The sequence below is a fragment of the Ochotona princeps genome, chromosome 6, assembly GCF_030435755.1.
Source record: "Ochotona princeps isolate mOchPri1 chromosome 6, mOchPri1.hap1, whole genome shotgun sequence".
Lineage (NCBI taxonomy): Eukaryota > Metazoa > Chordata > Mammalia > Lagomorpha > Ochotonidae > Ochotona > Ochotona princeps.
The window spans coordinates 15828113-16114260 of NC_080837.1; the positions used below are offsets into that span (position 1 = coordinate 15828113).

The window sequence follows — 286148 nt, forward strand, 5'->3', positions numbered from 1 at the left end:
CATCTACCTCAATGTGGAGTGTATCGAGTTCCGAGCAATGCCTTCTCTGGCTCTGCCACATTTCCCACTCCCTAAGACTCTGCCGCTGCCCCAACAAGCCACTCCTGCTACCTCAGTGGTACCTACTCCTTCTCATCCCCAGGCCACACATCCACCTGGCCCCAAGTGCTGCCACCCTGCCTAGTTAATTCATCCATCTCGTTAAAGGCTCGACATGCATGCTGCTTCCTCCTGGCCAATGTCAGCGGCTCCTTCCAGCGCCCTTGGTAGTAGCCTTGGAGTCCCAGTCTTTTCATGGGAGCTGTGATTCCAGCACTCTCTCACTGGAATGTGACTGTCGTTCTGTGTGTCCAGAACCTTGCCTGATCTCTGGTCCATGACAGGTGCTTTTGTGTTGAGAGAATGATTAAATGAGGGGCAAGGAGGCTGGCCAGGCCTCTGGGGTTGGCCACTGTGACCATGCAGGATGCCAGTACGAGAGAGTAGGGATTCAGAATTTAGGATCAGAGACAAGGCAGCAAGCACACTGATGAAGAATGGGCCTCTGGGGATTCAAGTGTCTAGGGAGGTCACAGACTGCTGGGCTGGGGGTGAGAGAAGAACAGAAACTTGGCAATGACTTGACATGGGCACAGCATCTAAGTGAGTGATCCTGCAGGTGCTCCCCAGGGGATTGCGGTAGAGACTTTGTCCAGGGGCGAGTCACACATGGTAGGACTGTACAAAGTCATACACACCAGGGTCGCAAGCTCGTCTGTGCCCTCCTGGAAACTGAAATCAAGTAATTCTAGACTTTGAGGAGGTCTCACCCAGATAGTGGCTTTTGATGTGTTTCACCCCTCGAGTAGAAGCAAGAAGACAGTGGGGAGACTTGTTTGCACATCTGTGGCTGAAACTGCTGGGTGAGGATGATAAGTCCCCAGACACGTTGGCAGCAGTTAGTGTACATTTCTCAGCATTTCACGTGAATTCACTTTGTGTTCTTCACAATTGCCCTAAGTGGTAGACCACAGTAGAGAATGCTTGTTTGGCAGGTGGTAAAGAATCAGAGAAGTTATGGGTCAGTTTCCTGAAATTGCCCGGCAACTAAGAGCAGGGTATGTGGGCTTGCTGCTATGGCGCAGCCTGTGACAGATGCCAGCATCCCATGTAAGAGTGCTGGTTTGAGTCCAAGCTGCTCCACTTCTGATCCAGTTGCCTGCTTAATGCACCTGGGAAAGCAGCAGATAGTCCTGTTGCTTGGGATATCCAGAGAAGTCCCAGGTTTCTGGCTTTGGCCAGGTCCAGCATTGACTGCTAAGGCCAATTTGGGGAGTGAGCCAGCAGGGACAAGATATTCTCTCTCTTTGCAACTCTGCCTTGCAAATAAATAAATAAATGTTACCCAAAATTCCAAGAGTGGGAGACCATGCCCAGCAGTTCCTGTCAGTGGCTGTGAAGAGGCTTATGAGGGAGTTGAGGAGACAGCATGCTAATTTAGGACTAGCTCGATTTGCTGAGCCTCTTAGAATGTTCTAAAAACTTTGTGTCATAATCCTTGGGTTTCCCCCATAGATGCAATTGCCATTTCTGCATGTAGGTGAGGCGACTGCCTCTTGGGAGGTGTCATCTGTCTGGGGGGTGGGTGTGGCTCACTCAGTGGCCAGTCAGCAGAAGGGGCTCTGACGACTCCGTCATGGACCTCCCAGGACAACCGCCATGCACCTGTCCTCATCCCCACCTCTAAGATGGAAGCTGAGACTTGGGTTCACAGCCATGCCCCTCCAACCTGGTGTGCCTGCTGACAGGAACAGCATCTTTCCCCTGTGCCCGCAGAGTAGGGGCTCCGAAGTCAGCCGCCTGCAGCTTAGCACCTGGCAACCGCTAATTATTAACGCCAGAGCCGCTGGCAGCGCCTCACTCTGTCACGTCATCCGGAAGATTTATGGCCCCTTGGAAAGTGGCTTTGAGATGAAACAAAACTCAATATTGAATTTTTCTGCTTCCTTTGCCTCCTCTGGGGTTTCAGGGCACATGATATCAGCTTCCTGCCCATTAGCATTTTTTCTAATGAGGCCTTATTAAGGTGGCTCTCACAGCAGCAAGGGGAGTTTGCATTACTCCATCGGAGGGAGCGGCCGTGAGCCGGGTAGCGACGCAGTCACCTGGGGGTACTCAGGGACTCTAGGACCAGGGGCTGCTGTGGGGTCAGACCTCCTCCACTAAGTAAGCTCGGCTTCCCACCCGGGCAAGAAGATTTCTGGGCAGCCATACAGAAGGCTGTTCATGCCGGATGCCCCGGATTTGAATTCACTCCTCTTGGAGCCTCCCAGATTCCTTGTCTGTTCAGTGGAGCATGTGTCCATTGTATGGATAAACTCCGTAGGGAGAGACAATGCGTCTGGCGGATAGCATAGGGAACTTCCTACACGGGCAGAGAGAAGAGACTGGTCAGGGACATGGAGAACTGGCCAATGCGCATGTCCTAAAGGTTTGCTCACTGATCCTGGTTTGTGGATCTTCCTTGTGGGACTCTGCTTCTGTTACCCAGTGACCCCTAGATGGGGTGGGGCAACCCTGTGAGTCCAGGGAATGGATGAGGCAAAGGTCCAGCCTTCATGTCACTTGCCCCTAGCTTGTGGTTCTCTGCCGTTTAGGGTCGCCTGGGCGTACGGGATGCTCAGGCATCCACAGGTCACACCCTCCTCAGGTGTCAGGTGCAGGCAGGGTGGGCCCTCTGACTGTGTGTGTGTGTTGTGGAGGAGCCAGACATCCTGTCCAGGAGTATCTCCTGCCCTGCCCGCCTGCCTTGAGCCCCTCAGGGAGGAGCTGGGGTCCCACTTATGTGGAAGGTGTGGCCGAAGGGGAACTGCCTCTGTCCCCTTCATTGTGCTGTGACTCCTGGCCCTGCCAAGGCCCAGCTCAGAGTCCACGTCTGACACAGATGATTGCAAGGACCCAGGGAAATCATGGATGAGGTTGGGCTTTCTGTGCAAAGCGGAAGTGGCCAATCTGGAGAGGCAGCCTGGAGGAGGAGACAAGAAAAGAGCTTGGCCCTTGGACCAGGGAATGGGCCACGGAAGCATTGGCTGGGGGCTAGAGCACTCTCAGGGCCCACCAGTAGCCGGATGGCATGGAACAGGCCTAGGAGCTAGGGTCCAAGTCCTGGGTTGGAGGTCAGCTCTGTCTGATACCAGCAAGGAGCTGAGTAGGGCAAGGCTCTTTGCCTCTAGACAGTTGCTCACAGTTGGCAGTCTCATCACTGGTGGTCAGCATGGGCATCAATGAGTTATCACACCTTGGCCAACACCAGGGGGGACCCTGTCTCTCCCAGAGGTCTGCTCTGGCTGTTGCCTCCACTGGGGAATTTTCCAGAACCGCCCGGGACCCTAGTCAGGGTCCAAATTTGGTGCTTGGATTGCAGGACCTGCTTCTAAGGCCAACTCAGATCTGGAAAGTTCAGGTTTGGGCCTCCTAGCCTTATCCTCTGCCCAGGCCAGGCCACCGACTTGAGAAGTGATGGTGGGTCCTGCTTCTCAGGGATGGGCCCAGAGAGGGGCAGCGACTCAGTCAGGGTCACACAGCTGACTGTGGCTAGACCAGGGATGGGTGGGCCTTTTTGTCTCTACTGGGTGCTCAGCCCATCCTCATCAGCATTCTCTCCGCTCTGCGGTCCGTGCGGTAGCAGCTGTGCTTGGCTGACAGTCCCCTTCCTTCTTCACTCTTCCGCGCTCACCTGCTGAATCCACACTGGGCTAGCACTGGCCTTCAGGATTGTTAAGAAGTGGGTGGAGTTGGCTTGAAGTCAGTGGCTCCCCCTGCCTTCCTCCCTTGGGGCACTTTTGTTAAGATTTATTTTACTTTTATTTGAAAGGCAGAGTTACAAAGAGAAGGAGAGACAGGGAGAAAGAGAGATCTTCCATCTGCTGGTTCACTCCCCAAATGCCTGCAGCAGGCAGCAGGGTGATCCAGGCTGAGGTTAGGAGGCCTGTCTAGGTTGAAGCTAGGAGCCAACTCCATCTAGGCCTCCCATGTAAGTGCAGGGCCTGTCTGCTTGGGCCATTGTGTATTACCTCCCAGGGTGTGCATTAGCAGGGAACTTAAATCAGAAGTGTCGGTGGGACTTGAACCCAAGACCTCTAAGGTGGAAAGTGGAGATACCAAGGAATGTCTTTACTGCTGTGCCGAATTCCCACCCCCATTCACCGAATTGTGGAACCTGACCTATCTTTCCCATCCAGATCCCCTTCTGGCTATTGTCCTTTCTCTCTTACCTCTCCCTGAGGGTAGGGGGTGAGGACAGGGGCCTGTCCTGCATAGAGACCTTCCCCCTGCCCCTGGTCTTGCCCTGGATCCCTAAAGCACAGTTGGGCCAAGTGGGTACATTAAGGAGGATAGTTAGGCCAGAGGATGACAGGTGGAGACAGACAGACACACACACACACGATGCTGTGACATGTACTGTTTGCACCTGGTACCTGTAGAGGAAGCATGTAGCCTCCCTCCTAAAGTCACAGCCAAAGTGGTCTCAGAGCTCCCCAGTGCTTTATCTCCAGGGTCAGAAGGGAGTTGCACTCTCATGACAAGATGCCTGTAGTAAGCAGTGTACACACACACACACACACACACACACGCCTGTCACTGGCTTTGGGGTGGGAATACACAGCTAAGTGCATGTGACCAGCTTCTCAGGCCAGCTTAGACTGCTGTACCTGGCAGCACAGTGACAGGCAAGCAGGGAGTCCTGAGATCTTGTCAAGGTCATGACCTTCATATCCTTGCCATGCTGAGCCAGAAACCCTACTTGCTAAGCTGCTGTGCAGGTTGAGTGGTGTTATTCACAGCCCCAGCCCAGCCAGCTTTCAGGGACCAGTGTTCCACTGGTAGGGTATGCAGTCAGATGCATGGTGGGTGCTGAATGGCAGCACATCTGGGACCTTGACTAGCTCCACACTTGGCTTAAACTAGAGGACACAGAGCATGTGGTATGGGTACCAGGCCTGGCTCAAACTCATTCACCCTGTCTTTCTAGAAAGCACTGCACCTCTAGGCCCAGAGCTGGCTCTTCAGGCCCTGACCAGCTCACTCCCTGCCCCTACTTTTTCACTCCCCTCTGTATCTTGGCACAGCCAAATGTCACCGTATCAGGACCTCCCAGGGATTAGTGAGCTTCTGGCCAACCTCCGGTCCTATTGCCTGCTGGGGTCCCTGTGTGTGTTATTGCAAGTTTGGACACTTGCAGACTTACTGCAGGATCAGAGCCTTAGGCAGACTGGGCTGAGACCTTTTGACCATAGACTGAAGGTTTGCTGCTCTACTTCCCGCAGCCAGGCCAGAGGAGCTGCAAGCTGCTAGGAAATGCTGAGGGCTGGCCACAAAGCTGCTTTGGCCTCCTTTTGCCTTCAAGTTTGAACAGATCCGAGTTTCCCATGGGGGAGGTGTGGAGAGAGGGTGGGGAGGGCAGGCAAGGGCAGCCTCCACATCTGGGTCCCGGGCCTCTTCTGCCCAGGGTTGGGTCAGGGATGGATTCTAGTGAATTGGATCCAATCTCTCAGGTCTTTGCTTGAGTTATTGTCTGGTTTCAAGATCATTGTTGAGGAGCAGGCCTGGGGTGATGGACATGTGGCTTACCACAGTTCTTGGCAAAGCCTCTAGCCCTGGAAACTGCCTTTCAAAAGAGGGGAGACATTGCAAAAATGTCACTGGCTTTGGGAATACACAGCTGAGTGCATGTGACCGGCTGCTCAGGCCACCTTAGACACTCGAAGGTTCTGGCTCACTGAGGCCCATTTTCTCTGTGTGCTTGCTATCTGGGTGCCCAGTGTCTGCCGGGCCTGCCTCTGTACCCTAGCTCAGACTCCTCCCCACCCCAACTTCCTCTTCGTGCCTAACTGCTTTTGTCGTGGGCGCCACGTGTGGGGGTCCCCTTGGAGGACACTACTGTGACATGTTAAGCGGTTTAATTTAGCGCACACCGTGCATAGCTGCCCCCAGACAAAACAGAATTGATTTATAATTCTCTTAATGGAAGCACAGGCTTTGCTCGCTCCAGAAATAGATCGTTTACCTAGGCCACCTTTTGTCATTTTTTTTTTTTTGTTCCCCTTCTCTTTCTTCCGCTTTTCTTTTTTAACCCCTTGGTGGTCTAAAAACAAGACACCTCATCTCTGCCGCTTCTCACGACCCCCTCATTGGCCAACATTCTATTTTCAGACCTTGAATTTATAGCGTGTTTGTTCAGTTGCACTTCATTAATTAGGGTCCTTCCCAGCCCCCTGACAGAGTCTTTGTGTAATGCTCTCTTACAGTAAGCAGGTGCTTTTATCCTTAATGAACGAGTTCCTGGAAAATCCCAAAATAAACAATGGTGCCTCTGGCCAGGCACATAGTGAATGTGGGACTAGTGTGCCACTCAGGGGAGGCTTTGGGAGATGGGGGTGGAGGCAGGTTTGGATTTATGCTGTCCCCGGCTAGGGAACCCTTCCGTGGTGAGGAGACTTGGGGGCAGGTGTTCTGAAGAGAGCAGGCATTTTCCTCCTCCAGGAAGCCTGACTCAAAGAGATTGCTCAGTCATTTGTGTGTGTGACTGGGGAGGTGGATGTCAGACACAGTCTTGGCCAGAAATGCAGACAGATGGGCCTCTGGTCCAACCAGAGAATCACCTCTGGCTTATATGGTGCTTCAGCAGGGCCTGGAAGCTTTTCCTGCCCTCCAGTCCCTTTCTCTTCTGGCAGGCCTGGCCCAGCCCAGGGAGTCCATCTCCTTTTCAGACCCAGAACCTCAGCCTCCCTCACTTACTCTGAGCATTAGCACAGCATTGCCCACCTGTCTCCCACCAGGAAGTCAAGGTCAAGTTCAGTCCTGGTGCTCTGTTGTTGTTGACAGACCCTTCTCTCCATCCTGTATCCTGCGAGGCAGCTGTCACTGCTGTTTCCATTCCCCAGATAAGAAGCTATGTCTCCCGGAGGCGAGGCGATCCATCCCAAGGTCACATGGCCCATCAAAGGTTAGAACCCAGGAACCCCATGGGAGTCCAGGGTTGCTGGTGCAGAGCCAGTAGGAGCACCAGGGCCTGAGGGAACAGTGTGAGGGGGCGTGCCTGGCTGGGCTATGACCTGGCTGAGCTGCCAGCCAGAATTCATCAGTGTCACAGACAGAGGGCTGCCATCAGTTTCTTTTAAAATCTGAATACCTGATCCATTGATTATACTGAATAGAGCCATCAAAAATTGTACCTTATGCGTCCATTTTTCTGCATCTTAAGGTTCTTTTGGATCTTTGAAATGGCAAAATGTTCATCATCACGGCATAGGCAGGGTCACAGCATGAAATCTGCTGGCTGTGGTAATGACTCCTGCAGGGTAGCTCCAGACCTGCCCAGGAAGCACCACAAAGTAACTGCGTCCCTGGGGGTGGAGATGGGCTAGGGGCAAGGCTCTCAGTCTCTGGAAAATGCAATCTAATATTCTTGCTCCTTCTCTTGGTGCACGTGCATGTGCACACACACACACACTTTACATGTGTACTTCAAGAAGTTCAAGAAATGGAGTGATCATTTTGATGCTAAAAATATTTGAAATCTATGCATAGTTTTCTCATCATGCATGTTTTGTGACCCTTTTGTTAAAAGATGTGTATATGTATTTGAAAGGTAGAGAGAGAGCTTCCATTCTCTGATTCACTCCCCAATGGCCTCAATAACTTGGATGGGCTGGTCCCAAGCCTGGAACCCTGTCTGGGTCTCCCATGTGGGTGGCAGAGGCCCAGGTACTTGGGTCATTGTCCGCTGCTTTCTCAGACGCACCAGCAGGGAGCTGCATTAGAGCAGCTAGGACTTGAGCTGTCATGCTCCAAGGAGACATCGGTGTTACAGGAGTTGGCTTAGTCTGTTGCATCTCCACATTGACTCTTCCATAAACTTTCTCAATGTCAATTTGTCTTGGCAAATTGGGTCTTGAAGGAACCTGATCCGATATCTATGTCACACACTGGCGACCAGGTCCTCCTCTTTAGGTCCTGATGTGGCGAGGGGGAAAGAACCTGTGGCACTGGCATTAAGCACAGACAGGCAGGTCTGTAGCTTGTAAGGTGCCAACTGTCTGGTTGACCCTCCCAGGAAGTTGTTGCTACCCTGTTTTCCTGTGCAGGGAGTTCTCTGGCATCCTAGACCAGAATCCAGTTCTGTGTCCTCTGCTTCATGTCCTGTTGCTAAGAATCAGGGCAAACTCAAGGTGCAGGGTTGAGGAGAGGGCAGAGGCATGCAGACATGGTGTACATGAACTTGCACTGAAGTTCAGAGAGGCTGAACAAGCTTTCCTGCATAACACAGCAAGGGAGTGATTTTGGTGGCAGAGGGGAAGAACAGCATGTAGCCGCCAGAGCTGGAACTCAGGAGGGGAACTGGGAAAGAGGAGAGAACTGGGTCTCTGGGCCCCTGCACTTGGGCTGCCAGGTGTGCTTGCATGTAGCTTCCCTCCCTTCAGAGGACCAAGCCTGAGCCAGCATGGAAGTGAGCCGGAGCCTTTGTGAAGAGGGGAATCCCATGGGGGTGCTCAACACGGCTCCATGCAGGGTCTCCTACTTCTCTCACACTTGTCTGAGGCCTTCTGCTGGCAAAGGCTCCCGTGGTCTGAGTTAAGCCACAACCTGGGTCAAAACTATTCCCATGCACCTGCCAGCAGGTGTGGGAGCAGGGCTCTGCCCATATCATCTCTGATGGATGTGCCATCAATGTGAGTTGCAGAGCTGAGGGCTGACCCCAGTTGTGATCACCACCTGTGCATACCCGGGCAGGCCTGGCTTCTCCAGCTGAGGAGATCCCTGCTGGTCTCTCTGCTTTCTGCTGCAATGGGAATCCTAGAGGAAGAAGGGTCTCTGCAAATAAATGGCTAGGGAGGAGGCCAAGCTGTTCTTGAGCCCCTTTTATGTGCCAGACCCAAGGCCAAGTGTTTTAGCTGCTCTCGTGTGTAGATCTTAACAGTCCTGGGAGGCAGGTCCTAGATCATGTGACATAGCTACAGAACAGATCAATGGTTGTATCTGAGTTATATATCTGAGAAGGCAAACTCAGGATTTGAACCCAGGTCAGACTGATGCTGTCATGCCCTCTAATTGGACACTGCAGCCTGACTAGTGTGTGTCCTTTGGGGTGCATTTTTCCCTCCTGGGCTTTGAGGCACTGCCAGATCAGTTCTGACACCACGTGGTCTGCTGCCCATGGGAAGATACTTGATCTTGGAGACTTGAATTTCCAATGATGAAAGTTGTCCAGGACCTACCTGATCCCCCAGCCTTCCCCCTGTCCCACCTTGCAGTTGCATCCTGTGATTTGAGATCTGTTTTTCCCAGTGGGCAGGAGAGTGGGCTGACCCCCTGACATGCCCTGTGATGGGTCTTGGGGGTTTTTATGGATGGAAGGCAGGAGAGACTCTGGGTTCTGAGGAATCCTGGGTCCTGGGGGAGGGGGCAGGAGAGGAGCAGTTGGCGGCTGGGGAAGGACTAGCTCAGCTGAGCAGGCTCTGATTTGCAAAGAAATAGAAAGATGGAGATAATTGCTTCAGTGAGAAATGGAATGGCCTGAGAACAGAGATAAGTTTTCTGATGTCCCCGGCAGGGCTGCTGGCTGAGGATGCAGAGTTCATCTGCTCCGGGTGTGTGGGTATGTGACAGGGGGCTGTGGGAGGCAGTATAGAGGGTCTCAGAAGCTGTAGGTGTGGGGAAGGGAGGTATTTGGCTTCCACCCACCCTAGGGGTGGGCTGTCATTTCTCTCCTCGCGTGACTGTTGCCAGGGATGCTTGCTCTCTGCAGGATTGGACAGGCCCAGGGGACAGCAACCTGATGAATGCTCACTGCTGGCCTCCATGGTGCCATTTTCAGGATTTGCAGCCCAAGGCCTCCCAGACCAGGAGAAAGCAGAATTTATCAGGGTGGTGTGGCTGGCCTCAGAGGAAGATGGTTAACATATCTTGGCAGTGACTGCAGTTCCCCCTGATTTATCCCAGCAAGGCAGGTTCCTGGCAGGGCCTCCAAGCTGGTGCTAGGGATTTCTGCTGAGCCCTCCCCAAGTCTGGGTGTCCCTCTTGTGAGGATGAAGAACGGGAGTTTGTTTACTGAAATTCTGATTTTTTTTAAGTGTGAGCAGCTTAAAAAGTGTTCAATAGCAATCCAGGCCCTGCGGGGGCCTGCCAGAGGGCGGGAAGCCTCATCAAGGCAATGGAGAAGCCTCTTAATTAGGCCCTTGCCTCAGCTCCTCTCATCTCTAGCTAATCACAATGAGCAAGGCCACTGGAGGGAGTGGGGCCAGGCTCTGGTGCCACCAGGGGCTGTGGGCAAAGGAGGAACTTGGCGGGGCTGGAGGTTATTTTGGCATTTGCTCTATCATGTGAAGCAACCTGGTTGAGAAACAAGTTGAGAGTTTGTGTGTGCGCATTCTATGAAGGATAGTGATGGCCCCATGCACAGACATGCTGGGAGCAATGTGAGGTGCTTGTGACATCATCCTCAACTTGGGGTTCTAACTCTGGTTCCTGCCTGGGCTGGCAGCGCCCACCAGTCCCCATGTGCAGTGTGAGATGTTGGTGGGGCTTCCATATGTGCCTTATGCAGGTTCTCGGAGCAGGCATACATAGGGTCTTTTAGACAGCTCATCAGGATGGCCCTGCTGCCTGCCCACCACATCCAATGGTTGTGATGCTGACTCAGCGGGACTACAGTTGGGACCTGTCTTTGGCATCCCCCATTAGTCCAGCAGCATGATGTGGCTGATCCCAAGGGTTGGGATGCGTGGAAGGTTGGAATTGGGGTAGCAATCAGGTGACAAAGACAGTCTGGGCCCCTGCTGTAGAGGATGCAGTAGGTGCTGGGGACATAGCAGTGGACACCACAGATGGAAACACCTGTCTCTGTGAAATGTGCATTCCAGGGGTGTGAGCCGAGGGGCAGAAAGCCACACGCAGGTTCTCATTTCCAAGGGGTAGAGCTGAGGCCACCCCTAGGAAGCAACTATAGGAGAGGTGCAATTTCTTTATTTTAATTTTTAAAATTTACTTGTTATTTGAAAGGCAGAGTTACAGAGAGGAGACACACACAACACACACAGAGAAAGACCTTCCATCCACTGGTTCACTCCTTAAATTGCCACGATAGCTGGAGCTGAGCTGATCCAAAGCCAGGAGATTTTTTTTGTTGTTCTGTATGGGTTCAGGGCCCCAGAGATTCAGACCATCCCCCACTGCCCTCTCAGATGCACTAGCAGGGAACTAGACCAAAAATGGAGCAGCTGGGCTGGAACTGGTGCAATTTCTAAAGCAGTAGCATTTGTTCAGGCAGGCAGGATGCTTGCATTGTCCCACTCCCATCCAAACATTGCTGCTCAATCCTGGTGTGCTGTCTCACTCAGCCCCAGTTTTTCAGCACAGGATCCTAAGCAGCCACCATCATCTATTCCCATTACTTGATGCAGGAAAACCGGCAAGATGAGTCCAGGTTCGTGTACTGGTGTTGATGACAATTTATGAGACCAGAAACAGCGGTGAGAGTAAAAGTGAGGTTTTATGTAAGTCAGAGAAAGAGAAGCTGCAAACCATGTCATCAGAGGAGCTGACAAAAATAGAGGCGAAGCCGCTGAGGTCTTGTAGTCTATGAGTGTTTGTGCGTCTTTAGTGTGTGATCTCCAAGGAGCAAGTGTGGTGGTTCTATATTAGCTACTGTAAAGGCAGGGGCAAAATTAATGGAGCCCTTTCTAGCATATTCCTGCTGAAACCTAGATCTTGTTCTTTCTGTTCCATTCTGTTCTACCAGCCACGGGAGAGGTCTGTATACCAAGCAGTCCCGTCTCTGCTGGAGGTGACGTTGAGCCCCTGACCCAGGCTCCCAAGATCAGTGATCCATATGGGTAGCTCCAGGATTGGAATCTGGGGTTTCTTTTTTTTAAGATATTTATATTTTTATTGGAAAGTCATATATACAGAGAGAGGAGAGAAAGAGAGGAAGATCTTCTGTCCATGGTTCACCCCCCCAAGCGGCCACAATGGTAGGAGCTATACCAATTCAAAGCCAGGAGCCAAGAGCTTCTTTCAGGTCTCCTACGTGGATGCGGGTTCCAACGCTTTGGGCCATGCTCGACTGCTTTCCCAGGCCACAAGCAGGAGCTGCATGGGAAGTGGGACTGCCAGGATTAGAGCCGGCGCCCATATGGGATCTTGGCGTGTTCAAGGTGAGGACTTTAGCTGCTAGGCTACTACACCAGGCCCAAAGATCTGGGATTTCTTTTCTTTTCTTTTTTTAATACATTCTATTATTGTTGTTATTTTATAATAGTTTCATATTCCCTTATCACCTCCCTAGTTCCCTCCCCCCCAGTTCCTCTGTATCATTACTAACATATAGTTCTTCATACTTAGTCATATGTCCATCATTGCAGGCATAGACAATGGCAGAGAGAATCTGGGATTTCTTAAGGCTGCAGGACCATGGGGCCCTGGCAGGAACTTCTGAGGTCATTTCAGACCCTCCTCTCTTTGGGAGAGATCCATTGTTGGGATCCCCTCTTGAGTGATCAAGGGGTCTCTTGTTCTCACTACAGGGACTCTGGGAGCTGCCTCCTCCTGGTGGTAGGCCTGTGGGGGCTGCATCTTCCTGAGTATGAGTTACTGATAGCCCCAAGCAGGTGGTAGGACTGAGGTCCAGGCGTCCAGAGGTAGCACAACCAGAGTTGACTTGGGGAGGTTACCCTCAGCTCAGTTCTGCTCTCTCATGCCCAGGGCAATGCCATACTGGTATGCATCAGCAGGTAAGAGGAAGTGGATGGGCCAGGCTGGTCCCAGATGCAGAAGAGAGATGGTGAGAGGTACTGCCTTCAAAGGAATATAGATTGGGAGGTCCTGGGCCCAAGGATGGGTTCAGGGAAGCTTCAGGATCCCCTAAAATGAGCCACATTCGTGACCATGAACATTTTTCCCAGAAGGCCCATAGCTTTCACAGGGAACTCACAGAAGACCCTGACCCTGAACCCATCCAGACCCCTGGCCTGGAGTTTGCAGTCTTGTCTGCCTAGTGCTTCCCACTCTGCTGCAGTTCGGGACCTGGGCGCTGTTACTGTGCACACCCAAGCCTGCAAGTGCGGAAAGTGAAATGCTTGTCATGCTGCAATCGGGGAGCACGGCCTGCTCCGCCAGGCTGTTCCAGTGAGGCATGGAGGGGACTCTGTGCTCAACAGATGCCGGGACAAGTAGATGCTGAAACACGTGCTCTCCTCTGCTCACACAGGGGCCAGGATGGCGCTCTCCATGGTGGAGCTGCTGATTGCCTCCTTCCTGCCAGTTGCCTTCACCCTGAACCCCGAAGACCCCAACGTGTGCAGCCACTGGGAGAGGTAAGGTGTGGGATACAGATGGCCAGACACCGCCCCCACCCCCAGGGAAATGTCCCGCCCCCATCCTGGGTCAGGCACTGTAGGAACAAGAGCAGAATTTGGTGGACACACAGTGGGCCTGTGGTCCAACTGGGGACGCTGGGACCAATGCAGGAAGGCAGGACAGGATTCAGTGCTGTGCCAGGTTGACATAGTGACAGAGGACGGTGTGCTTTCTGCCGCTGTCTGCATTTGCAATGCCTGCCCATTTTACAGACAGGCAAGTAGAGGCCTAGAGCACATAGGTCAGCTGGGGTACAGTAAGTGACAGAGGTGGACCGGGGCTCCCAGGCCTGGCAGAGGTGTGGCAGTTTAGTTGTGTGGCCAGCAGCTGGCCCTGGGCTGCTGCTCTAGCATGGTCAGTTCAGGGGCCACCCCAGGAGAAGAGGGGTGGCTGAGGAGCCAGCTCAGAATTGGCTGCAGTGGTACGTCTTGGAGGAGTGGCCCAGAGCCTGTGCATGGCTGACTTTGAAGTACAAGGTGAAGGTATTGATTCTGGTGAGTACAAAGACAGGGACTAGAGACCCAATCAGGAAAAACCAAATTAAACCCTGGCATTGATTGGCCACACTGCCCAGGATGCCGCTGCCACTTGAACGTTAATAAATCAAATGAGTGAAATTAAAATGAGAACCTAGTCAGGGAGGAGGATGACAGAGGGAGGAGAGGGTCGCTGGGCCATGCAGGCTCCAGGCCCACAAGGTGACTGCCCTGTCCCTTCTTACCCCAGACCCTGTCCAGTGGAGTAGGCAGGGTGGGAGGCAGAGGGATAAGGCCCAGGCCGGCACCACCTGCTGTGAGCTGATGCTTCCTGATGGAGTCCCAGAGCCAAAGGCAGGGCTATGTGGGCCCTTTCCTGGAAAAAGGGGATGAACACGAGGTCTGTGATGAGACAGCCCCAGTCCTCCCAGGCTGGGCTTTCCCCACGGTGAGGTGTATGCTCTTGGGGAAGTCTCTCAACCGCTGGGAGCTTAGTCCCTCCTGTGCCTTAGTCATTCTCACCCTGGGCATCTTGCAGGTCCAGGCACCAGCTCTGGAAAGATATTTTGAGCTTGTTATCTTCTCTTCTTGGTGACAACTCCGGCTTCCCAGTGGCTCTGACCCGGGAGCCTCCCTGATTCCAGGACCAATCCTGCCTCTTCCCCCTTCTCTGAGTCCCATTTTTTCTTATGCATCAGTTCACTCTAAGACACAACTCTAATTGGCTCAACCTGCCTAGCATGGAGAAAGCTAGCATTGCAAGCAGGGTAGGCCTGCAGCTCAGGGACATCATGGGTGGGAGGACAGGGAAGACACCCACAGCCACTTGCAAGGAAGTCTTGCTAGTGATGCCTGGTCCGTCTCGGCTTTTCCATTGCAAGACATGCATGCACGGGTTTGGCTTGTCCCATCCCAGAAACCCAGCCTGGCCCCTGGAGACCACTTAGGGAGAATTTCCCAGCTAGATGAGCGCTTCTGGCGGGCTCCTCATTAATTATGCTCCTCTGCCATAAAGCCCGGTGTGCAGCTCTCCCCTGGCTGGTAAAGCTTGGTTCTACAAGATTAATCCAGCCCTTCATTAGCATGCTGGCAAAGGAGCAGCCTTCAAGCACTCAGCTGTGAAAGCAGGGGTCACACGCTTCGGGTTGTGGGGCTTGGTGTCAGCACAAGTTCTCCTTGCCAGACCCACTCGGCTCAGGGCGTCCAGCAGAGCTGGGCCTCTCCCCAACCCTCTGTCCCTGGAAGTTGGGTTGTTTCCCTGAGCACTGGCACAGGAAGGGGAGTCCTCCCAGGATGTAGTCTTACTTCTTCCCTCTCCACCATGGTAAGGGACAAAATACCCCTAGCCAATCATTATCATCACCATCCCTATTATTACCTGTCATGTCATGATGGCGGGCAGCTGTTGAATATCTAGTGTGTTCCCATGATGGATTTGTCCATGTATTATGTTGTTTTTGTTCCTCCACCACCCAGAGAGATAAATATCATGATTGCCCAGCTTTCACCCCTACCCCAATAATCACACTGCATAGAGGCCTCGGAATACGTAGCCTAGCTGGACAGGTGAGGAAATGGCAGCTTCTCACATCTAAGGACATGTTGCTGGCAAGCACCAGCCTTCAAACTGGACCCCGTGAGTCTGGGCTCTGAGCCTGGGTCCTGGGACCTGTGCTTGGGGGAAGAGATGTGCACGGAATGTGTCAGAGCATAGGGGTGGGGAATCACAAGATTTTAGCACAGGGAAAGGCCATTGGGCAGCCCCAGTGGATGTCGAGCTGTCCTATCTTCCCCAGGCCTGCAGACAAATAGGTTGTGCTGTGCCTGCGTTGGGGGTGTACCAATGTTTGCTGCTATGGCTCTCTGAGTAGATTACTCCTCTTTGCCCCAACCGCCATCCCCACGCTGGCCCTGGGTACCCAGGCATTGCCACCTGCTGCTGGTTCCCTTCTGGATTCAAAACCCTTGACCTTTCAGGTACCAGGGAGCCTGCAGCAGGCTCACTCAGGTCATCATGCTGCCCAGGACTCTTGGAAAATGAGCCAGCACAGGTTCCTCAGGCATAGCAGGTGGACTATTATAGCTTGGACCTGGCCATCTGGCCCTCAGCAGTGAGCCTTCTGGGGAAAACAGAGTAACAGTGACCTGCATAAACATGAGTTGCTGGCATTTCACTGGGCTCCTCCCGGCAACCCACATGGGCAGGGTGAGGCCTTGTGACAGCTGCCAGGCGTGAAGGCCACTTCCTACAGCCCTTGCCAGGGGCAGACAGGGAGAATGGCTGATTCTGGAGAAGCTGAGATTTGCTTCCCTGTGGCTTCCACCTGCTGCTGGTCTAAGTTTAGAGGCAGCAGGCAGGATGGTAGAACTCTGCATGCAGCAGGAGGGCTGGGGGCACGGAGCTGCTGATCACCCTGCAGACTGGGAGGGAGCCCCTGTGCTCCCCAGTGCTCCATTGTCTCATCTGGAAAGTGAGTATAGCAATTCCTGCTAGCTACTAAGGCTGACACGTGGAGGGCTCCAATACAGAACACAGGCTGATGCTCTCTGAATCTTAGTTTCTTCACTTTTTTTTATTTTTTTATTTTTTTATTATTATTATTATTTTTTAATCCATTTTATTGTATTGTTGTTGACAATCTTTACATAGTTAACTATAGTTGAAGGAAAAACAAGAAAAAGAAAAAAAAGGTTCAGGGGGATAGGGAGGTGGGCAATGCTGTTATGTCCATATTGTTTCCATCATGTATCTGAGGTAAAGGGGGATATTGAGGGAGAAGCCCCACCTGGTTTCCCGCCCACCTAGTTTCTTCACTTTTTTAAAAAAAAGATTTATGTATTTTTATTGGAAAGACATATTTCCAGAGAGAAGGAGAGACAGGGAGAAAGATCTTCCATCTGCTGGCTCACTCCCCAAGTGGCTGCAATGGCCAGAACTGAGCCAATCCAAAGCCAGGAGTCAAGAGCTTCTTGTTCTCCCACATGGGTGCAGGGTCCCAAGGTTTTGGGCCGTCCTCTGCTGCTTTCCCAGGCTACAAGTAGGGAGCTGGAAGGGATGTGGAGCAGCCAGGACACAAAGTGGCACCCATATGGGATGCTGGCACTTGCAATGGGAGGATTAGCCAGTTGAGCCATTGTGCTGGGCCCAGTTTTTCATCCTTAAAACATATCACTTATTTCACAGAGTTGTAACGCAGAGCCATTTCTGCACATGTGCTTTCGAAGCCCTCAGGATCAGATCCCAGTGCTTTTACACTTACTGGCTCTGTCTTCTGAAACCACTCAGAATAAAACAAAAGTCTCCTTTAGTCATTTTCTGTGGGATGAACAGACGAGTTCTAGAAAATGAGCGGGGGCCCCAGGTCAGTGAGAGATGTGTTGTGGCAGTTGGAATGCTGAGGGCACTCGAAGGAGGAGGAGGGTGCTTGGGATGGGTGGCTGTCCTGTGCTAGCAGCTCAGTTGCCCAGGGCTGAGCATGGCTCCCATCCCCTGTCTGGTTCTCAGCTATGCCGTGACCGTCCAGGAATCTTATGCACACCCCTTCGATCAGATCTACTACACGCGATGCACCGATATCCTCAACTGGTTCAAGTGCACCCGGCACCGGTGAGTTGCTCTCTTGGAAGACAGGGTTGGGAGGGGTGCTCGGCTGCCTCAGCCGCCCATTTGTGCAAATTAATGGGAAGCTCCTTGGGTAGGCTGATGTGGGGGACATTTCCTGTATCCTCTTGACTTTCTCCTTCCCCACTGGACACCTGCAATGCTTTACTGGTGGTGTCTTTGTGGCTGAAGAAACTTGGGTAAGGCAGGCCAGAAGTGTTGGCAAATTCACAGCAGACAGAGACAAGGTGGGTAAATACCCCAATCCCACGTTTATGGAGAGGGGACCCTCTGAAGCCTATCTATGCTGCATCCCAGATTTTCTTCTGTCTCCTTGGGAGTGAGGGAGAGAGAAAGAGAGAGAGGGAGAGAAAGAGAGAGAGAGAGAGAGATATCCCATGCATTGCTTTACTCCCTGGTGCCCATGAAGGTTGGGGTTCAGCCTGCAATCCGTTTCTAGTTACTGGCTAGGTCTGTGTGTGCAAGAAGCTAGGCTCTGCAGCTATAGCCAAGTGTCAACACAGGCAGTTCAAGGTGAATGCGGGTCCTGCCTCATTCCCTGGGCACTGACCAGCTCTGAACCAGAGTGGGTTTGCCTTGAGTTGTGGTGCTGTGGGATCCTGGCAGGCTGGAGCTGGCATCCCTCACCACCCAGGCTGCAAGAGCCGGTGGCTGCTTCTTAATACCAGCTGCAGCCCTACACTGTGAATGGTTCTGCTGAATTATTGAGTGGCCTTGCAGCTTTCCTGATGACCCGGAGTGTGCACGCTGACAGCCGCACCATCCATCTGCCCCAGCCAGCATCCTTCTTCTGAGCAGCCTGGCTTCCACTCTCGCCTGCTTCCCATGTTGCAACAAGCCAGGATGGGAGGCCGGAAGCAGCAGGGACTGTCTCTCTCATGGAGTGGGGGAAGTGGGGAGGGTATCCTTAATAATGACACACAGAACTTGGGGCAGTCCTGCCGGGTGGGGGGAAATGTGCTAGAAGGCCTCAGAGCAATGCTCATGACACCTAGGGCTGCCAGGAGTTGCCTTCCTGTAGCTTCCCTCTGAGGCCAGCCTACCTTCCCTTATGGGCTTTTGACAAAGTAGAATGACCTTAACTTATGACATCCCCAAATATCAAGGCTTTCCCTAGAGGCCCACCTGTCATTTGTCATGAAGGAGGAATGCTGGGATGGTGAAGCTTGTCCCCAGCCCACCAGGGGAAGCAGGCAGTGGGTGTCTCCAGCGGCCACCATGGCCAGCACCTGCCACTCTGGGCAGAGAAGTGGTCCCTGGGGCAGGGTCCCCTGGGTGCCGATGAGGAGGAGGACAGAGCTCTGGCGTCTGGGCCTATGGCCCCAGAGTTGAATTCTGGCCATACTGCAAGCCCCCTTCCTCCCTGTGGATCTGACAGTCACTTTGGATCTTCTGCACTTGAGTTCCTTGCGTGGGCAAGGGTATTGCCTAGCCACACGTGGCCCTGAGTCCTTCCTGAGACCATAGTCCCCATCACACCCCACAGGTTCCCCCTGTCCTGCTGCTGTTTGGCGGCTGCCCAGTGGGAGCTTTGAGATTTAGAGGGAACTCAGCCAGGCTGCAAGTCTGGCTCCAACACTTCCCAAATGTGTGACCTCAAACAAGTCGATAACTTCTCTGAATCTCAGCTTTCTCATACATAAAACAAAGGGCAGTGGTGACAGAAAATAAGTAAAAACACAAGCTTGAAAAAATAAATAAAACAGGGGCTGACATTGTGGAGCAGCAGGTCAAACCATTGCCTGATCTGATACTGGCTTCCCAGATGGTGGGGGCCAGTTCCAGTGCTGGTTGCTCCACCTCCCATCCAGCTCCCTGGGAAAGCAGCAGAAGTTGGCTGAGGACTTGGGTCCCTACACTTATGTGGGAGACCTGTATGGTGTTTCAGCCTCTTGGCTTCTGCAAAACCAGTCCCCATCATTTTGGCCATCTGGGGAGGGAACCAGCAAATAAAAGATCTCTTTTCTTGTCTCTTGCTGCTACTCTGCCTTTCAAATAAAGATCAAATAATGAAATATAGTTGTTGGCGGACACTTCTGGCACCTGCCGCCAGGGCTGGAGAGGGGTAACTGTGAGGTGGGCAGGTCCTGACTCCCAGCAGGTGTAGTGGGACTGGAACCCCTGCTTCTGCCACCTCCTCCCCTCCCTGGCCAGAGCTCCAGCACCTCTGTGGGCCTCAGTTCTCTCTCTCTGGGGCGAGGAGGGGCCAAGGCCTTCCCAGGAACTATGCACACGATGTCTTGCTGGGAGTGGTTGTTTGACCTGTGAGGGAGATGAATCCACTCTCTGGGCCTGAGTTGGTCCTAGCCGTCCTTTGGCTGCCTGGTCTTCTGGGCTCCAGGGGAGTGACTAACACAAGGGATGTGGGAGGTGGTGGTGGGGACCCGAACAGCATGGCTGGAGGGGGGATAGGCACAGAAGCCCTCAGGACCCACCTACCATCCAGGTCACCCCGTGGGCTCTCCTTCAGGTCAGAATCAAGAAGTTCCCAGGGATCCAGGGTCACCCCAGATGTGCTTGGGGGAGCCTGGGAGGCAGCCTGCAGGTTTAGCCTCTGTTGTATCATGCCGTACTCTGCACCCCAAGGCCCCAGCTTCTGCCATCGATCTCTCTCCATTGTGTTTCTGTGTACGCAGAGCGCCGTGCATTCTAAAGTAATTATTGAATGGCGTCCTCGATTGAGCTTAACACAAATATCATTCTAAATGGGAGTGATTGATTTCCAATTTCTTCAAGTGGCTTTCTCCCTCATGCCTTAGGATCAGCTATAAGACTGCATATCGGCGAGGCCTCCGGACCATGTACCGGCGGAGGTCCCAGTGCTGCCCGGGCTACTATGAGAATGGAGACTTCTGCATCCGTACGTAGGGGCTGCTGGTGGGGGCGGGTAGCTTGGGGGAGAGTTGGCAGGGGGAGGGGAGAAGATGGGAAGGGAGGAGGGCTATCCCTCACACAGGCCAAAGTGGAGTGACTGGCTGCCACAGGCCCTCGGGGTTGGAGAGGCAGGGGGCCAGCAGGGGCACCCCATGGGATCCTGCAAGCTGGACTCTGGGCAGGTAGAGCTCTTATCTCTAGCTGAAGGATTGCTATGAGGGGTCTTTCCTCGCTCATTTCCTCCCAGGTTGGGGACTTCCCTGGAGCAGAGCGGGTGGGGCAGGAGCAGATTCCCTCCACTGCAGGGAGAGCCCCAGCTTCTCTGAGGGGGGACTCTGTCTCTGCTGCTGCTCCTTCAATCACAGAGTGGGTTCTCTTGGGTGCGTGGAGGAAGCTGGCGCCAGAGAGAAATTGGGGTGGACAGGATGTTGCCAATGAAATGCGGATTTTTCCCTAGCGTTGCTCCCCCGATACTGGAGTGGGATTCGATTCTAATTGCATTGCAGGAACGAATGAAAAATGCTGCTGCAAATGGATTCAATCGTGATGGCTTTACAGGACAAATATCAAAAAAGAAAAAAAAAACACCACAAAAAACCTCAGCCTGAGCATATCTCGCATGACTGTGACTTAGGGACAGAGCAGAGAGCCAAGTGAGGAGAGGGTAGGACCCAGGCATCACAGTGGGGTCAAGGTTAAGGCTCCATGCTCACAGAGGGGAGCAGGAATCAGCGGGAGCTGGACAGCTGGGGCCCGTGAGGCCAAGCAGGATGAATGTGAGCAACCCGTCCCTGCTCAGGACATGGGGAGATTAGAAAGGGAGTTGAACTGTCAGCATGGGCTTGGAGAACAGATGAGCCCTGCCTGCCCTCATTGTCCTGAGTGGCCATCGGGAAGGCACTGGGAAAACAGAGCATGGGGCAGAAGTGCTACGTGTCCTGGTGGCTCGGCTCAGCCTTGCTGACCAAGGAGAAAGCGCATGACCTCCCGGCCTGGTCCTTATGTAACTGCCCAGCACTGCAGGCCACACTGCTGGCCGCAAGCCTGTCTAAGCCAAATTCAGGATAGACAGTGTGCCTGGGAGGAGAGTGTAGGGCACTCTGGGTTCTGAGATGCAGGGGCCTCAGGCCTGGGCTTGAGCATCTCTCTGTTCCTCTGTGCTGTGTGCTCATGCTCAGCCACTCAGTGTGTCCCTGTGGGAGATGCAGGGGTCCAAGGGTGATGCCTGGTGGCTGCCCTCAGGGAGCTCACAGCCCAGCTCACAGGGCTGGTTCAGGACACAGAGAATGTTCTAGAAGGGGACTTCAAGACAGTACTTACTCGACACCTGCTATGGCCCACTCATGGTGCTGCTGGACCCAAGGTGCTGCTTGGGAGGTCTACAGCCCATAACTCTGTGCCTGCCTCCAGTCCAGCTGCCTGCTGAAGCATAGCCTGGGCAGCAGCTGATGAGGGCTCCATGGGAGACCTGGATGGAGCTCTGGGCTCTTGGCTGCAGCCAGGCCCAGCTCTGGCTATTACAGGCATTGGGTGCTTGTGGGAATAAGTGAAGCACCACAAGGGGTGTTCATGATTATTCCCAGTTTACAGGTGAGCAAAGTAAGGCCCTGGGAGAAAAACTCTGATGCTGGGAGGGGTGGATCTGGGAATAACATGCTAGAGCCTCGAGTATCTCTCTCCGGGGATTTCACTCCAAGTTTCAGATAGTTGAGCATCCCTCTCTAAAGATTGGTGATGGAAAGGTTGTGTAGCTGCTTAAGGTTGCCATACACTGTGCTGGTCTCATGCCACTGGCTGGGGGGTGTGTGTGTGTGGAGTGTGTCTTTGATGGGTAGGGAGCCAGGAAGGGTCAAAACACACTTTACTAAATGAGCAGCCCACCCAGGGGAAATACATACTCCTAGATCATATGGCCAAGGCATTTGGTGTGTATGTGTGTGTGTGTGTGTTTAAGAGTGGCCAATGGGAAGGAGTTTCCAGATATATTTTCTGTGCTAAGCAGTAAAACATCCTTAGCACTCATATTAGAAGATAAATGGTGCTCCCTTCCCCGATTCCTAGCTCCCAGGGCCTCACAATGTTGATGTTATCTGCAGGTAGGGTCTTTGTGGAGGGAAATCAAGTGAAGAGAGGGGGGTGGGTCTCAATCTGGCATGAGTGGTATTGTCAAAAGAGGAAAATGTTGGACATGAAAACAAACATGAAAGGGGACCCAGACCATGAGGGGAAGACTGGATGGGGATTGATGGGCTCAAGCAAGGAGGATTCAGTGAACCATGGTCTTCAGGAGGCTCTGAGGGGCTTGGAGCTGGCCCAGGGGTGGGGTGGAATGATGCCTTTAGGGGGAGCGGGAGTGAAGCTCCATCAGCAAAGACATGAAGGTGGACTTGGACTCTATGGACAGTAAGAAGGAGGGCCTGACCACGGTGGACAGATCTGAACCATGAAGAGGAGGGGTAGGCTGGCAGGTGAGGCAATGTTCTAGGTGGCCATTGCAAAACACCAGGGGCTGGGTTGCCTCAACAGCAGTTTACTGGTTCCATTCTAGAGGTCAGAAGATCAAGGTGAAGGAGTAGGCAGGGCTGTGTCCTTCTGAAGGATGGATCTGTTCCAGGCTTCCCCCTGGCTCCTGGGAGGACCTCAGCCTGTGGCAGTGTAACTCCAGTCTTCTCATGGAAGACTTTGTGTGCATGCACACACATGTGTGTGCACACGTGGATGTGTGTTTATTCCTTTTTTTAAAAAAATAGATTTATTTATTTTTATTGGAAAGTCAAATATAGAGAGAAAGATCTTCCATCTGCTAACTCACTCCCCAAGTGGCTGCAACAGCTGGAGCTAAGCCAATCCAAAGCAGGGAGCCTGGAGCATCTTCCAGGTCTCCCATGCGGGTCTCAAGGATTTGGGCCGTCCTTAACTGCTTTCCCAGATCACAAGTAGGGAGCTGGACGGGAAGTAGGGCTGCCGGGATTAGAACCAGCACTCATATGGGATTCCAAGACATGCATGGTGAGGATTCAGCCACTATGCTACTGTGCCAGGCCCTGAATTCTTTTTTTTTAATATTCATTTATTTGGGAGGGAAAGAAATAGAATTAGTTCCTATCTTGCTTCATTTTGCAAATCCCTACAATAATTGAGATTAGGCTTGGGGTTGAAGCCAAACGCCGGGAACTTAGTCTAAGTCTCCCACATGAGTAACAGGGACCCAATTAATTACTTGAGCCATTGCTGCTGCTGCCTCCCAGGGTGTGCATTAACACAAAACCAGGATCAGGACCTGGAAATCAAATCCAGGCCTTCCATTACAAGATGTAGGCAACCCAAATGGTGTTTTGAATACCAGGTTTAGTGCTGCCCCAGGGTTTGTCTTGTTACTGCCTGATGCCTTGACCATCCCTATAAACCCTTACCTCCAAGTAAGGCTGTGTTCTGGGAACTGGAGCAAGCTGGAAGACAGCAACTTTGGAGGGAGATGAGTCAACCCTTGATGAGTGGGTGGTGGTTTCTTTTTCCTACGCCTTAGGATAGGAGGGCGGGACAGGGAGCAGCCAGTCCTGCCTGGGCTTTGGAGGCATCAGGGTACTCAGGGGGAAGGGAGAACTGGTAGTGAGGGCTACACGCAGGGGCTCCTTCTGAATCCAGCCTCACTCTGATTCAGAGGCTTTGGGAGTAGAGACCTTGACTGTGCAGCCTGGGCCCATTCCTGCCACTGCTGAACCAAGAGGCCTTTTGGAGACCTAGGGCCTGTGCTGGGCAGAGAGGGCCGGCAGGCTGTGGAACAGGTGCAGTCGCCCATTGCGCAGGCCTGCTCCGGTTGGGAGAAGGCAGTGCTGATGGACTAACCAACTGATGGAGGAGGAGAGCTATCGAGGAGTGGGGTCCATTAACCCCTGGCCCAGTTCCCTTCTCCCTGAGGTCAGTTCTCCCCCTTTACCTCCCAGCAAAGTTCAAGCCCCCAGAATTTCCATTTGTGTCTTCTGAACTTGAAATGCTAGCATCTACCTACAGCTGGGAGGGGTCCACCCAGAAATGAAGGATCAACCACAAATTCCAGGTGTGCACATGAGGGCTGGGCCAGCACAACTAAGGGCTGCTCAGGGTTCAACCTCCATGGGGATCATCTATGTATGGAGGCTGCAGATCCAGGAGAGTTGCCACACAGATCTGATTTTGATCCAGGGAGCTCCCTGTGCAAGTACTGTGGCTTAGGGACCCCTGTTCTGTTGTTGCTCTTGCAGGTATGATTGACATTGACATTGACCCCATGCAATGACTCATGTCTCTGCTCATCAGCTCTGCTTGGGTCAGCTTCATCCTTCTAGAAGGGTCTCGGGTGATCCCACACACGATCATCTCTCTTACTCTTGCTCCTTCCGCTGCCGGAGTCCAGCTCCAGCCGAGAGTTTGGAGCTCGGGAAGGGTGCGTGGAGTCGGCGATAAAGAAAGACACAGACACTGACACTTGGTGCGTTCTTGCATGTTCTCACCTGGTCTCACCCGTTCTTACATGGTCTCACCCATTCTTGCATAATCTTGCACACATTCTTACATGATCTTGCACACATTCTTACATGATCTTTTACACAGCCCAAGAAAAGGCTGTCCTTTTTATTTACTCAGACACCTCACAAGCCTCTGCACAAGTAACTAATTATTTTGTTTTTTCTTCATGATTCAGGGGGCATGTACAGTCATTTGGTCACTCTGTCTGCACTTCAAGGCTAAGCAGGCGTCTCAAAAGATAATTCTGAGCAAGCCATTATTCACTCTTTAACAGTAGTTATGGAGCAACAGCCAGGACTCCAAGGTCAAGGCACATGCGATCATCCACCAACTAGTAGCACATTCTCATCACATTTTTCACTTACACAAACCACCCATCATCTAACGGGAAAACAGGCCACTAGGGAAAAAAACTTCCAAAACAGAAATCCCAAATACAGAATCCCCCCACAACTACAGACTCCATAATTCTATAAATAATGAGACAACAATCAAAAGCATCCTTCTCTAATGAAAGCATTCCCAATTCCTTCAGTCAGAAATCACAGAAGCAGCTAAAACAGTTATACTCTCCATGCTCCAAAAAATTGCAAAGACAGGCTAGCCTTAGAGATGACAACAGCCACATTCATTGCCATAGCAGCCTCAGCTCTCACTCCCATCACTTGCATTCCTGTGGGTCCACTGGGTGCTACCTGACTGGCCAGGCCCTGGAAAGGAGGCAGATCTGCCTCACCTGTGACCTCCTGTCTTCCTGCTGCCTCCTGGCCTTGAACCAGCCACCATCTTAGGGCTGGGCATTTGTGTAGTGCTCTCAACATTCCGCAAAGGTGCCAATGTGGCTGGCACAGCTGCCAAAGCTTCTTGGAGCCCTGTGAAGGTGCTGTCCTTCTGTGTCCCGGTGTCACAGGACTGTGCTATGTCACTGGGATGTGCCTGGGTGTGGAGTTATTTGAACGTTTTTCTGAGGAATGCATATTTTTTTTTTTAAGATTTATTCGTTTTATTACAGCCAGATATACAGAGAGGAGGAGAGACAGAGAGGAAGATCTGCCGTCTGATGATTCACTCCCCAAGTGAGCCGCAACGGGCTGATGCACGCCGATCCGATGCCGGGAACCTGGAAGCTCTTCCAGGTCTCCCACGTGGGTGCAGTGTCCCAATGCATTGGGCCGTCCTCAACTGCTTTCCCAGGCCACAAGCAGGGAGCTGGATGGGAAGTGGAGCTGCCGGGATCAGAACTGGCGCCCATATGGGATCCCGGGGCTTTCAAGGCGAGGCCTTTAGCCGCTAGGCCATACTGCCGGGCCCGAGGAATGTATATTCTTCAAGCTAAAGGTTCAGGGCCTCATGGATTCTAGAAAATTCTCAGTCATATCTCTCCAAAAGTCTCTGGCTCTGTCTGCCATCAGTTCTCCATCGCAGCTCTCATGTGCTGGGCCTGCTCCTTCCATCCAGTGTCTCCTGACCTCCCGTTTCCTGTCCCTTTCTCTCTCCATTCCAGGCCCTGAATGGGTTTCTCTGATGCATTTTTCAGATCCGTAGCTCTGCTCATAGCCCAGTCTGTTGAGGTCTTCATTTCAGTGTTTCATACCTTGGAGTTTTATTGGTCCTCCTTACATGTTCTTTCTGGAGTGTCCTTTTCTTTCATTGTGAATTGTGTTCCTCCTTTTATTGCTTTAATTATTTTAAATATATTTCTTTTATGGTCTTTTTCCAGTTGTTCTGTCTTGAACTGTTAGCTCGATTAGCCCACATTCATAAAGTAATCTTTCTCCTGTCTGACATACCTGCCGAGTCTCAGTTGAGGTGGCCTGTGGATGCTTGGGTCTCTTTTTCCTCCCCATGCCCGGGACTGCACACAACATAGCCATGCTGTCCAGAGGCAGCATGTGATATGCAAATATCACCTCTTTTGGGGGTTGGTATTGCAACACAATGGGTTAAGCTGCTATCCACAATGGATGTGTACCAGTTCAAGTTCTGCCTGTTCGTTTTATGATCCAACTCCTTGCTTATGTGCCTGGGAAAGGAGTGGAAGATGGCCCAAGTCTTTAGGCCCCTGCATCTACGTGAGAGACCCAGAAGAAGCTCCAGGATCCTGGTTTTGTGGCCTGGCCCAGTCTTATTCCAAACATCTAGGGAATGATCCAGTAGATGGGAGATCTCTATAAATTCTGTCTTTCAAATACAGTGAATAGATCTTTACAAAAATTCATCTTTTTGTTGCAAAGCCTTTTCATTGCCCCTTAAGGAGCCCCTCTCCCCATTAGGCTGGGACCCCAATGTCCCTCTGCTGAGTTGTTTGTTTCTTGTCGGAGACCTTGTTTTTCCCTTACAGAATCCCTTTGTTTATGCCAAGGCTGGTGGGCGGCATTTTCAAGGTTCTCCTACATGGAGCTGGCAGCTCCCAAGGCCAAGTCCGCCTTTGTGTAGGTGTTGAATCCTTGACTCCCAGGGTGAGTTGGGGCAGGGAGGGGGTACAGCAGCCTTGTTTCTGGGCTCCCTAGCTCCTGCAGTTGCCGCCTTGTGCAAGTCACCTTTCTCCCCTAGAGCCAGCTGCTTCCTAAGTATTTTGCTTCCTATGGTATTTTGGGGGATACCTGGGCAGCGCCTTTTGCCGTGTTCATGGAGCTGGCCTATTTCAACCTGCATGGAACAGTGGGGCTCTCATGCCATTTTATGCAGTGGTAATGCCACAAAAAAGGGGGTCATATCCAGTGATTGTCCCCACACGGGTCCCCCATCACCCACCACAGAAGAGAAAATGAGCTCAGGTGTGCTACGTGGCATTATGTGGACAAGTGGCAGACGAGGAATTCAGATCCATGCAACTTCAAATCCTGCAGACCCCCTCCTGGGACAAAGGGGTCCTGTGCCTGGAAGTGGAGGAGGGGTTCACCCAAGAGGGTGGGGGAGGCACTTGGAAGTAAGAGGAGGGGGACTGACAATGCCCTGGTGTGACTTGAGCAGTTTGCTAAGGTGGGCTCTGGGAGATACCAGACCAAGGTGCCAAGGGGGTACAGGAATGGGTGGAGGGGGAAGGAGTGGGTGGGTGTCAGCTACTCTCCCTACCCTCTGAGAGGATCCCTGGGGTATCTGGCTAGCTGCTGCCACCCCAAGGGGCACCAACACCTGGTTCTGAGCTTGAGTGCCTACAAGAACAATATCTGTCCATCCGTCTGTCCCTGCATTGTTATTACTACTATGGCTTAGGAATACATGGTCCAATGGGAGGGGTCTCAATGCAGGGTAGGTGCAGATCGACTTAGTGGTCCAGGATGCCACCAGGTTGGTGTGCATGTGTATGGGACGGGATCAGGAGACTGGACACAGTTGGTGCAGCAACCATGACCCAGGCCCTGCCCGTGGCCTTATCACTTTGGTGTGGAGTATTCACAGTTGGCTGAGCTGCAGGTGATGGCTTAGGCCAGCCAGTCTCCCAGGTCCCTGGCTGGGAGGTGTCTAACCCTGATGCCAGTTCCTGCTTCTACAGTGAGAGCCTTGATTACTGATGCTGGTTTGTTCTTGTCTGCTCATCAGTGCTGGTCAGGTTCATCCTTGTTGAATGAGCACCTGGGCTCTCATAGTCCCTGGTGGTCCCTGTGGATTCCTGTTCCTGCCAGCATCCATCTGAGACCCTTCCTGCTGCCCCCAGATACCCCGTGTTTGGGAGCTGCACACCTCTTCCTCCAGCACATGCCTCTCTGGCTCTGTAGCTATGCTATTAGCACACAGACTGCTTTGTGCCTTGCTGACCACCCTTCCCCCACCCAGCCCTCAGAAGTGAGTTTCTCTAGCAGGTGCCACATCTGCTCCGGGCCTATCCCCAAGGTCAAGTGCCTGCTGCAGAACTATTATTGAATGGAAGAGTGAATGAGTAAGTGAATGACAGGCTTGTCCTGAAAATCCTCAGCAACCAGGGAGAAGCAGGTAGCTCCATGGGGCATGGAAGAGGGGAGAGACTTCGGGGAATCCCCCCTGGAGGAGAGTAGGTCCAAGCTGAGTCTGAACGGGGAAACTTGCAAGGGGCATGAGAGGTAGGCAGTGGTTAAGACAGAACCTTAAAACCCCCTTACCCCAAGAGAGAATGACTCTGGCCCCCTCTACCAGCTGTGAGTATGTGATCTTACCTCTCTATGCCTCAGTGTCCTCATCTGTAAAATGGGACCTTGTGAAGCATCTACCGAGTGGGCTGATGTGAGCAGTAAATGCATGACTCTGAGTATGACATTTGGGAGCCAGCCTGATGCAGTTAGTGCTTGGTACACAGCTACCCTCATCCCATATCAAAGCAAGAGGGAACAGAAGGGATGAGGAGAGCAGAGAGCAGGGTGGGGTCGGGACCTCATCCAGATCTGATGAGGCCGTGAAAAGCTGGCACTGTTGTGATGTGGTTTCTGACCATGCAGGAGAGCTGGGGTCTGGCTGGCTATGCATCGAGCTTCTCTGCCTGGCCTTCCTGCACCTCTGGGAGGGAGTCCACCCATGTGGACTCTCCAGAGGACAGATGGGGTGGCCCCACGCAGTGCCAGACACAGTGGTGTTCACGAGTGTCCATTCCTCTGGTGCCCCAGGCCAGTGTAGGCCTGCAAAAGAGCTTGGCTGTCCCTGCCTGAAGTGCCACTTCCTCTCTGGACACTCCCCAGAGGCTGTTCCCTGGCTGAGGACTGGCACCTGCCATTTGCTGATGCTGGGGGTAGCGCATGCCCCATGTGGCCAGACCCCTCTCACACTGTCCCCCTCCACACCAGCCTCCAGGTTTCTTCTGTGTACAGGAAGCCTGCGCAGCCCCTGTCCCCACTGCCTCAGCAGCTCACAGGGTCTCCCATGGCCCTTGCCTGCCTGCCTGCCTTCCCTTGGACAGATGTCCAGGTGCCTCTTATAGCTCTCGGTGCCCAGGCAGCTCACCTCCTCCCCAGAGCCAGGACATAAACTGATGCCCTAATGGGATGCTGGGGTAAGCAGGTAGAGGATTAGCCTGTTGAACCACAATGCCAGCCCTGACAACATAAAGGTTAAGGGCGTGGGTCCCAGACCCAGACTGTAGCCACCTGCCTGTATGACTTGCAGCAACTCATTTTACTTCTTGGTGCCTCAGTTTGCTGGACTGTAAAACGTGAGAGCAACCGTCTCTTCTTCACAGTGCTGAGGTGAGGATTAAAAAAAATTATTGTCTGGAAGAGGTCAGAGGCTCCAGGCACATGGTAAGAGCTATGGGAGCATTAGCTTTTGCTGTTTCACAGTCCCAGGTTTATTCATAAGCGTTATGTAAACAGAGCCTCTTACATGTGGACACATTCGTGTTCCATGTGCAGCTTGCTATGCATGTACATTCCATGCCAGCTCTTCAGGACACACCCCATACCCCACGTGCCTGATGCTGGTGGGCAGCTCGGAGAGTTTGCGCTTCTCCTGGGACTTAACCTTTCACACATTCCTTTCCCCTCCTCCTCCCCAACAAGTATGCTGCTGAACTGTCACCAGGGGAGCCAGAATCCCTGCTTTGTTCCTGATTGGGCAGGGGCAGAGGGGAGGCCAAAGCAGGAAGCCACAGTCCCATCAGTCTCATACCCTGACCTGTAGCCAAGGACAAAAGCCAGCGAGGCCTCCTCCCTTCCCAGGCCTGATAAATGCCCACCCTTGTCACTGGTTACCTTGACCTTGTACCCTTAGAGACAGAATGGGATAACTGGCAGCCAGGGTGGCCCCCACTTACAGGCAGCCCCCTCCCGTTGGACCTTGCCAAGTGGAAGGCACCATAACCTGGCCTCCGTTTATCCAGCAGGGCCCAGACACCAAACAGACTGTGGTGGACTGATAGTAAATTAGCAACAAGCGTGATTTACGGGGCTGTGTTTGCATGGCTAAGCTTTTGGCAAAGGTAAATGCAGAAGCTGCAGAAAAACTCCTGGAAACCACTGCTGCCACCACCACTGCCCGCCAGGCTCTGACGCCCTTCAAGTCTCCGTAAAGGATGCTTGGAATTATATGGACTAGATTAGTATCTCTATTACATAAAACCATTTCAGTGCCTGCTTGTGGCCTGGAGAATAAAGTCACTGGCTGGACCTTTTGTGGCCCGGCCCCGCCGGCGTGCGCAGTAATTGAAGAGTTCTCTTGGAAACTGTGTCAGGTAGAAAGAACTCCTAATTTACTAAGTGGAGGGACCTTTGTTAGAAAGCCTGCTGCTTTGTTCTGTGCGTCCCTTTTAATCTTGTTTTTTGCACAATGGGCTCCCATAAAGCACTCCGGGGCGATTGATGCTGGCAGGGAGTAGGGGCAGCCCCCAACCCCCTTCCTCCTCCTGCTTTTCTCTTCCTCCAGCCTGATGAGAAGCCCACGGAGCAGGTGCAAGCCCCGGGAACAGCTCTGGCTTCCTCTGAGTGGTCGCTCTTGTTTCCTTCTCATCCGTGCACAGACTCCTCTGTCTGTAATTGCATCTCGGCACGCAAGCCCTAGCGGCAAGATCCGGGTTTGGGGTGGGGGTGGGGGCACCGCTGTCTGCTGGCTGCCAGGTTGGCATCATGCGGAGGCCTTCGGCCCCGAAGTCCAGGGCCATCTGGCGCCTGCTGGGACTGTTTCGGTTGGAGGGGCTTCCAGGGTCCTGAGGCATGAAGCAACATTTGCTGTGTGTGAGTTTGCTCCTGAGCCAGCACTGGCACTGGGAAGGACGTGGTTACTGAGCCTTCCAGCGTGGAACCACCCCCTGGGGGCCATGAGGTCACCTTAATGTTGTCAGGCAAGATACTGAGTAGACACAGAGCTCTTCCTGTGTGACTGAGTGGATGCAACATCCGCCCTGGGGACTGAAAGCGAAATGCTCATCTGTCACAGAAGACGACCCATTCTTCTACTCTCCCCACCTGCACCAAGAGGTGTGTGGGAAAAACTGTGGATGCCCCACCCAGCTTGTTGGGAATACAGCCCAGGAAGAAATAGCCCAACCAAGGGGTCATCCCAGATAAGGGCCTCAACGCAGGGAGGCAGGAGGGAATGACCCTTGCCAGGAGAGGGTGAGTGGGTCCCCCCTCTACCCCTACAGGATGATTTGACAGTGGCAGAACTTCCCTTGGACTAAGGTCGGAGTGAAACTTGGCGATGTGGAGGAGCTGGGTGTTGGGCCCAGATGTGGAAGAAGCCAGGACTGCGAGGTCCACCCGTGGGGGTCCCCTCTGACCCCGGCCAGGGTCTCCATGTCACCAATGCTCACACTGTGTGAAGACACCTTGGACCCTAGCCCAAACTTTGAGCCTTTTCTAGCAGCCCTGCCCACACTCTTGCCAGCCTAGTGATTGGCATACAGTAAGCACTTAACAATAAATGCCAGAGCTTGTTCTGTGTGTCAGGATGGTGCACAGAGAGCTGCTCAGGTAGGCCAAGGTCAAATGGAGTCACAGTCTTCAGATCTGGGAAGGAGGATTGTGTGTGTAAGCACGCAGGGTTGGGAGGTGGAACATACAATATCCCCTTTCACCTCACCCACATCCTGAAGCACCTGTTGGAAACGGTCAGAGTGAATAACACATCCAGATGATCAGGTTCATGGTCCACATCGCAGACATGTGATGCTGGAACTCAGCTCTGGTTTGCTCTGCGAGAGCAAACATTCCCTCCCAGACAGCAGAGATGGGGGTTCAGTAAGAAAAGATGACTCAGGACACCAGAAGGGGCCTCCGAGGCCCAGCCCACCTGTGGCTGGAAGTGTCTGCGTCAGGCAGTGTTGTTGGGTGGTTTTTCAGTGTCAGTTGGTCCGACTGGCACTGGCTTATCACCTTTACAACTCTCATGGAGAGAAGGTGTGCATCTGTCTCACTCTGTCAGGGCTGAGTCACTTCTGTGTCACAGCATGCAATGTGACCTCTCAAGGTCATCTCTAGCCCCAAGTGCCAGATCCTGTCAGGGTGGGCTGAGGTCTGCACCTGCCCAATGCATGGAGTGAGGGTGAGCTAGTTTCCACGCAGCCTCCATCTATCTTCCCTGGGTCGAGGTCCAGGCTGGCATGCTTTGCTCATAGGCACCCGTGTGTGGGAAACTTTAAACCATGGCCCAGGAAGTCTTAATCACCTGCTAAGCATCGGGGATGCTCTCAGCTATGTAGGTGGGACATGCTTTTATTTCCCTGCATGGGGTGCTGAGCCGGGGGAGCCAGATGGTCCAGCGATGTGGCAGCTGCCTCTGGGGGAACTCCTGCCATCTGGGTGAATGACAAGATTTGCAACTTTCACGCTTGTGTGCGGCTGTCAAGGCAGAGGGTGGGGGAAGTGGTCCCGAGTTCTGGTGCCCTGACTGTTTTCTATCGCCATCTCAAAAAAGCCAAAAACCAAAACAACTCTAACTCAGTGACTATCTCCTAAGCTCCCTGACTGCTCCAGGGATCCCCACTGCCTCCACCAGGCAGGCGGGCCTTGCACTTCCTCCAGAAATTACTTTCGGCCATTGCTTTTGGTGCAGTCTCCACTCGCCCCTTCGGCAGGGCTGGGAAGATCCAGATGAAGGCGTTTAGTGGTTTGGGGCTGTTATATTTTCTCTGCTCTATGATCCGTGTTAGGTTAAAAGGGCCAGTGCTGTGCTTCCTCCTCACTGAAGATAACTCAACCTGGACAGGCTCCCTGGGGGAGAATTAAAGGTGATGAGGGACTTCTGGTTGGCTGCAGCCGTTAATATCCTTTCCCCGCAGTGGCCCTCTTCTCCAGAGGATAAATCCATCTGAGTGTGTGCCTGATTCTAAGTGATGACTCTTTTCTCTGCTTATGGGCGACTTCATGGAGCCAGCCCTGCAAGTCCAGGGAGCGGAGCTGAGAAGTACGAGGTCAAGACCATGGGGTACGCTAGTCCCGGGCCACCTCCTCACACACAACACCACTCTTTGTGGGCTCTACTCTTCCCAGCTCACAGGTGCTGAAACGGAATCCCTGAGAACAGTCAAGCAGGGAGCCAGCCATCTGAGAGACACGGATGAGGCTAATATGGAAGTTTGCCTGACTCCCATGTCAAGGCTGTCTCCCAGAGGCCGTGCCAACCCCGCCCAGGTGCAGACTTCTGAATGTGGTAGAGGGCATACGTCCTAGGAAAGAGGCAGCATCACCTCTCAGGACCTCTCAACATCCCTCTTGTTGACCAGCCAGCAATGTTCACGTGAGACAGGTTGTGCTGGGTGATTTCGGGGTCTCCAGAAGATTCTTCTTGGAGTGCCCCTCCCCACCCCTCACTTTTTGGCTAGTGGGGATAGAATACAGCCTAAAGCCTACCCAGCCAGAGGAAACAGCTTTCTGGCCACACATGCCCCTAGCTGGGTCCCCCTTGAAGCCAGGACCCCTCTCATTGCACTGGAGCCCCTAGGGCACGAGGGATGGTATGTGGAGTGGTATAGATTAGGGTGCAATTTGACTGGGCTGGGGGAGGGAAGGGAAGATATCCCAAGAGGACTGTGAAGATCAGAGGATCTACAACTGGGGAGAAAGGGGGACAGGTTGCTGGTCTCCAAAATACCCCCATGGAATGGCTGGGGCTCAACTGAGTGTGGGAGGTTGTGACTCCAAGGCCCATGATCCATATGGCCACAAGGCTGGGCAGCAAAGCAGCAAGCCTGGGCCTACAGCCTGGTCTTTCTATGTCCCTGGGGTTGGGGGCTCACACCAGCTCCGGCTTGGCTTGGGATGGGCTGGAGGGGTCCCTAGAGGTCGCTGACCTTGGGTGAGCCATTCTGGATGCTGATCTCTACTTGGTGACCCAGGTTACAGAGAGAAGTAGTTCAGGCTCAACAGGGAGCCTGTCAGGGAGCTCACCACCTGGAAAGGGAGCCAGGGTGGGTGGGGGGTAGACTGCTTTTAGCAGGGATCCTGGCATAGGTACCTCTCTGCCACGCAACAGCTTTTCAAGTGTTTAAAGGACTCTCTCCCTATTCCCTGGCCAATCTTTCCTTTTGCAAACTAAGTGTCGTTTATTGATTGAGATATTGATTTCTCGGCACCTCTGATTTGCTAGGCTATGTGCCAGGCGCTGCAGAGACAGGAAGGAAGGAGACAGGTACGTCCTTCTCCAGGGCAGCTCACAACCCGCAATGGCATCCTTCCTGGCCTCAGTTGCCCTCCCGTTGACCACAGGAAGGGCTACAAATCTGGCTTGATCAGGACAGAAGGTGGCACAGCCCTGCTGGGCTTTCCTTACTTGTGTTAGTGTCTGTGTGGGACTGGATAAAGCACTGACCTCCCTGGGGCAAGCACAGCAGCCTGCCCACCTCAGAGATCAGCGTGTAGGACCCTGGCATGGGCTGTTACCTGCCAGCCATGGCAATACACCCCCCACACACTGGGACTGGGGGACTGGCAGACAGGTGTTCGTGGGTGGTGTCTATGATAGTGATTCCTGTAGCTTCCCAGACTGGAGTGTCTTCTGTTCAGCAAACAATCTGTCACTTTATGCTTCTTTCAGGCAGCCAGAACTGTCCTCTGGGCTCAGGGTTGGTGTTCGATGTTTAGTAGCAATCAAAAGAGATGAGGTGCTGGCCCCAGCCCTGGCAAGTCACAATCTTCCTACAGTCATCCCCAGATAAATCGAGAAGGTGGTTTTGTATGGGTGTAAGACAAGAACACAAAGTGGTAAGGAGCCAGTATCAGACAGTGGCAGGCAAGGAGCTGCAAAGGAGGTGAGTGGGGCCATATCCCAGGGGGTTCTCACCAGAACAGAATCTGTGACCTGGGTGTCACCTGCTGGACTGGAGCCAGTGTAAGCAAGAGCCTGAAGCATGGGTGTGGGACAAACAGCTAGGCTCGGGCAGGAGGCTGCCAGGCTGGGGCCACATGCACCCCCTGTGTGGGAGTTGGACTCCAGCTGCCCTCCAGCTCCCCCTCTCAACATGAGTTTTTCAGGGCCAGGACCATGGCACCTACCTGTGACCTACCTGTGCCCCAGCCACAGTGGGCATGAATGGACAGGTTTCTCGGGCTGTGACATTGTCCTCAGCTTGTTCTGCGACCTCGGGCAGTTCATTCTCCCCTCAGAGATGTTGAGATGGTCCTCTGTTATCAGCTGACATGTGTGAGGGCACTGCAAACTGTTGGTGGGAGTGCAGGAGAAAACAAGTGTGGAGGTAAAGCATCTTTCGAGCCCGTAAAGCTTGCATCCTGTGTGTGTTTCAATAACTTTTTTGAGATGCTTCATAGGCTGGTATTTCCAAACTTAGAGTGCATTTGCCTTTGAATTTTATGCTCTAAGAATTTTTCAAGCCCGTTGTGATTCTGAATCTGTGAACGGCCAAGTGGGAGTCTAGTTTTGGGGAGGCTTTAGCTGTGGTCTGGGGAGACTGTGTTCAGGCCTGCCCTTGTGGGCATAGGAGGGAGCCACGAGGCTATGGCCAGGCTGCTGATGCCAGCAGGGATCCGCCAAACCCCATGGCTTCCTGTACACAGCCACGCTGCCTGCATACAGTCATGCTGCACCACCCTATGCCCCTCCTTCACCACCACCCCGTCCCTGATTCTGATGCTTGGGGAAAAGTGTTCTATAGAATGGTGCCCTCTTGTACCAGGCTCTGGACTGTAAGGAGGAGCAGACAGAGGTCTTTACCCACTCCCCCCACCCCAGCAGCTGATAGCACCGCCTGTAAGATGAGTCCACTCCCAGCCCTGTGCAGCAGTGATAATTAATTGTGCCAGCTGCAGGAGCCAGGCAGAGGGAATATGACAGGGTGAGAGAAGGGCTATGCCAAGAGCCAGAGTTGAAGCACGCCAGAGAGCTGGGCTCTCGGCCAGCTCAGGTGTGGTGACCTGAAGCAGGTGCCTCTGCATCTCTGAGCCCCATTGACCCCCTTTGGGAAGTGGGAGTTATCACAGGCCTGCCATGCCGACTGTGTAGAAAGGTTTGAAAGGGAAGGTGGTGATCGTGGTTGTGCCAGAGGAGTCATTATTGTTGGGCACTCAGGAAGTTAGGAAGCTGTCTGTCTTCAAGTCCTTCCTTTCTCCTCTCTCCCTTCTCCTTCCCTCCCTCATTTGCTTCCTTCTTGCCTACCTCCACCCTGTCTTGTCACCTTATTTTAAAAAATACATATTTATTTATTTGAAAGGCAGAATTACAGAAAGGAGAGAGAGAGAGAGAGATATGTTACATCTTTTTGTGCACTCCCCAAATGGCCACATTAGGAGCCAAGCCAATCCAAAGCCAGGAGCCAGGAGCTTCTTCCAGGTCTCCCAAGTGGATCCAGAGGCATAAGGTGTTGGGCCGTCTGCCACTGCATTCCAGATAAGTTACCAGGGAACTGGTTTGCAAGTAGAGGAGCCAGGACTCAAACTATCACCCATTTGGTATCCCAGTACTTCAGACAGAGGCTTAGCCTGCTATGCCCTGATACTGGCTCCTTGACCTATCTTCATGCTGCTACTTAGCTCAATCCCCAAATCCTGTATCAGCATAGGATGAGCTCCCTGGTTCTTTTTTGTGCCTGCATAGTATTTCATGGCATGGCTGTACCCTGACATAGTTGTCCTTTCTCTTGGGAATGAACACTCAGGTTATCTCTGGCCATTTGTGGCCATCCGCAGTGCAGGAGAGAATGACCCTACAGACTGGTCATTTTCTCAATGGCAAGGATATTGATGTAGCATTCCTCCAAAGACACAGAGTGGGTGAGTGGTGACATGTGTGGCAGGGGACAAAGTCCCACCTGCATTCTTCCAGCTTCTTTGCTGTCAGCTGCTTTGGAGCAGGGGATGGGGGAGAGCAAAGAGAGGCTGTGGGGTGGGCAGGGCATCCTTCAGGAACAGGGCGGGAAGGACAGGACAGCCAGCACCTGCTCCCTGACTCCAAGTCACCAGGGCTGGTATAATGCCCACCCTTAGACCAGGTTGCCTTACTCTAATCGCTGGAATGGGGTGGAGGTTGGGAGGAGAGGGAATATAGTTGGTCCTGCTCTATTTCCAAGCCCTCTGTCTGCACAGTGAGGTGTATCTTGTGACTGCCTCACCCCCCCCCCCCCGCGGGGGCTCCCTCCTCTGCTGGAAGGCTGTCAGGGCTTCCCAGCCCATGTACTCATAGCACCCCCTCTATCCAGCAGATTTGCAGGTTGGGGCTATGAGAGAAGGCAGGGTGTGCTCTGCCTCTGATCTCACCCAGCCTTGGCTTTGAATCCTGACTTGGCCATTTAGAAATTGCATGGCCAGCAATGGTGATTTAAAGAAAATGGTTGGGGCAAGTGTTTGGTTGTGTGGTTCAGGTGCTGATTGGGGTACCCACATCCTGTACAGGAGTGTTGGCTGGAGTGCCTGGGTTTGAGACTTAGCCCAGCTTCCTACTGGAGTGCACCTGGCAGGTAGCAGTGATGGCTCAAGAAGTGAGGTCCCTATCATCCATGTGGGATGCCTGAATTGAGTTTAGCTCTAGGGCTTGGGGAGGTTCAGCCTGTGGCCATTGCAGACATTTTGAGTGACTCAGCAGATGGAAGGTGTGACTGTATCTATTCTTCTCAAATAAATGTAAAGAAAACCACAAAAGTTATTAAAGGAGGTGTGTAGCATTTGGCCTAACAGTTACGACATGTGCATCCCATATTGAAGCATCTGGTCCCAGCTCTGGCTGCAGCTTCCTGCTACTGTCCACCCTGGGAGGCAGTGCTGATGGCTCAGGTCATTGGTGCCTAATTGTACTAGCAGTTCCCAGTTTGGGCCTGATCCACCTGTGGTCATTACAGGCATTTAGGGGAGTAGGCTAGCAGATGGGAACTCTGTCTCCATCTCTCTGTCCCTCAAATTCAAAACAATTTATTTAAAAATAGCATTAGGGGCTGGTGTCATGGTGTATCAGGTTGAGATGCCACCTATGATGCCAGCATCCTATATGAGTGCCTATTCGAGTCCCGGCTGCTCTACTTCCAATCCAATTCCCCGCTAATGTGCCTTGGAAGGCAACAAAAGATGGCCAAAGGACTTGGGCCCCTGCCACCCATGTGCAACACCCAAACAGAGTTCCAGGCTCTTGGCTTTGACCTGGTCCAGCCCTGGCTATTGGGGGAATGAACCAGCAAGTGAAAGATATTCTCTCTCTGTCTCCCTCTCTCCCTCTCTCCCTCCCTCTCCCTTCCTCCCTATCCCTCCCTTTCTATCCTCCACCTCTCTCCATAACTCTGCCTTTCAAAGAAATCATAAAATAAATCTTAAAGAATAAAAATTAAAATAACATGAAACATTTAAATAGGGTTATTGAAAATGTTAACAAATGCTTGGAGCCTGACTTTGGATTGGAGGAAGGTTTGCCTTGGGGAGAGATCTGTTTTTCGAAGCTCTGACCTGGGAAGACCGGGGCATTCCCCCACTTAGGAAATGACAGACAGTGAGCCTCAGGGGTCTGTCTCCTCCCTCCTGAGCTTCTTCTGCCAGGAGTGTGACCCGTCCACATGGCCAATTACCACAGAGCTGGAGCCTGGCAGAGGCCGCTAGCCTCTCAGGCCAGGAGTGCCAAAGGTCTTCTTTTTAAGGCAGAAAGTGAAGTTCTGGAAGGCAGGGAAAGCTCAAATACAGCACAATGAGAAACAGCTTTGGTTCACCCCAGGCAAGGGGTGTGCTTCAGACAGGGACCAATAAGCACCAAATCCTTGAGACGCTCAGAGAACCCAGGGGTCCCCAGGCTGGGCAAGGATGCTGGGAAGAAGGGAAGGCAGATGGTGGGATGAGGAAAACAACAACAGTGACCTCTGCAGCAGCTCCACCCCCATCCTAGGCACCATGTCATTCTTCTTAAAGCCCTAAGTCATTGGTGCTAAGTAGCTCCAGGTTGACCTTCTCCTAGGATGGAGATGTAAAGCCAGAGGCATGCAGGTTGCTGTCTGCTGGGGAGGCAGGTGCAATGGTGCCCTTGCTGGTCCCAGCCAACCCCCTGCTCAGGGCCTGTGGACCCTGGACCTCTAGCCCCACACTCTGCTCCAGATCCTAGTAGAAAAGTCTTGTCAGATGGAATTGCAATGAAATACAGGCCAGAGAGTAGGAGGGGGCTGACTCAGCAGTCCCACATGCAGGTTCTGATAGGGTATACTGGAGCCCGGGGAAGCACAGAACTTTCTAGTCATCAGGCTGTTCATTAGTGGGCAGACTTCTGTGGATTTGCTTGTTCATACTCTCAGTGATGAACTGGCAGACTTCTGCCCTGTGCTGGCATGAGCCTGGGCCATGAGGACACAGCGATGAGAAGGAAAAATAGCCTCCTCCTTTCAGTATCAAAGACAGTGAAACCAACCAAGCAATGACTATGGCCTCTGCCATGAGTGAAAGGGCTTGGTGAGTGTTAGGGAGCAGCTGATGGACAGAGAGTGGCCAGTGATGGCTTGCCAAAGTAGGAAGCAATCAAAGTGAGACCGGAGAGATGAGCTAGCCAGGGGAGAGGGAGGGGCGAAATGTTGGGGTGGGTTACAGAGGGAACAGCAGGTGCAAAGGACCAGTGATCAGAGAGGCATTCTCACTTGAGTATGTGCGTGCAGATGAGTGAGGTTGGGACAGACCAACAGGCTTGCTGCTGGTCGAAGCATCTCAGTAGAGGTTTGGCGTGGGTACAGCGAGGGCTGCAAATGCTATAAGTGGGGATTTATTCCCATTTGCTCCTGAATGCTCTGAGTCCAGCAAGAGCTGGGGTTTCTGGTGCCCCTGCAGGGAGCTCACTCCCTTTCTAACACTTTGCAGGAAGTCTCTTGCTGAGCCCTCCAGCAAATAGCTGTGTGAGAATTCCAGACTTTGTGATCTTGGGTCCTTTTTGTTGTTCTAGGGTCACAGTGCAAGCTAAGCACAGTTATCTCCCCTTGTCTGTGGGGATAAGTTCCCAGATCCCCCAATAGGTGCTGTGAACCCCTGAGTACCCTGCGTGTTGTTTCCTTTGCAGATGCATGATAAAGCTGAGTTTATGCTTCAAGCCCAGCAAAAGAAGTGCAGCAGTAACTAATCATAGAATAGCACAGTTGGGACCATGCATTGTAATACAAATCACGCGACTGTTGTCTCTGTTGCACCTGCCATACTTAGGACAGCGGCTCTGCTCACTGACTGTGCAAAGGAGTGACTCACAGGTGGTGTGGGCGGGTAACCCATCCTCACTCCCCAGACCATGCTGAGCAGGGTGGCTTCAGATTTCATTTTGCTGCTTAGAGAAGTGTGCAATTGAAGACATGTTATGTTCTTTCTGCAATTTTCTATGTGTTTCACTGACTGCAGGGCAGGTGAAACTGAAGGTAAGGGAGCAGCCATTAGAACAGCCAGGACTGCCACCAGGATGGACCAGCTGGGGCACAGCTGGTTAACCCCTTGCCTCTGCCCCAGGACCGCCTTGATGATGGGAAGGCAGTGTACACCATCCATGCTTCTGTCCACCATACTGACACCATGTCCTTCTGGGTCACTGTCACTTTGGGGAGGGCAAATCACAAGACAGAATCAAGGAACAAGTTTTTAAGTTAGAGCTTTAAAAAAAAAAAAGCTTGCCAAGCCTCATGTTTACTTTGCTCGTAGGTGGTGAGGATCAATTTCCCAAAGAAAAAAAATCAATCAGTTGGAATGCGTCTTTCTGGAAAAAGTCTAGCATCTGTTAGATGGGGGAAAAAAGATCCAGAGAGAGATTTCCTTGGGTCGTGTGCCGGGCGCTGCTGACTCAGGCCGTCTGCTCCGGCATCATTAACAAGTTGAAAGCTGTTGCTCCATGTAGGAATAACAGTTGTGCCGCTTCCAACGGCTCAGTTGGGAAAATCCTTTACAAAGCAAGGAAGGCTGGGGACCAGGAGCAGATCTGGGGCCTGCAGGGAGTGAAGGCAACCTACTGCCCTGCGGGGGCTTGTATCAGGCCCAGCAGGTGGGCAGGTGGGCAGGATTGCAGAATGTTCTAACAGATCAGCAATTTTGGTAGAGAAAGTTATTCACGGTCCAGCCCTTGGAGAGGCAGTTCAGGCTCCTGTTGGGACAGGTGACGGAGATGTATAGGAGATATCCAGGGGAGGAGGGACTGTCATCTGACCCTGGTATCTGATGACCTATGGCCCCTTGGGGCTCTAGGCTGGGTGGGGAGGTCCAGATCCTAGGCTGAAAGCCTTCTGGGCATTGTGCTTCGCTGGGTAGTCCTTGCTGAGGGAGTCAGGAGTTGTCAGCTTGTTGTAAATTTGGTTCTCAACTTCATCCCGATGCCTTAATGTGTATTTACCCATGGCCAGTCTGGCATGCCCACAGTAAGATTAGGGAAGGGGTAGATCTTTGGCAGATCCAGATACTTACATCTTAAATTTGTACCAGTGGAGCACCTGCTGTGTGCCAGTGCCACACTAGGGACTGGGACAGAGGACCAATGAGACATGTTCCTTGCCTTTGTGGAATTTATGGGACAACTCAGAGACTATGGAAACAGGGAGGGAACTTCACCTGGGCTGGAGCTGGGGGCTGGGGGTTGAATCAGGAGGAGTTTCCTGGAGGAAGTGGTGTCCACGTGAATGTCAAAGACAAGCTCAAGTAAGGGGGAGGGGAGCTGGAGGGCCAATCTGTGGATGGACAGTGCAAGAAATGTGCCTGATGGGGGAGATGAAAGATGCATGAGGGGAGCAGGAACTCAGGCTGGATGGAGGCCCTGTGTGGGGTGTGCCAAGGTGAGAGGCATTAGGGGAGGAAGGTGGTGGCTGCAATAGACTCCTCCAGAGTCCCCTGGCATGTGGCAGGTGCGCAGTGAATACTGAGTCACCATCAAGGTGAGCATCACTTCTTCAAGAAGATATAGGGAAGAATCGGCTATGCCCTGAACTGGCCGTGGGTGTGACGTCTCTGTGGTGCCATCTCGCACACGTGGCTGAGATGTCCTTGTCCCACCCTCATGCCTGCACCTAGCACAGTCTCTGGCACACAGCATTCCTTGGTGCTTCAGGAGTGAGTGATGACTTCTCAGGCTCAGGGAGTTTCATAGATGCACTTGTGAAAATAACAGCAAGGCCCTCAGTGCTGGGCTCTGTTCTAAGTGTGTGCAAGTTGCATTTTGCAGTGACCTCAGAGGTTGCTTTTCATTTTAGTTGAAAGGCAAAGACAAATGGAGAAAAATCTTCCTTCCATTGTTTCACTCCTCAAATGCCTCTGTGCCAGCCAGGCAGGGCTGGGGCAGATCCTTGTGGGTGGCAGGAGTCCAAGTATTTGAGCTCTCATCTGCTGCCTTCCAGGGTATCACTAGTAGCAAGCTTAATTAGAACACGGTAGCAGTGCTGGCTCTGTGGCACAGTGGGTTAAGCCATAGCCGGTAGCACCAGCATCCCATATGGGTGCTGGTTTGTGTCTTGATTGCTCTGCTTCTGATCCAGCTCCCAGCTAACATGCCTGGGGAAGCAATGGGCAATGAGCCAAGAGCATAGGTCCCTGCACCTACATGGGACACCTAAAAGAAGCTATTGGAGTCTAGTAATGGCCTAGCCCAGTTGCAGTCATTTGGGGAGTTACCAGCAGATGGAAGATCTCTTTGCCTCTCCTTTCTCTCTGTAACTCTTTCAAATAAGTAAGTCAACATAAAAAAAAATTATAGAGTAGCTGGCATTCAAAGCAATAATTTTGGGTGTCCCAAGCAATGACTTCACTGCTGCACTACACACCCATTCCCTAGTGCTCCTATTTTACAGGTGAAAAAAATTGAGGTCCAGAAAGGTGAAGTAACTTATTCAAAGTCACTCAGTTATGAACCCAAATAGCCTGGCTCCCAAGTACACCATTGGGTCTCATCATCCCAGGTGTGAGAGTTGAGTCAAGTCCTTATTCCTCTGTATGTGACTTTCTGAGAAGGGATTTTCAGAACCAGGAGTTAGGGGCGGGCAAAGGGGACCTCGGGGCTGGGGACTCTGGTCCCCTATTGGCAGAGCCCAGGGCCTGACAGGTGCATGGCAGACACCTGTCGCATGCTTGCATGCAGGGAGTGAGCAATCACTCAGCAAGCAGGCTAACCCCAGGAGCGGACAGACCCTGGGGGCAGGGCTCCACTCCCATCCCAGCTCACACTTGCCACCAGAAGCACCACCAAGAGCCTGCCTGGCAGCTGGGCCTGTGACTCCCTGTTCGTCCCTGAGCCAGGTGCCTAGGCTGTCACACACCAGCAGGCCGTGCTGGGCTGCTCCTCTTCCTTCTCCATACCTGTTGCCTGAACCGTGGGCATCCCCAGCCTCCCATCTCATCCTCGCTGTCTCAGCAAGTGAGGAATTCTCCACAGGTGTGTCTTAGGCCCTTCTGGCCTGGTCTGATCTGGAAATGGCTTCAAGAAGGCTCTGGGGCAATCAGTCCTGGGAAGAAGAATATTTATAATATAGTAAACAAAACAAAACAAAAAACCCACAAAATTGCAGCAGCTGAACCTGCTGTTCTAGGTGCTTCCCACATTAGGAAGCAGAGCAGGGACTTCAGCTTTTATTTTTTTTTTTTTAAGATTTGGGTTTTTTTATTATTATTATTATTATTATTATTGAAAAGGCAGATTTCCAGAGAGGAGAGACAAAAAGATATCCATCTGCTGATTCATTCCCTAAATGCCACAACAGCTGGAGCTGAGCTGATCCGAAGCCAGGAGCCTCCTCCAGGTCTCCCACACAGGTGCAGGGTCTCAAGGCTTTGGGCCTCCTTCTACTGCTTTCCCAGGCCACAAGCAGGGAGCTGAATGGGAAGTAGAGCAGCCAGGACACCAACTGGTACCCATATGGGATCCTGTCACTTGCAAGGGGAAGATTTTAGCCAACTGAGCCATCACATTGGGCATGGACTTCAGCTTTTAAATAATGTAATACTGCTGGAGAATAACCGCAGCCTAGGACATGGACACCACGCCCATTACAGATGAGTGACAGGCGAGGGCTGGCCCCTGCAGGCCCCTGGTGCCTGGGCCAGGACAGCTCCCATCCCTCCACCCTTACTGTCCTTGCAGCTTACTAGCCCTACAGGCCAAGGGTTGTTTTTGTAAAGAAATTGATGGCTCATGTCTTTGCAGCCATGTGGCAAGGGCAGTTGCAAGCCAACTCTGGCCATTCCCAGAGGAAGGGCCAACATTTTCTGCTCTTCCAGGTGGTGGAGGGACCTCAGGACTGATAAAGGATTGAGCAAGGCACATTTGATAAATGGTTTCAGAACTCCACATGGAGACTCCTCAAGCCCCCTACACATGCCAAGTGTTATATGACCTTGGTCATGGTCTTCTCTCTTGTGTTCAGGTGCCCTGGGCCCCCTGGCAGGGAGGTCATTGTCTTTCCAAGCTGTATCCAGTGATAACCTGAGCTGAGGGTGTTGTCCAGAATGCTAGTGGTGGGCTGATCAATGTGCCATGGAGTGCTGGGGGAAACTGGGTTCTGGGAGAGTTCTGGAAACTGAATTTGCTAGAGGTCTACAAAGCCACCATCCATTCCCACTCCCCACAAGCAGTCTTTTGTCCTTGCTGAGTGTCAGCTTAGTTGGTGAGGGAACATCACACGTGGTCTTTATTTATTCTGACCTTTTCAGGGAAGTAATTTTTATTGTTTCATTAACTAGTAAGACCATTTACAAAGCGCCAGGCAAAATATATGAGCATGAACACCTTGGGGACTTGTGGTGGTCCTGGGTGGCATGCTAATAGAATGGAGTGGACGTAAAGGTTTCCTTGCTTGGAGAAGGAGCAGCTCAGGTGGGCTGGAGTGGCCCAGGACATCCCAGCAGTGTGTCTTTAGAAAAGGCAGGGAGAGGGGGGCTCCAAGCCAAGAACCTGGCCCCAGTCTGCTTGTGCACAGCCCCCTCTGGCCCCAGGATCCATGCCCTGGCATTCCATCTGCCCCTCCAAATACACCTGTCCCAACACTGAGCTCTTGGGGTATGTTTGTGGAATGGAACCTGCTGCTTGGGTCCCTCATCTAGAAAGTCAGTGGTTGCTGCAGGGGAGAGCTCTGTGCTCCCAGGCTGCAGGGAACTTGTGGATTGTGGGGGCAACTGAGTCCCAGAGGATGGAGGCGACCCAGCTCTCTTCTGCCAGTGGATCAGTGGCAGCTCTGAAGTGAGGTCCGACTGGACTCAATCTCTCAAGCTGGTGGAGGGGAGCGTGAGGCTAGGAGTGGGTCTGTTGGCCTCATACATGTGGATTCAAACCACAGCATAAGCACTGGGTTGGTTAGGGGCTCAGCGAGAAGCAGACAGCACATTCAGGGGGATCAGTGAGGAAGAGTCCCATAGCACTGTGATTAGTCACAGACGTGTGAGAAGGGTTAAAAGAACACAGCAAAAGATGGCACTGCATTTAGGATGAATAGCTGAGAACCAGTGCTAGCCATAGGCTGGAAGGAGCCTCCAGGGCCTTCAGCTGGGGGAGGAGAAGATGGCCCTCTCAGCTCTTGCAGCTTTTTCTCATGGTCAGAGAAGCCTGTTAATGCCGTCTGTCCATGGACCCCAGCACAGGGACAGGGGCAGGCGCAAGGGCACTTGTGCATTCTCACTGCAGGAAAACTGGGTGGTGTGGTCTGATTATGCCCAACATGCAGGTGCATGGTGACTTTGTCACCTTAGCCAGTTCAGTTCCCCAAGTCTAAGTCAAGGTGGAAATGCAGTGTCTCACATGGGGCCTGGGGAGCAGGCGGCTGTGGCCTCTTGCTCCTGTGTGACACTCGCCAGCAGCTTGCTAGCATCTCCCCAAGTGAGAGAGCATTGATTGCCACGTTCTCCTTCTTCAAATCATCCTCATTCCTTGTCCCCAGTCCTTGGGAGGGAAAAAGACCTGAAATAAATGCTGAGTCAACACACGTGGCAGCTGCGGTGACATGTCCCCATTCATCAAACCCTGGTTCCCTCTGGTTACCCAAAGTACCATTGTAGAAAGGGAGATTGGTGCTGCGTAGAAGTTCCTGGGCATGTTCTATTTTAGCCTTTTTCCCCCAAGTCTGTCATCCTAGGAGATGAGTAAACCACAGCAGGACAGAGGGGGAGGAAGACCAAGAAACTGCCCCTCCAAAACAGGCACCCTGTACAGCAGCCCCCCCCCGCCCCCAGGAAATACCTGGGATCCTGGGCCTGTATGCAGCTACCCAACATTGCCCTTGTCACACACTATAGCAACCAGACACCCCTAGGATGTGCAGTGGGGGAGTTCACCAGGCCTCAGAGAGGAAACAGAGTTGGGGTGGGCAGGAGGCAGCTAGCAGTGGCTCTGCACTGAATGGGACAGACAGCCCATGAAGTGTAACCTCCATTTACAGGTCCTCCCCAGAGGGATGCTGGGGGCTTCCTGCCTGGAGGCTGGAGGCTGTGGTAGGAGAGATAAAGAATGGAAGTGCTGCTTCCCCTGGGGCATGCCAAATGGGGGGGGCCCTGAGGGAGGCTGAGGTAGCCTGTGTGAAGACCCCAAGGACTTGCTCAGAGGGTGGTAGCACACACATGGCAACAGGGCCTCAGTCAGACCCTGTAGTCTGTGTGTGGAGGGGTAGGGAAGCGGGAGTAATCATAGTAGCTCCTGCTCACTGAGCACTTAGCATGGGCCAGGTTCTGGTCTGAGTACTTTATGTACGTTGGATCATTTATTTCATCTCTGCAACACCTGTGAGGTTGGCATTACTCTTATCCCCATTTTACAGGCAAATAAATCAAGGCAGGGAAAGTTAAGCACTTTGCTATCAATGGGCAGATGTGGAATTTCAGCTTGGTTTATCACATCATCTACCACCCTGGTCCTCAGGCACCACTGACCCTAGCCTGTCCCCATGGACTACCTGTCAGATGTCTAGACCCTGACAGAGGGTGGGAGGGAGGGGGCGACATGTAGATGATCAAAGAGGCCTAAGTATTGTGGGGAGCCTGCCCTCAGATGGGTAAGACCCTCCTAATCCTACCCCATCCAGCCTGTGCACAGCCTGTGATACCGTGGGCTGTCAGCACCCTGGTGAACAGATAGGGGATGCAGGAGCAGCATGGAAAGGCAGGCAGCTCGCCCAAGGGCTAAGCTCCTCATAGCATCACTAGATGCAGAACCCTGAACACCTGACCACATGCCATCCTGCCTCTTAAGAAACTCCTTCCAGAAGCTGGGAGGTCTGCAGCAGGACCAAGGCAAGAAGGCAGGGTGGAGTTGGGGTACAGGGGGTGAAGTGGAAGAGCCAAGAGAGTTTAGTTCTGATTCCTCCATGTGGCCGGGAACCGGGGAGCAGCCAGCTGCCCCCAGTCACATGGTTGGTCACATCGGAGCTTGCCTCGGACACCCTGTGCAGGATGACAGATGGCTGCACAGCCGTGGGAAGGGGGACTTGACATCATGCCCCATGCTGAGTTCTGGGAGCCATGGGAGGAAGCCAGGGCAGCAGAACCCCAACCCAGCCTCTCCTGGGGTGTCACCAAGCACAGGGCCTGGGTCAGCAAGGACTTGGGGGACCAACCCACCTGTTCTAGGGGCTAGCCCATCAGTGCCCCTAATGTTCTGGGTTAGGAGTCCACTTGCCCCATCCCTGAGTGTCACTGGTATCACCTCCATTGCGCTTATGAGACCTTCCTCAGAGCAACCTCCTGCCCCTCCTCCCAGGCACACCAGGGCCTGCGTGCCAGCCATGGCAATGGGAACCCGGCCATCAACATTTCACGCTTCAAACAATGCTATCCAAACACACCCGCGGGGTATGGATTTGCCAAGAGTCTGACAAGCAAACAACACAGGCATCAGACCAGGAGGTTGGGGGTGGGATGTAAGGTCTGGAGGGGCTGTAAGCCCAGGGCTTGTGGGAGGACTATCCCCCACCAGGACAGCCTGCTGGCTCTGGGGCTGTGGGGTGTAGTGGAGGAGCCTGGTAGATGGAGGGCATCGTAGGGGAAGGACACAGCAACCTGGAGCTTGCTTAGAGCCTCGCATCCCTCCCAGCTGCCAGGGGTCAGGTGTCCAAGGTCGAGCAGAGAGAAGGTAGGCAGGACACAGGTGGTCTCTGTCCCCAGTGGCCCACCCATGCCCCTCTGCAGGCCTGAACCTCTGCTGGTCCCCGCCCCGCCCCGTGTGATGCTGAGTAAAAGTGGGCAGTTTCTCTGGCCTCTGGCTCCTCCTACCCCAGAGGTCAGGCAGAAAGCCAAGGCTGGGCTGTTTCATCTCCTCCCTGCCACCACCCGGGGGCCTCCACGAGTCACATCCCAGCTCCTTCTTCCCTGGCTGAGGGTCATTATCCCCAAGGTCACAGACCCTTGGACCTCAGTGTCATCACACATACCAGGAAAGTGCTGGACGTGCCATTCTCTGTGGCCTCTTGTAGTGGCCCTGCCGCTCACTGCAGCAGCATGATACCCTGCCTGTTCTCCCCTGTGGTAGAGACCCAAGGGATCGAGGTCTCGCTCTGTGCAGTGAGAGAGCAGTTGGAAGTGTCATTGAGCTAATCTGACAAGTTACAACACTAGCAATGGGCCAACTGTGGAGCACAGGGGGACCTCAGCAGTGGGAGGGACCAAGGGGGCAAGTGCGGCCAAGGCTGACAAGTGCTGGGAGAGCCTGAGGGTGCACGGGAGGTGTCCAGTGTATACTGGGGATGCTCACCTAGTCGAGCTTGTTTGGAAGCTCCAGTGGGGACTGTAGGACCCTGGGCATCAGGAATGACTGGCCTGGGGTCCTGCTAACAGCCAGGTGAGTGGCTCATTGTGGCTCTATGTGGAGCTGGTCCTTGCCTGGTTTCCCTGTGAGAGCTGGGGCTTGAATGGAGCAGGGCTCTGGGGCCACTCATGTCTTCAGACTCCTTCCCAAAGGGCATGACCACAGGGATGGGTGAGAAGGAGACAGACAGGTACTGACGCTCTGCAGTCATATCCCACCTGGGGTTGGCTGTAAACCCTTGACCTGTGGTTGTTCCCTGGGGTCTCCCTTGCCTGGGAATCTGGACAAAGCCTAGACCACAGCTTCAAGGTGACCTGAGTTTAGGAAAGGCCAGAGGACTACCCCCTCAGCCCTTCCAGTCATAACATGAACCTGGCAGTATAACCAACCTTGTTGGTGGGCATTTAGGCCATGGGTAAACATGTGGCATCCCTCTTCTCCCACCTCACCACTTCTCCCAGGTAGGGAGAGGATACATGCAGCTTTCAGCAAAAAGTTCTAGATCCTTTGGGGAAATTGACAGAGCTGATGGCAAAGGCTGAATTCCCTGAGTCTCCCCAAGGGCTGGGGGTGGCAGATGGGGAGGGGGAGCGGGGTTAGTGTCATCTTCCATCCATGGATTAGGTGATGGGGCAGATCTCTCAGGGGCCAAAGATGACCTTGAGAAAATGCAAATTCTGTCATGGGACCAGAGAGTTAATCTGCTGTCCTCAAACCTCCATCGACAGAGCCCTCTTGGCATGGCTGCTGGCAGGCTGCTGGCTGCACCATAGCCTCACGGCTCAGGGAGGCTGTAGCATTTGACTGCATGATAAGAAATTGTCAGGCACTTTCTAATTACAATTATCATCATCGTGGATGTCTCTCTTAATTACTTTCTTATAATTAGCTGTTGCCTTTTCCTTCGCATGTGTGAGCTTTGCAAATTTGCTGACATTTGAGAGCCCCAAAATAGGGACATTTGGGGAGGAGGCCAGGCAGGTGGGAGTTAGGGTGGGGGTGGAGTGAAAAGTCCCTTTTCTCCAACAAGCAGCCTGGTAGGTGTCCAGGTCTGTGCAGAGAAGTAGGGACAGCCAAAGATGAAAGTGACAGGTGCTGTCCTGGGTAGAGCAGGCAAGGGAACTGGGATGTGGAGTTAGGGATTGAGGTTGACCAGAAGTTCAGTATTGGAAGCTAATGCTCTTGAAAAACCACCAGTACCTGCTTGTCTTGGGCTGCAATTTAGGAAACGAGAACTGGGGTGAAAAATGTCCTGTTGTAACTCAGGAAGAATTAATTAAACATTGTAGGTTGTGGATAATGTTTGATTCATCTCGAGCCTTCCTGAGCTTTGGGAAGTGGCGGGGCGTGGGGCTGCGCTCTTTGGCTGGAGGCTTGCTCTAACTATTGGTTCTGGTATTTTCTTCTCTCTCCCCTCGCACCCCACAGCCCTGTGTACGGAGGAGTGTGTGCACGGCCGCTGTGTCTCCCCTGACACCTGCCACTGTGAACCTGGCTGGGGAGGGCCTGACTGCTCCAGTGGTGAGTCCGGGGTCATCAAGTTGCCCCCCTGGCTATGACTTGGAGTGGGGAGGGAGTGTACATGCTGCAATATTCTTGTGTTGTGAGCTGGAGTGACTCAGCATGGGCTGCCTGAACCAGTGTGGGCATCAGGAAGTTAGTACCCGGCCCTGCTGGTACTTGTTGGAGTAGAGAGGGGGTACCAAATGTTGCATGTAGAAGGAATTGCAGGCTGTCTGCACAGCTGTTTGGATGACAGACTTCTTAATGTGGTCTTTGAGGATCAACGTGAACTTGAGATGCTGGGTGGACCCAGGAGATCTCTGTGCTCTACCCTTGGCCCTTGACTTGGCTGGCCAAAAGGCTCAATGGGGCTGACTGGGAGACTTGTGAGCGCAGGGCTAGCTCAGTGTTCTCAAAGTAGAATGGAAGCCTACATCTCTGTGTTCAGACTTTTCGCGGATGTCCGGGGAGGCCTTCCCAGTGAGTATCAGTGAGGACGGGGCTGTTGCAAGCCGAGCTGAAGCAGCATGAGGCACTTGCTCTACTGTCTAGTGGGCCCCTGCATAGGCTGGGGACACTTGGCAGCAGCCTGGATTGTTCTCCAAGAGTCCAGCTGGGGACAAAATCCCCTGGCTCTGTCCCCCAAGTCCTCACAGAGGACTTCCCTGCTCTGACACACTCTGAAACCAGTGGTTGACCAATGCCATGGCCTTACTTCAAGTTCAGTGGTGAAAGGCCAGATTCCTTCCCATTTTAAACTGGGGTGGAGTGCCTTTTAGAGCAACTGGAGTGTTTCCCTAGCCTAAGTCCCATAGTTCCCACACACTGTGATGGACAAGGAATTTGGAGAGGGGAATGTTGGGTCCACCTGGGCCCCATAGGGTGCACTCTCTACTAAAGTGCAACAGTTAGTTGTGGTCCTTGGTTTTCCATGACCTTGCCTTATACCCATTGTCTACCCAGCAGGTAAAAACATAGTAGCCAAGTTCAGGCCATGTGCTTTTGTTCTGAGCCTGAACAATGACCTGGGCTTAGGGTATCCAGGAATCTCGCCCTGAGTGGGATCCTCCATTGGCCAGTGTAGCCCCCTCCTTCTGCATGCTGTACTATTTAGAGGGGGGCTATGGCCAGAGAACAAAAAAAATCAGCAGGTGAGTTAAAGGAATGTACTTGACCCGTTGTTCTGTGAACTGAACTGTGGGAAGCATGCTGGATTTTTTTCTTAAGAGCCTTTTCCACCTGTCTGTGTTCTTCTTTGTGTAACTTTGCTTGCCATGAGTCTTGGGTATAAAAGTCTCTAACCTGGCTTGGGTGAACCCTGCTGAAGTGTGTCTACATGCTGCTGCTGGGGCTCAGACTGAGGGCAGCCCATCAAGGATTGAATCCTAGGAGCCCTGAATACATAGAGATTGCTGGTCAATGCCAGCATGTTTAGTGCCCACTGGATGCCCGGAGCTGTGCCAGGGGGCACAGATACAATCCGTGTCTTCTCAGGGCTTACAGCATAGAGGATGAAATGGGATGAGAGTGGTTCTTAGTGAATGGGCCAAGGAAGGTTGCCCTCAGAGTGAGTTTGCTCAACACATAGAAAAATGGCCTTGGGACGTCACAGGGCAGCATTGGGCTTCCTAACTCAGCCTTCCCAGTCGGTCACCACATTGGTGCTAAGCAACCCACAATCTCTGTCCTCTCCATAAATCTCCCTCCCCACAAACCTGAGCTAATCCCCCTCCTTCCTGGGACTGCTCAAAGGCATGCATTACTGTGCCCAGAGGAACTCCCAAAGGTAGGTCCCAGCCCCATGCTGCAGGGCAGTGGCATGGAGCGGAGGGAGTCCCTGGCTTCTTGGCTTTGACCACCGTCCCAAACTGTGGCTGTTGAGATGCCTGGTGGGAGGTTCCTGTCCTCTGTTGTGATTCTTCCATGAGGGGGAGCTCACCCCCTCCCATGCAGACATATTGTGCCCATTGGAAGATTCCCGCCAGTGGAAATCTAGTGTATGCTGGCTGGACAGGCTGGTGTATTGTATGCCCATTTTAGCTATGATTGGGATTTCTCCCAAGAAACTCCCTGGACAAAGTGTGTGCCAAGAGCAGTTGATAACAGCCAATGCAGCCCTCCAGATAGTAGAAGACAGTGGTCACCTCATTTCCCAGGTTTTTCTTTTTCTTAATCCATGTCCCTTTTGTTCTCCAGCAACATCACTTTGCCCATTGAGTTTCTTATCATTAGATTTGGCCTCTATTCCTCTTAAACTAGCCTTCCTGGGTCTGACCACATAGCTTCAGTCTTGGTCAGCTGTTGCAAACCTTGTTCAGCTCACTTTGGGTCATACACTCATCTTTAGCATAACTAGCTGTCTTGTAGAAGTTATTCCTGTGGGTGAGTCAGTGGAGTGTAGCAACCCCCTTCCTCTGGTTCTTCACTCTTGTGGACTCACCATCTTCCAGGTGAGACCCTGGGGCTTAGCAATATTAGCATTGGCAAGTTCTCGGAGTTTAGAGAGTAGATGATGACTGTATTACATGAGAAGCATCATCCAGTAGGCTCTGTGCAGCATTTAGAAATATTCTTAAGGGTTTTTTTAAGAGGCATGCACATGCATGCGTATACACACACACACACAACACACACACACACACACACACACACCCCTCCCATCCATTGGTTCACTTCCCAGATGGGTGTACCACCTAAGTCTGGGTCAGACTGAAGCCAGGAGCTTATAGACTCCTTCTGGGCCTCCCACATGGGTAGCAGGGGCCTAAGCATTTGAATCATCTTGTGCCTTTCCAGGCACATTAGCACGGATCTGGATTGCAAATGGGAGCAATTGGGACTTGACACTCTGACATAAGAAGCCAGCGTTGTAGTCAGTAGCTTCACCTACCATGCCATAGCACCGACCTCTGCAATGATTATGATGTGACATTGGACCATCTCATTGAGTGACCAAAAGGCAGTACACTCTCACATAAGGCCTGTGCAGACTCTGCTTTTAAAGGAAGATTGGCACCCAGCTTGAGAAATACTCCTTGGACGTTTCTGAGGTTGGCAGGTGACTGGCTCAGGGCCCGTGGCTCTCTTCGCATGTGTCTTGGCCCATGGGTCTCCATATTTTCCTGAGAACAAATTCCTGGAAGTGGCAGGCAGGGTTGGGGAAATCTATCATCCTGCTGCGGCTCCTGCCCTGGCCCCTACAGGATTTATGATGTCGGTGGTCAGGGAGGGGATAAATCCAGAACTGCAGAGGGGGCGACTTTAGGTTCTCTTACAGACATATAGCCCCGCAACCTCATTCCTTTAAGGCCTCGAGTAATTTCTTTCTGCCCCCATAAAGGGAATGGGGCGATGGCACCCTGCCCAATGGGCAGAGACATCAGCTCTAGTGGCCAATCCTGGGCTGTTATGGGGAAATATGGGGAAATGGAGTGACGGCAAGTATGGTCATAAACCTCCATCCCTTAGAATAATGAAGAGTAAAAGGATGAAATGTCAGTTTATACTGAATAAAGATGACAGTGTGACTCTTATTAAATTGCACTAATCTCACAAGTGGAGATAAAAAGAAAAAAAAGTTTTCCAATATTGAATATCTAGCTTTTTAAGGTAATTAGGAATATTAAAACGCTGACAATGATTGAGATAGAAACATTATTCATAACTTTTATTTCCGTACTGGGCCAGGAGCCAGCGTCTTTCGTTTATGAGGTTTCGGCTATAAGGAGAAGGACGTGGGCCAATCCCTAAATTAAATATGCCCTGTTAACTTTTATAAACGGTACCCAGGAATTAATGTGCAAATTGAAGGTTTCCTTGTGGTGTTTAATTGTTGTGTTCCCTGGGTTTTGCTTTGCGACTCCTCAGCCCCGTGGTGCCATGTAGTTGAGTACATGGGTGTAGAATGGTTGTGTGTTTGGTCTCAAGTGATCCACAGAATGACTGGGAGGATAGAGGTGAGAGCAAAGGCTACCCTGCCATTTCCCCAACATTCTGAGATTCCACCCAGTGTTGCCTGCTGCCAAAGCACCTGTAGCAGCATACAGCATCTTTCTGGCAAAATCCATCCTCCGCTCCAGCTCCAGATCCTGACGGGGCAGGAGGCAGGACCACAGGCCACGCCTGAGTAACCAAGGCAGCGGGTACAGAGAGGAGCCATCCCCAGCTGGCGCATCTGCTAAGTCTGCCGTGTCCTTATCTTGAACAGTGTGTGGGGCTCTTTGCAGACTTGGCTTTAAGTTGCTATGACTAAAGATAAAATATCGAGCAACTCTGACACACACACACACACACACACACGCGCGCGCACGCAGCCTAAAGCAGCCTAGCACACTCTAGAAGCCATAGTTTGTGTTTGCTAGAGATCCTTCTTGGATTTGATGGTGGGAAAATACCTATCCCATGAAATGCCCAGGGGCAACTGTTTTCAAGTGCATAGATCAGGGGGGTAGTGCATCCAAGGTATGTACAGTCATTGTGTGCAGCACTGCCTGTCCTCAGAGCTTTTTCCTCTTCCCTAAATGAAGACCCATACCCACTCAACGTGACCTCTTCATTGGCCTCTCCTACCCTTGTCTCTATGAACTTGATCACTCTGGGTCGCTCAGGGTTCACCCATGGTGTACCACATGTCAGAATTCTCTTCCTTTTGAAGGCTGGGTAGTATTCCACTCTTGGAATACATATTCCGATGGCTATTGTGCTTATCCATTTGTCTGTATATGCATATTCAGGACATCAGGATTGTGTCCACTTTTTGACTGTTGGGAATAATGCTACTACAAATATAATTATACAAAACACTGCTTTCATGTCTTTCATGCTTCTACCTAGAAATGGAATGACTGGATCGTATGAGAATTCCATGTTGAAATGAGTAGGGAGTCACCATGTGATTTTCCACAGAGCTTGTAACCTTTTGCATTCCTACTAGTATTGCATGAGTATTTTTCTTTCTGTCCTCTTTAACACTTGTTATTTTCTGCTTTTTTTTTTTTTTCGGTCAATGTTGGCTCTCCTAGGGGGTGTGAACTTATATCTCATTGTGGTTTTGACCTGGAATCCCCTAGCAATTATTGATGTTGAGCATCTTCACAGACCTCTTGGCCATTTGTATGTCTTCTTTGGACAAATGCCTATTGAAGCCCTTTGGTTTTTTTTAAAACCAGATTGCTTAATTTTTGTGGTGATACAGGAGTTCTTTATGTATTCTGGATACTAATCCTTTGTTGTATGATTCACAGATGTTTTCCTCCCATTCTGTGGGTTCCTCTTTTACTCTGTGGATAGCATCCTTTGACGTATAAATATTCATTTTAATGAATGCCAATTTATTACTTTGTCATTTGATGGCTGGATTTTTGGAGTCATAGCCAAGAAATCATTACAAAATTTGAAGTCATGAAGCTTTTCTGCTATGGTTTCCTTTGAGAGTTCTAGAGTTGTAGCTTATGGATTTTGGATCCATTTTGTACTAGTTTTCATGTAAGTTGAGGCAAGGGTCCAACTTGGTATGTTTGTGGGTGAATTTCCAGTTTTTACAGCACTGTTGAAAAAAGATTCTACAGTTTCTTATAGTTTAATTTTTTTTCTATCACGTAAGAATGATTAGTGATCTGATCACTTAAGCAATATTGCTTATATTAGGTTAAATACAGAATTTTTAAAAAGAGATTGATTTCTCTATTTGAAAGGTAGAGTTACAGAAAGAGTGAGGAATACTACAATGAGATCTGCTGGCTCATTCCTCAAATGGCTGCAACAGTCAGGGCTAGGCCACACCAAAGCCAGGAACTAGGAGCTTCTTCAGGGTCTCATGTGAGTGCAAGAGCCCAGGTTCTTGAGCCATCCTCCATTGCTTTCCCAGGCACAATAATAGGAAGCTGGATAAGAAGTAGAACAGTTAAGACTTGAATTAGCGTCCATGTGAGCTGCCGATATCACAGATGGTGGCTTTACTTGCTATGCCACAGTACCGGCCCCTAGTACAGACTTTTTATGGAATGACTGCTTACAGAATTGGATTTGCTGGAAAACACATAGGTGATCTTCTGAGCTTAGAGAGGGCCTTTGGGGCTAGAATCCCACCTGCCCAAAGCTGTGGAGAGGCGAGAGACCTTAACCAGCACCAGGCCTCCTGCAGACAGTGAGGGCTGGCAAGGAGGAGGACCCAGGGCTAAAAACCCTCCCTTCATCTGTGCTCTGTTGTCATCCAGCATGCTAGCCCGTCCCAGTCTCCCTCTGCCTGGGCCTGGACTCCTGCCACAAGATGAGCATATGGGTCCAGCGCCCACCAGCCTGACTAGGGTGTTCCCAGGGTCTCCGCCTCCTTTTACACGCTCAGGACTGACTGCCAGAACCATGAGTCATGTGCTCCCCATATCGCCGTGGCTTTGGCATTGTGTTTTCAGGCTGTTCTCTTCCCACGTTCTTTATCCTTTATGACGGAATGTTGGTAAGTGTGGTCTGGATCCCAGAACCTCATTCCTGATCACTGTGATCTCACCGTGTAACTGGAAATGATTGAGTCAAGAACTGGGAGGGGCCTCAGTGATGCACCTGCTCCTTCCATTGTACAAGTGGGCATACAGATGTCCAGTGAGGAGAGCCCCTGGGTAGGGGTGGGAAGCCTGGTGACCATCCAACTCCTGTCCCCACCTCTACACACAGCCCTGGCCTCACCCCCATGAGTCTTTCTGCATTTCTGAACCTGTGGGACTGTGTATGTGAATGAATCACTCCTCTGCTTTCCCCAAGTGGGGGCTCCTGGCAAGCCCTGGGTTGCCCAGGCCTAGGCTGGCACTCGGTCAGGAAGAAAGCAGGGCTCTCCCGTGGGCTGTCCTCCGTGACACCCCCAGCCACTATCAAGGTTAAGGCAACTTCCAGTGAATCACACAGAGCAATGATGCTCACTGCTCCTTGCCTGGCACCTTCTGCTGCATCTGCTATACCTGTGGTTCTCTCCAGGCCACGGCTGCATGTCAATCCTGCATGCCAAACACAGCCACCATGACAGAGACAGAAGGGAGCTACAGCTGCCAGAGCAGCAAATGCTCCATCAGGGTCTGTGCACGGAACAAGCTGCTGTTTGCCCCAGAATTCTAATGCTGAGCTGAAAACAGCCCCTGGCACTGAGCACAATGGGGAGGAAGAGGAGGTCAAGAGAGAGAAAGAGACAGAGAGAGATTGCTGGTGCTCCTGGGAGAAGGCAAGGCTCAGGAAGACTGTCCTAGGCCAGGGGGTGTGGCAGACGGGGCCACGTGTGTGCTGTGAGCCCCTCTTTAGGAGAGGATGAGGCTTGAAGGGTAACACTATGGCCTGAGGTCCCATGGTAAGAAAAGCAAGAAGTCACCCACTCAAGAGTCCAGGAGGAGGAGAGCCTAGTCTTGCCCAGCTGTGAGTCCAGGGGAAGGCCAGCCACTAAGTGGCTCCACAGCCTCTCCACCCCTTGCCAGGCCTCCCTCTTGGTGCCGACACCCACCCCCTCAATTTCATGCTGCTCTAAAAGTCAAGAGACTTTTTTACCCCTCCCTTCCAGAGTCAACTGGGGAAATGCAAAGAGGCTGGGCTGCCCTCGGGGACCCAGGCCATTCTCTAGGACCATGGGTGGAGATGAGGATAGCATCTGGGGCAGGGACAGCCTTCGGAAACCCCACTACCCAGGGATGAGGACAGCTGGTCCTGGCCACCCACTTCCACCGTGGCAAGAGTCACGTTCTCTGGGCACTGCCAACTGGGACAGGGAGGCACTTCTGAAAGTTCACCTACCCCAGGGCCCATCCCTGTACCACACCTTCCTCAGCTCCCAGGGGAAGCCGGGCCATGGGCCACGTGGGGTCACCGGCCTCCCCAGCCAGAGAGAGACCTTCTGGGGCTTCTCAGACCAGGGAACATGTCAGGGCGTGATATTTAAGCAAGGGACAGGGTAAAGCTTTTCCTGCAAGTTGTTTTGAACCCGAGAAAGCTGGAAATTGGACTGCCTGGGATGAGTGAGTGAGCTGTGTACCCTCGAGGATGTCACAGTCTGGGAGGGAGTTCAGTTCTCCCTACTCAGCCTGGCCATCTGCTCCCAGAGAACCATGTTCATAAACAGCACGCAGGGCATGCCAAGATGTGGCCAGAGGGAGGAAGATAGAGGCCTTCGCCTAGAAAGTGACAAAAGCAGAAGAATGTGGTGGGAGCCAGGTTGGTGACATCGTGCAAGGCTGGCAGCCAGGGCCGACTCCCTTCCCTGGCCCCATGCAGGCATGGAAAGGGCACTGTGCACCTCCACCATGCTTACGCATGCTCACAGAATGCCTGTGGGCCCGGTCGCCTGGGAGATGCTGCTCCCCTGGGGCAGGGCATCACATTCTGCTCCCACCTGCACCCACCTGCTGGAGTACTGGCCTGGTTCTCTGCTTGGAGAACTAAGGTTGCAGAGTACAACCTATCCGTGTTCCTGGAGGGGGGGACTGGTGGCTCCAGGCAGCCCTAGACCCAAGGGTCAGGCGACCCCCAGCCCTGGCAGTGGCAGGGGTAGGAGGATTTCTCATCATTTGTGGGGTTTTTCTGCCACTGTGGAGGGGAAGCCTCTCTTTGGCCATGTCCCCTCCATGGTGCAGGGCTGTGGAGGAGCTGGCATCTGAGGTCCTACTGTCCAGCTGTGATGCATTGTTATTATTCCCATCTCTCAAATGGGTAAACGGAGGCTCCAGGAGCCTCAGGTTTCAGGACTTGGAGCTGGCAAAGGGCAGAGCTAGGATCTAAACCTGGACAATCTGTTTTGAAGATTGCAGAGCTGGCCTGCCTTCCTGCTAACCTGGGAGCAGGGAGGGTGCTAGAAAACACTTCACGGCAGGGCCCTGTCAATTCCCTGTCTCCACTGCCAGCCAGAAAGTGCCTGAGGCTTTTGGCCTGGTCTTCAGGGTCACTCTGGATGTGACCGCTGCCTGGGTTTTAGCTTCATCTCCTGTCCCTCCCACCCCCACGGCTGCCTCCTCCCCCAAGCCTCCTCTATCCACCCACCCACTGCCCTTTTGCTCAAGTGCCGCCTCTGCCGTGAAGCTCTCCTGTGGTCTTCATCACCCTGGGTGATTATTGTTTGACTATTCCTCAACCCCATCCCTCGGAGACTTTTCTGCCTAATTATCTCATCACAGGGCCCCACCTGCTGCCTGGCACATAGTGGACAAAGTGGACCCAGTGGATCTGCTTTCCCATTTGATACCAATTTGTTCATTATTATTTGAAAGGCAGAGAGAGATCCCAATTCACTGAGCTGTTGACCTGACCAGGTTAAGGCGAGGCCAAAACTAGCAGCCTAGAACTCAGTCTAGGTCTTCTATGTAGGAGGCAGGGACCCAAGTCCTTGAGCCATCACCTGCTGCTTCCTAGGGCGTGCAGTAGCAGGAAGCCAGAGTTGAGAGCAGGGCCAAGACTCCTGCATGCACTCTGCTATGGGATGTGGACACCCTAAGAAGGATCTTAACCACCAAGTTAAGTGCACACCCCAATCCCATATTTTGTCCTCCCCTAGATGGGTCTGAGTGGAGGGCAGGACTGTGTTGGGTGCTTGGGAAAGTTTAGAGTCTTGTTCCTTGATCTTCCAAAGCCTCCCCCTTGTCAGAGAGCTCAGGGTATGGTGATGTGAGGCTGGGAGTCAGACCAGTCCATCAGGGGAAGCAGGTGCAGCACCCAGCTTTCCTAGCTGCAGAGATGGAAAAGACGTCAATACTGGAGAACTCCTGGGGTGCAAATTGGAGGTCTCACAGTGGAGAGAGCCAGGCAGTATTGCAGGCAGGCAAACCCATGGGAGCAAGGTGAGGTCAGTGTGCCAAGCCGGGTGCCACAGGCCAGGGCATCAAGCTGGGCAGAGGGTTTGGCACCATGCCGCGATGCCCTAACCTTGGGGAGTGTAAATGTGGTTCTACCACAGGCAGCTTCCTGGAAGCTTACTTGATGTTGGCTGAAGTTGTATCATTTCCTGGGAGGGCAGCCTCCTAATTCATTCTTTCCCCTATAGCATGTGACCAGGCTTGGGCCTTGGCCTAGGGAGAGAGGGGATGCTAGAGGTTGTGGTCTGCCCTGCAGCCCTGATCTGTTACTCTAGGTCAGCTGAGCCAGGTGCTCCTTGCTGCCTCTGGCTGGAGGTGACTGGAGAACAGATGGGGGCAGCCTGGCATTGGGTGGGTAGCAGATTGAGTGGCTTTAAGAGTAGGTGAATATATCTGGACAGAGGTGACCCGTGGGGGTCACATGGGAAGTGACCTCATCTGACTCTCTGCCTCCCTGGACAAGGCAAGACAGACCTGTGGGCCAGGGGGCAGAGCACTTGGTCCAGCTTCACTGACTCTTGAGGACCCCTGACTCCTTAGCTGCCTCTTGGGGCCAGCACTGCTCTCCGCCTGCAGTCTCCAGTGGGACTCCAAAGCAGGCAGCCGCTGCCCTGCACGGTTGGGTGACAGAACTGCTGCAGAACTGGGGAATCTGTCACCTTCTAATGAGGAAAGCCCCTTCTGGCAGGCCGGGTAATAGCCCTCACATTGAATAATTAATAAAGTTATAAAAATATGTCTACTGTATGGCCAGAATAATTCAGAGCAATTAGAAGCAATTATTTCTTACAGTTATGCGGCCTGCTATTTTATGAACAGCTTTAGTGTAAGAGAGGATCCTCAGATTTGGCTGCCGCCTTGAGTAACTTTTCTAGACCAATCCTTGCCCAAGCGTCTACCTGTGGGGATTACCTGTTTTCATCAGTCCATTGGTGCACCAATTCATTCATCCACCCAGTATCCAACTATCCATCCATCCAACATCCATCTACACATCCATCCACTCACCTATCCATCTACCCATCCATCCGTCATCATTCCATCCATTCACCCTCCCACCTATCCTATCCATCCATCCATCCATCCATCCATCCATCCTCCTATCAGTTCAACCATCCACCTACCTGTCCGACTATGGATCAATCTATCCACCCATCTGTCCAGTATTTTCTTTATCCATCCTTCTGTCCGTCTGTTTATCCATCCATTCTTCTTTTCATCCGTCCATCCTTCCACCCATTCATCCAGCAGAAATATCTTATATCCAAGACACCATGCTTGAGTCAGGGCATGATGAGATAAGTAAGATCCTGCTCCTGCCCCAAGTTGCTACCAGCCTAAGCAAGTGACGTGTGAATCATAGAAGCTTGTATTCCTCTATAGAGACCCTACCACATGGGACTTATTTCCTTTATCTTTCCCTCTATTCTGTGGGTAGTTATTTGATTACTTGGGATTTATCCCTGACCTTGAACTACATGATGGGCTCCTTCCTGAGGTGGTCTAGCTTGGTCCCTGATACCTGAGCGCTTAGTGATCTGCTGGCTTTAAAGCACCCACAGTTCTAGTTTCTGGCATTTTATTGGGGAGCATGAGATCCAGTCCCATCCTGGCTGCTGCCTTCAATGTGACTTAGGACAAGAAATTTACTTCTCTCTTGGCCAATCTTTAAACTCTGAAGAATGACAGCGCCAATATGAGCTCACAGGGATGATAGAAACCAAGCAGCTTAGGGCTTCCTGTGGTAAGCTTCGGTTTACTTCCTGTAACACTGGATACAAGTTGGATTCTAGGCTAAATCCACTTATCCTTGACAGGCATTGTGCAGGAAATCCTCCCGTGAAGCCAGTGTTTGTTTTGCAATGAAAAATCTTCCTTCTGATTCCTCTACCTGAACAGTGAATCTTTCCTTAAAGTTCAGCAAAGCCATGATCAATTCATTATGTCTCCACAGAGCCCTTGCTGTTAGCCCAGGTCTGTACTGCTCTAATCTGATAGAACTCTCCAGTAAGTTATTTTGTGGGTCCAGACCTGCCATGACTCAAGACTTGGGAGATGCAGAAAGATGGAGCCTTCACCTCACCACCCAGGGTCTCTATGATGTGACTCATCATTCATCCTGTGGAAGACTAGCAGAGCCCTCTGACACTCTAGGTGGAGTGGAGAGGCAAGCCTCCAAGTGAGAGGAGACTTTGGCCGTACCTAGCATCTGCCGGGCTTACCGTTCAGAACACATTTGCTAAGATCCTGCCCCTCAATAAAAAATCAATCCATTTCAAACATTGGCCAAGGATATTACCATGTGCCTCACAGAAAAGATGCTCTTTTGATGGACAAGCATGGAAAAAAAAGATGCTTATCACTGATAACCAAGAATATGCAAATGGAAACTGAAAGATATCACTACACGATACCCAACAGCTTGGGGGAAATTAACTTCTGAGATTACCCAGTGTTCACAAGGATATAAGCAAATAGATTTGGGAGAAATTAATTTCTGATAATGGCAAGTGTTAGCAAGGATATAGGTAAGAGTGTTCTCTCACAAGGCTCCTGGGAGTATGCCTTCACCTATATCCTTGGAGGGAGCATGGGTGGTGTTAAAGAAGGTTAGAGATTGGGACAAATCCTGCAATACTCTGTCTCAAGCCTCTTCTCTGTTGCATCCTCAAGTAATAAATCATTTCTCCCCAGCTGTAGGCAACTGCCTAGGTTGCCTTGTACCGAGGCAAGTGTTACACTTTTTGTGTAACGAGCTTAACATAGTTGGCAAACATTCTGGGCCTGGTTAATGCCAAATCTGTGTTAACTATACCAGTGTGCCAGCGTAGTTGCCTATTCTATTTTTTTAAGATTTATTTGTATTTTATTGGAAACTCAGATTTACAGAGAAAAAGAAAGACAGAGAGAAAGATCTTCCATCCACTGGTCCCCACTTGGCTGCAATGGCCAAAGCTGAGCTGATTTGAAGCCAGAAGCCAGGAGCTTCTTTCAGAGCTTCTTTCAGGGCTCCATGTGAGTGCAGGGTCCCAAGGTTTTGGACCATCCTCCACTGCTTTTCCAGGCCACAAGCAGGGAGCTGGAAGGGAAGTGGAGCAGCCGGGACACGAACCGTTGTCCACATTGGATCCCAGTGCATGCAAGGTGAGGATATTAGCGACTAGGCTACTGTGCCAAGCTTGCGCTTGCGCTTGCTCGCTCTCTATCTATCTGTATCTCTCTCTTAAGGTATGTGGGGAAGTCTGGTCCAGGCTGAGGGGCTACAGATTTCCCAGAGAAGGGGGCCTGGGGATGTGTTAGAATGAGGGTTACTGAGGGCATGTTTGACATGTGAGGAATGACTTTTGGGGGCTTTTATGCACTGGGCCACTGTACTCTGAAGTGAGAGAACTGAGATGGTTGGTTTATAGGGAGGAAACCAAGGGTATATCATGTCAGGCCAAAGCATCTGCCCATGTGGGAGACCCGGAGTAGGCTGCGTAGCATCTTCTGCTGCTCACCAGCACACATGAAAGCTAGAACTGAGAGACATGTTTAGCTGGATTTGGCTGTAGTTCCTGCCTGCGAGTGCAGGGGTAAGGGGTGGGCCACATTAAGCTGGGCTGCAGCACCCACCAGAATGCAAGAGAAGTGATCTGGGGCAAATTGTGTAGGGCATTTGTGGGCTCGCCTCTGTGGGACTGTAGCATCTGCTGATTTGTGCAAGAGTTGGGGGTGATGATGGGCCAACTCAGGCTGGACTGTGGAATTCACCAGCACTTTCAGAAGTCAGGGCTAGGAGAAGGCCAAACTGGACTAGGCTGCAGCAGCTGCAGACACATACAAAAACCAGAACTGAGGGCAGATCATGCCAAGCAGGGCCATGGCACCTACTAGCATGTGTGTGATTCAGGGCTGGGGTGGGCCTGGTAGGAGAAATTGGAGAACTCTCCTGCCAGACTGTAGGTCCCACTGATGGGTGTGAGAGCCCAGGATGGGAGCAGGCCAGGCTGTGCTAGGTTGCCACACCCACAGGCAAGTGCCAGGACTGAGTATGAGGCATGTCAGGCTGGAACACAATACCCCATGGCAAGCACAAGAACTGGGGTTGGGCCCACTCCTGGCCCAGGATTTTACACTTGCCAGGGTTAACTGTAGTCCAGCCTGACATGACATGCACCCAGTCTCACAGCTGGTGCTGCAGGCTAGCCCAGACAGCTGCACCCATTCTGCTTCTCACAAGTAATAGAGGATACAAAAGCCTAGCCCATCCTGGCCCAGCCCCAGTCCTAGTTCCCATGTTCACCAATGGAAGGAATGCAGCCCAGCAGGAGAGTTCCCACAATTCTCTTACCAGGCCTGGCAAGAGTTATTGGGAGTCAACCTACCTAGGTATGGCACCCACTGGTGTGTGTGTGTGTGTATGTGTGTGAATACCAGGCCTGTGGTAGGCTGGCTGGGCTAGGCTGTAACACCTATCAGTTTGCATGAGAAATGGGGCTGGGAGCAGGATTCACCAGGCAGTACCAATGCATCCATTGGTAAGTGTGATGACTGGTATTGGACTGAACCTGACCCTGCACTGGCTGGTGCACACAAGAGTCAAGTTTGAGGTTATCCCAGGTAAGGTTTCTTGGGGAGCACCCCAACTATATCACTGGACTCAAACCCCAGCCACTGGAAAAATCATAAGATATGTGGTCTGTCCTTGGAGTTCATGTATTAGGACTGGGCCCCCTCAGTTGCTGATCTCTGTGCAGTGGACAGCATGTCCAGATGCACACAGAGGACAAGAAACCAGCTCATCTAGGCCAGCAGAATAGGTGGAGTGCCATGTCAGAAGATGTGGAAAGTAGAAAAGGTTGGATAATTCTGGCCAAGCTTTGTAGCAAGTGTCTGGGTCTGTGGATGCACTAAGGTGGACCTGATAGCCGACAGACCCTGCAAAGATTTTCTCAACCCTGTTTAAATGAAGCCAACATGTCTCAGAACTATCAAAAGCACTCAAGTAATATCGTTGGAGCATTCTTCTCCATGTCAGGGTCTCTAAGGTGTCATCAAATGACTGTCCCCCATCCCCACATACTAATGCAATTTGACAGCAAGGAGTAGCCCTTTCCCCTTTCTCCTCCATAACTCAACCCTTTCCACCCTAATCAGAGGCCCACATATGTGTATAACCCTCTCGATTAAAAAAATAAAAAATAAAAATAAATTTCTGAGAGTGTCGTAGCTCGTGTGTGTGTGTAGCTATAGCTATAGATATAGATATATAGATATATAGATATATAGATATATAGATATATAGATATATGCTGTTTGAAAACTTCTCCCACTGATTTCTAGTTAAATGGTTATCATGACTGATGACCTTCCTCTGGCTGTGACCTGTAGTGTGGACATCTCTGCTCTGAAGTCTCTGTCCCACATGGCAGTCCACTGCCCCAGGGTTTGCAGAGCTAGGGGTGGGAAGCCCCAGGCAGCCAAGAGGCCCTTTAAGAGAAGAGTGCATACATTGTCATGATTCGTATGACAGAATTGCCGTGGCAGCTATAATGAATGAGCTGACACCACCCTTGTCTGCCTGGATGAATCCCAAATATATCATATTGAGTGACAAAAGCAGGTTACACACAGCTCCAAACATTGAATATCACTGCTATGAGTCTAAACATATACAAAACAGTGAAGGTGTTGCGTGTGAATTCATTTGTTTCAGACCCAAATATCAAAACAGACACGGAAATGGTAAACACCAGTGTCAGGCTTGTTTTACCCCTGAGGAGAGAGAGGCGTTGGGTGGAGGGGGAGCGAGGAATATACGAAGAGTTTCTAGGATGTCATGTTTTACATCCAAATAAAAAATCTCTGTAGAGAAAGTGAAGCGTCTTAAGGTTTGTTTGATGTCTATCCTGCAAAAACAGTTTGTGGAAGAATGGAATTCAAAGATGAGCTAAGGGTCTGGCATTGTGATGCAGCAGGCAACTGCTATCTGAAATGCCTGCATGCCACATGAGCATGGGTTTGAGTCTTAGCTGCTTTGCTTCTGATCCAGCTCCCTGCTAATGCCTTCTGGAAGCAGCAGATGATGGCTTAGTACCTGGTCCCCTGCCACCCACCTGGGGGACCTGGAAGGAGTTCCTGGTGGTTCTCACCTTTGGCCCAGTCCAGGCTGTTGTAGCCATATGGGAAGTGAACCAATGGATGAAAATCTTTCTGTCACTCTGACTCTGACTTGTAAACAAAAAAAATTTATTTTGTTACAAAGTTTTGAAACCCATGCTTAGCCTATATTCCTCCTCCATGAACTTTTGGCAGTTATATGTCAGTTTCCCTTATCTCCAATAGTATTTTTGAATTTTCCATATGCAAAAGAAAAGGCATCTGTCATTGTTTTTCCACCTGTCTGCCCATCCCTCAATCTCCCGTCTCATGTGGAAAAGGAAGAAAAAAGTGTGTTGTGTGTGTATTAAACTCAGGCATTCAGTGTAGTTCCACAAGTGTTCGTTGAGCACTCACTGTGCTCAATGTATGGGGTAGGCAGGGTTGGCTTTAACATTTTCATTTTATTTGAAAGACAGAGAGGCAAAGATCCTTTGATTGCTGGTTCACTGTCCAAAAGCCTGTAGCAGTCAGTATTGGGCCAGGTTGGAGCCAGGAGCCAGACACCCAGTCCAGGTCTTCCATGTGGGACTCAAGTGCTTGAGCCATCTCTGCCTCCTCTCAGGCTATTCATGAGCAGGAAACTAAGATTTAAGTGGCCAGAACTTGAACCCAGGCCCTCCAAGGTGGGCTGCAGCCATCCCAAATGGCATCTTCACAACTGCACCAAAACTCTGCTGCTTAGGAAGGTGTTACAAGGTCAAGTTGGAGCTTGGCAAGGGCTCAGTCCACCCACCACTTTGTGCCATCCATGCTGCAAAGAGGAGCCCAAAGCTGAGAACCTGTGTCTCCCTCGGGGATCCGGGAAGACTCCCTGGAGGAGGAGTAGATATCCACCTTGAAAGGTGGATAGAGACTGACTGATGAGAGATCCTATATAGCAAAGAAGGGGAGATGACAACGAGGCAGCTCAGGAGTCCAAAGTGAGACAACAGTAGCTAAGCTGCCCAAAGGCTCCCTGGACAGCAGTGCCCAAGGGGAGATGAGATAAACGCAGCAGATAAATGAGTCTAATACTGAGGGAGAGATCGGAGGCAGGCTGGCTGCTGGGGCAGAGCATAGCCTCCCAGGGCAGCCCAATCCAGCACCTGTCCTCAGACCAGGGCCCCTGCAAGGAAGAAGGGGGGCAAGGTTCTGCCCTAATCCCCACACTTGAGATTTACAAGCCAAGTCCCCAGTAAATTCCCCCCACCAGCAGCCTCGCCATCCATCTCCAGGTGGCAGGGCAGCAGCGGGGGTGGGGGCCCACTGCACAGGAAGAGTCTGTTGAAGATCGCTTGGGGACATGGCCACATGTCTTGCTAGGAGGCAAGCCCCTAAATCCTGCTCTGACTCGCTCCCCTCCTAGTAAATCTGAAGAGTTTAAAATAACTCCTTCTGACCTTGAGGCTGGTGCCAACTTCCTGCCATCCATCAGCCTGGGCCGATTTCTTATTAAGGCTCTGCTGTTTCCAGGGAAGAAGTCACCACCTTTAAATCAAGGGACCCACGGGGCAAGGGAAGGCAGAGGACCTGGAGAGAGGAAGTTTGTTGGGAAGACGGGGACCCAGGACCACCCGTGGGCAAGCCAGGCGGCCTCTCTAGGCACCTGCAGCTGGCACGAGGGTGCTGGTGGTGTCAGCCCTGCAGAGGCTGCTCTGGGAGAGACTCAGGCGGTGAGCACTTTGCAAGGGAAAGAAGGTGCTGGCGAATGGATTCCCTACCCTGTTTGCACTCACTCACCACCTGCTACTTGCATTAGGCAGGACAGCGGAAGGGTGCCCCTTCCAGTAGCTTCTATTTTGTGAGAGAACTGTCAACACACATGCCAATGACCATAACAACTTCAGATGTTGGGTAATAGAACAGAGCAGCAGGTTGGAGTGCCTGGGGAGAGGGGGGAATTGAGTTCGCCCTCCATGGGGAGCGGACATTAGAACTGAGAGCTGGGCGCTGACATGCTATGCCGGGGAATGTGTAGATGCACACACAGTGGCCTTTGGTAGAGCAGATGTAACCTTTCACCCTACAAAACAGTACAGGCAAGTGGTAGAGGCTGGAGACTGAGAACTCCTGTTGGTCCTTGCCAGCTAGAACAAGCCAGGAAGGGCTCCCAGGGACAGGGCAGGGATGGGGGATACAGGAAGGAGTCATGTGCTGGGGACTGCCTCTGCAGAGGCATTCAAGGCAAGGAGCTGGGCTCAGCTTGCCTGTAATGTTTGGTAGTTGAGCAAGTGGTAGGCGTGGCTTGTTTTTCTGGGCCACTGCTGCCAAATAAAATGGTTGGGCTTGCCCTTGTTCTCCAATCACTGTGGGATGGCACCTTGCCTGGGAACCCACATCCCAGACAGCATGGGTCATGGGACGTGACAGATGCCCCAGTGAGACTTCAGGGCCTGTCAGAGGGGATTTGCAGGGTGGTGGGGTGGGCCTACCATTGCCATAAGCAGCATTCTTTCTTTGAGCAATCAATATGATTTCCATCTGGTGGGTGAAGATGAGTGGGGCCGATGTCTTTGTGTGTGCTCTCAGCTCCCAGCATTGGTCACGGCCTGGGCATCCAGGGGACAACCGAGAAATGCAGCCTGAAAGATGCACAAGCTGGCCCTGAACTTGCTGGGGAGACAGAGTCCCCTTCCCTCAATGACCATGGGCTCTGCTAGCTGGGCAAGGACTGTGTAAGGCTCATGGAGAAGCTGAATGAAAAGGAAAGTGATTTGGGCTCTAAAAAGGATGAGTTTGTTTGTAGGATCAGAGAGAGAGAGAGATCTTACATCCTCTGGATCTTCTCCCCAAAGACCATGCTGGGTTGAATCCAGAGGCCAGGAACTCAATCCAAGTATCGCATGTGGACGGCAAGCACTCAGTGACTTGGGCTATCCCATCTGCCTCCCAGGGTATGGAGCTGCAGCCATGAGTTAGATCTAGACATTGAAACCCAAGCATTCTGGTGTAAGGGGCCAGCATCTTAACCACTAGGCACATCTTAACCACTTTCCCCTGGTAAGAAAATTTTGAAATTTATGCATATGAATCAACCAGAGCCTGGAGACATTGAGGGTAGGTGGAATCCTGCACCTAGGTGCAGGACAGGAGGTCGCAGTGTGGAGAGAAGGGATAGTTCTCTAAGCGAATCTTGGCTGGAGCTTTTATCCCCAACCCCTTATTTCCAGACAGTATCTTGCACAGAACAGGCACAGATTAGAATGAAAAATATGGAGCTGAGTGGCACCAAGCCAAATGAACCACCCCTGCAAGGAGCAACAGCTGTCTTCCCCTCACTCTTGGAGGGTGGGGTGTGTGCATTGTTCTAGCTCAATCTTATACCTCTCTTTTCAACATCCTCCTGTGTCCTTTGGTTTCTGTAACTGCTCATCACCCCCAGACTGTAGAAAAGCAGGTGGAATATCATTAAGCATCAGCATGGTGCAGGTGGCTTCCAGGCTGTGTGTTCACGCCCTGGACCCATTTCCGTCTCCTGACAGCCTTGCAAGTTGTTCTTAGAAGAAGGAGCTGAGAGCTGAGGTTTGGTAAGAGCATTTCTGTGTAAGCAGATATTCACGGTAGCACAGGGTTAGCTTGGACTCTGCAGAGATGTAGGGTGTGGTAGTCTCACAGATCCCCCACTTCCAGGGCCCAGGGTCCCACCATCCAGCTGTTGGTGTGATTTTGCTTTGATTCCTGACAATCCTACAGCACCCAATGTTCTCCCTCTCCTGCTAAAGCCAGCCTAGTTGTCACATAACACACTCAGTGCCCCACCAAGGTACATTAATGGCTGAAGTCCAGGCTAATCTGTTAGAAAGGTGGTCAGCACTCCAAGGCCAAGTCTGTGCAAATAAAGTTTTATTGGGACAAAACTGTGTCTATTTCTGGATGATCTTCAATTGCTTCCTCACTACAGGAGTGGAGTTGTGTGTGGCAACAGAGATTATCTTGCTCAAAAAGGCAGAAAATATTGTATTATGTGTCCTTAGACAGAAGAATTCTGCTAATCACTAGCTTAGAAGAGTAGCACTTATTTTTTGCCCCATGTTTTTCTCTTCATGAAGAATAGTAATTGCTATAAAGGCAGGACCACGGCCCCTCTCATCACCTGATGATTAGGCAGCACTAACTATGATGGCCACAGCAGCCTGGGCTGTTGACCCTGGGAAGGATATGACCATGGATTCTACAAAGCAGACTTATTCCTGCCCAGGCTTCCCCATGGTCTGGGTGATGTGGCCTTGGACAAGCTATGTGACCTCTGTGTGCCATGGTTTTCTCTCTTATGAAATAGGGGTGATAGCAGACCCTTCTTTAAGGGGTGGTTGTGTGGGCCAAATAAGGAACTGCACTTAAAGTGTGGGTGGTGCCTGGACAAAGTGTTCGATGAATGATGCTTTAAATGTTCATTGAGTCCTCATGGCTGACCCCTTAGCCCTTATCTAAGGCTGCTAATGGCAGGTGCACCAGTTACCTGTCCAAATCAATGTCCAACATCAGAAGCAGAGACAAGTCACAGGTGAAGTTTTAGATGAATCACTTTTTTTTAAAAAAAGATTTATTTTATTTTTATTACAAAGTCAGATATACTGAGAGGAGGATAGATAGAGAGGAAGTGGAGCTGCCGGGATTAGAACCAGCAGTCATATGGGATCAAGGCGAGGACCTTAGCCACTAGGCCATGTTGCCGAGCCCTAGATGAATCACTTTTTGTTACATCTTCCTCTCCGACTCTTTTCCTGAATTCAGGACTAGCCTTGTAGGATTAGGGACCTTGGTATTTAAGTCAGCACTGTTCCACCTCCTATCTCACTGACATGGGGCTGGGTCTGAGATTTAAGAGCTGGCAGAAGCAGGACTCAGCCTGGGTGGTTTGACCCCAAGAGCCCAATACCCAAGGCCTCTGGCACACACTGGTAATTCAGCCAGCTGAGTCCCTGGCTCACAGCAGGTATCCGTGCTGGTGAATGAAGGGCTGATCAGCCCTGTCCTTCACCTGGGACTGCCCAGAGGTGGCTGTGTCCATGCACTGTCACCAGGACAGGAGACCTTGCACAACTGGCCATTCAGTCTCTCTCATGGCAAATACCCACATTATAGATGACACCTCTGCTTATGGTGGTTGTAGAACAAGACAGAAGCAATCACCTGGCTTCTTCCTGTTGGAGTCCATAACCATGCCCTGGGAGCAAGGGCTCTGACACAATGACCTGTTTAAGACAAGGTCAAGTAGAAGGAGCCCTGGCTGAGAATCATGACACCTGGCATGGCCACTAACTTACTGTGTATCTTCAGGCAAGCGCCTGTCCCTCTCTGGGCCTCTGTCCTCACTGTCCAGGTGAGGATGTTAGATTTCATTAGACTGAGTGGTTTTTCGTGAGAGCTGGAGAGGTGTGCCCACCAAGTAGTGTCTGGAGACAGGGTTGTTGCAGATGGCAAGGACACAGCTGATCTCTCCCTAGGCAGACATCGGAAATTCTGCTCAGCGCCACACAATACACAGGAGTGTCTCTTGAAGAGTTCCTTTTGGCTGACCACTAAGCACCTGCTAGGTGCTTCCCAGGAGTTGACAGGCTCCAGCCTCACAAGACCCCCCCAAACCCCTATAGCTTCCGTGTCACAAATGGGCAAGGTGAGACTTGGGGAAGTGAAACATCTTGCCACTGGCAAGCGGTGGGCTTGACCTGGTTCAGACTCAGGGTGAACAGGGCTCAGGCTGTTCATGGTACACAAGCTTGTCCACTCTGTAGCAGGATGTGGGATGTGGGAGCTGTCCCAGCTGTCCCTGCCAGAGAGGGGAGGAGAAGCACCTTCTCTGCTTAGTCCTGCAGCCTCTTTGTCATGCAAACCGTTTAGCAACTGGAAAAGAGCCTTGTGGCTATAAAATAGCCAGTAATGACCTGACAGGCACGGGGGCTGGAGGAGCATTAGGGCCATGGAGACATTAATCTGCTTCCAGTCACCGCTGTAGAGACTTTTGTTAGCCCTGTGATGGGAGCCATAAAGGGCTATTTGACTGACTTCCCCCTCCCCCACTGCAGGAAAGGAGCTGCTTTGGGTATGAGTGTTCCATGTCCTGTGGGTCACCTGTTACAGCAGAGGGAGGGGCAAGAGTGTTGGGGGGTGCAGCCGGGAGAGCTGGGTGCTGGCCCTTTCAAGCATCCTGGAGCAGCTGCCAGACTCCCCAGCAAGTCCTATGTTAATCTGGGCCTTGGACTTTCCATCTGTAAGATGGGGGCATTGCAGTTCTATGACAAGGGGACAGGTGCAGGCAGTGGACGGGAGCGCGCTTCACCAACATGTTGAGCATTCCACTGTTGGTGGTCTCCATAGAAGGAATAGCCACATCACCAGGCCTGAGAGCTGCTCTGAGATGTGATCAAACAGACTGTGGCAAAGCTTGATATATCCATCCAGCCAAACTCCCCCAGAGTCTAAGTAACAGCATTGTGTACCCAACAGCTCCACTTTATCAATTAATTCATCCATCAGTTCATCAGTCTCACCCCATTTTAGAGGGGAGCAGATTGAATCCCACAAGGATCCCAAGCTGGCTCAGCTGGGTGGCAGGCAGGCTGGCTCCAGCCGTGACCTCTGTCTACCCTCATGTACACACACCCATCCTGGGATCACCATGAGGTGTGGCTCTGTCCTGGGGGCCTGCATGCCATCCTCCTTGCTGGACATTGCCAGAGCTGCTGCCCCTTTCAGGAAGGGGTGGTTCATGTCTGTGCAACCTCAGCCTCAGGTGGGGGGGCAGAGCTGGGGTGGGGGGATGCCAGGGAGATGCCATCCAGATGGCACGAGGATGGCAGAGCCTCGCCAGATGGTTGCCGGTGAACCAGACAGTGTCTGTACTTGGAGGCCAGGGGGAGCATGGCAGTGGACTTGGATTAGATGATTCCACCACAAGCCTCAGGCCAGAGGATGGCAGGTTATAGGCTACCCCAGATGCCAGAGAAGGCAGCTCCGTGCTCAGTTCAATTGTGCTTATCTATGCTGATGGAATGAATACCTACAAATCTAAAATTCCTGTTGATTCCTTCTGGAGTTCCTATTAAAGCTGCAAACCCAACCTGGGGGTGGTGAGAGGCCGGAAGGGGAAGAGAAGAGGGGCTCTAAGATTGTTTCTGGGACCCTGGGATACACACCTGCTGGACCCCAGGCTCTGGCACGTCACTCCCTCCTCTCTCCTCTGCCTCTGATCTTTGGGAAATGCTCTGGATCCCTCTTGCCATCTTTCACTAGGACTGGCTCCTCTTCCTTGGAAGTTCTGGAAGTTTCTAAGGCTGTGGCCAAGCCCCGTGGAGCCATTGAATATAGGAAGTAGATAAGCTGGCTTTTAGCCCTCCAGTTCTGTGAGCCTGGGATTGCAGGGAGCAGGGGCAGCTCCTTGCAGGCTGCCAGGACAACCTGCTCCCTGATGTTCTGTGCCCCTGCCCCTGATGGAGGGCTACTAACAGTCCTCAGAAGATGAAGGGAACCCTGGCTGCTCCCGCACATCACCGTGTTCTCCTCAAGAAACCTCAACAGTGAAAAGTCAGGGGAAGAGCTTGGTGTTTGCCCCATGGAAATGACAGGGAAATCAATGGGGGACCAGCGGGGGGCAGGAGGGACCTCACATTCAAGTCCCTAAGCAGGAGTCGTAATCAGTAATTCAAAGTGCAATGGGTAGCCATCGAGCCACACCTAGCAGTGTCCTCAGGGACCTGAAGATGTTTGATGAGGGGCTGGACTTCAGGGCACCTCAGCACCTACCGTACCTGCCCAAGGGGGCCCCTGCTCTGGGCTGGCCCACAGGGGAGCCCACTGAGTTTCCACAAGGGAATCATCACTGGCAGTTGGGTTGTTTAATCCCCAACCACAGTGTGGACCTGGATGCAGCCTGACTTGGCCACCTGGCCTGAGCAGGCATTTGCCACTGTCGTCCTCTTTGCTTTCAGCATAGATCCTGGGGATAAACCTTTTTTGTATTACCCCACCTTCTTGAAATGAATAGACTCACAGCTTCGATCCCTTAAGTCCCAGTTTATTTTGTATGTTGCAAAGTTTTACTTTTCCATCTGATTTCTGACAGTTGTCAAAACACATGAGGTGCTGTGTGCATTGGGGGTGCTCTGAGGCAGGGATGCCCTCCTGCCTCTCCCATGGTGATGTTGTTTGCTTTGCTATTGGCCTCGGTGGGCCATGACTGAGCCCTTGACACCTACTGGGTCTGCAGAGAACAGGGGTGCTTGGAGGTGGGGCCTAGTAGGTGGGACCTGGTGGAGGGGTCCAGAGCCTCATGCAGGAAAACCAAATGCTCTGGTTAGGGTGCAAGAGCCCCAGGCTGCAGGCTACAGAGTTGTCTGGTGGAATAGGTAAAGCCCTGCATCTAAGACAATGGAGTCAGTGCCTTAAAGAACATTTAGAAGCAGGTTGAGCCTAGCAGCTCAGATACCCACCTCTCTCACTGGAGTGCCTCTGTTTGAGTCTCAGCTCCTGACTCTGGATTCTCGCCAGTGCAGACCCTAGGAGGTAGCAGTGATGGCTCAGAACTGATTTCCTGCCACATTTACAGGAGACTTAAATGGAGTTGCCAGCTCCTGGCTCCAAGCCCTGGTCCAGCCCAAGTTGCAGGCCTTCTAGGAGTGAACCAATGATGGATGCTCTGTCTCTGTTCATCTATGTCCCAAATATATTTTAAAAACATATAGCAGTTCATTATCCCCAACATGCTCAAGTCACTCCTAACTCAGGAGTTGTCCTCAAATTCTGTTATACGGGCTATTCCCTGGAGAAAGTGGGCCATGTGATGGGGATTGGGGCTGCTTCAAGTGCTGGCAATGCTAACTCACCCAAGTGCCAAGTGGCAGGTGTGGGGGTAGATTCTGAGCACAGCTCAGAGTTGGGGTTCAGATCTCAGTTACAGAACTTACAGGGCCTGTGGACCTTGAACCTGTTGCTAGACTTTCCTGAGTTCATTTCTTCCTAAGGAAAAACTGCAGCCACCTCCAACCATGTGCTTCCCTTGAGCAGCTGACCAATGGTGCATTGCAGTTTGGAGCACGATTGGCTCCCAAACTCCTGCAGTCATGGAACCCCAAAGTTATGAGTTAGTGATGTTCAAGGGGAGGCACAGGCTTGATGTGATTATGGCATCATTGGGGAGCTGCTTTGAGAGGTGACTGGGCTGGAGTAGCTGGATGGGACCTGGACCAAGTCACAACTGGCCTGGTTCCCTTTCCCTGAGCTTCTGGGCCCACTGTGGAGCCTTTCTCTGCATATACCCTGCCTTCCATCTGACCCTAGAGCAGTGGGGCCGTCTGACCTTATTCTGTGAACCTCTAAAACCCCAAGCCCCTGTAAGTCTTCTTTCGTAGTTGTAGTAATGAGAAGTTGGCACGTGCACAGTGGGCTCTTGAGAAACATTTGCCATCCTGCTTTGATCCCTTCCCACTGTGGATGTTCATCAGACTGCTGCAAAGTCTGCAGGAGAACTCTCAAGAGTGGAGAGCTTGCAGGCCAATAATAGTCCAAGTCTGGGGGGCTGGTGTCTCCCAGCCAAGCCTCACAGGGCCCTCTTGCCCAAGCAGAAAGCCTCAATGGAGGGAATGGTGGCAGCCCCAGGCACAGGCCAAGCATGCACATAGTAGAGGCATCAAATGCCACCAAGAGCTTGCGATCTGGTTTGGGGCCGAAGTCATGGCTTCAAGAGACACCTTAATTGTTCTGAAAATTTATGTCTGGGTTAGATGTTTTTACAGATTATATTTTAAAAATTCATATCTGGAAATGGCTTTCCTGTAATTCAAAGGACTGGTTTAGCCAAAATATCTATCAATCACAAAAACCTGTCTTTTCATCATTGTCATTCAACCTCACAACATCCTTCTCTGGTGGCTATACGGAGGCCACTGCTCCTGCAGGCTTTCCGCTGGGGGCCGATTTCTACTCCTTGAGGCCACCTGCGGTTTTTGGTCCTGAGGCTGTCTCTCCTCATCGTGCTTCCAATGACCAGGACACTGACTTGAAACCTGCAGGGGAAGAAATCTCTCTGGTGCCTGCCAGCCAAGGGCTCCCTTGTGTAGCCCCACCCCTGCCTTCCTGTATGAATTAGAAGCAAGTTGTAAACTGCAGCCTGCATTCAGGATGGGAGAGGATTGTACCACATAAGGGGTCTGTCCAGTACACACTCCTTCTGTAAGGCAACTGTCAGCAGTATCTTCCCAGGGAAGTATTCTCAAAAGCTCAGCCCCTCTCCTGTTGCCAGTGCTGCTGACACCGCCCCCTACCACAGCCACCCTTCTGCTTGCCCTTCTGTCCCTTCCCGCCAAAGGGCAGCTCCTGGCAGGCAGGGCTGCACATCTGTTAGCTCAGCATGGGACCCAGGGCCTGCCTGGAGCTGTGCCTGACCCATAGTAGCTGCTGCATCCATGCCAGCTGCACATGTGACTCAGGCCTTGTGGGCCTGCCCAGCAGCTTCCCATGGCTGCCACATACCTCAGCAGAATATGCAAACTTTGGGCCCAGAGGGCAAGACCTGGGACACCCTGGCTCTCAGTTGTGTTTCTGCCTCCCCTCCCCTGCACCTCCTGCCTTCTGCCTCCCACTTACCCTAGTGTGATGGCCACATCCTGCCTGCCTTGGGGCCTTAGTCCTTGTGAGGGTGGCATTTGGTCCCTTGCGGACCACGAGACCCCACCATACAGTACTGTGACCCCTGCTTCCAACCCCAGGATTGGCTGACCCCTGTGGTCATTCTACTGACCACTTGCTGTGAACCTGAAGGGTCTCCTTGCACCCACCCCAGTGTCTTCCTGACACCCCATGGTCTAGAAAGATGGACATGAATGAATAGAGGAGTCAGATGCAGGGGAGGGGTGGAGCCATGTTAGGGAAGGGAGAATGAGCTAGGGAAACTACCTGGCCAGGGGTGACCTGTAATGACCCCCCAGCACCTCCCTGGGCTTCAGTCTCCAAGTCTGGAAAACTGACAGAAAGGGGGAAGATCTCCATTTTCCCTGGCTCTCTGAGCAGGATCAGGGCCTTCTCCCATTGGCCCCAACCCAGAGGGACCCTAGGGTTGAGGTGGTGGGGAGAGAGCAGCAGTCCCAGTTCTTCAACAAGGCACCTGTAATTCCCATCCATTCATGCTTGCTGAGGCGCCGGGCTTTGTAGCCAGCTCCTCACTTCCTGGGCTCTCCAACTGCATAGCTGCCCTGGTCCTGGCTGAGACCCCCTGCCCCTCTAGACCCCAGTCCAGCCCTTGATTCTCTGAGGATGGCCAGGAGTCAGTGTCATTAGTTTAGGGTACCAACCAAGGTAACCTTGTCTACCAAGCTGTAGAGGGGGGTGGAACTGGCCTCACAGGAATTGCTGTGTCTACCCCTTTGGGCCTCATCTCCCCAGATCTGTGTCCATCTCTGTTTCATGATTCCTCAGTCTTAAGTCATGTGCAGTTCAAGTTCACAAACCTTTACTGCCAGGGCACCAGGGACCTTGGGGGACTCAACATCCAAAGGGAGGGCCAGGTCCCTCCAACATCAGAACTGCTGGTATACAGAGTGCTAGGGGGTGGGGAGGGGCAGGCTCTGCCTCCCAGGTGGAGGAGTGCAGCCATAGTAGGTGATGTGGACACAGGAGGGCTGAGTGTGGTGGAGGTCTGTCCAAGTGAAGGCCCAGAGGCAGGGTGCTGAGGTCTTCAGTGGTAGGCGGGATTGGAGAAGCAGGTGTACTGAGCTTCAGGATACTCTGCCAAGGCAACAGGTGCACTGGGCTTTGAGATGGCTCTTCCAGGACAAGGACAGACTGGAATGGGAGAGGACCTGGAGACCTGGAAGGGGTTTTGGCATTGACCTTGGTTCCCTGGCCTCGGGCTTCTGCCCATCCGCTCTGTCCCTTTCCTGAGTAGATGTTGCTGTCCTGAGTCTTTAACATCTGTCCTATCCCTTGTTCTTCTGACCTCTTTCCAAATCCCTCTGATTTCCTATCCTTTAGCCCTCTGTCCTTGCTGCCTGTGTCACTGACCCTGTCCCATGCTTGAGTCTGTCCCTTGTGTCTCTGCTGAGTCCCTCCCAGCTGCCCAGCCTTCCCAAGAGCCTGATGCACAGAGCCGTGTGTGTTTTTCTGAACAAGCTAGTGGATTCATCTTTGTTTGCACTCGTTTGTTTTACTATAATTAGGTAAATAACTCAGCATATTAGCTCCCTGCTTGGGAGCCTGGCTGCTTCTGGAAGGAGCCACTCCATGGCACATGCAGAGTCCAGCATACTGGAGGACCCTGAGGACCAGGAACTCCTGGGCATTAGGGTCTAGTCCAGTCCCACCCTGAGCCCAGGAACCTGGGTCACTGCTCTCTCCCCCTACACCCCGCATCCTGCCTCCCTGCTCCCCAGCATGCACATGGCGCATGTGGTTTACTGGGGCTGCAGGGTCTCCAAGAGTGGGTAGAGAGGAATTCTGCTGGATCAGGTGAATGATGAGCCCATGTTCCTCCTGCCCCGGGGCCACTAGAGCCCATTTAGTATCATGTGACCTTAGTGGGGGATGAGAAAGGGACTGCTTCCCCAACAGGGATCAACAGGACTCCATTGAGGCTGACAGGATTGGTCCAGGGAATGTCGTGGCAACATCAAACACTTGGGATAGAGCTAGGAAGGACTTCCTTAAGGGCAGGCACAAGGGAGCACTGGTGACTGTACCACAAAGCCATGCCCTCCCATGAGTTTAAAGGGCTTAGAAAGATGGATCTGAAATGGGTGTGCTCCCAAATATTGAAAAAGGACAGGGGTGTGATGAGGGCTAGGGACCTGCTAACCCAAGGGGCTAAGCCTTTGCTGAGTGGGTGGGGGTCCTGTGAGGAGGCTGATGTCGGGACAGGGGTGCTGGGGCTCAGGGAAAAAGCATCCCCAGGGCTCAGGGCAATGGCTGTTTTACCAACAAATGTGGAAATGTTTCAGCGTGTGCCCCAGCTGAGTGGTTGGCAGCTCTGTGTGAAGTCAAAGGCAGCAGCAGCACTATCTCCTAGTCCTGGAATGCAGCTGGGAGGTGTCCTGGAGGGAGGGGACAGGAGGGAAGTAACCTCTGACCCTGCATGGAGAGACCATGACCGAGGTACCCAGGGACACTTCCTGTCCCTTCTTTATGACCTCAGCTGCTGTGGAAGGGAGACCCGGGCAAAGCCTCAAGGACACTGGAGAAATGAAATGGAGAGATCAGTGTCTTTTGGCACATTAAGTTTTGGCATCCTATGCACTTCCTGTAGGCTTGTTGTAATACCCTTGTAAAAACCAGGGTGGCGTGGCTCTGGAGCCTGCAGCCCGACTTGGGCTCCTCCTCCCAACCCTTGGTCTCCCCAAACCAGGGTTGGGGATGCCCAGGAAGGGCCTCCATGCCCCCCCCTCCGCCCCCCTGCTGAGGGATATCTTCAGCAGCACCTGAAACTGCTTCCTCAGCTCAGCGCTTGGGTTTGCCTAAGTAGGCCTTTTGGATTTATTGGTTCTGGGGGTGGAAAGAAAACAGCTTCTTGAAGAAGCATGCTTAGCACTACATTTCAAACTTGCAGGTTTGATTGAAGCAGCAGTTAAAACATTTTAGGGCTCTTAGGCAAACTGGCAGTTGCCTTTTGCACAGCTACATTCTGACCTGATCCAGTTTATGCTGGCCGCCTGTTACATTGTGGAGGGTGTTGATGAGGGGCCGGTGGGGTGCAGCAAGAGCCTGCGGCCCAGTAGCCTGTGGCAAAGGGACATAGCCCATTTCTTTGACACTGCTGAGCAGGGAAACAGCTCAGTGAATCAAGGTGCGTTTTAATTAAGCCTCCTCATGCACTCTATTGTGGAGATGCTGATGTCAATGGATTCTTTTCACTTTGCAGAAGGCTGGAGTATTTGTTCCCCGTGTCATTTTTATATTCCTTTGGTGTGGCAATTAATGCTTAACTCCTGGGAAATAAAGCTGCCACCTGACACCGTCTTTATGGCCCGATATTACCATAACTGCTCCTGATAAACTATCATCATAAAATATTGGGAAGACCCTGCAGAGAGGGGGTTTGATTTAAGTATTAATTCTACTCAAGGAGCTGGGTCCTGAAAAGCCGTTTTATCCGATTGTATGCCATTTCCCATGATGACATACTGGTGAAGCTAAATGTTGCCCTAAGAATGGAGAGGAAAAGAAGCTTGGATCCAAGGAGTGGGGCCTTTGGCTACTGTCTTGTCCCTCCCTTAGAAGGATTCTCAGTTAACGGGATCATTCTGTAATTATGGCAGCTACAACTTTTTCCAATTAGCAGGATCACTCTGTAAGTACAGTACCTGGAACTTGGCCTTCATCTGCTTTCGTCACCTGCAGGCAGACGGTGTCCTTGATGTAATAGAAAAGGTGAAAGCGGTGCATTTGTAGTCACTGGTGGGTGTCCAGCTCTACCTGAGATCAGCAGTGTTTAACCGGGACACCTAATCGGAGCTTACAAGCGATTACAAGCTGTCCTGTGGGACCCCGCTTACCAATGAATTCTTAAATCAGCTGCAAAACAGTGACGAATTAACTTGTTATGCTGTCAAAATCAATTATGGCAGGAGACAGCTTAACTTCCCTGGTCCTGTTCTTGGGGTCCCTCAGCCAGCCCCCACCCATCCTTCTCTGCCCCAGGAGAGTTGATCCAGGGAGTTCCTGCTGGCCCCAGTGGCCTCTCACTGGTCAGCATCCTTCCTTAACCTGTCCCCAATGCTGTAAGTCTCTGGTTTGAATCTGGGAGAGCATCTTCCAAAGTAGCTGAGGAGGAAGGGCACAGGAAGGGAGCACCAACCCCCTCACCCCCCCCCCCCCCCCCAGAGTGACTCTCTCTGCAGTGGAACCTTGGGGGAGATTGATTCTTGCTGCAGCTTTAAGTAAGATAAACATCTGAAGGCCCTCAAGATTTTTCTTTTGCAGCATTGAATGGAAGGGGCAATTTATAAATGTTCCCTTAATATTTCTGAAACAGATTGGCCAGTAATTTATAGACTGCAACATTGAGGACTGAATTAATTTTCCCAGCGAGAAAAGTCCGCATGCGGCTTGCAGAGCACTTCTCCCAGCATCTCTCAGCAGAGTGGTCAGGGAATAACAGGGCACAGAGAGGTGCTGGAAGAGATTCTGTCCAAGGCTTTCTGTGCCCTAAATAGGGACACGGAGGCCCCAGGCCACACAATCACTTCCCAGCTGGGTCAGACCCAGAGCCGGGCTCTGCTTCCTAAGGCTGGTCCTGGGCTTTCAGCCCCCTGCTTGTAGCCTGCCCTTCGGACGTTCCTGTTAATGGCACTGCAGCCTTGCACCACAGAGGGTTCCTGCTTGCTGTTCAGGTTTGGGTTTCCTCTCATCTTGTAAAACGAGACTGCTTTGCCCAGTTGGAAGTTAGAGATGTAGCATTAATGATCAAGAGCTGGCAGGACAGTCTTCGTGGGTATATTGGGTTCCTGTGGGCAGGGAACTTGGGGTCCATTGAGCACCTGCCAAAGTGTCAGTACTGAGCCGGCGACTGCATTGTTTAGCAGAGCCAATGAGTTACTGCCTGGGCTGTCCACATCCTGTCCCCGTGCAGCCCTGGGGCTCCAGGTCCGGCTCCAACCCTGGAGCCAGCTTCCTGTTGCCATGTACCCTGGGAGACAGCTGCTGATGGTTTAGGTGCCTGGGTCCCTGCTGCCCACGTGGGAGACCTGGATGGAGATCCAGACTTTGCCCTGAGTCAGCCCCAGCTGTTGCTGCATCTTCCTCTCTCTCTGTCATTTTGTCTTTCAGACAAATAAATAAATCTTAAAAAAAAAAAAAGAGGGGCCTGGCGGCGTGGCCTAGTGGCTAAAGTCACCACCTTGAACGCCGGGGTCCCATATAGGCGCCGGTTCTTATCCCGGTGGCTCCACTTCTCATCCAGCTCCCTGCTTGTGGCCTGGGAAGGCAGTCAAGGATGGCCCAACACCCTGGGACCCTGCACCCATGTGGGAGACCCGGAGGAAGTTCCTGGTTCCTGGCTCCGGACTGGCACAGCACCGGCTGTTGCAGTCACTTGGGGAGTGAATCATTGGACAGAAGATCTTCCTCTCTGTCTCTCCTCCTCTCTGTGTATCTGACTTTGTAATAAAAATTTAAAAAATAAATCTTTTAAAAGAAGAAGAAGAAAAGAAAAAGAGGAAGAGAGAGAGAGAGCATTTATCCATTTGCTCGCTCATTCCCTAAATGACTGCAACAGTAAGGGGTTGGGCCAGGCTGAAACTAGGAGCCTGAAACTCCATCCAGATCTCCCACACAGGTGGCAGGGACCCAAGCATTTGAGCCGTCTTCTGCGGACTTCCCAAGTGCATTAGCAGGAGGCCAGACTGGAAACAGGTCAGCCATGTCTCCAACCTGCAGCCAGGATAGGATGCCAGCATCACCAGTGGCACCATGCTGGACCCCAATAAATATTTAAAAAAATAAGTTTGTGCAACAAAAATTAAACTTGTAATTCTGTCTTTCCACAACTTTTTGAAGTGCCCTCATTTATATGCTTTCAAAACAATCTGTAGTCAGGGTCTCCCTAAGAAGCTGAAGAACTTGACTGGCCTATAGGATGCCAGAGTCTATGTTTTGTATATGCTTGCAGGGAGGGAATCTCGACTGAACTTGAACTATGGTTATGCAACAAGGTGGAGTAATCCACCATGGGAAGAGGGTGTGGGGAGGGGGAGGGGGAATCCCAGTATCTATGTAACTGTGTCACATAATACAATGTAATAAATGAATAATAATAAAAAAAACAATCTGTAGTGGAGATAATTTGACCTCCCATTTTACAGACTGGAAAAATGAGGCCTGGGAGGTTACATCATGCTTTCTTCCCACTTGACTCTTTCTACAACTGTTCCCTCTTCTCCCCTGGCCCAGAATCTTCCAAGGGATTGGGAAAACTGGGTGAGATATTAACAAGGGAGATCTGTTGCTTACTGCAGCACAATGTACCCAGGAAGTTCTAATGTAGCTTCCCGTTCAGCAACTGAGGCTGGGGCTCTAATGTGCCACCCTAAATTCTGCATATATGGCAAGCTCCCAGAAGGAAGCTGGTGCTACTGGACCAGGGCCAAATTTGTGTTTCAGAGGCCCCTGTCCCAGCTGCCCCCAGAGCTTTGACCCAATGTCACATGGTCGCATGCTCCTGCACCTGCCAGTGGCTCCAGTCTCCTCCTCTGCCAGTGTGGGCTGCTTTTTTTTTTGTCATGAGACGTGGAATCCTCCTTATGCAGTGCCCCTAAGCCACATGGAGGTTGGTGTGCTTTTCCAGTCCATGTACCATGGCCTTATAAGGGCTTCCCAGCAGTGTGACTTAATAACTAGACGTTAAACAGCAACGAGGTCCCTCCCGTGTACCCAGTCCTTGAGCCTCCAATCTTGCTTTGGGGGTGAGTTCTTGACTGTGAAAATGCAGCTGAGACTGAACTGTTAGCAACTGCGCTGGCTTATCTTCTGAGCGTTCAGATGCCGCAGTGAGCAAAGAAATATCACAGCGCCTCACCTTCCACAGCAGACTCCGAAGCTAGGCATCCCCAACCATTATGTTGTGAGTCACGTCTGACTCTCTCCTTGTAACGTGACATTTCTGAAGAAAAACACTTGCAAATTAAATGTTTGATTAACATGACATCTTTTACAGTGGAAAGCGAGCGCGCATAATTGAAAGCTGCGGTGGCTGAGGAACATGAACTTTCGATGAGCTTTATCCCCAGCCAGTGACTTTCTAGACTTTTATGGAATCTCTCATGCCAATAGCATCTCAGGGAATACCATAAGGCTCAGGAGTTTACAAACTTGTAGAGGAAAATCCATAGCATCTGAGCCTGCATCTTTTCTAAGGGTGATGCTGGAATATTTTTCTTGGAAGACAAAGTGAAAGAGAGAGATTTCCCATTAGCTGGTTTAATCTAGGAGCTGAGCCAGTCCCAAACCAGGAGCTGGAAATTCAGTCAGGGTCTCCCAAGTAAGTGTCAGGCACTGAAGCACTGGAGCCATCACCTGCTGCCCCCCAGGGTGGGCATTAGCAGGAAATCTGAATGGAGAGCAGAACCAGCACTTGCCTCAGGCATTGCCCCATCTGGCGTGGGCAACCACTACCCTAACCACAGTGCCCTAACAACTACCCAAGACAACCCCCTATTGGAATTTCAACTCTCTTCTCTCCTCTCTCTTCTCTCCTTCCTTGCTTATTCTTCTAGCTCCCATTCACCATCCGTCTGGTCCTGGCTTTTGTCAGATCCCAAGATAGTTTGCCTTGGGAAGATGCAGGGAGCGGAAGCAACTCTGTTGTGAAGGGGCCCAGCTGTCTGTGTGACAGGAGCTGGCAGGAGCACAGGCTCGGTAGAAGTGAGGGACCAAAGCTGGGAGGGCCTTGGGGGACAGACTGTGGGGAGCCCTCATGTGAGAATTTCCAGAGAATGGGAACCAGGGGGGGGTGTGACTGGCTTGTGCAGGGCGGGTGGCAGGCCCATGGAGTGGAACATGGACCCATCAGGTAGGAGGCAGGCCAACATGGACAGCACAGCCAGGAAGGCTGCTGTGAATGGGGAAGAGTCAGAGCTGAGCACCGCAGCAGCCTGGTGCCCTGAGTGGAAGGGAAACTGAGCGAGCAAGGCTGAAGGCCTCTGGGGAGCTCAAAGGGACTACAGGAGAGGTGGCTCAGTCCTGGACCCTGCCCAGCCCGGTGAGGGGTCCCAGCATGTGTGAACCCCTATGTGCCCTTGGCCCCTCTGTGCTTCCATAGGGGGCTGCGCCTGAGGAGGGCCCTGGCCACCAGCAGGGCAAGGCAGAGAAGCAGGGCTTTTGATTAAGGAGCTAAATGGTGACAGTGGTAATGGGAATGAGAGTTTCCTATGGCACTTTCAACTGTGTCTGAACCCCTTGTGCCTGCTAAGGGTCTTGTTGTGACTAACATCATGAGAGAACCAAGCAGGTGAACTGAGACATCAAGAAATGAAGGTGTAAATTTAAACACCTCCTGGCTTCATGTCTTTAACATGCAAAGAAGTTGGTAGTGCTCTGCGCACTTGTGTCTAACTCTGTACTAAACATTGCTGGGAAGAGAAGAAACCTCATAGTCTCAGTCTCTCTCTCTCTCTCTCTCTCTCTCTCTCTCTCTCTCTCTCTCTCTCTCTGCAAGATTTTTATTTTTGGGGCCTGGGGTGGTAATCTAATGGCAGGAGTCCTTGCTTTGCATGTGCCAGGATCCCATGTGAGCATTGATTCACATCTCTGGCTGCTTCACTTCCCATTCAGCTCCTTGCTTGTGGCCTGTACCCACATGGGAAACCCAGAAGAAGTTCCTGGCTCCTGGCTACAGATTGCCTTAGCTCTGGCCATTACAGTCACTTTGGTGGGGGGTAAATTAGAGGATGGAAGATATTTCTCTCTTTCTCTCCTTATGTCTGTATTCTGACTTATTTATTTTTATTGGAAAGGCAGATTTACAGAGAGAAGGAGATACAGAGAAATACCTTTCATTTGCTGGCTCACTCTCCAAATAGCAGTGCCAGCAGGAGATGAGCTGTTTCGAACCCATAAGCTAGGAGCTTCTTCCAGGTCTCCCATGCAGGTGCAGGGTCCCAAGGCTTTAGGCCATCCTCTATGCTTTGCCAGGCCTCAAGCAGGGAGCTGGATGAGAAATGGAGCAGCTGCTACACAAACCAGAATCCTTATAGGATCCCAACACTTCCAAGATGAGGATTTAGCTACTGAGCCATCGTGCCAGGCCCAGATCATAGTTTCTTTAAAAAAAATTATTTGAGGAGCAAAGAGAGAGAGAAACAATAGAGTTCCACCTGTCCACTGGTTCACTCCCCAAATGCCCACAACAGCCAAGGCTGGGCCAGGCCAGGCCGAAGCCAGGAGCCAGAAACATAATCTAGGTCTGTGTGAGCACCAGGGTCCCAGTGACCTGAGCCATCAGGGTTACCTTCAGGGTCCATGGGCAGAAAGCTGGAGTCAGGAGCCAGAGCTGGAAACTGAGCCCAGATGCTGTTATGTGGGGTATAGGCATCCTAATCATTAAACTGAACCCCCAGTTTCGAAGGTCCTAGTGTTGATTGGAAAACAACATTAATCTGGCAAAAGTGGCAAACAATTATAGGAAGTATCAATTAATCATCCACTCACTCATGCATTCACCTGCCAGCCAAGCCATCCATCCATTTATCCATCAACCCATCCCTAGATCTATCCATCCACACACCCGTCAAACCTGTCCAATCATCTACCCATCTTCCCCAGGGCCCATCCATCCACTCAGTATTTATTATAATCATTACAAATTGAACCATCCAGCTCATAGATAGGTTCTCCCTCCTCTGGCTACATACTAGAATCATCTGGGCATTAACAATGACTGATGCCCAGATAGGCCCCATCCTCTGAGATCCTAAGTTGTTTGGTCTATGTTGCTTTGGTGTTTGCTTTGAAAAACTCCATGGGGCTTCCAAGATGCAGGGAGAATGAAGACTCCTCAGCAGTGGCCAAGCAATTCAGAGACAGAAGGGGCCTCTGAGAGCTGAGACCCCCAGTGCACTTCAGAACAGGAAGCTCTTAGCAGCCTCCTGGTGCAGCCTCGCTCCCAGGGTCTCCACTCGGACTGGCTTTTCTCATTCTCTGCTGATAATCTGGGAAAACAGCAAGGAGGAGGAGGCATGGTTTGAACTGGGCTTTGAGAGCTAGGTAGGTACAAAATAGACTGAATGTAGGATGCAGATGAGGAAGGAGGCAGGGACATTGGCTATAGAAAGCTCTGTTTGCTTTGAGGAAGACGGGGGACTCCTTCCATGTACAAACCATGGACACCTCTTCCTCAAGTCCCAGGATTCCTTCTTGCGATCTCTTCATCTTCATCTTCATCCCCACATCTTCTTCATGAGGCTGGTGACCAGAGCTGCAGGGCTGGCTGCTTGTCATCTTGCCATTACTCACCCTTGATCCCAGTGTTCCCGCCAGCAGGTCATGGGCACCAGGTGCAGAACCCAGCAGGGATAAACCCCCAGGAGGGAGGGAAGGAGGGAGAGCCACGGCTCCAGTTAAGTCCAGCAAATGGCTCTCTGAGAGGGAGGAGTGGCACTGCTGCTGAAGCAGGGATGACGGATGCTCGGCTGCTCCCGGCAGTCTCACCTGGGTGCCCCCATCACCACCACCCATGATGCATGGATAAGATCCATCCTCCAAATATCTCTCTGTGCTGCTGCCAGCCGCCTGTGGAGCCAGTAAATAAGAGTTATAGCCGCCATCATGGCATCACTTAGGAGGGGCAACAAATAAGAAGCGAAGCCCTCCATGCCGCTGTTTAGAAGGCTGTCACCCATGTGGCTCAAGTGCCCCTGATAAGGTCCACCAGACCACATCGCATCACATCACCCTCTCCCTGGAGGCCCAGTGATTGAGTGGGCAGGTGCCAGAGACAGCTGCAGGTGGACTCCAGTCACCATGCTCCCTGCCCAGTGAGGCCCAAGTCCTCCCGGCCTTCTCTTCTTGTCTGCTCCCCTAGCTGAGGCCTCAATTGCTTTCTCTGCCAAATGGGAGTATTCATGGAAAAATAAGGCTGAGTTGTAGCTATTGTGAGGCTCCATGAGAAGACATAGGGCAACTGCAAGTCCAGTAGAAGTGTGAGCATGCAGGGAGGCATATGGTTTGTGGAAGTGCTGTCCTTGGGGGTCACAATGCCCAGGCCTGTCCCTCTGCACCCCAGGCCCTGCATGATGCCCTTGGGGAGAGTTCAAAGGAAATGCTGCTGAGCCAGGCTCTTTGAATTCCACTGTCTTCTGGATTTTGAGTCCCCATGGGGCTCTGCCAGCCTCTGAAATGACCTGGAACCCCATGAGCCAGCACCCAGCTGAGCCTTGGTCCCCGCTAGTGTGCTCCCTTATGGTCAGGGTGGGCCTGACCAAGGCAGGGTCCATGCATCCACTTCCCCTGGGATTGCATTCTGCTTTCTCCATCCTTTCTCTCTAAACTGCACCTTCCATCTCCCTTTACAGATACTTCTATCAAAATTTATGTTTTTTGTTTCTTTGAGAAACAGAAAACTTCCATTCGCTAGCTCACCTCCTAAACATCCACAACAGTGGAGACTGGGCCAGGGCCGGGGCTGAGAGCTGGAAACTCAACCCAGGTCTCCCCCAGGGCTGTGGGTAGGAACCTAATGCACTGAACCGACACTGCTGCCTTCCACAGGCTGCATGAGCAGGAAGCTGGCATCTAAGTCCCTATACCAGCTGATTTGGGATCCAGATATCCAAACTGCTGGCTAAATGCCCACTCTTCAGTTACCTAGAAAACCTTGGTCACGTGCTGCATCAAAGCCCGCCCCCCCACCCCCGCAGGCCCTGTGTTCCTGGATCCTCCCCTACCTGATCCCCCAGCTACACTGGCCTCTTTGCTGTCCTTGGCCTGTGCCTAGGTCTCTTTGGAGGACCCCCAGGCCTTTGCACTGGCTTTTCTCCCACTGCCTCTGTGTGGCTCACTCCTCTCTCTGGCAGCTCTTCTGCTCAGCGGTTGGCCTGCTGGGACTTTTCCAGACCACTGCACTGACAAGGCAGCTCTCCACCCCAATATTCCCTCTCCCCTCCCCTTCCCCGCGTATTCCCTCAGGCATACTGCCTGCATGGTGGATGTTCCATCGGTTGTGGTTGCGCTAAATCATTTTGTGAATTTTCCATCTTCTCCACTAAACTGGGGCTCTATTGAGGCAGAGACTGGATCTAATTCTCAATACCTAGAACCTCCCGTGGTGCACAACGAACCCTGGAAGTATTAGTTGTTTGAATAATGTAATGAACGGACTTATGGTCCCTGGCTGGGCTGCACCTAGCAACTCCTGAGGACAGAACTAGAAAAGGGACCCCTTCCTCTGTCTTTTAACCTCTTAGATCTTGAGAGCATGGAGCTCCAGATCCCATCCCATACGTCTTTCTGCCCCCATTTCTTCCACAAATCAGCAGAGACAGGGCATGAGGATGCAAAAACATCTGCGTGTGGAAGCAATGTGTGTAATCCCACGGTCACTGGCGCGTACTTTGTCAGAAGGCAAACAGACCTGTTTAATAAAATGCAGCTCACCTGGCTCTGTGTAAGGTATGCAAATGGCACAGAACTCATCCAGGGGGCCCCTCCCACCCATTAAAAAAACATCCCGCTCCCCCTGCTGGCACTTGGTTTGCAGATTGAAAATGTCAATAGTTCCCCAGTGTCGGTGGCAGGCGTGGGTTGAAAGGTCTGCTGCTCTGAGAAGCTAATTGCCATCAGTAAATCACATCGAGGTGCATGCCAACCACTCTTCTTTGACCTCGCTCCTAACTCCTACCATTTTCTTGGCCCAGGGACCCCTGGGAATGACACCACCCCCAAATTCAGGCTTATGTGATCAGGAGGACAATGAGGCTGCGATTCCTGTCTTTCTCAGTCCTGATCTGGTTTGCAGCCAGCATAGCAGGGTGGGCAGAGGTTCTGACCCTTGGGCAGCAAAGCTGGGGAATGGGCAGCAGTGGCTCCACCCACAAGAGGTTGCCTGCCAAGTGCAGGAGTATAGGGGTTGGGGAGGCAAGGCTGCAAAAGTTCATGGCTGAAGAAAGGAGTCAGCCTTCACTCCTACACAAATGACCATTTCTCTGTTTCTCTGGACTCCTTGGCAAAGGGCACACCTTGATCCCACTTAGGACCCTGGACAGGATCTGGGATGTAGAGAAAGCTCCTGTAGGGTCACCTCGTGGGCACATGGGGAAACCCCTCCACCTCTGCAGGGCCCATAAAGATCACCTCATGCCCCTTTAATCCATGCCCCACCTGAGGCCAGCATGGCATCTCCTGCTTCCAGCCACGCTATTGCCCTGGGTGAAGGGGGCTTTAGCCTAGGAGCCAACTCAGCCTGTAGTCACAAAGGAAGCCCTGTAGGCCAGCAGCTGGCCAGCAGCTAGAAAGAACTGCTGTGTTCAGATACCGCCAGGCTCCCTGGTTTTCCACCTGCTGTCAGCCCCACTAGTTCTCTCCTTCGCAATAGGCTGCACCAGTGGTATGGGTGGAGCTTGTGGACTAGGGGCAAACCATCTGAACAGAGTGTGAAAGGAACTGCAGGGGTCTGCTCTAGGTACAAGCTGTTACACATTGTGGGATGGTGTGGGCCATCGGTGGTTTATGGCAAAGATGATAGGAGGCAAGCAGGTGGCTTGGTGCTTAAAATGTAGGTTAGGACCCCTCTTTGTGTCACATAGCAGAGTGCTTGAGCTCCATACCCGGTTCCATTCTCTCTATCCAGCTTCCATTGTCTTGGAATTTTGAAGTACTCTCATCCACTAGCTCTTGCTGTTTGAGAGAGTTCAAATGGCTGCAATGGCTGAAGCTGGACCCAGCCGAAGCCAGGAGCCTGGAGCCCCATTCAGGTCTCCCACATATTAGATGCAGGACCCCAAGCACTTGAGCCATCCTCTGCTGCTTTCTCAGGCCATAAGCAGGGAACTGAATGGGAAGTGAAGCAGCCAGAGTTCAAACCAGTGCTCATAGGGGATGCTAGCCTTGCAGGCAGCAGCTTACCACACAGCACCACAACAAGAGCTGCAGGAGCTCCTTCTTTTGGGTAGAGCTGTTGCCTTCCTCATCCTTGGGCTCTGGGCAAGAGAAGCAGATGGTTTGGTTTCTGGAGTGTGGCCTTGGGCCCCTGCCCACACTGCTGTGACTGCCAGCTCTGCTGTGTCCAGGCTGGTGACCTTGGTGAATGACTTTGGTGGGGGAGTTACTGAACAGTCTATGTCCTGTTGCCACGCCTGTAAAAGGAGATGATGATATCAATGCCTAATCCACAGGGAGGTGAGAAGGCTTGAGTGAGCTTAGCTGGGAGGGTGGCAAGCTTCCATTCTAGAAAAGGCCAGGTGGTGAACATCTTTAGCTTGCGAGCCACATGTTAGATTTCAGCAGACAGTATAAGCCCGTCAAAAAGTGTGTGAGGAATGCAATCAAAACAGGCTTTTAATTGACTGGGATGGAGCTTTTAAATGACTGGGATGATACTCTGCTGGCTCTGTCTTCAGACCAGAGAGGGTATACCTAAGAAGCCGTTGAACTTGACTGGACAATAAGATGCTGGACTCTATGTTTGGTATATGCTTGCAATGGGGGAATCTCAACTGAACTTGAGCTGTGGTTATGCAACAAGGTGGAGGAATCCACCATGGTGGGAGGATTTGGGGAGGGGTGGGGAGAACCTAAGTACCTATGAAACTGTCACATAATACAATGTGATCAATGAATTAAAAATAATAAATAGTAAAAAATTAATAATACACACACACACAAAAAAACAGGTATTTGTTGGTGTGTAAAAGTTCTTTGAAATCTACACACAGATTTTTCAGAATACACTTTTTTCCATTAACTTGTGGGAAGCCCATCATAGGAATGGCATGGCTGTGATGCAGTAAAACTTTATTTGTAAAAACAAGTGACAGGCCTTATGGTTGGCCATAGGGTTTGAATTATATGTGAGTCACAGTCCAATGTAGCATGGAGTCATGGGAGCTACTATTGTGTAGCACCTAGAAGTCACCAGACCTTTAGGACAGACCATTGGCATAGCCGTGAAATTGCTACTTAGGGCACCCTTATCCCACTCCCAAGTGCCTGGTCCCAGCCTGAACTCAGCTTCCCAACCAGCTTCCTGCAAATGTATACTTTGGGAGACAGCAGGTAAGTGGGGTCCCTGCCATGTGGGAGACCCAGAGAGAGGACTGAGGTCCCGTCTTTAGCCTGGCATTGTCAGCCTAAGGAACCCCTCTGGGAAGATGGCAGTAAAGCTGCTTTTCTCTAGGTGGCTGCAACCCCATGTTAGAGTACCCAGGGACAAGCAGAAGGCAGATTGTCATCCAGCCCCTTTTGCCCTCGGCCATCCAGCTTGAGCAGTGTATGGCTTACACAACTGTGCAGGATGTCCTAGGTCCCTGGAGCTGGGAGGTCTGAGATGTGGAAGTAACTGATGACCACTGTGATGCAGGTGCTCCAAAAGGGTGAGGAACAAGATGTTCCAGAAGGTTCCCAAGCTCTGCTTCCTGTCTATCTGTTGTAGATCCCCATTTGGAGCTGTCTTCCCAGGATAGCCCGTCTCCCCTGGCCCCCCTGCACAGTACCCGTGTGCCTTGCCTCCCGGGCTTGGAGAGGGTCCTCCCTCGAGGACCTAGCTCACATTTGCTGAGAAATATGCTTCCATTGTACCCAATTTGCATTAATGTGTATCATTAAAAGATAATTATGGTGTGGGAAGGAGGTTGGAAGGCAGCAGCAGAACCTCCATGTGTGCTAGAACCCTGAGGAAGAGCCAGTCCAAAGGGCCTCGCTTTTCTGCAGCAACTGCTAGTGCCAAATTCAAGCACCAAAGACTTACCCATGACCTAATGCATCACCCAGGAAGTCCTCCAACCTGCCCCAAGTCACACAGGCTTCTCCCAACTGCTAAACCGCTCCCTGTCTTAAAGCCATAGTGACTCTCAGCTCCAAGCTCTTGTGACACCACATTCACCATCATCAGCCTCACTGGGCATAGCTATCTGACCCTTGTGAGCATCTCTTCCCCCGCTCCCCTGCCGCTGCCCAGCTCACGCCCTTCGGCTGGGTGGCTCAGCACTGCAATGTCTAAAGGCCTCTGGGCTTGGGGATAGTACTAGCTTCCTGGGCACAGCTGTCTGGTGCAACAACAGCAGTAGAAGTTTCTGAGGTGGGGCAGTCTGGCGGGGTTATGTATAATTCTAGGTATTGTAAAAAATACAAAGGTATAAAATAAAAGTTTGATAAAAAAAAAATGTTTCTGGGCCCGGCACTAGAGCCTAGCGGTTAAAGTCCTCGCCTTGAACGCTCCAGGATCCCATATTGGGTGCCGGTTCTAATCCTGGTGGCCCCACTTCCCATCCAGCCCCCTGCTTGTGGCCTGGGAAAGCAGCTGAGGATGGCCCAAAGCCTTGGGACCCTGCACATGCGTGGGAGACCTGGAAGAAGCTGTGGGCTCCTGGCTTCGGACTGGCTCAGCTCCAGCCATTGCGGCTACTTGGGGAATGAACCATTGGATGGAAGATCTTCCTCTCTGTCTATCCTCCTCTCTGCATATCTGACTTTCAATAAAACTAAATAAATCTAAAAGAAAAATGTTTCTGAAGCATAATGAGCACATCCACTTTTCCCTAACCCTCAGTCCTTCCCACCCTGATCAACTATGTAAACATCATCAAAGATAAAATTAAAAAAAAATTTTAAGTGAAAAATAAGTAGTTTTTGAAGCAGTTGCAATCTGGGGTTGATCCTAAGTCTGGTACAGCCACATCACAGAGTGTGAATCCACTTGTGCAGTCAGCTCCATCTCCCTGGACTTGTCTTTGCATCTGAGAAGTGGGCATCTTGCCACCTGCCTTCTGTTTGTGAGAGAATCTGGTGATGTGATCACAGTGGTGCAGTGTAGAAGGCTGCAGTGCCCGCCCCTTCCTCTCCGTACCCTCAGCAAGGGCACTGGGCCCAGACTGCAGTCAGAGCTCCCCTCCCCCTCTCCTGGAAGGTGGGGCTCTGCCCTGCTCTGGGGCACTGGGAAGCCAGGAGTCCTGGGTATCCTGGAAATGGCAACCACATGGGCAGCCCCTTTGGGAGCTTGTGTCAAATGAATCCAGTAATCGCTAGTCTATGTTCAGTAGGTCTGAGCTGGACCCCGTGGTGCAGGGTGGGGACCCCCATTAAAGAACCCTTGCCCTGGACTGCAGCTGCAACAGCGTGTGCCATGAGCAAGCTGTAAGGTGCCCCCCGCCAGGGACCAAAGGGTTAACTCAGCCTTTCTGGGCCCTGAGGTCTCCAAGGTTTCTTTCTGTTTGGAACGTAAGAGCTGCACACCCCACGTGCCTCTAGATGCAGATGATTTGATCCAGGAACTTGGCTCCATGATGCATCACCTGCTCTGAGAAGCCGTGTCACATGGTGGGAAGAATGTGGGACTTAGAAATGGACTGGGGTATCATCTGTCACATGTCTCACATGTGGAGCTGTGATCTTGAGCTACTGGGAAGTGTCCCTGTAGCAGTGGTACCTTGCCTTGCTCAGGCCTCAGTTTGCTAATCTGTGAAATAGAGACACAGATGTTCCCCCCAGTACACTGTCTGTGTATTCAAGGCCTGTGCTTGAAATGGTTCAAGTAGCGGGCTGGTGCCATGGCATAGCAGGCTAAGCTTGTACCTGTGACTCCAGTATGCTTTATGGGAGCTAGTTCCAGTTCCAACAGCTCCACTTCCAATCCAGCTCCTGCTAATGTGCTTGGGAAAGCAGCAGAGGATGACTCAGGGCCTTGGGTTCCTGCATCCATGTAGAAGAGCTGGAAGAATCTCCTGGCTTTGGACTGACTCAGCTCTAGCTGTTACAGCCATTTATGGAGTGAACCGGTAGATAGACGATCTCTCTGTCTCTTCCTTTCTCTCTTATTTCTGCCTTGCAAATAAACATAAGTAAATCTTTTTATGCAAGTGAACAAACCTAGAAAAAACTAGTAAAAAAAAAAGTTAAACAAAACTAGAAAATCCTCATCCAAACTGTCAAAGGAAACCAAAGAGAAAAAAGGAAATTAAACTGAACAACCCAAAGATGTAAAGCTTTCACTATAGATGGGACTTTGGTTGGGGGACTGAGTCCATTAAACATGCACTTCTTTCCAGATGAGGAGACTCAGGCAGAGTCACAGGGAAGGGGTGTGCCCATGGCCAAACTGCAAAGCCAAGGGGAGGGTTCTGCTCTGCCCAGAGTCCTGCTCTTTGTGGCACACCTGAGGGCCAGCAATGCCCTAACCTAGGCTCAAAGCCCCCTCAGTCCCAATCACCGGCCTTTTCAGAGAGCTGGATTAGGGGGTGGCCTGGCACATGCTCCCATGGCCCTCTGAGAAAGCCCCCACTGTATATCTTTCATATTGCTTTTCTCCATAATGCCCCAGTCTCCGTTTCTGCTGAAAACAATAAAAAAAAAAGTTCCTTATTATGGCTTAAACTGCTTTGGAAAGTGCTACCATTAGCTGGTAATAAAAAGACATTTTTGTGGAAAGTTGCAAGCAGTTGTTTTTATGTTTCCTATAAATTACTCAGACCTCCAGATTGTCATGTGGCCAAGGGGATGTGGCAGGTCCAGGTTGAAGATCCCTCCCGTCCTTTTCCCTGGCACCTGCCCTCCCAGGGGAGCCCATCACTCTAATAAGGAAGGTGAGTGTTATCTTCCTTCTTAGCAAAGGGAAGATCTAGTGTAATGAGAGGAATTAAAGTCCCGCCTCCAGGGAGCTCCCAGAAAGATGGTCCCACTGTGTTCCCCATGGTTATGGGTGGGAGACTCTCCAAACTCCATCATGTCCTCTCCTGGTGCACTTGGAATATTCCAGGTGTACTTGCACACATCACTTCTGCTTTTGTCTTCACAATAACCCTAGGTGGCCCAGACTGCTATGGGCAACAGGAAGGAAGGCAGGCAGACATGAAGGAGCGGGGGGATCTCCCCACAGCCCTGCTCTGTAACTCCCCCCTGTGCTGCCCAATCTGGCACTCCCGCTTTCCCATGGTGCCCCTGTGTCATTTACCTAGGCCTGGGAAGGTGAAGACACCATGATGAGCATGAGGCAGCTAATCCACATGAAGGTGCCATGAAAGTTCCAGAAGCCTCACACACTAAAACGCTGTTCAAACTCTACCTTGTTTGCATATCCAATGAGGGGACTAGCTCCTACTCCCCCAAAGGAGATTGTTGGACATGGGAGTGGCCCGTCCGTCCCCTTTCGGTCCCTTCTCTTGCCCTCTCCCACACTCTCTTGTGAGGCCCTCAGGGGGAGCCTTCCTCCTCCTGGGGTCACCTGGCTGTACTCTTACCTCATATGAATCCTGCTCTCCCCTGTACATAGCACCATGGCTTGGCTTTAAATTCTTACATCACCTGGGACAAGAACTTGAAATACAAACTGAGAAATGTCTTCTCGTAACAAAACTATTCTGTTTCTTTTAAAAAAATTTTTTTTGGTTATCAATTGGAGGGCAGAGTGTTACAGAGAAAGAGAAAGAGAGATCTTCCATCGGCTGGTTCACTCCCCAGGTGGATGCAGTAGCTGAAGCTGAGTCAGGCCAGTGCCTGGAACTGCATTTGGATCTCCCTCGTGGGTGGCAGGGGCTCAAGTACTTGGGCCTTCAGTAGCTTCTCCCTTTCCACAGCCCAGGAAACCGAGGTGTCACCTGCTTGAAGCCATCTGCTCAGAAAGCAGCAGCGCTTGGATGTGTGGCAGAGAGTGGGTTAACTTATCCCTGAATGTAGTGAGTGCTGAGGGAGTGCCAACCCAGCCACTGCCTGGGAACCAGGATTCGACAGAGATAATAAACGCCCCCGCAGGTGTCAGGAAAGCCTCCCAGGGTGGGTGGGATCCAGTCATGGGTCTGGATGCTGCCAGGAGTAGCTGTGTTTGTACATACCCTGGGCCTGGGCCATAGGAGCTGGGAGCTGCTATTTGCAGGCTGTCTGCGTGCTGGTTAACAGGCTATGAAATGTCATTACTGGCGTGTTGTTCTAAGAAATAGTACCAGTGATCACTGGCAAAGTGAGCAGAGTAGCTGGGAAAGCTGCCCAGGCTGCCTCTGCTGCCTCCTTCCTGCAGGAGCCCCTGGGGGCTGGAAGGACCCTCGGGGTGGCAAGAAAGAAAGAAGTAGAAAGGAGAAGGAAGGGGAATTGAAGGCAGCTGGAGATGTGTGATCCCCCTAGGTGTACCCAGCACCTAAATACTTCAGGAATGGGTGAAGGGTAATTTTCCAGAAAAAGGGACTGTCTCACAACTACCAGGTGGATATAGCTTGTGAGTTGCCCACTGTGCCCTGGGACCATCTGATGGATCGATTTTTCCCTCCTCTACTTCCTTATTCTGCCTTCATGTGTTTGCCTTTTGTTAGAAGATTCTGGAAATAAACGGGAGTGCAAGGTGCAGTGTGACTTGGTGTTAGCCGATGGAAGACTCTAGAGCTGTGGGACAAGCAGACAGGCACCTACACGTAAAGCAAAATGCTGGAGGCAGCACTAATGCCCTGAGTTGGAAAGAGGACAAAGGTTCAAACCTGTTCGTTCCATATGGTGCATGCCAGGGCAAACTGATGTGGTGACAGCGCTGTCTGAAGATGGACAGCGACATCAATGCTGTCCCAGCTGGGCCTCCCCGAAAGCTGAGCCTGTGTGCCAGGAGCTCCTGTGGGAGCGACCGCAGGAGGGAAACAGGAGCCAGGAAGGGAGGATGGGAGAGACGGACAGCCAGAGAAGAACATGTAATGGAAAAGGTGCTGCTGAGGGCGGCTGGGGCTCAGGCCAGCCCGGCTCTCTCCCAGGAACCATGTAGCAGGCACAAGAGAAATGGAGGGGAAAGAAAGGCAGATTCCCTGGCCAGAGGTGGGCTGGTGGTAGGCAGTGGCCAGCAGTCCTTATGGCTGTGCTGAGAAAGCAGGTGGGCTGGGGCATATGGCTCAGAACAGGACAGGCATCTGCCCCATATCCCATGCAGCCAGGCCCTGCTGACAAACACAGCAGTGCCTGTGTCTACTAGGGCACTTCCAACAGCTTCCTAGGAAAGTGGAATTAAAAGATTAGTTTATTCAGGTGAAAAAAAAAAGGTTGAAATCCACGTTAAATGTGATGATGGACATTTGCCACCAACTCTTCAGACTCTTGTATGTGTGAATTTCAGAATGTCCTGCACCAAAATTGATTTCTTTTTCCATTTTCTGCAATCTTTTTAAAATAGCCTTGTATATATGGAGGGAAAAAATGAGGCCAGTGGGTTACATTGCCGTTGCAACACCAGCTTCCCATATTAGAGTGCCAGTTTGAGTCCTGAATGCATTGCTTCCCATCCAGCTCTCTGGTAATGCACCTGGGAAAGCAGCAGAGAATGGCACTGCCACCCATATGAGAGTCCTAAATAGAGATCCTGGCTCCTGGCTTTGGCCCAGCCCAGCCCTGGCTATTGCAAGCATTTGCACAGGGAACCAGCTGATGGAAGATCTCTGTCTCACTCTCTCTCCCTTCCAATCTTTAAAAGGGATGCAGCCAGAAAGCTAACACTCAGATCCCAGTTGTGTCCACACTGTGTCTTCTCTTATTTAAGCTGCCGTTGGTCCAGGGGTGTGGTTTCACACACTCTCATGTGTTTAAAATGTTTTATTTTTAAGATTTAGTTTTTATTGGAAAATTTTATTTACTGACAGAAAAGGATCTGCTGGTTCACTCCCCAAGCAGCCACAGTGACCAGAGCTGAGCCAATCCAAAGCCAGAAGTTTCTTCCGGGTCTCCCACACAGGTGCAGGGTCCCAAGGCTTTGGTCCATGCTGGACTGCTTTCCCAGATCACAGGCAGGGAGCTGGAAGGGAAGTAGGGCCACCAGGATTAGCACTGGCACCCAATAAGGCATCCCAGCACATGTAAGGTGAGGACTTTAGACACTAGGCTACCATGGTGGGCCCACTAATGTGTTTAAAACACTTCATTGTCATTGTAAAGTCCACAGAAAGGCCCAGGAGGGACCTTCTGATTGAGCCACACTACACGCAGCATGTGGACAAGAGCTTAGGCTCTGAAAAAGGAAGCTGGGGCTTCTCAGGCCAGGGGAGCTGAGGGTAGAGGCTCAGGTGGGAGTGAGAAGGGAATAGAAAAGCTTGTGCTGGGACATGACAGGGATGCATGCAGCAAGAACCACACTGCACAGGGTACAGAATGCCACATGGAGAGGATGAGCTGTGAGCTCCATGGTTAAGATGCTGCTTAAGCCACCTGCATTCCATACCAGGGTGTTCTGATCTGATGTCCAGCTCCTAGCTGTAGCCTCCTAGTGGTGTCGGGAGACACTAGTGGTGGCTCGAGTGACTGAGTTCCTGCCACTCACGTGGAAGAACCTGGATTGAGTTTCCAGCTTCAACTTAGCCACAGCCCAGCCCAGCTATTGTAGGCATTTGGGGAGTGAACCAGTGAATGGAAACTAATGCTCTCACCCTGCCTCTTGTTATCTCTTGCATTCTTTCCCTTTCAAAGTAGCAAATGTCATGATGAGGGGTGCAACCCAACAGAAAGCCTGGAGTGGCATGGTCATAGTGAGGGTGGTGGCAGGGTAGCAGTAATGCTAGAAGCAGCATTAATAATGTACTACAGTAGTAATGTACTGCCTGTGAGAGGCCTACGCCCTACTGCTTCAGAAGGGCCTGCTATGTGCCAGGCACTCTGCTACACACTCTACGACCATGAGCATGAAACTACACACAAACCCCTGAAGTATCCCATTGTACACATTTGGAAATTGAGGCCCAAAGACTGCCTGTGAGATGCCCAAGGCTGCATTCTTCATCAGTCACCACAAGTGCGCTGCAGTACAAGATGCAGATCAGCTTTGGACCAAGCTCAACTTTCCACCCCACTGCCTTTCCATGGATCTACTTGTGGGTGGACTGCACACATACACAAACATACACATGCACACAATGCATGCACACACACACTGTTGTGTAAATGGCTGTGTGTGCTGGCAGCTATCCGTCACATCTCTCTGGCCTGTGGTGGCAGTGTTCAGGGTGACAGCAGCAGAGCCCCAACCTGACTCAGTGGGGAAAAAACATGGGGATCAGAAGAGCTGTCTGCTAGCAGGGCTCAGCCCAAGCCAGCTGATCCTGTCCGTTAGCCCCTCCTCTCCCGGGACCACAGGCTCACATCATCTTTGCTGTATGCCCTGGGAGCAAAACAACCCTGGCACAGAAAGTCCTTCCTGGGCACAAGTGGGCATAGCCCCTCCCCCATCCAGATGTTCATCTGTGGGGTCCAAGAACAGGTGTGTCCTCACACCCTTGGGTAGAACATGGGACCCATCACCAGATGTATGTGCAACGTGAATTGGCATTGGCAGGACCTGGTGCTGCCCCCTGTCCCACCTGCACAAGGGGCCAGCTGGTCACCTGTTAGGGTAATCAACCCAGTTGTCGGGTGTGGGACTGGCTAGGACAAGGCAAGTGGGCCCCAAGCCAGCCTAACCCAGCAGCACATGCATCCGTTAGCTTGCCAGTCATTGTTTTCTGAATGGAGATCAGGCCCCAGGGTCAGATCCTCCAACCAAACTAGGACTTAATTAGGCATGTAATGCTCGTTAGCAGTAATGAATGTGCCTCCACCAGTCCTTGTGCAGCTCTGAAAGGGACGCCGGCTGCTGCTGTGGTGACAACCCAGCTGTGTTCCTAGGGCTGGAATCCTGGCCCTGCAGGAGCTCCCAGCACCTGCGTGTGAAAGGCAGATATGTATGTATCTTGTGTGTGATGGGTATGTGGCAGATATGAGATATGTATGATAGACATTGGAGACATGTATGACTTGGCTGTGTGACCTGAGTCATGTGTACAACATGTGTGTGATAGCTTCATCAGCACAGACATCTGGCATGTGAGGGTGCTATGTGTGATATGAGAACAGGGTTTGCATGCTGTGATTTTGCATGTGGCATGGATGCAGCAGGTAGATCGCAACAGGTGGATCATGGAGAGCGCCCAGCTCTGTCAGTGAGCATGTGCTCAGATATCTGGGTCTAGAGGACTCTGTCACTGTCAGGAACATATTACGAAGAATTCCCTGGACACTGGGCAGAATAATGACCCCGTTAAGCGCTGCAATAACATGGTTGGAGAGAGGATGGGTAAAAAATGTCTCCAGCAATGGAGCTGGGCCTAGGAGCTGGGGAAGAATGTTTGATGAAGCTGTTACCAGGAGAGCGGGAGGGGCAGATGGGTCAGAGCGGGCTGAGTGACACGGGGGTGGTGGTGGGGGCAGCCATTGGGAACAGGAAGCCAAGGGGCAGCTTCATGATGAGCAAGGCCTGGGAGGGGAGGAAGGGGAAATGGAGACTCCGATGCCACCACCCGAGCTGATGGGAGGGGTGACAGGGTATGGGGAAGTGACACTTCCTGGCATCCCTGGGGCTGGGCATCCTGGGGTGGGGCAGGCCTTAGCACTGCCTCTCAAAGGCAGCTTTCCTCCCCCATCTTCCTGTTCTGACCTAGGTTTGAGGGTGTGGCCATGGTCCATCTGGAACATTCTGCTGGCAAGGTGTAGCTACTGGTAATTCTGCCTGGAGAAACTGGGGCTGGAGAGACAGACTCAGCTTGGCCTCAGAACCTGGCAGGGAAGGTCTCAAACACCACCAGCCCCTTGAACTTTGAGTCCCCTCCCTGGATGAGTCCCCTCACAGCTTCACCAGGATCCTGGGAAGCCTGCGATTTCTCAGGCTTCCCAGCCAGGATCATCTAGGAGCATCCAGAGAGCAGGGTCATTCTGTTCACATGGCTGTATTTTCTCTAGGATGTCCCTCTGGAATAGCACTGTTTATTTGAATCACAGGGATTTGCACCTAGAATTCCCAAGGCCAGGAACAGAGATGAAGACGGGGTTGGACCAGTCCTCCTCCATCACCCTTCTCCCTGCTTCCATCTGCCCCCATTGTCATCTGAGCAGCGTTTATTCTTTGGCACTTTTGCCTTGTGATAATGACATGCTCACAGTGTTACAGGAAGTGTTGAAAATACAAATTAATCACCGCTAGCCCCAGCGCCTTAACACCAGCATTTGTTCACATGGCACTCCGTTCCTTCTGACCCCTGCCTGTATCCTTGCCGCTTGATTACCTAGTTATCGGGTATGTGTTATTTTACATTCTGAGGGGTTTTTTTTTTACTTTGCATTTTTATCATCAGCTTTTTTCCACAGAGCATAGTTTTCATAAATATTTTAAATGGCTGCCTACTAGTTGGTTCAGTTCATATACCATCATTTACTTAACACTTTCCCTATTGTTGAGCATTTAGATTGTTTTCCGTTTGGGGTTATTAAATCTACCGCTGCCATGAATATCTTCCTGCCTATATAACACTTGTTATTGTTTTGAAAGATTTCCTGTGGCTGCAGCATGAAGAGTAGGATTACTGGGTCAAAGTCAATGAGCATTTTTACAACCCTTGATTTATGTTGCCACATTGCTTTCCAACATGATCGTTCCAGGTCTCAACGTTATCCGCTAATGCACGGGCCAATTCCAGCGCAATGTGGTCTGTAGTTCCCCAGCACTTCCCCCCTAAATTGCTCATTTGGACAGTATAAAGCAGGATCCCTATAGTATACTGATTTGCATTCGTCAAATCAGCAAGAGCAACCTTTTTCCGTGTTACCAAACAATGTTACTGAGTCATTGCTGTGTGCCGAGGTCTGTGCCCCAGAGGTGTCAGGTGAGGTTCCTGTCTTCAGGAAACTCGCCACCCAGGAGGGAGAAACATTTTCCAGAGCATGGGCCCTTGAGGTAGCTGTAGGAGAAGGAGGAGAAAAGTGCTGGCGATGTGGCAAAGCGAGTTAAGCCACAGTCCTCTATGCTGGTATCACATATGTGTGCTGGTTGGAATATCCTGCTGTTCTACTTCTGATGCAGCTCCCTGCTAATGTGCCTGGGAAAGCAGCAGAGATTGGGCCAAATCCTCGGGCCCCTGAACCCACATGGGAGACCCCAGTGAGGCTCCTAGCTTTGGCCTGACCACACTCTGGCCATTGCAGCCATTTGGGGAGTGAACCAACAGATGGAAGGTATCTCTGTCTCTCTCCCTCTCCATTCATACAACTTCCATTCAAATGAATAACATAGATTTTAAAAGAAAAAGGAGTTGGGAGCTTTGAACTTGAGCAGAGAGGCAAGAAACAGCTTCGGCAAGGGCACGGAAGAGGCAAAGGTAGCAAACCTAAAGGGAACGGGAGCGGGGGTGGGGGGGTGGCGGGGGTTGGGGGGTTGGGGTACTCTGCACAGGCAAGGCTCAGCCAGCAGGGGAGCCAGCTGTGGCAGGGAGCCAGCAAGGTGCTGGTGGGTTCCTTGACTTGACACAGTAACTGTTGGCTGTGCCCACATTTTCCAAGCGTTTCCTACTTGTCATTTTTTTTTACCCTGTGTGCTCCCCAAGATAGGTGTCTTCACTGTCTCCATTTTGCAGAAGAGGGAATGGAGGCCCGACTCTGTTCAGGGACTTACACCTGATCTTGCCTGAAGCTCTCTAATGGGTGTTGGCCCTGGGAGGCAAGGGAGGGAAGTGGTTCTTAGCTTCCCTTGCTGTTTATCGGTGCAAGCCAGAGCTTGAACAGGGTGGGGAGGACTGGGGGTGCTGGGATCCTGCCACCCTCGCCCATGCCCTACCCACCCCCCGCCTGAGATGCTGCCTGTTGGTGGGGTCAGCATGAAGAGGACACAGATGTACAGGCAACCAGATCAGCTGGACAAGGGAGACTCCAAGTGTGGGCTCAGCCCATGTCTGGAAGTGATTTGAACTCAGGGCTGCTGAGTCTTGGTGTGTCTGGGGATGGGGAAGCATGCTTATTGCTATGGGACCTAGCTGGCCTGACCAGGGAGGTCTGGGAGGGTGTGATGGCTAAACTGGCCAGGGAGGCCCAGGAGGCCCAGGAGGGTGTGATGGCTAGCTTGGCCAGTGTCCCTGGATTGCAGAACCATTGGGGAGGTGAAGAACAAGAACTGCTGGATCAGCCCAAGTCAGAGGCCAAGAAGAAATAAGGGATGATAGTATCAGCTTATATTTCCTGCTGATCCCAGCAGGCTCCTAGGCCTCCCAGTAAGAACATGCCTATTGTACAGGCACAAGCACTGAGGCCCACAGTGAATAAGTACCTTGTCTACAGGGAAAACAGCAAAGCTAGGATTCAAAGCTTAATTGTCAGGCTGCAGAGACAGGTGCATGAAGTGCCACAGATGCTGACTCGCAGTGTGGGCCGTGCAGACCCCTTGGGGCTGGCAACAAGTGGAGGTGATAAAGCTGGGGTCCCTTCCTCCTCAAGGGGAGCTGCTTAGACAGACAGGGAGCATCACCTGGGCTTATCAGAAACACACAGCATCTCTGTACCCTGCCTGACCTCAGGGATCAGGATTAGCATTTTAATAAGAGCTCCCAGGTGGTTCTCATGCCCATTAAAGTTCAAAAAACCTTGTGTCTATCCAAGAGCTGCATGCTCACTCCCATTAGAATCACCCTGGGAGCCTGGGGAAGGTTGGGAGGCATGGGGGGGAGGGGAGAGGGTCCCTGCCCAGGCCCCACCTGCCAGAGATGGCTAACCAAGTATCTGAGCCAAGCAGTGGGGTATGGCCATTTGTACATGTTTCTGGGTGATTCTTATAGGCATCCAGGGGGAGGCAGAGGCACAGCTGGTCTAGGGTGTCCCAGCTAGTGCTGGCAGTTCTCTCCCTCCTGCCATCTCTGCCTCTGTCTTCTACTAAGAATTCCAGTGCTAAGCAGGTGGAAGGCATCTCCAGGAACAGAGTGACCAAAATATGCCATCACTGTGGTCCCCAGTGATTGGGAGACAGGTACCTGGTCTTGGATTAGAAGCCCACAAAAGCTTAGGCTGCAAACCCTTTGGGAGAGCCTGTGGGTCCTAAGGCTCAGGAGGAGGTTCCAAGAGGCCCATGGGCCCACCAGGACCTGGAAGAGGTTCCAAGAAGCCTGTGGGCCAGCTGGGACCTGAAGGAGGTTCTGAGAGGCCTATGGCTGGGACCCATCAGGAAGGTGTCCACAGCACTGCTGGGTATTCAGCTGTCTGGGCAACAGGTTCCATTATCGTCCCCACTCTACAGATGAACATGTTGAGGCCTGGAAGGAAGGGCATTGTGGTGCTGTGGCTTAAACCTCTGCTTGGAACACCTGTATCCTTTATCAGAATGCCAGGTCAATCTCAGTCGCTCTGCTCCCCTTCCAGCTCCCTGCTGGAGCATCCTGGGCAGCATTAGATGATGGCTCAGTGCTTGGTCCCCAGCTGCCAGGGGGTGGGAGGGGCTCCTGGCTTTAGCCCTAGATGTTGCGGGCATTTGTGAACTAACAGATGGAAGATCGATCTCTTTCTCCCTCTGTCGCTATCTTTCTGGGATATAAAAATAATTTTTTTAAAAAAGGAATTGAGACTTGGAGATTTTATGTTTTCATCTGGGATCACTTATGCTTCTAAGAGCTAGGACGTGGGGGTTGGTGAAATGGTGTAGTGGTCTAACCCCCAGCCTCTGGTGCTGTCATCCCATATGGGCTTCAGTTCTAATCCCAGCTGTTCCACTGCCAATCCAGGATGGTGCAAGGCTTGAACCCCTGCCCCTATGTGGGAAACCCGAGGGAAGTTCCTGGCTTTGGATTGACTCAGCTCTGGCCTGAGCAGCCATTTGGGGAGTGAACCAAATGGATGGAGGTGTGTGTGTGTGTGTGAGATTCTTTCATGTAAAAATAAGTAAGTCTTAAAAAAAGAAAAAGAGAGCGAGCTAGGACTTGAATCCTACTGCACCACTTTTCAGGGTAGAGACAGGGTCCCCTGCCCCTGTGGACCCCATAGTTTCCTTCCCTTCCTGTCTGCAGCACAGCTGGCTGAGGCATCCAACCAGTGGCCCTCCAACCCCCAGGCACAGGAGTCAGTGGGGGACGCATCCTCCCCAGAGCAGCCACTAGCAAAGAGGACGCACCCCCTTTCCTGGGCACCAGCCCAGCTTTTGCATCTACTTTTGCTAGAAGAGAGAGTCTCATTTGGCCCCAATACAAACTCCACAGTCACCAAATTGCCGTCTTCATTTAGTTAACACGGGTGCTGGGCAGCCTGGCCAGGATTCATCTTCATTACCCGGCGAGGGGCTCACCGTGGCCGGGCTTTGATCCTGGAGCAGCAGAAAATCACCCGTCACAGACTATTTCCCTCCCGCAGGCCATTGGCACTAGAAAGGGAGATTGGTGCCAGCACCGGGCCCTCTTCAGCAGCCCCCCACCCGCACAGCCACAGCCCCACTGCACCCAGATCTGCCTCTAACACAGTCAGTTCCGGCCTTGCTTAGTTAAGGAAAGCAGAGCAGGAATGCAGCTTCTCCCTCTGTCCCTGCCTAGTGCCCCCACTCCCATAGCCAACCCACACATGCACTTGCCAAAGCCCCTCACATTGTGTTGGTATGAGCCGCCACACCAGACTTGCCAGGGCTCAGAGTCACTTGGAGTGATCTTGGGCAAGTGACTTGGCCTCTCTCGGTCTGTTTCCACATCCACCACCAGCCTATGCTACTCTTCAATGCTTTATTTATTTATTTGCATACATCTGAAAGGCAGGAATCAAGACAGGTGTCTTCCACCCACTAGTTGATTCCCAACAGCTGGGACTGGGCTAGCCTGGAGCCTGGAGCCTGGAGCCTGGAACTCCGTCTGGGTCTCCCTTGTGGGTCGTAGGGACCCAAGCACTTGAACTATCACCTGCTGCCTCCCACAGTGCCCACTAGCAGGATGCTAGAATCAGAAGCAGAGCCCAGGCTTGAACCCAAGCACTCAGGTATGAGCAGCCTCTCTGCCACCGCTCCAAACGCCCCAGCAAGCTCATAGCATTCTTAGTCAGCTCTGCGACATTGTGCACATCCAGGGCCTGACACGACGCCAAGTGTTGGGGACACACAGAAGACAGCCATCAAGGAGTTGCAGCCAGCTGTGTGGTTTGGGGAATGTTGCTTGTTTTGGAGCCTCAGCATCTTCCAGCTCCCCAGGGGCAGGCCTATGTGTAAGTTCAGAATTCTGGGAATGCTAGGCTGTCCCTTGGCAGAGACGGAAGGGATGCAAGAGGGCAGAGCTTTGCTCTGGACAGCTGTGCCAGGCACCTGCGCTGTGAATGGAGGTCTCTGGAGCTTGGGGAGCCTCTGTAGCCTTTGAAATCCTTGCAGCATTTGGCTTGAGTATCAGAGGAACAGACATGCTCAGCAGCCTTTTGAAGAGATTGGCTCTACGCTCCCCCAGCCCGAAGACGCTGAACCTGCAGTTCTTCCCCAGCCCCCAACCTCGCCATCTTTTCCTTCCACCCCACCACTCTGCCCTGTGTACTTCCTAAGTCTCCTGTGCAGCCCGCATTTGTGTGTCCACTCTACTTCTTGGCCACCTGCCCAGCCTCAGGCCTTTGTCCTCCTCCACCGGTGCCCCCAGCTGCTTTTAATCCCCTTTGATTGGCACTCTGACAGCGCAGGGTAAGGATGTTTAATCTGAACAACTGGCGCACCCCAGTGATTGTCTGTTCAAGGAGGTGGCAGCGACAGTGGCAGCGGTGGGTCCTGGAAGCCAGGGCATTGATGCTTTCTTTTGCTACTTCTGCATGTACCCCAGGGGCTGCCCACCCGCACAGTGGCCCTTGGGAGGTGGGGGGTACTGTAGCCAGCAGAGACAGCGGGGCCTTTACAACACAGGAGCTGTGGGGGCTATGAGATGCTCCCCAGCTCTGCACCAGGCCACCCAGGAGGGCGCGTTAAGTGCTCCACAAATCCCCACAAAGCCCCAGTGTCCCCCAGCAGGGCGCCTTGGCTGGCTTCCCCGCACGTGACCCTCCCCCACAGCCCCATTCATCTGTCTTTGAACTGGGTTCCTCTGGGGCCCAAGCACAAGGCTTCAGTCTGCAGCTCCAGCTGGGCTTCCTGCACACTGGGTCACCCTGCGGGGCCAGGCTAAGTGTTTCTTCCTGAAGGCAGGCTGCAGTCCCAGGCACATTTGAACTCAGAGCTGCCACAGGGAGAATCAGGATGAAAAGCCAGGATTCTGGTCTGTGAGTCTTCTGGGAATTCAGAGACCGTCACTGTGGATTCTGTGTGCTGGGCCACAGTGGGGCCAGAAGCACTGGAGTTCCACGCATGAGGATGTATTTGTGTGTGCATCTTGGTAGGGACCATTCCCAGCTCTTGTCAGATCCTCCAAAAGGTCTGATCTAGCTGTGTGGCCGGAGCATGGCTGCTCAAACTGTTAGCACCATGGGGGAGCACCAGGGTGCCCAGATTAAGCCCCTCACTTCCCAGGTGCAGCAAGTGCCATCCCCACCCCAGCAGGCACTGCACCATCTGTTACCCCATGCCCTGCTGCAGGCCCTGCTTGCATGAAAGAGCTCCAAGCTCACCTCTGTGGCCCTGGGCCTGATCAGCTCTTCTCACTGCTGGGAGCCTTTATGCCTAACTTCTCACTTCCAGCCTCCTGGTCTGCCCCCTGCCTTTACTTCCCAGCTGGCCCCAGAGCCCTCAGGTGCCTACACTTTCCTGGCTCAGCTTGTCCCTGGCTCCCTTGCAGAGCCAGAAGGGAGCTTTTGGACTGCCCTGGCCAGTCTCTCCCCCTCCTGCAGACTTAGCCTTGAAAGCAGTGTTATCGATTTGTTGGGTCTTATGGTACCTTATATGCATATGCATGTCTTCTATTCCCAGAGATCGGAGAGCCGAGGATGGAGCCCTTTCTTTGTTTCTGTCTCGCCAAATGTCTAAAGCAAAAGTAAGATTCAGCTATAAATGGTGTTAGAGCTGGGCTCGAGTTGGCCGTGTCCAGCCCCTTCATGAGACTCAGAGGAACTGCTGCGCCCCAAGGGTCCTGTGCTGAATGTCCCCTTCTGTCGCTCTCCATGAGCTGCTCATCAGGGATGGCACTGGTAGCAGGATGGGGGTGTGTGACCCCAAGCGTGGTCCCTGCAGGGCTTTGTGCCAATTCCTGAGGGGCTAGGTGGACATTTCTCAGGGCATGGCGTGGAAGCTGACCTTGGGTCTTCTGATTGCTGCCTTTATTTTTTTAAAGCTTTATTTTACTTTTATTTGAAAGACAAGTTTACAGGGAGAAGGAGAGATAAAGAGATCTTCTATCCTCTGGCTCACTCCCCAAATGACAACAGCCAGAGTTGTGCCAGTCTGAAGCCAGGCGCTTCTTCTGGGTCTCCAGTGTGGTTTCAGGGACCTAAGGCCTCTCCTGTTCTCCCAGGTGCATCACCAGGGAGCTGCATTGGGAGTTGGGCAGCCAGAACTAGATTCAGTGTTCATATGGGATACCAGCGCTGTTGGAGAGGCTTAGTTTACTATGCCACAGTGCCAGACCCTCTGATTGCCTTCTTTAGAAAAAGAAGATTTTATTTTTTTCATTGGAAAGTCAGATATACAGAGAGGAGGAGAGGCAGAGAGGAAGATCTTCTGTCTGTTGATTCACTCCCCAAGCAGCTGCAATGACTGGAGCTGAGCTGATCAGAAGCCAGGAGCCCAGAGCCTCTTCCGGGCCTCCCACATGGGTGCAGGGTCCCAAGACTTTGGGCCATCCTCAATTGCTTTCCCAGACCACAAGTAGGGAGCTGGATGGAAAGCAGGGCTGCCTGCATTAGAACCAGTGCCCATATAGGATCCCAGTGTGTGCAAAGCGAGGACTTTAGCTGCTATGCTACCATGCCAGGCCCATCTGATTGCCTTTTTAAAGTGTTGGGGATGAGGAAGCTGGAACCATCCATCAGGAAGGCCCACTGTTCTTTATTTACTGAGATTTATTGATTTACTTGAACGGCAGAGTGACAGAATCTTTTGTTCATTGATTCACTTCCATCAAATGGTCACAACAGCCAGAGCTGAGCCAGCCTGAAGTCAGGAGCCAGGAACTCCATCCAGGTCTCCCACATGTGTGGCTGGGGCCTAAACACTTGGACCATCTTCCACTGCCTTCCAGGTGCATTAGCAGGGAGCTGGATGGGAAGCAGGGTGGCAGGGCCTCCGTGGGATGCTGGCATTTCCAGGGATGGCTTATCCCACTGCTCCACACAGCAGCTCCAGGCCCACCATTACTTCCAGCCTGGTGTCCCTCTTTTCCCAAGACAGCTCCCTGGGGGAGGGGAGGCTTTTGCTGATGACTGAAAGGCATGCTTCAGACCTGGGGAGTGCAGTGCTTTATTGTTGCATGTGACAGCAAGCTCTAAGAAAGGGAGGGAGGCTGGTGGGCCTCTGTGGATGGTGTTAGAAGCACAGCTGCGGCAAGCTCAGCTGGCCTTACTTAGCTCCCCATCCCCACCCGGGCCCTGTTGTCCTTTGGGCCGGCTCCACCCTCCTGGAGGACACCAGCAGCTGCAGGCGCAGGGTCTCCTAGCCCAGCTGGCTGATGGGGAAGAAGGCACAGCCCCGGATGGGCTCCCATTGCCCCAGCCACATCACCTGCCCAGCCTAGAGCCAAACCCTGGGGATGCCCTATTCTGATGGTCCCTAGGGGGTTGGAGTCAGGTCAGTTTCACACATTAGGCCACCTGGCTGTGGGGAGGGGGCAGCTGTGGTGCTTCCCTGTCCCTCTCCCCAGCTCAACACAACCACAGCCCTAGCCCCAAGCGCTTACTGGAGGTGCTGGGTGGGGGGAGGCTCAGAGACCCCAGATGGTCTGCAAACGACTTACAAGCTTCCAGCCCGGAATGGGCAGGTTTGTGAGAGAGAAAAATGTGTCTGGATTACCCATACCTTGGCCCTGAGTCTGACCAAAGAGATAGTGATTGATGCGCATAATGTTTCTCATATCTATTGTCTCCTTATTGATCATTATCAAACCCATGTAATGAGGGAGGAAAAAGGAAACTTAGAGACAGGGGCATATCACTCAAGGTCACCCAGCAGGCCAGTACTCTGTACGAGGGTTCCATGCTGCCTTTCCACGAAACCAGACTCCCCCAGGGAGACTACCAGGTCCTGGCCACTGCTAATGCTGCATAGAGAGGGGCAGGGCTGGTCTGTGCTGCCCCAAGGGGAGGGAGGGCAAAATTGGCCTGAGAGCAGCTCTGGCCAAATGAAATATTCATGTGGTTATTGAATCAAGGTTTATTGGAATAAAAACACACTTGCTGAATACATTGATTTCTGCTGGTTCCTTTCAACCCCCTTCCCTCCCTAAGTGATTTGATTTGGGGACCAGGGAAGGCTTTCCTTCTCTAGGAAATTAGTCTTAGGTCAGCAGAAGATTTCTGCATCCAGATCGGGCTGGGCAAGGGAGGGGCCCCGCTGGGGGATGAGTGAGGGCGGGTGTTTGGGGAGCATGGGTGGAAGGGGTCAGAGCCCTCTGTAGGTCACACTATTGTCCCTATGCATTGGCCCATAGCCATCCCCAAGTTCACAGTTACATGCACCCTGCCCTCTCCCTCCAACCTAGCTGGGTGGTGCTGAGCCTTCTGTTAAACCTCCAGCTGAAGACGCTGTCCCCATCAACTCTATCCCTCCTCTCTCCGTCTCCATGCAGAGTTCCCAGCTTAGGGCTCTGCTTCCCCAAGTGCCTCCTACACCACCCACCCCACCCCTGATCTCTGACTACCTGTGACTGCCTGCTCTTTCAGCCTAGCACACACTCCACACCACCCTTCACCCTGTCTCATGCCCACACTCCTACTCGCACACAGGCACCCACTGGCACCTGCTCCCAACCTCCCTCAGCTGTGCATGCCACACTGGGTTCCCTGGCCGCTGCTGACTCAGGCTTCGCTTCCCCTCGTCTCCATCACACAGCTCTGCACCCACCCGTTGGCAAGCACAAGGGAGGCGGTGCCTTCCAGTCTCGCAGGAAAGGGTCAGAGATGAACCTTGAGAGGGTGGAACACAGCCCTGGGTGCTCCCTCTGCCCTGGGCACAACGGGAAGAGGTAGACAGGCCCTCCTGATGGGGCAGCGCCACCTGGTGGGCCCATGCCTCACTCAGTCAGTGACATGAGCTGGGAGAGGGGGTGATCAAATCTTCAACATGACCCTGAGATGGTCAAATGATCAAGGGAGGCAGGTGTTTCCTGTAGAGTGGAGCCTAGCTCCTGGCAAGCTGGGACCTGGCCAGTCTCACCTGCTTGAGTGGGAGACTCCCTGGCTCACTGAAGCTGGGAAAGCCCCAGTTGGGTCTTCAATGTCCCCTGGGCACTGGACCAGGGTGGGGTGCTGCTTGGGGCTGCTGCTTCCTGGTCCCTGGTCTCATCTACCTCCCTCTCCTCCCCTGCACACTTGCGGGGCACCCAGTTCCCGTCCTCCCTCCTCCACTCCTTCTACTGTTGGGGCTCTGCCTGGCAGTCACCATTCTGAGGCTCTTGGTCCCATCTTTTTTTCTTTTTAGATTTATTTATATTCATTGGAAAGGCAGATTTTATTGACAGAGAAGGAGAAAAAGTCTTCTAACTGCTGGTTCACTCTCTAAATGGCCACATTGGCCAGAGCTGAACTGATCCAAAGCTGGGAGTCAGGAGCTTCTTCCAGGTCTCCCATGTGGATTCAGGGTCCCCAGGACTTGAGTCATCCTCTACTGCTTTCTCAGGCCATAAACAGGGAGTTGGATCAACAGTGGAGCAACTGAGATATGAACTAGTACCCATATGGGATGCCGATGCCAAAGGATGAAGGGTTAGCTTGCTGTGCCACCTTGCCAGCCCACACCCATCCTCCATCTTTTTCTTCCTGGACTTTAAAGCTACCTCTCCTAGATGTTACTGTGCCCAGTGGACTAGCTAACAAATCAGATTCAGTCCATTGTCTCTCACACACACTCTTCTCTTTGGGGACCTCTCTCACTGGACAGCTGACCACCGGGAACTCCTTTGCAAGGCAGGGAATCTCATGAGGCTTCTGGGGCCTGTGGAGGCTGTGACCTGGCCACCAGGGAGCAAGCAAGCAAGCAAACGAGGGGGAGGCACTCTGAGAGAGGTAGATGGGTCAGACCAGCAGGGTCAGAGCCCTGGAGCCAAAAGGACTCACGGTGCCTGGACAGACCTGGCCCCCACCCATCCAGTAAGTCGTTGAGTACTCTGGAGTGTCAGTCTCCCCTTCTAGAAAAACCGTCTCAGGAATTCCCTTGTGGGTGCTCAGCTGCTGGCCATCACTATTGTCCCTGTCATTAGTAGTGGGTGTCCACAGTGCCTTGATCAGCAGGTGACAGCTCCGTTGCAGTTTGAATGAGCCTTGCTTGGGAATTTCCTCTCCTACCCCACCCCCCACTCCTATCCCACCGCCAACTCCTCGCACCGCTTCCTATGATAATTCCATCCACCCTGCCCACACCAGCCTCCTCGATTCTCCAGCAGCTCTTCTTGGCTTAACTGGGGAGTGAGACATAAATAAATAACCCCTGTCCAGCATGCCTGTGATTAGGAGGGTCAGCTCAGCTCTGAATCAAGTAACCATGCAAGGACCCAAGAGAAAGCTGTAACGTGTCCGTCGTCGCAGGCATCAGAGCAGGAGAGACATCAGCCCCTCCCTGCATTGGGCCACTTGGGAATCACTTCCCAGCTCCACGGTATGTGTCCCTGTCTCTCTTCACAGGGAGAAGGTAATTAAACCAAGAGTAATGGAGCCTCATTTGTGGCTGATTCCTGCAATATTAGAACAAATTTATAGTCCTGAGCAAAACGGGGGTGGGGGATAATTAAAAATTTGAGAAGAAATAAAACTCCAAGACTTGTACAGTAGCTTCCTGGGTGCCAGACACTCTGGCAAGCCCTTCCCAGATAATAACTCATTTCAACTTGTCAGTTTGAAGGTGATACTCGGCTGTCAGCCTGGATTTGTAGCTGGAAGCTTGGGAAAGAAGGCAGTTTGGATCAGAGTTTGTCAATGTTGCAGGTTGTCAAGGGCGTTGCTAAGCAAAGTCACTTATGTTTCAATTTTGTTTAACTCCTTGTTTCCAGGGAAAAATCTGATGGAAATAAAGACTACCTTTTTTTCCTTCTTTAGAATAGAACAGCCAGTTGTTCTACTTTAACAACTGCGATTGGAAAATTCAGGGTTATGATTCTGATCACAGGTAAAATTCTTTGGACTATGTTGAAGGAGATGGCTGGCCACTCCCTGATGGCAGTGTATGGGTGTTGAAGGAAGTCCATTTACAAGCCTGGAGTCAAAGGGTGACAGCCACTAACTGATCCTACTTGAGCAATGAAAAGGAAACAGTGTGGTGTGGTGGGAGCGCGATGAAGTTGACACAAGGTACATTCTAGACAAGGCTGATGTTACTGATGCCAAGGAGAAGTGTTTTTTTTTTTTTTTTAAATATTACTTAGGGATTGGTTTTGTGGCACAGCAAGTAACATTGCTGCCTTTTGACACCAGCATTCCATGTGGGCACTGGTTCAAATCCTGGCTGCTCCACTTCCTATCCAGCTCCCTGCTAATGCACCTGAGAAAAGTACTGAAAGATGGCCCAGGTGTTTGGGCTCCTGCACCTACTTGGGAAACCTGGATGGAGTTGCACATTCCTGACTTACGCATGGCCCAACACTGGCTGATGGAGCCATCTGGGGGAGTGAACCAGCAAATGGAAGAGTTGTCTCTGTCTCTCCCCCTCTCTGCAACTATGCCTTTCAAAATAAATATTATAATCTTTTAAAAAGTTAAATAGAAATGAATTATAATTATGTAAATAATGAGCAAATTCTTTGCCTTCTTCCATTCCATGATTTGTTACTCTCCTATCACAAAGACAGTGTTTCCACTCAGGCACCCCTGATGGGGCACCTCTGATGAACCTGCAGCCCCTGCCCTGCCCCGCCCCACCCCACCCCACCCCACAGCAGCACTGGGAAAGGGCATTGATCTGCGAAGAATAGACCCCCAGGGCCAGAGTTCTTCAGACTGTCATCCACCAGCGACTTAATAGTCTTGGGCTCTGTCTGGCAAGCAGGTTTATCTGCTTGGCTGGTGGTGCAGGCTGGCTTTCCAGGAGCCCCCAGACACCTTCTGAGCTCCGTGCTGTTCCAGCAGCTGTACTGCAGACCTCTGTGCATGTTTTTAGTGCTTTCCTGATGCCCTTTGCATGGGTGAGGAAACCGATATGCATCCTCCACCCACAACCCCCAAGGACTTTATGCTTTGTACGACTCTTTGGTGTCAGGACAGGAACTTGACCCAGTGATGCATTTTCTCAGCTTCATTTCCATATCCCTTGATAACAGCATCTAGTGTTGAGCACTGGATGGGCTGGGCCCATCCAAAGCGTGGAGCTTCTTCTATGTCTCCCACATGGATGCACGGGCGCAAAGACTTTATCCACCCTCTGCTGCTTTCCCAGGTGCATTTTCAGGAAGCTGGACTAGAAGTGGAGCAGCTGGGACTCAAACTGATGCCCATATGGGATGCCAGTACAGCATGTGGGAGCTTAGCCTGATATACCACAATGCTGCCCCACTATTCTGTGCCCCTCTATCCAGATATCTCAGTTTTCTTCCTCCTGCAAAGGAATCACAGTGGGCCATGGCATTAGACAGGCCAGCTTCAAATCTTTGGCCCTATTCATGGCAGAAATACGGCAGGTAACGTTCTTCCTGACTCTTGCTTTCCCCATCCATCTGCTCTTCGGTGAGTCAGGATTAGACTTGATCATGTATGTAGTGTGCCCAGTGGAGAGGAATGGGGTCTCCCTCTGTGCCCCTGTGGCCTCAGGGTTGTGAGGGTGTCAGGAAGCTCACTGTGTTGATGTATGGAGCACAAAGGAGAGAGGGAGGGTGGGGAGAGGCAGGTGGCTGGAGACCTTGGGTGAGGAGAGGAAGAACCTGAGTCCATCCAGCCCTGGAGCAAGCGGAGAACCAGCCAGGCAAGCAGGGCTGCCTCTCCATGGGCCCCCTGGGCATTAACATGTCACAGCCTGCTGACAAGGTCCATGGTGAAGGAGAGAGATGCAGGAAGAAGCCTGTCCCCAGCTCAGCTCCACGTGGGTGGAGAAAGCTGTGGAGGCAGAGGCCCCGAGTTCCCGTGGCATCAGAGCCCTGGCACTGTGGGCTACTGCTAGGAGGCATTGTGCATCCTGCTTTGTAAGATGGCAGGAGGGGAGGGGGGCACCCCTCTGTATCTAGGATGCCACAGCATGGTTCTGAGCCCCCTGCCATAGGGCAGGCTACCACCAGTTCCTTTTCTGCTCCCTTGGGAATGCTAATGAGGGCTGGCAAGCCTCCAGAGGAACCCGCTCCCACTGCTGCTGTCCTGGGCAGCTGGGGAACGGGCAGGTATCTCAGGGCCCAGTTTGGGGCTCCTGGCCGTGACAGAGACGACAGCCACATCTGCCCTATGTGTATTTCCTTATTTGTTCCCAGCAGGAAATCAATGATGTCAGAAACTGTGGGATACCTCTGCGGCCTGGATCGATAGACCCCGATTAATTCAGTTGTGGCCGTTGGGGAAAGTTGCTGCATCATAATTAGAATTATTAATTAAAAATAGGAAATCGATTGACACAAATTAAGCAGAGGAGGAGTCTTTTGGGCCTGGCTCTGACATTGCCTGGTGTGGTTGAGGACATTCAGTGTTCAGCTCTAGCTTTGGGGTCCGGCCTCCCGAGTGACTCCCAAAATCCCCTGAAAGGTTCAGGACCAGCCTCCAAGATGCTCTGCTAACAGGGGGCAGAGTGCATGTCTAGTGCTTTGATGCATTTCAGCCTTTAAAAAAAAAGCTGGAGGGGATGTGCAATGGCTCAATTGGCTAATCTTCCTCCTGCAGGTGCTTGGATCCCATATGGATGCTGGTTCATTTCATGGCTGCTCCATTTCCCTTCCAGCTCCCTGTTTGTGGCCTGGGAAACTGGTTGAACGGCCCAAAGGCCTGGGATCCTGCACTTAAATGGGAGACCTGGAAGAGGGTCCTGGCTCCTGGATTTGGTTCAGCTCAGCTCTGGCCATTATGTCCACTTAGGATGTGAACCAGTGAATGGAAGATCTCTATGTTTCTCCTTCTCTCTGTGAATCTGTCTTTCAAATAAAAGTGAATAAATCTTTTTTTTTTAAAGATTTATTTTATTTTTATTACAAAGTCAGATATACTGAGAGAGGAGAGACAGAGAGGAAGTGGAGCTGCCAGGATTAGAACCAGCGGCCATATGGGATCAAGGCGAGGACCTTAGCCACTAGGCCACGCCGCCAAGCCCCAAAAGTGAATAAATCTTAACCGAACAAATCATGGAGAGACAGAGAGACGCACCAAGCTTCTTTGTGCTGATTGCCTTCTTAAATGCCTGCAGTGCAGGGGTGGGCTAGGCCTGGAGCCAGGAGCAACATCCCAGTCCCCGACATGAGTGACAAGGATTCAGCTCCTTGAGCTGCTACCTGCTGCCTCTCAAGGTGTGTACACCAGCAGAAACCTGCCAGAGGTGAGGCTCAAACCCAGGCAAGGCAAGTGGTTGAAGGTGTTTTAGTTGCCAGGCCACGTGCCCACTCCTGATACCCTTATTTTTAACTGAAAAAAGAAAAGTCAGAATTTCATGAGGAAGATCACTTTCATTTCTTCTTACTATGTTGTATTTTCTACTCATATGCATGCATTAGTTTATCATCATCATAGATACATATGGTGTGTGACAGCTCACAGCAAGGTATCATCATTCTTTCATTGGCCACATCATTGTTTTTTTGAATGAGGGGAAATATGCTATAATCTGCCTGAGCCATTCTTGCTGTTAGCCTTCTAAATTGTCTGATGATGATGATGATTGAAGAATGATGACAATATCTCCACTCTATTCTCACAGCTGGCGTGAGGGGCTCCCTCCTTGCTTTCTCTAATGCTCACACATCCGTGAAGTGGGAACTATTGTTATCCCTTTGAAATGGGGAAACAGACTCAGAGAGGGTAAAGTGACTTGTCACTGGTAGAGTGACTTGTCCAGGGTCACATGAGACTTGTTGAGAGGTGGAGTTTGTGGAGACCAAGGGCTCTTACAACTTTGTTCTGCATTCAGTTTAAACACAGCAGCCACCTACAACTTCCTGCTTCTCCAAAAGTCACTTAAAAAAAAAAGATTCATTTTATTTTCTTTTAAAGGCAGAGTTACAGGGAGAGAGGGAGGAAAAGAGATCTTCCATCCACTGGTTCATTTCCATAAGCCACAATGGCAGGAACCTGGAGCTCCATCTGGGTCTCCCACATGGGTGGCAGGGACGCAGACACTTGGGTTGTCACCTGCTGCCTTTGCAGGCCCTGTTATCAGGGGAGCTGGATGACAAGTAGAGCAGCCAGAATTTGAGTCAGTGTGCACATGGGTTGTGGGTGTTATAGGCAGCAGGCTAACATGCTATGACATAGTTCCAGCCCCCTCCAGATGTAATTTCTAAAATATAATTAAAATTTTTGAAAATGATTGGAGAAATGGAAAAGAAGTGCTCCCACCCACTGATTCATTCCCCAAATACCTGCAGTGACCAGGCCTGAGTTGAGGGCCAGAAACTCAATCCAGGTATCCCACATGGGAGATAGGAATCCAATCACTTGAGCCAACCCCTACTGCCTTCCCAGTTGCACATTAGCAGGAAGCTAAAATCAGGAAATGAGCCAAGGCTCGAATCCAAGCCCTCTGATATGGGAAATGGGAATTCTAGCAGGTGCCTTCATTGCTAGCTCAACGCCCTACCCCTAAATGCCATTCATATCACCAAAAAAATGAAGTTCTGAAGAAATGAAGTGACTCAGTTCCAGTGTCACAACTGAGCAGTGGCAGATCCCCTACCTACCCCTTAGTCCTCTCCCTTGTCACTGAGCCCTCAGGATCTCCTGAAATCTCATGTTGGCCACATCTGGACAGAGCAAGCCCAGGGAGCAGCCATCCTGTATGGAGGACAGAGGCTGGAGCCATCCAAGGGATGGAGCACCTCCACCTGGCATGTCCATAGCCACCTGTGACCGTTCCTGCCAGGACCTCTTTTCCATGCACTCCTAGTGACTCCTATCCCAGGAGCCAGCCACCTGACCAAGTCCCTGAGAATGGTTCTCTCAATGCTTATTCTTCCAAGACTCTGTACTGTTCACCTGGGCCAGGGCCCAGACAGGCCCTGGGCTATGGGCTCTGGGCAGTCTCAACATCTCTGTCCCGCACCTTGGGAAACACCTAGGCATGCAAGTGATAGGGAAATTACCAGGTACTTACAGACTTGACACTTGTGTTATTTAGTGTGAGAAATAAATTATTCACCAGCTTGGTACTGTGTTAGCAGCAAATCACTACTGACAAACCCTCCTCTCTGTTGTGTTGTGTTGGTTTATGGTGTGCAGGGTGATGGCTGAGAATACCACATCTTAAATACACAGATGGGAGTATGAGCACTGAGCTCGTGTTTGAGGCCCCTGCATCTCACGTTGTAGTGCCTGGGTTTGAGCCCTAGCCCCCATCTCCTGATTCCAACTTGCCATTACTGCAGACCCTGGGAGGCAGTGCTGATGGGGATTCCTACAACCCACATGGGAAACCTTGGCAGCTCTGGCTCCAGCCCAGTCCCTCAGTCATTACAGGTTCTGGGTGAGTGAAATGGCAAATGACAAATCATTTTCTCTCTCTCTCTCTCCCTAATAAATACAAATTAAAAACTGTTAATCAAATAAAATATATGCATAATTCTACACTGGTACCAAGGATTAGACAGCCTTGAGCAAAGTCTTTCAAGCTTCCTTTCATTTATTTCTTTTTCATGCTTTCATTTAGGAAATCAGCAAGGACCCAGCACTGTCACTTTCTGGATTCTGCCCAGCAGTCCCTGTCTCTGCTTTGCAAACACCCATCCCTGTCACTTTCTTTCCCCCTAAGATGCCCCTCCCCTCTTAGGAAAGGGCTCCTGGGTTTAGAGGAAGGGCTTGTGCCTGCAGCATTGACTCCTAGAAGGAAGTCTATCAGCACGTTCCTCACCGTCTTCACACCAGGCAACCAACAGTCCTTCCCCCAATCCTGGGAAGGGGGTCCCAGGGGCACACTCTCCTCTCAGTGAGGTGCTGTTACCCCCCGCAGACTGCCCAGGAGCATGGGTGAGAGACTGGTCTTCCCTCCCAACTGGTGATTTGCAGCTCTCGTGTGCTGTGAAACAGAGTCGGTCTGAAGTGTTCTCTAACCAACTTAATTACCACAAGCCTCCTTGTGAAGATCGTTCCAGCTAGTTGAATATTAATCTGCAATTCAAAGAGTCCCCAGGCACAGATTGCAAGATCTCGCACACGCAAGTAATTAGGACCATAAGTAGACAGACTCCAAAGAGCCAGGGATTTTCTCCCAGAACAGAAGAAGAGGAGAAAGCTCTTAGGAACTTCCACTCTCCAGGTTGTCCTCTTCTACAGCCCCGGCACACCTGCCAAGCCACGCTGGGACAGAAACTCAGGTCTCGCTCTCCCATGAGCTCTAGAACAGGGAGCATGTTGCAGAGAGCAGCAGGATGGCAAAGTGGGAGGGCACTGGGTTGAAAGCCAGCAGGGACCTACAGAAAGAGCTACAGAGGCTGTAGCTCTTCTAGCCTGGGAAGGTCCTTCCCTGGGCAGGGGCACCCTCACCTATAAAGAAGGGAGTTAGATACAAACGTATGTGTGTGTGCAGCTGTGTTCAACACCAGTGACCCAACACCCAGCACAGAGCTTTAGTGATGGGACTGACCTGTCCCCTTCTCGTGTGCTGAAAAAGGGTAGGAAGGGATTGGGGGCAGGGACTCAGCATTCAGGAACTCTTTCTGTATCTTCTGCTCCTGTTAGAACTGCTAGATTTTAAAAGAAGATTTATTTATTTGAAAAGTAGAGGGACAAGGAGAGATCTTCCATCTACTGGCTCATTGCCCAAGAGACCACAACAGCCAAAGCTGGGAACCTAGAACACTCTCTGAGTCTCCCACATGGGAGCCGAGGCCCAAGCACTTCATCATCTTCCACTGCTTCTCCACCTATGTTATCAGGGATCTGGATTAGAAGTGGAGCAGCTGGGACTCAAAAATCAACATGGCACGTGAACATTGCCGATGGCGGTTTAACTCATTGCACCACAGTGCTGGCCCCAGAACCTTTCTCTTTTTCTGTCTTATATGTGGGGTTCTGCAGGAGATTTCATTTGGAAAAGGAGCTGTCCTGGTTTCAAACAAGATCATTAAAAACCAGAGGCGACTGTGATGCATGTGGCTTCCATCACCTCTCTGGCCATGGAGTTTATGACCAACCTTCTGTCCTGAGTCTACACGGCGGGTACCTCCTTCTCCCACCTTCTCCTTGGTAATCGCAGGAAGAGCTGCTGGGAACAGAAACTGAAACTTTGAGATTCAGGACACAATTACCTGCAGCCAAGCTGTCTCTGCTCCTGGCTGACATAACTGCTTCTTACCACACCCAGTCCCGGGCCACCCTCTGCCCCTGACTTGCAGAGCCTGCTCTAAAACTTGAGATGCTTAGTAAATAGTTGCGGGTTGGGTGCAGCAGCAGCAGACATGAGCTGTCGTTTTGTTTGATGTTTTCCTTAGTACAGGCATGTGGAAATTCTTCAGCTTTTGCTTAACAGGGAGAACCAGAGCAAAGAATCAAAATATTGGATTGAGGAGAAGTCATTTGATCTGCCTTTGGAATGTGCTGCATAAGGGTGTGTGTGTGTGTGTGTGTGTGTGTGTGTGTGTGTGTGTGTTACTGTCTGTCTTTATCTTTCTAATGATATCTCACATAAGAACATGACCGTTACTTGAGGTCAAGCTTTGCACAAGCTTCATGCTGACAGTGAGGTGTATTAACTCTGCCATCCACAAGAGGGGTGGCAAAGGCTGGGATGCCAGGTGGTTCACGTGTGCTGACTGTAAGCCTTCCTCAGGGGCATGCTCGGTGCTGGCACTGGACCCATCAGCCCCAGGCAGATGAGCAGTGTGTCCCACAGATTCAGGAATGGAATTAGCCTTGCCATTAGCCACAGAGCCAAAAGAGGCAGAATTCAAAGCAGGCTGATGGAACGCATGTGGCAGGCATGCCCTCTGGAAAGAAGAGAGGGAGGGGCTGATGTTGTTTGTGAGGCTGCATCAGCAAGTACAGTGTCCCCTGTTTCCCAGGGAAAGCAGGGTGGTCCCTCTCCCATTGTGCATCCGCAGATGCCAGCCCTACCTTTCTTGGAGATGCACAGAGAGTTGTCCTTAGTGCTGTCCCAGCCCTGCAGCCCACCTGTCTGTGTATACAGCTCTGGCCTGTGGAGAGGGCTTTTATACACAAGTTGTTTAATGTAATTCAGATCTCTCATTCCCGGGATATAGACCAGAACAAAAAGCAGGTTGACAATAGCAATTAATTTTCCTGTCGAGGATGCCAGCAGCAGATAGAGGGCCAGCCAAGGAGCTCAATAGAGCACCAAAATTTTAAATTCACCAACTTGGAGTCTGTCTAGAATATCTGGGCTCACCAGCGATACATCAGGCATACTGTGAGGCTTAGCTGCATGTGGAGAAGAGAGGAGGCAGGAAAGTCTATGTACTCCTTGGACCTTGATGCATGGCCCAGCCAATTGGAGATGAGATGGAAATGAGTGGTGTTTGCACGGCTTCCCTTGATCTCCCCCAGAGAGTTCAAGGCCAGCGTTGCTTTAGTTCTGTGAGCTCAGAGAGCTCAGGGAAAGCTTGAGTGTGCAGAATATTAGTGCTGGCAGGGCTTTCATTCTAAAGGTGAGAGAGACAAGGTCAATCTGCCTGCGGCCATGAGGTTCAACAGTGCCAACAGTGCCAACAGAGCAGAGACTGACCATGACCTCTGGACTCCCAGTCCAGCCTCTTCTCCACAGCCTTGCCTGTCCCTACTCTTCACTCTCAGTGAAACTAAGTGTGTGTGTGTGTGTGTGTGTGTGTGTGTGTGTTTTCATCCCTATCCCACTTATTCTCTGGGATGTCAAGGCTCACTACAAAAGCCCAGAAAGTTTCATTGCCAATCATGATACAACGCCACAGGTTGGCAAGCTCTTTGTCATCTAATTGTGTTTTACTCTCACAACCATCTTGGCGGATAGATTCTAATATACCCATTTTCTAGTAAAGAAAATAGTGAGGTTGAAGGAGTGAATTGACCTTCTCAAGGTCATATAGATGGTCAGTGCTTAAGCTAGACTCAAGCCAAGTCCTTTCCACCCTGAGAATGGATTAGTGGCCAAGCTCAAACAAGGATGTGGGCTCTGACACCCAGATTGTCAACATTTTATGCCATGTTGTGTGTCATCTCTGACTCAATGACACTGTGTCTCAGCTTGGTGATACCACACAACCCTTCCCACTTACAGGGGCTTCAGTGCCCACCTCCCTTCTGGAAGTCACAAGGCTTCATCCAAAAATGATTTGCATTTGTCCTCAGGGAAGCCAACAGGACAATTTTTCTGACAACTTTCTCCAGGCTTCTCAAGCTTAACCCCTCCACTCACTGCTTTCTTTGCCTCCCCCTCCCACGCAGGGAGATAAGTTCCATTTTGTATATACTGGAGTAGGAATCAGCAGAGTATTGCCAGTGGATAATTGTAGCACATATAAGCATTGTACAAGCATGTTTTCAGACATTGGCTTTCTGTAAGTGCTTTTCCCAGTGTGTTTGTGGGTTGTTTGCGTACCTGCTAAAATGGTGTCTGCTTAGAAGATGAAGAATTACATGCTCAGTGGAGTGTGCTGATGTGCTCTGGGTCACACTCACCAAGCTAGAACTCAAGTCTCAAGCTTTCTGGTTCCCAAGTCTGTGCTTCCCAGCACAAGGTTGGGAGAGAACAAAGACTAGCGGGGGGAGGAATGGGAGAGGCATTTCAGCAGGGCCAATGCCAAAAGCCCTCATGGAGAGGATTCTTCCCGACATGTGGATCACCAGAATCATCTGGAGTTGAAGCCTTAGCTTGTACCTCAAAGTGTTAAGAATGGAGGGAGGGTCCAGCACAGTAACCTAATGGCCAAAGTCCTTGGCTTGCATGCACCAGGATCCCATATGGGCGCTGGTTCTAGTCCTGATGTCTCCACTTCCTGTTCAGCTCCCTGCTTGTGGGCTGGGAAAGCAGTCGAGAACAGCCCAAAGCCTTGGGACCCTGCAGCCATGTGGGAGACCCGGAAGAGGCTCAGCTCTAGCTGTTGCAGCCACTTGAGGAGTGAATCAGCGGACGGGGGATTTTCCTCTCTATCTCTCCCCTTGTTCTGCTTTTTCATTGTCTATATTTAAAAATGCATTGGTGTGGGATTCAGCACCACGGACAGCGTGTGTGCCCTCCGCCGCCGCCCAGGCAAAGGAAGACCAGAGAAAGACAGGAGCCCCCTCAGGCCGGAGTCCACTCAACTCCTCAATATCCAGTGTCTGCCTGGCCGCTGCTTGAATGCCTCCTACAATGGGGATCTCACCCCCACCCCCAGCTTCCTTTTCCACCATGCCTGCTTTGCCCTTGGATTCAGCACCTCCAATTACAAGTGGCAAGTCAGGGAAATGGAAACCACTCAGAAGAAGCTCACCAAATTACTCTCTAAATTATTAAATAGTTGTGACATGCAGAGAAATGGAGAAAATAAAATGAAAAAAAACTCCCACATAAACAGATATGAATGTGCGCTATACTTGTCTCAGACCCTATTTTAAGAAAATATTACAAAAATATTTGAAACACTCTGTGTATTTCTAAGTTCCCCCTCCTTCCACTTCTCTCTGGGGTCGTCTGTGTGGTTAAGACCCTTCAATTCAGAAAGTCTCATCAGCTGAAGGGCTCCTACAGATGGTCTTTCCCATCCCTCCCACTTAAGGGGAAATCAAGGCCTGGGGGCAAGACATGACTCCAGATCTCACTTGTGGTCACCCCACATCCTCTCACGGCCTTTATCTTCTCTTTAATCTCATCCCAGCTTCTGATGTGGGCTAGGATGTGATTAGTATGTCCGCCTTATGTGTCTTGGGTTGAGTGCCTTTCCCCTTTTTGCCCTTTCCCTCAACTCCAATATGTCAAGTCAATCTCTGTTGCATGTAAAAACACTGGGGGAAAACTGTAGCTAGGACAGTTCTTTGGCCATCTTCCATCTGAAAGACCTGAGTCCTTGTCAAGAAAACTGAATAATAAGAGAAATCAAATTGACTTGCTCTATTGGGGGTCCAGCCTGGGCTGAGTGGGGTAAGGAAGTTGCTGCTGCAAAGTTGAAGGCACAGAAAGCAAGCCAGTGACTACTGTGACCCTGGGTGGGAAAAGGTGACCAGAAGGATGGGGCAGTGGCCAGGCTGGGCCTGAAAATGGATAGCTTTGAATGCCAGGCCCTTGTGCTCATGCACTTGAACCTCGAGTCCTATAGACTGTGGAAGGGCTGCAGGCAAGATAGCGATTGGATTCAGCTGGTCATTTGGGAAGCTCATTCTAGAAATTGGGCAGAAGTGGAGTACGGGGAGAGGCCAGAAGTAGAGTCCCGTCTCAGAAGCTGGATTATAAGCATCAGCAGCTACCCATGGCTGCCCTTCCTCCCCCCGCAGGTGGGTTGTTGGGGGAGATTTGGGTAAATCTCCTAATGGCTTACCCTGGGACAGCTTCTCTTCCCCACACCCCAGGAAGAGCACACCTGCTTTCCCGAGATGTGAGAATCTGGCAGATAAAGGAAACCTCCTTGTGCATAGCCCGGGAGCAGGCAGGTCACAGGGACTCTTCTTCACTGAGTGGTACCTGTGGTCCGCCTCTCCTGCTGCATAGAAACAGCCCTGGGCCGCTTCTGCAGAGCTGTTGTAGGCTCAGCTTTGCCCCTCATTTTCCTTTTAGGGGACACTCTGCTTCCTCACTTCTGAGATGGGGTGGGGGGAACTGGGCTCACTGCTGGCTGAGGTCTCCATGGCTCTTTGTCTTCAGACTTAACATCATCGTCTTCATCCACCATGGTGTCCCCTGTGGGAGTCAGTCTGCAAAGGCCCTTCGTGACCCTTGCTGCCACACAATTCCTTGAGCATATTCAGCCTGTGCTTGGCCCTGGAACTGAGTCCTGGGGACTCCCATGACCTCTTAACCACTCTGCTCTAGGGTAGAGACTGCTTTTTCAGGCCACAAGCAGGGAGCCAGAATGGAAGTGAAGCAGCTGGGACACGAACCGGAGCCAAACCGGAGCCCCTCTGGGATCCTGGTGCATGCAAGCACAGCAATTCAGCCACTAGGCTATCATGCCGGACCCAGGGCTTTTATTTTTAAAGAGAGGAGACACTGAGTCACAGAAGGTCTGAAGAAGGGCTCTCACCCTGTAGAAGCAGGACTTTGAACCCAGGCCTGCTGGGAATTGCCACCCCAAGCTCAGGCTCAGTTCACAAAGCCTTCCCAGTTCTGCTTGGTCCACATCAAACAAGGCAGTGGGAGTGGCCTTGTGTGACTCAACAGATCCCTTCCCTCCCCCACGGGGAGAGTCTGCTGAAGTGTTGGGCTCTTGTTTGCTTATTTTAATAGGCCGCCTCCTCTCTCCAGAGCCTGAGTGATGACAGGTAGCCAGCTAGAACTAACGACGGTGTTAACTTCGCCTTGAAATCCTCCGCGAGCTCCCCAGCTGCAGACAGCTTGAGCCACGAGCTCATTAAGCAAGCGAAGCTCCTCTCCTTGCCGCCGCCCCACCGGATGCGGGCAGGAAAATCAGGAATTGGCACTCTGATCGCTTTTACCTTGAGTTGAAAAGACCTGCGCTCATCCAATCCCTAGCAACCTGCTTTTTCGCTGGGGGAGGGGCAAAGAGGGGACGCATGTTCCACTCCCTGCCCCCACCTGCTTTATTCAATGAGCTGCTAATTAGGCATGGAGGGCCCCCCCGGATCCCCTGCCAGCCCCTGACCCCAAGCACAGGAAGACCCCAGAGCTCTCGGCCTGGCTGGGTTCAAAGACGTTTTTGATTGTGTGCTGCTTCCCTTCACACAGGACCCGGCTCTCTTTGAAAAGCGAAATGCTTTAAAAGGCAAAGAAAAGAAGCCCCTCACGCTGGGGAGGCCTGCTGGGAGCGTGTTTGGTTCAAACGCGGGCTTCACAGACTTCTCTGCTTTCTCCCACACCTGCCAGAGCGGCAGCCTCCCGCAGCCCCTCTGGGACACGGGACATCCTGCGCTGGGACAGAAGAGCGGAAGTGTAGGGGGAGAGAGGAAGGCTGAGCCGCATGGTGGGTGAGGACCACCTAAGTAACACCCCTGCTCAGGGAGGGGACGGGATTGGTGTTTGCCAAGGACAGCATCCTCTCCTGGGCCTCAGAACACAGCCCCATCATCCCAGCCTGAGGAAGGGTGCTTTTTCCTCGGCTTCTAATCATCGCCTAGTCTTCCCTCCTCCCTTGTATTAGCCAGACAGGGCTGGCAGACCTTGTAGCCAGCCTGGGCCGCTAAGTACAGGAGTTCAGGTTGTGTACTGTATGGAGTGGACATAGAGAAACATGGGTGTGGGGAGATGGCAGCCCTCCCGGCACCAGCAACCTGAAAGTCTCCCTAGCCTCCTCTTCATCCCAAGTGCAGAGCCTGCCGCCCCATTCCTCTGCCACCTGAGGCGTCAGCACTTTCGATTTCTGCTTTCCTCCTCCGTGTGACATTGAGCCACTCTCAGCTCCATGCCAGGTCATGAGAACCTAAAGGCAGGGCCCAGGGTGTTCATCCTCTGTCCCTGTTCCCCAGAGAGAGGTTGCTGATGAGCTGCTTGTAGAGTCAACCCTTGGTAATGCTGAACCCTGGTCTGAGGCATGCTGGGGACTGCAGCACAAAATGTACGTGACTCTTGACTGTTCCCTGTTCCTGGGACCCCCTGCATCTGCTTCTGGGAAGGCCCAGACTGTACCTTCCTCCGGCGGGAGCTTCCTGCCAGGTGCTGATGACAATGACCCCTTAACCGGACAATAATTTGATCACCTTATGAGCTTGCCCTTGCTGCTTGCTGGGAACATGACGCCTTGCAGGGTGACCTGGTTTGCTCACTCCTTTCTTGAATGCTCTGTGGAGTGGCATTGTACACTCCTCCGTGCTGGGTCCTGCGATACTTTAGCACCATATCCCAATCACAGCCCCAGGAGGCACGCGTGTGAGTGAGAGCCCTGTGGGATATGTGGAAGGGGCAAGTTAAGGGGTGAAGTAGCTCACCCCAGGTCACATGGGTGGGAAGAAGAAGAGGTGATGTTGGGTTGTTAATGCACTTAAGTTCTTACGTCACAGCTTATTCCCTCAGCCAGGTCCTCTTTGCACAATGTTTACCGCAAGCCAAAATCTCAGACGTGATGAGGTATTTAGGAGGTCCTTTATTCTAGCAGGGTAGGAATGGGAATGGGGGTTGAGGGGGAGAAAACTAAAAGGGACACATCTCCTGCCATGGTGGCAGGATAGGGGCTGCCAAGGCAGGGGGAAGGGATCAATATGGAAGAGGACTGGGGAGAGCCAGGCCAAAAGGGAAGGGGAAGGAGGCACACATGGAGACTCATGTTGTATAACCCAGATGAGCTGGGAAGGTGTGGGGGTCGTGGAGAATTGGGAGGGGCTCTGGGTGGGTCCCAAGGGATTGGTGACTGAGGTTGTCACAGGTGATTGCCTGTGGGTAATTGGTAAGCGGGCAGGGATTAGAGGGAGGGACGCAAGAGATCAGTGGGTGAGGTTCTCAGGTAAGACACAGGTTACATGTCATTGATGGGTAACCGGAACTGCGCAGATTTCACAAGCTGTGGGAAAGGGGAAGCAGGAAATGGCGCTGGGTCCAAGATGGGATATTCAAATTACTTCTCACAGGTGGGGCTTCACAATTCCAACCTAGTGAATGAGCATCCACGGTCACACACAACAGATGGTGGTAGGCACAGCAAGCTCAGCAGGAACTGGGCAACAGGAAGGTTCCAAAAAGCTTCTCCCAAGATGAGGCATGGTGGACAAGGGGTCTAGTGTTGGAGATGCCCCTCCCCTGTATGGAGTCTGCAGAAAGAGCGACTCCCACTGGGAAGTCACTTTGGGGTGGAGGAGTCTGGACCCCGTCCTGTGAAACAGAAGCTTAGGGAGGGCAGGTGTTACAGCCTGTGAGAAGTTCTGAAGCTTGTACCCGAAGCTTGTACGGAAGAACTCAGAGCAGGCTGCAGATGCGTAACACTTGGATACCCTGCTTAATGAAGCCACCTGCCATCACCAGTCCAAAGGGTCATTAACCCCACCATGTATTAGCTCCATGCAGCGCCCAGGACAGCCACAGCCTGCACCTCCTCCCTCCAGCTGTCAGCTGCACAGGGTGGGAACCTGCCATGGCTGTGACTTGCCCTCCTATGTTTCCAGCTTCTGCACTGGACACGGCAGACAGCAGGGCCTTGCTTGGAACCCAGAGTTGTCCCTTGTGACAGGGATCCTGGTTGAGTGAGGCCTCCACCTCTCCCACGCAGAGGTGTAGTGTGTTCTGGGGTTTTTGCTCACAGCCATCAGCACATCTATGAATCATCAGCCTGCCCTGCCTGCCTCATCCAACCCCTGCCCAGGGGACCCTCACCTGCCAGGGGAGGACCCCTCCCTGGTCCTGGGCTCTGTCCTCCCTCCCTCCTAAGCTGAGAGGCCCTCCCAGCCTGCCCAGGAGTCTGCTGGGCTGCAGACGGGGTTCCTCTCCTTTCTGATCCAGGTTTGCAAGTCCTACTTTACTCTTTCCTGAAGTCACAGTTCAAGTACTTCCCACTGCCCCTAAAGCAAACCTGTGGGATCTGGTCCCGAGTACCTCACTCAGCACTGCTTCTCCTTTCCAGTGCCTGTGCTGTGCCTCAGCTTGGCCAAGTCTTTCCCTACCCCGGGACAGTTGCCCATGCTCTTTCTTCTACCCAGAAAGCTACTCTTCCTGTGGCTGCCTTCTTCTCGTCCTTCAGCTCTCAGCATTCATGACATCTCCAAGAAGTCTTCGCTGACCTCTCAATTCCAAGGCACTGCTTCTCAAAATTCTCCATTGAGCTCTTGTCCGCCCCACCTTATCCTTACTACAAAGTATATGTTCACGTAAGAATTTATTCACCCATTCAGCAAATACTTGCTGAGCTGCTACTGTATGGAAGATACTACTACTAGGCATGGAGTGAACACAGCAGGGAGCCAAACAAAGCCATCTTGGAATTGACATCTTAGTGGGAATTCTGACAATAATAAGTGATGATGTCATCTCAGAACAGGTGCATAAGGAAAGAGTGGAGTGGAGTGGGAGAGTGTTGGGAGAGCTGAGAAAGGTCCCAGCAGGAGGAAGGGCCATGTGGGTGGAGGCCACGTGGCAGCCTTTGTGTCTTGCCTGTCCCTCCACACTGGCATGCATAAGTACTCTCTGGTGTTTTGTTCAGCGAGTAGACAGTGGTCAGCAAGGAGGAGCTCATGCTGCTGTGGAGGGAGGCATGTCCTTCTGTGGCGTTTGGTCCCCAGCCTTGGGTAACAATGCAGTGAAGAGAATGCTGTTTGTCATGCACAATCCCCCATACCACCATCACACCATGCCAGAGAAAGCAGACTTACTGCCCAGCTGTGGTGGAGACAGTGGCCTTGGCTGGCCGACTGAGCTGGGTGTGTTCTGAGGCTCCACGACCAAAAGGTCAAAATCCTGATGCAAAAGCCAGAGCACTGCCCTCCCCAATACCAGAGAGATCCGGAAAGTGCTGGGCAGGCCACAGCCTGAAGGTTCTGCCTTGGCTCTCCTGCCAACCAGACTGGTGACTTTGGGGAGGGTGCCCCAGTTACTGTGCGCCTGAATCGTGAGGATGCCAGTCTTCACCTTGGTGACCTCCAAGCATAGAGGTACTTTGGAAGGTCAGAAATGCTCTAAACCTGGGGTCAACAAGGTAGCTTAAGGAGTTAGTACTCCTCTATATGGCACTGTTAGAGTGTGGGTAAAATGCTATTGTTGGGCAGTGTGAGATTCCTTTGTACTGAACAACTGCTACTTTGCTAGGCCAGGAGGTGCCTGGACTTTGGGATGATTCCGCTTTAGGGATAAATCTGTTCTTTGCTGCCTTGCAACTTTGTGAAGGCAAGGGCACAGTTCTTCTCCAGTCCCAAAAACAGGAGGAAGATAAGAATGTGAGAATGGGATGAGCCATAAAGATAGTGGGTATGGGAACGGAACAGGCTCCCTGTGCCTGAAGGCCCTAAAATAATGAACATGTCTAAGGTTGTTACTTTTGATGTATTTCCCAACCCCAAAGGGCCTATATAAGCTACTGTCTTGGGCTGTTCGGGGTCTGACTGCCCGGCTTGGCTGGCCTGTGTGCCCCAAGTGCGGTCTGACCCCAGCATGCTGGCGCAATAAACTCTGTTTGCTGTTTGCAATACCAGTGAGACTCTTTGTCATTCTCTGGGGGTTGAGTAGCTCGCACCCTGACATCCGGGGGCTTTGGCCCGGACTCTAACAGCACCAGCATCCCACATGGGCACTGCTGGTTTGAGTCCCAGATACTTCACTTCTAATCCAGCTCCCTGCTTGAGGCCTGGGAAAACAGCATCCGATGGCCTAAGTCCTTGGGATCCTGCACCCACATGGGAGACCCAGAAGAAGCTTCTGGTTCCCAGCCTCAGATTGGCTTAACTCTGGCTGTTGTAGCCACTGGGGAGTAAACCAGCAGACAGACAGAAGATCTCGATCTCTATCTCTCTCTCCCTCTTCTTTTCTCTTTGCAAAAGCTGTCTTTCAAATAAAAAATAAATCTTTAAAAAAAATGCTTCAAAAACACAAACCCAGAGAGAGTAAGCCTCTTGCAGCATGTGAAGGGCAAGTGGACATCACGAGGACTGGAAAGAATGGGTCTGTCGGGTGAGGCTGGCACATCTGTTCCACTTGCCTCAAGCATTGTGTTTATGCCCGTCACTCAGTGGGCACTTGTGGGCAGGAATTCTTGGATCTCCCAGCTCCCTCAGGGGTGCCCCCAGATCTCTGGGCCCTTGCCTCAGATGGTCCTGTAGGTGTTTCAGAGATTTAGGATCATCTGGAGCTGGTTTCCTTAGGATTTTAAGATGCATTGATTAATTGGAAAAGAGGAGTTACAGAAAGAGCGAGGGAGAGATAGAAATCTTCCATCCGCTGGTTCACTCCCCAAATGGCCACAATGGTCAGAGCTGGGCTTATTCAGAGCCAGGAGCTTCATTGGACACCCATTCCAGGTGCAGGGGCCCAAGCTTAAGAGCCACCCTCTGTCGCTTTCCCAAGGACATTAGCAGGGAATTAGATTGGAAATGGAGCAAGCGGGACACAAACCGGCTGCTGGTGCTGTAGGCGAGGGCTTTTTACTTGCTACAACACAATGCAAGTCCCTGGTTTCCTTAGTTTATAGTAGGGAAACTGAATCCAAAGATCAGGTGTAACTTCCCTAAAGCCACACAGAAGGTCAGCAGAGGGGCACCTGGGTATCCCTCACTCCCACAGGGGGCAGGGGACGAGGGTGGGGTCTCCTGGGACTGCTCACCAGCTGTGCCTTGGTGCACTCAACTGGTCATGGAAATAAAGGGATCACTGGAAGGCTGGAGTGGTTATCTTTTAAAAATTGCTGCAACAAAATATTTGAGGCAACTAACTTTATAAAGAAAGGAAGGGGGTCGTTTTTGACTCACAGTTTTGAAGGTTTCCAGGAGCTCTACTGGTTGGCCTCTGTTGACAGAGCTCTGGACTAGAGCAGAGTGTCACACGGCCAGAGACAAGGGCCATGGGCATCTGTCCATGTCCACGTGGTCCCCTATGACCACCCCAACAACTCCATCTGATCCTGTCACCTGCTGAAGGCCTCCCCTCTGAGCACAGGATTGCGTTCCTACCAAGTGTCATTCCTATAAGACTTCAGGGCGCAAGCCTTCACCATATGGGCCTCTAGGGGACCATCGTCAACCTGCTGCATTGCGTTGATGCTACATAATATTGAATGGGGTGGAGCCAACAGCCCAGGCATAACCATCTGGCCCAAGGGGATGCTGTACTCTGCCGGTTAGCAGGCATAGGGACATCATCCTTGGTCATATTTTTCACCCCCCAGGCACCTGGCCCTGCAGGCATTAGAGCAGCCTCCTGGAGTCCACAGGATGTGGCCCCGGTACAGCCCCACCTGCACCCCATTCTAATCTGCCCTTCTACTCTCCTGATGCAGTTGTCTGGCCCTGTGCTGTTCCAAGGGCACTCCATTGTCCCACAGCCTAGCAGTGGCCGATGACAAGATAACAAACCGCCAGCGAGTATCCAGGGTTGCTGTAACAGATGGTAGCTTTGACGTTGAGGTGACAGCCATGGCCAGGACTGGGGAAATGCTGTCATTGAACAGGATACAGGCTGATGTGATGCTGGCTGCTTCTTGTAGCAGGGGGTCAAGAGGACCACATGTGGATGTGTGATGGATTAGAAAAAAAGAAAATGAAACAATGCCCTGGGCCTGCTCCACCGAGAGGCGGGGAAGCAACTGTCTGGCCTGTGTCCAATGAGACCGGCTCTGCAGCCAGCTTCCCGGGCCTCTGTGATGGCGGCCTGGGCCACACCTCCTTGCCAACTTCTGCTTCCTAGGCTGTGCCCACTCCTTCTCTCAGACCGGCCATCCCTTTGCTTTCCACCCATTAAAATCCTCCCCAACCCCCAAGGATGGGGTTGTGGTACAGTAGGTTAAGCTATGACTTGAGTTGCCTACATCCATAACACAGTGCTGGTTTGAGACTTGGAACCTTGTGCTTCCCATCCAGCTTCCTCATAATGCAGCCCAGATGGCAGAGCAGGTGATGGCTCAACTGCCTGGCCACCTGTCACGCAGAGACCCACATGGAATTCTGGGCTCCCAGCTTCTGCCTGGTCCAGCCCTGGTTATTGTAGGTGTTCTGCCGGATTTTGAAATCCCCAGATAATCATCAAGTCTGAAGTCGGAGCTAAGGCATAAAGGTGGTTTATTCAGGTTAACTAAGGTCTCCCAGCCACTTCCCCCAGCCCAGCATGGCTGGGCGGGGGAGGGACAGCCGCTGCAGGATCCGCAGGGAAGGCAAAAAGTGAGCGTGTGAGCCAGAGAGAGAGAGCCCAAGCCCCCCAGTTCTTATACATTTCAGGCTATTAATTATACAGTCATGATTTAGCAGGCTTCTATTGGTGGGTTTGAAACAAGCAACTTTCAAAAGGTACAAATCGATGAGCTATAGGGCGGTGGATCTTATCTAACACCAGATACCTCCTTCCTGAGGAGTGGTCTGCCTACGTGACCTGCCAGGTGTCCTGCTGGGTGTCACATAGACTATCAGGCCTGGAGTTCACACAGCCCCAAGCCAAGCCATTAAGGCAGAATCACAAAAGGTAGAAAACATCCAGGTTCTTCATAGGCATTTGAAAAGTGAACCAGTCAGTGGAAGATTTTCTCTTTCTCTCTTTCTTTGTTCCACCTTTCAAGGAGATAAAATTTAAAAAAAAAAACGCCTTTATAAAGGATATTATGGGAGGTCATCACCACTTGGGATGCCCCTGTCCCTTATCAGAACACTGGTTGGGGTCCCAGATGTTCTGCTGCTCCTGTATATGTGCCTGAGATGCAGCAGTTGACAGCCCAAGTGTGTGGGTTCCTGTCTCGTGTGTATGACCCCTGGATGGAATGCCTGGCTCCTGGCTTCTACTTGGTCAGCCCTGACTACTTCAGCAATTTGGGGAAATCAACTAGTGAATCAGATATGTGTGTGTGAGAGAGAGAGAGAAAGAGAGGGAGAGAGAGATGCTGCCTTTCAGGTAAATAACTCTTTCAAAAAGAAGACCTATTTAAGGACTTAGTGCAGTAGCCTAGTGGCTAAGGTCCTCACCTTGCATACATGGGGATCCTATATGGGTGCAGGTTCGTGTCCTGGCTGCTCCACTTCCCATCCAGCTCTGTGCCTGTGTCCTTGGAAAGCAGTTGAGGATGGCCTAAAGCCTCGGAACCCTGCACCCATATGGGAGACCCAGAGGAAGCTCCTGGCTTCAGAGTGGCTTAGCTCTGGCCATTGTGGCCATTTTGGGAGTGAACCAGTGCATGGAAGATCTTTCTGTCTGTGTCTCCTTTTGTCTGTATATCTGTCTTTTCAATGGTAATAAATACATCTTAAAAAAATACCTATTTAAAATCTATCTCTCCTTCAAAATCCCAAAGGTGTCCACCCAGGCCCTCTTGGGCACACCTAACTCCACCTTCCCCAATCCCCCAATCCCCCAGGTGCTCATTTGACCCACAGCTTCTATAACCATGGTCCCTGCGGAGGGACCCCACTTTCCCGGAGCCCACTCTGTCCACCAAGCCTCCCCAGATGGCACACCCCCTCCTCCCTGTGAGTAGCAGTTTTGGCCCGTATGAGAAGCCAGGAGACACCAGGCGCTGTGCGAGGAGCTGGCCCACCATGCCACAAGTGCATGAATTCACATGTCACAGCAGCAGGCCTGCATCCCTCTGGCCTGCTCATATGTCTCCTCAGACCACCCATCTCACTCCCACCCTGGGGGACTGTGGTTTCCTTCATGACCCTCTTCCTAATCCCCACTGAACAAAGCCCATGCCTAGCACCTTGCAATGCACTTGGCCCTGTGTGGCTGTGGTGCTGCCTGTGGCCATGATTGATGAGGCTTTCGAGGCAAATTGTGGAGATAAATGGTCTTTGGGGCTGGAAGCTTCAAAGGCAGCTGTGCAAGCCTCAGAAGCAGTTCAACAGGCAGGAGCTTCATTAAAAGCCCCAGGGGATGACGCAGACACTTTGGAGCAGAGCTAGGACAGCCAGCCCTCCTAGTAGGGCAGGTGCTGGAATCTGGAAGTCAGGGGTATAGATGCGAGCCCAGTGGTGGGGGTGCCCCAAGTCCACACAGCCACATGAGCATAGTCCAGAGACTTGTGAAGCTTCCAGAGCCTCATTATTGTCCTGCCTCTGACTGGTGACAAACTGGCTACCTCCCTCTCTGGCTGGCCACATCCTATGCTGGGGGAGGATAGCACAGGCATACACAAACACACCTGTTCCCACGCTGTGCTGCATCCCAGCCCTGAAACTGTGCGATTGGACCCTTGTTGATGGATGTCAGCATCTGAGAAGCCAGCCTGAAGTGATGCTGACTGGGGGAGAGTTGTGCACACTATGTCTAACCCTGTCCTTCTGCTGTGACCTGGGGACAAGTGGCTTGCCTGAGGAGGTGCAGCTTCGGCTGGACTAGAGTGCACCTGCCAAACCCTCAACTCCTGGCTTTCCTGCTCAGCACTCTGAGAAAATCCCTGAAGCTGTTCACTCTTCCACTCCTTTCCCCTAATTCAGGCTAATCAGAACACACACACACACACACACACACACACACGTCCTTTCTAATCTGGTATTTCTAATCATTATAATCCCAGAAGATTAGCTAAGAGTGAGGGGTGGCAATGGTTGACCCCACCCTCTCCACCACATACATGTATACACATGTACATACATGCACACACACGCCTGCACAGACAGGGGCTACCTGTGATTCTTTTTAAAAAAGATTTATTTCTTTTTATTTGAAAGGCAGAGAGAAAAGGAGAGACAGAAAGATCTTGCATCTGCTGGCTTACTCCCCAAATGGCCACAAAGGCTGGAATTGAGCTGATCCAAAAGTAGGAACCAGGATGCTCTTTCAGGTCTCTCATGTGGGTGCAGGTGCTGAAGGACTTGAGCCGGCCTCTGCTGTTTTCCCAGGCCACAAGCAGAGAACTGGAATGGAAGTGAAGCAGCCAGGGTACAAACCGGAATCCATATGGGATGCCAGTGCTGCAAGGTGGAGGATTGGCCTGTTGAACCACCATGCTGGCCCCACTGGAATTCTTGTGGAGCCATACATAGTTCTCACAGTGAGACATCAAGCAGTCACAGCACGCATTTGAAGCAAGGGCCCAGCACTGGCTAGGCTATCCCAGCCGTAGGCAGATGCCAGGCTCTGCTGGGGCTTTTTCACCCTGCCTTGCATACTGGTGGGATGATGTCAGCGCTGGAAATGATCTTGGCTGGAGCTGGGGTGGAGGCGATGATGCCTTGGGGATGAGGAAGACTGGGAGCTGCAGCAATGGCATTCAGCCCCTCCCCGCCCCCACCACCTGCTTCCTGATTGGCCCAATCCCTGACTCCATAGCAGGGCTCTCTCTAGGGGGCCCTTATGACTTCTGTTTCTGTTCCTGACGCACGTGAAATGTCCGGTGCTCATGGTGGGCAGTTTGCTTCAGTGCCACTTTGTATGTCCTCAGCAAGTCCCTCAGAGCCTCTGGCTTGTAATGTATAGGGGACACAAGGTGACTCCTGAAGCCAGAGTCTACCTGTTGCAATCAGCACTGGGGGACATTTTTCACCATCTGGTGCCATTTGAGGTTGCCACATTTGGGGTAGGTCGTTACTGGCATTGAGCGGGTAAAGGTTGGGATGCTGCAAAGCACCCCCCCAAGAATGCCCATAATGGACTTCCCTGCAAAGGATGTTCTGATCCCAAATGATGGCAGTGCCAAGGTTGGGAAACTCTTAATATCTCTGGACCTCAGTTTTTCCAGGTGGGAAAGTGGGATAATGACATCCACCTCAATGTAACTTTTCTCAAATGCTCTCTGGAACAAGGCAGAGTCTGAATAAAAGGCATGGGGTTAGTAAAAGCATTCAGTGAAACGGCCCAAGTGAGAATGTAGCTGGTCCCTGGTGGGGGGTAGGGGGGGTGCAAAGTGTATGCTCATGTGTGTGTACATGTGTGCATGCACACATGTGTGATGTTCACTCCCCTGTCCCTGGCACTCAGAAACACAGCCTGCATGAGCACAGCCATTGCAAGTTCCCACCTCCCCCTGGAGGAGACACAGACCGTGTGGTTAAATAACACAGAGCTGGTAACAGGGGTAATAAATAGATCACCAAGTGCTAATGATGCATCATTATAATCCTGTGCTGTCAGCATCTTCCCGGCTTAGGGACTGTGTCGGGAGATTTGGGCTGTAATCTATGGCACCTTGGTCCATTAATATTTAATTGCCACCATTTCCGTGGTGGAAAGATAGGGAACTGAGCGAAGGCTCAGCTCAGAGCCTGGGTAAACCACCTTGCATTTTTTTTCCCACACAGAGACAAACACACCTGCCACAGCCACCCCTTCTGGCTGGTGTCTCTAGGGTGGACACTGAGCAACAGCACAGGATGATATGGAGTTGAGAGAGACCCCCCCCTTCATTTCCCTGCTGTTCTTTATGGGGATCCCCCTGACTTCTGGAATCTGCAGTTCCTCATCACCCACAAGCTTCCCTGGTCATCTGTGAGGACCTCACTCTCCCATGGCCAGATGCCCTCTTGGGATGGGCGGGGGCTGGCAGTGTAGCCTACTCCAGGCAAGACCCACTGGTTCTAAGCTGTCATCTTATAGCCAGATGTGGAAACAGGACCCCAGAGCGTCCCAAGACTGCACAGCTCTGCTCTACCCCTGGATGCTCCTTTGAAATCAGCCAGCACCTACAGAGAGTGTGAAGGTTCTGTCCCCGAAAATGTGGCCATGCTATGATTGGGGGTTGGGCAAGGCGGTTGACAAATACCCTTGCTTGCCAGGACGTCACTTGATTTATTAGCCAGGATGTTTTTGGGTGGCCGCCTCTCTGTCTCTGCCTCTGTATCTGCCGCTTTGTAGACACGGGGACCGTCCAGCAGCCAGTTAGTTCCCCCCTACTTCTCAGCCAGGAGTGAGAGAAGGGAGGCCATGGAGCACTCCTTGGGGTGGGAGCAGCAGGGAACTCGGTTCAGGATGTCGTAGCATGGGGTGATTCAGGCTCTGTGGCTTTCAAGCCACCTCCGCTAGTCAACTTCTGCTGTAGCAACTCCTCCTTGCTGAACCTCAGCATTCCCACCTACAGGGTGGCAAGGGCCAAGGATCGCCCAGCTCTGACCTCAGCCCAGAGTCCTCCTGCCCGTGTCCTCAACAGGACCAGCAAGCAGAAATGGTGGGAGGAAGAGGGCTCTTGCTTAAGGTTGCTGTGCACAGAATCTAGAACGGAATGCTTGAGCCCCAGGGCTGGGATGCTCTGGCTATGGGAGCTTGCTGTGTAGGGGAGAGGGCAAGGGCAGTAACAAAATACACAGCGCAGGCCCCTCTCCCCAGAGACTCCAAGGCTGATGAGGAAACTGAGTGAAACTCACTTCAGTGCAAGTGGTCCATGAGCAGGTGGGGGTAAGCAAGATGGGGTCCAGGCAGGCCACGGAATACTATTCGCTCGTGAAAAGGAATGCAGTTCTGATGCATGCCATAGTGTGGATAAACCTTAAAAACATCATCCCAAGTGAAACGTCATTGGTGAGACACTGATAAGATTCCATGGGTGAAGGTACTTCCAAAAGTTCAAGGAAATGTGTTTTCTAAGAAAACTATGCATGGGTTTAATTTTTTTTGCACCAAAATCAACTCTTTTTTAAAATATTTATTTATTTGAAAGGCAGAGTTACAGAAACAGAAGGAGAGGAAGGAAGGGGGAGAGGGGGAGAGAGAGAGAGAGAGAGAGAGAGAGAGAGAGAAAGAGAGGGAGAAAGAAAGAGAGAGATCTTCTATTCAATGACTGACTCTCCAAATGGCCAGAGTTGGGCTAGTCTGAAGCCAGGAACTAGGAGCTTTTTCTGGTCTCCTATGTGGGTGCAGGAGCCCAGGCGCTTGGGCCATTCTCCACTGCTTAGTTAGGCGTATTAGCAGAAAGTAATGGTAAGTGGGGCATCTGGGAGTCTATAACCAGTGCTTCTATGGGATGCTGTCACCACACAATTTTGTGCCAGCTTACCTCCTAAGGGGAAGAGAACAAAATTGTGAGAACTATGGCCCCGCCCCGGGGACCTATGACCACTATTCATACATTATCCAATCTCTGAGTCAGGCACTCCTGGATAATGGGTACTTGGTGTTCACTGCTTTATGGATGCTCAGGTATGGCTGTTAATACCCAGGCTAATAGCCAGCTTCCCATGTCCCCTCGCCTTCCACATGAGGCCGTTCCCTGAACCACAGCAGAGCTGAGCATTCTGCATTGTTCCCCAGCTGTGCAACCTTGGACAGGTTGTTTAACCTCTCTAGGTCTCTACTTCTGTGTCTGTAAAATGGACACAATAATGCAGAAGGGCTGCTGTGAGCATTAAATTTAAAAGCCCACTTGGGGGAGCTAGTGCTGTACCATAGTGAGTTAAGCCACCACCTGCCGTACTGGTATCCCATATGGGTACCAATTCATCCTGGCTGCTCCACTTCAGACCAAGCCCCCTGATAAACCACTTGGGAAAGCAGTGGAAGACAGCCTGAGGGTTTGGGCCCCTGCACTCACGTGGGAGACCTGGATGAAGCTCCTGTGTGTTAGCTTCAGACTGGCCTAGCCACAGGTTTTATGGCCATTTGGGAAGTAAACTAGCAAATTGAAGCTCGTTCTCTCTCTCTCTCTCTCTCTCTCTCTCTCTCTCTTTCTTTCTTTTTCTCACTCGCTCTATCTGTAACTTTCAAATAAATTAAATAAATATTTAAAAAAAAAACAAGAAAAAAAAAGAAATATCCACTTTGTGCCTTTACTTGTGTTCCTTAACCTGGCATGTGGAAATGGCTCCCTTCACTGTAGCTTAATTATATATTGAATTTATATTAATTAATTGAATTCAATATAAATTTAATATATTAAAATAAGAGTCTGCCCACGGAGACTGTCAGTGTCAAAGAGGGGGAAAGGCACTGTCCTTTGTGCCCACCCAGGAGCATCCAAGAGGGCCCCAGAGGCCAAAAACCCTGAAGTCGTAGGAAGTCAGCAGGGCAGAGGAAGAGTTGCAGGTCACACCACTTCTGTCCTCAGGGGCAGCCCAGAGAAAGACATATCCATGGCAAATCAGCCAAGGCCAAATACACTTCAGAAGGAGAGTCTGGCAGACAAAGGGCCCCCAAGGTGGTGACGACCAAGGCCTAGTGGGAGAGAGCTGGTGATGCAAAGTCCTGAGGTAGCATTCCTTTACCTCCAACGCAGGAGGCCATGCACCCTCCGCAGCCATGCCTCAGTCTCCCGTCACTGTCAAGGAACGGGGTGTTGGTAGGCAAATTTTCTAGAGAGCCGGAAGTTCATTCCTGGGAATCTGGAATGACTTTTACCCGGAGTCACTCTGGGGAGTGATTTTCTCGGGGATCTGCACACTTCCCACTCCCCTCACTGAATTGTTCTCAATGGAGTGTGAGCTCTTGTTTTCCATTTGGCTGGGAAGATCTGTTTGCCTTGGTATTGATGGCCACAGGTGACTTTGCATGAGTCTAGAGGTGTTTTCTTTGTACGTGCCTTGCTTTCTCCTGTAGTGCACTGGCTGCATATTTTAGGAGCCCCATAAAACACATGGAAACACACACACACATGCATGCATGCTGTGTTCCAAGAAACCAAGGTGCCAGGCATGAAGCAGCTCTGCTGACATGTATATCTGTACTGCCTGTGCTACTTGAACAGAATCACTTCTGCAGCATTCCATAAAGGCTGCGCCAGCACCTCTGCCCCTATCAGACCCTGCCCTTCAAGGGGCTGGGAGGGTGTTCAGGATGCCTTCCGGTACTAGCAGGTGCTTTGCTGGGTGGAACAGAACAAGAATGAGGGCACCCAAGTCTTGCATGTGTACTTGAATGGTAATCTTCCGGCTTTCTTATCAGAGGCATCATTTTGTTTCCTGCTGAGTTGTTAAAAAGGATGGAGTCACTCGAGAAGCCTGCAGACACACCAAGGACACATTGGCTCTGTCTGGATGGCAGCAGGTTCACACCAAGCCCATCTCAGGGCAGGAACAGTGACTCCTACAATTGAATGGACTCCCTCTCTCTGGGTGCTGAGATGGTTCAGTGATGAATGAAGAGGAAGTGACCAGTTCCTCAGCATGTCCGTGACCTTGTGCGTGGCAGCTGCTGCCCTGTCCCCAGTTGTGGGGAGCGGCCGACCCCACACGGATGAGGGGCCGAAAGATGGCAGCTGGCCGAGGGCCAGGAGGTGGGATTTGTCCCACCAGTAGGCAGGCAGGAAGTCACAAAGATAGGCTAATTCTCCCCCGCTGCGATTGCTGGCCTATCAGATAGCGCCCCGTGGACCACGGGCAGAAGTGATTGGTGGAGAACTGTATATAAGCAGCCTGCTTTCGGCAGTAAAGCCTTTTGGTTCGCCCTCTCCTTTTGTTCACCTGGTGCCTTTTGGTTTGGCTTTTCGTTCTTCTGTTTGTGTGTGTGTGTGTTCGGGGGTGTGTGCCGGTTGCGGTGGCGGTTCCTGTTTTTACCAGGCCCTCGAAATTCCTCGTCATTTTAGTGTCGCTGCAGGGCGGTGATACCCAGTGCCTTCAAATGTCTCTCCTTCAGACCACCTAGCAGAAAGCACCTGTCCCTGCAACAGAAGGACCTGGAGCCAGAAACCCTGGGCTTGCCCTTGTGCTCTCTGGGAGCAGCCACTTCCCTTCTCTGATGCTTGATATCTCATCTGTAAAGTGAGGAGATGTAAAACTTCAGTCATGCATGGACAACTTCTAGGTGCCGGGCGCATCTAGAATGTGGTTAGTCATTATTGCCATGAGTCACGTCATCCGTACATTAAACTCTACAGGAATTCAGCTACATGTGCACTCTAGCAACTAAAAGCGACAGGGACATGGGGATTCCAGCAGTTCCCTGATTGAATGTCCCCAGGACAGGATGTAGCAAGAGACACTGGGCTGTCCTCGTCCAGTGAGCCTCTCACAGCGGGAGTAGAATTTTGTCATGATAAATAGGCTTCCTTCTTGCCCAGGAGGAAAACGCAGGCTGAGGCTCACTCACAACTTGGCACCTAGGGATATTTAGGTTACAGTGTATCCTGTGTGCAGGAGGGGATGGTGAGAGTGTAGGGAGAGAATGAAGCAGTAGGCTGAGTGACTGTCCAGGGGCAGCTCAGGAGCTTGTGCCTGCCAGGCTGGTGTAGCCCAACCCTCTTCGATACATTTAATTACCTAGAAAGGTCTTGAAGGCTGCCTGCTCGGACAGGAATGGGATTTCATTGAAGGGGAAGCCATCAGCAGGTAGAAGCTTCCCTGGAAGGAGAGGAAGTCAGGAACATGGGGTGGGTGGATGCCTGCAGTTAGAAGAAATATTCTTGAGGAGTAAGGTGCGAGAAGGCTGGTCTGGGGAGGCATAAAGATGGGAGATGCGGGAGGGTTGGTGTTGTGGAAAGCAGGTAAGCTGCTACACCCCCAAATCCCCCATGAGTGCTGATTCGAGCCCCAGCTGCTCTTCTGTAGGTTCAGTTCCCTGCTAATGTGCCTGGGAAAGCAGTGCAAGACGGCTAGCCCAAGGAGCTGGGTCCCTGACATCTTCATAGGAGACCCATATGGAGCTCCTGGCTCCTGCTTTTGGCCTGTCCCGGCCCAGTCCCAGCTGTCACAGACATCTGGGAAGTGAACCAGCAGATGGAAGACCTCTTGTCTTTGTCTTTCTCTCCTCATCTCTGTAACTCTGCCTTTCAAATAAATATTTCTTTTAAAAAGGGTAGGGTGGGGGATAGGCTGGTGCAATGGGTCATATGGCTAATCCTCCACCTCCAAGTGCAGCATGCCATATGGGTACTGGTTTGTGTCCCTGGCTGCTCCACTTCCCATCCAGCTCCTGTTTGTGGCCTGGGAAAGCAGTAGAGGATGGTCCAAGTCCTTGGGACCTTGGATCCATGTGGGAGACGTGGAAGAAGCTCCTGGAAAAGAAGGGTGACAGACAGGAGGAAAACCAGGGAGAAGGGTGCACACAGCCTGGCCTGATGACTTTCACAGCATGGAAGAGGGGACTTTCTGGCAGCTTGGACCTGCAAAGGATTGGGAAGCTGTGCTGAGGAGACAGTCCTCTGTCCTGCTTAGTCGGGGGGTGGGGGGTTGGAGAGAGAGCTGTGAACCCAGACAGGCCTTGCTGCTTCCTACCCAGTGAAGAGTGAAATGATGACAACCAGGCCTGGGGATCCCGCCATCCTCCATCCTCCATCAGCTGCAAGCCTGACTTCCCATCTCTTGCAGGCTGCGACAGCGACCACTGGGGCCCCCACTGCAGCAATCGGTGCCAGTGCCAGAACGGCGCCCTATGCAACCCCATCACCGGCGCGTGCGTGTGCGCCGCGGGCTTCCGGGGCTGGCGCTGTGAGGAGCTCTGCGCGCCCGGCACCCACGGCAAGGGCTGCCAGCTGCCGTGCCAGTGCCACCACGGTGCCAGCTGCGACCCCCGCACGGGCGAGTGCCTCTGCGCGCCTGGCTACACTGGCGTCTAGTGAGTGACTGGGGGCGGGGGTCGAGGGAGGAGCTTGGAGAGGGCGGGGCATGGATGGGATCCTCTGGTTGGGGCAAGTCCCAGGCAGGGTGGGGAAAGGTGGAGGGGGAAGGATGGAGGGTGGGGAGTGGGAGCTGGGGCGGTGGTCAGGGGTGCCTTGGAGAGTGGGGACTGGAGAGAGGTAGGGGGTGGATGGAAGAATGGGACTCTTCCTGCGGTTGCCCCTGCAGTGGGAGTCACCTGGCCTGGGGTCCCTGTAAGTGGTCAGGGCATGAATAGGCCTGGCTGCGAACCTTTCTAAATTCTGACCTCCAGACAAGCAACTCCACTCCGCCCCTCACTGCGGGCCTCCTAGGCCTCTGTCATCTCCTCGACGACGGCCCCAATCTTGGCAGGGTGCGGGAAGCCTTCCCAGCCTGGGACCATTGGACCAACCTGACCTGCTGCTTCTCTCTCCTGGCATGGAGCTGGGCTGTGTCAGGGCTCCTGGATCTGAGTGCTGCCGTGGGTAACCATACCAACCTGTGCTTCTCCACCCAGCTGCGAGGAGCTGTGCCCCCCGGGAAGTCACGGGGCCCACTGTGAGCTGCGCTGCCCTTGCCAGAATGGAGGCGCCTGTCACCACATCACAGGAGAGTGTGCCTGTCCCCCAGGCTGGACGGTAGGTGGCCTCACAGAGTGGGGTGGGAACATTCTCTCTCTCTCTCTCTCTCTCTCTCTCTCTCTCTCTCTCTCTCTCACACACACACACACACACGCGCGCGCACACACACACACATATATGCACACACGCCTTGAAAAGCTCCATTCCTCTCCTACCCAGAGCTCCTCCTTTGTATGGCCCCAGGGAACTGCCAGTGAAGCTGAGTGCATCTCTAAATCCAGATCCGCCCTCTAAGTGCTGTGTGTCTAGAGGCAAGTGAATTGGCTTCTCTGACTGGTCCTTCATGTGCACAGGTGTCTTTGGGCATAGGCACCTGTGTGAGCCACATTGCTCAGGGCCAGGTGTGGCAGAAAGTGCTGGGGAAGTAGTGGAGCTAGCAGGATGCACTGATAAAGCTTCACCCCTTGCACCCACACATGCTGATCTCCCCGCCCCCAGGAGAGCCTAAGAGAGCTTCCACTACCCCAGGCCTGGGGTCTGGAAACCCCATCTGGGGTGGGGGGACACAGGACAGGGGAAGGGGAACCAGGACCTCACAGGCCCTAGGTTGGTTTTACCTCTGGTGCTGATGCTGAAAAAGGCCTCAGAGACTGTGATGGCTGCTCATGCACCTGCAGACTTCACCTAGGGCAGTGAGCCCACCCTACAGAGCTGTTGAAGTGCTGGTCAAATGCTGAAGCGCTCACCTGTTGTGAGTCACATCCCTGGGTATACAACCCCCCCACCCCAACCCCAAGCTCCTTCTGGCCTGCTCTGGCCACCTGCCAGGCGGACTTGGCCGGCTATGCGCGCCTGCCTCTAGCTCTTGTGGAAGAAGTTCAATGCCACAGTCGCTGCCCTGCCCTGGGGCTTGAGAAACTCACAGAGCCACAGAGGACAGTCACAGGATACTGTGGGGCAGGTTGGTGGAGACAAGCAGGAGAGGTTTCTGGATGGAGGGCCCCGCAAGGCACAGTCATACTCACTGGGAGTTTGTAGATCAGACCAAGCACTTACGGATCATGAAGTCCAGCAACATTCCTATTTGGCCGCCAGCCCATCATCCCCTGGCCAGTCGTCTCCTATCCAGAGTCCATGAAAGAGGCTGAAGATTCCCAGGCTCCGCCCCAGGCCCCCTGAGGTCTGGGCTGGCTCCTTTTAATAAGCTCCCCAGACAGTTCTGCCAACCAGTACTGTCTACAGCCCTACATTTGCAAATAAGATTGAGAGGCTAGGATTCCCTCCCATGCTGCCCAGAATGCTAAAGGTTTGTGTGGGGTGTGAGAATGGGGGTGCAGTGGAGCCTGCTCCCACTGTTCCCTATCTGGAGGGTCTAGGTGATATTCCACATAACACTCTCCCAGGCCACACTGCTGGTTGCGAGGGAGGCAGGGGCTGGAATCCTGGCCCTTGATGTGTGTTTGTCTGGGTGGCCAAGCATCTGTGTTTGCCAGTGTCTGACCCTTCTGAGAAGGACTAAGGGGCTGCTGCTGCTCCTGCCTGCTTCTCCTGCCTCCCCTTCTCCCCCTCCCCAACCCTCCCTGCGGCCAGGTCCTGGCAGTGAGTTGGTAGCAGAAGGCTGTGCGAGAGGAAGGCTACAGGCAGTCCCTGTCCCTGGCCAGCTCCGTCCGGAGCCACTGCTGGAACTGCAGGCTGGAGGCAGAGAAGGAGGAAGGGAGGGAGAGGGATATTTTTTTCTTCCCAACACAGAAAAGGACCTGTTCTTAGAGATGACAGGAAGTTCTGTCAATAGCAACTTTGGGTTTGAGCACTTTATGTTTTTAATGTTATCGCAGACAATTGCACTTCTATTTTTGACATAGCATTTAACTTGCAGATTTGGATGAATTATTAATGCCCCTCGTGCATGCAGCACTGCAGAATAATGAAGCTGCAGCTTAGGCCGCAGGCTCCTCCCAGGGGGGCTGGGGCCAAGGACAGGGTGCAGAGGGAAGGATCTCACCCCTTAAACATCTTCCGTTGCCTGAGGTTAGCTCCACATTAGCCACTTGTTGCTCCTCTCAAAGATCTAAATCTGATGGCTAACTCCTACCATGCAACTCCCAACAGACTGCAGGGATATAGGAGCCTGCAAGGTGCTGCCAGGAATTCAGGCCTTCTAGGTCCTTCCTTGCAGATTCCTGCCTCCTCTCTCCCCCAGGCCTTGGAAATATACATGGACCCTCCACTGGCCAGCTATGGGGAGCCCAGGCCAGAAGCCTTTGTAAAGAGCCCAGGAAGGGGAATCATTTCCCCTTTGTTGTTGAGCTCTGACACTTTCCACAGCACTGAAGTCCAGGGTGGGTAGTGAGATGCCAGTGGGCCCTGGAGACAGATGGCAAGGTAAGAAGTATGGGAAGGACTCACCTCAGAATTGCTAGCCTGATGGTGGAGGCAGGACATAGAGTGTGTGCATGTGCATACCTGGTACACACAGGTAGATTCAGGGATGGATGCACACGGGCACACCAAGGCACCTGCAGGTATACATACAGACACACATAGATGCACACAGGTGCATAGATAAGTACACACAGGCACACAGAGATATATACACAGGTACACACAGGCACACACAGATATATACACAGGTACACACAGGCACACACAGATATATACACAGGTACACACAGGCACACACAGATGCACACAGGTGCATATATAGGCTCACACAGGTGCACACACAAAAGCAGTGCCAGTAGAAGCTGAGGAGCTGCAGCAGGATCAGCTGTCGAGGTCAGAGTGGTTTCCAGAGCTGAGGCTGTGTCCCCAGGGGCACTCAGGTTAGGGAACGACAATCCTTGGAGGCCCAGGGCTGCCTGGGATCCAGCTGTTTCCACAGCACACACATGAGGGCATCTGTGCTGCCTGGGACAGCAAGCAGCTGGGAAGAATGGAGAGGTTCTGTCTTCCAGACACCCTGGCCTGGCCTTATGTCCTCTTCTGGGTTTGGACAAGCCGAATGGTCACCATATCCCACCTTGTCCCTGCCCACACCCTTGAAGACACACACTGACACCCTGCTGTCCTCAGGCCTGGAAACCTCAATCCAAGGCTCTGTGTCCTCTTGGGTCCTTGCTCTGGGGGTCTATCGTAATCCCTTATTCTTGTAAGGTCACCTTGGGCTGGGTACCTGTGTGGAACCCGCTTCTAACTGCATGACCTGTGTAATGGTCCTACCCCGCAATACACCCACAGTGTGGGGTGCTCAGGAGTTAGGAGTGCCATGGAGGAATATGACACAGTCCAGCCTATGGAAACAAGAGGGACACTGTGGCCCTTTTGGAAGCTGAGTCGGCTGTGCCTGCTCACCCACCAGCAGCAGCCAACTCAGCACTGGTTCTCTCTTCATCACAGGGCTTCTCTCCACCCCTTTGGTGCCCACTGCTTACCTCTCTACTTCCCCTAACCTCTTTATAACCTGAGAGACCAGGGCTTTGGGGAATGCAGCAGGGCAATGTTACCATCCCATTTTGCAAATGAGGAAACTGAGGCTTGGAACAGTCCCACAGCTTGTCCCAGCTGGCCTATCTGCCAGAACACAGAACTGGGACCTGAGTCATGCCCTGCCTTGGACTCTCACGTTCTTCTTCCTCCCTAGGAAGACCGCAGGAAGCCTGAGGAATCCAATGTCTCCAGCCCCCAGGAACTCATGGTCAAGGAGGAACCTAGGGATTCAGACTGGGCCTGCAGCTTGTCAGTGTGTGTGTGAGACAGAGAGAGAGAGAGAGTGAGAGAGAGAGAGAGAGAGAGAGAGAGAGAGAGCGAGCTTCTGACACTGCCTAAGGATGCCATAAATGGAAGGAATAAGCAAATTGACCCACATGCTTTCCCAGTCTGTGTCCTTCCTCAGCCCAGGATGGCAGGGGACTGACCAAGACAGAAGCTAGAAGACCACCCAGAACTTGCTGGGTGTAGGAGAAAGGCAGCCTTCCTCCCTCCCTCTCCCCATCCACCCAATCCCTCCTCTGACAGGTGTACTCTACCTACCCCTGCTGCCTCTGCCCCTCGGCCTCCTTCCCCTGCCCCGCTCCCCAGTGTCTGTTCCCAGTGTCTGCAGAAATCCCAGCTGCAAGGCCTCCCACTTCATTCACCTCAGGGAAATTGGGTGATCTTGAAAGATGACTTGGGCCAGGCACAATGTTTTCAAGTAAACCTGCTTAGTCGTGGATTGGCAGTTATTGGTGCTTAATAGCTATGTGCTGTACTAATTGATTCATTAATTGGAAGATCATCCTTGGTCTCTGTCAGAGAAATGACTGACTGTGAGTGGCTGGAGGTCAGGGAGACTTGTGACCCAAGGTCCAGATGTATGATTGTGAAGTTGAAGAATAGCTCGAGGGGTAGCGGTGGGCAGCAGCGCTCCACCTTCCTAAGGAAATGTTCACAAATCCCTCACACCACTCTCAAAATTTTTTTGAAACCCCTGTTTATTTGTTTATTTTTATTGGAAAGGAAGATTTACAGAAAGGACATAGAGGGAGAGAGAGATCTTCTATCTGCTTGTTCACTCCTCATATGGTTGTAACGGTTGGAGCTGAGCTGATCCAAAGCCAGGAGCCAAGAGTTTCTTTTGGGTCTCTCATGTGGGTGCAGGGTATTAAGACTTTAGGCCATCCTCTACTGCTTTCCCAGGCCACAAGCAGGGAGCTGGATGTGAAGTGGAGCAGCCGGGGACACAAACTTGTGTCCATATGGGAATCTGGTGCTTGGAGGTGGAAGATTAGTCAGCTGTGCCAATGTGCTGATCCCCACTCTCAAATCTTTTAGCTGTTTCTTCTATCATTCTGTTTTTATTCACTTATTTGAATGATAGACAAGATGGCGAGATCTTCTATTCACTGGTGCACTCCCAAAATGTCCACATTAGCCGGGTCTTAACCACGTCTCCCATGTGGGTGACAGGGACCCAAGAACTTGAGCCCTCACCTGCTGCCTCCCCAGATGATGAGCAGCAAGCTAGAATGAGAAGAGGAGCCAGGACTTGAACCCAGGAACTCCAATTGGGATGCTGGCGTCCCAAGTGGCGTCTTAAGCCCTGAACCAAACACCCACCTCTCTTCTGGTATTTCTCCCATAGATAACTTATTTTAAAAAAAACATTTATTTATTTGAAAGGCACAGTGGCAGACAAAGGAAGAGACAGAGAGAGAGAGAGAGAGAGCGAGAGAGAGAGAGAGAGAGAGAGAGAGAGAAATTTTTCATCTACTGGTTTATTCCCTAGAAGGCCATAACTGTAGGGGCTGGCCCAGTCCAAAACTAGAAATCTTTCTGGGTTTCCCACATCCTTGCAGGGGCCCAGGCCTTGGGCCATCTTCTGCTACTTTCCCAAGCACATTAGCAGTAAGCTGAATCAGAAGTGCAGCAGCAGGAGCTTGACCTGGAGCTCTGTATGGGATGCTGACATTACAGGCTAAGGTTTCACCCACTATGCCATAACACCAACCCCCAGATAACAACATCACTACAATTTTTTGAGTTTTGTCTTTCTGGCATCTATTGACTTTCTGCCATAGAATAAAATTCTGTTCTCCCACACACAGCACCAGCAGCCCTTCCCCATGCTCTAACAGAACTAAGTAATGGCTTATGGTTAAAGCTTCTTGCAACATGTATGTTATGAGGCCCACACATACACTGTCACTGTCATAACCCTGAATACCAATAGCACTCTGAAATCACCTAAGCAAGGCCCTGCAGGTCAGGGGCCTTTCCAGTCTGTACCTGCTCTCACTTGATTTTGAGGCAGCCTGTCAGAAGTCTGGTGCTACGGCCCAGTCTGAATTCTCTCCCCAGGCTTCTGCCTCCCTGCCTGTTGTCTGGGACTCTCTCACCTTCATCCCAGCTTATCTCTCATCTCTGTCTTCTTGTGCTCCATATTTCTGGAACTTGTGGCTTTCTTTTGGAAAATTTTTACTGATGGGAAAGGAAACTACCCCAGTAGCTTTGCTCAGATGTTCATAACCAGTTCATTGTTTGAGGCCTGAGGTCACTGTTGTGCCACTTGTACTATCAACATTCTATATTGGAGTGCTGGTTCCAGTCTCAACTGCTCTGCTTCAGATCCAGCTTCCTGCTGATGCACCTGGGAAGGCAGTGGAAGAAGGCTCTTACCTGCCACCCAGGTAAGAGGCCTGGATGGAGCTCTGGGCTCCTGGCTTTGACCTGGCCCAGTCCTGTCCATCGTGGCCATTTGGGAAGTGAAGAAGTGAATCAAACATTCGTATTCTCTCTCTCTCTTTTGTTCTGCCTTTTAAATATATAAATAAATCTAAAACTAAAATAGACTTTTCAAAGCTGCTCAAGTCTGAAACATCTTTATTGATTCTCCCACTGAGTGTTAGTCCAGCTGGGTGTAGAATCCTAAGAAAATGATTTTTTCTCTGAATCTTGAAGGCAATGCTTCATTCTCTCCTAAATTCTAATTAGCAGTCTTTGACTCCTGGCTTTTTTTTAATGTGACTCTCTTTCTAAAACTTAAAGGATTATTTCTTTGTGCAGATGCAAAAATCCACAGTGATGTCTTGATGTTTGGTTGGATTTTTCTGGGCACTCTGTGGGCTCTTTCAGTTCAGAAATCCCAGCTCTCCTTCCTTCCAGTCTGCGAGATCCTCTTACATTTTCCATTTCTTTTACTCACCTTTATTTTCTCTGTCCACTGTGTGAGAGGATTGCTAATTAGATGCCAGACCTTGGAGATTAGTCCTTGAATGTTGCTATATCTCCCCTACTATTCTCTTTCTCCTTTTCTACTTTGTAGATTTCTCCCACTTTATTTCCCAACTTATTTATGACGATTTTCAATTCTTTTCCACCTTCATTTTCAAGAACTTCACATTGTTTTCTGGTGTGCTCTGACTCTTATAAAATATTTTTAAATAACAAGTTCATTTTAGTTTTGATAATGTTTACATAGTTGAGAGGGATGCATGCCTATGTGAAACACCACCAATTAGGGTGGGGAGGGTCAAGAAATGAGGGAAAGTGGATGAGACAACTTCCTCCAATCTCCTTTTTTCTTCATGTATCTGAGGAAAGTGGGAGAGAAGGGGAGAGTCCCATTCCCAACAACCCAACCATATTAGTACCCAGGAAAGGCGGAAGGCCACCCAATGTCATCTCATGGTCCCCGATGTGAAGCATGTTCCAAGGGTACTGCTGAAGTGCTTTGGGTAATTCTGAGATACTATTGATTTCACTGCTCCAAGATGGAAGAAATCCTTTCAAGGTCCCTCCTTGGGACTCCATGGTCAGACCACCTAGCCTGTGATTTTCACCATGGTTGGAGTTCTGAGTCCAGTGATTCAGTTTGAGGGGAAGATGTCCAAAGAAACCTTGCCAGTGGTGATCCCAACCTCATTCCTGTGTGTGCCAGGCAGTGTGAGGTCTGGCTTGGTCCATCACCCACATCAGCCTACACACACACTGGTGGCTGCAGTTACCTGGTAAATCCTTTCCCCAGCCCCATCTCATACACAAACCAACGGATGCTGCGGCCCAGCCTAACCCTGCCCATCACACACCTGGCCCTGAAATATACCAGTAGGAATGACAGCCCTGTCAGGGTGACCCCCAATAATCCCCCATTATGCCCGCCCCCAGCTCTGGCTGCTGTTCATGGTAGTATATGCAGTGGAATGGTCCAGTCTGTCCCATATCCATTCAGCTCTCACACACATCAATGGGCATTGAAGCCTAGCTCATCCCAGTCAGTTCCACTCTCCAGCTCACATTCATGCTGGCGGATACCACCATCTGTCTATCCACGCTCACCCCAGCCCAGGTTCTCATGCTCATCAGTGAGAGTTGCAACCCATCAGATAAGTACCCACTATTTCCCTGCTGGGCTTGCTATCAGACCCAGATCCTGCACTTTCCCAGTGGTTCTGCAATCTAGCTTGACAGGACTTGCCTCCATTCCCAACACTTGCCAGCTGATGCTATGGCAAAGCCCAACCAGCCTATAGTTACTCTAGCTCATGCATGTACCAATGGACATAGTCACTTAGCCCAAAGTGATTCTTTCTCCTAACCCAGCTCACATACAGGCCAATAGGGTGTTGTAGCCCTGTCAGGCCTGGTCTGTCCCCAGTCCCAGCTCTCACTGCAAGAGCAGTGGCCAGCAGCTCCACTGCTGGGCTTACCCCCAATCTTATGTGTGTGGCTGGGTGCTGTAACCCAGTCTAGCATTGCTTGCCTGACCCTGGCATATACCAGCTGGTGATACAGCCTGGCTCAGCCCGGCCTGCCCCCAGTTTTGGCTCATGCTGGTGGGTGCTACACCCTAGCCCAACCCAACCATCCCCCAATCCCAGCCCTAATGTGATCTGGCTAGCATTGTGGCCCAATCTGGACTGTCCTGTACCCCATCCTGGTTCTCATATCTGTCAGTGGGTGTTATTAACTGGTCCAGTCTGGCCTGCCCCCCAGACCTGAGCCACACGTATGTCATCTGGTGCTGTAACCTGGTTTAGTCTAGGCTGTTCCCAACTTTTGTTCTTGTGCTCACCTGCAAGGACTGCATCCTGACAGAGGAGTTCCCCAAGCTCCTCTATGAAGTCTCATCCCAGTGGCAGAACTTGCACATACTTGTGGGTCCCTGGTCCAGCCTGACTTGGCCCACTTCCTGTCCTGGCAGGAACAGTGGCCTTGTCCAACCATCCCACACCCATTTCAGCTCTTGTTGGGTGCTGCAGCCCAGCCATGCCTGGTCCATCTCCAGACCCAGCTAGCATGTGACTCAGTGGGTACAGAGACCTACCCCAGCCTGTCCTACACCTACTCTTGCGAGCACCAGTGGGTGCTGGAGCTTAGCCCAGTCTGGCATGTCCCAGACCCTGTCCACACCCATGCAGAGGAATGCTGCAGCCATGTCCAGCCCAGTTCAACACCAACATTCTGGTTGTTGGGCTCACCAGTGGGAACCACAGCCCAGTAGGGGTATCCCCTTTGCTCCCCAACCAAGCTTGCTCCCAGCCACAGATCTTACACATGCCAGCGGTAGCCCTAATCAACCCAGCATAACCCATCACCCATCTTGGCCTTTACCATTAGGTGCTGCAGTCTGGCCTGGCCTGCTCCCAGTCCTAACTCTCTCTGGTGTGTCCTACAGCCTAACCCTGTCTAGCCTGCCCCCAACCCTAGTTTTCATGCAAATGGGTAGGTGTGATAGCCTAGCTTAGCTTGGCATAGCCCACACCCCATTCTGGCTCCTACACATGCCAGTGTGCTATTGTTGGCCTGGCTCTGCCCGGTCTACCCCCTACAGAACCAACCAACACACCTGTCAACAGGTGAAGCAGCCCTGTCAGGTCTGACACCCAGCCCTGACTTATATGCTCATCAGCATGTTCACCAATGGCAGATATGACCCACTAGGGGAGTTTTCCACAATCCCCTTAGGCCCACTCTCAGACCCAGATCTCACATGTGCTGGTGGATGCTGGGGCCTCACCCAGCACAGTTTTTCCCCTCTGTTCTGGCCTTTGTGTGTGTTGGTTAATGTTGAGGCCAACCTACTCCACACCCAATTCTTAGATGTGCCTGTGGATGCTATAGCCTGGCCCAGACCGACCTGTTCTCAACCCCAGTACCCATGAGTGGTGTTCAGCCCATTACTACTCCCAGCTCTCAAGGGTAGTCCTACAGGGGTGAGCCCACAGTCCCATACAAACTCTGCTGCCAGACCCAGTTCTCTCATGAGCAGGTTAGTGTCATGGCCCAGGCTAACATGGTCTATCACCTGCCCAACACTCACTGGAAGGTACTGTGGTGGAGCCTTGCCAGGCAGGCCCCCAAGCCATGGCTTTTGTGTGCACCGGTAGGTGGTTGACTCCAACAATCCCAGGTGGTTGTATTGGTTTGGCCCATAAAGGTCCTCCGATTTCCTTCCTCTAAACCACCTGGTCTCAGCTCCCTCATTTACCTGCAAGTGCAGTAGCCAGGTTGGTGGAGGTCCTCCAGAAGTCACTCCTTACCTGATGTGTTCTCCCTCAGTAGTCCTCCCTCTCACATTCCTCCAGAACTGCTTCCCTGAGCAATCCACAGTTCCCCATGCCCAGTCCTCTGGCAGTGTGCTGTGTCAGACTGGGACCCTGCCTGCCTACCAAGGGCCCACACACAGTCACGCATGGGTCCCCAGACCCTTTTTGTTAGCATGCTGGCATCTGTCCCCCACATATCTTTAAAAAAATACAATAGGCTAGGCAACTCTGCTGGCTGGTATGGTTAACACAGATTTGGCATTAAACAGGCCCAGGATGCCTACCAGCTCTTAGCTGCTTTTTTTCCCAGTAGTGTAACACTTGCTTAGGTACAATGCAATCTAGGCCATTGCCCACAACTAAGGTTTTTAAAAAGTATTTTTTTTATTGTAGCTGCTATTGTTGGAAAGGTACAGCTGCAGAGAGAGGAGAGACACACAGGGAGAAAGATCTTTCATCTGCTGCTTCACTCAAATGGCTGCGATGACCAGAGTGGGTTGGTATGAAGCCAGGAGACAGGAGCTTCTTCCAGGTCTCCTGCGTGGGTTCAGGGGCCCAAGGACTTGAGCCATCCTCCGTTGCTTTTCCAGGCCATAAGCAGCGAGCTGGATAGGAAGTAGAGCAACTGGGACACAAACCATAGGCAGCACCGTAGGCAGTGGATCAGCATGCTACAACAGCACACCAGCGCCTGGCTCTCTCCTTTTGTAGAACTCTGTACTCTGTTCTTGCATGAATATAACATCCCCTTATCACTACCTAACAATACTCATCTTTATTATAGTAAAGTCTCTCTATTTTATTTATTTGAAAGGCAGGGTTACAAAGAAAGACAATCTTCCATCTTCTGGTTCACTTGTCAGATGACTACAATGGGCTGGACCAGGCTGAAGCCAAGAGCTTCCCTGCCAGGTCTCCCTTATGGGTGCTGGAGCCAAGGCACTTGGATCATCCTCTGCTGTTTTCCCAGACTCTTTAGCGAGGGCTGGATTGGAAGTGGAGCAGCCAGGACTCAAACTGGCACCCATGTGGGATGTTTGCACTGCAGGTGACAGCTTTATCCATAACTCCATGGTGCTGACCCTCTCCTTTAAGTTTGCTTCGCTCCCAGAGCAGTCCCTGTCTGCTCTGGGTCTTGTGTCCACGTGTGTATCTGACTTCTCCTTTCTGTGAGAGCCCGTGTGAAGTCCGTTGGGGTTTTAAGACAAACTTCAGCAAAGCCAGCTGGAGGCCTAGGGAGGAGAGAGACACCAGCCTTGCTGGCTGGGTTGACACTCATGCTCATCAGTGTTTCTAGAAAGTAACCTCAAACCCCACGCTGAGAATATGGTCTGGTCCTCAGCATTCTGGGAGCTGAGTAGTGAGAGCAGAGGGACCCTTTGCTGTTCATGTAGAATTCCACCCCAGTCCTCAGCTAGACCTGTGTCCCTTTGTGCACAGCCCCTAGGCACCACCCCTGCAAAGGACAGGGATCTAGCTGCAGCTCCCCCTCTTTTAGATGCTTCCACCATCCCGTCCTCACCTCCCCGTACCTCTCCTTCAGACAGTCTCTGTGTCTCTGATTCCTGAAATTGTCTGGGGTCCTGGCGGCCCCATCCTCTAGTACCATCAAGGTCTCCCACCATCCCTTTGCCCTTGCCTGGCATGGCTGAGGAAACAGAACCCGGAGCATTTCTGCACCTCCATTGGCTGTGCCAACCACTCTCCTCTGTCCCTTCTGTCCCAGCACGTGGATGCCTCTGCACCCCCCCCCCCCGCACAGCTACCCTCAACTTAGCTAGATGGGGGAAGAGGGAGAGTTGGGTGTCTATCTCTACACCAGCACTGGTGGCATTCCCATGGGAGAAGGCTCAGCACCGTGTCCCTATACTGAGAGAACAGCCATCGAGGCATCCTTGGGCTTCATAGCCCTGGTCTCTAAACTCAGTCCTGGGCACTCAGCAGGCACTCATTGGAAATATGCTGAAGGACTGGCTGGGCAAACTGGCCTCCATTTTCCCATCTCTAAGATGGAGTCACAGCATTCAGTTCTCTGCTTCCACTGGAAACTAGGGGTGGTGGCAGAAGTGGGTGAAGGAAGGGGGCAAGCAGCCATGCTGTTCCCAGGCTTGTGTGTGACCTCAACATGGTAGTTCTGAAGCGCCCCCATGTGTGTCTTACCACCTCTGTTTCAGGGAGCTGTGTGTGCCCAGCCCTGCCCTCCGGGGACTTTCGGCCAGAACTGTAGCCAAGACTGCCCTTGCCACCACGGAGGGCAGTGTGACCACGTGACTGGACAGTGCCACTGCACAGCCGGCTACATGGGCGACAGGTAAGGCTGGGTCCCAGCTGCTGTGGACTGGACCAAGTTGCAGCTGTCCATGGTAGCGTTTATACTCCCCTCCAGCAGGTGGCGATCACCAGCTCATCCACCCTGGCCCTGCACAGCACACTCCTCCCAGCCCAGCCCCACCTGCTACACCAGCTTGAGCTCTGAATTTGTGTTGCTTTACCTGGAGGAAGGAGGCCAGTACCTGCTACCCACTCCCCACACTAAACCAAGGGGGCAATGGCGCTGGCAGTTCTAAGAAGCTGAGCTTGCACAGACAGTTTTCCCGCCTTGAAGAATGAAAGCAGCTTAGCAGGAAGCCCTGTGTGCACGTGTGCTGGTGCAGGAGGAAGATACCAGGGCATAGGGTAGGATCGGTGGCAGCAACCTGGGTATTGGCTGCCGAGTGCTTCTGGGGCTGCAGGAAGACATGAGCCCAACCACAAGAGATCCTTGGAGCAGACAGGGACAGCAAAGAGGACGTTGTCATGCTTTTTGTGAGGTTAGGGGAGTAGGAAAGGGAGGATTGTGCTTCATGGCAACCTCCAAAATGGACACAAGGAGAGTGTTTACCCTCCCTGGCCTCCCCTGCCTGGGTAACATCCAAGAACAAGAGTCGAGGCTGAGTCAACCAATGCAGTGAAATGGATCTCACTGGAGTCGGCCTGTATCCTCAGTGATGTCCAGAAAAGAAATTGGCTGTCAGCCTTGGACTCAGCCTGAGGTCTTCTGAGCCAGATCAGATCTCTGTGCATATCTTCATGAGCATCCCTTGGCACCAAGAAGTAGGTGTGGCATATGGGGACTAGGACTGGCACCCTGACCACCTTCCTGCCCTCACTGCAACCCCCAACCATGCAGATGTGTCTGAGTCACCAAGCAAGGGGCAGCATCCAAGGCAGAACTAGATATATTTACCCCAGACACTTGTTTCAGATCTGGAGTACAACCGACTTCTGGTGAGGGACAAGCAATGGACCCCACCTTACCAATGCACTCAGGTTCACTGCCAAGGTGTCCTATGAGAACCTGGCCCATGAACCCGGGCCAGAGAAAGGCCAATGAGTCCCCTCTGGCAAGCCTTGCCCATCAACCACAGGAGGGTCCCGCCATTGGAGGGCTGGGTAGCACTGGTATTTCCCAGCGAAATGGGCTGCCTGGTGTTTAATATTTTGTAAAATTGCTTCCATTAATTTTGTCGGTGACAGCTGCGTCAAGCTACCCAAAATCATCGCAAGCATATTAAACTTGAGCGGGCATAATCACACAGGCCTCCCCAGATAGGCAGAATCCAGTGCAAATTAAACACGAAACGTAACGAGGGTTCTGCAGCTCATTTTCTAATTTAATTGAGCAATGTATCTGGTTGTTAATGGCAATATCGGACACATTAGATGGATATGTTGCAAAGGAAGGATGTTTAAGTAGAAAGCTAATTCCTGCTGTGATTACCCTTCTGTTCCAAGGGCCCCGTTATTAGCATGCTTTGTGGAAAATTCATTAGCAGTCGTTGCTTGATCTCTAAATAAATAAGTTGTTTGAATTGTGAGTGGGGAAAAATGGCTGTTTATGTAAATGAATTAGCTTGCCAATACTTCCTCTACAGATCTTGTTTTCTGGGGCAGTAGATTCAGTCACACATTGCTTCCCCAAAAAATACAGTGGGCTGGGGAAGTGGCATGCTGTGTTCTGGGCTATGCCCATGGCTTGCTACTGGACAGGAATGAGCAGGAATGTTCTAGAGAAAGGGAGCAAGCAGCAGCAGGTGTCTCCTGGCCTTGAGGTGAGCAAAGCTCAGACCGGGTGTTCAAAGAGCCAGAGAAAGCAATAGTAACAAGAGTGATGATAATAAGTAACATTTCTTCCTGAGCCCTTACACACAGCCTCTCTTTTAATCCTCAAACAACTCAATGGGGGGTTTGTTATAATCTCATTTTATGATGAGGAAGCAGGTGTCAGAGCTTTAGGTCAAATTCTCCAATATCTGTACCAGAGATGGATGAGCCAACCCCCTGCCCCCAAGCCAGAAGCCATTTCCCATCGTGTTTGGGAGCCGCCCATACCTCCTTCCCTTGTCAGACTCTGGGTACTGTGCTAATGAATTTTCATCCCCTGGGCTGAGGTCACAGGTAGTGAGTCTCACCAGGCAACCAGGGTGTCAGCAGCCACATCTCCCACACACATGCACAGCCCAGGTCTGGAAAGAGTGATCTTTAGCACTTGGGATGCACGCAAAGGGGTTGGGGCTAGGTGTGAAGGCTGATGAGATAGATTCGGCCCTTGCTGTACCCTGACACTACTGGGGACAACCCAAGAAAGAGGAACTCGCCTCTAGTCTGACTGCAAGAAGCCACCTCTTCTACCCCAAGAAGGGGTAGAAGGAGACCCAGGAGAGGCTACACCCTGGGCCCTGAAGACTCAGAAAACGGGGCCTGAAGGTGACAGTGCCAATTGCTCCAAGTCCACGATGCCAATGGGTCATGAAGTACATCAGTCACATGTCACTGAGAATGAGAAGCACCGAGAGTCACAACAAGCCATCAGTTTCCCGGGTGGATTTGATTTCAGAGATACGCAGCTGTGTTTCCAAAGCCCCAAAGCCATTGGTTTCTGGGGTCAGAGCTTCAGCTTAGGCAGGCGAATGAGCTCTGGAGGTGAATGGCAGTGTCCCCTGGGAAATTTCATGTCCCTGGAGTGCAGGTTCCATAGTTTGTGGGGGGTGCATTTCATGTTGCATTTTGTCTCTGTCCATTTGTGCACCTGTAAAAGTCCCAGGGACTGAGTCAGTTATGAACAACAGAAATGTTCTCTCCCAGTTGTGGAGGCAGCCAAGTTCAAGACCAAGGCACTAGCAGGCTCTGTATACACAGCAAGGACCCCCTCTCTGCTTTCACAACAATGCTACACATGGCAAATGTGGACCCGGCTGCTTCCAAAGTCCACTCAGGAGGACTAGCTCATTCTTGAGGGTAGAGTCCATGTGACCACCACATCTCCCTGGAGGCCCCTGTGGCTCTGGGGGCTTACTGTGTCACAGGATGAATTTCAGTCATGGCTGCTGCTGGGAAGGGGGAAACAGATCCACGGGAGCTAAGTCCTGGTGTACATTCCTGGAGGAGGCTTTTTGGGGGAGCAGAGAACCCCGGATCCAGGCCTGCGGGGTTGTGCACACTGGAAGGGTGTTGAAGGGCAGGTAAGGTAGCCTAGCCCCCAGTCCCAGCTCTGACCCCTCTGTCATCCCACAGGTGCCAAGAGGAGTGTCCCCTGGGGACCTTTGGCTTCCAGTGCTCTCAGCATTGTGACTGCCACAATGGCGGCCAGTGCTCACCCACCACCGGTGCCTGTGAGTGTGAGCCCGGCTACAAGGGCCCGAGCTGCCAGGAGCGGTTATGCCCTGAGGGTCTGCACGGCCCTGGCTGCACCCTACACTGCCCCTGCGATGCTGCCAACACCATCAGGTAGGAATTGGAAACAGGTGGAGGAAGCTGGGCTGAAGTGCAGGGGAGCTTCACAGAACCCATATCCCCAGATCCATGTAGGACTCAGCTGATGGGAAGGGAGAGCCAAGAAGCAGTTTCCCCTGTCTCCACCCCGGCACCTGGCTGCCTGCATCTTGAGATGTGTCTGTCTGAGATCTCACCCATGGGTATAGGGGATGAGGATGGTGACTCTGAGGGGAGCAGGGGTGGGGCCTGGGCAGGGCTGCCCCATACTGGAGGTTGGGCAATTGAGGTGCACTTTCCCCACACAGAACAAATAACTCGAGGCAGGACCAGCCACATGGGTACAGGAAAGGACTTGGGCCACCAAAATCAATTCCACCTTAAAAATCTGCATGGCTTCTTCTGGCCTGGGTAGAGGCAGAGGAAAAAGTCCTTCAGCCGGGCCTTGGCAAGAGGGCAGCATTGTGTGGCCTTCGCTCTACCCTTGCTTGCAAAGGAGCCTTATTCTGAAGAGCTGACACTGTCCTGGGCTACTCCCACCCAGCACCCATTGATGCTGCCTGCTGCAAGTCCCAGCAGTCAAGACTTCCCTGTGGTCAGCAATGTGGAGAATACCCTGGGTCCCTTTTCTCCTGGGCCAGTGGGCAGCTCAGGACAGTTGGGGCAGTGCCTGTAGCTCTGTCCCCAGGGACAGCCATTGCTAAGCCTCAGCCTATCTTCCCCTTGCAGCTTTTGGTTTTTGACATACCACACAGAGCCCCTGGGGACTGCAAACAAAAGTATCTTTCAGGTGTGGCTGGCTTCATCACCAATAGTCCTCAGTCCATGGGGCTGAGCGGCTGGGCTGGTGCCAGGCAGGCACAGCATGTTGGGTAGGAGTGTCCAGAGAGGCCCAGCAGAGGTAGCCTGAGTGGAACCTGTGCATTCAATTGGCCATTCATTCAACAAATATTGTGTGCCTGCAGGGCTGGGCTTCGATAGGAAGGCATCTCCAGCAAGTGTAACCATCAGGGCTGAGGACTGGAGTCTGCCCACACTGGGCACCTTCTGCTCTGTCCCCGTCATTACCAGACCACCATGGAGATGAGGCATGTCTCTGTTTCATGTACTCTAAACATACCATGGCAGTGTGACACATCCACCTTCATAGGTGACCCAGGACTATGTGCAGACAGCCTCTGATCCGGAAAGACTGAAGGAGGTGGGCTGGGGCTGGAGGGCAGGGTGAAAGCTCCAAGCCTCTTGACACCAGAGACCCACGTGATCCATCCCCTGCTGGGAGGCCCCAGACCCTCTCAGGGAGAGGAGGCCAGGCTGCTGCTGGGGTCAGGGTAGAGTGAGGGAAGGGGGCCCTACCCTAGAACTCCAACCCAGCCCCTCCCACCCCGGACTGCAGAACTATTGTTTCCCTCCCGGTCCTGCGCCACCGCACCCGGCATAATTTCTCCTGCCTCTGAAGGAGTCCTCACTGCATTATTAATCTGAAGGACTCCCTCTTCCCCATCGCTAATCTCAGCACATCCAATATTAATGAGTGTTTGCTTTAGCGCCTGTCTTGTCGCAGGGATGGAAGCCAATGGCCAGCAGTCTCAGCAATTGGGGCTCCCTGCACCCCCTGCAGGCCCACCTCCCAGGCTGGGCTCCTCAGAATCTGCACGTGGGGAGCTCTCCGAGGACCCCGGTGGTCAGACTAGCCTGGCTGTGTTGCCTCCTGGCTCAGCACTGGTAGCAGCAATCTTGGAGTTGGACTTCCACAGCTCCCACCCCCTGATGGCCCTAGATTTGCTCTTGATACACTGCCCCGGTGCCTGAGCACCTAATGCCCACCACGTGTGGGAGAGGATCCAGTTCAGGCTTCCTCAACCCTTGCAGTGGCTGGCACACTGCAGAACCACGAGCAGGATCCATAGGTGGCTAGAGGCAGCCCTCCAGCCACTGCTCATTTCTGACTACCAAGTGTGTTTGCAGACCAGACCGAGTGTTAGGGAGGGCCGAGTGTCAAATGTCAAGTGTGTCAGGCTGAGCTGCCACCTGCCGCACTTGGCTGGGCTGTCATGAATGGCAAAAGCCAAATGGGCCCAGGGCATCCATTCCCTTCCTCTGAGCCTCTGCCCCATTCGGAACCATCTCAAGGGGCCCAGCTGTGAGGTAGTGCAACTGCAGGTCCTGGGGCAGTGGTAGGGGGAGAGGGTGTCAGGCTTCTGAATCCTGGCTTCAAAGCTCCTCTAAGCATATATCTGACATGTGTGAGTCCCTTCTGTGTGCCTCAGTTTCTCCGTGTGTCCATCCCCTCTTATCAGCCTAGGAGAGAAAAAGCTCCAGGACCTTGAAACATGAGACTTCCATCCCAACTCCCCACAAAGTGGAACATGGGGTCCCTGGAAGCTGAGCCTTCCCCTTCCCAGCCCAGTGTCTGCAGAGCTGTCTGCACACCCCCCACAAAGCCCTGTGATTTCCCCTAATCCTGGGCTTCAGAAAGCCCTCCCTGCCGCCCTCTGACCCCTGCCTCAGGCCAGACTGCTTGCTCAGACTGAATCCAAGTCCTGGGCAGGAAGAGGTGGCTGGCGGTCCCCAATAGCCCATCCCCTTTGTCAAGTCTTTGTAGCCCACACAAAGGCACCACTCTCCCTTCCTAAAGCAATAACCTTGAGAAAATGCGCTAGTCAGTGTGACAAGCCCCCTCTCACTTCCCCTTCACAATCGGGGCGTCTAAGACCAATTCAAGCAGCCACGGTCCGTGTATTACCCAGGAGAGATTGGATTTCACCGACAGAGGCAGCATTGATGGAATCCTACAGTGGCCACAAGAAAGGCAGAAAAACCCCTGTGAAAAGCTGTCCACCTTGCTGCCTTTTCACCCTCCTCTTACTCGGTGATTAATCCGTGTCTGGAGAAAAGAAAAAAAAGCAGAAAGGAGGGAACCAGCCTAAACATTAGCGACTGTGACTTTTGCTTGACCTCGCCAGCAGTCCCTGACCCTGTGTGACCTAAGGACCATCCGTGGAGGTCATCAGTGGGCCGGGACAGGGGGTGCATGAGTACCCCGCTGAGGAGCACAGGTGTTGACCACAGTGATGGCAACTGGTGGACCACTGTTTGCCATCCTCTCTTCACTGGACCTCTGGAGTCTTTATAAGACATGTAATTGAGCTAAGAAAATAGAATCGCAAAGAGTGGGGTGCCTGGCCTGGTGGTAAAGACATCAGTCCCGCTGTGATGCTGAGTTTGATTTCCAGCTCCAGCTTTCTGCAAAGGCAGACCCTGGGAGGCAGCAGGTAGAGGCTCAGGTCCTTGAGCTGCCACCACCCACGTGGGAGACCTGGATGGAGTTTGCAGCTTCCAACTCTGGCCCCTGCCTAGTATAATCCTGATCCTTAAGAGCATTTTGAGAAGGACTCAGTAGACAGGAGTTTTCTCTCTTTCTCCCTCTCTTTTCCTTTCTCTTTCTCTCTTCTTTTCAAGGGGTGATTTCAGGTTTGTTTTGGAGCCTCTGAGTATCAAACAGAATTGGCACATTGACATATTCCTTGGCCTCTGTGGTCGAAGGCAGGAAGTGCAGAGTATAGGGAGGTGTACCTGCAGTTCAGGGGATGCCTATCTGGCATGCCTCCCATGGGATGATATGAGAGCTGCTCTGGGGCAGGGGGCTCCAGCAGGACCCTCACGTGGCAAAGAAAGCCCAAGGATCTGTTGGTTGGAATGGCAGGAAAGGTGCCGGAGTCCTTTCAGAATCTCTAGGGCTGAGCAGAGCTCACCGGTCACTCCTGAGTCCCAGCAGGTCAGTCTTTATAACCTTGACTAAGCTGATGTGTAACCTTGAATCTCAGAGGAGCTCCTCCACCCCCACCCACTGTCCCAGGCAAGTTGGAACCTGCCAGGCTGTGAGAGAGCACCAGCACCCCCCTCCAACTGGCTGGGGGTCAGGGCCAAAAAGTGGAGCTCCATGGTACCCATTTGGGTCACTGGGCAGCTGTCACCCCTTATAGTGCTGGGGGAACAGGGAGGAACTTTCTAGAACCATGAAGATGAGAAAGTCTTCAAACATTTGCTCATCAACCCTGCCGTTCCTCGCTGTGCTATATTTGCAGTTTTTATTGCTGTGCATCTGATTATAAACATGATGGATGCTCAGTTTGGGAAAGTTAGAGATGGCAGAGACATTAAAAAACAACAACAGAATCACTCCATTTCTCAAGCAGAGGTAAACACAAAAGCCATCTTGTCATCGTTTGTTCATTCTTCATTCTGGATCCTTCTCTGTCTCATCTCTCATCCTTTTGTACTGTTTTAGATGGTGACTTTGCATAGTATGGGCTTGCTACACTTAACCCTGTGTCATTAAGTGCTTTGGAAAACAGGTGAATACCTCTCCACCTTCCCCTCCTGGGTATGGGCTTCGCTCACTTCACCAGGAGGTGGCTTAAGGTGGTAGGTGAACATGGCCTCCCAGACCTGGGCTCACATCCCAGCTTTGCCCCTCCCTGACTTAGTTGTGTGGCCTTGGCCAAGTCCCCATGACCTCAGAGCACATCTGTAACACAGAGACTGGTATGCCTCATTCACAGGTTCATTTAAAGAGGAGAAATACATGAATAACATGCCCATGGCTTTAATAGCCTCGGCACACATTATTTATTATTATTCAAATTGCTTCCATTCTCCACTATTATAAATAATGCCTCCGGGACCATCTCTGGGCATAAATCTTTCTCTGTTACCATGATACTTTCAGAAGGTCAGATCCTTAGAAACGAAATTACGAGACCAAAAAGCGACTGTGTTTAAGTCTCCAGAGACATAACCCCAAATTGTTCTGAGACCCTGCCAGCACTTTTTAAACAATCCTCACTGTTTTGATGGAGGAGAAGCTGTAGCCAATTGCTGTTTTGACTTGATGATGAACGAGAAGAAGCATTTTCCAAAACCATTATTAGCTGCTTGCATTTGCTATTCAGGAATTATCTGCTCCTGTCCACCCCCTCACTTCCTGGGAGAAAAATCAGGGCCCCCAGAAGAGAAACAGCTTGGCTGGGCTTCAGACAATTAGTTTGTTCATTAATTTGTGTACCAAATGTGTGTTAAGCTCCTCCCTTGTGCCAGGAGCCCTGCTGGGCCTCCAGAGAGGTAGACCAGACAGACAAAGGGTTCTCCCCCTGGGGCTGCGGCTCAGCAGGGGAGACAATGCAAAACAGAAAACAGACAGAGCAGCCTGAAAGCTGTGTTCGTTCCCAAACACTGGGCAGGGAATGGGAGCCAGGCCCTGGGGGCCACCGACACAGAGAGAGCCCCCAGAGTCCTCGTGGAACTTGGCACCTGCGCTCCTCCTACCAGCCTCCTGCAACTTGCCCTTGTCCCCTGAGCTGGCCTTGGGAGCCAGAAGACAGGTGACCCTGGGAGTCAGAGGTACCTTGTCTGGTGTGTGTCTGGGTCAAGTGCAATAGGGAACCTGGCTTTGAGGAGGTGGGTAGGGGGACTGCAGGGAGCTGTCAGGCCATGTCAGGTGCAGACCTGACTCCCTGAGCAGGGAACAAAGGCAAGTGAGACTCTAGCCAAGATGCTCCCACCCAACACCACTTTCTTTGTTGTGACCCCGAAGTAGCTCAGAGCAGCCCTTGACTACCACACCTGGTGCCTGGCAGCCCCTGCTTCCAGCCAGACAAGAAGCAGAAGGGGAAGAGCCTCAGAGAACGCAGGGAGGGAGGTGTTCCACTCTCTACAGGGTACCCTTGGTGGCAGGATATGGGGGCATCTTGTTTGAACCCAGCCACTGAGCACCCACAGTCTGTAAGGCATATTGGTGCTATTGCCGCCTTCTTGCCCACACTGGGTCTCTGCCTTGGGTAAAGATGGCAAACCACCCCCATACCATGTTTGCATTATAAAGAACACATGGTGGCCATTGCAGCCCTGTCACCTGCCATCTCCTGGCAGGTGACATCAAGCAAGTTACAGAACCATCCTGAGCCTTGACTTGTGGGGGCTCTTGAGATGATGTGGCTCTGGCATCTTCTGATTGACAAAAAGCAAGAATTGGGCATTGAGTGGTTAGAATTCAGGGTCCTTTGACCCTAGTTCTCTGGTCAGATCAGCATCAGAGTGGAAAGAAGATGGGACATGGCTATGCTACTGACCACACTGTCCTGTTGCCCTTCTCTCACCTGCTCAGCTGTCACCCAGTAACTGGAGCTTGCACCTGCCAGCCAGGCTGGTCTGGCCACCACTGCAATGAGTCATGTCCTGCTGGCTACTACGGTGATGGCTGCCAGCTGCCTTGCACCTGTCAGAATGGCGCCGACTGCCACAGCATCACTGGCAGCTGCACTTGTGCTCCTGGCTTCATGGTAAGATGGACCGGGCCGCCCATGGCCTCCACAATGCCTAGCTATAGATGCAGTCGCCAGCCCTGTAGCCACGAGGGCTGAATGCTGGAGTCTCATTTTGTCAACCCTGCCCTCACCACCCTCCCCCACTATAAAGGTAGAGTCCAATGTTCTCAAAGGGCTGGCTGGGCTTTGTCAATGTAAAAGTAACGGAAGGAGGTGGGAGCCTCTCCATCATCCCCCCAACTCGGAAGCCCAGGTAGGCCTCCTACGTGCAGGCTCCTCTGTGCCTGACTCCTTAGGCTCACAGCCATTGTACATCCTGAGCCAGGTGCATGTCTATAGTTCTGCATTCTTCCTCCTTTCTGTCACATCACTGCTTCTGCCCAGGTCTCTCTATTATCATCTAAATGTCTGGCCTGGCCTCAGGAGGTGGGTGTTCCCTTGGCTGTGGGCCCCCAGCATTAGTGGGCTGAAAGTGTCACTGACTCCTGATGGATACCCGGCCACCGGTACTGCCACTGAGAGGGCCAAGATGCGCCTGTGTCATAACTTGGCTAACGTTACTGTTTTCTTTAATTTTGGCTAATTATATAGGGTAGAAAATGATTCCTCTGTGTGACTCTCATTTGCAAATCTCTGATTACCAGAGAGAGGGGGACTGTTTTTATATGTGTTTGTTTACTATGTGTATTTCCTTATGAATTATGCTAGTCTTTATGAGCTTTGATTCTGCAAGTAGAATCGTGTTCAAAGACGGGACATACCCTGTGGGTCCTCTGATTTGTATGATGCTGTCAAAAGTGATTGATGCCATTGAAAGAATGGATCACCGGATCTAAGCCACATCCTGGCTGGCTGAGGCCAGGGGCTCCCCCATCTGTGCAAATGGAGCACCTGCTTTGCAAGGTTGCTGTCAGGTTAGAAATGGGATAGACATAGGGCCGATGGTACCACTTCTCGCTTCCTAGTGCATTTTGGAAGTGTCTGCAAGCTTTGGCAAATGGCAGCTTTGGACTCAGTAGCTTGCCACAGGCCTGAAGTTCTCCATGTTGAGTGAGCTTACAAGAAACGCCCGTGGAATTAGCTACCTGGGCTGTGAAGTGGGGAAACTTGCTTTGTAACCCCTGAGCCCTGGATCCCTGGCCCCCAGAGGCTGTGATGTGACTGGTCTATGTGTGGTCCTCCGAGGTTGGGTGTGGTGCCAGGTGCAGATCCACCACCTCCAAGGAAGCCCTTGTCATGGTCATGACCAGGAGGGTTTGCCCAGTGTTGTTTGTACTTTAAGGTCAGGTGCTCCTGGTCCACAGAGCTGGGCTCAGGACAAAGCAACCTCCCAGCGCAAATGAAACGGGGCAGAAGTGCAAGCTGCCATCTCGGAATGGGAGAAAAGTCAGCTTCATCAGTGTGTATTTATGTCCATAACCACCACAGCAAAATGCAGTGTCCTAGACATGGGATTTGATGGGAGAGAGTGTCCTGTGATCTGGTGGGACTGCTCATGGGACATCCTGAGCCCAGTCCCCCACAATGGCCCACCAGGGCGGTTCTTCGAAGGTGACTCCACAGACCAGGGGCATGCAGGAGCCTAAAGGAGTGTGTTCACATCTGGGAAGCCCCTGGGCTCCTCACCCACGGTGGGGGCTGCCCGCCTGGTCCCTCTTAGTCACCCCAGGCTGCCTGCTTACCCACTGCTTAGGAGCAGCGAGAATCAGGGCCCTCGTAGCACATGGGGAGGAGGGCATCACTAAGCCATTCCCCCAGCCAGGGCTCTGAAGCAGCACGCCTCACCCTGCCTCCCCGTTGAGGTTGTAAATGACTTTCTCTCCTAGGCACTGCCAGACCCACCTGCTTGGGGCTTGGTTGCTGAGCTGCCCTGGTGGGACTCCACAACTGTTCATCTGTCTCCTGCTCAGCCTCATTATACCTGTAAGAGCTCTTCCAGCGATTCTGCTGGGCACCAGGCAGGGGCCACTGGGGTGGCGAGAGCCTATAATGACTTCTACCCTCAGAACCTCACCCCCACAAGCACTGGCCTTCCACTCTTCCCACAGCCTCAAAATGAGTGTGACTTCCTGCTGGGAGAAGTAAACTGGAAGTTAGTGGAGACTTGGAACCCCACAAATTCAAGTTCAAATTCTGGCTTTCGTATCCCTGCCTTGCCTGCTGTCATGTCACTTGCCCTGCCTAGGCCTAAATGCCCTCATCTGCTAAAAGCAGACTTTGCCGTGAAAATGGGAGGCATCGTGGGGAAGGTTCTTGGATCAGTGCTTCCCATACATGGTAAAATGCAAATTATGGGAGTGGTGGGATGAGCTGACTCCCTGGGGTTCCTGGTGTGGCTGTTCCAGGAGGGGAAACTCAAGCACCTCTGGCTTGCTCTGAGTGACCACTGTCAGGAGGCTCAGTGAGGAGGACACATCTGTCCAGTTCTAAGAAACAGAGATAGGGATGAGGGGGATAGAGAAGCTGAGAGAAGCTGGACATTTTATGCCTTAGCCAGGCAGCTTAATCAGTTGAGGTGTATCTGGGTGGGCTGCACTGGAGTTGCCTGGTTGCAAGAGAGCCCTGGCCTGGGAGACAAAACCCCAGCTCCGATTCAGCACTTGGTTTTGTGCTTTTCTTTGTCATCTGTAAAATGGGAATGAAATCTTCTGCCCAAAAAGTGCAGGCTGCCTTGTCCCAGTCAGTGGCAGGGCTAGAGGTCAGAGTGGCCTCGCTTCAGCACATCGGACAGCTCCACTGTCTTTGGTACTCTCTCAGAAAACCCAGGTGGGCCAGGCTGGAGATGGGTCAAAGTCCTGGCGCCCCTCAGCCCTTCCTCTGGCAGTGTCACTGCAGAAGTGAGGCCCTTCCTTCAGCCTGGGCTAGGGTTGCAGTGCACCCACTGAATAGGCCCAAGCCTCAAACCCTTTGTCACCTGCCCCCAACACCAGTCAGTACATCCTGGTCTCATCCCCCACTGAGTCCTGCTGCCACAACAGGTGGAGTGTAGTGACCACACCAAATTTGCTTTCCCACACACATGGTGTCCATGTAGTGACTCTCTCTGTGCCTTTTCTCCAGCTTTTCTGTCTACCTAGAATGTCCTCCCCACAGTCCTTATCATGTCTATGAAAATCCTTCCCAGCTTCTCAGGCTAAGAACAAAGTCTACCTCTTCCAGGAAGCCCTCCTTCCCTATGCTTCTCTCCAGAATTAGCCACTGCACCCTCCCTGTTCCCACAGCATATGGCTCACACTCAAGAGCTGGCCTGTAGAAGGGTCACTCCTCCCTCTAACCCCACACCTCCTAACTACTTTCCCCTCACCCCCCACTATGCATACCACGTGACTGTCTCAGTCAACAAGCTCTCTCTGAGACGAGGGAAATCCTTGGCTCACAGGTGCACAGCATCCACAGGGTGTAGTAGTGGTGCCCTTAGCACAGAAGTCTCCCACTGGCCTTCAGAGGGAGACAAGCACAGTTGTGCCCACAAGGGACTTGACTCCTTCTGCATCTTGGCTTCTCTGAAGTTGAGCCAATCAGGTGGGACAGGAGCAGCCATTCTGCGACCCCACATGTTGAGGTTCTTTAAAGCAATGGGGTGGGGCACCAGATTCCCTGTCTTCAGACACTGGCTTTGCTACTTATGAAGGCTGAATGACTTTAGACAAGAAGCCACACCTCTCTGTGTCCTTGTTTTGTGAACACAGTGGCTGATGGAAGCCATCAGTGCAGGTCAAGCCCCTGGAATGCCCAGGAAGTCGGGATCCAGCAAAGAGCCAGTGATGTCCTTGACCCTGAGGGATTCCCACTTGCTGAGGCTATGTAGCCCTGTTTGGGGTGCACATAGGGGTGAGGGGCAGGGAGTTGCATTGGTTGAAGTTTCCTTGTGGCTGGGAGGTGCAGGGTTCCTGGAGGGGGCTTAGGGAGCTCCTGGGTTTCCCAAGCGTGGACACAGATGGTCCAACCCCAGGGATGAGCCAGTTTCCCAGCACCTCTTGCACCTGTGCTGGATGGCTTTGCTTGCCTTAATTAAGGCCTCACCTAGGTGGCCCGGGCTGCCAGCACTTGCTAGGCTGCTCCAGGACTAATGGCTGTCATCACATTGCCTGCCGTGAGGTCACCACCAGGGCTATGCACACCATTGCTGCACAGCCTCCTGGACACCCCCACCATGCTGCGGAGAGCAGGTGGCTGGGAGATAAGGGGCCCTGTGGCCAGACTGGCCGACATCTATTGTCACAGTAGGGGCCTGGAAGCAGGTGGAGGGGAGGAACTCAGGAGCTAGAGCAAACAGAGGAGCCACCAGCCCCACCCGCGGGGTTCAGGGCCCATATTTTTCCCCTGGTTGACAGCGTTTCTATTACCTTAAAGGGCTCATCTATTTATGCTGCAATTTTTTGAAGCCCTGTCTGCCGTTATTGAACCAGGCATGCTGGCAAGCAGAGCCAGCGCTCCATCACCCAAATGAGCAAACTCCTGGCCGCATTTTTCTCTCTTTGCTCCACGCTGTCGGTGGCCTGCGCACAGGCCTGGGCTGCTTAGGCTCAGGGGAGGCGGCGGGCAAGAGGTGGGAAAATCCTGATTGAATTTGCCTCCAAAGTTACTGATGTCCTTGAAAGAAGCGGCCCTCCCACAGCTTCCTCCAAGCTGACCAAAACTCATGTCTGTCTCCTGGGCTGCCCCCAAACTGGAGCCAGGGCATGAGGGCAGGTGTAGCTGGGAGAGGATACAGCTGGAACCTCATCACAGCCAGGTGGCTTGTGTGCAGTGGGAGTGCCTTTTCCTTTCTGACTGTCTCATTCTTCATCCAACTGAGAGCTGTGACCCATTTGCTCAAAGTGCAGTGACCAGCTTCCTGACCCGCAGCCCTGCCATAATTCCCTAACAGTGGTGGAGATGATGGTCCTGCCTGCTGGGCTGGGCACAAGGAAGTCACCCTGGAGATGCTGTGCACCTGTGAGCTAAGGAGCACTGGGAGTGCAAGATGATAAAAAGGAGCCAAAGGAGTACACACACACACACACACACACACCCCACATGTGTACACATATCCAGACCGAGTATAATCACATGTGTACATGCACTTACACATACACACATGTACCTGCGTACACACACATACATGCATTCCTGCACCCAAACCCCAGCTTTCATCCCTGGCTGTGCAGCCTTGCCTGGAGTTCCTGAAGTGTCACACAGCACAGCTCCAGCACAAAGCTCACCCTCCAGCCAGCACTCAGCACCTGTTGGTCACAGTACCTTATGTGACTGTGTTGGGAAGTCAGAGGGAAGGCAGCCAACCCCAGGTGCAGGTTCGTGATGCTCACTCAGTGACTGAGTGACCCCAGCAACAGTCATCCCTCTCTGAGACCCGGGGACCCCTCTGTAAAATGAGTTGATTATGCCAGCCCCTCCATGTCTCTGGGCACATGGAGGAGTGCCCAGTTTGTAATTGATCCTGTGGAGTCTGCTCTTTGGAAGGGCAGGGTTGGGAGGACACTCAGATGTCCCTAGCACACACCCTCAACTGTACCGAGGTCAGAGAGGGACAGTGGCTTGTCCCGAGTCACAAGGCAAACCATGACAGAGCTGAGACAGAATGCAGGCAAAAACCCCCAACCTAGTACTCATACCACAGTCACCTCCAGCTCCTGAGCTTGCCGTCCCCACTGAAGCCAACCCCTCCTAGTGTCCCCATCCCATACCCTGAGGCAGGGAAGGCTGGTGGGGGCCGTGGGGGCGTCACCAGGAAGTTAAATCGTGGTGACAATTAATCCACAGAGCAAAGCAGGGAAAATTGGTTTTATGTCACAAAAGCTGAGCACGGCTCTCCTCCTGTGGGACCCCATGGGCTGTGGCTTTATTAGGGGAAACTGCTGACTTCTGTGTTCTAAAAAATAGATGTTCCTGCTCGCGCCATCCTGCTGTGCTCCTGATGTCCTTATCAGTGCCCTCGTTACTGGAGTTGGGCTTGGGCTCCGCGCCTGCAGTTTCCCCCCCTATAGTCCTATAGTCGCAGCAGCAGCTGGGGCAGGACCGAGGCATCAGATTTCCAGCGCTTCCCGTTTCCTTTTTGGTCCGAGTCTTTGACACAAATGAGGCTTCTGTCCACTGACCTAGGGATTCCAGAGTGGGGTGACAATGGCTGATGGCTCCCATGCTGAGCCCCCACCATCCCCCATGGGGGGCGCTGCCAGGCTGCTTGCAGCTTGGCTCAAGGCAATGCATGTGCCCATCTTGTCCAAGCTGACATCAGGCTAGAGCTTTTTTTTTATAGGATTCATTTATTTTTATTGCAAAGTCAGATGTATATATAGAGGAGGATAGATGTATATATAGAGGATAGATGTATATATAGAGGAGGAGAGGAAGATTTTCCGTCCAATGATTGACTCCCCAAGTGACTGCAATGGCCGGAGCTACGCCGATCTGAAGCCAGGAGCCTGGAACCTCTTCCAGGTCTCCCACACGGGTGCAGGGTCCCAAGGCTTTGGGCCGTCCTTGACTGCTTTCCCAGGCCACAAGCAGGGAGCTGGATGGGTAGCAGGGCTACCAGGATTAGAACCGGTGCCCATGTTTAAAGTGAGAACTTGAGTCGCTAGGTCACGCCGCCAGGCCCCAGGCTAGATCTTGAACTCAGGTCCCCCTCAGGATAGTTGAATGAGGTCAGAATGGAGGAGAGGCTCATCCAGGGCATCCCACCTGGATTCAACCCTGGCTCCATTGCCACCTGTCACCCCTTCAGCTTGGCTGAGTCCTTCCCCTAGCTGTGCTTCAACTTCATCCTCTGCAGAATGAACTGTGCATCCTGTGGGCTGAGCTGAAGCTCAGGTGGGTCAGGTTGTTGGGAAGGCCTGGGGCAGGTGCCAGGGTTTGGGCACCATTTGGGCACCATCTGGGCTGCAGATGCTCGCCTCACCCCCTTGGAGCTGGGAGAGGTGGGGAAGGAGTGTGGCCACCCAGAGCTAGCATCATGCTTGACAGAGAGCTTGGTACACGTTCAGTAAAGCACGTTGCATGCATGTTGGTAGCATGGACGCTACATGGGGCGCCCAAAGTCGCCCCCTCTATGGCCCTGGAGGTCCAGGAATGACAGAGGAGAGTAGGAAGCAGGAGGCCCCTAAAGGCTGCAGATGGTCTGCCATCACAGGGGCTGCTGCCCCTCCCAGGCCACCCACCTTGGCCACTAGGCAGCAGGGACGAGCCATGAGCTCCATTCCTCACCCTGTGTGCCCACACCCTTGAGGCTGGTGCTGTGTCTAACACACCAGGGCTTGGGCAGTATTCTGTGAAAGTTGGAGCCAGGGATGCCAGAATGAGTCAAACCAGCCCGACCTTTACCCCTCAAGCAAGCACCCATCCAGCGGCAGAGGGTGGGGGTGGGGGGGGAGAATCTTGAGGAACGATGCTTTCCCCCGTGCTGCGGTGGCTGTGCCCCAAGACAGCAGGACACAGGGACACGTGCTCTGGAGGGTGGAGAGTGGACGTGAGAAGGAAGATGGGGGCTGCACAGCAGTAGTTAGGCCTGGTGGGACAGTGAGCAGCACCCCAGGTACTTGACCCGCCACAGATACTCAGGAAACACGTATAGGTGGAATGGCTGAGCAAGGCTGAGTCACTGGGGCAGCGTGTCATCCTCCTCCCAACCTGGGCCCAGCTCCTTTTTCTGCCTGCACCTGCCTCCAGTTCAAGGCCACTTCCTCAGTCCTTTTCAACAAGCGCCCACAGGCTGGCAGGTGCCCCCCTCCTGTGTCTGTATCCAGAATCCACTGTTCCCCATAGAAGGGACTGGGGAGAGAGGGGGACTTGTCTCAGATCCGTTCCTCTTATTACTTAAAAAAAAGGCCAATTGCCAGGCAAACTGATGGTCTGGCAAACCAGTGCCCCACTGTGGAGTCTTTTTCTGAATGGAGTCAAACGGCAGAGCAGCAGGTGGTGGGGGAGAAAGCTCCATTAACAACATGGGAAGCAAATGTAATAGAGCACAGGCGTCCTTGCCCACAGGGTGCTGGGTCTCCAGAGCACAGGCGTCCTTGCCCACAGGGTGCTGGGTCTCCAGGGAGGCTGAGGTACAGCAGAGAACAGATGTGCATACCCTCAGTGGGACTAGCTCCTAGGGTGCCTTTCTATCAGGTGCTCTTTCAAGTCAAGTTCAAGCTACAAAGAGCCAGTGGTGTGTCTGCCATTAGCCTTTGGATGGGAGAAAGGATTCGTAGCAGGGAGATGCTGTGTGCCGGCCCTTGTGGGACCAGGAGGTGGCCGCCAGAGAAGCTCAGTTACCTGCCTCGCTGGTGGACATGGTATGGGCAGGGGAGATGAGAACAGATGAGGCCAGAAGGACCCCTGGACTTTTGCTACCAGGTGCTGAGAGAGGTGGAGAGGAGGTGGCCGGCTCCTCTGCATATCCTGCTGCATGTCTGTGAGGGGTGAGGGGCACCAGGAATAGGATCAGTAACATTGGGAACCCAATGACTGCCCCATGGGCCATGATTGGAAGCGGGCCAGGAAACGGGTATCTTATATCCATGCTGGCTGTGTGCTCATGCGCAAGATACCATATCTATCTGGGTTTCAGTTTCCCCACCTGTGAAACAAGAACAGCGGGACCATTTTTCTAGCTCTTGCCTCAACACTGAGATAGATGTGTGGCCAGGCCAGGCAATAGCACAACAGGTGTCCCATCTTCCCACTCAGTGGCTGTGAGTCTTAGAGGGCAGCCCTCCCCAACCCTTTTCCAGGCATGAAGATCCCATGGGGAGACAGAGCAAAAGGAACCCACATGGCCAGCAGTTCCCGACCAGACAGCATATGGCCACAGGGGGCTGTGGGGAGCAGCTTTGCGCCCTTGGCCAAACCTTGACGAGATGCTATATACCCTGCCATGAGATTTTTGAGTTTTTGGTTTGCTTTGGTTCGGTTTTTGCTTTTAGTTAGCATTACAGAAACTCCACAAGCTCCCCTAGGCTAGAGTGCACTGATCAGAAGCTCTGATTGGCAGAATTTCTAGGTTATGGTTGGTGGACAAGATGCTGCCTCGCAGGGTCACATGATCTGGTTGTCTGGTCACAAGCCACACTGCCCCTGGCCAGTATGTCATTGGCCTTGAATCCAGGCTGACAGTGGCATCTTTCTATTTGAGAAAGCTCAGCCATGGGGGGCAGAGTTGGGCACTCAAAAAGGACTTTAGTGTAGAAATTTGGGGACAGATTTCAGCAGCCATGGGTAATTGAAATTTAAAAAAGAAATTAAATAAACAAATATTTACTTATTTTTATTTGGAAGGTAAATTTATAGAGAAGGAGAGAGAGAAAGATCTTGCATCCACTGGTTCACTCCCCAAATGACTGCAATGGCCAGAGCTGAACTGATCCAAAGCCAGGAGTCAGGAGCTTCTTCTGGGTCTGCCACATGGGTGCAGGGTTCCAAGGACTTGAGCCATTCTCAGCTGCTTTTGCATCTGTAATTAGCAAGCTGGATCAGGAGAGGAACAGCTGGGACTAGAACCAGAGCCCATATGAGATGCTGGCTCTAGAGGTGGAGGATTAGCCTATAGAGCCACATACCAGCCCCTAAATAAATCTTTAAAAAAAAAAAAAAAAAAGTCCCATGGGAAGCTTAGGCCCAAGACCTGAGAAGCTGGGTGGAGGGCCCCACGGAGGGGCAGTGGGAATTCAGCCTCAGGCGAGCACAGGCGCCAGGGCAGACAGCCTCGGGTGGCCCCTGAGCGGGGAAGGTAGGCCCTGGGGGAACAGAGACAAGAGCTCCAGTGCCTTTCCCTGGTGTTCATCGCTGGTTCTGAAACACTCCCTCTTTCCTGCCCCCTCCCATTTCCTCCTCCCTCATGGCTCCCTGCAGTCTGCCCTGGGCATCCTGGCACACATCACCTGCCGGGCCTGCCCTGCACTGCACTGCCCCGTCCCACCCCAGCCCAGGCTTCTCTGACAACCTGAGTACAGCCAACCTTCAGGCCCTGAACTGCTTACAGGGGCTAAAGACACATCCACTTCCCTAGTATAAGTGAGCAGGCACCACCAGCATTCCCCCAGCTCAGTCCTCCCACAGCTGAGCCCCTTTCCCCTTTCTGCAAGCTGCCCTCAGCACTGAGTGGAGTCAGCTGGGTCCCCCACAGGCAACCTGGAGCCATGGGCTGTGAAGGCTGAGCACCCCTTGCCCTCCGCATGGGCAGGCAGGTCAGCCAAGGCGCACTGGGTACCTGTCTCCCAGCCCAGCTTACCCTGCGTCCTGCCCTCTTCCCAGAACCTCGCTCATATCTGTCCTCTGAGAGTGTGTTTGCCAGGGAACCAGCGTTGGGAGGTTACAGGGCTGGAAGGGGGTGTCTTTTTTTTTTTTTCTTAATTTATAAACCTTAAGAAGTAATTCTTTTTATTTTCCTTGAAAGGTAGATCTCCCTTCCATTGGGTTTACTCCTTGCAAGCAGCCACAGCAGCCAGGGGTGAACCAGTCTGGAGCCAGGAGCTCTGTCTAGATCTCAGGGCCCCAACTACTTGAGCCATCTCTCTCCAAGTAGCCAGCTGCAGTTCCGTGGGTCCCAAGCCCAGACCAGGCATGGCTGGGCTGAGGCACACAGGTCTCCCATCCACACTCCTTGCTGGCGGCTCCAGGACCCCTTCTGTTTCCTGCTCACTCGGGCTAGTTGGCAGAATCCAGCTTCTGTAACTTCAGGGCCCATTTTCTGGCTGGCAGTTAAAGGGGCTGATGGCAGCAAGGAGCAGCAGCTGAGTTCCCCAGCTCCCAGCCCTGCCTCCCTCCTCCTGGGTTAGTCCATGCAGCTGGTGGAGGACTTCCCAGGCTCACTTGCTCTCCTACTGACTGGCTCATCTGCTGGCTAGAGTGGGCCCACCTGGATGCCCTCCTCGTCTCTAGGTGCTTAGTGATTGGCTGCAAGGTCTCTCTGGCCATGGAAAGTGACATAGCCCCAGGCTGTGGACATCACTCAGCTACGACTCTGTCCATCCCCGCACCCCAGCATGGGGTGACCTGTGACCCAAAACCTGCCTGCCACCTTTCCAGGGAGAAGTCTGCATGGTTCCCTGTGCGGCAGGTACCTATGGTCCCAACTGCTCGTCCATCTGTAGCTGTCACAACGGTGGCACCTGCTCCCCGGTCGATGGCTCCTGCACCTGCAAGGAAGGTAAAGTACCCTGACTCCTGAGCCCGTCCCACACTGAGCAGGCTCAGGTGGGGGTTGAACCCGCCCCACCCAACCACGTACTCTTCCTGCACTCCTCCACCTGCACCTGATGCAGCAGGAATGTTAGGAGGGAGTGGAGCGGCAAGGGGAGCCCAGGCTCCAGCCCCAGCTCTGCTAAGAGCTGTGTTGTGTCTGAGCCATCCCTTTTTGGGGCATGGTTTGTGCTGTGTGCCGAACTGGGGGCTGGGGGCTGGGAGCTGGGAGCTGGAGGGTCAGCAGGCAGCTGAGCCTGGAGGGAGATGTGACACACCATTCCCTTCCTCCCCACAGGCTGGCAGGGCCCGGACTGCAGCCTGCCATGTCCCAGTGGGACGTGGGGCCTGAACTGCAATGAGAGCTGTACCTGTGCCAATGGCGCCGCCTGTAGCCCCGTGGACGGCTCCTGCTCCTGCACCCCCGGCTGGCTGGGGGCCACCTGTGAACTGCCCTGCCCGGTGAGTGCTGAGTGGGAAGTAGGAGGCCCTTCCCTGGGGTTGCTGTGCTGTGTCCAAAGGGGACAGCCTGGACTATGAGATAGGGCACCGTCCTAGTCCTATCCTACCCATAGCCCCTGGCCCACCCTGGGACTCTGGGTGCTCACTTCTCAAATGGCAAGAGTGTGGCCTGACTTTCCCCTTGGCTGCTCCCAGTAAGCATGACTGGTGGGCCTCTGGCATGCCGGCCTGAGCCCAGGTGCACTTCACAACACTGCTGTGGGAGATTCCCCCACTGGTCTATCCTCCAGCATCACGATTCCTTGGCGGGACCACATGTGCATGCTTCCTCTGCGTTCCAACAGCCCAAGCTTTTGTGATTGGAGATGAGGGGATGAAGTCGGTAACCCTCCATGATCCTGGATGTCAGTCTTGAGTACAGAAAAGCAAAGCCAGCTGCTAGCAGTGTGCGAGCCCGTGGCCTCGGGATTCCCATGGCACATGCTGCCTGCAGTCTACACTTTACTTCCCTCTCCTGTTTCCCATCTTTTCAATGGGCGCACTGGTGGATTAGCTGTGAGGACTCAGAGTAAATGAGGCGTGGGAAGCTCTGGCTGTCCAATAAGTGCACAAACCACAGGGGTTACCATCTCCTAGTAACAAGGATACACAGTTACCCCTCAGGTTGGGGTGGTGTATCGCAGTCTGCAAAGTTCATGTTTATAGTCTGGGTTCACAATCATGTCCGTTCTGAGCCTCAGTGCTCCAAAGGAGGTTTAGGAACATCACCTCCATCCATGCAAACCACATGCACCTGTTAATGCAGCCCCACGATTCTTCCGAATGGCCTCCTGGCCCTCTGGGTCCCTCGTGGAGCTGTGGTGTGGCTCTATCGTCCAGGTCCAGCGGAGGCACACAGATGTCTGGGAGGCCAGCTTGGCTCATGTGTCTCTCATTGTCCACACAGGATGGCACGTTTGGACTGAACTGTAGTGAGCGCTGTGACTGCAGCCATGCCGACGGCTGTGACCCCATCACCGGCCACTGCTGCTGCCTGGCGGGATGGACAGGTGACCTTCTGCACTGCGGCTAGCGCCCAGCTGCTCCTGTCCGCCCCTCCTCTTGCTCCTATACCTGCCTTCTTGCTTCCTGCCTCTCTGCACCCCACCCCTGTTCTCCAGCTCAGTTCAAGTACACACGTAGTGAGGAATTGCCACATACAGCATCCACTCTGGAGGCTGGAGACACACCTGTGAGAAACAAAGCCTGGCAGACGCTGGGGGAAGGTGCCAACCAGCCTGTGGAGTACCTGGGGAAAGACAGGAGCTTTCTCCAGAGCCCTGCCCCAATCCTTCCTCCCTCCCATCTGGCTACTTGCCCGACAAGAAGCGAGTGTGTGGACTTCTGTCCATGCCATGGCCACGCCTGGCCCACAGAGCCCATTGCTCATCTGGCACTGCCTCTGCTGGTCTCAGCCCCTCCCCTGCTAGCCAGCATGCAGGGGCTCTACACACTTACCAGTGCACAGAGCCCTTCAAGGCAGTCTCCACTTAGAAGGTCTCAGAGGCCTCCCATGTATTTTACCTAAAACCCTGATTCCTAAAATAGCCCTGGGGCACTGGGATCTGGCCCTGGCACCCTCCCTCTCTTCCACCACACCCCTCAAGCTGGCTACTGGAAGGGGCTTCTCAGGACACCAGCTGCACTCGCTCCCCTTTCTCCCGCACCAGAGCTCAACATAAAACTTGCCTTTCCTGCAAAATGCTCTCGCTGTGCCAGCCCCCACCCACCCAGCCACACCGGCTACCCCATACCTATTCTGAAGTTGCCCTCTGCTTCTCCTTCCACAGTGCTCAGCACAGTTGTCGCTGAACTCTGGTTTTGAACTGTTTGGTATTCATTCCTGAACTTGACCACCAGTCCTAGGGAGGCCTCATGCCCTCCCAACCTCCACCCTCATCCCTACCTGTCACACCCCAAGATGTAGATAAAGTGGTTAAGAATACGGAGCCAGGAGCAGGCCTCACAGCATGGTGGTTAAGTCACTGTTTGGGATCCATATGTCCCACATTAGAATGCCTGGTTGGGGCCCCGGCTCCTCTACTTTCAATCTGACTTCCTGCTGCCATGCACGCTGGGGGGTTCAAATAGGCTCTTACCATCCACGTGGGAAATGTGACTGCAGCTCCAAGTTCCCAGCTTTGGTCTGGCCCAACCCTAACTGTTGGGGGCATTTGTTGGGGGGGTGAATGAGGCCAAGCACCCTGGCCACAGCCCTCCTCGTTCATTTTTCACTGCCTTCATTTCAAGTGAGCTGATTAGATTTTAATGTTATCTGATGCTTCAAAAGTCTGTCTTTGATGGACAACTGGTCGGCAAGGCCTTGGCTGTTCTAAAGCTAATTTTCCCAACGGAGGTCCTGAAGATGTTTCAAAGGAGCCATTGAAGTCTTGAAGCTTATGGTGCAGAAGGTGGAAGGGAGGCTGCAAGCCTGGACCTCCCACTCGGCGAGCTGTCCCCACCCACCAGGATGGCTGTCCTCCCAGCCCCAGGCTCACTGCTCATGACTTGGTTCAATGTGGATTTGGGTCTGGCCAAAGCTGTTTGTGTGTCCTTTTCTCCCATAAGCCACAGGTGTATTGCTGACTGGCCTTCAGGCATATTCACCTTTTCCTACACACAGCCAGGTACCAGGAGCTCCACCAGGTCTTTGTACCACATGGGTGTAAGGGCCCAAGCTTTCATTGCTTTCCTAGGTGCATTGGCAGGGATATGGATCAGAAGTGGAGCATCCAGGACTTGAACCAGTGCCCATGTAGGATGCTGGCACTGCAGATGGTAGCTATACCTGTTGTGCCATAGAGGCAAGGAATCCCAAACCTTTTTTTTTAAGATTTATTTATTTTTATTGGAAAGTCAGATATATAGAGAGGAAGAGAATCAGGAAGATCTTCAATCCAATCATTGAATCCAGTGATTCACTCCCCAAGTGACTGCAATGGCCGGAGCTGAGCCAATCCAAAGCCAGGAGCCTCTTCCGGGTTTCCCACGTGGATGCAGGATCCCAAGGCTTCAGGTCATCCTTGACTGCCTTCCCAGGCCACAAGCAGGGAGCTGGAGTGGAGCTGCCAGGATTAGAACCAGCACCCATATGGGATCCTGGCGCGTTCAAGGTGAGGACTTCACCTGCTAGGCCACCACACCAGGCCCAATCCCAAATCTTTATTAGGTGGCTATCTGAGCCCAGGACTGCGTCTGACTCAAGAGTCAATGGTAGGGCCCAGCGGCGTGGCCTAGTGGCTAAAGTCCTCTCCTTGAAAGCCCCGGGATCCCATATGGGCGCCGGTTCTAATCCCGGCAGCTCTACTTCCCATCCAGCTCTCTGCTTGTGGCCTGGGAAAGCAGTCGAGGACAGCCCAAAGCTTTGGGACTCTGCACCCGCGTGGGAGACCTGGAAGAGGTTCCTGGTTCCTGGCTTCGGATCGGCTCAGCACCGGCCCGTTGCGGCTCACTTGGGGAGTGAATCATTGGATGGAAGATCTTCCTCTCTGTCTCTCCTCCTCTCTGTATATCCGGCTTTCCAATAATAATAATAAAAATCTTTAAAAAAAAAAGAGTCAATGGTAAAATCAAATAGTAGTCCCTCCCCTCAAATATCTGCCAGGTGCCAAACCCCAGAGAAGCAGCTATGCAACGTGGCAATGTTGTCCAAAAACAGTGCCCGGGTTATGCAGGGTTAGAAGTGTCACTCACCTGGGGTCCCTGTCTTCAGCTGGTTTTAAATTCACAAGATGTAACGTTCAAGGAGCAGGATTCTGGTTTTTTTAGTTTTATTTGCAAGTCAGGCACAGACAAGGCAGAGGCCTTCACTTGCTGGGTCACTCCCCACGTGCCCACACAGCGCGTGGCCAGGAGTTTTGAACTCCATCCAGGTCTCCTGTGTGGGTCGCAGGAAACTAAGTACTGAGCCATCATTGCTGCCCGTCAGGGTCTACACTAGCAGGAAGCAGAAAGCAGAAGCAGAGCTGGACTCTGTTGTATGGGACGTGGGCAGCCCAAGCAGCATCTCAAACTCCTCACTCTAAACGCCCATCCCATTTCTCACAGCCGCCGACAGGGGGGAGACACAGCAGCAATAAGCTGCCCGGCGTTGAGCGGTGTGTCTGCAGGCAGCATGTCCTGTGCTTGCCGTCCCCGTGTGGAGTTAGAAAACGGCAGTGTCTGTGTGTGATGCGTCCATCTCGGGCTGGCAGCAGGGAGTGTTTGGCAGAATTAGAAACCCTGTAAAACAGCAAAGTTCCCCTCGGTCCAGTGTACCTCCCCAGGGGGACAGCAGTGTCCCCCAGCCGGAGTCCCTGGGCTTTCAGCCACTGCAGGCGGCTCTGGGCTCTGGGTATATGTTCTGCATCCTCGGATTCACACAGATACGTGTAGAAAGCACCACCCATTTGCATCTGCAGTGAACACACACAGGTTCTCTTCCTGATCGCATTCCCCAAGCAACACAGGCTACCAGCTGTTTGCATAGCATGTGCGCCATATCAGGCATTAGAAGTAATCCAGAAATGGTTCAAAGTTTGCAAGAGCACAAAGTGCTTTGGAAGGTTCATCAAAAGAGAAGAGGAAAAAAAAGATCAGAGGTTTTTTTTTTTTATTACTAAACTATTTTCATTGTATTTGAAAGACCAGGGGGAGACGGGACAAAGATCTTCTGCCTTTTCACTCCCCAAATGTCTGCAACAGCAAAAGTTGTGCCAGGTCAAAGTCAGGAATCTGGAACTTCAGCCAGGAGTGCAAGGGCCCCAAGTACTTGAGCTGTCACTTGCCCCAGGGTGGCCATTAGCAGGAAGCTGAGGCAGAGGTGGGCAAGCCAGGACTGATTGTAACCAGGTACTCCAGTGTGGGATGCAAAGCGTCCCAAGTGACGATTTAAGCCATTGGGCCAAATGCCTGTTCAAGAAGGAAAAAAATGAAATTCATACAGTTTTTTCATAGCACATGTTTTCCATGAACTTTTGGAATACTTATTATGCAGCTATTAGGCCTTTTTAAAAAAAAAATAAAAGATTTTTTTTAATTGGAAAGGTAGATTTACACAGAGAAGGTGAGACAGAAAGATCCATTCACTGCTTTACTCCCCAAGTGGCTGCAATGGCAAGAGCTGAGTCAACCTGAAACCAGGAGCCGGGAGCTTCTTTTGGGTCTCCCACGTGAGTGCAGGGTCTCAAGGCTTTCAGCCAAACTCTACTGCTTTTCCAGGCTATAAGCAAGGAGTTGGATGGGCAGTGGAACAGCTGGGACACAAACCAGTGCCCATACAGGATCTCACAAGGTGAGGATTTAGCCACTGAACCATCATGCCAGGCCCAGCTATTAGGCCTTTTATGCAAAAAATGTGACTTTAGGGTAGTCCAGGGACAAGCCCTACTTCCCCAAGGATACCCAGGAGTGGCTGTGCTTGGAGACGGGGGCCACCTTGAAGATGTATCCAGAACTATGAATGGCTTCATGGTTTCTGCTTCTCCCAGGCTCCCTTGTCTCAATCCTCCATGCCTGTCCAGGTGTCTATCATCCCTTAGGCACCTGCGACCCCAAACAGGAGAAGACCCTGGCAAATATGGCTTTCAAGGTCTCCTAGTCCCTGGGGAGAACCCCGCCCACCCACCCAGGCACCACTTCCCAGAAGGTGGCGCCCCAAGCTCTGCTCAGCTGCACAATTGGATGTAGAGGGGCCAGGCACTGGGCGGGGCTGAGGGGCTGGAGACAGGAGACTCTCCTGTGTTCCCTCCTTCCCCTACCCTTCCCTCCCCACTTGCAGGCAGGGGCCCAAGTGGGCTTGCAGGATCTCAGCTGCCTCTAAATTGGTCCCTCTGCTCCCTTCCCACGGCTGGGCCGCTCAGTTCACAGTGGCTGAGTGTCGGCCTCCCTCCCTCTCTCACAATCCCTGTCCTCCTAACAAGGCAGACAGGATTTTTTTCCCAACTAACTCTGTTCCTCCCTGAGCCGCTGATACCTTCCAAAGCCAAGCTGGTCTCCTGAGCTTGCCCATTCCACCCGCCTGCTGCATGTCAGCCTCAGTGTCCTTGGCCTGTTAGGGATCACCCCCCCTCCAATCTCTAAGTTGCTGCTTAGAGGAGCTCCCTTTTGGTCCAGCCCTCCTCTCCTTCTACGTTCCCTATGCTGTGCTTGCTTCTGCCACCACCTCCTGCACTGTGCCCCTCGCTCCATCTCCCTCTGCCCTGGCCCCCAGGTATCCGCTGTGACAGCACCTGCCCACCTGGGCGCTGGGGCCCCAACTGCTCGGTCTCCTGCAGCTGTGAGAACGGCGGCTCCTGCTCTCCAGAGGACGGGAGCTGCGAGTGTGCCCCTGGTTTCCGAGGACCCTTATGCCAGAGAAGTAAGTCCCTTCCCCCAACTCCCCATGCCACAGTGAGGATTCAGACAGCCTGTCCTTCCCAGCTGTCCCCAGGCCTGCAGCCAGAGATGTTTGGGCCCCTGGAGTCAGCCCCCACCTCCTAACCCCCACAACCTCACCCCCACCCTCCAGCTCTGTTTGTGCTCGCACTGCTGCTTCTGTCTCCCAGCTCAGGGCCCAGCCCACTCCTCTGCAGGACGGACCAGCATGTGACTCCAGCTCCTCTGCTGCGCAAACGCCCGCAGTGGCCAGGGCCAGGCAGGCCAAAGACATGAGCTTGGAATTTAATCTTGGACTTCCATGTGGGTGGCAAGGACGCAGGTGCTTGAGCCAACACCTGTACGCCCCCCTAGAGTGTACATTGTTAGCAGGTAGCTGGATCAGAAGTGGAGGGGCTGGGACTTGAATCCAGGTACCTTGCTAGGAGATGCAGGAGTCCCAGCAACATTTTAACTTGCCCTGCCACACATGTTCTATACAGTGTGTGTGGCACACAAGGGGTGGCCAGGCCAGCTTGGGAGTTCTGGGCACTAACCACCCTCTCTCTTTTCCGGCTTTCAGTCTGCCCACCGGGGTTCTACGGTCATGGCTGTGCCCAGCCATGCCCCCTCTGTGTGCACAGCAGTGGGCCCTGCCACCATGTGAATGGTGTCTGTGAATGTCTTCCAGGCTTCTCCGGAACCCTCTGCAACCAAGGTACCATCACCAGTAGGACTGCAACTGGTGGTGTGGGCAGGGAGGTGAGGGGCCCCGGAGTTGGAGGAAGTGGCAGGAAGAGCAAGCTTGGGAGACAGCGGCCACCTCAAAGGACTTATTTTTCTAAGCACACACAAGGTGGCGTGAAACAGCCATTTGGTGAGTAGGAGGAGGTATAAGCTCAGAGAGGCTGTGGGCTTACGATGAGCGGCAGGCACCAGGTCGGACTCCAAAGCCCTCGCAGAAGGGATTTTGTAACAAGCGACCAGCCCAGGAGAGATCCGCAGCACAAGGGGTACTGACAGCTTGCGCCGAGTGCCCGGGATCCGGGGACAGGGGCTGTGTTGGCCTTGTCTGGAGATCGCAGCTGACCGACCCGCTTCCTCTCCCATACAGGCCAACCTCACAAACCCTGGCTGCAGCTCAGAATCCTTAACATAGCCGTAGGCAGCCACTGCCAGCAGCAAGGTGCTGAGAGGTGACTGGGTGGGTAACTGTCCCAGCCCTCTGAGGACCAAAGCCTCCTCGGTCTGTCATGTTGGAAGCTTTCTCACAGTTATGTTTTTTTTTTTTCTCCAGTGTCTGATTTCAAAGTAGTAGTGGTTCAAGGTCATTCACGTGAGTGAAGGCAGGTGCTGCTCCAGCGCGCATCCCTCTTGGCTTGGCATGGCCCTGACTTACTGAGGCCAACACGGCGTGGGTGGGCAGCATCTGTGCAGGCTGCTGGGCTTTGGCAGGGCGATGTCCACCTGCAAGGTGGAGGAGAAAGGCAGGCATTCTGGGTAGAGGAAGTAGGTTGGGCAAGGCATGGAGACGTGGGCTATTTGGGAACAGGAGCGGCCGCAGGAGGGGCTCACAAGAGAGGGGACAAGGGTGTGGGGGGCCCTCAGGGCAAGCCTTGTTCACAGGTTACAGAATTTGCACTCTGACCCACCAGAGGGTCAAGGGATCTTAAATCATCATGGCTAAAAGCATTTTCAGGATCATCTGTGCAGGAATTTTGTCTGAGCTCCCACTTGAATCACTCCACTACCAGAGAGCTCACTACCTCCTGGGGCAGACGGAGTACCCATTGTTTGGATGCATAGTCTCGGCTGACCCAGGACACTTCTTTAAGTCCCTGGGGCCGTCAGCAGGTATGCGTCACAGGAAGTTGGGATCCCAGAGAAATACATGTGACAGTTTGATTTGTTCGCAGCCCTCCCAGGACAACTCCATTAAAAAAAAATTTTTTTTTAATTTTACTTGAAAGGCAGATTTACACAGAGAAGGAGAGGCAGATTTTCCACCCACTGGTTCGTTCCCTAAATGGCCACAATGACCAGAGCTGAACTGATCCCAAGCCAGGAGTCAGGAGCTTGCTTTTGCCTTCCCGCACAGGTGCAGAGTTCCAAAATTTTGGGCCATCCTGTGCCGCTTACCCAGACTGCAAGCAGGGAGCTGGTTGGGAAGTTAAGTAGCTGGGATATGAACTGGTGCTCATATGGGACCCTGGCACTTGCAAGGTGAGGATTTAGCCATTGAGCCATCGTGTTAGGCCTGATAACTCTATCATGAGGTGGCATACCAAGGTTTACTTAGGAAACACAGGAGACTCGGACACCAGTACCAACTGGTAGGCCAGGTCTACGTTAGCCCCTGGGCAGCCAGGGGAGGAGGAACACTTAGCTCCTGCATGGCCTGATTTATCCCACTGGCCTAATGACTATTTTCCACCTACAGCTCTAATGGGGTTTGCTATTCATGGCGACTGCCCTGGTTAAGTCTCAAACCTTGTAAAAAATGGAGCTGACACTTTCTAATGGCTGGCTCTCCAGCGAGTTACAAATTACGGACGCTACTCGCGCGGGCTCCTTGAGCGTAGATGAAATATCACCAGATGCTGGCTTGCCATGGTGCCTGCCCTGCTCTCCCCACTCCACCTGACTCAGAGGGAGAAGCAGGCCAGGACATGTGCCAGACAGACAGCGGGAGCAGCTCTGGGGTGGCTCCATCAGCCCTGTGAGTGGGTGGAGACTTCGGGGAGAAGGCTATGGTGGGGAGCAGTGGGGGCAGCTCGTGGTAGCTTCCCCTCACCCCTCACCCCTAGGGATGGGACTGCAGGAAGGTTCCACAATCCAGCACCTGCCGGCCATGGGACAGCTGGAACAGGCTGGGTGAGAGCAAATTGCTTTCTGGGAAGCCGAGGGTGAAACCTGGGCTGCCAACAGGTGAGAGGTGTGCCATCCTTCTGCTGTGGCCCTGTCTTGGAAGTCGTCACTTGGCAGTAGAAGGCAGGGGGATCCCTGAGTCAGCCAGGCTGTCAGCCGTGGCCCAGTGTTGAGGGGTGAGGACTGTCCTCCATTTTCAAGATGGGAAAATAGCCAGAACTGTGATGGATTTGTTCAAAGGTGAACTTAAACAGGAAGTGGGAGAACGGTGCTAGCTGTGTCCCCTAGGAAAGGTTTCATAGCCTCTTGCTGCCTGAGCGGCCTCGTGCATATTGTTAATAGGAAGCAATAACAGGAATGTCCAGGAATGAAAGTGTTGGAGGGGGAGGGGAACTAATGTTTGTGAACACGGCCTGGGCATAGGAATACTATATCCATGCAAAAATAGTGTGTGGAAAAGGAATTAAAAGATGCATTTATTTTGGTGTGAAACATCTTGAAATTCATGCATATGAGGGGTCTTCACAGAATTTGAGAGGGATGGGTGGGGGTTGGGGCAGTAGTCCGGTCCCCGCCGCCTCCACCCTGCCCCTGTTCACGTGCGCCCTGGGAGGCTACAGTGACAGCCCAAGCACTTGGGGCCCTGCCACTCATGTGGGAGACCCAGATGGACTTCTAGGGTTCTGGGTTTGGCCTGGCTGCTATCGGCATTTGGGGGAATGAACCAGTAGATGGAAAATTTTTCTCTCTACCCAGAGCCTTTCAACTAAGTAAACAAAAATGCTTCATTCATGACAACTGTGTATAATGAACAGAACTATGCATGAATTTCAAAGTTTGGTAGGTGTTTTTGTGTTTTTTGTTTTTTGGTTTTGGTTTTTGTTGTTTTGCATCACATTTCATTCATTTTTCTATGAACTTTCTCAAGGACCCTCCCCTGTGTTAGTTAACTACAGAAGAAACCCTAGCCCCAGGCTCTGGAATTGGGAGTCGGGTCTACCATGTGGCCCTTGTTACTGGTCTCCTTTCCTGATTCAGGAGAGGCCCGGGGTGGACTCAGACCCTGGGGTCAGGTTGGGAAGGGCTGACCCCATGAGGCAGTGTGGGGTAAAGAAAGACAGTCAGCTCTAGGCCTGAGGACTGAGACATGGGGAAGCTACTTCTCTTCAAGGAGCAACACCTTCCCATGAGGCTCTCTGTGTGGCTCAGCCTACTGAAGCCTACACACACACACACACACACACACACACACACACACCCCACACACACCCCACCCCACACTTCCCACCCACCCCACACACACACCCCCACCCACCCCACACTTCCCACCCACCCCACACCTCCCTACCCAACCCCCCCAGGAGGGACCCATGCTGCCTTCCTGAAGATGTGCTGGCAGGAACTGGAGCGCCCCCTGGAGGTCGCTGCTCTCAAGGCCAATTTGGGCCGTTCTCGAACACTCACATTCCCTCAGTGTTCATTGTGGACCCGCCACTGTTTGGCTCAAACACAACAAAAGCTGGAGCCCCATGTTCCCTGTCCTCGAAAAGCCTCATTCAAAGGGGGAAAGCAAAACTTAGGAGACAAGTTGGGAGAAAGGTGTGGCCAGTTTGTTTTCCCGCCTTCAGTCACTGTGCCAGGTGCTGTGGGGACATAGACCTGGGCAGGCCTGACCTGAAACAGGCTCAGAGGTCACAGGACCAGGAGACCAGGATAGAGACTGGTTCAATAGGGACACCACCACCTAGAACAGAGAAATCTGCAATGATGAAAGTCAGTGATGAGGTTACATTTTTCAAAAATAACTGGCTTGAAAATGATAGGCCTTGATGTCCACACACACACACACACACGCACATAAAGAGACCTAGATGTGAGAATGTTAGGGTACCTGCAAAGATGGCAGGACCCCAGCTCCTCCTAGATTTCTCTGCTAACCTGAGCACATGGCTTACACCTCTGATGAAAAATGGCTGCCAGGGCTCCAGCCATCTTGTCCATAATTCCTGTCCAGCATGCACAAGGAAGAGAAGCAAAATAAAGACGCATTTCCACTTACCTTTGGCCAGAAGCTAGTCCCGGGACCACCCCTAGCTGAACAGGAGCCCAAGGAATGAAGTAATCATTTCAGGGGATGCTGAGCCTAGCTAGTACTTGAGATTCCACTTCTAGGGATGAAGGACGAATGAACACCATGACAACAAGCAGGCCTGCAGTGAGACCATGGTGGGGGTGGCACTTCAGATGAGTCTTGGGGGCAAGGTGGGGTTTCTGGAGCAGGTGCCATGACGGCATAGGATGCATTTAGAGAACAGTGACTTGTATCTGGGAGGGGGGGTGTCGCTGAAACCACGGGAGTCCAGAGAGCTGTGCTTTAGGCAATGTAAACCACAGGAAGCAGGTGGAGGGTGAGTTCCCAGGGGAACGAGACAGGTACTCAGGGAAGACTTGATCCAGAAAGTTTTACAGCCTGGCTGAGGAAAGCAGCCCAGGAGGGTGTGTAAGCCACCTCTAGCAAGTGGCTCAAAGTGTAAGCCAGATGCTCAGCTGGAGGACAGGGCCTGGAGGAAGCCGGGAGGGGTGCTGAGCAGACCAGCTCACAGACTGCCCTGCCATGCCCCATCCAGCTGCAGGCTGCATGAGGCTGTCCCAAGTGGACAGCAGGGGGCGCTGTGGCGCAGAACAGGGAACCCTGGGCTGAGAGTACAAGGGAGGATGCCCAGCCTTAGGCCTGTAGGACTCAAGCCAAGGGATGCCACCTCTGTAGACCTCAATCTATGCCCTCTTGAAAATGGTCTCAACAGAGCCTCCAAAAGAAGGCCACAGTGGCCTTGAGAGGGCCAACTTGTTATGTACCAATGGAGAGAGATAATGGATAAGCTGAATGGGTGGTTTGTGTGGGCATAGCCGTGGGTGCTAGGCTGCATTGCCCCTGTACCCGCAGTGTGTGCCGGAGGGCGCTTTGGGCAGGACTGTGCCCAGCTGTGCTCCTGTGCCAACAACGGGACCTGCAGCCCCATTGACGGTTCCTGCCAGTGCTTCCCCGGGTGGATCGGCAAGGACTGCTCCCAGGGTAAGCGGCCATCACCCGTAAAATGCCCTGACCCAGGTCAGGCCCTGAAAATCTCCCTTTCTTGCCCCCAAACCTTGATGCCCTGGTACCTCTCCTTCCATGCCCAAAAGCTTCTACAGATTAGACTTACTCTATAGCTAACATGGTGAATTATCAGGATTGATCAGCGGTATTACCTGCTGGTATTAAAGGTATTGATACTACAAACTGTGCTATTAATGCTATTCTGAGAATCAATACTCCATTAGCACCTGGAGTAGCGTGCAGGAACTGGTGGGATGGAGTTAGGGAGTGTGGAAGCTAAGTGAGGCCAGGATGTTCACCCCAGCAGGGGTGCAGGGCCCCTCTAGGTGGCTGCTAGGGTGTCCTGGGCATCCCAAGCCTAGGCAGGGCCTTGGAGGGGCTGCTCCCGTAAGATGCACCTGATCTGATGCAAAGACACCAGCCCCTTCCCAGGAGAGCCTCATCTAAGGGTAGAGACCCCAGTTTCAAAATTGGTGGGTGAGATCAGGTCAGCCAGAGCCCTAGAGGTCCCAGTTAGACGTCATGGTCTGAGGGAATTTCCATTCTCATGGGGGAAGACACGTGTTCCACCCTTGGGAGGCTCACCAGTAGGAGCAGAAACCCTTGCCGTGGGATAGTCCCCGTTCTCATGGGGAAGTTAGAATATGCAGCATCCACCTCATCAACCACAAAGCTCACCCGCGTGCTCCCCATCAGTCCCCTGGCTGCAGGAGCTGTCAGGCCAAAGTCGACAGTGGGTGGAGTCCTGGACTTCCACAAACCCTGGAAGTGTGGGGAGGCCTGGGAACTATGTCACCAGGGGTCCCTCTGGCATCTTGGTTGTCATGTGTCACCCTTTCTGCCGGCCCTTCTCTGCCTTGACCTCACCCCCTGCCTACGGCCCAGCTTGCCCACCCGGATTCTGGGGCCCTGCCTGCTTCCACACCTGCAGCTGCCACAACGGGGCTAGCTGCAGTGCCGAGGATGGAGCCTGCCACTGCACCCCAGGCTGGACCGGACTCTTCTGCACACAGCGTAAGCCCCGCCTCCTGGCCTCCCTGCCACTCCGAATCCCATGCTGCAGCCTACTGGCCGCTGTGGGCATTGCCCAAGCCTGCCACAGAGTGAGGAAGAGAGGAAGCCAGGACCAACCACCCTAGGACTGGGGAGCTCTTGGAGGAGACTGGACTCGGGGTGACAGGCCCAAAGTCTTGGAAGGTCAGCGCTATGAAGTACATAGCAATCACTGAGACCAGACCCCACTCTGTCAGTGGAGCCTGGGGGGAGCCTCTGCTCACACAGACTTGCTCCTGCCCCCAGTTCCCAAGCAACTTTTGTTGTAAAGACCTTCCCCTCTTGTCCCCGACACTATCCCACTACAGCAGGAGTCCAGAGCCAGCCCTGGCGCAGGGTTTCATGAGTCTTCAACCCCTCCGCAGGAGATGGTGAAAGAGGACAGGTCAGGTCCCAGCCACACCCTGTGGCAAGTCCCACCTTGTGGCAAGTCCTTTACCTGGAGGTGACTGGAGTTTGTTTCTCCAGGGTGCCCAGCAGCGTTTTTCGGGAAGGACTGTGGGCGCGTGTGCCAGTGTCAGAATGGCGCCAGCTGCGACCACATCAGCGGCAAGTGCACCTGCCGTACAGGCTTCGCCGGGCAACACTGTGAGCAAAGTAAGCTGCCCCGGCCCCTGACCCCCTGGTGTGGGGGCCTGGCCTCAGCCTCCCGGGCTGGGGGAACTGACCCCTTCAAGATAACTCACTCAGGGCCATGAGACTCTGGCGCCCTTGACTCTGGGTTGACTCCCAAAGATAATGTCTGTGCTCTTTGAAGATGTCTTCTGGTTGGCATGGGGATGGTGTTATGGAAGGCAGAGCAGAGGCCTGAGTGGAGATGAGGAAGCAGGATGATGCTTATTCTATATATACTTTTTTTTAAAAGATTTATTCATTTTATTACAGCCAGATATACAGAGAGGAGGAGAGACAGAGAGGAAGATCTTCCATCCAATGATTCACTCCCCAAGTGAGCCGCAACGGGCCGGTGCGCGCCAATCTGAAGCCAGGAACCAGGAACCTCTTCCGGGTCTCCCACACGGGTGCAGGGTCCCAAAGCCTTGGGCCGTCCTCGACTGCTTTCCCAGGCCACAAGCAGGGAGCTGGATAGGAAGTGCAGCTGCCGGGATTAGAACCGGTGCCCACATGGGATCCCAGGGCTTTCAAGGCGAGGACTTTAGCCACTAGGCCATGCCGCCGGGCCCCTATTCTATATATTTTCAAAAGATTCATTTATTTGAAAGGCAGTTAGAGGGGAGACGAGGGCCTTTCATCCACTGTTTCAACTCCCTGCAAAAGGCTCCAACAGCCAGGACTGGGCCAGGCCAGGCCAAACCCAGTAGCTGTATTCAGTACTCCCACATCGTGTGGCAGGCCTCAAGCACCTGGGCCTCTTTCCCAGGTTCATTAACAGGGAGCTGGATTGGAAGCAGACTAGCTAGGGACTCAAACTGGCTTGTATGTGGGATGCTGGCATAGCAGGCTGTAGCTTAACCCACTGTGCCACAATGCCAGCCTGACTTTTGGCCCACAGTTCAGTGCTAGGCATGTGGAAAATGCTGCATTCTGCATTGCATAAGGGGTAGTAGCACTTGCTGCTTTTCTTCCATGGCCCTCCACTCCATCCACCAGTGATTAACACTCAACAGCAGCTACAAGGCAAGAAGCCCTAAGTCCAGTGGGAAGCAGGATTAAAGCATTTAGTTCATGGAACTAAAGGAGCAAAGTGTGTCTGTCTCACTCTTCATGCCACACAGGATGTGCACCAGGAAGCTTTGGCTATGGGTGTCAGCAACTATGTGAGTGCATGAACAACGCCACTTGTGACCACGTCACCGGCACCTGTTATTGCACCCCCGGCTTCAAAGGCATCAGGTGTGACCAAGGTAATACACAGGTGGCAGAGCTGCCTGGGCAGGGGGCGGCTGTGACAAGAGGCCCTAGGAGAGCCCATCTGGGACAGCTGGGGTTAAAGGACACTTATCTCGCTCGTATTTGGAACAAGAGTGGAGCTGGTTAGAGGCTCCAAGTGCAGGAGGGAGATGTAGTAGGCAGGCTTTGTCGGGACTTCCCCATGAGTCACACAAGGGGAACCACAAGGTGGACATCTGCCAAGTTCTACTTCTGCCATTACCTGCTGGGTGCCCTTGGGTGGGTCACTTCCTTTGGCTGGGCCTGTTATTTCCTCTTCCCCCATGACACAAGGTTTCCAAAGGGGTTCAACCTTGGCTTCTGCCCACCTTCGTGCATTGGTGGGGATCCAGTTGAGACAAGGACTTGGCATACAAATGGGGGTTTTGGGGACATAGTCAAGTCCTGCAGCAGGTAAGGCACACTGAGGTTGGCTTTAGGAGAGCAAGACATGAGAGCAGGCTCAACCATCTATCCTAGGGGCAGAAAAGGAGTCGAGACTCATGGTCCTGTGCTGGGAATGATGACGCAGCATGCTTGTTTCCTGCAGATGCTGGCCGGCTGTCCAGCCAGTGGCCAACACCAAGGCAGGCTGCCAGTCCTGGGCTGCACAGCCCTCAGCTGTTGCCGCCAGTCCATCACTTGGTGGGGTTATGGTTGCTATGCTACAAAGGAGCAAACTGGAGACCTCGGGTCACAGGGCTGGTGAGCAGCACGTGGTGGGGAATAGGGTCAGTTTTCCCCGACTCTGCCAACTAACTGCTGGCTGTGGGATCTCAGGTGGGCAGGCAACCTTTTGGTGACTTCATCTTGTTATATGTGAAAGGGAATTAATCAACAAGTCCTTCCTTCCATAGTGTGGCAGGGGGGTTAATAGCTAACCCAGGGGAGTCAATATCTAACCCAGTTTTAGAACAGCATAAAATAACAAAGCATGTTATGATTGTTTATCTCCAACCACATGTGTCCTGGGTCATGAGTCTAGGGCTCAGCCCTCCCCCACCAACCCCCTTTCAGGCAACTGAAGAAACCAAGGCACAGTGAGGGCTGGGATCACACAGTGACTGAAGAATAGGTGCAGGCTGGGAGCCAGGTGTCCTGGCCTTAGCAGGCAAAGGAGTGGGAGGCAGGGTCCAGGGGCTCTGGCTGGGGGGTGGCAGGCCAGCCAGGCTGAGCACCTCCCCTTCCTGCAGCTGCCCTCATGATGGAGGAGCTGAACCCCTACACCAAGATCAGCCCAGCGCTGGGAGCAGAGCGGCATTCGGTGGGCGCCGTCACTGGCATCATCCTCTTGTTGTTTCTCATTGTGGTGCTGCTGGGCTTGTTCGCCTGGCGCCGGTGGCGGCAGAAAGAGAAGGGCCGAGACCTGGCTCCCCGCGTCTCCTATACACCCGCCATGAGGGTGACCAGCACCAACTACTCCCTCTCAGGTAAGGGCCATACTCCTGCCTCCCTCTATGCCACATAGTAGCCTTGGGGCCACCAGGTTTTTTGCTGAAGGCAGGTGGTTGCACCTGCAGGACAGACGGCTGGAACAGGACTGACGGCTGGAGTGGGGGGCAGGGGTTAGGGATGAGGGACAGGTGTATGGGACTCCCAGAGGGTGCTGGTTCTTAAGTACCCCAGCTTAGAGTTGAAGTTCAGAGCTGCCTCCCAATTCCCAGGAGTGCCCCATCCGCCTCACCAGGCTGCAGTCATGGGAGAATCCACATGAAGCACTGACTCCTGCTACCAGGAGACCCAACTTTGCAGCCCAACCCCTGTGCACCTGGGGCAGCTACTGCCTGGGTTCTGTCCATTTCTGCTCCTCTCCTGGTACCCTGAGTGAGAAGGGCTTTGAAAGACCCTCTAGCAGTTGTGTCAGAGCCCAGGCTGTCCACAAATGTGGAAGCAACTGCAATAAATGTTCTCCAGGAGTTTGAGCAGGATGGGAGTGGGCTGCTTCCTTGCCCCCTGAACCCTAGGCTATTGCCTTGGAAATATGATTTTCCACTTTTGCTGAATGAAGACCAGGATACTTTGAAATTGCCCACATCCCTGGGCCATGGGGCTTGGGGGTTTGTCCGGGTGAGCACAGATGGTGGCTCTCTCCACATGGCTCAGAAAATCCCAAACATTCCAGGCCATTCCTGCCCAGTGGCACCTACTACGTGAGGAAACTTCAGAAAGTTCATGGGCATTGCATACAATGTCAAAACTACCCAGGGGTTTCAAAACTGTTACTCACCAAAAACACTTTCACTTCTATTCCCCCATGAACTTTCTAAAGTGGCCATGTACAGCCAGTTCCATGCTAAGAGTAGACTGAGGCAAGGCAGCCCAGGTGCAGAGCCTAACTTGAACTGCTTGCATGTTCCCCTGGGTTTTGCCCAAGCAGACATCCTCTGATGAAACCCCGTACCCCTTTCTCTGCCCTCCTGAGACCCAGGGCATCTCTGCTGTGATGAGTGAGGCTGCCTGGATTTCCTAGGTATTCCTCTGGCTATGTCTCACCGGCTATCCTCAAGAAGAGAGGGAGGAAGCTTGGAGGCAAGGGGAGTGGGTTTTCTGACTACAGGGGAATCAGAAGAGGTTCGGTCTCACGCTAAATAGCAACTCAGGCACACGCAAGCCTGTGGAAGCCAACATTCCCCACCCAGGCTTCACCTGATGGTGCCAGCTCTGCAAGGCTGAATCCTGCATGCAGCAGGGGGCGTCAGCAAGAGGCGAGGAGCACGTGTGGCTGATGTCCATAGCCACAGTAGAGATCCCAGAAGCTTGGGGGGCTTGTCTCTGAAGGCTGTGCAACACAAGCATCAGTAATGGGGCATCACATGCTAGGGGCAGGGGAATGACACATATATGGCACCTTGTTCTCTTCCCAGATGTGTCTCAAAGTAGCAGCCATGCCCAGTGCTTTTCCAATTCCAGCTACCACGCACTGGCATGTGGGAGGCCTGCCACCAGCCAGGCCAGCACTCTGGACAGGAACAGCCCCACCAAGGTACTGGGGCCCTGATTCCCTAGCCACTCTCCTCCTGGAGCCCTCCTCTCTCCCCACCCTCCACGTGTGGGATCCACATGGAAACAATACGTTAAGAGCAGTGCTGTGACCTATGGTCCACCTCAGCAGTCTGTGAATCACATAACCAACTCACAGCACCACTCAATGTGAAGTGTATCCTTACATCCTGTATTCTATAGGTACCATGTCAGGTAACTGTCCTGTCACACATGACTGTGTACCTTTAGCCACTTCATGTGTTGACATGGCTAACATTACATTATGTACTGCCAACACAGTGTACAACCAGCACAAGAGCAGCCATTACCCAGGTAACCACGTAATGCCTCTTGCACCCAGACGTCATCCATATGTCCCCACAAACATTGGCTGCAATTCGTGTAAAGAAGCCAAACATCAGTGAGTCACAGCCAGCGTTCCTGCAGGTCTTCCCCACAGATCCTGGCTAATGGCAAGATGCCCTGTTTTAGTACCAAGGCCCCAGGCAGGAATTTCTCAGCACATGTGTGTAGACAGTGTTACATGCCCCTTTAATGTGCTATGCTGAACAGCCTTAAGGATGAGGTCAGATGGGGTCTGAGGGGCTCAGGCTGCACTCCTCCTGTCTCCCACCTGCAGACCTGCCTACACACAGAGGACCATCCTAAATGGCTTCATGCTCCCGACTTCTGTAACGTCCTAGGTCCGGAGCATGGCTTTCAGTCTGGGCTGCTGCCCTAGCATTCTGGGCATCCCCTCTTGTCTGTCTGCCCTACCAACAAGGAGGTTAGAACAGACCTACCAGACCAAGTTTCCTGCCATGTACCCAACAGCAATGCAGTATTGCAGTGGACCCCCATGACACCTAGAACAAATGGGATCACCTATGTGGCAACCACCTGCAAGCTAATGCCCAAGGCCACTGTCAGCCTGTTTTCCTATGACATGCAAAAGCCCCAAGCCATCACAGCCATACTCAGCTCAGGGGCTCCTGCTATTCCTCCTGCTCAACACCTTGGCTTGGACCCGCATTCCTGGCTTCCACAGTAAGCTGCCCAGGGAGCTGAAAGCTGGGTGAGGGAAGCCTGTAGTTTCCAAGTAGAAGGCCCTTAAGCAACCAGAGCCAGAAGATGCTGGGAGTAAGAAGGCATCCTTAGTCACTCTCTCCCAGGGATGCACCAGGGTACCCCCTGAGTGGCGCCCCTTGGGGACTCTCGGGCTCACTGCACTTCGGGGGCCCAGAGGACTCCTTGGTGACACCTGAGGTGACTGGGAACAGAGACCAAGCTGTAAAGGCTCTGCCACTGGCTCTGAGCAAGGCCCACAAACCAGGCCTCAGGTCCCCAGCTGTGAAGTGAGGATGACAGTCTTGCTGCTGCTATAGGGCGACAGAGTAATGACTGCACCCCGGGTTCCAGATACCCTGCCCCAAGGCGTCCTCTCAGTCACATGGAAGGACAGAGGTGACTACAACACAACAGTCTCAGCATATCCCTGTGTGCTGCAGGTGGCCTTGTGTGGCCACTGAGACACTGCCAACACCCTTTCCTCCAGCTCACTCCATACCACTAGCCCGCCCGTGTCAGGGCCAGCTTGGCTTTGGGCAGTTCTTGCCCACCCCATCCTCCTTTGGCCCTGGGGAGCGTAGGAACTGTACAACTTCTGCCTGACAACTTGACAGGGCCATGTTCCCTTCCCTCTGGCCCCAGCCACACAATGGCCTATCACAGAACATCTACCACTCCTTTCCCCTTCATGGTCTAGGATTCAGGGAGGAAAGGACCACCCCGGGGCTGGGTACACTGAGGCTAGGCAAAGCCACAACTGGGAGGGTGAGGTGGGGCAACTGGGGCAGTGGGTATTAACTGGCTCTCCTGCTCTCTGAACAGCTCAGTAACAAGTCCCTTGACAGAGACACGGCAGGCTGGACCCCCTACAGCTATGTGAACGTGTTAGGTCAGTAGTGATTCCAGTCTCGTTCCCACCCTGCTCTCCTCCCATATTCAGAAGGGCCCTATCACAGGCCAAGGGGTGATGGGTGCAGGGAGGCAATGCCAGCACCCGTTATGGTTCTCCAAAGCCAACAGAAGCTCCAGACCCCCTTCATTTCTGTATCATGTGGTCAGCAAAGGGTGGCTGTGACCAGGGACTGGGATATGGGGAATCCAGATGGAAGCCTCAGTGCACTCATTTTCTAGGAGAGAGACTGCTGCCTGAACCAGGCTCTTCCAAAGTGCCCCTTCGAGAGCTGCTTCTCCCTGCCCTGGGGGGGGGAGCAACGCCAGAGGAGGGCAGGAGTGGGGATGAGGGGGAATAAGGCCGCTGGCCTGGGTCTCGTGGATCCCCTATCCCCACAGCCTTTGGGGCGGTGGATTCCTTACAGTGCACCCCACCTTGACCCTTGTCCCCTCCTGCGCCTCCCACCCTCTTCCCCTGCCATACAAAGGCCTTGGGAATAATGGCTCCTCCCTGTCATTCCTCTCACTAGACTCCCATTTCCAGATCAGTGCCCTGGAGGCCAGGTACCCGCCCGAAGACTTCTACATTGAACTTAGACACCTCAGCTGCCCCGCTGAGCCACACTCACCAGGTCAGACCCCCCAACCCTGCTGCCCTACTCCTCCAACCACCTGAGACCAAACCTGGCACCCACCCTATTCCTCATCCCTGCCCCTTGACCTATTCCCATGGTTCTAGAATTCTTCTCCCCCACACTGTTCATATAGCAACCCGATCCCCTCATCTAAAGGAAAACTGGCTGGATCCTCCCCATCACCCCTTCTGCTTCCATCGTGGCCACCGGAAGTCGACAAAGTGGGGCTGCTTTGGGTGGAGGGCCACAATATGTAACCCAGAGCCCACTTAGAGATGACCAGGGAGGGAACGTCCACCTTTGGGGTTCTCTGGACCCACTGGTATAGATCATGAAGTGGTAGCTCTCTAGATGAGAGACTCCAGCCAGGCCAAGCTCTCCCAGCTCACTGGGGAGGGTTACTGAGCAGGATTTGGAAACTTGTGCAGGCTGTATCACCTAGCATCCTCTTACAAATCAAACTCACACATGATGGCCTGGGGGAGATGCCAACAGAAGACTTGAAAAGTCAGTCCTGAAATAGGAGCACGTGGGTAGAATTACAAATAGGTATGTGGGGAATAAGTGCAACAGAGAATGTGAACTCCTTGCAAAGTAGCTCCTGCTCCCAGGGGAGCCTGGGGCAGGGCCTGAGCACACTCTACAAATGCAGGCCCGAGTTCAGGCACTAGTTGGTTTCTAGAACTTAGGAGAAATTGGGCAGCACTGCCAACCCTTCCAAGTCCCTGGACTCAATGGCACTAAAGAGTGAAGTTTTGGAATTCTGTATGGGCCTGTAGCCAGGAGGTTGTGTTCTTGGCAACAGACCCCTGGGCAGTATACAGGGCATCTAATAACCCCCCATCACCAGCAGCTTCTAGTGCAGGTCAGGTTTGTCCCTGCTTTACAGACCTCGCTTTTTGGTCAGGGCAGTCAGCACCTGCTAGCTGGGTTTTTTGTTTTTTGTTTTTGCCTTGCAGAGCAGAAGCTGTCAGCTATTGAGAGAGAAACTTGCTGCAGTCAGGGCTGTAACTGCAACTCAACTTTTCACTTGCTGCTGTGGTACTAGGCCAGTCTCGACTGCTCTTTGGGGTCTGTCTTCCTGTTCTATGCAAAGGAAGAAAAGCTAACAGGCCTATTGGGGAGGGCAGAGGAAGCCCTAGTCAGGTATAAAGTGCAGAATGGAGACTGGCAGACAGGTACAGTCACGTGTCTGAAGGACACAGGGACCTACAGGCCTTTCAGAAGAGTAAACTCAAAGGGAAACTTGGGCCTGGTTCTGCTCTTAGCAGTGTGTGGGTGGCAGGCAGATGGGAGGAGGCTGGAAGGGTAACATGCAATAGGTGACTTCAGTGTTAGAAACTGAGGAGGGTCAAGTAGAGTCAAACTGTATTTCTAAGTTCTTGCTGCATGCCGTGCTTGGCAGTGTGTCCTAGTCACTACTGTCCCAACTGAGAAGGGCCGCGGTTTCTTTGTGGAGATGACCTGAGCTTGGACCCCTGGAGCTTTACAGCCTGCCTCTGGCTGGGACAGGTGACCATGCATCACTGGAGCCTTCGAAAAACTGTGATAGCCAGAGACGAAAGAAATTTTCAGAGCTGAAAACACTGGTAATACTTTCTAAAGATAACTCTTGAATATGTGCAACAGGTAATCTCAAAAGTTGGCTGCAAAGATGACTTGATCAAGGGGCTGGTGTTGCGGTTCATGGGTTAAGCTGCTGTCTGCAGTGCTGCCATCCCATTTCAGCACAAGTCCCAGCTGCTCTACTTTCTATCCAGCTTTCTGTTTATGAGCCTGGGAAAGTAGTGGAAGATGTCCTGGGTTTCTGGGCCCCTGCTTCCCAGATGGAAGCCTAGGCCAGTGGCTCTGATCACTGCAGCCTTTTGCAAAGTGAATCAGTGGATGGAAGATTTCTGTTTCTCCTCTCTGATTCTGCATTTCAAATAAATAAGTCTTAAAATCATCCCAAAATCCAAATAGAACAGGGATTTGGAATGTCATACCCTCAAGCTAAGAACTGGTTTTGCTTTGTTTTTTATCCATAAGCCTTCACCTACAGCAACTGCCTCCAGTGAGACATTCCTGCAAGATGAAGGTTAAGGGGAAAGTGCAGAATGTGCCAGGGGGCGCTGTGGCTTACCTGAATGCCATGAGCCTTTGAAGAATCTACTGCATCAAATGACTTAGAATCAATTCGACATTTTCTAGCAATAAACAATGCTTTCCTGAGCAGGAGTAAAAAAGCTGGTGGGGGGCGGGGAGGAGAGTACATAGCAGTGTCAGTAAACTCACTCCTGTTTTCTCTTTGCATGTATTTTTTTGTAGATGTTTGTGGAATGGACAGACGTCAGAATACATACATTATGGACAAAGACTTCAAAGGTAGAGTATCCACCTAATCGGATATCCTAACACAAGGGCCTTAGCCAGACGGGTGCAGACTGGAAATGGCCAGTGATTCCCACATGCATGTGTGCTCTTGTTCTCTCACACACACCCCCACACAGTTAAAAGGTCACAGGACCTGGGGCTGCTGGGTAACGCTACCCAGGAGGAGCAATCATCATCATCATCGTAATGAATTCATCTTTCGATTTCAGTTGCACCTGCTTAGCAAACACTTGTGGGTTTTTTATAGATGCCAACTAAATGCCTTCGGAAATGTAGAACATCATTATCCAACCAATTAGTAGGAGTTAAATTGATTATAAAATGTGAAATAAAGTCAATCTACCTGCCCCAGAGGCCTCCTGTCGTTGCACTGGCAAGGAATGCCGCCCTGCACCTGCTGCCTTTCTGGGGCCCGAGGATGGAAAATGATATCCTGTTAATATTGTATGGCATCCACCCTCAAGAGCAGAGGAGCCAGCACAATCCCTAACACATGGGAGCCGCAAGTTGGATCATCCCTATAGGAAATCTACAGGTGACATCAACAGTGAAAGCTCAGGTCCTGCCCCTGACGAATGCCCTAAGTTTAAATGCCAGAACTTATCAAATAGGGGACTTTGGAACTCCATCACTTATTAACATGGCCTTAGACTATGAGATTTCTGGGGCTTACCTTCCTCACCTGCAGGGCTGGGATAATTATGCTGTCCTGTTGTCTAATGCCTGTCCTGTTGTTTACTAAGGCTATCATGAGAATCCAATAAAACCAGAGATGGGAACTCTTTTTGCATATTGTAGAGGTTGTACTGATGTAACGGGACCGTCCTCTTGTCTCTGGGGTCTACTAGGAGTCTTGGCCAAACTCAAAAAGCTGGGACTCTGCAGCATGGGCATCTCGTGTGGGTGCCAGTTCAAGTCCCAGCTGCTCCACTTCCCACAGCTTCCCGTTGTAGCCTGGAAAAGTAGCAAAGGATTGCTCAAGTTTTGGGGAACCTGCACCCACGTGGGAGCTCCAGAAGAAGCGCCTGGCTTCTGATCCTTTTGACCCAGCTCCAATCTTGAAGTTTTTTAGGGGATGAACCAGCAGATGGAAGATCTCTCTCTGTAAATCTCCTTCTCAGATAAAAATTTTTTAAAATGGCTTGGGGCTGTCCTCTACTGCTTTCCCAGGCAATAGGAAGGAAGCTGGATGAGAAATAGGGCAGCAGGGACACAAACTGGCACGCATGTGGGATCCTGACATGTGCAGGGTGAGGACTTTAGCAGCTAGGCTACCATGCTGGGCCCTGATCAATGTCTTAAAATTATACTTCCTTGTAATGCACCATAAATTGTGTACATTTTAAATTTTATAAATAATGTAATAAAATAGTGGAATCAGTTGTAAAAAAAAAAAAACTGACACCAAAGGTCCAAGTGAATATCCTTAATCTACCTGTGCACCAACATCACCTGGAAAGTTTATTGAAGCTGTAGATGCTCATATACAATTTCCTCAAGCCTCTGATATAGCAGATCTGGAACATGGCCCTGGAATCTGCATTTGCGATGAGTACCTCAGGATATCCTTTTGCAGCCATCCCCAAACTGTCGTTTGGAAAGCCCTGATTCTAGATTAATCCAGATTTCCCTGATGATGTTCTGGTCTTTCAGACCTAGCTTTCTAAGGTTTATTTATGTATTTACTTGAAAGGCGGAGTGCCAGAGAAGGTGAGATCTTCCACCTGCTGATTCAGCACCCAAATGGTCAGAACTGGCTGGGCTGAGCCAGAAGCCACAAACTGCATCAAGTCTACTATAGGAATGGCAGGGGTCCAGGCACTTGGGCCATCATTCACTGTCTTCCCAGGCACATTAACAGACCATTGATTAGAAAACGCAACAAGTGGGACTGAAACCAGTCCCTGATACTAGAGGCCGGTGTCACAATCAGCCATAATGCCAGCCTAGTGCTAACCTTAGATACATCCAAGTCATGGCCATTTCCTAACCAAAGAGAACCAGTGACCCACAGCCCTTAGGGAGATGGTATCAGAAGTGGAGTAAGCAACAGGAGGAGAGTGGTGGTGGTACTGTGCTCTGATCGAGAGCACTAGGGGTGAAACATCCATGTGTTAGGATATACAAAGGGGGTGATCCTCGGGCTCCATACTAATCAACAGTCCTCCCTTTGGAGAGATGTTCTGGCATTAAGAGTTTTAACTTGAACATACAAAGGGAGGCAAGCACAATTTTATTAATACTGCAAAAACAGTCAACCTGGCTCCACCATTTCATCACTGTGATCTAAGGGCTTCAGTTTGTTTTCAAACAGGCATTGGGGACAAGGCAGAAAGATCTCCAAGGGCCTTTGCAGCTCTGAGAATTATGTATGACTCAAGCATAAACAAGCTCAGACAGGTCCAGACACCTCACAGATGAGCACACAACTTTTCTGTGAGCTCTGTCACCTGTGCATTATGATTAAGGTAGCTACTTCCGACTCACAGTCATAAATGTGAAACAAAGCTAAGGAGAGAGGCCTCAGCATCATTTCATTCCTGTTTTATGGGATCATAAGTCTGGGCCTCTCCTAATTCATAGGGCCTCAGCAAGCAGGCAGCAAAATTTTATCTTACCACTCTGGTTATAAGTATCCTTTAAATTAGAGAGGAAAGATAGCTGTGGAGAAGTGTACCAAGTGCTAGGGACCAACACAGAACAAGAATTTAAAAACAGGAAAAAGGATATGTCACAGTTAAGAACTTAACAGCAACACTCAGCACAGATAAAGAATAAATCCCACTAACCGGCCAAAACGTCAAACATTGAAAAAACTAATTTGCACCACACATGAAATGACTTCCTTATACTATCAGACCAAAACAAATCAAAACTACTAAAAAGGTGGGAGTCTAAATGATTCTCTGAACTCAGTGGCACAAAGTCCAGTCCTGGTTCTTGCTGTGTGGTCCTGTGTGGACCTTCTGGGTCTCGGTTTGTTCCTCTTTTGAAGGTCAAGGTTGTACAGCCACCATCTCTAAGGCCCTTCAGCTAATTCAGTACTACCTACAGTAAACTGCACCCACTGCCATCCTGGAAGCCGAGACCACATCACTGCTCATTGCCTTTCTGTTTCCCCCTCTCCCCTCAGTATGATGATCCTATAACAAACTGCTTCCCACTCAACTCCTGTCAGGCATTTCAAGTGTTACAAAGGATTCTCTTCCCTTCACGATCCTGGAATCCTTGACCCTACTCTGTGACTGCCACTTCCTTGGTGGCAAGCTCCTTGCCATCAAGCCTCCAAAGCTCTCCTGGCAATAACCTTGGTTTCTTAGGGAGCTGGAAACTCCCCTTGCAGCCAGTGTTGGCCTTCAGGCCCTGAGATCACCCCCTCCCCTCCATCGAGTATGCTAATTTACGGCTGAGGAAGAGAAAAAAGACCCTTTATTAATAGCTGTGGTTTGAGATGTAAGTTTGGTGCTAGGTTTTTCCCCCAACAGCCTTAATGAGATGTTAACATGAACCTAAAAGGCCTGGATAATGTCAGCTCCCAATTACAAGGTGATCTTGGAGGGTCATTTCCAATTTGGACCTGCTGCTTCCTTTGTAAGGTGAAGATATGTGAATCCCCTTCGGTCTGCTGGATGACAACGTAACACAGGGGGAGAAGGGAACTCAATGGGAGCAAATGACAGGAATTAGCCTTCAGCCCTGGGAAGAGTGACTCTCCAGAGCTTGGGTAACATTACTTGACATGCTTCCCCTTTCTTCACAAAATGCCCTTAAGGGCAGGGCCAGGGCAGGGCTGTAAAAGCATGAGGAAGTAGCTGAGAACAGCCTGCCATTCTCCCCCTCCCGCCCAGCAGACAGGTGCATGACTCAGCTGGGGAAGAGTGGCTTTCTGAAAAGGCATTTTCCAGCTGGCCTTGCCCTTCACCACTCTCCATCTCCCTGGCCACGGAATCCAGATTTTCTCTATAAGCCAACACTTGTGCCTTAAACGCACACACACAAATACACACACACGCACGCGCATTCAACAGCACACATTTCTCCAACCTTCACCTTTTCCTCTGGCACCTGTATGGAAGAGACTTCTTCCAGAGCCCAATCTCCTCCCCCCAGCTACTCCTCATTTATCCATTTAGGTGCATGCTCTGCTCCAAAAACAATGTATTCCCCCAAACCTGAAAGAAGCCCTAACTTTCCTAGTGAAAATGAGAACTGCTGGCTCACCAAGGCTCTTCTGGGAATTGAGCCAAAGCTGCAAGACCCTCCCACTGCTGTAACTTAGTCATGAAGAGCCACAAAGAGGACAGCGCCCAACCCTTGTGTTTCTGCAAGGTGTGGCCCTACAGACAGAAGGTAGTCCTGCTGGTGAGGTCACTGCAGATAGAGTTTACCTTTACAAATATGCACAAGAGCACTAAGCAACAAGATGTGGTGAGAAGAAAAACATCTTTACTGGTATCAGAAAGACAGGTTGAATCCTTTAACTACTGCTAACATTAAGCATTATCTGAGGGTACTTCCAGAAGCTAAAGGAAAAATGGAACTAACTGGTGTGAAACATTTTCTGAAATCAATGCACATGAAAGGTTTTCACAAAGTTTAGAAACATGGGAATTAAAAACTACATGTGGAATTTCAAATCGCACCAAAATAAACTTTCAATTCCAATTTTTCCATTCACTTCTCTCCATTCACTTTCTGACCTCCAGTTTCCTCATTTCTAAAGTAGTTTATAAGAGTAGGACCTTCCTGGGGCTCGGCAGTGTGGCCTAGTGGCTAAGGTCCTCGCCTTGATCCCATATGGCCGCTGGTTCTAATCCCGGCAGCTCCACTTCCTCTCTATCTCTCCTCCTCTCAGTATATCTGGCTTTGTAATAAAAATAAAATAAATCTAAAAAAAAAAAAAAAAGAGTAGGACCTTCCTGCCCAGCCTGTTACAGGCAGAACAAGTTTCAAGCAACCTAACTGGAATGAACACTATACAGGCTGCACAAAGCGAGCTGTCATGATTCCCCATTTTTCAGAACACACACCCAAGGCAGCTGTGGGAGTCTGAATATTAAGCAAGAAGCTCTGAGCCATCATGCCTTTCTGCTTGGCCTGTGAGTTCAGGGAATCCACAGTGAAATCAGATGGGTCATGTGAAGGTTTCTAGACTGACCACTACTTCTTACACTATGAAACCAAAGTGCCCAGGGAACAGCAAACTTAAGTGACTCAGGATAGGCCATGGCCCAGGACCCACAGCCACATTTCCCCATGTGAGTTTCAACCTGCTGCTGGGTCTACCCAGCCTACATTAAAAAAGTTTTATATTTGGAAGGCAAAAGCTGGAGCTGACCCAGGCTGAGACCAGGAACTAGAAACTCAATCCAGGTATTTCACATTGGTGGTGAGGACCCAACTACATGAGCCATGATCACGTGCTGCCTCCCACAGTATACATCAGCACAAATCAGAAACAGCCAGCACTCAAACCCATTTAGAATGCGAGTCAAACAACCACAGCACAGCCTCCGTGGAGTTGTCCGAGATGCCGAATGTCTAGGAACAATGAGTTATAAACATAGCCATAATCTAAGGCCAGGGGAAGGCCAACTTTCCTCCACTTTCTGGGCTAAGATGGATTGGAAAGTGCTCTGAGCTTGGCTCTAGAACTTTGTTACAGAAAAGCAGTGTGACCTGTGGAAGCCAATTCCCAACTTGAAGTCTTGCCCCACTTGGGATGATCTGCAGGAAGTAGATCCCAAGTCCTCACAAACCAGCCACAATGGGGTGGAGAGTGAGGGTTGGGGAGATTGGGGCTGAGGGGAGATAAAAATCACGTCACCTACTGAACAAGCACCAACATCTGCTTTAACAAAAAAGTAAATCCCTTTGCAACCAGTTACCCACAATGGGAGAAAATACCACTTGTGTCTCATGTGACGCTCACGCCAACTACGTCAGCCACATGAAGAACTCTGCTCTCACTGGCCCAAGGTGCACCTAGGAACCCTTCTGAGTTACATCATCAGTCTCACTGAACATTTTCATTAACTCACAAGTTGAGGTAAAAAGCAGACATAGGAAAGCCCAGGATGTGAATCAGGGTGGTTCTAGTAAAGGATCTTCCAGGAATTTCACCTTTTATCTTTCACAGAAATTTTGAGCTGATAGGTATCTTCAATCACTCTTGACCCTCAAGAACCAGCAACTTAGGAGTGTTTCTACATCCTCTTTCTGGCACAGTCTCACAGATGACGGCTAGAACTGGCAAACCAGAAACTGCTTTCTCCAGCTTCACTTGGGACAATCCACACAGCAGTCAGGGAAATTCCCCAAAGGGGAACGGTGTAGAAGCTCAAGAAAGGAGTCCTGTCCCCTCTGTAACCCCTAACCACTAAAGGTCTTTTTTCCTCTGTTGGACTTGGTCATCTCATTTTGTGGTTTGGAAACCAGTTAGCACCCTTTTGCGTCTTGGGGTGATGCAACCAAAGACTGGCAGGAGAAAAAGGCTGACTTCCATCAGGGGTAGATGCTACTGAAAAGGTTTCAGCTGGTCTTTGTGAACCCCAGGTACTGACCCTAGAGGACACACTGCAGGTTTCATAAAGCAGGAAGTTTCCAAAGGCCAGCCTGAGATTGAGGTTCTCCTTATGGCTCTTACACTTCACTCTATCTCACTCTGATCACAGTCCCCCAGAAGGGCAGGGGTGGCAGCAATATGACACATAAATGCCACCTAACTACTGACACCTGTACTAAAACACAGGCCTACTTCACACAAACCCAAGTTATCAGAATGAATTCAGAAACATGGTATCAGAGAAAATGCACAGGCCAAGAAGTTCCAAGACACGGATGCTGGTCTCAGCACTGCTGTTTTCTTACTGTGACCTTAGCCAAGTCACTTTGTCTCTCTTGGTCTTCAACCCATAAAATGAAGTGAAAAAATTGCCAATGTGAAAGCACATATAACTATCTCAAAGCAATACTGGTCTACTAAAAGCTAAAGTATTCCTCTCCTCCAGAAACACAAGTCTCTTTACAAAAAGAACTCTGTCGTTTTGGGAAAGCACACCTGAAGACATTTAATAATAAATCCTTAATTATCACAGGCTTTTCCAACTCCCCAAGGTGTATACACTGGGCCATAGCCTGCTTCAGATACTCAAATGGAGTCTTTTGTCCTTGCTTGTCCTAAGAAATCTCTCTTGCCTTGCAGATTACATGAAAGAATCCGCATGCAGTTCTAGTACTTGTTCCTTGAATAGCAGTGAAAACCCTTATGCTACCATTAAGGACCCACCCATCCTCACCTGCAAGCTTCCAGAAGGCAGCTATGTAGAAATGAAGTCGCCTATGCACAGGGGGTCTCCGTACACAGATGTACCATCCTTGTCGACATCTAATAAAAATATCTATGATGTTGGTAGGTGTCTCAAATAAGTACCTCAGTGACATCAGGCCAGCAGAGAAACACCTGGAATGAAAACAAGTCCTCTTCACCCACCCTCACAACATACTCTTGTCCTTTTTTTTTTTTTTTTTTTTTTTTAAGGAATCCAAGGTGAACAGTCTTTACTCTACTGCAGGAGACCCAATTCTTGGACCCAATCTGCTTTACAAAACACAGGACTAACACAAAGTAGAAGCACTGGGGGCAGAGAACTGGTACACATATACACTGTTGATACAGACCCCGGTTTAAATGAAACAATCAGAATGGGCATTTAAAAGTTTCTCAGTCACTCTCTGCTTTCCCAGTTTAACCTATGCCCTATGCTTGCTGAGAGGACCCCAACTCTGGGATATTCTAAAATCTCTTGATGAACAGAGGTTGGAAATTTAACAGTACATTCACTTAGGTTTTCTTGTCTCTTCAGCAAGCCTCAGTTTTAAACCTCATAAACTTGTCATGACCTGGTCAGTTCCTAGTCTCTCTCCACCAAGTTAAACAGAATACCAACCCCAAGAAGAAAACCAAAGCTAATCTGTTCTCTGAACTCATTTTTTCCACTATATTCCTTAGAGCCCACAGTCAGTGTGGTCCAAGAAGGCCGTGGTCCTAACTCCAGCTATATCCAGAATGCGTATGACCTACCTAGGAGCAGCCATATTCCTGGCCATTATGACTTCCTCCCAGTAAGACACAGCCCTGCCAGAGGGCCTTCCCAGGACAAGCAGTCTGAAGAGGGGTAAGCGGCTCTCTCGCAGCGTGCTCTGCAGACAACTCTGAGAGAAGACATTCCCTTGGGTTGAAATGATGGCACATATTGACTCCAGCTGCATGTCAGATTATTGCATTCACCTGGAACTTCCAAGAAGTGCTTCCAAATGGGACTGAGGGATATGTTCGAGGACGTCTGCTGCTAAAGGCAAATCCTGCCCACACACCCCACCCCAACCCCAAATGCCCTGGATTATACAATTTTTAAAGCATTTTAAGATACAGCTATTCATCAACATCAGCTAGATATAACTAAAATTACATTTATATAGTTATCTGAGATATGAGGCTTACAAAGCATGTGGAGTAAGTTCTGCAAACCTTAGGAGGAGGAAAAGGGGAGTGGGAAAGGGAGAGAATGCCTTTAAGGGGTTGGAAATGTGTATGCACTTTTAGTGGCTGCTACCATCACTATCTGTTTTACTACACAAAATCATCAGAAGGTTCTAGTATCAACCCTAAACTACCTGAGCATGTACGTCTGGTCCATCAAATCACAACAGCTGAGATACCAGAGTTTAGCATTTTTAAAACCAAGGCTTTAAATAGATATAAAAGTAAAATAAATTTATCTCTTCTGCCTCAAACAGGGGGAAAAAAAAATCAGAGCTGTTTAGAAAGCAAAACAGATTCTTTGCATCTGCAACAATGCTGCTTGCCCAGCCTTACCAGGTTCTGCCAATTTATAGTTCGAGAACATTGCTAGTTAACCCCAGCCTTGTGATACCTCCTTCATCTATTTCACCTGAGTCATTCCATAGGAAAAAAGATGCTGCTTTCTGAAGGAGACATACACTGACAAGAATTAAGTATCCCTCGAAATGGTTATTTGGCCTCCTCAACCTATTATTTGGTTGTCGTCTCTTCATCCAGAAGAGCACCTGCTTTTAAAGCAGTGTTTCATAATCCTGAGCTTGATGTAGCATGGATCCTGAAAGTGTAGAGGAAATTACATGCGTATGGACACGTTTATGCTGCTTGAGTTACTGCTTTTGATGAAGCAAAATTAAATAAATGATCAAAGAACAGACCATAAGCAGCTGATGTCACATGATGTAAAACTTTATAGTAAATAGCATGAAGTATGTTTACCATATATATACACACACACGAAGTACTTCTACCTTAGAACCAACACCTGCTGAGACGGCCATGTACATACGACAAGGAGCTGATGTTCCAGGTCCTGGTAGTGAGAGGTCTCTGAACGTAAGTAAACAGACTCGGATAAATCAAAATGGAGCCGACTCCCAAGACCAAAGGAGGAGGACCTCCTCCTAAGAATTCTAAGCCAGAAAGGCAAACTAAGGAAGTTAATGGTTATATCTATACCACTGCATTCTCTGGTAGCAGCCGAGTCAGAAAGAACACATTCAAAAAACGCATACACAGGAAGACAACATGACTGCAGTGCTCCACTGCTTCTACAGGAAGTGTACACAAGAAGCAGCAAAAGCAAGAAAATCACTGAATAAGCCCCCATTCCCCTACCTTACACATGGCAATCTTTACCATTAGAGGAAAATACATGATACTTACATGAATGCTGCATGTGTGCATGGGAGCAAGCGCTCAGCAATAGCAACTATACTTTCCCAAAATGCCTTATTAAAATGTATTAGAAAATTATATGTTGTAGGCCCAAGTAAATAATTCTCAAACACAAAGAAATATAGATAAGCGACTTACCTCAGTACTTCAGGATACTAGGTATCCGACCATGTTGATAAACATGGATGAAGCAGCATGGTGAAGTTAGATTAGCGAGAAGAAACTTCAGCTCAGCCATGGATTTTATCTTCTTCATTTGCTCTGCATGTACAGCAACTGCTAGCTAGCAAACTGCAAACAGGCAGCATCTCTTTTTGCCAACTATCTTCTGGGCAAAGGTATTTAGCAAGAGATGGACTAGCTAAAGCACTGAGTCAAGAGATGTTAGTGTTATTCCAACCAATTATTCGCCCTCTCTGGCTCCTTTTGTCTCCAGGCATAAAAAAAAAGGAAGTAGCACTGAATAAAACAGAGCTCTAGCAATCCTTAAGCTCTACCATTCTAACACTTTTTAAAGAAAGGTAACACAACTCAAATCAGGAAATTCAGAGAGATAGGCAGCAGTTGCAATTAATTCATGATAACAGCTGCTTCCACACATCTAAGAGTTACCAGGAAGAGACATTTCAAACTGATAGAGTAAGTGTTAAATGCTTTTGTCTAGCACTGTGACAAACAGGTTCACGGTCAGCCTAAACATGTGTATTGTGCATTCTACTGGCAACTTACAAAGATCTGTTCATATTTCTCAGACACTAAATGTTCAAAAAACCCATGTGCATACAGCTAAAAAAACACAACTGTACAATAGCATAAATGAGACTATGAAATGGCAATACTTTTTTAAACCAGATTTGTAATATATTTCTTCACTGTGCAGAGGGATTGTACCTTGTACAAATAAACAAATTTCTCAAGCTAATTTAACAAGAATGCCTACTGTTGTGTTGCTAACTGAAATGTGTCTATAATTTACACACTGTGGTGAAGAGAAAAACCAACCTACATTTTGTGTGGTTGCTTTACATAGTTAATAGAGTGAAAATTATTTCAACAGTTGCTTGAACATAAAACAAAGGTCATCAAATTTTTAAGAAGGGTGGGAGCAATATATTCTTACTCATGTCCCCAAATCACCTTAAAACCACATATATCACTATCCAAGTGTTTCTCTGCTTTCACAAATATTTGTGTTCAACAATACCTCTTAGACCGTATGCTCAGCTCCAGAGGGAATGAAGGTACTCCCAATGTGTGTCCATTCAATGAAGAGCTTCCCACTAGAATTTACTACCCACAACAGTTACTCTAGGATCATCTGTTTTCAGGACCTTTGAAAAACAACCTTTTGGTCTAGGATTAATTTTGTGTGATAAAACACAAATGCTAAAAAAAAAAAAAGACTTATAGAATGCATCAAATTTAAACTTTCCCTTCATACTTTCAACAACTTTGTATATAGATCTTCACATATAAGTCAAACCAAAACTTGTCAGCCTGTCAGCTCACAAGCCTTAAGTGACACTCCAAAGTTATCCCAACTTTAGATATAAGACCCATCCAGAAAAATTACAAATAAACAAGTCTTGAGGGGTGGGGAAAGACAAAACATAAACAAGAATTACAAGGCTTAAACCAGGGTGTTTCCTGTGAATGGTATACAATCATACCCTCTAGGCCTTAGAATACTATCCAGCAGCATAGATGATCATCAAAGGCCAATCACAGCTGGTGTGCATTCAACACACAAGAGCCAAGAAAGATGCATTAGTTATTGTCTGACCAGGAGAAAAAGAGGTTCTTATTTAATCATTAATTAAAAATTTACCGAAAGGTAGCACATAAGAGAGCAAGGGAGAAACAAAGTTCTTCCAACTCCCTTTCACTTACCAGATGCCCACAATAGCCAAGCCTTGGGCAAGGTCAAAGCTAGGGCCCAGAAACTCCATCCAGGTTTCCCACAGATTGCAGCGGGGACCCAACCAATTAGGCCATCATTTGCTGCCTTCCCAAGTGCAACAGCAGGGAGTAGGATAAGAAACAGAGCAACTGGACTCAACTGGCACTCCAATACAGAATGCTGGCATTAAAAAGCAGTGATTTAACCTACTGTACTACACTGCCAGCCCTCCAAAAGGTCCATTTAATCAATATTCAGCAAGATGAAACAGAAAATCTTTTAAGGGATGGATACATTCAAGCCTCATTACACTATTACTTATACTTTAATATAGTTTTCATATACATTATAAATACATTTACAGCATAAAACAATCTAAGCCTCAATAATTCTCAAGTTATTGCACCCCAGATGTACCAGAATGAACTCTAGAGGTAGGCATTTGCCACAGCAGTTTTATGGCCATTTGGGATGCTTGCATCTCATGTCAGAGAGCCTGGTTCAGATTCTGCCTCCTCTTTGATCCAGCATCCTATACCAACATACACTCTGGGCAGCAGCAGGTGTATCTGGGATACCTGGGGAGTAACCCAGCAGAGGGAAGATATTCTGTCTGCCAAATAATTTTTTAAAAAAATATATGCCTGTATTCCTTTATAAAATGAACGCTAGCATTAGTTCCTTCACTCTTTTACTTCCACCCTAACATTAGCCCTCCTCATTTGTTTTGACATGGAACTGTCAAGACAGACAAAGATTAGGTGCTGGAATATGAACAAAGCATATTCCCTGACCTTGTGGCTCTTACAATGCAGTCAACTCTAAAAACACAGAAATGCAAGGAGGGATCCTGGTAATCCAGAGGTAGTATGAATTTTCTCCAAACCCACAGGTAGAAGCTCTTTTCTACAGCTGCAGCTGTCAGATTCCCTCCTCATTACAGCTTCTTCCTCTCAAGCCACTGGCTAGCCCAGGTGATGGATCCCCAAACCCTTGGTTAAAAGAAAGCATAGGGACCTAACACCTTATCATAGCACTGTTACTTAGCTTTAATGTAAACCCAAACCAGTAACTGAGAACCCTAACTGCCTCTCTCCAGAGTTGTTTTCACATCGAAGACAGTTTACAGATGGCACCTAGAGCTTCCAGCTTGTTCTGTTTCCAGCATACACACTTCTTCCACGATGTTCTCACACCCACACAATGAAAGGCTTTAGCATAGAGGCCAGCATACTGGTCATCAACTTCTTAAACATATGTCATGTACCTCCTTCTCTAGAGTTATCAGAAAATGGCACACTCAGAGGATAAAGGCTGTCAGTAGGAGAATGAGTGCTGCACAGTGTGTGCACTCACTGGGATGGAAGCACAGGTTCTGTAATCTTGAGGCAAGGTTAAGCTCCACTGACTCAAATGTAAAAAAGGCATCCGGTTGGTCACTACTTTCACTCCCATCACTGGTACACATAATGGAGTAGTTATTAGACAACATACATGATGTTTTAGGTCACATCTGTGTCATGAACTATCCTCCTGTGATTACTAACATGTTAAAGAACTGAATTCAATAATGTTTAGACTATTCATTAGATTACATCAACAGTCAAATATGACATTTATATCTTGTGTGCCTAAGTCCATTCAACTTGGATTTAACTACTGGCTCTAAGACTGATCTACTTTCTTGCAGATTCCTTTTAAATAAACAGATCTTAAAAATTAAACACAAAAGGGTTTTAAAAGTTCTCGCCCAGACACGAATATATTTAAAGTACACATGAAAAGCCAGCAGATTTTTAACAGCAAAAGCCATAAAACGAGCAGTTCTTGATTTACAGTTGACATAGCAGTCCCATCCAGCCTCCCACCCCCCACCTTAGCACATATGGTGTATGGTATTGTGACGCACATTGTTAAAACTGACAGTCATTCTGCAAATGTTCTGAGAGCTTCCATCCTACTTTACCTGGTTAACATGGAAATAAATTAACATTTTAAACAAGTTATTGGGTTGGGATCCATAACATTTTACAAAGTACATACTTGATTTTTTATTAAATCTATTAAATGAGTTAGAATGTATAATGATTTTGCTTTAATTCCTGAAAAGATAATTCATTCAGAAAATTTTAGAGTTGGGATGAAGCCCAGAAACATAACGCATTCCCCTGTTAACTGGAAGAGTGTATGTGAGGTGCACAGATGACACGATCATAAGAGTCGAACCTTGAATGCCATTTCAATCTTTTATCTTATACAGTTTGGCACATTTTCCACTAAGTGACTAACATACAATGTCCTTTCAAGTATTCCTTCTTGATCTTCCAAACTGATTTTTAGAAAAATATACTCTAAATTGAAACTCTCAGGCTAACTGCTCTTCTTTTATAAATTCCCATGACTTCGGCATGCTATACTTCATTGTATTGTTCCTATCCCAATCATTCTTGAAAACATCAGAATGACAATTCCAATATATTGCTGTACAGGTGAACAGGAAAAGATTACCTGTCCAATCCCAGAAAGGGTGTAACAGCAGTCAGTTCCCTTCGTCCGGCATCATGGCTCGCTGTCATAACCCACTAAATGATGGCAGAAGGAGGGCCTTTCACTCATTTCCTTTTTTACAAAGTGAATGCAAGGCATTTACAAAATGATACAGAATTCACACTGTTTCGACTTTTGCAAACTTATGTTGCATCAGATACTCAATTTCCATTTTTCTCCTCTGTTAAAATAATTTGGTGCAGTGGTTAGACACCACTTGGAATGCCTGTGTCCCATATCATGGTGCCCAAGTTTAAGTCCTGGTGTTTCCAGTCCTCTGCTAATGTGCACCCTTGGAGACAAGAGGTGATGTCTCCAGCAGCTGGGTCCCTGACACCAACCCAGACTGAGTTACAGGCACTTGGCATTAGCCTATTCCAGTCTTAGCAGGCATTTGGAGAGTGAATCACATCTCTGTTTCTCTTGCAAATAAATAAAAATAACTAAATTGACAGAGGTTGGAATAAATTCTCAATTACCCACCCAGCCTTCGAATACTTCTACTTCCGGCACAGACCAAAACTGCAGAAAAAATAGTTTTTTTTCTCTGTAAGGTAGAGGCAAGAGAGTATCATAATAGCTCAGACCACTGAAAGCATCTGTGTTCTGTAAATCCAAGTAAGTGAAGACTTACAAAAAAACCCTACTTTTCTAATGGTGAAATTAATGTGATTATCTCTGATGAACAGTACAATCTCTTATTAAGTCTAACTTCTTAAGTCTGCCTCAACTTAAAAATTTTCTGGCATAAGTCACTGGCTGGCACCTCTTTTCAGAATTACAATTTAGCAGACTCAATGCAATGGTTAATGATAAATTATTCTTACATAATGACAATTATTAATAAAGAGAAATCATAGATAGCACTTGAGAATAATGGCAAACAAGTTTAAATTAAGGCACATTAGCTCAATGTTTGCTTAAAAACGTAACAGGTTAAACAGGAATCTTTCGGAGGCCAGTGGGGTGGCATAAAGGAAAACTGAGACCTGCTGCATCCCATATGGGTGCTGGTTCATGTCTGGACTGCTCCACTCCTGATCCAGCTCCCTGTCAATGGCCTGGGAAATGGGTCCCACCAACCTTGTGGAAGACCCAGATGAAGCCCTGGTCATTGTAGCCATTTGGAGAATAAACCAGCATATAGAAGATCTCTCTGTAATTCAGCCTGTCAAATAAATATGTCTCAGGGAGGAAAAAAAAGATCCCTCAAAATAACTGGGACTGGTGTGATGCACACTAATCCTCCACGTGTGGCACTAGCCTCCCACATGGACACCGGTTCACATCCCAGCTGCTCTACTTCTAATCCAGCTTCCTGCTTATTGCTGGAGAAAGCAGAAGACGGCTCAAGTTCTTGTACCTCTGCACCCATGTGAGAGACCCGAAAGAACCTCCTGGTTCCTGGCTTAGGATAGCCTGAGCTTTGGTCCTTATGGCCATACAGGGAAAGAATCAAAAGATGAAAGATTCCTATCTCTCCTTCTCTCCATAAATCTGCCTTTCCAATAAAAACAAATAAATCTTAGGAAAAGAAAAAGAAAACGCAGGGTTAAATAGTAAAATACTTCTAAACTGTCTACAGCATTAAATTGTAGTATTTTAAAAACTGCTGCTTACTTGAGAGTTTTTCTATTGAGAAAGTCTCAGAATGAAAACATTTATTAAAGTGCAATCAAAGTTATTTCTAATACTTAATTTCTTGGAATTCTCCCCAGAACTAACCATGGCTAAGGCAATATTGAAGTCTCTACTTGGGAAAAATTCAGTCTAAGTTCACTACCTGGTTTCTCTCTCTTTTTTTTAAATAATTTTGTAAAAACTTCATTACTAATTTTGAATAAAACAGAGATGGATCCTTTTCCTGTATCCAGTGACACTGTTATGTATGAAAGTATAGATGCTATTTTTTCTAATGTTTTAGCTAATGCTCCTCCTAAGAAAAGCACAACTGAACTACAGGCCTGAAATAAAAGTTAAATTCTCACTGATGTCTTCAATTCAATATTTACTCAGTGATGCAAAAATCTCTGCTCTTACTAATCAGAATCAAGTATTCCACAGATGCATCAAAAGCACTCAAAAATATAATCTGACAACATAAGGAACAGACCCTCTATGACTGTTTATTAGAATGAGAATATATTCCAAACCAGTAACTAAAAGAAAAAAAATCAAGTTACAGAGCATGCATAAAATACAAAGTAGCAATTTACAAATAGATAATAGTATTCTTCATAACCAATGCTCTAAAATAATAAAATAGCTACAGAAGAAACTAAAACACTGACTATAGCAATGCCTTCCGTGCATCCCACACATCATGAGCACCGCAAAGAGCAAAAAATTAACTACTGAACAGAAGAATCTGTGCAAGCCCACGTATGTGTTCCTGGGGATATCCCACCACCCTGAAGAGTATCACTGCAGTTGACACAACTTTCAGAAAACTGCAGAATAAGTGCTTAATATTATCCACAAGAAAGTAAACCAAGTATTAGTGTGCACATTTCTGAATGAGAAACTAGTTGCTTCATTGATTTCAATAATGTAGTGGAAGAAAATTATTTCAGGTTTCTATAATGCTTAAATGCGTTCTATTTAAACTCAAGGTACTATTTCTTCTTATGTTTTAAAAGAATACATGCCTTTAAGTAGTACCACTTGGGCAGAAATTAACTTCTCACTGTACTTAGACATACTGTAACCAAAGATTTCACTGGATTATATCCCATAAATATACTGAAAAAATGCAAACATCAGCATTGTTAAAAATAATTCATCATGCCTGCTGGTGGATATGCTGTTAAAATTAAGTTGCATTTTCACTTACAGGAAGGTTTTAAAAGAAACACTTCCAAAATTGATACAGCTAGCATTAAACCAGTTATTGCCTGAGCAATCAAATGCCACATAATCTATTGCTGGGAAATTAGATCTGTCCAATGACTTGGGTCTTAGTCGCTGCCACAGAGTTACAACAGATGGAATTCCACTAGTCTCTGCAGTTCCCAGCCTGCTAAGCAGCACTGTTTAACTTACAGCCCCATAACTGTACCACTAACAAAATCTTAAGAATCTTTCATGTTTATGCAGATAATTCTTGTCCATATGAAAGTATCCCCTCTCTAATTAAACTCTGATGCTTACAAAAATTAAGAAACAAAATTCCTAAATTATATGAACCTATTAAGGCATTTTAGAAGTTGACTTTCAGAACAATGGGGAAAATGTCAAGCTGTCAAACTCCTGCTGGTTACAGGGCAATGCTTAGATTTGTGGATATATGCACTGTACTGATACAAGAGTGTATTACTTATAAAGCTGCTCTGTGGCAAAGTAATATAGCTTATTTCTAAGTTCTCCTTAGTTTGATTTCATCAAGACCAAAAGGTCTGAGCTTCAAGTGATCAAGTTTATTATGTCCTACAGTGTGACAGGTTTCCATGATGAAAAGTAAACAATAATTGAGGAATTCAAACATTCAGTTTATTAAACTAAGGCTAGTGAAGCCATAGCATGAAAAAGAGCTGCAGTCATTCGGGACAAGTGGATGATTTTATAAAGCTAAAATCAAAAGACTTAAGACATGGAAAAATTTGCAAGTATGAGGAGGTAATAAAACACAAAAGTAACCACAAGAATTACAAATATATTTAAATCTCAGACCTGGGAAATGGACTATACACAGCCTTTTAGGGGAGGAAACACCTTAGATGTTCTGACAGCACTGCACCTTTGGCTTGTTTTCAGTGGTTGGTGGAACGTGAATAGGAACCACGTTGTTGCTTGGAGACATGTCATTCTCACGTCTGTCTGACATTTGCTTCTGAGAAACAATGCGGTAGATCTCTGAAGGGAAAAAAATAGCAACAGTTACTTGAAGTAAGCCCACTGATATTTGGTACAAAAGATACACAGGAGACACAACTATATTGGCGGCAAAGACCACCAACTAAATACAGGATGTAGAAATGGTAAGTTTTACTGTCAAATAGCCACTGATAAGAATCAACTCATGATTTCAATACTTTCCTTTCGGGCAACAAAGCAAAAAAGGTTTTCATTTTCAGAGGGAAAGGTTCCCCAGTCTAATAAACCTTGAATGAGAGAACATTCATGGTTTATGGAGTTAGACCTGAATGAAGCCACAAGATCTTTTTAATCTAAACACACTAACATCGCATCACCCACAAAAATAAATCCATCAATCTGCTCTATCAGACACAACAAGGCATTTTCATTTTTCAGGTCGTGTAGAGAACTTCACAAACTTGCTAAAATCCCAGAAGGATTCAGAAGAGAAACAGGAATAAGACTATGTTCGTCACTGACCTCTTGAATGAAATTACGCAATTAGACACCACCACCAACTGAAAATTTTACAGGTACACTTTTAACACTTATCAAAAATGTTTAGTACCTGACTGTTCCACTCAATGTTAAACTCCACCAGAACCAAAACTCTGCCTTACTTAGAGTTGCATCTCTGGCATACAGCATATAAGTGTTCACTAAATTCCTCTACAGTAAGTAGAAGCATTTAACACATTTCAATAGGTCATATACTGCATTACCTAAAATTAGTTTCCCTGACTACATTACTTAAGAAAAAACACTGTGGGCCCAGCATGGTGGCCTAACGGCTAAAGTCCTCACCTTGAACGCACCAGGATCCCATATGGGTGCCGGTTCTAATCCTGGCAGCTCCACTTCCCATCCAGCTCCCTACTTGTGGCCTGGGAAAGCAGTCAAGGACAGCCCAAAGCATTGAGACCCTGCACCCGCGTGGGAGACCTGGACGAAGTTCCTGGCTCCTGGCTCTGGATCGGCGCAGCACCAGCCATTGCGCTCACTTGGGGAGTGAATCATCGGACAGAAGATCTTCCTCTCTGTCTCTCCTCCTCTCTGTATATCTGACTTTGCGATAAAACAAAAAAAAAAGAACAAATACTGTATCTAATTTATCTTTGTCCAATGCTCTCCAAACCCCTCAAAGAAAAGTCCTCAAAATGTAGAATTCTACAGATGGTGCAAACTTGCAGGCATATGCACTATGTATTTCTATCAAGGATACTCATGTTTTCCTGTCAAAAATATAGAAAATGAATCTAATCATGAGGAAACAATTAGATAAATCCAGATTGAGGTAAGGATAAATATTCTAAATCTTTGCTGCCCAAAATAATAGCTATCTATTTAAATTAAAAACAAATGTTTAAAAAAAAATTCCCTTCCACCAATCATGTTTTATGTTCAGCAGTAATCTATACTGGATACCACTGATACAACACAACATCATCGACACCATATGGGACTTCTGCCTGGACTCTGTATTTAAAATTTTTTAAATCCAGGGTAGGCACATGGCAGAGCAATGACCTTTTTTAAAGAGGGGGTGGGGACAGCTGTTTGCCCCAGAAATCACGCTGACATCTGGGACACCAGCACACCTTATGAGAGTGCCCGGCTTCTAGTCCTGATGCTTCTACTGCCAGCTTCCTGCTCATGTGCACCCTGGGAGATGGCAGGAGATGGTACAAGTACTCGGCTCTCTGCCACCCAAGTGGAGACCTAGGCTGAGTTCCTGGCTCCTACCTGCAGTCTGGGCCAATCCTGTCTATTTGGAAAGTACTGGCTAGTATTTGAAAAAAAAATTATAGTTAAGGAGTAAAACAAAAAACTGAAAAAAGAAAAATGAAGCATATTTTCAAAATGTTTTGAAATGTTAAAGGCTAGCACTATTAATCAGTGGCCTGCAGTACTAGCATTTCCTACAAGCACTGGTTCATGTCCAGGCTGCTCCACTTCTGATCTAGCTCCCTGCTAATGTACCTGGGAAAGAAGCAGCAGATTGTCAGAGTGCTTGAGTCCCTGCCACCACATGGGAGACCCAGAAGAAGCTCCCAGCTTCCACCTTGCCCAGCCCTAGCTGTTGCAGCCAACTGAGGAATGAACCAACAGATGGAAGAGAAATCTTTTCCTTCCTAACTCCACTTTCAAAAAAAAAATCACAAAACCAATATACAAACATAATTTGGATCCTAATTTGAAATGAAAAAAAATTGTCTGCAGAACAGATATTAAGGAATTACTGCCACTTTTAAGTGGTTCTAAGAATGAGTATATAAGTCGTAGTCTTTAAGATAAACATTCCAAAATGTTTGCAAATGAAATGATGTAGTATTTGGAATTTCTTTCAAAATAACTGGAAAGTAGAATTAAACCATATATAGTCAGATAACTAATTAGCTTGCATGGTTACAAGTTAACTGTAAAAGTGAAAACATATCTGCAAGTGTTTTTTACATTTTTGATTAATGCTTAATATGTAAACATACCCGTGTGTACATGTTTTAAAGTTTTCACAATGTAATCATAGGTTCCTATAAGTAAAATGATTAAAATAAAACATACTTACAGCAAAAAAAAAAAAAAAATTGGAAAGTAGAAAACCATCATAAGTTGATGGTTACCAATGGCTACTTGGGAGTTCATAGTATTACTCAACTTCTTTTCTTCTTTTTACTCCTCAAATGCCCACAACAGGTCAGAGATGGGCAAAGCCCAGAGAGACCCAAAACCAGGGCCACTCAGCTCTGTGTTTGCAGGCAAATGAAATCAGGAGAAGCCAGGAAACAAGCCAAAGTATTCCAATATCCTAATCAATATGCCAACCATCACTCCCGTCATTTTACTTGTTGCACATTAAATCTCTCCATAACACAAAGATAAAAAAATGAAGAGCATTTTCATCAAATAAGAACGTCTCTAAAGTAACAGTTAAATAACTGTCAACCAGTCAACTGAATACATAAAAAATACTGACAATAAATATACCTTCCCTCAAGGTTTTGTGTTTGTGTTTTTGAGCTAAATATGCCTGAGAAGGCTGACAGTGATTCAAACTTCAAGCATAAAAGAAAAACTGAATAATCAGATCACAACAAAAACAGGCTAACATTTCTTTAAAAAGCACACAGAATTTTCAAATTCTTCTCACTAGGAGCTTGCACTTAGGCACTACAGATAAAGTGACTGCATACATGCTCAACACTCCAGCTGCTCCATCTCTGATCCACCTCCCTGCTAATACAACTGGGAAAGCAGCAGAGGACAGTGCCTGAGCTTGGGCCCTGCACCCTATGCTCTTTGCTCCTGGCCCAGCTTTGTTGTTAACGTCATTTAAAGCAGTGATTCAGCAGATGGAAGATCATTTTCTTTCTCTACCTCTCAGTAACTTTCACATAAATAAATCTTTAAAAATAAAAAAAGGCACACCTCAAATTCTTTTCATTAAAAAGACTAATAAGAGGGTCAGGGGCAGTAGCCTATTAGCTATAGTCCTTGCCTCACACGCACCAAGATCCCATATGAGCACCAGTTCATGTCCTGGCAGCCCCACTTCCCATACAGCTTCCTGCTTTTGGCCTGGGAAAGCAGTCCAGGGCGGCTGAAAGCCTTGAGACCCTGCACCCGTGTGGGAGACCCAGAGGAAGTTCTTAGCTCCTGGCTTTGGTTTAGTTCAGCTCTGGCTACGGCAGTCACTTGGTGAACCAGCAGACAGAATAGCTTTCTGTCTCTCCTTCACTCTGTAGATCTGCCTTTCCAAAAAATAATAAATAAATAAATAAAATTTAAAAAAAGTAATAGGAGTGAATCAAGGGTTAAGAAATATATTACCCTTCGGGCCCGGCAGCGTGGCCTAGCAGCTAAAAGTCCTCGCCTTGAACGCCCCGGGATCCCATATGGGCGCCGGTTCTAATCCCGGCAACTCCACTTCCCATCCAGCTCCCTGCTTGTGGCCTGGGAAGGCAGTCGAGGACAGCCCAATGCTTTGGGACCCTGCACCCGCGTGGGAGACCTGGAAGAGGTTCCTGGTTCCTGGCATCAGATCGGCACGTATCGGCCCGTTGCGGCTCACTTGGGGAGTGAATCATCGGACAGAAGATCTTCCTCTCTGTCTCTCCTCCTCTCTCTGTATATCTGACTTTGTAATAAAAATAAATCTTTAAAAAAAAAAAAAGAAATATATTACCCTTTAAAAATAGATTACCCTTAAGTTATTCAATCAGGCTAGTGCCTAAGGAATAATCATCAATTTACAGAAACCATTCATTGTTTTTGTTTTCCAATTCCAACTGGGTAGATAATGATCTTTGAAGAGCGAATTATTAAATATGTGATGCCTGTACATTTCAACTTCTCTACCAGTTATTCTGAAAGTTAGGAGAACTGAAACAAAAAGCTTGCAGTTTCTTATATAAAAAGACAAATATACATAATAGATAAGGAAGACTTCTCAGATAACAGAAATAATTGAAGACATCTCATTACAAAGCAAAATATCCGAGTAGTGCTGTATAATTGCAAGTACTACTTGCTTTTAGAAATGGATTACTGCAGCATTTACTTAAATTATCAAAAAGGAAAAAAGTTTTCAGGTGTAATTAGCTCTAATTACAAGTAACTTGAAGGTCTTACAGCTGAGAGTGGCATTTAAATAAGGCTTTGATAAGAAAATAGGAAGCAGGTGACCTTGTAGCAGTATCTGATTAGGAAAGGTTATTCAGCAGGGAGAGGACGGACTAGCAGCTTGCTAAACCAGATGCAAGTGCCATGCTTCCCTCTTTCAAGGGCATGGCCTCATTTAGAGCCCCATGAATGCAACACCTGATGCCTGTGCAGTTTCTCTACAAAGTGTCTAAAGGAGGGAAGGTCAGAAAGAAAAGGAGTCCAGCTATCATTCCTTTATTGGATCAACTGTCAGAGAACTAAATGTAAAAGCAACATTATTTCTGTTTTGTGTACTATCAGGAGTTCCAGGAGAGGTGAAGTCTAGCAGTAGTGGAATGTGGGCAGAGAAGGCAGGGAAAGGTGAATGTCTGCAGCTTTGTAAGTGTATCCAGGTTATTCGTTGCATGTCTCTTAGGATAACTTATATTGTTGTGGAAGCTGGGACATAAGTCTGCAGCTTAACAGATGGACTTAAGGGTAATGACCATTTGTTCCTCTTGGGGTTATGACTGGTTGGATTATGATTGGTTGGATTGCCATATGGACTTGTGATTTGCTATTTCTAGTGTGCTGTATTATCACCAAGCTTGGTTAATAAAGACTCCTTAATAAACCTTAAACATGTCTGGTGTGATCTCGCTCACCCCCCATAACAATGGAAGAAAAGATAGAATTACAAAATAATTCTGAGCAAGTTAAATGCAACTTCCAAATCAGGGAACAAGAAGAGTTAAAATTCTTTAGCCCCTCCCAAAGCTGTGCAAACCCCAGAGGGTGAGTTAGTACTACAAGAAGCAGCTCTTGGTTAGTCAAACCCGCTGCAATCAGGTAAATCTCTTAACAGTCAAACATTTTTTGACATTTTAAAGAGTTGCCACATACCAACAAAAAAGCAAATCTGGTGTAGTTAAGATGCCTCTTGGGACGCCTGCATCCACACTGGGGTGCTTCATTCCAACCCCAGCTACTTCTCTTTCAATCCAGCTTCCTGCTAATACGCATGCTGGGAGGCAGCAGGCAATGGCCCATGACATCCACATGGGAGAACAGATTGAGTTATGGGGTCCTAGTGTCAGCTTCACCTAGTCCTGGCTATTTCAAGAACTTAGGAAGTAAACCAGCAGATGGAAGGGAGACAGCTCAAAATCAATCACCCCCCACCTCACCATACCACATCCCTCCCAAATAATATGGAAATGAATACATTTTTAAAAAATTCTCATACCTCTATCAAAATTAATACCTAAAAATAGCAGTCCTATTTTAAAGAAAATGCTAGTAAGTAAATTACAACTGTTTCAACTACATATTTAATAATTTATCTTCATACTTTATACTTACTAACTCCATGGAGACACCCAGCAGGTATCACCTTAACCTCACTAGTGATGAATAAAACAAACCAATCCTGAAGAGTGTCCTGATACAGTACACTGACAACAACTCTCTCGTGCTCCTACCAAAGTGAACAGCCTGGATTTAACCATGAAGAACATCAAATCGGAGAAATCCAAACTGAGGATACAAAGAAACAAAGAAACCGTTCCACACAGAGTGTAAAGAAACACGGCAGAAAAATAAAATGTTTTGTTAATAAGGGCATTAGAATAATTGATGAAATGTGAATAAAATCTACAACTATCTGACTTTAATCTGTTTTTAAGATTTATTTATCGAATAACTTGAGAGGCAAAGTTAGAGAAGAAGGAAATCCACTCTCCAAATAGCTGCCACAGCTGGGACTGAGCCATGCCAAAGCCAGGAGATTCTTCTGGGTCTCTCATGTGGCTCCAGGGGCCCAACTACTTGGCCATGTTTTGCTGCTTTCCCAGGTACCCAGCAGCTGGGACTCAGATCAGCATCCAAAAGCCTTCTGATAAATGCAGACAGCAGCTTAACCTGCTGCTCCACAGTGTTGGCCCCAATTTTAATATTTATATAATGGTTATAAAAGAGAAATGCCCTTGTTTTTAGGAAATACAAAATTGAAAAGTACTTAGGGATTGCTAATGCCCCCTGGGTAGGCAGCAGAAGACAGCCCAAGTACTCTGCCGCTGCCACCTTGTAAGAGAGCAGATGGAGATGCAGGTCCCTTGGCTTCCAGCTGGTCCAGCCCCGGCCACTGCAGCCAGCCATTTCAGGGGCCAACTGCAAAATGGAAGACTCTTTCTTCCTTTCTTTCTGTCACTCTGCCTTTAAAGAAATAAATCTTAAAAAGTTTTTTACTTCCAACAATATCAACATGAAATGTAAATGTTCTTTTAATATTTTTAAAATTAAGGTAGAATTTGTCTTAATGAGATAACTGTTCTGTTTTCCTTATGCATCAATATCCCCATTGGTATATAAGAGGAAAAAAAATTATAATAAGCATCCCAACACTTGCAAAACAATACAGATGTCTGTTAGCCACAAGCTATGATTAATCTCACAGGTCAAAACTGAGATATATGCAGGAAGCTGAGGAGTCAATATAAAGAGGAAAAATGGCAGTAAGTGACAAAAGCTTGTTTTCAAGCAACAGTAATTAAGCAACAACAAAGTTCGAGCTAGGGTAAATTTGAGGAAAAATACCCAGATATTTTTCATCTTTGAAAATAAAACAGCTTAATTTTAAGTATACATCACTGTTTATGTTCATGTTCTAATGAATTAGAAGTTTTTTGTTGTTGTTGTTTTATTTTTAAGAGTTACTTATTAACCTGAAAACCAGAGCTTCAGAGAAAGAGGGAGAGACAGAGACCGTCCATCTGCTGATTTCTTCCTCAGGAGGCCACATCACCAGGCCAGGCCAAAGCCAAGGACTTCCTTTGGGTCTCCCACAGAGGTGGCAGGGGCCCAAGTCCTTGGGCTGTCCCTACTGCTTTTCCCAGCCCATTATCAGGGAGCTAGATCAGAACCAGTGCCCACAGGGGAAGCCAAAGTCACAAGTTGTGGTTTTACCTGCTATGCCATGAAGGCAGTACCAAAGTTCATTTTGAAAAATGATACTAACAGGGCCCGGTGCAGTGGCTTAGTGGCTAAAGTTCTTGCCTTGAACGTGCCAGGATCCCATATGGGCACCGGTCCAATCCCAGCAGCCCCACTTCCTATCCAGCTCCGATTGTGGCCTGGGAAAGCAGTTGAGGACGGCCCAAGGCCTTGGGGCCCTGCACCTGCGTGGGAGACCCAGAAGAGGCTCCTAGCTCCGGGCTTCAGATCAGCTCAGCTCCGACCATTACAGTCACTTCGGGAGTGAATCAACGGACGAAGATCTTCCTGTCTGTCCTCCTCGCTGTGTATCTGATTTTCCAATAAAAATAAATAAATCTTAAAAATGATACAAGCAAGTAACTGCAAATGGAAGAAAAGCCTTGTTTTTATCTTCACTTATTATCAGGAAAAAAGGACTACTAGTATTGAAGAGATTTGATGGGACATTTAAAATGTCCTAGAGAGTCACACACCTTTAAGATCATTTGATTCACACATTTTAAGCCCATGAACTTAAGGCCAGAGAGGTCCAAATGACTTTGCACTGAAATGTAAAATTCCAGACATCCTGAGTCTCAACCTAGTTCTCCACACACTAACTCAACAGAATCCACACAAGAAGTTACAAAGAAAACAAGTATGGGGCCAGCGCCTGGTATAGGAGTTTAAGCCTTAGCCTGCAGCATCAGTGTCCCAGCTGCTCCACTTGCCATCCAGCTCCCTGTTTACAGCCTGGAAAAGCAGAAGAGGATGGTCCAAAGCCTTGGGACCCTGCACTAGTATGGGGGCCTAAAAGAAGTTCCTGTCTTTAGATCGGCTAAGCTCTTACTGTTCCAGCCATGTTGGATGTTTCAGCTTCCTTCTCTCTGTAACTCTGCCTTTCAATAAGATTAAATCTTAAAAAAAAAAAAAAAAAAAAAAAAAACAAGTAGGACTCGCAAACATGGTACACATGTCATCAGATCGTCCTTGTCTAAATCAAACCAGCAAGCAATTACCTTGACACAGAGAAGATTCTGAAGGAGAGCTACTGAATTCAAAGACTGTTCTAAGTCACTCTTCTGATAACAGGAAACAATTCTAATAATATAGCTACATAAATCACCAACACAACTATTATCCCATGCCATAACTGGTATTTAGCTACTAATTTATGAAATGCTCACTATGTACAGGGATGGCTCAGTACTTTACAGGTATTATCCTGTACTCATTTTTGGAGTCTAGAGCTAGAGTTTCAGTGACAGGTCGTTCTGATGGATTTCAGAAACAGAAGATCTGACAAGCTGCAACACAAGGGAAATCATACCACCAGGTTTTATAAACTCAGACTCTCTCGAAACAGAAAAGCAGAACTCCCCGAAAATTTTACAAATGAAGTTAAGATCAAAAAAGGCTAAGGAACTTGGCTAAGCTTACAGAGCTAATAGTCAGTGGAGAAGTCAGGCTTCCAAGTCCATGTTCTTAATTTCTAGGTTTTATTCTCAACTTCACTGCAGTAAAACAACATATTTTAAACTTGAAAACTGTTCGCCTGATCCAAGGGCTACTTGTAACAATTAAAACTTAGAACTGGAAATTTATTTATTTAACCATTTCTTCATATAATTTTTAAAGATTTATTTATTTTTATTGAAAGGTCAGATAAACAGAGAGGAGAGACAGAAAGGAAGATCTTCCATCCAATGGTTCACTCCCCAAGTGGCCGCAACGGCCAGAGCTGAGCCAATCTGAAGCCAAGAACCAGGAGCCTCTTCTGAGTCTCCCACACCAGTGCAGCGTCCCAAGGCTTTGCGTTGTCCTCCACTGCTTTCCCAGCTTACAAACAGGGAGTTGGATGGGAAGCGGGCGGCCAGGACTCAAACCAGCACCATATGGGATCCCGGTGTGTTCAAGGCAAAACTTTAGCTACTAAGCTACAACGCTGGGCCCTTCATATAAATTTTTTAAGAACACCATCACACAAGACTACTACATATTAAGACCACATTCTAACTTTTAAAAAAAGGTTAATGTATTCTTTTATTGGAAAGGCAGATATACAGAGAGAAAAAGATCTCCCATCCACTGTTTCACTCCACAAATGGCCACAACGGCCAGAGCCCAGCTGATCTGAAGCCAGGAATCAGGAGCTTCTTCCAGGTCTCCCATATAGATGCACGGTCCCAAAGCTTTGGGTCATCCACTGCTTTCCCAGGCCACAAGTAGGGAGCTGGATGGGAAGTGGAGTAGCCAGGACATGAAACAGCATCCATACGGTATACCGGGCACATGTAAGGCGAGGATTTAGCCAATAGGCTGTTGCACCAGGCCCAAGATGACTTGCTAACTTGTAAGTTCTTAAAAGTACTGTATAATTTATAAGGCAGGCATAGTGCTATAACAGTTAAGCCATCTTGTATAATGGCCACATTTACTGTGAGTACTGGTTCCAGTTCTGGCTACTCTACTCCCAATCCACTTTCCTGTTAATGCACCTGTGAAGACCGCAGATGATGACCTGACCCAAGTGTTTGGATCCCTATCACGCAGTGGGAGCCCTGAATGGAGTTCCAAGTTCCTAGCTTCAGCTGGCTGGCTGCTGGGGCCACCTGAGGTGTGAACAGCAGTGAAAATAAAAGGCTGTCTCTCCCTCATTGTCACACTGCCTTTTTCAAACAAAGAAAAGTCAATCTTCATTTCAACTTTCTAAGTTCAATCACTGGCTGATTTTTATTTTCAAGTGGCAATATGCATCTTTTTCATCACATCAGTTTTACTTTAGAGTCTTCACACTTTTTTAAAAAGATTTATTTATTTTTATTGGAAAATCAGATATACAGAGAGGAAGAGAGACAGGAAGATCTTCCATCCAATGATTCACTCCCCAAGCAGCCACAATAGCTGGTGCTGTGCCAATCCGAAGCCAGGAGCCTGTTCTGAGTCTCCCATGTGGGTACAGGGTCCCAAGGCCTTGGGCTGTCCTGGACTGCTTTCCCAGGGCACAAGCAGGGAGCTGGATGGGAAGCAGGGCCACTGGGATTAGAACCAGTGCCCATATGGGATCCTGGTGCACTCAAAGCGAGAACTTTAGCCACTAGGCTACCACACCAGGTTCTTCACATACATTTTTAAAAATCTATTTTTCCTTTTTCTTTACTAAATTTGTTTTTTAAAAAATATTTCATCTTTATTTGAAAGATGGATTTACTTATATTGACAATAGGATGCTGGACTGTCTGCCATTGCCTGTACCCACAATGTCAGGAGACATTTAAACAGCAGAATGATGGACTTAGGACTGCTTCTGAAGGACTACACTAATGTAATAGTATGGGGAAAATCAGTTCGAGGGAGGGAATTTGTGAAGCGTGTACAGGAAATCCCAGAACCTATGGCATTGTATCATAAAATAAAAAATGAGAAAATTTAAAAAATTTTAGAAACAGAAGGATGGATTTACAGAGAAGCAGAAGCAAAGAGGAAAATATCTTCAATCTGGCCACAAGAGCTAGAACTGAGTCCATCTGAAACTAGAAGCCAAAAGCTTCTTCTGGTTTCCCTCCTGGTGCAGGGCAAGGCTTTGAGCATCATCCGCTGACTTCCTAGGGCATGAGCACGGAGCTGGACTGGAAGTGGGACTAGGACACAAACTGATGCCTACAGTCAGACTACAGACTCTTGAGCCATCACATCAGTCCTTCTTCACTGAATTTCAAAAAGGTATTTCCATCTTTCCATAGCTGGGATACTGCGTTCTCTCTCTTTATATATATATTTATATATACATATATGTGTATGTATGTATAATTTGTATATTCCATACGTAAATCTATATTTGGTATATTCATAACAAATATTAACACACTAAATAAATACGTTTATAACATGAGTATAAATGTATATGTGGTATATACATATATAAATATCTTCTTAAGAGAATACATTTCTTCATTATGACTATGAAGTTTGGACTGAAGTAACAATGTAACAGTGGAAGAGAACAAAGTATTTTCCCCATTGGAAACCTGAAGAACTGAGATTGACTAACACTCAATGAACAAGATTTGTAATTAATTTTGTACTCCAAACAGCTCTTGCTAGCTCTTCAAAGACAGGCATTCTTCCAACTGTGATACACAGTTTTCTGAATAATTTGCTTATATGACCTTCCTGAAACTTCCAATTCCAACTGGTATAATCAGAAAATGCCAAGTCTTACCTGTTAGAATTGTCTGAAAAGCAGCTTCTACATTTGTGGAGTCTAAAGCAGATGTCTCAATAAATGACAAACCATTCTTTTCTGTGGGAAGACACAAAAATTCAGTTTGGTCAAATTTTACAAGTAAGAGAATGTGATATAATCAAAGCCCTGAAATAAGAGAATAACAAAAACTTTTTAAAATTTAAGATTCCTCCAACTTTCAGAACAAAAAGGACACCATTCTATGAAAACTTGCGCAGAATGAAATTTTCATTGGCTTAATTAAAGATTATCTCTAAATATTACCCAACACTCAGCTATTCTCATTCCTTACAGTGCTCCACATCCCTGTGGCATTCACTTAGAAGTACAAAATTCTAGTGAATTCTGTAACTGTATTACTTGAAATAAAGTTTCTTCTTGTCTGGGAAACTAAACACTGTTACAGAAAACTATCCTCAGCATAGTCATTAGTGCGCTTTCCCTAGCTAGGAATGCATGATGTTGCTTTCTGGTGAACAGCCCCCACCACCACTGGGGCAGGAGCAAGAGAAAGGTAGATCCTTCACGGGGCCAACAATGTTACAGCTCAACAGCTGCATCCCTGCTGGTCCCTAACACGCCCGGGACGCTACTTGCCGACCTACACAGAGCAGCCCCGGTAACACACAGACACAATGGAAAAGGAGCCAGCACAGGATATGTTAATAGATTCCATTTACTTCTTCAGGGGTCAAAAAAGAGGGCAATGTTTTTCATTTTTGGCAACAAAAACTCAAAGCCATGGTGTTTTAATAGCTTGAAGTTCTGCTCAAGAGCCATATAGTCATCACAAACTTTCAAAACCACCATCTTTGCTGAGCAGTCCTTTTTACCTTTTGAAACTACCATAACCTACTACCTTCAGTCAGAGTGAAGCAGCCACAAGACGTAATTAGTGAGAAAAAACAAAATCACTGTACTGTCACGAGATTCCAACCACTAACCTGCAAAAGCTCTCGCTTCATCTGTAGGAACTGCCCTGAGGTGACGTAAATCACTCTTATTGCCCACAAGCATGATAACAATGTTACTATCAGCATGATCTCTCAGTTCTTTCAGCCATCGTTCTACATTTTCATATGTGAGATGTTTAGCAATGTCATAAACCAATAAGGCACCTACAGCTCCACGATAATATCTGAAAACAGAAACACATGAATTTTTAAATATTTATTCACTGTAATTCAAAGGCATAGAGACACAGACAGAAAAGGGAAAGGTGTGGCCCCACCTGTTGGTTCACTCCCCAAATGCCTGGGAGCTGAAAGCTCAGTACTACAAGTCTTCCACAGGGGTGACAGGGCCCCACTAGAGGAACCATCACCTGATGTGCACCTCCCAGGGGGCACCCCAGCAGGAAGCTGAACTCCAGGACTCCAGGATGAAACAATAGTCTTGATCATTGCTGCCATGGCCACACACTTTATTAATACTTACTTTCAACTGTTTGAAACTGCATCTGATGCTCCCATAGGAGTTAACAGGACTCAAGTATGTAAGCCATCATTTACTGCCCACTAGAATGCATCAGCAGGAAGTTGGGACCTAAACTGGCACTCCTGATACAGGGACAAAGGCATCCCATGAGGCAGTTTAACTCCCTAAACCACAATGCCCATCCCCAGGAACTAAATGTCACTGCTTCTATCTTGTAGTCTCCTTCTGACATAAACAACTATTTATCAGAAAGGAACATTAAAATAAAAGCAAACACCAGTGAGAACTCAAAATACAGACCTAATATTTTAAAAAACATATTTAGAGGAGCTAACATGTGGTACAGATTAAGCCAACATTTACAATACTGGCACCCCACATCAGAGTGCTGCTTCAAGTCTTGTTGCTTTGCTTCCAACTCAGTTCCCTGCTAATATACCTTTTATGCCCCTGCCATCCATGGAAGATCAGATGGAGTTCCTGGCTCCTAGCTTCAACCTAGCCCAGACCTAGCTGGTGTGCCATTTGGGGAATGAATATCTTTCTGCAGCTCTTTCAAATAAATCCTTTCAAAATACACACACACACACACACTTAGAAATAAAGATCTAACAATCCTAAAACTATCCGTGGTTTCAGTTTCCAGATTTATTTTAATTTATTATTTTTAATTCATTAATTACATTGTATTATGTGACACAGTTTCATAGGTACTTGGATTCTCCCCACCCCTCCCCAAACCCTCCCACCATGGTGGATTCCTCCACCTTGTTGCATAACCACAGTTCAAGTTCAGTTGAGATTCCCCCATTGCAAGCATATACCAAACACAGATTTATTTATTTTTATTGAAAAGGCAGATTTTACAGTGAGAAGGAGAAACAGAGAAATATCTTCCATCCACTGGTTGACTCCCCAAATGACAACAGCCAGAGCTGATCTGATCCAAAGCATGAGCCTTTTCTGGGTCTGCTACACAGGTGCAGGGGCCCAAGCTTAAGGCCGTCCTCCACTGCTTTCCCAGGCCACAGGCAGGGAGCTGGTTGGGAAGTGAAACAGTTGGAACACAATCCAATGTACACATGAGATGCTGGCATTTACAGGTGGAGGATCTGCCTGTTTAGCCATCACATCAATCCCTCCAGTTTCAATTATCCAGTCAACCACAATACAAAAATATTAGAAAATTTCGAAATAAACAATGCATATTTTATTCTTCACTTTATTTGAAAGGCAGAAAGACACAGAAATCTTCATCTGCTGGTTCACTTCCTAAAAGCCTGAACAACCAAGGCTAGGCCAGGCTGAAGATCCTAGAACTCCATCCAGGTCTCCCAAGTGGGGATCAGACTCAAGCACTTAAGCCATCATACATGCTTCCAAGAGCACACATTAACAGGAAGCTGGAGAAGTGCAAGAACTGGGACTAAAACCAGGCACCTCCTGTGAAGGTGGGCATCCCAAGTGGTAACTTAACTGCTTCCACCACGCGCCCACCCAAACAAAGCATATCTAACTGGCACCTGATGAGTACAAGATCTCACATAGTGTAATTCTACCCAGGTTGTACAGGCAAGGACATGCATCATCCCTTTGTCAGGTATCTCCATGTCGCATGAACTACCGACCCATAAATTATCACATCAACTGTCCCCATATCATTGTGTTTAAGTTCAAGCAACCTCTATTTCGTTTAATAAGGATTCCAAGCACAAGAATAAGAATGTTTGCAATTCAGATATGTTGAGGAGAAGTCATAACATGCATCGGTTAAGTGAAGAGAGAGGGTTCATGCTTTTGGGTATCACTGGAGGTATTTAAATGTATCCTTCGTGGATAAGGGGAACAGTGTACATTTTCCAAAACAGTTAATTCACTTGATGGCAATCCATTCTACAGAACCTTTTTTTAAGATTTATTCTTATTGCAAAGTCAGATACATAGAGGAGGAGAGAGAGCAAGATCTTCCCTCCAATGATTCACTCCCCAAGTGACCACAACAGCTGGAGCTGTGCCAATCTGAAGCCAGGAGCTCTTCTGGGTCTCCCATGTGGGTGCAGGGTCCCAAGACTTTGAGCCGTCCTCCATGCTTTCCCAGGCCACAAGCAGGGAACTAAATAGGAAGTGGGACTGCTGGGATTAGAACCGGTGCCCATATGGGATCCCAGCACATTCAAGGCGAGGACTTTAGCCCCTAGCCACCACACTGGGCCCCATTTCACAGAACTTTAAAAACTATATGGGCTAGGGCCCGGCGGCGTGGCCTAGCGGCTAAAGTCCTCGCCTTGAAAGCCCCGGGATCCCATATGGGCACCGGTTCTAATCCCAGCAGTCCCACTTCCTATTTAGTTCCCTGCTTGTGGCCTGGGAAAGCAGTTGAGGACGCCCCAATGCACTGGGACACTGCACCTGCGTGGGAGAACCGAAAGAGGTTCCAGGTTCCCAGCGTCGGATCGGCGCGCATCGGCCTGTTGTGGCTCACTTGGGGAGTGAATCATCGGACGGAATATCTTCCTCTCTGTTTCTCCTCCTCTGTGTATATCTGTCTATAATAAAATGAATAAATCTTTAAAAAAAAAAAAACAAACTATATGGGCTAGCATTGTAGCACATCAAGTTAAATTTCCATTTGCAATGCTGGCAACCCCTATGGGTACATGTGGGATTCCTGGCTGTTCCACTTACCTGCTTACAGTCCTGGGAAAGCAGCAAAAGAAGGTCCCAGTCCTTTGGGCCCATACACTACACGGAGTTTGGAAAGAAGTTTCAGGTTCTTGGTTTCAGCAGGCCCCGACCCAACCCTGGCAGTTATAGCTATCTGCGGACTGAACCAGTAGATGGATGATTCTCTCTGTCTCTCCTCCTGACTGCCTTTCAAATTAAATAAAGACTAAATATTAAAAGAGGGGAGAAAAAAGCAAAACCATGAGACTTACGCTGATGTTATAGCTCGGTATCGCTCTTGCCCTGCTGTGTCCCATATCTGTGCCTTTATTGTTTTCCCATCGACCTGGATGCTCCTTGTTGCAAATTCTACTCCAATGGTGCTCTTGCTTTCCAGATTAAACTCATTCCGAGTAAATCGAGACAGAAGATTACTCTTTCCAACACCAGAATCTCCAATAAGGACAACTGCAAAGACAAAGAACTTAACGTCAGATGAGTTAACCACTTTCAGACTATCACATGCTTTCAACAGAATCAAGTTTGGCTTCAAAGTAAACAGCAAAACAAAAACAGAACCCAGGATATTTAACTTCTAGAAAAAATTTATTTCATATATTTGAAATGCCAGAGTGAGAGTGACAAAGAGAGCGGAGGGAGATGGCAGAGAAAGAGATCTTTCAACTGCTGGTTCACTCCCTAGATACTACACAAAGGCTGGAGGTAGGCCAGGCCAGGCCAAAATCAGGAGCTTCATCTGGGTCTCCCACATGGGGGCAGGGCCCCATGATTTGGGTCATCCTCTGCTGCTTTCCCAGTTACATTAGCAGCAGCTGGATCAGAAGCAGAATAGCTAGAGCACAAACCAACACGCTTAACCCTCTGTGCCACAACCACAGCCCAGGTTACCTGGTTTTTTTAAAAACGATGATGGGTAGGAAGCTGAACTGCCCAGGCTCTTGACCCATTATCCATTAGTGGAAGCAATTCATCCTCTTAAATCAGTTTCAGGGCTGGTGTTGTGACACAACAAGTTTGGCCAGCTCCACTTCTGAAGCAGTTCCCTACTGCTGCCTGGGAAAGCAGCAGGTGGTGGTGCAAGTACCTGGGCCCCTGCCATCCCCTATACAGACCCAGATAAAGCTCCTGGCTTTGGCCTGGCCCTGCCCCCAGCTTTTGCAGCCATCTGGGGAACAAATCAGCAGATGGATTATCTGTCTCTCCTTAACTCTTCCAAATAAAACAAATCTTTAACATAAAACAACAAAAACACACACCAAAAAACCCACCTGTTCCTACTTCTATGACTCCCACACATCATCTGCTTAGCACATAGAATATTGGTTTAAACATGCAATTTTAATCATAAGTGTGCTAACCACTGATGACAGGTATTTATTACCATCAATACTGTACCAGCCTTACTACCTTAGAAGATAATAACTTAAAAAATAAATTTTAAACAACAAAAAGTAGAGGCTGGCATGGTGGAAAGCTAAGCTTCTAGCTGCAGCATCCCACATAGGCGCCAGTTTGAGTCTTGGCCTCTCTACTTTCGATCCAGCTCCCTGCTAATGTCCTGGGAAAGTAGCAGAGAATGGCCCAAGTTCTTGGGCACCTGCACCCACGTGGAAAACCTGAAGGATGCTCCTGGTTCCTGACTTCAGCTCAGCCCAGCTCCACTAACTGCGGCCATTTGGGGAATGAACCAAGGGATAAAAGATCTCTCTCTCACCCCTATCTTTCCAGTAAAAATGAACCCTTAATTAAAATCAGACATGAAAACAAAGGATAGTAATGAGTGGGGGGGAGGAGAGAGAATACGTTCTATCTAGTTATACCAAATACAAGACATGGCCTGGGTACTGACAGCTAGGGAACAGACTATTCATTGAACATGGGAATTATCAGGTTTATAAACTTTGCAAACTCGGCTACTCAGATTACAGAAACCAAGATGAGCCTTTAATAGTTTCTTCAGCAGATTAGCACAAAGCTAGGAACCTAACACTTCTCATTTACTGTGAGCCAGAACCAAAGGAAGGGAGGCACACACTTTCACTTAAAGATTTATTTATTTAATTGGAAAGACAGATTTCACAGAGAAGAGGAGAGCTGCACAAACATCTTCCATTTGTTGGTGAACTTCCCAAATGGCCACAGCGGCGGGAGCTGAGGCAATTTGAAGCCAGGAGCTTCTTCCAGGTCTCCCAGATGGATACAGGTGCCTGAAGTCTTAGGCCATCTTCCCACTGCTTTCCCAGGCCACAAGCAGGGAGCTGGATCGGAAGTGGTGCAGCCAGGACATCAACGGACACCCATATAGGATGCTAGCACTGGGCCCAGTTTTTTTATTGTTGTTGTCCAAAGACATATTTATTTGAAAGTCGGTCACACACACACACACACACACACACACACACACACACCAGAAACAGGTATCTTTCATCTTCTGGTTCACTCCCCATAAGGCTGAAACAGTCAGGGTTGAGCCAATCCAAGAGGAGCCAGGAGCTTCATCGGGATGGATTTCCCACATGGGGGCAGGGAACCAAGCACTTAGCCCATATTCCACTGCTTTCCTGGGCACATTAGCCGGAGACAGACTGTAAGTGAAGCAACCAAGACAGGAGCCAATGCCTAATCAGATGCTGGTATCACAGGTAACAGCTTAACTTGCTATGCCAACATCAATGCTGCCCCCAAACCTTCCCCCATTAGACAGATTTTCTATGGACAGTAAGATAAGTTGTTTTTAGGGGTTACTTTTTTTTAATCTGAATTTAAAGTTCAAAATGCAACTGTTCATGCAATCTGCTAGAAAACATTTTTTCATTTGTAAAAATTTTATTGACATTTCAGGTGACAGATTTCTACTGTTACTTACTAATGCTTCTTATTTATCAAAACCAATTATCGGGCCCGGCGGCGTGGCCTGGCGGCTAAAGTCCTAGCCTTGAACGCACCAGGATCCCATATGGGCGCCGGTTCTAATCCCGGCAGCTCCACTTCCCAGCCAGCTCCCTGCTTGTGGCCTGGGAAAGCAGTCGAGGATGGCCCAAAGCATTGGGACCCTGCACCCGTGTGGGAGACCTGGAAGAAGTTCCTGGTACCCATTGCGCTCACTTGGGGAGTGAATCATCGGACGGAAGATCTTCCCCTCTGTCTCTCCTCCTCTCTGTATATCTGACTTTGTAACAAAAAATAAATAAATCTTTAAAAAAAAAATTATCTAGTTTAGACACTAGAGCTAGAAAATCAAATACACAAGAACGAGCTAAGGAAAAGGCCTAGACCTTTACAACAGACTAGGATTTGGTAGTGCAGGCAAAGCGAGAATGCCCTGAGAGAGCTTAAAACTGCACTCCCAGCCAGAGGAAAAAAGAGCCATTATTTCTTCCTCCCCTGCCACAGGAGCGGATACAAGCTGGCTTCTGCACAGTCCTGCAGGGAGTACATTATCCAAAGCCTATCTTTTTGGCTTCCTCTATTAGCTGATTCAGCAAGAAACCTTCCCGGCTGCAGTGACTCCATGCAGCACAAAGAGTTGCTATTTCTAACCATCTAATCCATTATGGGTGCCCAAGGTGAGGGGCAAGCACACATATTTAATGCTTTCATCTGGGTATCTGGGAAGATGTCAAGGTCATGAGAACAATGCACAAAAAAAGACACTTTCAACTTTCTAGTTACTTTCCAAGGTCCTTCATTCTAAACGTAAAGTTAACACCAAGGTTTTTTAGGGGTATTTTTCTTTTGCTCTGCTTTGCTCAATGTACTTATTTATTACATAAAAGGCAGAGTTACAGAAAGGGAAAGACAGAGAGAAACCTTCCATCTGTTGGTTCACTCCCTAAGATGACTTCAATAGCTGGGGCTGGGCCAGGCAGAAACCAAAAGCCTGAAACATCATCAGGGTCTCAACAAGAATACAGTGTGGGGGCTCAAGCACTGGGAAAGCAGCCCAAGATATATTTCCCAGGCACATTAGCAAGGAGCTGGATCAAAAGGGGACCAGCCGAGTCACTATTGCCATTTGGGGTGTAAACCAGCAGATGGACGACCCCTCCCTCTCTATTTAACTCTACCTTTCAAATAAATTTCTGAAAAAAAGAAAAAAGGAAATGGAGCAGCCAGAACTTGAACCGGTGTTCGGTACTCACCTGGGATGTTGGCACCACAGAGGGTATTGAACCTGCAGCTCCATCCCACAGCCCCCCAGACCCATTCCAGCAAGACTCTACCTTGTAATAAGATACATCACTGCTGCTTAGGGCAACGGGCTGTGTGCTTTGCTCAGGAAACCTCCTAAGGTTCACTTTCAGCCCCTATCATATCACTGAGGTATAAAATCCTAACTTGAAGTGGGGAAAACAAGGAGGGGAACAAACAAAAAGTTAGAACCCTTCCTCTGTCCCAGGCACTCCCACATAGATCAGTAACTTGGAGCCAGCCACAGCTTAAAGTGCAGGGAGTAAGATATCTAGAATGGCAATGCCTTTAGAAGGAAAGGAAACACACACTGAACAGCTTCCACCATCCACAGAAACACCAACACTCGACAGTTACGGTTTCTTTTCTTTTGGCCTCCACTTTAAACCAATGATTATCTTAATTATCTCTACAACTTCGAATTTCTTAATAAAGATACAGTAAGCGATTTTTTTTTTCAGTGTAACCAACTAACGTGATTAAAAATAAAAAACACCCTTAGCATTCAAAATTCAGGACTTATTTTGGTACTTAATAGTTATCTCAAGGACACATGAAGAGGCTGCCAGAATGGAACAAGTTGTTGCAGGATACCTTAAAGCACCACAGAAGATGCTGCTCTAAGAACACTGCTGCCAAAAAGATGCTGAGGAATGGCAAGGAATGCTGCTTTTACGCAGTTACCAAATCAGAAACCAAAACAAGAATGACTACCAGAATACAGAAATAAGCAAAAATGGGCTAAACTACCTGATCAATCTAAGAGAATCTACTGGCTACGATTTTTAAAAAGCAAACAAAGAAGCTACATAGACTAAATAATTTCTAGTCAAAACACCTCTCGTTAACATGACAATATTTAATTGCTTGTCTAGATATGATAAGACTATATGGTCACATCCTTTTGTCCATGAACCTCAAGTGACTTTCTATGCTTTTCATCACTTGGGTTAAAAGCATTTTGCTTACATGGCATTTTACAACTAATTCTAAATATGAACTACTTCAAAAATTACAGGAAAAAATGGTATTAACAGTTTGAGGCCAAAAATTCTGAAATACATAATCTTGGAATAACATGCCATTCCCTTCCCACCCCTTCCCTTCTATATCTCAAATACATAAATACTACAAAAGCAAACTGCATGTCCTAATCATAATTATTTGATAAAAATTCCCACCTTTTCATCCCCACTAGCCCCATACTTTCTCCTGAAACTACTTCACTAAACTGAAGCTCACATGTATCACATCAACCACAGTACATCAGTTCTAAAAACTATCACCTGAAGGAGTAATTGGTAATTTTCATACTATTTCTCATAAATCTGGGATGTCACAGTCCAAACTCACTAAGTAAGTCTTTTTAAAATAAAAAGCATTCAAAAGGCTGAAGTCTAAGACAAGTTTTTCCAGATTCAGCAGAACCAAAGTTGCTCAACTAAAAGTTGTGAAAGGAAACCTAGCAAGATGCAAGACATGGAACTTAACGCTGATCATTTCCACAATCAGCTGACGTTAATGACTAATGATCTCCACTAAGACCGAAAAACAAACGAAAACAAATGAAGTAAGCCACAGACTACATGCCCAGATATTTTGAGAAAAAGTGGCTTTAAGTGGACTGGCGTCTTACAGTCAGTGTAAACAGGAACTATGATGGATGCTTGTTCCACTCTGCACCCCTCAGGGCCATAAGCCACCTTGTGTGTACCCACACAAACTTGCAGACTTTCAAAAAGTCAAAATCCTCGCTACTGAGCTTGAGTGAAGATTAATGTTCAAGAACAAATACATAATTTAGAGTAATTGTGCTACTCACCCTGTATGAGATTCCCATTTAGACCACTCCATCTCCATCCCACGCTGATCAAAATAGCCCTTCATTTTCAACTGTTTAGAGTTACAAATTAACTCCAATTCCTTCAGCTAATAAGTTTGCTGGGTTAAACATTCTTTGAGACAGACAGCAAACAGTTCATCTCTGACTATTTGTAGAATGAAACCATTTTAAAATAAATTCTTGCCTCTCTTTAAAATGAGAATTGTATAAATAAGAGACTGGCTAAATAATCAACCACTGAAGGTTTGTTTTTTTTTTTCCTTAAGTGACTCATATCCTGTAAGAGCTTCTAAAAAGTGGAAATCTTCCTCAGCAGATTTTTTAAATGCCCTATCTTAAACAGCTCAACAAAATGAAACCATAACCCAGGGAAGCACAGAGTACTTGAAGGTTTTGCTTTTCTCGAGTAATACCTAAATGTTCTTCTATCTAATTAAGATTTAAAGCTCAAACTACTGACAAGATCCACAGTAATTTCCTTCTACGATTTTAACTGCCCAACAGTCATTTGATTACTGGGTATTGGAGAGCATTTCCTTTTTAGAGATGAAGGAGCTGAGAGGCTCAAAAAACTTAACTTTCCCAAGGTCATAAACCAGATAGCATCTGACTTGGACCTTGAACCCAGGTAATGTAATTTGCAAACCCTGTGCTCTCCCACAAGAACGCTCTGCTTTCTCTAACCAATCTAGGAGAGCTAATATTCAATAAAGAATGCCACCTGGAACCAACATTCAGGTTCCAAACCAATCAGGAGAAACAGCCTGGGAATCTACCTTGTTCCAAATTACCTCAAGGATAGCTAACTGCTCTCTGGTGCTGTACAGTATTAAAAAAAAATCCTCCTGTTAATGCTGAAACCCACACCCCCGACACCCCTAGGGACTCAAGCTTAACTTCCCATCAAATTCCAGCACGTTCTGCCAAAAGCAACCAAGCTAATCCGGGTCTCCCTTATGCATCTGTCAAACGAACTCAGCCTCTTCTTCACCACAGCTGACTTTCCAACAGGGGGATGAGGGTGGATGCTCAGAGATACTCAGCCTATACCACTCTATGAAACCAGAATATTCCAGCTCAGGGGAGTGCGCGATAAGAGCGTATTATCACCAAGATTTGCAAAAGTATTGGTGAGGCAAAGCTCCGTTTCCTGCTTCGGGGAGTCAATCATCGTAGGCAGCCAGTGGTAAAGTCACAGGCACCAAGCTTAACACTCCAAACTCCGCCCTTCACAGGAAAGCCTAATAGCAATGGCTTCTTCCTCCCGGTAATGATCTTTGTTCAGCTCACCACTGATGGCTGCCCTAATTCAGGAGGCTAGACTACCCGAAGGACAGCACAGTCGCTAAATCCAAAAATAAATAAATAAATAAATAAATAAATAAATAAAAGCTTCCACTGGACTTGTCTCTCACTGAAAACTGCACCCTTTGTCTCGGATGATTAAAAAAAAAAAAAACTATTTGGATTCTCTCCCTCCACTCCCTCACCCTCCAATTCTATCCAAGGGCACACACGTTTCTCCTATCTTAGAATTCTGTTTCCACTGCCCAAACAAGTTCTCAAGTCTCCTCTCCCTTTTTTTTGGGGGGGGGGGGGAAGGTCGGTGGCCGCCCAGGAGGGCTCGTCCCTTCCTGCGGGAGCCTCCCAGGGCCGCAGCAGGAAGCGACCAGTCCACAGTGATAAAGCAAGCTAGTTATTTGTGCAGCGCGCAACCTTTCCTGCTCAGGAACTGGGCCTTCAGGTCTGGCCAGGATAACAGCCACCACCCATCCGCAGCCCCTGCCCGCACCAAGCAGAGCGCAGTTATCCCGAACCAGAGGCAGCTGTGGAGGAGGGAAGACACGAGAAGGGGGGGAAAAAAAAAAAAGGCGGCTAGGTGGGAAGTCCCAGCCTGCCGGGTCACTGCGACAAGTGCGTGCGGGGGTGATGGACAAGCCCTCCAAGCCCTCCCCTCCCGGCCACCTCCGGGTGGACCACAGGGGCCCTCCCCACCATTCGGGCAGGGAAGGGGTGGGGTGGGAGCGGACAGCCCGAGAAGGTTACAGGGGCGAGTGTGGAGGGGTGGGTTGAGGGGGTCCCTGGGAAACGGCGGGGCTGAGGAGTCGTGCGCGGAGGGGGCAGGAGGACAGCCAGGGGACAAGGACCCGGCGTGGGAACCGGAGCCGATGGGCAGGTCGAGAGAGAGAGACGCGAAGGAGGGGTGGGCCTGTCACCGAGGCCGCCGGGGAGGATGCTGCGAAGCAGAAGCGGGGCGCTGCGGGTGGGAGGGGCGGCGGGGCCGAGGCGCCCCGGGTAGGAGCGAGGCGAGGTGGCGAGGAAGGGCGGACAGGCAGACGCACACACTCGCACGCGCGCACGAGGGGCGCCGCGGCCGGCCAGCGCAGGCCTGCGGGGAGGCGGCCGAGCCCACGACCCGGGCGGGGACCGCCGCCTCCACCGGCTGAGAGGAGCCGTCCAGACTCGGCCCGGCTCGGGAGCCGCCGGCACGCGGGTCCCGGTCCCTCCCGGGAGGGTCCCGAGCGGCCCCCCACCCCCGTCCCCCGCTTCCTTCTCGAACGCGGACACGGATAGGCAGGGCGGAGGGGAGGCGGACCCCCGGCCTCACCTTTGAAGAGGTAGTCGTACTCGTCGTCGCGGGTGCCCATGGCGCGGCCGAGAGGCGAAGGGGCGAGAGCAGCAGCGGTGGCGGTGGCACTCGGGGTGGGGGGCGTCGCTGCAGGGCTAAAACCCGAGCTCCCGAAGCTTCAGCTGGCCGGACCGGCGGCTGGACGGCCCCTCCCTGTGGCTGCGCCACTTCCGGCAGGCCCCAGCCCCGCAGGGGGAAGTCCTTCCGGGGAGGCGGCGGCGGCGTCCCGCCCTCAACCCGAGCCGGGGAAAGCGTGCCAGGGCGTCCGTCCTCACCGACTCTCCGAAAGGAGCCTCCGAGCAAGCTGCTCCGTCCCGGATTTCAGGCCTAGCAGCCTCTTGCTCAAGCGAAGCTGGGACGCCGGGAGCGCGTGGGACTCTCGGGTGGTGTACGCTGTGGCGGGGGGTGGGACTCTCTAAGGATTAGGACGCTGAAGACAGCGGGCCGTGTGTGGCGGTTCCATGGTGTAATGGTTAGCACTCTGGACTCTGAATCCAGCGATCCGAGTTCAAATCTCGGTGGAACCTGCTTTGGTTGCATTTTGCCTGGTTCCCTTTTAACAGCTGTAACACATTGGCCTTGATTTACGTAGAGTGAGAGCTTCATAAAGTAAAATATTTGCCCAAGAAGACCACACGGATGGCCCACTTCAAGGCGCTCCAGTCTGCCACCTGTGGTTCTCGTAATTGGCTTCATTATTTTGCCGTCTTTTGGAGCCCAGACTGTCTGCCTCCAATCTTGATTCAAAAGTTTCAGTGAAACCGGATCCCTTCACTCACTCCTCCCTGGAAATCTCTCCTACCGTCTCCCTAAAAGCCCTGGCTGGTGTCCGCCAAGCAAAACTCGTTTGCATACTTATGCATGTTTAATTTCTCTGAAATATCACTGCTCAGACCCAACATCAGGAATTTCACACTGCTGAGCTTCCCAGGATTTGAAGAATTTTGTGACCGCTCCTTCCCCCAGAAAATTTTCCCCCATTCAGGGTCACATTCCTACTGACTCTGTGCAAACTTAATTTGCACTCTGACCCAAAATGGCCTGCATTCAGAATTTATGACCCCAAAATGCCCACTGCTGACACCTAGACTTTAATCCAGTGAGACTCTGTGTTAAGCACCAATTAAACTCAGACCTAGTTTTGTGGTCTAGTGGGGTAAGGCTCTCCTGGGACACCAGCATCCCATATCGGAGCGCCAGTTTGAGTCCTGCTTGAGATCCAGCTCCGTGCTGTGCACCTAGGAGATCAGCAGGGAAAGTACTTGGGCCCCTACAACCCTCATGGGAGCCCAGATGGAGTCTGGAAGATCAATTTCCATGTGTATTTCTTCTTCTCTGTCACTCTTTCAAATAAATGAAAAAAGAAAAATCACAAAAGGATGTATGTACTGCTGTTTTCAGTGTTTCCCCTGCCCACGTAAAGTAATAGCAGGTTTATGCAAGGTCCCAGGTGTTAATAGGTGGTGAGCATACAGGCTGGGGGAGATGCAAGATTCTAGTCCCACTCAACTATCCGCAGGGCCCCTGTTAGGAGTTATTACATGTTTATCAGACAGTTCTAATGCTAGCCAGATTAGATAGACAAGATGAGCCCAAGAAAGGGGGCTGCCTTAGTTCATTTCCTGTTCATACAACGGAATACCTGAGGCTGAGTAATTTAAAAGGAAAGACTATGTAGCTTGTATTTCTGAAGGCTGAGAAGCCCAAGGGAATGGTGGCAACCTCTGATAAGGACCTTCTGTCCTGAGTGGAGAGGCAGAAGGGCAAGTGGGCACCTGCAAACACCAGCAGCAACCTCACTTCTTAACAATTCCCTCTGGCCAAGACAAACTCCCTACCTGCAGAAAGGCATTAGTCTCTGTTAATGGTCTGATCATCTCTACTCTCCCACCCCTACCACTGAGACAATCATCTCAACATGACACACCATACTGACACCATAAAGAAGGCTGCCTAGTCGCCGCTTCCGCCGGCGCCGCGAGCTGGACGGGCCGCTAGCTGCCCTTGGTGGCGGGGTCGCTGTTGGCACCAGGGCCGGAGTCATGGCAAGCTTACTTCACTTGGTGTGCGACCACTGGGTGCATCTGCTTGTCCCGGTGGGCTTTGTCTTCGGATTCTACCTGGACAGGAGGAGCGATGAAAAGCTCACAGCTTTCCGAAACAAGAGCATGCTGTTTAAAAGGGAGTTGAGGCCTAATGAAGAAGTTACCTGGAAATAAAGTCACAGGAGGTTCACCTTTTGCAAGTTGCGGGAGAAATAAAACCATGTTTATTATTATTTGAAAAAAAAAAAAAAAAGAAGGCTGCCTAAAAGGAAAATTAATTAGAGCTCAAGTGGTACATGCCACCACTCAGAGACTAAAATAATTAGGAAGAACTCCATGGAGAAGAAGGAACTAGTTTTGACCTGGCAGGGAAGAAGCAAGGAAGGCAACTCATCTTGGAAAGTAGGCAAATGGATAATATTGAGCCAGGCCATTCATGCCAGAAGAAGGTGAGACTTTCCCCTGGAGTCCTTTCTCCATGTGAGTTCTAAAAAAGACACTAAATAGTGATCTCCAAGAGCAAGTTGCATGGTCCAATCCACCAAGCATTACACACTGTCTCACCCCATCACAGATTCTCTTAGCATAATTGGTCATTAAAATCTGTGGATAACCCCACTCTGAAGATATATGCTTCAACTGTGCTAAACACAGCATTTCCAGGTTGATCAGATCACAGAATTCTTTTGCCCAGAGACACTGTTACCATCCCTCTGAAAACTTTGGGGGAAATAAAGATTTGTGGCTAGAGGGGTGACTGAAGTAAGCCCAGTCTTAGGAAGAGTAATTTGAGTATGGACTGTGTCTTGTAATCACTTAGACACACGCCAATATATGGTGGTACATCAAGACACAGAGAAGAAAGAAAAGTCAAAGACTGTTGTGGAGGGCGGGGAAAAAAGACAAAGAGAACTAAGATTTCCCCTGTTTGAGGGTAGGAGAAGAAGTAACTGCATGATGTATCTTTTTTTTTTTTAAATCACTCAAGAAATAGTATGCTGCTTGGCCACTTGCATCCCATGTTGGAGTCCCTGGGTTCAAGTCCTCACTCTGCTCCCAATCTAATATTCTACTGATGTGCACACTGGGAAGCAGCAAATAACATTACCAGTGCTTGGTCTCGCCACCACTCACCCGGGAGACCCAGATTAAGGTCAAAAGAAGGAGAGACAGACAGAAAGAAAGATCTTCCATCCGTTGGCTCACTCCCCAAGTGGCTGCAATGACCAGAACTGAGCCTATCCAGAGCCAGGAACCCCAGGAGCTTCTTCCAGGTCTCCCATGTGGGTATAGGGTGGACTTTCTAGCGTTTGTTCCAAGATTCCCATTCTATTATCTGTGGATTTGACAGATAGCAAAGATTTGTTAAAACCTATTCCCAATCCATGTCTCCTGCTCATTCCCCCTGTAGAAGCTAGAAATGCCAAAATTCGTTTTCTCAGCTATCTCAGAGCTGGGAGCAGCCACGTGGAACAGTTCTGGCCAAAAACCGGGAGCCTGGGTCATCCAGGAAGTGTTTCACCAGTGACAGAGACAGGGACTGCCTCCTTACCCCTCTTCCTAACGGCTACAGCTCAGATGTGTATCAACTCACGTGATAGCTTCCTTCTCCCGGGAAGACCAGGCCAGCCATCACTGTCATCACAGAACAGCTAACCCATGCCAGCCACCCACCTCATATCAACAACACCAACTTCTGACAATATGTCAAATTGTGACCAAAGAATGGACACGTTTCTCATAACTAGTCAATGCGAACATTTTCTCCTATGTTGATTAACCATTTATATTTCTTCTGTGAATGGCTTGTCAACATCTTTTCATTTTCAGCCTGGGTTGTTTATCTTTTCTTATGAATATGGACAATCTCTTTATGTATTCTGGCTATTAGTTAACACTTTGCCCATTACATCTAGTCTAATACTTTCTCATATCTATCACCTGACTTTTAATTTTACTTATGATGCATTTTTCTTTTTTCTTTTTTTAAATTTTATTTAAAATATTTATTTATTTTTATTACAAAGTCAGATATACAGAGAGAAAGAGAGAGAGAGAGAAAGATCTCCCCTCCGATGGCTCACCCCCCAAGTGGCCGCAACAGCTGGTGCTGCGCCAATCCGGAGCCAGGAACCAGGAACCTCCTCCAGGTCTCCCACATGGGTGCAGGATCCCAAAGCATTGGGCCGTCCTCGACTGCCTTCCCAGGCCACAAGCAGGAAGCCGGACGGGAAGTAGAGCTGCCGGGACCAGAACCGGCGCCCATAGAGTCAGAGGGAGATCTGAAGCTTAAAATGTACTTGAAAGAGTAACCAATACAATTGCTGATGCCTGTGTAGTGTTCAGCATGCCCATATCATGTGGTCTTGCAATGGTGACAGCCATCGGAGGACGTCAAGTGCCTCATCAGGGGATGGAAAGCAGAACAGATTGGAGAAATCTCTGGGCAAAGCTTTGCAGCAAGTGTCTGGGTCTATGGATACATACTGAGGTGGATTTGGCCAGCCAATAGACCTTGAAAAGATTTTCTCACCCCTGGTACAACAAAGCCGATAATGTCTCATAACTATCAAAACCATTCAGGTAAAACCCTTGGGACATTCTTCCCCACATCAGTGTCTCTAGGGCATCAGATGGCTGTCCCCTATGTCCAAGTGCTGAGGTAGCTTGACAATAAGAATCAGTTCCCTCCTCCTCTCCTTGCCCTACCTTCAGCAGGCAAGAAGAATAAAAAGAACTGAAACATTTTACCCACTCACCTTCTTTCATACCTCAACCCATCCCTCTTAATAATATATACAATATTAAAAACAAAATAAAAATTTAGAAAAGTAAAAGCAACGGATCTCTTGTTTGTTTTTACTACTTTTTTGTTTTTACTTTTTTTGTTTCTTTTGTGTGTGTGTGTGTTTAAGGAACAGATCTCAATCAATTGAAAAAAAAAGGCAGGGGGAGTAAAAACAGAAAATAGAAAATTGGGATAAAGCGGCCGATAACAATGGAAGACTGGGACAGCTACAGGGAGGTCTGAAACTGAAGGGCTTATGAGTCATCCCAGATGCTAACCAGAAAAACAAAGGCTTGAAACTACCAGCAGGGGGGCAGGTAGAGGCTGGAAAGCATCCACTGGACTTAGAGCTCAGAGTGTTTGGACAAGCTATAGGGAAGAAAGGAGAGCACTGTTTACATTGAACCTACTCAGGTTATAGATAAGAGGGATTGCCAGAAACTGGGAAAGCTTCAGGATACATGGATTCCTTTGAAACTATCGTTGTATCTGGGTTGGTTGGGGTTAGCAGTCTGGAAAGTTTGTAAGCAAACGAGACATATGGTCATCATGATGGGATTTGAGTTAAGCTTTTAACATACATTCAAGAGTTGTCAATGGTTTTGCAGGTTGTTGTTTAACCTCCTCCCACACCTCCTCCTGCCCTTTGCAATTATATGTAGAGCGTCTCTCCAAATTTTTCTATTCTTCGAACTATAAGGATGGCCCCCTAGGTCTTCCCTGCATCCTTGCCATTCTGGGAGCTGTTTGCCTCTTTCCTGACAGCTCCCAGGATTTCTGTGACCCTAGCTGACTTTCTAAACCAAAGCCAGCTTGCTCCGCCTCAGCCACACCCAGCCCATAAGTGACAACCCTGTTGGCCTCTGACATCCAACCATTACCCTGTCATTTCTTCGTAGTGAAGCCAGCCTCACCCCCTTTCCTCACCCTGTGACCCCATTCCGGTCATGATTGTGCTTGATGCCTGCCGAAAGAGTAAATTGGTCTTGGCACTGTAAGGCCCTCATCAATTTCCTGTACTCTCCCGTGTGGATAAGATCTGGACGAACTCAAAGGAGAACAAAATCACTAGCAGACAAGAATCCCATTTTGTTTTCCAGTCATTTCTTTTTAAAATGCTATGTTTTTGTAGTTTAAAAATAAAAACTGTCAAAATATTCATTTGACCAAGGTGAGCAAAATGAACCTAAAGGTGGCACTTCTAGATGTAGCAGGAATAACGGAAAGCACAACCCAGTGGGGCCATTTGGTCTTCACCTACTGGCGATTTTGAAAGTTACAAGGGTCCTTTTATGCAAATGAGCTGACTGGTAGCTGGCAGACCCCGGTTGGCTTCAGAGGAGTGACTGAGCTCTGTAAAACCCAGACAGGGTTAGAGGGTTGAAACTTCCACCCCACCCCACCCTCAACCTCTAGGGGCAGAGGATAGGCAGGGTAGCGTTAGGAGGGATAGAAGGCTAAGTTGATCACGATGCCCAATGATTTCATTAGCCATGCCCATGTCACGAAGTCCCCCTAAAATTCCAGAAGGACAGGGTTGGGAGAAATTCCAGGTACCTGAATACTTGGAGTCTCAGAAGGGTTCTACCCTGCACTACTTCTCTTCAATATTTACTCTATCCATCTCTTCCTCTGGGGTTCATCAGCCTGTCAATGGCCTTTCAATGGCCTGTCAATGGCCTTTCAATGGCCTGTCAAATAAACCAGTAAATATGTTTTCCCAAGTCCATGTGCACTCTATCAAACTAATTGAATCAGATGAAAAGGATAAACAACCCTGATTTCTATCTGGTCAAACAACTTGGGGCTTCTGACTGGCACCTGAAAGGGGAGGGGCTAGTCTTACGACATGAACCTATTGTGGGATATCAAATGTGTGCCTGCTTGCCCTACTGCAGCAAGTCCACTACTGAAGCCAGGATGGTGCAGAAATGTAGGAGTTTATCTGCAATGCTCAGAGCAAGGTCGCAGATAACTGCCTGCCATTCAACTCCCAGACTCCGCAAGGTCTTCAGGGCCATGAATCATAGCTTAAAGTTGGGGCGATGCGGTGCATGAGCTGCCTATGGATAGTCTCCTGGTTGTCCACAAGTACTTGGCTGCCTTCCTTGGATTGACCAGTGATAGAAGGCCACAGGTTCTTCTGCAAATGCTGGGATGCAAAGTGGGCTCTTGTCCCACCTGAAGTCTGCAGGCAGATTGGCTGTCACTCTGTGTGAGGCCCGGGATTCCGAAACTGTCTCAAAGCAGAGGCTAGCCACGGAATGTTAACTACAGAGGTAATGGTTCAATTCTCAATCTTCTGATCTGGGATCTTATAGACCCTGCCTGACCTTTGCACCATTCCCTTAATTTGAGAAGTTAATATTTAGGAAGGGGTTGAATTGTAATCGCCAAAGTCGAGACAGAGGAATCACAAGTTAAGGGAGAGAAACTGGGACCTGATGTCGGCCGTCTTCTTAACTAGTTCTCTTGATGTCCCAAACTAAAACTCCGTGTTATGTTTTCCCATTTGCATCCTGCCTTTGGTTTTAATGATGGCCACGATGGACTGCTAAAGTTTGTGTTTTCTTCATTCAGCTGTTTCAGGACTTACACAGAGGCACAAAAGGAACAAAGCAGCCAAAACTATAAGTTGAATCACCTGGGCATGCTCAGAAGGAAAAACCTGGGCAAGTATTGTGGTGCAGCCGTAATCACTGCCCTAATCCAAGCCCTCCTTCCCTCAGTCCAGTTACCATCGTCTTCTAGGATCATTTTAAAAAATATTTATTATTTATTTTTTATTGGAAAACCAGATATACAGAGATGATGAAAGACAGAGAGGAAGATCCTCCGTCCAGTGATTCACTCCCCAGGTGACTGCAACGGCTGGAGCTGTGCCAATCCAGAGTCAGGAGCCCAGAGCCTCTTCCGGGTCTCCAACACGGGTACAGGGTCCTAAGGCTTTGGGCCATCTACTGGTGCTTTTCCAGGTCACAAGCAGGGAGCTGGATGGGAAGAGGAGCCACCAGGATTAGAACCAGTGCCTATATGGGATCCCGATGTGTGCAAGGCAAGGACTTTAGCTGCTAGGCTATCGTACCGGGTCCTATTTTTTAAAAATTTATTTATTTTTATTGGAAAGTCAAATTTACAGAGAAGCAAACAGAGAGAAAATTCTTCCGTCTGCTGGTTCACTCCCCAAGCAGCTGAAACAGCCGGAGCTGAGCCAACCTGAAGCCAGGAGCTTCTTCTGGGTCTCCCACACAGGTGCAGGGTCTCAAGGCTTTGGGTCATCTACTGGTGCTTTCCCAGGTCACCGGCAGGGAGCTGGATGGGAAGTGAAGCAGCAGGGCACAAACCAAGCGCATGAAACACGAGGACTTTAGGCATTAGGCTATCGCGCCGGGCCCTGTCTATATTATCTTAACAAAGAACTTCACCAGCCATTTGACTCTTATTATCCAGAGCCATCATTGGAAAATTCATGTGTCTCCACACAAGTCTGAAAAATAAACCATATCTCATATCAGAACGCCTGGGTTTCAGCCCTTCCTCCATGTCTGATTCTCCATGTGGGAGACACAGAGGGAGTTCCTGGCTCTTGGCTTCAGCCGGGCCAAGCCCTGACTGTGGTGGTCATTTGAGCAGTAAATGCATGGGTGATAACTTCTCTCTCATTCTCTTTGCCTTTCTAGTTTCCTTTTTTTTACCGTCACTCATGCTTTTAAATAAATGTATACATAAGTATTTAATCAAATAAAATGTTAGTGGTGGTTATCCTTGTGAAGAATTGCAGATGAGTTTTATTTCACTGATCTGCTTTCTACGTTTTGTGTGTGCATATATTCATCGATTTTGCTTGTTACAAAATGAATAAACACCCACTGTAAAATATCCAATCAATACAAACACTATGGAAATACAGTAAACTTGGCAATACAGTTTGTTTCCATCTGGTCACCAACACTGTGGCTGCCCCTACAACTTTCACTCCACCCCTTCCTTCCAGGGAGCAGCTGCCCGCAGCTCCAGGAATCAGTCACTTCCGGAATTAGCAAAATCAGCAGTTCTGTACTGTGACATCCAGTCTCCAACAGGAAATGTTTCCTAACACTGCCTCTATCAACCAGAGTCATGACATCAATAGATCTGGGGCAGGAAGTTGGTACAGCAGTAAGCTGCCCTTTGGGGTGCCCACATCCCACCTTAGAGGACCTGGTCTGAGTATTAGCTTTTCTGCATCCATTGCATCTTCCTGCTAATGCACAGTCCAGGAGGAAGCAGGTGATGGCTTGGGCATGGAGTCCCTTGCCATCCAGATGGGAGACCTAGACTGAGTTCCAGGCTCCTAACTTGAGGCTGGCCCAATCATCCCTGACTATTGCAGGCATTTTGGAAGTAAACCAGCAGATGAAACTCTCTCTCTCTCTCTCTCTCTGTTTCTCTGTGTGTCTGTGTACTTGTGTGTCTGTGTCTCACTGTTTTTCTGCCTTATAACTAAACAAATCTACATATAACTAAACAAAAATGTAAAAGAATAAAAACTATTATGATGTATCTTCACTCACAATTTATTTTATAATATCTATGTGTATATTTGAAAACATACATATAAAACATCAAATATCAGGTTTTTAGATTTTTTTTTTTAAAGATTGATTTTATTTTTTATTGGAAAGTCAGATATGCAGAGAGGAAGATCTTCCGTCCAATAGTTCACTCCCCAAGTGGCTGCAATGGCTGGAGCTGCACTGATCCAAAACGAAGAGCCCAGAGCTTCTTCCAGATCTCCCATGCAAGTGCAGGGTCCCAAGGCTTTGGGCTGTCCTTGACTGCTTTCCCAGGTCACAAGCAAGGAGCTGGATGGGAAGCAGGGCCGTCATGATCCTGGCGTGTGCAAGGCAAGGATCTCAGCAGCTAGGCTAATGCACTGCGTTCCGGTTTTTATATTTAACAAAATATATATTTCTTTTTATTGGAAAGCCATATTAGACTTAGAGAGAGGTCTTCCATCTGCTGGTTTACTCCCCAAATGGTCCCCATAGCAGGAACTGAGCCTATCTAAGCCAGAAGCCAGGAGTTTCTTCTGGGTCTCCCATACAGGTGCAGGGTCCCAAGGCTTTGAGCCATCTACTGGTGCTTTCCTAGGCCACTAGCAGAGAGCTGGATGGGAAGTGGAGGATTCAGGACATGAATCGGCACCCATATGGGATCTTGCTGCTTGCAAGGTGAGGATTTAGCCATTGAACAGACACACCAGGCCTGTTTTTAGATTTTTTGAAGATGTATTTATTTATTTAAAAGAAAGAGTTACACAAAGAGAGAGAGAGAGAGATCTTCCATACACTGCTTTATTCCCCAAACTGAATGGGTGGAACTGGGGCAGGCTGCAGCCAGAAGCTTATTTTTCTTTTTAAAGATTTATTTGTTTATTTTTATTTATTTGATAGGTAGAGTTCAAGAAAGAGAGAGAGAGCTCTCCCATGAGCTGATTCACTCCCCAAATGGTTATAATGGCTAGGGCAGAGCCAAGCCAAAGCCAGGAGTCAGGAGCTTCTTCTGTGTCTCCCACATGGGCCCAAGCACTTAGACCATCTTCTGCTGCTTTCTCAAGCTCATTAGCAGGGAATTGAACCAGAAGCGGAGCAATCAGGGCTTAAACTGGTGCCCACATGGGATATTGGCATAATAGGCACCAACCTACCATGCAACACCACAACACCAGCCCTAGCTGGAAGCTTCACCTGGATCTTCTATGTGGGTGGCAGGGACCCAAGTACTAGGAACATCATCTCTTGCCTTCCCATGAACGTTAACAGGGAGTACACCGGTGGCAGCAGCATAACCCATTGAGCCGCAACATCAGACACTACTTTAGCTGCTGAGTACAGTTCTCACTGAAAAACAAATCAATAAAGGAAAATACCAGAACTGAAGCAACATGTCTGTCACCATTTTAAGAATTTTTTTTTAAAGATTTATTTATTTTTATTACAAAGTCAGATATACAGCGAGGAGGAGAAAAGACAGGAAGATCTTCCATCCGATGTTTCACTCCCCAAGTGGTCGCAATGGCCGGTGCTGCGCCAATCCGAAGCCGGGAACCAGGAACTTCGTCCAGGTCTCCCATGTGGGTGCAGGGTCCCAAGGTGTTGGGCCGTCCTCGACTGCCTTCCCAGGCCACAAGCAGGGAGCTGGATGGGAAGTGGAGCTGCCGGGATTAGAACTGGCACCCATATGGGATCCTGGTGCGTTCAAGGTGAGGACTTTAGCCGCCATGCCGTCGGGCCCAAGAATTATTTTTGAATGATGAATATGTAACGTGTTTTTAAAATTTAAATTTGTGAGGCAAACTAAGTACTAGTTCAAATGCCTGCTGTGGTCATAACTGGACTAAAGTGAAGATTTTCTGTGTGCACAGCATCAGGAAGGAGCCGAGCCTAGGATTTGAACCTAGGCACTCTGAAGGTGGGACATGGGTGTCTTAGCCAGGATTTTCAATGCTAGGCCAAACACTCATCTATATGTATATACTTTTTTAAAATTCAATAAACGTTACAGTATGTCAGAGAGCTAATGAAAAAATAACTCATGAAACATTTCATTCTATATATTTCCATATAGAAATGGTTAAACACAATAATAATGGAAGACTTAATGAAGTAATTAGATGCTTGCACCTAATAGCAGCAGCATTATTTATTCAACAATATTTGTTTTAAACACCTACTCTGTGTTGGACGCTGTTTGTTGAGGATATTTAGAGAGCTGGTGCTGTAGTGTTGTGGGTTAAGCCTCTGTCTACAGCACCAGCAACCCATATGAGCACCTGTTCCAGTCTCAGCTGCTCCACTTCCAATCTAGCTCCCCGCTAATGTGCCCGAGAAAGCAGCAGCAGATGGCCTAAGTTCTTAGGCTCCTACATTCACCTGGGAGACCCTGATGAAAGTCTCGGCTTCAGCCAGCCCCAGCTGTTGTGGCCATTTGGTGAGAAGCCAGTGGATGGAACTCTCGCTCTGTAACTCTTTCAAATAAATAAAAATAAACCTTTAAAAACATTTTAATGAAAAAGATGCAGATAGAGATCTGTCTTTTAGAGCAGGCATTCTGGTAGGATCACATAAATAAATGATGTCTTACATTAGAAGGTAATCAGTGTCACAGGAAAAAAACATAGATCAGGTCAAGAGGAAACGAGAGTTCAGAGGAGTAGGGAGTGGGTAAGGGGATGTAGTTTCAAACAGAGCAGTGAAGGCAGAGTATAGGTGAGCAAAGATTTGAAGGGGGTGACGGAATGAATCATGCACAGTTTCTTGAGAGAAAAGTGTCCAGGCAGGTAGGATAGCCAATGTAGAGATCCTATGGCAGAAGCTTGTCCTAAAGGTGTGGGATCCAGAAGTGGACCAGGCAGGTGTACTGGGGGGAGCAGTACCACAAAGAGCTGGAGGAGGTGAGTTAGAGTAGCAGAAGAGCCAGGTCTCCAATGGTGTCACAGGCCACTGCAAGGCATGTCCTCTGAGTGGCACAGTGAAATCTACTAGTTTTTGAGCATAGTCTGACCTACATTTTAAAAGAGAAGCTCTGACTGCTCTGTTGAAAATAAATATTAGGGGGCTAGGGTGGAAGCAGACAGGCGAATAGGAAGACTTTTACAAGAACCCAGAAGGAAATGGGTGCAACAGCTTCAGATGCAGATCAGTCTCCAGTACCGTATTTCATAGAATGTGAACCATCACAGAGTGTGGGCCACCTCGTGCTTTCAGAGATGTTAAAATATGCAGTGTGAACAGAACGATGCAGCCTTGATCAGTGACTCAAACACCACAAGCGGCGGTTGTTAGAGATGTGATTTTCTGAAATTGTGAACCATTCTTGGCAAACTTGCAAATGCAACAAAGTCCTACTTTTTCTCCATTTATGCATCAATCTCATATCTGGGAATTCTGTTCAATTAAAATCATGCTGTTGTCCCTGCAGTCTTCAAGTTTTTCCACTGTACAAAATGGTGCCTGAAAAAAAATGGCTCCTGATGTGCCACTACTTGAGTTCTTGATCTGCTGGCTGTCAGGTCTGTGGGCTACCTGGACCTATATCTTGTGTGGAACCTGCAGGATGCCACAATGTTGCAGTTACTGAGACAGAAATGAGTTCACTTCCAGGTCAGTGCATGCACTGTCCTGTCCTTCTATAGAAGCCTTTGCTTCCTTACACAAAAGGATGCCCAATTCAGCTCTATGGGGCGGACTGGGCTGTGAAATCCACCCTGTTCCTGCACTGCCCGTCTGGGACCTGCTGCTCTGTCTCTGCTGCTGGTCAAATCAACAGACCAGCATGATGGGCAGTTCTTTGTCTGGGTTCACAACCTGAGCTCCTGGTGAACGTCCCCTCCTGCCTTGTTGCTGGTGGAGTTCTGTCTGCTGGTGCAGTTCAGATCACTGCTCTCTGAATGCTGCTGGGGTATGGATTACTGTAACACCACACTGTTTTCAGTTGTGTCCACTGCTTTCCTGTGTCTGTCAGTCTCTAGGTGCCCCTCTGCTGTCATTCTGTCCTCTCTTATTTCCTGGAATGTGCCCTCTCTCCTTCACACTAGCTAATGATTCTCCATCTGCTTAAATGTATCCTTACCCTATTCCGCCATCTTGATTCTCCTCACCATGAACTTTTTGAAATATGTTTGTACAAATGTGATTTAATTTGAGCAGAGCCAGGGACTGATGGGCAGAAGACATCCCGGAGTAACAGTAAGCTCCTAGCTGCAGCCTTGAACATACCAACAACTCTGCCACCACCAGAGGTGGCCAGCTTTGAGATAGGGCCTTAATCTTTTTGAAAAAAATGTGACATGTTCTTTTCATTTTTAAAGATTTATTTACTTTTTAATTGGAAAGGCAAATTATTTTACAGAGAGAAGTAGACAAATATCTTTCATCTGCTGGTTCATTCCCCAAATGACTGCAGCTGCCAGAGCTGAGCTGCTTTGAAGCCGCTTTGGGCTTCTTCTGGGTCTCCCACATGGGTGCAGGGTCCTAAGGCTTTGGGCCATCCTTGACTGCTTTCCCAGGCCACTAACAGGGAGCTGGATGGGAAGTGGAGCAGCCGGGACACAAACTGGTGCTCATGTGGGGTGGGCCACTGCAGGTGGAGACCTAACCTGCTATGTTATAGACCCAACTCGCCAAAAGTTTGAAAGAAAGTCAAGAAGTATGAGAAAAAGTTGAACATGGATAGATAGAAAAGAAGGCAATAGAACAAATACCAATTCTCTCTCTTTCTCTCTCTCTTTTTTTTTCAAATACCAATTCTCAAAATGGGTCTCAAAATGCTGCTGTTGCAAGTGGAAGCTTAACTTGCTATGCATGGCTGCTTTATTTTTGACAGACTTACAGACTCACCTTACACACAGATCTCCATCTGTTGGTTTATTCCCCACATAATTGCAGAGTCCTGGGCTGGGACGGACCTAGGCTGGGGCAAAACCCAGAAAATTAATTCACATCTTCCATGTGTATGACAGGAACTCAACTATTTGAACGATTGCCTGTTGCTGCCCAGGGTGTCCAATAGTTGGAAGCTAGAATCAGGGAGAGAGCTGAACTTTGAACCCAGGTACTCTGATAGCAGATATGGGTATCCCAAATGGGATATCCAGTGCTAGGCCAAATTCCCACTGCCAAACACCCAATTAAAAAAAAATTTTTTTTGTTGGGGCAAATTTTAAGCAGAGAGAGAACAACAAAATAATAAACTCTATGTACCATTGTCCAAATGAATGGTAACCTGTAAGCAGTGTTCTCCAATTCACATCTCCAATCCATTACACATCTCCAAAGCCATTACTAATTATCTTCTCTGATGTCAGCAGTTTAAAAAGATTTCCCTGCAAACCTCGGACATATTGTGCCCTTAGAACTTCCATCTGATTATGTCCAGAGGCATGGATGATTGTTGTTTGCCTCATTCCATCATTTTAGGCAGCAGCATCATGAATGTTGGCATTCCTCAGCTCAGTAAGGAAGGTTTGTGCAGAGCAGGCAAACTGGAAGCTCAGTCCAAACAGAATTTGGCCAACATTATCTCCTCCTGGTTCCCACACTTACCATCTATGGTATTTGATTCTTTCCAGGAGTAACTTCCAGTATAAATGGGGATCCAGAGACCATCATTTGTTTTGTAATCTGGTGAAACTAATTTTTTTAAAAAGATTTATTTTATTTTTATTGGAAAGGTAGATTTACAGAGAGAAGGAAAGAGAGAAAGCTCTTCCATCCACCAGTTTACTCCCCAAGTGGCCACAATAGCTGGAGATGAGCCAATCTAAAGTCAGGAACCAGGAGCTTCCTCCAGGTTCCCACACAGGTGCAGGATCCCAAGGCTTTGGGGTATGCTCTGCTGCTTTCCCAGGCCCAAGCACGGAGCTGGATGTGAAGCAGAGCACCCAGGATGTGAACCAGTGCCCAGATGGGATCTTGGTGCTTGAAAACGCAAGGATTTAACCACTGAACCATTATGCTGGTGAGACAATTCTTTAAAATTCTGGGCATACACCCTAACTCTAATAGGACCTTAATTAAAGGGACACCACTGAGTTCACAGAATGAATGGGAAGGTGGAGGAGACACCCTGGCACTGGGCTGCAGGAAGCACCCATCCTCTAGTATGGACAGAGTTAACATCAATCTTTTCCTTTTTTTCTATCCTTCAGCCACTTTGCTTGAGATTCCAAGTTCATGGAAAGAGAATGCCACTGCTCTTTAACTTCAGAAAGAGGAGAAGGAATGTAATTTACTCTCCCTTGAAGAGCCATGAGCTGCAGAACAAGTAATTCCTCAAAAGAATTCAAGGGGCAGGCTGTTGCCCTACCAGTTAGGACACCAAAGCTAGTGGAGTCCCAGCTCTGTCTCTTGGCTCCAGCTTCCAGCTAATGAAGATTATGGGGGACATTGATAATGGCTCAAGTGGGTGAGTTCCTGTTATCCATGTAGAGACCTGGATTGAGTGCCCTACTCCCAACCTCAACCTCAACTCAGCCCCAGTCATTGCAAGTATTTGGGAGAATGAACCAGTATATCAAAGCACACCCTTTTCTCACTCCAAAATGAAAAAAAATTAGGAGACAATTTTGAAGGATGCAATGGACTGTGAGTGGCAAAGGGTCCTGTGGTTGCGGGTCTGCATTTTGTGGTGCAATGGGTTAACCTGCCACTTGGAATGCCACATTCTATGTTTGAAATGCCTGGACTCAAATCCTGCTACCTGCTAACTGAAGCATCCTGAGAGGCGCCAGATGACAGCTCAGGTGCTTTGGCCCCTGCCACCTACTTGGGAGACCTGCACGGCTGGGGTTCCTGGCTCCTAGATTTACCTTAGTCCATTTCTGGCTATTGCAGACATTTGAGGAGTCAACCAACAAATGGGAAGATCTCTATCTCTGCCTCCCTCCCTCCTCTCCCCTTCTCTGTTGCTCTACCTTTGAAACAGTTGGAATTAAATATGTAAAACCTCTTTTTTTTTTAATATTGTGTGAAGACATCGTGAGTATACTGTCTACTTGCCCTTCAAGGAAGTCCCTGCTGCCCCCACTGTGGGACTGTCCTCTGCAGAGAGAGCCTTCAAGGTCAGCCCTTTGGGATATGACCTCACTATAGAGAGCCACTTGGCCCATGGTGGCCCCCTACCAGGGGCAGCTCAGGATGGGGAAAATGTGGGACGGAGGCCTGGACATTTCAGCTCAACCCTGGGGCAACTCTGCAGAACTGCTGTAGTTCAAGAACTCCCAGTGGAGTTAAGTGAGGCCAACTGCTCCTCTTCCCAATGCTTGCTCTCTACCTCTCCCTCCCTGCTATACATGATGACCCTCAGGGAACTTAGAAAAGAAGCATCTAGATGCTAAACTCGAACAGACTCTGCTTCTTGGAGAACCCAACCTGTGACAATTCTGCTATCACCAAATTCTCACAATAGTTTCCCAAAAAGTGCTATTATGCATCACCATGGCTTTTTAAAATTCACAGTAAAAAATATGTGATGAAACAACAAGGCAAGCATTGTGGCACAACAAGTTAAGCTGCTACTTGGGATGTTGGCATCTCTCATTGGAATGCTGATTGAGTCCTTGTTAATCCTATTCTAGTACAGCTTCCTACTATGTACTTGGGAAGGCAGCCTGAGTATTTGAGTTCCTACCACCCACATGGAAGACCTGGATGGATTTCTGGGCTCCTGCTTTAGCCTGGTCCAGTTCCAGCTGTTGCAGGCATTTGGGAGAGAAGCAGCAGATGTAAAAAAACTCTCTCTTTCCTTCTCCCTGTCTCTACCATAATGTCTTTTAAATACATAAATATTTTTAAAAGAACTTATGATTTTAGTCATGTTTCAGTGTACAGTTCAGCAGTATTAAACAGTATTAAACATTACAGAACTGGCATTGTGGCACAACAAGTTAAGATGCCACCTGCTAGGCTGGCATCCCACATGGGTACCAGTTTGAGTCTTGGCTGCTCTACTTCTAATCCATCTGCTTGCTAAGCCACCTGGAAATGCAATGAAAGAAGGTCCAAGGGTTTGTGCCCTTAGCACCCATACGGAAGACCTTGAAGTTCCTGTCTCCTGGCTCTGCCCGACCCAGTCCCAACTAGTGGGGCCATTTGGGAAGTGAACCAGCAGATGAAATCTCTCTCTATATATATAACTCTGACTTTCAAATAATACTTTAAAAATAAAATAAAATAAAATGCATCTACTTGGTGAAGCAAAAGGGTCAGGCCATATCTAATAGTTGGAATTCAATCTGGTCTTCCATATGGATGACAGGGTCCCAAATACTTTAGTACTTAACCTGCTGTCTCCCAGGACACACAAGTAGGAAGTTGGAAATGGTAACAAAGCACGGACTTGAACCCAAGCATTTTGATATGGAAGATATACATCCCAAGTGGTGTCTTAGCTGCTATGCCAAACACCTACCCCATATATGAATTGTAATGACACCTTTAGGATCACAGATCCACAGAATATTATAGCTCAAGAGGACAGAGATGGTTATATGCCAACATATGCAAATTTAGCTGTCAACACTTAGCAAACATGATAAGAGAGAAGCAGAGAAAATCTGATGGGAGATGAGTAAGAGAGAGATTCAACAGAGTGTTGTGTGTGGCCAAGTAAGCAAGAAGTATAAAGCTGAAGAACCTTCCAGAACCCCAATTCCTTCTACTTCTCACAGGCAGGCATTTTTCTGGCTAATGTAAATTCTGAAATTAATGTCTATTTTGATCTAACAGCACCAAACACAAACTAAGTACTTCATGTGCTCTTAACGAAAAATGGCAAAAATTCTCTGGGAAGCAGTTTTTAAGGGCAGAGCAGACCCTGCATCGTGGCACAACTAGTTAAGCTGTTGTTTGGGTTGCCTGTACCCCATAACTAAATGTCAATTTGAGTCCTAGCTGCTATGCTTCTGATTCAGCTCCCCGTTAATGTGCCTGGGAGAGCAGAAGAAGAGGGCCCAAGGGTTTGTTTGGGCTCCTGACACCCACATGAGAGACCTGGATGGAGTTCCTGGCTCCTGACTTTGGCTTGGTTCAGCCCTGGCTCTTGTGACCGTCTGGGGAATGCACCAGCAAATAGAAGATAGTTCTCTCTCTCTGACTCTGCCATTCAAATAAATAAATACATCTTTTAAAAATATGGACAATTGTGACAAAATGGTGAGTGGTAATACAGTAGAATAATGACAGAAAGCAGCTCTTATCAACATAGTGCATTTTTCTCTATACAGTACCACTCTTTAATAGAAATATAATGTGAGCCACATAATGTTTAAAGATGTATTTATTTAGGGCCCAACGTGGTAGCCTAGCAGCTAAAGTCCTTGCCTTGCACGTGATGGGATCCCATATGGGTGCCGGTTCATATCCTGGCAGCCCCACTTTGCATCCAGCTCCCTACTTGTGGCCTGGGAAAGCAGTCGAGGACGGCCCGAGGCCTTGGGACCCTGCACCCACGTGGGAGACCTGGAGGAGGTTTCTGGCTCCTGGCTTTGGATCAGCTCAGCACCAGCCATTGTGGTCACTTGGGGAGTGAATCATTGGATGGAAAATCTTCCTCTCTGTCTCTCCTCCTCTCTGTATATCTGACTTTCTAATAAAAAAAATAAAATTTTTAAAAAGTTATATTTATTTATTTGAAAAGTAGAGTTATAAAGAGTGAGAAAGAACAGGAGATAGAGAGAGACAGAGAGCATCTTTCATTTGCTGGTTTGTTGACCAAATGGCTGCAATGGCCAAGGCCTAAGCCAGGCCAAACGAGGAGCCAGGAATTTCATCCAAGTCTCCCATATGAATGTAGGGATCCAAGTACTTGAACCATCTTTCACGCTTTCCCAGGTACATTAACAGGTAGCTTTATTGGAAGTGAACTATCTGGAAATCAAACTAGTGATGCTAGGATGTCAGTGTTGCAGGCAGAGGCTTAATTTGCCCTCCACATGAATCATTTTAAACTTTCCTTTTTTTTTTTTAAAAGATTTGTTTATTTTTATTGCAAAGTCAGATATAGAGAGCAAGATCTTTCATCTGTTGATTCACTCCCCAAGTAGCCATAATGACTAGAACTTAGCCAATCCAAAGCCAGGAGCCTGGAGCTTCATCTGGGTCTCCCACATAGGTGCAGGAACCTAAGACTTTGGGCCATCCTTGACTGCTTTCTCAGGCCGCAAGCCGGATTCACCTTGCTCCTGATGGAACACCTTTCTGTTGATCACAGCAAGAAGTCCAAGCTGGGGTTCTCCATCTACCAGGCCCCCAGGTCTCCACAGCTGTGGTGGAGCCCTACAACTCCATCCTCACCACCCACACCACCCTGGAGCACTCCGACTGTGTCTTCATGGTGGACAACGAGGCTATCTATGACATCTGTCGTAGAAACCTCGACATTGGGCGCCCCCGTTACACTAACCTGAACCGCCTCATGAGCCAGGTGGTATCCTCCATCACAGCCTCTCTCCGGTTTGATGGAGCCCTGAATGTTGACCTGACAGAATTCCTGACCAACCTGGTCCCCTATCCCCGCATCCACTTCCCTCTGTCCACTTATGCCCCAGTTATCTCTATTGAGAAAGCCTACCACGAACAGCTTTCTGTAGCAGAGCTCACCAATGCTTGCTTTGAGCCAGCCAACCAGATGGTAAAATGTGACCTTTGCCACGGGAAATATATAGCTTGCTGCCTGTTGTACCGTGGGGATGTGGTTCCTAAAGACGTCAACACTGCCATTGCTACCATCAAGACCAAGCGGAGCATCCAGTTTGTGGACTGGTGCCCCACTGGCTTTAAGGTTGGCATTAACTACCAGCCTCCCACTGTGGTGCCCGGTGGAGACCTGGCCAGGGTCCCGCGAGCTGCATGCATGCTCAGCAACACCACAGCCATTGCCCAGGCCTGGGCTCATCTGAACCACAAGTCTGACCTCATGTATGCCAAATGTGCATTTGTTCACTGGTATGTGGGTGAGGGCATAGTGGAGGGAGAGTTTACTAAGGCTCGCGAGGACATGGCTGCCCTGGAGAAGGATTATGAGGAGGTGGCAGCAGACTATGGTGAGGGAGAGGATGAGAATGATTAATCTGTCTGCAGCCACTGGTTGCTCTACTCTTCTGTCCTGTGTTGTTGTCCATTGTGTCCCTATGTGTCAATAAAGGTAATAGTTTTATTTTTATTCATTTGAAGCTCATCTGTGACTGAATAGTACTGAGCCTTTACTTAGCTTGCTGTGTGTTTGATGTAGCCAGGATCCCTCAGGGTAGGGAATTGGACCATTTGACTGCACTTTTGCCTTATGTGATTCTCTAATAGGAGATCATGCTGGAGAACATTACTGTGGAGTTAGGGGATGAAAACTGTGGAAGTTCCTTATATCACAGTTCCATAACTCAGCAGCCTCAAGTGGCCTCACTGAACTAAACCCAAGGTATTGGCAGGGCCTTTCTGCTTGAAGGCCCTCGAGAGCTCCAGCCAGGTTCTGGAGGTCGCCAGAGACCTTGATGCATATCCCTGCTATGTTCTTCCACTCCCAAAGTCAGCAACATGTCCATTGTTCCCAGAGGCCATTGCTCAGACCCCTGTCCTGTTTCCTTGGTGCACGGCATAGGGTTCTTGGGATTATGTTGGTCACATCTAGAGAACTCAAGATCATCTGCCTCATTTAAGGTCCCTGATTAGTAATCTTCATTCCACCTATCACCTTAAAGCCTTGCGTGTGTAAAGCACGGTCATAGGTACTAAGGATTTAGAGAAAGGTTGGTTTGTTTCTGTAGGGAGATGCTATCCTGCCTACCACCATGATTACAAAGAAACAAACTAAAGCACCTTGCCTGAAGAATGTGGGTGTGTGGAGCAGAGGGCAGAGGAAGGTATGTGTGTTGCAGCTTCTGTCCCCCAGCTGAAATGGCAACCTGGGGTGGGGGAGCTCTGGGTAGAGGGTGGAGAGCCAAGTGTGTTTGTTACATTTGCTGGAACACAAGTTGAGAAAGCTGCACAGGGGCTGCTCTGGCGAATGTGTGGATGCAGCCACGGCTTGCCAGTCAGGCCCTGGCTGCTCTCTCCTACTGGCTCCCTGCTAATGCATATGAGGAAGTCAGCAGAAGATGTCATGTACTTGGCCTCTACCATCCCTATGGGAGACCCAGATGGAGTTCCAGGCTCCTGCCTTCCACCTAGCTCAGTCCCACCCGTTGTGATCAATTGGGGACTGAACCAGTGGGTGGAATATATCTTTCTGGATTTCTCCCTGTCAGTCTGCCTTTCACATATAAATAAGTGAACAAATAAAATTAATGAATAAAGAGAACTGTAAAAAGAGAGTCCCAAGGTGCATGGATGAAGTGTGTGTCAGGACTGGCATCCAGCAGGTGTACACCCAGAATGCTATTCAAGCCCTGCCAGGTGAAGAAGCTCCAACCAGTGTCCAACCCAAGTTTTTTTTTTATTATTGTCTTTTTTTTTTTTTAATTGAAGGTCCCTTACTGGTTCTACTTCCACAGTGATGGAGACCGGGCGGGGGGGGGACCAGCCAGCAGGGGAGGGGTCGTCTCCACAACATTCCATTTACACACAGAACTAAACGAACAAGCACGAGTCACTACTTTGGTTAGAAGTTGGCAGCACGGGAAGGGACGGGAGCAGGTGGGGAGCAGGTATCGTTAAAAAAAATACAGGACTGCCCCCCAAACTTGGGCACCTGGGGGGAGGGAGATTGGTCTATTCAACCCAAAAGGAATCAGATTGGAAGTGATTTGTGGGGGCCAGAGCCATCAGGGTTGCATGGGAGAGGAGGGAGAGAGCGGTTGTTTGGCAACAGGCAAGGACTTTAGCTGCTAGGCTATTGTGCCGGGTCCGTTTTAAACTTTCTTTAAGTCACACCTAAAATAAAACAAGCAAATTCAAGGAATGATGTAATTAATTTTACCCATGATTTTAGCATGTCATCAGCAAAGTAATTCTTTTATTTATGTATTTGAGAGGTAGAGAAAGAGGGAGCTTCCATTTCCCTCTTTAACTTTGCTCCCTGAAGGATTGAAACCCAGAGCCGGGAACTTAGTCCAGGTCTCCCACCTGGATGGCAGGAACCTAGGCACTTGAGGCAACTCTGATATGGGCATCTCCAAAGCTGTCCTAGCCACTGAGCCAAACACCTATGTATCCACTCTGCTGTTGTAATAATAACCATGCATCAAACTACAAAGTTTGATGGATATTTCCAAAGCTCAAGGATAACACGTGAGTGGCAACTGCCTTATCAGACAGTGCAGGTCTGAGATGTACTTGTTGTTCACAGAGGGATCTGTCGTTAACTTGGGAAGTTTGGTCATTGGGCAACTCCAGAAGGGAAGATGTGGAAACAGATGTTATCCCACATCAAAAACTTCCTGCCAGAGGTGAGGAAGACATCCAGGCATCCTGGATTTAAAAGCAGGCAGGTCTGCCTGCTGGTATAAACTGCAAACCCAAACCAAAGCCCATCATGCACCCTTTGCAGACAGAAGCAACACTTCCTGCGGCGGAACGCGAATCAATAGTTTCCAATTCCCCAGCAAGCAGTGAATCATTCTGTTTCCCAATGATGGGACTCAGTGCATTCCAATCAGGTCTGTAAATTATAGACAAGAAGACTATTCTTCAAGCCTCACTGACTCTCGTCCCGGCGGAGAAAACAGCCATGGCTAATAGAGAAGGCATGAACGTAGCGCCCACATATCGAACTGTTGACTTAATTTAAAACAACAAACTCGGCTTTTTACAACACAAAGGAATGAAAGTAAGTGCTCAATTTTAACTGCTTTCAAACCAGACGGGGCTTTGAAGGTGAAAACAGCTTTGAGAAAAATGAGACCGATTTTAAAACCACGAATTCCTTTCTTCTCACTCAGTGCCTAGCGGATGCCAATTGAAATAAAGGACTAATTGATTCACTGTCCGTCCGTAGGCAGACACCACACACGAACGCATGTGTACACACACATACACACACACACACACACACCACTTTGCATCTGATGCAAAACATTTTCTAAAGTTTTATTTATTTTTCTATTTGAAAGGCAGATTTACAGAAAGAAGGAAAAAACAGAAAAAGAGACCTTTCATCCACTGGTACACTCCCCAAATTGCTACAATGGCCAGAACTGAGCTAATCCCAAATCAGGAGCCAGGAGTTTCTTCTGGGTCTCCTATGTGGGTACAAGGTTCCAAATACTTAAGTCATCAATCACTGCCTTCTCAGGCTATTACCAGGGAGCTGGATCAGAAGTGGGGCAGCCAGGACTATTACTGGCAGCCATATGGGATGTGGGTGCTATCAGGTGGAGGATTAGCTTGTTGAGTCACTGGGTTGGCCTCAGAAAATTTTCTTTTAAGATTTATTTTATTTATTTGAAAAGTAGAGTTCCAGAAAAAGAGGGGAAGAGATACACACAGAGAGATCTTTCATCTGTTGCTTTACTCCCTAGTCCACAACTAGGAGTCTTATGCAAGTCGTATGCATGGTGGCAGGGACCCAACTATTTGGGTCATCTTCTGTTGCTTTCCCAGATCATTAGCAGGGAGCTAGATGGGAAGTGGAGCAGCCAGGACACGAACTGACATTGATGTGGGATAGGTTACCTGCTCTGCCACAAGTGAGCCACTGATATAGAAATATTTATTTATTTTAAAAATATTTTTGATATTGTTTACATAGTTGATTAGGGTGGGAAGGGTGAAGGATTGAGGGAAAGGGGGTGAGACCTTTGTTTCCAAATTTTCTTATTCTTCTTCCTGTATCTGGGTGAGGGGTGAGATAAGGGGAGAAGCAGCACCCAGCCTCTCAACTGCCTTAGTAACCGGGGATAAGAAATGCCCATCTGATGTCATCTCAGGGTCCCCAATGTGGAGCAAGCTCCAAGGGTTCTGTTCAAGTGGTTTCAAAACTTCTGAAATACTGTCAATCTCACCGATCCAAAGATGAGGAAACCCTTCTAAGATCCATTGGTTGACGTAGTCCACTTTAGAATCTCCATTCGCCCAAGATGTTTTCTGCTAACACTTGGCTGGGCTTTTGACCAATTTGTTCTTCGCTCCATCCTCTGCTATGGTACCAGGTGTCTTCTGCAGGCCCCAATGGACTGCCATATCCTCTATGTGCATCTGGGTATGGCATCCACTGCTCTAAGTCACTAAGGAGGCCCAGTTCTGACACATGCACTCCACGGTCAGACCACTGATTCTGCAATTCTTCCCATGCTCTGAGTCCAGCGATTCAGTTGGGGAGATCCCCAAACAAACCTTGTCTGAAGTGATCCCAGATATTTCTTGCATGTGCTTGCTAGTACATGGTCTGGCTCTGTCTCTCATGCATTTCAGCCTACGCACATACTGGGAGCTGCATTTGCTGCGTTGGTCCTGTCTCCAGCTTTCTCTTTTGTAAATCAACGGATGCTGTGGTCCAGCCCAATCCTGTCTACCACACACTTGGCCCTCATGTACACCAGTGGGAATTGCAGCCTAGTTAGAGTGATCCTCCAAACCTCCTACTAGACCTGCCCCCAGCCCTGGTTCCTGGCAGAAACAGTGGCCTTGCCCAACCACCCACACCCATTCCAGTTCTTACTGCTGCATGCTACAACCCAACCACACCTAGTCCATGCCCAGACATAGATCTCGTGTGGTTCAGTGGGTGTCAAGACCTAGCCCAGACTATGATACACCCACCCTGGCTCTCATGAGCATCAGTGGGTGCTGGAGCTCAGCCCAGTCTGGTACATCCCAGATTGTGTCCACAGCCATGCTGAAGGACATAGCAGTCATGTCCAGCCCGGATTGCCACCAACTCCTGTTCCAGCCCTCACGCTTACCAGTGGGAACCAAAACCCAGCTGGGGTATCATCTTAGCTCCTCAACCAGGCCTGAACTCCACCACAGATCTTGGTTGCTCTGACCCAGCTCAGCATAGGTCATCCCCCGTCTTGGTCTTTGCTATCAGATATTACAGCCTGGCTTGTCCCAGCCTGCTCCTAATCCCAACTCTCTTGTGGGTGCTACAGTCTAGCCCTGCCCTGTCTGTTCCCATCCCTGGCTCATGCAATCTGGTAGGTATGATGGCCTAGCCCGGTAATACCTGTACTCCTGGCATATGCTACAAACTACACTGGCATATGCAGCCTGGCTCCTGCATATACCAGTGGGCTAAGGCCCTGCTCTGTCCAGTCCACTCCCTCCATATCCAACCCACACACTTGCTGACAGGTGGAGTTACCTTGCCCAGCCTTACCAACACCCAGGCCTGAATCACATGTTCACCAGCAGGAGCTGCGGCCCACCACAGAAGTATCCCAAGTTTCTCTACTGGGCTCACTCCCAGACCTAGATCTCACATGTGCCAATGGTGTTAGGCCCTTGCCTGGAATAGTCTGCCATCTCTATCCTGGCTGGTGGATGTTTTGGCCCAGCCTGCCCCACACCGTATTCTTGGGTGTGCCTGTGGGTGCTATAGCCTGTTGCCAACCCCAGCATCCATGAGTGTCAGAGGAGTCATTGATCATGCCAGCTCAGCCCAGCACCACCCCCAGCTCTTAAGCAAGCCAACACAAATTGTAGTTCCATAGGGGTTGGCCCATATATCCTCCACAGAATCTGCCCCTGGACGTGGTCCTCTTGCATGCTGGTTATTCTCATGGCCCACCCTAATGTGACCCATCCCTTTTCTAACACTCACATGTGGGTACTGAGGTCTAGCCCTGCCAGATAGGACCCCAGCCCTAGCTTTAGTGTGTACCAGTGGGTACTAAAAAGAAATGAATGAAGCAGAAGCTAGATGAAAGGAAACAAAAATGTAGCACCAGTGGATAAAAACATACATTTTAAAAAATTCAGAGATAGGAGGGATAGAATGAGAAAATCCCACTTAGATTCTACGGGAGTTACAAATAAAGAAAATGGGGAATTAGGTAGTATCTGAAGAAATAATGGTGAAATTCTACTTATGTTTGTTGTTTTCTTTTAAATATTTACTTAGTTATTTGAAAGAGAGTGAGAGAAAAAGAGAGAGAGAGAGAGAGAGAAAGGCCTTCCATCTGCTGGTTCATTCCCCAAATGGCTGCAACAGCCAGGGTAATGCCAAACCAAAATCAGTAGCTCAGAACTTCATCCAGGTCTTTCACATGGGCAGCAGGGGCCCAAGCACTTGGACTATCTTTCACTGTCTTTCCAGATATATTATCAGGGAGTTGGATCACAAGCAGAGCAGACACAAGAGCTGGGGGACAATAACCTAGGATGTCTGAATTTTCTGTATTCTTACTTAAGACATTTTCAGATATAAAGATCCATTCTGCCTTCTATAGGTGCTTGTTGAGGGAGCTATTAAAAGATTTCTTGAGAAGAAAAGCATGGATCCCTGAAGGAAAAAATGGGATCCAGAAGCAACTGTGTGCAAAGAAACTAGTAAATGTATCTATACACTTGCAAATAGCATGAAGAAAGAAAATGAGGGACTGGTATTGTGGCACAGTGGGTTAAATCACCTCTTGAGTTGAGACATCTCCATTCCATATCAGAATGCCAGTTTGAGTCCTGGCTCCTCAGCTTCCAGTTTAGCTGCTTGCTAATGCACCTGTGAGGTAGCAGACAATGGCTCACATAATTAAGACCCAGATGGAATTCTTGGTTACTGGTTTCAGCTACTGTGATCATTTAGGAAGTAGTAGATCAGAAGATGGAAGAATGCTCTATCTCTCTCACTCTTCGTTTCAAATAAACAAACAAATCATGTCTTAAAAACTAAAGTTTAACTAGATATTGATGTATTAAGAATTAAAAAAAAGAAAGAAGTAGATATTCTGACAGATGCACATAGAAATAAAATTATCCCCATGGTGCAAAAATAAATATTTGAGAAAATTCAAGTTTTAATAATTCTTTATAACAAAAACCATTTTCTACTAATTGGTGTGTTTTTTTAAATTTATTGACTTATATATTTAAAAGTCAGTGTTACAGAAACAGAGTGAGAGTAATAAAGAAATTCCATCCATTGATTCACTCCCCAGATGGTCATAACAGCCAGAAATGGACCAGGATGAAACCAGAGCTAGGAGCTCCTTTAAGGTTTCCCACAAGAGTGGCAGGAGCCCAAACTTTTAGACCATCTTCTGCTGCTTTTCCCAGGCCATTAGCAGGCAGCCAGATTGGAAGTGGAACAGCCAGGACATGAACTTGCACCCATATAGGATAACAGCATCACACATCACATCTTTACTTGCTATATCACAACGTCAGCCCTCCTAACAGTTCTTTAAAACATGCCATTAGTCAAATGACTAGGTATTCCTTATCTCCATCCACCTCTAAGGACAACGTTGTAAAGAAACAAAAGAAATCAGCAGACTCATTTCAGAAACCTCAAATGGAGATACTGTACAAAGCACATTGTCTAGAAACAATCCCAATCACAGTTTCTATTTGGCTGTTGCTAAGGTAAGAGAGTTTTCTTCAAAATTCAGGTTGATAACGTTTTAGCAATATCTAAACTTCCCAACTTGAAGTAAAAATTAAGATGTTTTTGATTTTTGAAAATTTATTTTGTTTGAAAAAGGGAGAGAGAGAGAGCAATCTCCCATCTTCTAGTGAGGGCCCAACTGCTGAACCATCATCTGATGCCTCACTGGAACCAAATTAGCACGAAGCTAGAATCAGAGGCTGAACCAAAACTCAAATTCAAGCCCTCTGATACGGGATACAGCCATCCCAAGTATAGTCTTACCCATGAGAGCACCTGCTTCAAAATAAAAAGATTCTAACTGGGGCCAGCTCAATGACGCTAATCCTCCATGTCCAAGCACCAATATCCCATATGGGCACCAGTTCATATCCTGGATGCTCTGCTTTCCATTCAGCTCCCTGCTTGTGGCCTAGGAAAGTAGTAGAGGATGGCCCAAAGACTCCATGTTCTGTGTCCGCTTTGGAGACCCTGAGGTAGCTCCTGACACCTGGCTTCAGATCAGTTCAGCTCCAGTCATTGCAGTCATTTGGGGAGGGAACCAGGAAATGGAAAATCTTTCTATCTTCCCTTTTCTCTATAAATCTGCCTTTCCAATAAAAATAAAAATAAATCTTGACAAAAAAATATTTAACTAATGATATTGGTTATGTTGACCATTGACTTCACCAGGCATCAGCTTTTGTGTACGCATCTCTGTGTTTAGAACTCCAGGAACTGTGTTTAAAATTTTGACAGCATCTGGCATTGTGATATAACTGGTTAAGCTGCTACTTGTGATGCTAGTGTCCCATAAAGAAGCTTCGAATCGGGCCTGATGGCGTGGCCTAGCGGCTAAAATCCTCGCCTTGAATGCCCCGGGATCCCATATGGGCGCCGGTTCTAATCCTGGCAGCTCCACTTCCCATCCAGCTCCCTGCTTGTGGCCTGGGAAGGCAGTTGAGGACGGCCCAATGCATTGGGACCTGGAAGAGGTTCCTGGTTCCCGGCATCGGATCGGCGCGCACTGGCCCGTTGCGGCTCACTTGGGGAGTGAAACATCGGATGGAAGATCTTCCTCTCTGTCTCTCCTCCTCTCTGTATATCCGGCTTTCCAATAATAATAAAAAAATCTTAAAAAAAAAAAAAAAGAAGCTTCGAGTCTCAGTTGCTTCACTTCAATCCAGCTTCCTGCTCACATGCCCTTGGGGATGCAGCAGAGGGTGGCCCGAAGGCTTGGGCCCCTGCACCCATGTGGAACACCCAGATGGACTTTCAGGCTGTTGGCTTTTAATCTGCTGGGTCAGCCACACAAGATCCCCGATGCCAACTGGCCTCATTCCTGCCATTCTCACAGTGATAAATTCCAAGGAAGCAAAACCACAGGGCGGCTTTTCAGCCATGTTTAGCCCACCTGCCTGGAGGGACCAGCAGGGGCTGGGGATGGAGAGCCAGAGGCCATGCCATCTCTCTAGAGTAGGACTTAAAGACACTCTTAGTGGCTAAAGTCTTCTCCTTGCATGCGCCAGGGTCCCTTTTGGGTGCTGGTTGCTATCCCAGCCACGCTGCTTTCCATCCAGCTCCTTGTTTGTGGCATGAGAAAGCAGTGGAGGATGGTCTAAAGCCTTGGGACCCTGAACCCTTGTGGGAGACCCAGAAGAAGCTCCTGGCTTCAGATTAGCTCAGCTTGGGCCATTGTGGCTATCTGGGGAGTGAATCCGTGCACAAAAGATCTTCCTCTCTGTGTATCTGACTTTCCAATAAGATGCTGGACTCTATGTTTGGTATATGCTTGCAATGGGGGAATCTCAACTGAACTTGAACTGTGGTTATGCAACAAGGTGGAGGAATCCACCATGGTGGGAGGGTTTGGGGAGGGGTGGGGAGAATCCGAGTACCTATGAAACTGTGTCACATAATACAATGTAATTAATGAATTAAAAATAATAAATAAATTTTAAAAATAATAAATAAATTTAAAAAGAAAATAAAAAAAAACACTCTTAAGAACAGAGTTGAAATGTGCAGGAATCTAGGGCCCTTCTCTGTGTATGTCTCTGTAGGTACTGATTTTAGAATGTGTCATGACTTCCATGATGTCCACCATAGAGTAGCTATGGGAAGTCCTGCCCCCTGACTAGAAGGCTACAGGAACTAGTTTCCAGGACTGGCAGAGGCTGCTCTGTGCCCCGGGTAGCAGTCTGGCAGCAGAGAGTTCTTCAAGTGCTGGCTCTGCCAGAGGCAGTGACATAGTATAAGCAACCTCCAGACGATTTCATTTACTGCTTGCCTCGTGTCTTTTTCAAGAGGATCAATTACTTTTGTGACAAGAACAAAGCTATCTTCTGCAAGACTGACTTGTTTATTGGAAAGGTAGAGTTACAGGGAGGGTGACAGAGAGACAGAGAGATCCTTCCATCCTTTCATCTACTCCTTTAAAGGACTGCAATGGCTGGGGCTGGGTCAGGCTGAAGCAAGTGTCACAGGGAGCGGTTTACCACACTGTGCCACACTGCTGGCCCACAAAGCTATTTTTCAAAGGGCAGAATGATCGAAAGCATCAGCATGAGGCTAGGGACAGGATCACTGGCCGTAGCAACACAGAGGTAGTGAGTGACCCAGTCAAGAACAGATGCTGTGCAGTGATAGTGGGTGGTTTTAATAGAGAACTAGGGGAGCAGGTGTTTAGCCTAGTGGATCAGATACTCACATTGTACATGTGAGTACCCTGGTTTGGTTCTGGGCTCTGGCTCTGACTTCAGACTCCAGAATCTTGCTAACACATACCTTGGGGTGAAGCAGTGATTTCTCAAGTCATTGGATCCCTGTCACCTACGTAAGAGCTCTGGATCGTGTTCACAGCTTCTGGCCACTGTGGGCATTTAGGGAGTGAACGAGTGTAAAGCAGCTCTCTGTTTATCTGTCTTTCTGCTTCTCAAGTACATAAATTTTATTTTTATTATCATTTTTAAGATATTTTAAATTTGTATTGGAAAGGCAGATTTACAGAGAAGAAGATATATAGAGAAAGATTTTTCCACTGGTTCACTCCTCAAGTGGCCACAACAGCCAGAGCTGAGCTGCTTTGAAGCCAGGGGCCAAGAGCTTCTTCTGATTCTCCCACGCTGGTGCAAGGCTCCAAAGCATTGGGCCATCTTCCACTGCTTTCCAAGGCCATAAGCAAGGAGCTGGATGTGAAGTGGAGCAGCCAGGACACAAATCAACAAATTTATGAGATGCTGTTGTGTGCAAGGCAAGGATGAGCCACTGAGCCATTGCACCAGGCCCTCAGTGAATAATTTTTTAAGGGTGAAGGTGAACAAGGATGAGAGAGAGTGTTTTTGGATCACTATTTTTGGAAGTCTGGTCATAAAGACAAGGCATGAGATAGAGCAATAAATGACCAAAGAGAGAAGTGGGGAACAGGAAGAGGTATTTAATTTTATTTGTTTTGTGTTGCTTGTGTTTATTTTTAAGAAGTAAAAGAAGCTGGTCGATAAGAAGTAGACAATTCTGCAGGGAGAGGGATGTTATAACTGTCTAGAAAGGGGGAAAGAAGGAGGACCAGGGCAACAAGTGAACCTTAAACACAGAAGGAGGAATGTGGTCCCTGGAGGAAGAAGAAAAGATTCTGTGGATCTCATGGAGAACTACCTCTCCAGTGACAGCAGAGAGTGGGATAAAGATGGTCTTGTCCAGGACTGGGGCTTTGATTTATTTCTTTTTAAATTTATTCTCTCTCCCAAAGGTCTTCAACAGCCAGGCCTAGGGCATGCTGAAGCCCAGGCTGGAACTCATTCCCAGTCTTCCACAAGGTTGCCCGGGACCCGCGTACTTCAGTCATCATCTGCTGCCTTTCAAGGAGCACAATAGTAGAAAACTGAAATTGGAAGTGGAGCTGGGATTTGAACCCAGGCACTCTGATAAGGATGCAGGCATCCCAAGTAGCATTTTTAAAAATTTTTCTTTATTTTGGGGCCCAGCACAATAACTCAGTGGTTAAATCCTTATCTTGCATCCACTGCAATTCCATACAGGTGCTGGATCATGTCCCAGCTACCCCACTTCCCATCCAGCTCCCTGCTTGTGGCCTGGGAAAGCAGTCGAGGACAACCCAAAGCCTTGGGACCCTGCACCCGCGTGGGAGACCTTGAGGAAGATCCTCGCTCCTGGCTTTGGATTGACTAAGCTCTGGTTGTTATGGTTACCTTGAGAGTGGAGCAGCAGACAGAATATCTCTCTCTGTCTCTCCTTCTCTCTGTAAATCTGTATTTCTAACAATAAATAAATAAATCTTTAGAAGGAGAAACAGAGATTTTCCAACTGCTAGCTCATTCTCCAAATGGCCACAACAGCTAGAACTGGACTGATCAGAAGACAGGAGCTTCTTAAAGATCTTCCTTTAAGGGTGCAGGGCCCCAAGGACTTGAGCCATCCTCCACTGCTTTCCCAGGCCACATGAAGGAAGCTGGATTGGAATTGGGGTAGTCGAGACATGAACCCATGTCTATATGGGATGCCAGCACTAAGAGGTGGAGTATTAACCAGTTGACCCTTCATGCTGGGGTCATAAGTGATCTTAATTGGTGTACCAAATGCCAATTCTTCATGCCTTATTTTCACAGGTGAGTTTGCTTTTAGCATAAATGAGTATTACAGAACCAGCTTTACCAAAGTTGTTGGATCCTGAAAATGGAAAAACTGTTCGTATAGAAATTTTGATTCCATGGATTGGGATGGCTAATGGGTATATACCCAGTTTAAAAATCACCAAACTGTCCAAATAGCACAGTTGTTTATACATGAATTACCCCTCAATAAAATTTGTATCTGTATGGGGGGAGGGGGCGGAGGCGGGGCAGGGCTTAGTTTAAATTGCATGTCTCAATCAACAGGGGGCACTGTTGTGCATGACAAGATAGGGAAATGGTTTTCTTTGAGTTGTAATTTTATGCCATTCTGTTTTTCCTGAGTGTTTCTCTTTGTTTATAAGAGACAGCAGAAGGCAATTAAATAATCATAGGCATAAAATAGAGGCAAATGGATGTGCAAAAGTCTGGATTAACACTTGAAGTTGCTGAAAACACTCTCAGGGCGCAAATGGGCAAGCACTTACAGCCTCAGCCACAGAAAGTCTGTAAATGCAGGCTCAGGGCACTTCTTCTCAACTCACTGCAAGCCAGGTATGGGATTCCCTGGGGGTAAACGTTGCAATCATTCTTTAAAAGAGCAGTTATGTGGGGTGTTGTTGTGACTTAGCCCATGCTTTTGACACTGGTATCAGATATGGGGGTTCTGGTTCCAGCTCCTTTCAATGCACCTGGGAAGGCAGCCCCTGTCATCCAACTGGGAGACCCTGTTGGAGTTCCAGCCTCCTGGCTTCAGCCTGCAGCAGCCCTGGCCATTTTGGCTATTTGGGGAGTGAAACAGGATGGAAGCATGAATCCTGTCACTCTGATTTTCAAACAAACAAATCTCTACAAAGCGCAGTCATGTTACATGTTTTTGTGAATCAATCAATGCCAGCAAAAGATATCACACCATGGGCCCACTGCAGAGGTGAGGGGAACAGCACTGGGAAGAGTCCTTTGGTACCATCTGCAGGTCTGAAGATTTCCTCCTACCTAGGACAGAGACTTGGCTCTGACCCAGCAGGGGGAGACTGTTGTCTACTCTGTCACTTCGGTACAGCCGCCCTGTACTGGGTCTTCTCTCGGGACCTCTGTTTTCTCACATGTAAATCAAAACCACATTCTTGGCCTTGTTTGTTTCTCAGACTAAAAGTGAAATGATTCCAATGAAAACACTGTAAAAAGGAGCTGTGGATGTGAGGTCTTACTGCAACTGCAATATTTTGGCAGTCTAAATGGGTGGAACCCAAGGTTCCCTGGTTTATGAAAAGGGCACATGTTACCCTGAGCCTCTACCTTTCTTAAATACCGACTGACCACACTGGTAAGTGACTCTTCCCTCCCATCTCAGCAGTACCTAAGGAAGGCATTATTAGCCCCAGAATTTTAAAGTTAATACTTATTTATTTATTTGATAGGCAGAGTGATGGGACAGGAAGAGAGAGATCTTCCATTCACTAGTCTACTTCCAAAATGAAAATAACAGCCAGAACTATGCTATGCTAAAGTCAGGAGCCTGGAACTCCATCCAAGTCTCCTACATGGGTATTTGAGGCCCACGCATTGGGCCATCAGTTGCTACCTCCCCAAGAGCAAGAAGCAGAGAAGCCAAGATTCCAACCTTGGTACTTTAATATGAGATACTGATATTGCAGCCAGTAGTACAATCCACTCTGCCACAGTGCCAGCCGCTCTTAGGCTCACCTTACAGATATGTAAAAAGGAGAGAAAGAGTCTTCTTTTAGGTTACAAGCTAGTAACAGAAAATCTGGGATGTGAACTCAGAATTCTTTTTTTTTTTGAACCCAGAATTCTAATAACAGTGTTTGGTCACCCATGTTTCTCTGATTTCTTTTATTATTCCTTCAGAGCCAAAGAGACAGAATTCCAGTCCATTGGTTCACTCCCCCTAAACCTGCAGCAGCAAAGGCTAAGCAGGACCAAAGCTGGGAGCCAGGAACCGAACCCAGATCTCCCACACAGGCAGCAGGAGTCCAATCACTTGAGCCATGATTGCTGCCTTCTAGAGTCTACATTAGTAGGAAGCTAGTGTTGAGAGTTGTAATGCAGGCACTCCAATATGGAACACAGGTATCTTGGCCAGTACCTTAGCAGCTGGCATGAATGGCCATCCTTCACCCCAGCTATCTTTTAAAACATTAATGTTTTGAGTGCAATAGTCACTAGCTAGATATGAATATTTAAACTGGTTATAATTAAATAGAATAAAGCATCCTCACTAGCCATATCTCAAGCCTGTAATAGCGAAGTGTAGCCACTGTATTGGACAGTGCAGATGCAAAACATTTCCATGATCCAAAAAAGTTATTATTTCGTTTAAGATATATTGATTTCAATTAGAAAGGCAGATTTACAAAGAGAAGGAGAGATAGAAAGATCCTCTATACTCTGGCTCACTCCCCAAGTGGCCACAACGGCTAGAGCTGAAATGATCCAAAAGCCATGAGCTTCCTCCAGATTTCCCATGCAAATGCAGGGTCCCAAGGCTTCGGGCAATCCTCCACTGCATTCCCAGGCCACAAGCAGGGAGCTGGATAGGAAGTGGAGCAGCAAGGACATGAGCTGGCACCCATATGGGATCCTGGTGCATGCAAGGCAAGAACTTAGCCACCAAGCCTTTGTAGGACACAGATATCTTAACCAGCTTTAACACTAGGTCATATGCCTCCTCCTACATTTTATTTCTACTCTTTCTTTTTTTTTCTTAAATAATCCATTTCAGGAATCCTGCATTATGGCAAAGCAGATTAAGTTGCTACTGGCATGCCAGCATCCCATCATGGAGTGCCCATTCAAGTCCTGGCTATTCTGCCTTCCATCCAGCTTCCTGCTGATGTACCTGGGAAGGCAGCAAAAGATGATTCAAGTACCTAGAACCCTGCCTGCCACATATTTGGGAGGCCAGGATGGAACTCTAGAGTCCCAGCCTCAGCCCAGCCCAAATCTGGCTGAAACAGCCAATTGGAAGATGAACACAAATGGAAGATCTCTTGCCTCTCTGTCTCTGTTTATCGCCTTTAAAAAAAAAAACTTCTTGATTATTATTATCATTTTATGATACATTTCCATAGGCTCTAGGATTTCTCTTCCTCCCTCTCCAAGTCACCTCCTCTCACTGAGTTCTTCTATATTGATACTATAGTATAGATCTTCATTCACAGTCATGTCCATGATTGCAGGCATGGACAATGGCCGAGAGCCCAGCATCCTATTGTCAAGATAGAGTTAACAGTTTCATTGGGAGTCCATCTTTGATCTGCAAGTAGAGATGCATACTGCATTGTATCCTCACATCTGGATATGATAATCTCCATTACACAGTTACTATACATCCCCTTAAATGAAAAGCCACAACAACAACAAAAAAAATCAACAACAGGAAGAAAAATAGAAATTTACAATGCCCTGTAGTTAAATAACATGCTACTGAAAGACTAATATGTCGCTGAAGAAATGAAAAAAAAATCAAGAATCTTCTTGAAGAAAATGATGCTGCTGTGTGACCTATAAGTCAGTGAAGAATTTAATGAGAAAGTGTTTTGAAGAGATGAAACAAAAAAAAAAATTAAAATCCATGAGATATAGTTTCCACTGATCTTTGTTGGTGAGATACATCTCCTGTAGGCAACAAACAGATGGGTTTTGTTTTTCTAATCCAGTCTACTTATCTATGATGTTTGATGGATGAATTTAAACCATTTACATTCAGGGTTAATATGAATGGTTGGTAATTTGGTCCTGTCATTTTAGCAATGGGTTGTTCATTGACTTAGTCTTCTGTTGTTATTTTACTGGGATGTTCTTCACATTTGTCTTTGCTTTTTTTTGTTGTTTTTTGTTTTTTTAAAGATTTATTTATTTTTATTACAAAGTCAGATATACAGAGAGAGGAGAGACAGAGAGGAAGATCTTCAGTCCAATGATTCACTCCCCAAGTGAGCCGCAACGGGCCGGTGCGCACCAATCTGATGCCAGGAGCCAGGAAACTCTTTCCAGGTCTCCTTTGCGGGTGCAGGGTCCCAATGCATTGGGCCGTCCTCGACTGCTTTCCCAGGCCACAAGCAGGGAGCTGGATGGGAAGCGGAGCTGCCGGGATTAGAACTGGCGCCCATATGGAATCCCGGGGTGTTCAAGGTGAGGACTTTAGCCGCTAGGCCACGCCGCCGGGCCCTGTCTTTGGTTTTAGTGGGTGTTATTCCTCTTCTCTGCTAAGAGAACATCTTTAAGTACCATTGGTAGGGCAGGTTTGGAAGAAGCATATTCTTTTAAATTTTCTTTACTGTGGAAGAATTTTATTTCTTTTTCAAAGATAAAGGAAAACTTTGCTGGGTACGTTATCCTGGGCCAACAGCTTTTGGTTTTAGAATCTGGAATATGTCACTCCATTCTCTTCTGGGCTGTAGAGCTCCTGTGACACTGATTGCCATTCTTCTATATTTCAATTGATAGTTTTCACGTGGACATTTAAGGATATTTTCCTTATGTTCAACTGAAGAGAACTTGATTATCATAGTTAGTGGTGAAGATCACTTTTGGTCCACCCTGTTGGGAGTTCTGTGCCTCTCCTGGATGTTGTTTCCCAATTCTTTCTCCAAATTAGGTAAAATTTCCCTTATTATTTCATTAAATACATTTTTAAACCCAGCTTCTCTTTCTGCACCTTCTGGGATTCCCATAACTATTGGGCCTTTTAATAGTGTCTTTCAGTTCTTGATTCCTTTTTTAGCTTGACCTAGCTCTGCTTCCAGCTTTTTGCTTCCCCATGGTGGCAGGGAATATCTTCTAATTCTGAGATTCTTCTGCCTCCTTCATTCTATTTTGGAGACTCTCCACTGTACCTTTAATTTGCTCCACTGTGTTCTTCATTTGTGATGTATCAGCTTTCATTTGATTCATTTCCAGTGTGACATGTTCCTTAAATTCCTTGAACTCCTGTATTACATGTTTCTCATTGTTGATTAGATTAGAAGCTTTATAACAAGTGTATTGAATTCAGTATCCCCTATTTTCTCGATGTATTCCTCAGTTAACTCTGAGGTTGGCAAAGGCTTTTGCCCCTTTGCAGGGGAGTCTTCAGTAACATTCATTGTGCCTTTGTCTCTTCTTTTGCTCTTGGTCATTGTACTTCTGGTTAGCAGATTCTTCTCCTTAGGGTAGGTTTCTAAGCTGTGTCACCCCACAGGTCTACAGTTTGATTTTACTTATTGTGGTTGGCACATGGCTCTTTGTTTGCAGCCAATTGTGTCACTCCCTCCAGTGAGTTACAGGTCTGGATTCTTATGTTAGACTTCCACCATGGTCTCTGTAGCCCCAGCTCCTGGCTCACCACATCCCAACTCCTGTGATAGTGTGCTGAGGCTGCACCGTTGTCTGTACAACTTTTCTCCCACATCTAGTTGGAGCAGGTCCCAGGATTAGGGAGACACCAGGTGTCCTATATAGCTAGGCTGTTGGTGTTGATCTTGCCAAAACCTGTCAGCCATTAGGTCTGGATGCCACATGGATCTATTTTGACCCGTACGATGCCAAAATTGGTATTATCTTCCCTGTGAAACCAGTGCAAGGCACTGAGCTCAGTGAGTTTGCTTGCAGCTCAGTGCATGCACAGCTCACTATTGTCTCTGCAGTCTTAAGGTTTTTCCACACTGTACAAAATGGTGCTTGATGTGCCACTACTTGAGTTCTTGATCTGCTGGCTGTCTAGTCAGAGGGTTACCCAGATCTATCTTGAATGGAACCTGCAGGATGCTACGTTGTTACAGTTCACTGAGCCAGAAATGAGTTCACTTCCAGGTCAGTGCATGCACTGTCCTGTCCCATAGTCTTTGTCTCCCTATACAAAATTGTGCCTGATTCAGCTCTGAGGGGCGGACTGGGCTCTGAAATCCACCCTGTTCCCGCACTGCCCGTCTGGGACCTGCTGCTCTGTCTCTGCTGCTGGTCAAATCAACAGACCAGCATGATGGGCAGTTCTTTGGGTTCACAACCTGAGCTCCTGGTGAACGTCCCCTCCTGCCTTGTTGCTGGTGGAGTTCTGTCTGCTGGTGCAGTTCAGATCACTGCTCTCTGAATGCTGCTGGGGTATGGATTACTGTAACACCACACTGTTTTCAGTTGTGTCCACTGCTTTCCTGTGTCTGTCAGTCTCTAGGTGCCCCTCTGCTGTCATTCTGTCCTCTCTTATTTCCTGGAATGTGCCCTCTCTGCTTCACACTATTCCTATTTTGCCATCTTGATTCTCCAATCCCAGAAAGTTTTAATGGACAATGCTGCTTGTGCATGACTGTGTGTAACTGGAAGATTGCCTCTGAACAGATGAGACTATTGGTTTGACCTGATTCTGCCCTTCGTTTATCATGTCATTCTTTATATTCTTGCTGCTTCCTTTGCTCTTGCACTCAAGCACATGGCTGGAGCTGGCTCCCTGGCTCTGTAGGACGCCAGGCTCACAGGGCAGACACCACAATTTTGATGACAAAGATTAATACTGGCGCTTTGCCCAAACCTGGGAGAGAGCAGCTCTGAAGCAATCTGCAGTGACAGCACCAGGAGGGAAGTAAACACCCTCCTTCTGTAAATTTGCTGTCTGCTCAACAGCTCTGTCAGATGTAAGAAGCAGAAAGGAAACAGCGAGAAAGTAAGAAGTGAAGTAATGATATAAGAGTAATGGGGCTAAAGACATCAGAAGTTTGATGACCGACTTACTATCTCTTTTAGACTTATTATTTTTTTTATTTGCTAGGCAGATAAAGAATGAAAAAGAGATTTTCTAGATACCCCAGCAAATGTTCACAACAGCGCAGTGTCAGGCCTGAGTCAGGAGCCAGAAACTCCACTGGAGTCTTTCCCACATGGGAGGCAGAGACCCAGATATTTACATCATCACCTGCTACCTCACAGAGTGCATATTAGCAATAAACTGGAATGGCAAGCTGACCTGAGACTCAAACCCAGGTCCTTTGATTTGGGATCTGGGCTTTGGAAACCATTTCTCAACAGCTGCATCAAATGCCTGCTCCCAATTTATCTTCTCATTCTTCCAGACACAAAAGTTTATCCTCTAAGCCACCAGGTACACTGTGGGAGGAACTTCATATTCACTACCTTTAAAACACTCACCAAGTGGTAGTTTATATGATCCTGGATTGGATCAGCTGTTCAAACTATATGTTCTTGACGAAGATCCTAGAATAAGGGTTAGAATCAGGTGCTACTAAGAAGAGAAAGAATAGAAACAAAGCATGGACGATCTTTCCCTTTACTGTTGTTGTCAACACCTATTACTTTGCTCTTATGCTTTCCTGGATATTCAGAAGTCCCCACTTTTGGGGTGAACATTTGGGGCAGAGGTTATGGGGCAGCTTTTGGGGCAGCCAGTTGAGACATCCAAATCCCATGCTGGAGGGTCGGGGTTTGATTGCAAATGTCTGCTACTATACACCTTGGCAGATAGTAGATGGTGGCTCAAATGGTAGGTCCCTGCCATCCACCGTGGGGAACCTAGATTGAGTTTCAGTCTCTTGGTTTTAGTTTGGCCATGTCCTGGCTGTTGTGTCTGGTAAGTGAATCAGCGGGCAGGTTTCCATTTATCTCTGTCCTGCTTTTCAAAGAAATAAAAACAGATAGAATATAAAATATCAATGTCTTTTTCCAGGAAGTATATTCTCCTCCCTTGGTGGCCTGGGTCAGATATTGCTGGGGAATGGGGAGCGTTGTGTAGCATTTGGCCCCATGTGTCTGCTCCATCTCCCCTTGTCCACCACTGTTTGCCTTGCTCTTGCTAGGTTAGGATGTTGCAGAAGCCCTTGCCAGATACAGCAGCCTGATTTTGAGTTTTCCTGTCTCCAGAATTGTGAGCTAAATAAAACTCTTGTTTATAAATTACCTGGTTTCAGCAGCAGAAAACAGAATAAGACACACATCCTTCCCCAGATGTCTAATATACCCATGATGGAGTTATTTGAGGAGGACTCGTGGAGCTGTTGGCATTGGCTCCTTTTGGGAAAGGCAGAGTTACATAGAGAGTGGGGGAGAGAAGACAGAAAACACTGCTCTGTCCCCAAATGGTCTCAATGCCCAGAGTTTGAACAGGTTGAAGCCAGGAGCCAGAAACTCCATCTGGGGCTCCCATCGGGTGGCAGGGCCATCTTTTTGTGCTTTGCCCAGGTTCATTCTCAGGGAGCTGTATCAGAAATTGGAGCATCCAGGACTTGAACCAGTGCTAATATGGGATGACAGCAACATGGGTGGCAGCTTAACCCAGTGTGTTCTGGCACAAGTTCTGGCAATGTTTCTCACATCTACACTGCAATCTGTCTACATCTAAACACATCGATGCTTTTTACCTGCACTGCTTTCTTGATTACAATGCTCAGCTATTTGTATAACTTAGGATGTAGTAGCTTCAGGACATTGAAAACACTCCTCAAGTCATTTGGAGGTGCTCATTTGCAAGGTCCTGTCTCACTCAGGCAAATATTATTTTAAAATGCTGCCTTTGAATTCCTGGTCTTCAGTTTGTCATTTTTGAAACTGATTCAACACTTCCTTCCCAGTGAGAGGCTGTGGCCTTGCTCCAAACACCACTACAACTCTTCCTCTAGGTTCCCAGGTTTGTTTTGGTTTCCTATAACTAAGCTGTCACTCTCTGAATTGCTGTTTGCAGAGCTGGCTGGGAAGGAAAACAGAAACGGGCTCCTGTGGCACCAGACGCAATGCCAAGGAGCTTGGAAACCACTTGGAATAACAGCTAAGTGGGAAAATGGCAGGTCGCCCTGGGACTCCTCGGCCCACCCTGTGGGGACACCAGTGACGCTGGAAACCTGTGGTTGTAGTTTCTCAGGGGC

General features: G+C 49.9%; 3 protein-coding genes, 1 non-coding gene and 1 pseudogene across 13 annotated transcripts; 4 read left to right on the top strand and 1 right to left on the bottom strand.

Annotated features, from left to right (window-relative positions):
- The first annotated feature begins 13240 nt into the window (after window positions 1–13240).
- Window positions 13241–210881, top strand: MEGF11 (multiple EGF like domains 11). Of its 10 annotated transcripts, XM_036495480.2 has the most exons (25): window positions 13241–13352; window positions 17377–17478; window positions 20253–20353; window positions 50839–50931; window positions 144309–144555; window positions 145096–145216; window positions 157356–157492; window positions 160735–160947; window positions 167099–167273; window positions 178272–178392; window positions 178723–178886; window positions 179833–179935; window positions 185116–185262; window positions 185842–185976; window positions 191071–191199; window positions 192109–192237; window positions 192745–192873; window positions 194013–194141; window positions 195360–195596; window positions 197031–197149; window positions 199039–199105; window positions 199638–199739; window positions 202050–202106; window positions 209320–209526; window positions 210127–210881. In XM_036495480.2, exons 1-25 carry the CDS (start codon window positions 13255–13257, stop codon window positions 210294–210296), a joined length of 3432 nt encoding a protein of 1143 aa, XP_036351373.2. In that variant the 5' UTR covers window positions 13241–13254; the 3' UTR covers window positions 210297–210881. The 10 variants fall into 10 exon arrangements, with proteins under 10 accessions (XP_036351373.2, XP_036351374.2, XP_058521631.1 ...); XM_036495481.2 differs by lacking the exons at window positions 209320–209526; window positions 210127–210881 and adding an exon at window positions 202363–202895; XM_058665648.1 differs by lacking the exons at window positions 209320–209526; window positions 210127–210881 and adding an exon at window positions 202468–202583.
- Window positions 210882–218428: 7547 nt separating this feature from the next.
- Window positions 218429–244990, bottom strand: RAB11A (RAB11A, member RAS oncogene family). Its single transcript, XM_004577963.2, has 5 exons — window positions 244802–244990; window positions 236411–236606; window positions 232982–233175; window positions 232014–232094; window positions 218429–220174 (listed from the first exon to the last, which is right to left on the bottom strand). The coding sequence occupies exons 1-5, from the start codon at window positions 244839–244841 to the stop codon at window positions 220035–220037; spliced, it is 651 nt and encodes a 216-aa protein (XP_004578020.1). The 5' UTR covers window positions 244842–244990; the 3' UTR covers window positions 218429–220034.
- Window positions 244991–245277: 287 nt separating this feature from the next.
- TRNAQ-CUG (transfer RNA glutamine (anticodon CUG)) lies at window positions 245278–245349 on the top strand. Its single transcript has one exon. It is a non-coding gene; the product is annotated as a tRNA-Gln (tRNA).
- A 1435-nt stretch (window positions 245350–246784) lies between these two features.
- LOC131480452 (NADH dehydrogenase [ubiquinone] 1 beta subcomplex subunit 1-like) lies at window positions 246785–247100 on the top strand. The gene has a single exon (XM_058665335.1). The coding sequence runs from the start codon at window positions 246865–246867 to the stop codon at window positions 247039–247041; it is 177 nt and encodes a 58-aa protein (XP_058521318.1). The 5' UTR covers window positions 246785–246864; the 3' UTR covers window positions 247042–247100.
- Window positions 247101–264365: 17265 nt separating this feature from the next.
- LOC101534514 (tubulin alpha-1C chain-like) lies at window positions 264366–265264 on the top strand (annotated as a pseudogene).
- The last annotated feature ends 20884 nt before the right edge of the window (window positions 265265–286148 follow it).

Excerpts from the sequence above, each read along its gene's own strand:
- MEGF11 (XM_036495480.2), top strand. The coding sequence starts at position 13,255 with ATGGCGCTCTCCATGGTGGAGCTGCTGATTGCCTCCTTCCTGCCAGTT. Across the intron at positions 17,479-20,252 it reads TTCAAGTGCACCCGGCACCG|GATCAGCTATAAGACTGCAT; the intron begins GTGAGTTGCTCT and ends CTCATGCCTTAG. Across the intron at positions 197,150-199,038 it reads ACAGGAACAGCCCCACCAAG|CTCAGTAACAAGTCCCTTGA; the intron begins GTACTGGGGCCC and ends CTCTCTGAACAG.
- RAB11A (XM_004577963.2), bottom strand. The coding sequence starts at position 244,841 with ATGGGCACCCGCGACGACGAGTACGACTACCTCTTCAAAG. Across the intron at positions 236,607-244,801 it reads GTACGACTACCTCTTCAAAG|TTGTCCTTATTGGAGATTCT; the intron begins GTGAGGCCGGGG and ends TTGTCTTTGCAG. Across the intron at positions 232,095-232,981 it reads TGAAGCGAGAGCTTTTGCAG|AAAAGAATGGTTTGTCATTT; the intron begins GTTAGTGGTTGG and ends GTCTTCCCACAG.
- LOC131480452 (XM_058665335.1), top strand. The coding sequence starts at position 246,865 with ATGGCAAGCTTACTTCACTTGGTGTGCGACCACTGGGTGCATCTGCTT.